The 288358-nt window shown below is 43.3% G+C and overlaps 2 protein-coding genes across 2 annotated transcripts in view; both read right to left on the reverse strand.

The window, feature by feature from the left end:
* Window positions 1-53785: 53785 nt before the first annotated feature.
* LOC134568712 (beta-1,3-galactosyltransferase 2-like) lies at window positions 53786-199379 on the reverse strand. Its single transcript, XM_063427364.1, has 2 exons — window positions 199316-199379; window positions 53786-55355 (listed from the first exon to the last, which is right to left on the reverse strand). The coding sequence occupies exon 2, from the start codon at window positions 55277-55279 to the stop codon at window positions 54170-54172; it is 1110 nt and encodes a 369-aa protein (XP_063283434.1). The 5' UTR covers window positions 55280-55355; window positions 199316-199379; the 3' UTR covers window positions 53786-54169.
* An 87192-nt stretch (window positions 199380-286571) lies between these two features.
* The window catches only part of LOC134569174 (beta-1,3-galactosyltransferase 2-like), a 10476-nt gene continuing 8689 nt past the window's right edge, over window positions 286572-288358 (reverse strand). Inside the window, exon 2 of the mRNA XM_063428086.1 lies at window positions 286572-287373. Within this exon, the coding sequence (XP_063284156.1) occupies window positions 286739-287373 (635 nt within the window). The 3' untranslated portion in view covers window positions 286572-286738. The remainder of the gene's footprint in view (window positions 287374-288358) is intronic.

Below are 288358 nucleotides of genomic sequence, written 5' to 3' on the forward strand. Positions count from 1 at the left end.
GTGTCAATCCATATCTGCCAAGTGACCCTATGTAGGGGGAAAAGTCTCTATTCTGCTCTGTGTCAGTGTGTATCATGGTCTCTGAGGACAGGTGTCAATCCATACCTGCCAAGTGACCCTGTGTAGGGGCAACAGTCTCTATTCTGCTCTGTGTCAGTGTGTATCATGATCTCTGAGGGCAGGTGTCAATCCATATATGCAAAGTGACCCTGTGTAGAGGGAACAGTCTCTATTCTGCTCTGTGTCAGTGTGTATCATGGTCTCTGAGGACAGGTGTCAATCAATATCTGCCAAGTGACCCTATGTAGGGGGAACAGTCTCTATTCTGCTCTGTGTCAGTGTGTATCATGGTCTCTGAGGACAGGTGTCAATCCATATGTCAAGGTGTCAATATGTCATACGTCAGGTGTCAATCCATATCCATTGTGATTTAGGAATGTTAGGTGATTTCTGCCATTTATGGATTAAAACCAGACTCTGCATCAACTGTGTAATTTTCCATGGGAGTTTTGCCATGGATCCCCCTCCGGCATGCTACAGTCCAGGTGTTAGTCCCCTTGAAACAACTTTTCCATCACTTTTGTGGCCAGAAAGAGTCCCTGTGGGTTTTAAAATTTGCCTGCCCATTGAAGTCAATGGCGGTTCACCCGGTTCGCCCGGTTCGCCCGGTTCGCCGGTTCGCGAACGTTTGCGGAAGTTTCCTTTCGCCGTTCGCGAACCGAAAATTTTGTGTTCGCGACATCACTATTCATCAGTATATGGAAGATTTGCGCAAGCATTTACAGCATGCATTTGCTTTTGCCCAAAAGAATCTAGAAAAAGCAGTGACAGGGGTTAAGACCTATTACGATTTAAAAAACACGAAAAAGGAATATGAGATAACAGATCAAGTCTATCTGTATCATTTTGCGCGAAATCAATTCAAGGAAAAGAAATTCTTAACTTCTTGGAAAGGGCCATATGTCATAATTGACAAAATTTCCCCAGTAGCGTACAAGATAAAAATTCCTAAGGATGGTGATCTTATTGAAAAGTGGGTTCACATTAACCAGTTGCGTGCTTGTCATCCTAAATCTCAAGTAAGGATTATAGGTGTGGATTCGGATGCAGAAGGGTGAACGACTTACCTGGATGAATGCTTGATTCACGTGGTATCGTATGATGTGAAATGTTGTGATGTGCCATGATCTCATGTACGTTCATGTCATTAACCATTTCCTTGCCATCCAATAACTACATTTTCTAAGCAGGTTACTAGCTTGTTTAACTGCTATAGGCATATTGCTGAGGAGTCAGTAATAAATGTAGTGAGGGATGAATTCATAAAAATATAATTAGAGAGAATACATATGTTGATGAATCGTAATAATGTGTTATCCTAGGCCAAGTGATGTCACACTGTTATAAGTTTGCATACTTAACAAACCTTGAATCATTAGTAGATAAGTCTGAAACGAGTTCCTGATCCGTGACTGTCGAAAGATGTCCAAGAAGGATATGGCGTGTTTCTGGATCATACGGCTCCTGTGCCAAGAACTACGGACCGACCCGATCGCAGAGATGGGACCATCCTCCGGCATCCTGATTCAAGAGACACCAGGGTTCATCTTGACAGAGAAGAGGATCCTGACCCGACATGTGTTCGTCAGCTTGGACCCCAATATTTCCATCGAGAAGGCGTACAACATTTCATCGATGCAGCTTCCTGAGTTACAGACTTGGTACCAGATGCACCTCCAAAGAGCACAGGACCGTGTGCAAAACATCTTGGAGCAAGCCCGGAAACCATTTGTATCCAGTTCTATTTCGATGAGCAACCGACCCAAAAGGTTCCTCACCGCTATAATTGTTGCATTAGTTTGTGCCACTGTCGGTGCAGTTGTTGCAACTGGAATGTCTGCAGCCAACTCTATTACTGTCCAAAAGCTGGATATGGAAATCTATGCGCTAAAGCAACACATTAACGATATTCATCAGGTGATAAAACAGCAAAGAGCACTTCTCCAAGACGTGTTAACTATTGTGCAAGACACAGTTGTTACAACAAATTTGCATTCGGAGTTAATTGCCAAATCCACTGAGTTGCACCAAAGTCATGACTTATTTAAGCGTGAACTTCTATTTCTGCATGACCCAATATTGTTCCACACATTTGCTTTTCTTGACGAAGTGCAAACTGGAATGATCGAATTGGCAGGGGGACGCATACCTCTGTATTTTGTATCCAAAGATATTGTTCATGCGATGCTTGCCAATGTGGATGGAGAAACAATTGAGCCTATGCAATTAAATCTGGCCTTTGAGATGGGGAGCGCTATACCTCTATTAATTGACCTGGAACGTATGGAGATTTGCTTTTTATTGGCCATACCATATGTAACTCCCAAAAACATTTTTCAAATGAAAACAATTTACAACGTTGGTACATGGAAGGAAAATATCCATGTAAAAGTCCTAACCCCAGACGTTTTGGCTTTTCAACCGTGGATACCAGATTGGTATTCAATACCCTTTTTTTTTTTTGTAATTCTTTATTTTTCTTGTGCATGTGAAAACATATAACATTTTGTCTTACAGTGCCACAACAGCATCAATAAGCGTATTTTGAACAGTAGTTAACAAGGCACGTATTTTAGTGTCATGCTAAATATTGAGAACTTATGTCAGGATGAGAGACGCGGTTCTAAAAACAAGGTCCCAGCTAGTTCAAGAATTGTCATGTTAGGTATAGTCCGGAGCAATTGCACAGGTTGCACATGAATAGCAAGTTTTTGCTGGTAGCAGTGGTATGTCAGACGTAACAGCAGCGTCGGTTTGTATGTATGCATACAGGGTTCACATTGAATTATTAACAAGCTTAGTGGAAATGGCTGACTTTAACTGACAATGTACTGCTATGTAGTGTGGTATACCTGTGGGTGCAGTTAGGTTGCTAGAGATTAGTGTGGTGTAGGGTTAACTGAGACCTATATGTCTGCGTGTGAAATAAGGTAGGAAAGTTGCAAACAGTATGTGATGCACTCTCTCTAGTTGTAATTGTTATGAATAAGTGCGGTTAAAGGTGCGTCAGAGAGAGGGGATGGTTGATCCACTGAGGCTGGCAAAACAGTATCTGCATGTTGTTAGCTCCCTCTGAGGGCTCGGTCAGGTATATGTCGATCATGCAGTATATCAAAGGGGTGCATAAAATAATATAATATAAAACAAATGGGCAACAGGCCTAACTAAAACATAATAATAGGCATATCAGGCGATGATTAAAGAAGTCACTTAAGTTCGGTTGCACAAGTTGAAGTCCTCTAGGAAAAGCCTGGCTGTCAGCCAATCCCTGTGTGTGTCAGTTCCCTTGGGCTTCGTGGTAGACCACGCCATGTTTGGTAGGGTGCTCTCTTGCATCCCACATCTGTCTGCTTACCGGGTCCGTGGGGATCATGTGCCGTCTCCTGCTGGCTGGATACCGGTGTGCGGGGCCTCCGTCTGCCACGTCCTTGGCCCAAGGCCTTTGTGGAAGCCCGTGCCTGGTGTCCATTGATCCCTTCCTTAGGATCGTGGGCCCATGGGTTTTCCGGATTTCGGGCGGCCCTCTGGGTGTATGGACGGCGGTGGGGGGTTACCTCCATTTAAGCCCCCGGCTCGGAAGAAGAGCAGGCGTGGAAGGCCCCATCACCTCCCATCCGCACTGCAGGAGTTGTAGGTATATTTGAGCAGTGTCCCTTTATAGCCTCCAGCTTGGGTGAGTGGCATGCTTCGGTGGAGTTGCTGTGGGACCGTTGATCTGTATGAGAGGCTTGCCTCTGAGCTCGGTTGTGGATCCTGCTCCAGAATTTCTGGCAGATGTCATCAAATCTTTGGTTGAAAGCAGTGAGCCAGTCCTGTGTCATCATGCCTGATAGTGGTTTCTGAGTCGCTGGGACAGCGGCCATGTTGCGTGTGCCGCGTGGGTCCCGAGTTGGCCCCTTGCTTGATGTTGGAGAGTGTGAGTCCTTTAGTGGGGAGTCCTTCAGTGTTTACTATTATTATCCCATAAATATCCCCACAACACAGAGACATACTGACATACACACAAACATACTGACACAGACACACACACAGACATACTGACATACACACAGACACAGACACACACACACAAACACACAGACAGAGGGGGGTAACGAGGCGAGTGGTAGACCTCCCTTGTGGTAGCTTCGTGTGGGGCGGGTGATCGGCCGTTTCAGCCGCCCGGCAGCGGTGGTAGGCCGCAATGTGGTCTATGTGGGAGAAACGAGCGGGTAAGTCCGCAAGATCACAGGGGCTTCTCCCAGGTTCGCATACAGCTGTATGTAGCTTTGCTGGGCACCGTTGACCGGCTGGGCACTCGATGTCGGGCAGATTGCGTGGTTTAAATCAGGAGCTCAGGCGATGTGCAGCCAGCCGCCATGATGCCCAGGCCCCGCCCTTCAATACCCATTTTGAATGACTGTGAAAAATTCAAAGACAATAATTTCCAATGTGATGGAAAACCTTTTGTGTACGATTCTACCAATGCTTTGTGTGGGATCGAGTACCTTAAACATGGCTCTGAAACATGTCAAGTAACTATGTCAAAAACCTACAGTAATGTGTTAGTACATGCTATCTTAGTAAAAGATAAATGGTTGGTAAGCACGTGTCTTAAAAACATGAGTGTTTTTTGCAGGGACCAGGTGACTAAAAAAGGTAATTGCCTTACCAGCACCTGTATCACTGATCAAGGTACCCGACGACTCTCGTATCACCATCGGTGAAGTTACGCTATACCCAGTGTACACTGACGTCATCGAAAGTGCTATCGAGATGGTGGATCCCTTCCAGAATCTAGATATCCCTCTAGATCCTAATCTAAAGTTCTTGCTGGACCATAAGCCCAACCACACTATTCAAATGTCAATGAGGAAAGATAACATTTCTGTGGACACATTTAAATACTCTGAGCTAGATACTGACCTTATTGCTCGTGTTGACTAGTTCATCCATGTTAAGATTATTATTGGGTGTGCTATGATAATTATATTATGGTTGATTGTACTAAGTGTAAAATTTAAAACTCTTACAGGTACAAAAATATACAAACATGTTCATTCCACGCACGGGCCTACGTTAGAAATGATGTGAATGCACAATATGTCTGGTAACTTCCGTAGTGCTTATTCATAAGCTAAATTATTTGGCTATTAAATGCACGAAAGGGGGGTTATGTCAGGGTATTTATATCGGCAGACATTTTGTGCTATGATAGAAATTAAAGGGCATATTGCCTGAATCATTCTGAACAGACCAGACTCCATTTTGTTATTTTCAAGTTAACAAAGAGACACGAAATTTCTATCCTTTCTGTAAAACTAACCACTTTGCCAGAGCTAAAGGAGTGCATAGTATATACAAACCTGTTGAAAAGAGATGAGAACGGGGGATGGACAGACTGTCTAAATTCTAAACCCAGACATTTGTGACAGAGAAGATTAAATAATTTAATTTTACTTTCGATATTGTATATAGTCCCATTGTAATTTAGGGGTCATACTTAGTTATAACTGTCATATTAGAAATTATAGCAGAATTTGCCAGACACATTGTCTGAAGAAAGCCTAAAAAAAACTCTTTGAACTGTCAGAAAACTTAAGTTATATACAACTATAAAGATGAGGTAAATGACGTCAAAATAGCCACCAGGAAAAGTTAACTCTTTCCTGGATAGGAATGTTTAGTGGGACGAGACTGCCCTCTATCGACCAAATACTTAAATTGCTATCTGGAAGGTAACCACACCCCCAGTTTTCTATTGGTCTATCACCTAGTGACGAACAGATAATTTTTCCATTTAAAAGTTAAGACAAAGGGAAGAGAGAGGTATGCAGAGAAAGCAAAGCAAAGCAAGGAAGCAAGAGAGTGAGCAGTCGGGGGCATAGAGTTGGAAGCAGACTAGAGAGAAAGAGACCCATGACATGTTTCAGGAGACAGAGAAAGAGACCCATGACATTCAAATTCCTGAGAATACCTACTAATCTCATGAAAATATCTACTCAACTGGTAATTATACTGGCTTCATTTAATTAATCTAAATTAATTAAAATTTTCTAATAGCATGATATATGACTGGATAAATCACGATCAGATTTCGATATTTAGAAATCTTAGTTAACTAAGAAGTATATGATTAAACATTCTATTCTGCAAATAGAAAAGATTAATTATGTATTCAATGTGACATATCACATGTTAGCATATCAGGTGTATTGATTTGCTCTAAAATAAGATAAAATATCTGTTTAGGCAAGTTAAAATTCTGCTTATAGAACATGGTAGATTACTCTTATTCCAGGAAATGACAAATTAGCTGGTTTAAATGTTATTTTATTTAAAATTACATGAGAATATATCTTAACTACCTAGGAGGTCTAGCCAGCATTTAAATGGTTATTCTAACTGTCAGCTAAAGTTTTATGGTCTTATGCTGAAAGCTTTTCTGTGTCTGTGTGTAAACCTTCACTTTCGTTTCTCTGTGAAAGACAGTCATAAATCTTGTCTTAGCCATTGGAAGATGTTTTTACATTACCATATTGTATTGCATACCATGTTATACTGAATATTCATTGAATATTATCATGCATGTTACTTATTATTATTATTTAAATTGTCACAATAAATTGTATCTATTTTTATAACAAATTGTGATTTTTATTTATATGGAATACATTTCACTTACATGATAACGATCTTTGGGATCTGAGAATTGAAATAGTGGGCAATTCTCAACTGTTTACTATTATTATCCCATAAATATCCCCACAACACAGAGACATACTGACATACACACAAACATACTGACACACACACAAACACACAAACACACAGACATACTGACACACACAGACATACTGACACACACACAGACCTACTGACATACATTTAGCCACACTCCAGGTTCTTTCCTTTTTCTGGAGGGTGGTTTCCCTGGTCCAGTGGCAGGCTGAGGCAGATGGGAGTTCTCCTCTGAAACTCCCCTCCTCCCTGCCTTCTTCCTCCTGCGCGGCTATTATCTCCGGTGGGAGGAAGTGACGTCACTTCTTCCCAGCCGGCTGCAGAACAGGAAGGGGCCCGGTCGCGCTGTTTAAGCGCCACAGCGCCCGACCGGCCCCTGCGGACACATGCTCTCCTGGTCGCCCTTAGTGCATGGGCCACCCGGGGAGCCTCCTCAGTAGAGATGTCGCGAAAATAAAACCGCCATAGACTTCAATAGGCAGGTGAATTTTAAAACCCACAGGGACTCTTTCTGGCCACAATAGTGATGGAAAAGTTGTTTCAAGGGGACTAACACCTGGACTGTGGCATGCCGGAGGGGGATCCATGGCAAAACTCCCATGGAAAATTAAATAGTTGATGCAGAGTCTGGTTTTAATCCATAAAGGGCATAAATCACCTAACATTCCTAAATTGTTTGGAATAGCGTGCTTTAAAACACCAGGTATGATGTTGTATCGATCAGGTAGTGTAAGGGTTACACCCGCTTCACAATGACAGACCAAACTACCCGTTTAACGCACCGCAAACAACCGCAAACAGTCCATTTGCACAACCGCAAACTCCCCATTTGCACAAGGTTGGATACCAAGCTAGCCATGTAGTGTCCCTTGTCCTCACTGATGTCATTGAAGGCCTCTCTTCCTCCACCCAGCTACGTACAACACCAAGGGTCCCCGAAAGGTGACAACATGCCCCCTGTATTTTTTTTTTTTTAATGTACACTACTGTTACACTAGATATGAGTTGCACTGGTTTGACACTGTGCCCTGGCAGGCCCTGAAACTCACACGTGTGAAGGAAACTGACTGCTATTATTTCACAGTCAAAAAAGTTTTTTTTTTTTTAAATGTTGTGACACCAGATATGAGTGGTGGCACTGGGCAAGTGGTCACAGTATACGCTGTGAGCCTGACACACACGCTGGCAGGCAGGCAACTGCAATTAGATTACACAGAAAAAAAAGAGCAGACTGATGTTCTAGCTCTAAAAAGGGCTTTTTGGTGTGCTGTCCTTATAGCAGAGATCAGATGAGTCCTTCAGGACTGTAGTGGACACTGAATACACTAGCCTAGCTATCGATTTCCCTATTAAATCAGCAGCAGCTACACTGTCCCTCCACTCACTAAGAATGCAGCTTCTGGGGGGCGGGCCCTAGCTGTCATGGAGGAAAGATGCACTTCGTGTGAGCTCCCTCAATATCTCACTTTAAGCAGCTATCAACAAGCGAATTTCACCCCAGAAGGGCATGACCCAGCAATGTTGCTCCTACCTGACCGACCCGACATGCTTAATAGCGGTCAGCAACTCGACAGAGTATTACTTACCTCCGCGTGGCAAGTGTGGCCTTGTTCTCACCGGGCGGGAGAGGCGGCCAATCTCCTGATCCTGGGATGCCCAGGTGCAGCTACTTCCCGGCAGGAGCTCCGTTACCCCCCCTCGGACCGGTGGGGGTTATCCCGGTCCACCCCTGAGAGGCTGTCTGGAGCTAATGGACGCACAGAGCACAGCCGCCCATTCTGACATACTCATCTGCGACTCTCCCAATATGGCGGCAGCCACGTGTCCTCCTGGTACCAGCAAAGCATGGCAGGATATTGAGTCTAAGCTGGACAGACTCTTTAATCAATTTTGGAAGCAAATAACAAGCAGGAAGCCCCAACAAGCTCCACCACAGCCCCAACAAGCTCCACCACAGCTAAGCGAAGCAGTCCCCATTAAAATCCACCAACGCAAAAGGCGTCGAAGACGGGACTGGAGGCACAAACAGAAATGCAGAGCCTGCCCCACGTCAAGCACTCGCCTCCACCTTAAGCCACCACAATCCCGCACCGGACGTGAAGCACCACCGGGACAGATCCGACCACCCGACAAAACAAGCTTCCACCACCTCAAGCCGCTAACCCGGCACTCAGCCAGAGACTTGCCTTTGTTGTTCCAAGTATCAGGGACTCCCAAGGTCTGCACCTGGCACCCAGAAGGGATCGGATGAGCACAAGCAGTAAACAGCAGCATGCCAAGCATGTCCCACTATAGCCGATCCTCCACACCATGCCTTTGATCACATGAACTGCTCTCTGCACATTAACTAATCGTAATGTAGCAAGCATTTAAGCATGTCATTATTTCACCTCCTAAAGAGTTTATTGTCGTAGTTCCTTACATGCCTTTACCTTAACCAGTCATGTATTATGTCGTTCACTAGTCGCATCTCATGGGGCGACTCACACTTGATTTATAACTAGTGGTGGAGCTGCTGATATAAATACACAGTTGATAACGTGCAAGCTACACCCTAAACATGACAGCCATCTTTCACAACAATGTACTGCTATATACTCATACCCTCAGTGCAACTAGCCATGATATACGCACGTTCAGCCTAGCATGCTCAAATATAACACACTTCTGTCTAAAAAAAAGAAAAAGAAAAAAAAAGAATGCAGCTTCCAAATGAATCTAAAATGGATGCTGACCAGGAGGTGGGAGGGTCTGGGAGGGAGGGTCTACTGCTGATTGGCTGGAATGTGTCTGCTGACTGTGAGGTACAGGGTCAAAGTTTACTCAATGATAATGAATAGGGGGCGGACCGAACATCGCATATGTTCGCCATCCGTGGCGAATGCAAACAAGCTATGTTCGCCAGGAACTATTCGCCAGCGAACCGTTCAGGACATCTCTACTCCTCAGTGTGCGAGAGCCGCACCGCCCGGTCCATAGGGGCTGCGCAAATCGCAGGGCCCACGGAGCAGCTGCTCAGGGCACCCGAGGAGCAACTGGGCCCGGGGCAGCTGCCCCGTTTGCCCCGCGTTAAAGACGGCCCTGATCAGAGGCAGATGGGAGGGTTTGTGTGCCTTAGCTGGGAGTGTCTGACTGTACTGTACTGTGTTGATTGGCTGTTATAAATTTGTGTCCTGTGTACCACAAGGTCCACATGGGTGGTAACCTTGTGGGAAAATGTGTATATAAAAAAGTCCTGTGTGCTCATTAAACCAGTTCTACTTGACCCTCAACTCAGAGCCTTGACTCGTGTTTGGAGGGGACAGCTATAATCACTACAGGGATTGCTATGCTCTGCATACTTCCCTAGCTTCAATGAGCTTGTTTCTGTTCCTGCTTTGTTCTCGGGGAGGAATAGAGGTTCATCCACTGGAACCTGGAGCCTAGTTGTAGGTCCAGGGTGGGTAGGAGACGGCGAGACCCCAACCAAGCAGCGGGGGCTCGTGGTGTCTGCTGTACGTATGGTGTCTGGTGCGGTGCTGATGGTCCTTGGTGAGCGCTAGGAGCATCCTTTCTATTGTCCAACCCTCATCTAGCCTGGGGCAACAGTAACAAGTAGATTAGCAGGGGCATGAGGGCTGATAAGTAGACTTGTTACAAGGGTAGTAGAGTTGTGCAGCTTCAATTTCAGTTTGTGGGTAAGTGGAATGTCATTTTCGATACCATCCACCCTACACATGATAATACCTAATTAGATTTCTCATGCGGGAACACATATTTTTCCTTTAACATTGATTTGGCAGCACCAGTGTCCAACAGCAAAGAGACTATTTGGTCCCAGGGCAGTGTAACATTAACAATGGGTGAGGGCCCTGCAGAGTCGGGGATATTGATAGCATGTAGGGACACTGGTTTGCCAATTTCCTATTGGGTAGGGGGAAGTGGTGGAGGTTGTTGGCTGTCATGGGAGTTAGCATTAGAATCCTGGTGGTTTCTATTATTAGGAGGACACCTGCAGTTGTTTTTAATGTGTCCTTTCCTGCCACAATTCCAGCAGCCTAACTGCCTTCTGTCTCCACCAGCTCTAGGGACAGTTAAAGCCATTAGAGGTGTGCTACTCTTTCTAGTATTTAGATTGGCTTCCACTCCCATAGCCACCTTTACGAGATCACCATAAGTTAAACTTCTCCACTCAGGTCTAGCATTTTGGAGACCAGTCCTTATGGGTATGTGGAGACCGTCCATGAATCAGTTAATAAGCAGTCTGGTGGAAGTGGTTACAATATCAGTGTAACCCAATGCCTCCCAATCCATCTGTAGTCTGGTGAAGAATGTTTCCACAGATTCATCTTTCCCTTGTACTATATCTCGTAATTTATGGGCTAGTTCCTTTGTCTTTACTCTAGCCCATTCTCTCATTGCAGTGGCATAGCATGCCCCAGATGCAGACTTGGTTCTAAACCATTCATCTGTTTGCATGTTGCTTCTTCTGAGGCTATCCTCATGTGCATCAGTATATTTAGCAATTATTCTAGTCCAAATGGGGCCAGATATTAGGGTGACAATCTGTTTTAAATCCACCCAAGTACAGTGGTAAGTAGCTTGAATGGTGGATAGAGACTGGACTAGAGCTAAGGGGGCCTTTTCAACATCTGGCAGCTGCTGTATTATTGCCAGTTGTTCACTGGGTGTCAAGGGCTTATATTCTTCCCAGTATTGGATACCTGAGCTCGGCTGTCTCTTCTCATGGTATACGCTCATAACTTTGGGTATCATGGGGGTAGCAAATTGTGGAGATAATGGCCCCCACTGGGGTATCTATGGGGACAACTAGGGGTTCCCTTACGTCTGGTGGACTACCCTCCTCTTTAATGAACCCATAGGTCTTACTGGGGCTGCTGGGGAACCATATGAAGTCCCACTGTGTAATATTACTGGAAAGAGAGGTTTTGATCTGCGAAAGGGAAATCGCCTGGTCTTTAGGGACCAAAGGAGTCCCTGCATGATCGTGGTAAAAGGGAGGTTTTACAAGATTTTTCCCAGGATCTTGGACCCTGGGTCTGTTGAATTTATCTGCTTGAGGATAGATGTGGAGTCGATCCTCTCTGCGCTTAGAGCTGCAGATGCCATGGATGGTGGCAGGCATCTTCGTGAGCAATTTGCTCACATCCAGCTTGGTTTGGTTACCTCCTCATGGCCAGGCCTCTGCTGGTGCCTCCCACGTGATCCCAACTCCTGGAAGCCACACTAGCATGGGCCAGAGTTCCCGCCCGCCTGTTATTTTGAGCCCTGACATGGCACCTCAGGCCCATTATCGGTGCCCGGTTCCAAGGTGCCTCCTGACATGTGGCCTGCTCCTCCCTAGGCTGAAGGTGTGCTCCCCGCCTCTGGGAAATGGGCCGGTGTGGCCCAGGCAACAGGAGGCGACTTTGAGGCTTTCTCGGGCGCCTCATGGTTGGCGTGACGGTGGTCCTGTGGCTGTTCCATTGGTGGATCTGGCTGCTGTTGCTGGTGGTACCTGGAACTCCTGTAATGGTGGATGCAAGAAAAGTTGGACTTACGCCATGCCTGCCAGGATCTTAGTCACTCCCTTTGCCAGTCGGCAATTCCATCCTGGAGGAGGTTCCTTTTGGTCTTCAGGATTTTTTTGATCAGTGGGAACATGGGGCGCAAGCGGGCAGGGATTCCCTCTTGAATAGTCAACTTTGGTTGGTTTGATATCCTGCTCAACATCCTTGGGGTATGCAGGCTGCACAGGCAGTCATAAGGACTTTGTCGCCTGTGCCTGGTGTCGGTAGTGTGCCTGCAGTAGTTTTTGGTATCCCTGAGCCTGTGGCTTTCTGCGTGGCAGCGAGCACCAGCGAGGTTCCCTCGGCGGCAGGGGATTTGTTGGGTGCTTCTGACATTGTGCGGGGGTCTGTCTATGTGTGCTGGTCGAGTCCCCTCAGACTGCACCTGAAGCAGGAAGTTAGGGACAAGATTTGGAAAGGGCAATTTGACGAGATTTTCTTCCTCCTGCCAAAGGACGGTAAAGAATCTGCAAAGGAAAATTATTGTTACCGAAAGATTCCCAAGACTTTCGGAAATTGGATTTGTGAATTTTTTAGTTCTGGCTAGTGTCATTGGGGAAAATGCTCCCCAGAAGTGCTCTGTGTTATTCTGCTATGAGGACATTATTTAGAATGCTTGCTGTATCTGTAGTGGCCTGGGTTGGTGGAAGTATAACAAAAAATTATGTCTTGTCTATGTCCTTCATTTTCCTGGGACCAGATGGACATCTTGGTGTGTGGCAGTGGGGGTGGGGTCCTCCACCTCTTTGGCTTCCCAACAGAGGACAGGCTGTTGTTGAAAGTTTAATGACAGTCATTTCAAGCAGGGCGCTTTGTTTTAGGCATGAGTGCTCCAACTGTGGGGGTTCCTATCCCGTTGCCCGGTGCGTCAAGCGAGGCAAAGCTGGCAAGAAAGGGGATTCCCATATTGGGCGTGGTGCCCAAGAAGGAGCAGGGTAATTACCATTTGATTCATCATTTGTCGTACCCACACGGGGGGTCGGTAAATTATGATATCTCTTCTGAGCTTTGCCGGGTATCCTACATGTCCTTTGACTGTATGGTCTGGACCACAGGCCCTGGGACCTTGCTGGTGAAAGCCAATGTGGAATCGGCCTTCCAGGTGCTGTTGTGCACCCAGACTGTCATCACCTCCTGGGTTGTGTTTTTGATGACATGTATAACGTGGATATGTGCCTCCCAATGGTTTGTTCCATATCCTGTTTCTATTTCCTGGAGTGGGTGGTGTGGAGGGAGGGTGGTGTTGACTTCCTTCTGCATTAGCTGGGTGACTTCTTGTGCATGGGTCCAGTCAATTCGCCCGTGTGTTTGCTGCTGCTGTGGGTAGTAGGGGAGGTGTTTCAGTGATTCAGCATTCAGTGGGCCCACAACAAAATGGTGGGTCCAGTCACATGCCTCAGTTTCTTGGGTATTGAGATTGATTCCTTGATAGGAGAATGTAGTTTGCCCATGGATAAAGTTCCTGGACTATGGATGTGTCTCTGGCCTTGAGGCTGCATAAGAGCCATCTATGGATATCTTTGTCTTTGTTCCTTTCTCGATTTAGCTATATCACCAAGTATAGATTTGATACATGTAATGTGAAGGACGATACCTTGTCTAGACAATAAGAATCTGAAACAGATAAATCTCTAATTATCTTCTCATTTATTCCTCCTGAATATATCATAGCTACTACTGTCCTCTCTTTAACCTCTTTGTCTATTAAAATAATTCAGGCAGCACAAGTTTCTCCAGAAACCACCTAACAAATTTTACGTTCCTCTTACAGAGATAAGTGAAATCCTCTTTTTCACAATAATAAATGTACAGGTCACACTGGTATATTTAAAACCACATCCACCATTAGTAGACAATTGTAGTAGCCTTTTCTCAATCAGGATGTTGAATCATATAGGAAGGCTTGTGTCATCTGTGCTGTGTCTGACGGGCCTTTTGCAACCACTTCCTGTGCCAGGGATAGCATGGTCACATCTGGCTATCGATTTTATAGTTGATTTATGTCCTTCAAATGCTCATAGTACCATATCACTGTTGTAGACAATTTCTCTAAGATGGTACACTTGATTCCTCTCTTTAAGTTGGCCACATCTGACGTTTTGGCCAAGGTCTTTATTAAAGAGGTTTACAGATTGCATGGTTTTCCTTCTGACATAGTGTCTGATAGAGGTACTCAGTTTGTCTCCAGATTCTGGAGACATTTCTGTTCAGAACTTGTAATAAACTTGGTGTTTTCTTTGTCTTACCATCTCCAAACTAATGGGTGGCAAAAAGATCCAATCAATCTTTAGAAGCAAACATTTGGTGTTTTGTCTCCCATAACTAGGATGATTGGTGTGATCTACTCCAATGGGCTGAATTTGCTTAATTTGGCAATAACTGAATGATCCACTTGGCATAGTACAGGTGTAGAACATATGTTGGTGAATATTGTGATCCTTGTTAGTAGATAGCACGGTCCTCTAGGGCAAAAACATGCACAGTCCTTTTATTTTCTTATAATCCCGGCAACTTTAATTGTAAATTTACACATCAGGCAGCAGCAAACGAAACATAAATGCAATGATGTAACACAAATCCCTACAACAAAAAGCCTAGCTCGTCTGAGCACTAACTCACATCAGATTCCCTATCTATCAGGGGTTAAACTATAACAAAATTTGTGGGTTTCACCAACCTAGTGTGTTTGTCCGCTCTCAGCACTCCAGTGCTCCAAGCCAGCCTTGACTGCTTCCTTCCGCACTCCTAGTGCTCCAAGCCAGCACTCCCAGTGCCTCAAGCCAGCACTCCCAGTGCCTCAAGCCAGCACTCCCAGTGCCTCAAGCCAGCACTCCCAGTGCCTAGTCTCCTTGACTCTCTTACTGGAGAGAACACCCTCTCTCCTACCTGCTTCCTGAGAGGAAGCCAGCAATCCCCCTGTACCTGCCTAGCAGGGAGTGGTTTATTCCCACTGCTACAGCTGATCATCTGCAGCTGAGCAGTGGGTTGGAGACAGTCCAAAAAACCCTGGCCTGGATCATTGTCTCCCAAGAAAACCACTAAACTGTGGAGTGGAGCATTGGCCCACCCTTCTCTCCAAATACTCCACCCCAGGGGCCCATAACTAAACAAAGCTTTGTGTTGTGCAACACAAAAACTACACGTACTTCCCCTGGGGTTAAAAGGCCTCTCTGCCTTCACTTTATCACATATCCTCCCCTCCAGCTCAGACCCATCGGGTCGAGCGGCCTTAGAACACAAACCGTGAACATTCACGTCACCTAAGGCTGTACCAGCCCTGACTTGCTCCTCAGTTACAGGAAGTGGCCTATTGTAGATGGCTGCTACCTTGCTCCCTTGTAGTTTAAGGAACCTCCACCCAAGTGGATAACCCAAATAGTTAGCTTCCTCAAATCCTAGATAACACTTGCTAGCGGTCAAAACGGCAGCCCTTACATTATTCACAATCAACTGGACCTTCATCAGGTGTGCTTCCCAGTCCACCCTGTGAATCACCACATCACCAAGGTGGGCAGCTGCATACTCTTGCTGGAACAGAACACTTTTCATCAAAGTAACCTCACTCCCTGAATCTATAAGTGCTTGTGCACTCTTCCCTACCACCATCACCACTTTTATCTGTGCTGTACCACCACCAGTCACCATACACCTCTTTAAGCAAGTCAATACAATCCCATGCAGAGCCCTTATTACTATGTCATATTGTATTGGCTCTTCACTCTCAGGACAATTATATGCAATATGTCCATGCATGTGGCAGTTGAAGCATTGGAGTTGTTTCTCAGTCTGGTCTTTTAGGTACGTTCTACCATCATAGTTATATTGTCCCGGGCTCAGTATCAGGTTTTGTCCTCTCTTTCCATTTTTCCCGCTAATATGGTTGTTAGCGGATCTAGGCTGAAGATCAATACGGTGTGGCTCCTTAGCAGCCAAGTTCCTCTCAATCATCATCATCTGCTTCCACACCCGCAGCTTCTGATTTGATAATCTCTCAACGTCGGAGTAACTTTCAAGCGCAAACTTTACAAAGGCATGGCGTTTAATTAGCCTTTTTATATCAGCTATATGTCCAATTCCTTCATGAGCTGAATTTTCCAGGTGCTCAACGTCTTCAAGACCGGTTTCTGTCACCAGCTCATCCTCCACTGGAACAGGTCCCTCCGTGAAGGGCTTCACAACATCCTCCATCTGTTCTGTGAATCCCTGGGAACCTTCCTTGCTTTCTACGGTTAATGCTACAGGTGTCACCTCTATATCCTCAGGGGGTTTGCCAGGGAGGCTGTCTAGAGCAACCTCCTCCTGCATGAATTCAGCCTTTGATCTCAGCTCCGTCCCATCATACTTGGCCTGGCCTGGTATGGAGCACTGTTTTTCTGCTGGAGGTCCAGACTCCTGGCTTAGCTCATCTTTCCTTTGCCTGGTTTCCTCCCCAGGGGTATCCTCTGCTTGCTCGGCCTTGAGTGGACACCTCTCAATGTCAGCAATGCTTTCATCTGGGCTGTCTGGCGGTCTCCCTGCTCCCTCGGCAGTGTCCAGAGATGCAGTCATGGCCTCTCGCTGGGTCATGACAGCCCCGGTATCAAGCAGCCGGTCAGGCAGTCCGAGTTCCGCCTTTAATTCCATTACTGTGTTCCCAGAATCTGGCAGCTGTTCCAGGTAGTCAGTGCACCCAGGCCTTGTAGCAGTAGTCTTTGCCAGCAGATCCAGTTCTATGGCTCCCGGACAATCATTCAAAGTCTTTGTAGCAACACCAGGTGTCTCTGAAATATTTTGTTCTGCTACGCCCATGTCATCTACTATGTCATTTTCGCCTTGGTCGGGCTTAGGTGCGGACATGCCTATCTTATCACCACAGCTTGGTTCTGTAACTGTCGCTCTCTCTTGGCTTAAATCAGAAGCGGCTACTTTGCCTTTCTTATTTTGACTTTGTTTTTCCACTACTTCTGTGCCTTGCTTTTCTCTGCCAAACGGTCCAACAGCTGGTTGACATTTTTGGGTAGCCTCTGCTACTAAACAGCGCACAGCATTTTTGAGCTCAACTGGGGTGCTTTGCTTCTCTCTATGTTGCTCAGCTCTTTTGCTGTTGTCTTCTCTGACTCCCCAAGTCAGTCTGCTTTTCATGCCTTTAACTTGTTCACTTGGGTGTACATCAGGGGCTTCTGCTTCATGTTTCTTTCCCTGGCTGTATACACTAGCTTTCCTTACACCTTCTGGGTGGTTTTTGCTTACCACCAACCCTCGGCCTTGCATACATCTTTTTCTCATCCTTGCTGGTTTCTTTAGGATGTTTCTGCATGCTTTAGTCTTATCACCTTTACATGGTGTATTTTTACTTGTCTCTTTCTTTATAGCACAAACCGACTTTACACTACTGGCCTCAGTCACAGTCTTTCTTTCTCCTTTTGTTGCCTTGGGAAGAGTTATCAGTACTTTTCTGTTTCCAAATGTCTTTCCAGCTTTCTCTTGAAACATGCAAGATTCAGTTTCTGAGTTTGAAAATGTTTTTGTTTCCAACTCTTTTTCTAAGACTTCATCTGTTGTGATGTCACTCAGAGCAAGTTTGAGGCTTTCACGTGAAGCTGCAATGTTTTGATTCTCATATAAACACTTGTCAACTTCAGTTATCAGTTTGTCTTGTTCACCCTTCTGATTCTTCTGCTCCTCACAGGCTACTTTAAACATCTCTGCTTGTGTCACAACAAGCTGTTTCACCAAGGACTCAGTGCACTCCATTTGTGTTTTGGCCAGGACTTTAGCACCCTCTGCCTGGGCCAGCACCAGTTGCTGCAGGGCTGCATTGTTCTCTGCAGCTCTCCTGTTAGCCTCCTGTTGTACAGCAGTTGCCTGTACCAGAGCCTTCAGCAGGTCCTCCATTATAGCACCACGCAGGTAACAGTCTTAAAGGTACAGTGCTTTTTATTCGATTAGCAGGTCTGCCAAAATAAAAGTCCTCAATAAGCAGACCCACGGATGACTGGCACACCCACAGACCCTCAATGTGCTACTGTGCCCGCATTCTCTACCATATTGTGATCCTTGTTAGTAGATAGCACGGTCCTCTAGGGCAAAAACATGCACAGTCCTTTTATTTTCTTATAATCCCGGCAACTTTATTTGTAAATTTACACATCAGGCAGCAGCAAACGAAACATAAATGCAATGATGTAACACAAATCCCTACAACAAAAAGCCTAGCTCGTCTGAGCACTAACTCACATCAGATTCCCTATCTATCAGGGGTTAAACTATAACAAAATTTGTGGGTTTCACCAACCTAGTGTGTTTGTCCGCTCTCAGCACTCCAGTGCTCCAAGCCAGCCTTGACTGCTTCCTTCCGCACTCCTAGTGCTCCAAGCCAGCACTCCCAGTGCCTCAAGCCAGCACTCCCAGTGCCTCAAGCCCGCACTCCCAGTGCCTAGTCTCCTTGACTCTCTTACTGGAGAGAACACCCTCTCTCCTACCTGCTTCCTGAGAGGAAGCCAGCAATCCCCCTGTACCTGCCTAGCAGGGAGTGGTTTATTCCCACTGCTACAGCTGATCATCTGCAGCTGAGCAGTGGGTTGGAGACAGTCCAAAACACCCTGGCCTGGATCTTTGTCTCCCAAGAAAACCACTAAACTGTGGAGTGGAGCATTGGCCCACCCTTCTCTCCAAATACTCCACCCCAGGGGCCCATAACTAAACAAAGCTTTGTGTTGTGCAACACAAAAACTACACGTACTTCCCCTGGGGTTAAAAGGCCTCTCTGCCTTCACTTTATCACACTATCCTAATACTTTTTTTGGTATTGGTTAATAGATTTGTATTATTGTTCTGCAGATTCTTAGTCCTGAGACTTGTAACAAGTTTTAAAATGTATATTCATTCTGGCAACTTAGTAAATAGAAACTATTTCAGAGTCAAATACAATCATAAGGAGATATTTTTGATTGATTTAGAGTCTTGTTGATATCTTTAACCCCTTAAGGACCAAACTTCTGGAATAAAAGGGAATCATGACATGTCACACACGTCATGTGTCCTTAAGGGGTTAAAGGGTTTCTATAGTGCCAGGAAAACAAACCCATTTTTCTGAAACTATAGGTTTTTAAGGTCACCCCCCTCGTGCGCCTCCTCCCGTGGGGCTCCCCTTCAACCACTTACCTAAATCCACTACCAATGCCCCTCGGTGCTTGGTCAGACTCCACCCATGCTCCTCCCCACCAACGTTAGCCGGGGGGGACCTAATGCGCATGCGCGGCAATGGCCGTACGCGCTTTAGACCTCCCCATAGGAATGCATTATTCAATGCTTTCCTATGGGGAAAATCTGACACTGTAGGTCTTCATGCAGAGCGTGAGGACGCCCAGCATCAGATAACAGACCAAAAGTCAGTTTGGATTCTGGAAGCCCTCTAGTGGCTGCCTAATAGACAGCCACTGAGAGCAGACTTAGAGCTGCAATGTAAACATTGCACATCTCTGGAAATGCAATGTTTAACATTGCAGCACTACGTGCAAAAGGGTCACAGCACTCAATAAGCTGAAGTGGTCTGGGTGCCTACAGTGTCCCTTTAATATTTGAAGGACCTGTGGTTTACGTATGAAAAGAGTGATGATCTAAGTTCGGATATTAACTGATTATGTATGAAAATTGACAGACATATGTGATCAGTTGATGCGATGTTTTGATCTAAATGTCATAAATATGGTTTGACAATATATTTATGCTAGTTAAACCGCCTTATAGCATGTCTTTTTCCTGATGTGAATTGTTTGAATGATTTAATTGCCCACAGTTCATTATTTGATTTTTGTCTTTTGTATTTTATGTATATATGTAAATAATTTATCTTTGTGTGATGTAAGTCATGTATATTATACCTAATTCACAATATGAATCCGACTATAACAAATAAAGTAGCAATTCCTTTATGATTCCATCATTGCTATTTTTTATATTTAGCATTTATAATTATAATAGCAGGAAGAAAATACAATTATAAAAATCACAAAACTTCAATATGTGTTTGATTTTTGTCTTCTGTGTTTTATGTGTATATGTAAATAATTTATCTTTGATTTATGTTATGTACATTATATGCTCCCATAAATGCTAGTTTCACCCATCTGTAGTGATGAAGTGCAGATCCTTTGCTAACCGATAGGGAGTCTGATGATTAGCTCCCTAAATATTGGTGGAATGTGTGGCCGTGTACCTATGAGCTTCTGGTACACGAAACGCTTTAAGAAGGATCTTAGCGTGTGTGATTTGTTTCCCTGTGTGGGCACTGAAATTTATACAATACACATTTTTTGCGATCATACAAAAATTGCTGAAGCCAAACTCATTAAAGGACCACTATAGGCACCCAGACAACTTCAGCTTAATGAAGTGGTCTGGGTGCCAGGTCCATCTAGGGATAACCCTGCCTGCTGTAAACATAGCAGTTTCAGAGAAACTGCTATGTTTACATATGGGTTAATCCAGCCTCTAGTGGCTGTCTCATTGACAGCCGCTAGAGGCGTTTCCGCGCTTCTCACTGTGATTTTCACAGTGAGAAGACGCCAGCGTCCATAGGTAAGCATTGAGAATGCTTTTCTATGGACTGACTGAATGCGCGCGCAGCTCTTGCCGCGCATGCGCATTCAGACGATGACGTCCAAAGGAGGAGGAGAGTCCCCAGCGCCGAGGGAGTCCTGCGCTGGAGAAAGGTGAGTGTTTAACCCCCTTCCTCCAACTTCAGCCTCTGGGAGGGGGGCCATGATGGTGGGGGCACCCTCAGGGCACTATAGTGCCGGGAAAACGAGTTTGTTTTCCTGGCACTATAGTGGTCCTTTAATAGAGATCCTGGATGCTACTTTGATTAATTATTTTCCAGTGAACACAGTATTTTGTCCAGAGGCTGTGCTAAGGAAGGGGAACAGACTTACCGGGACAAGCTCAGAGAGCATTTGCTGTGGATAAGTGAGTCAGTCCAAGGTGTTTGAGATTCACTTTTTTAACTTTTTCCCAACTGGCTCCTAGCACTGCTGGCGGGCAATTAGTTCTGCGTTTATAAATCCAGGCCCTGTTTGAAGCATCCCAGTTTGGATTTGAAGCATTTGGGTCTTGATTTCAGCCATCTGGTGGTGTTCGGTCCAGACTTAACACTTATTCGGAGGATGTTTTGCAAATCCAGACAATGTTAAGTAGTGTGAACAATGTCCAAATTTTTCAGTCTGAAGGGCTTTATTTAATAACACTGAAATGGATTGTTTGGCATGTTTCTTTCAGGAAAAGAGCTGTTGTGTTGATTTATGTTTGCTACTTGTCTGCATTAGATCTTGTACTTAGTTATGTAGGCCACTGTATTCAGGACCGGTGCTAGGATTTTTAGTTACACAGGCGAAGATGCATTTTGGTGCCCCCCACCCTCGTTTAAAATAAGGTTCATACAAACACAGAAATAATCATACAGAGACATACATGCAGGCATATAGACATGCATACAGAGGCATACCGTCATACAGACACATACATACATACATAGACAGACATACAGAAACATACATACAGAGACATCCAGGCATACAGACACATACATACATACAGGCATACAAAGACATACACGCATACAGAGACATACAGACACATACATATATACAGGTATACAGAGACATACAGGCATACAGACACATACGTACAAAGACATACAGGCATACAGACACATACATTTGTACATACAGACATACAGGCATACGGACACATACATTTGTATATACAGAGACATACAGGCATACAGAAACATACAGACACATACATGCATACAGAAACATACATACAAAGACATACAGGCATACAGAGACCTACATACATACATACAGAGACATACACACATACAGAGACATACACAATTACATACTAGTTCAATCTTGTCCCCTGGATGCATGCTGTCTGGCTCCTTGGAGTCCTGTCCTGCAGCCCAGCCCCATCACAGGGCGCCAGCCGCGCTGTGTGGTACACAGGGAGCAGGGATATGATGTCCTTCATATCCTCGCCCCCTCCAACACATGGCGGCGGGCACCTGGTCGCAGGGGTTGCAGGGCTGTGACCCCTGCGACCGCGGTTTTTACGCCAGTGCATGCAGATGCACACACAATTAAAGGACCACTACAGACACCCAGATCACATCAGCTCAATGAAGTGGTCTGGGTGTCAGGTCCCTCTAGTTTTAACCCTGCAGCTGAAAACATAGCAGTTTCAGAGAAACTGCTATGTTTCACCGAGGGTTAATCCAGCCTCTAGTGGATGTCTCACTGACAGCCGCTAGAGGAGCTTCCGCTATTCGAAAACACTGAACGTCCATAGGAAAGCATTGAGTAATGCTTTCCTATGGGCGGTTTGAATGCATGCGCGGCAAGAGCATTCGGAGCTGAGAGGCGGAGGGATCCCCAGCGCCAAGGGAGTCCGGCGCTAGAGAAAGGTAAGTGCTGAAGACACACACACACTCTCACGAACAGATGCATACACACCAGCTAACAGACACACACATTTACTGACAGACACACTCAGCGACAGACATACATACACACTCACTTACAAAACATACACTCTCACTGACAAACACTCACTAACAGACATCAAACAGACTCACTAATACACACACAAACACACTCAGTAAGAGACACACAGTAACACACTGACACTCACTAGCAGACACACTCACTGACACTCACTAGCAGACACACTCACTGACACTCACTAGCAAACACACACACTGACACTAGCAAACACACACACTGACACTAGCAGACACACTCACTGACACTAGCAGACACACTCACTGACACTCACTAGCAGACACACACACTGTCACTCACTGACACTCACTAGCAGACACACTCACTGACACTAGCAGACACACTCACTGACACTAGCAGACACACTCACTGACACTAGCAAACACACACACTGACACTCACTAGCAGACACACACACTGACACTCACTAGCAGACACACACACTGACACTCACTAGCAGACACACTCACTGACACTCACTAGCAGACACACACACTGTCACTCACTGACACTCACTAGCAGACACACACACTAACACTCACACTAACACATGTTTTTTTTTTTTTTTTAAATCCCTCAGCCTCCTTACCTTTTTGGAGTGCTGAAGGGATTCCCTGGGGTCCAGTGGTGCTGCTGGGCTCCTTGGCTGGCTGGCTCCCTCCCTGGCTGGCTGGCTGGCGTTTTCCCTTGCTGGCTGGCTGGCTCCCTCCCTCCCTCCCTGGCTGGCTGGCTCCCGGGCGGGCGCGAGAGAGCACTCTCCCATGTGTGCTTCCTCTTCAGCTCCCTCGCGCACCGCGTAGGGATGCCGGCGCCGGAAGATTATGTCATCTTCCGGCTCCGGTATCAGTTTGCGGCGCGCGAGGGAGCTGAAGAGGAAGCACACATGGGAGAGTGCTCCCTCGCGCGCCCGCAGAACCGGGCGCTCGGCCACGCTACAACAGGTCGTCGGTTGGAGGGGAGCGCAGTGCGCTTCCCTCCTTCCGGTCAGCCTGATTTTGCGCCCCCACAGCCGGTGCGCCCTAAGGCGGCTGCCTGGGCCGCCTTATGGTAGCGCCGGCCCTGACTGTATTGATTTTTACACGAATGGATAGTCATTGAAAAACATTCTGGGTGTCACATTCTGGATGATGCCTGGGTTCATCAAACAGCTCTGGCAGTAGGGGAAGTCCATATTATGTTGTTAAGATACTGTCAGAGATGCTTTCTGGAATTCTAAATATTTGCTGTCTTTCATTCTCTTCATAGCTGTGTTAACAAAGCAGGATCAAGTCTAAAGATCAGGGAAAGGTGACTGAATGGAATGGCATAGGTAATTAAACTACCATTTACTTATTGTTTAATCAATATAACTGACAAGACATTATATCCATTTATTAATGTTAATATGCTATATTTGTCTAATGAAAAATAAAGGTTGAGCATATGTAAATAATATAACAAGACATAATAATATTAAATGCTAAAACACAAGGTTGCAGTATTGCACAGATTCACTGAAGTATTTATTTTTATTTTTTTAAATGAGAATCAATGAAAGCATTCTATTTATTTGCAATTTATACAATTTTAGCAGAGTTAAATAGTAATAATAACAAAGTATTTAACCAGGAAAGGCACATTCAGATTACTCTGGTCTTCAAGTACGTCCTGGCGATGTTACCTTAGCCCAACATTCATGGGTTGTTACTATTACCCAATTTAATGGTACTCATTTCATCTACCTCGGAAGGATGAAAGGCTGAGTCAAGGGTTGAACAGATATTAAATGTTCATAATTAGCTGTTTTTGTTTCTGAGCTCTCTTAAAATTACATATATTTAAAGAAATGTTGCTGGAAACATATTTTTCTATTGCAGATTTCGTCAAAATAATTGTTTTATGCAAAAGGTACATATTAAATCTTTCACAACTAAACATGGTGAAACATTAGCTGAATTGTTCTTTTAAAATTTAAGAAATGTGTACTTTTGTCCTATATGCATACATTATTTCCTTTCAAATTATTTTTATTGAATTTTAAAAGATATAACAAGTTACAGAAATTAATTTATTTTTGTGAATATAGACTACAATATGGGGGAAATAACAACAATAATATATACATCCATAATATATATGAGCATATATAATATATTGCTTCTTAATGCGTTTCATGTACCTGAAGCACATGTACTCATATAAATATACATTCATTTTTACATAAAATATAAAACTAATATGAAATCACAAGTATATGTACAGAAGATAACAATAAAAAAGAAAAAGCACAAAACAATAATAATAACAATAAATAAAAACAAATAAAACAAAAACAATTTCATGTTGGTCAACCAGGTGACACTACCTTTTTTACTTTTTTACCATGTCCTCCTAACACATTGCTCACTCATAATGTAGATTACCGTATATACTCGAGTATAAGCCGACCCGAATATAAGCCGAGGCCCCTAATTTTAACCCAAAAAACTGGGAAAACTGATTGACTCGAGTATAAGACTAGGGTGAGAAATGCAGCAGCTACTGGTAAATTTCTAAATAAAATTAGATCCTAAAAAAAATATATTAATTGAATATTTATTTACAGTGTGTGTATAATGAATGCAGTGTGTGTATAATGAATGCAGTGTGTGTGTATGAATGCAGTGTGTGTATGAATGCAGTGTGTGTATGAGTGCAGCGTGTGTGTATGAGTGCAGCGTGTGTGTATGAGTGCAGCGTGTGTATGAGTGCAGCGTGTGTATGTGTGCAGTGTGTGTATGTGTGCAGTGTGTGTGTGTATGTGTGCAGTGTGTGTGTATAAGTGCAGTGTTCTGTGTGTATGTGTGCAGTGTGTGTGTATGTGTGCAGTGTGTGTGTATGAGTGCAGGGTGTGTGTGTATGAATGCAGTGTGTGTATGAATGCAGTGTGTGTGTATGCAGTGTGTGTATGAGTGCAGTGTGTGTGTGTGTATGCAGTGTGTGTATGAGTGCAGTGTGTGTGTATGAGTGCAGTGTGTGTGTATGAGTGCAGTGTGTGTGTGTGTGTGTGTGTGTGTGTGTGTTGCAGTGGTGGGGGGGCAATTTTATTATTTTATTTATTATTATTTTAATATATTTTTTCATTATTATTTCTTCTTATTATTTTTTATTTAATTATTATTATTTTTTTCGTCCCCCCTCCCTGCTTGATACATGGCAGGGGGGAGGGGGGCTCCTTCCCTGGTGGTCCAGCATTGGTAGTTCTGTGGGGGGGGTTGTGGGGGCTGCAGAGATCTTACTTACCCGTCCTGCAGCTCCTGTCAGCTCTCTCCTCCTCCGCGCCGTCCATTCAGCTCTTCTGTCAGCTCACACTGTAAGTCTCGCGAGAGCCGCACTATGACCCCGCGGCTCTCGCGAGATTTACACTGGGAGGTGACCGAGGTGCTGAACGGACGGCGCAGAGGAGAAGGGAGCTGACAGGAGCTGCAGGACGGGTAAGTAAGATCTCTGCCAGCCCCCTCTCCCTCAGTCTGTATTATGGCAATGCAAATTGCCATAATACAGACTATTGACTCGAGTATAAGCCGAGTTCCGTTTTTTCAGCACAAAAAATGTGCTGAAAAACTCGGCTTATACTCGAGTATATACGGTACATTATTTTCAGAGATGACCATGAGGAACAGAGTAATATTTTTGCTGGTTGTAAATATATTACATGATGAATTTACTATTTATAGAGTTTAATGATCTTAGATGAATGTCGGGAACGTCGGTCATTATAACGGACAAATTTTACTTCCTACACCAGGGCCATTTGAAGGGATACAATGGCCCAAGCGCGCATCCCCGGACCTGCTTACCTCCATCCTGCTGTCACAGAAGGAACTCTTACAGTCACAGTTAAGGAGATCTACTTTTTAGAGAATCTGCACCTAATGAATATCAACCAGGAGGCCTCCTTGAATACCTTAGGGTGAAATTTAACCTAGACTCTATTACAGAACAATTTTTCATTATTTTTTTTTCGTATTTTGCATTTTGCATTTTGATTTTTGTTTTTAATTTTTTTTCTGTATTGGATCTACTATTATACACTCAGGATTGGGACGGTTCATTAAACTCTTTTAGCATACTTCAGGAACTCTGTTTCACAGTTTCACTGACATCTGTGTTTCCTCTATTTATCCAAGTTATCTGCTTTTTGCATAGGGATTGTTGGCAGGAAGTATTGTATATGTATATTTCTTTGCACTTTAGATTATTTGCATATAGTTATAGCATTAATGGTAATTTGGCACTTAGCACTTTAAGTTTTGTTCTGCACTTTAAGCATGGTAGGCTAGCTATTTGAGCTGCATTTATCTTTACATTTATCTTTACATAGGATAGATTAGCACTCTTTCCTATATTACTGTGTTGTGTTAATAAATAGAGTTGAGCGAACCCGAACTGTAAAGTTCGGGTTTGTACCGAACATTAAGTTTTTTGGACCCCGGACCCGAACATGGACATTTCAGTGTATGTTCGGGTTGGAGTTCGGTGTTAGGCGATTTAATGGTGCGATTTGATGGTTTAAAAAATCACACTTTTTTTGTGCTAAATAGTAAATTTGCAGCCTGCAGTGCACTTCAAATCTGAGAGTCAAATAGAACTGTCAAATAATGTGGTTACATCGCAGTTTGACCAATTCACATTTTTTTGGGTGCTAAAAAGTAAATTTGGGGCGTGCACTTCATATCTGAGTCAAATAGAACCGTCAAATACTGTGGTTACATCACACTTTGAAAAATTCAAATTTTTTTGGTGCTAAGTAGTACATTTGCAGCCTGCGGTGCACTTCATATCTGAGAGTCAAATAGAACCATCAGCCTGCCAGCAAGCCCACAGCCTGCCAGCCGCAGCCAGTAAGCCCACAGCCTTCCAGCAAGCCCACAGACTGCCAGCCAGCAACAGTAATTAAGGTAAGAGGAGCCAACTTGGCCTAGGTATCAGCGAGCTATGTTGTGTTGCTATATTGTGAATAGGAAGCAGAGTGTTGGAGAGACCGCCCTCCAGGCCCCATTAGACTCCATTGTAGTCTCTAATGGGACCTGGAGGGTATTCTTTCTAACACACTCTCTAAAGGACACTGAGATAGCCTCTGCTAGAAAGACCCCCCTTCCTGGCTCATTAGCCCTCAATTGTAGTCTCTACTGGGGCCTTGAAGGGATTATTGCACTTTTGTTCCTTGTGTCTAAAGATTGTGTTGGGTGTGGCTGGAGGCGGTGCATGGAGGCGGGACATGGGTGGCGCTTGCTGCGGAGTATGGGTGGGGCCTGTAAGGGGGCCCTGGATTTATTTTGCCCGGGGGCCCTGAGGGTTCTCAGTCCGCCCCTGGTTATTGTGATCGCTTCATATACAGAAGCATTAATATACATTTCTATATTGTGTAAAGACACAACTACAAAGTTAAAAACCAAACACCAAAACAATGTGCCAGAAAATCTACCTCTGCATGGCTAGTGTGATACAATAAGTCTACATCTTAAAAATGTAATAACCCACAGAAGATGGGCGAGAATTTTTTTTTGCAAATGGAACTTTGATTCGAATTTACTACATCGGTCACTTGTAATATTGTTTCACACCTACAACACTTGTTAAACAGATCTAAGTGATAGAAAACAGATTGATATTTTCTACACTAGAAACTACCAGACAACAAGCTGCTATATTTAAACCAGTTATCAATACCTAAGAAGTACTTAACAATATTGTAATTCTGGGGCAATACTCTCACAAGTCAAACTGAGAGTTCAGTTTATAGGGAAACCTGTTGCCTGGATACAATTCTAAAACAATTTCCATATGTCCGTTGCAGACTTTACAATTTAAATTTTTCAGTGAGTTTAAACATGTGAATAAAAAAATATTTTAAAAAGTGTATAAATATGAAAAAACAAGCTTAAAACAATTAAAAACACAACTCTGAAGCATGTTTGTCATTCTGGATGTTCAGTTGGCCTGCAAAAGAATAATGAGCTATTAAAGTATACCGCACAAGTTTTACATAGGTTGCCATTATACTGTATATGAAATATTTGGAGATACAATTTAGATTACTTGCACTTTGATTCTTTAACACTCCACGCAGCATTATCACTCCAGCTTGACAACGTTCCATGGGAGGAAGTTACCAGCAGGCCCCCAGGTGCCTGAGGCTCCTGTTCGTACCTGCCAGCACAGGAAGGTGCTACCAACACCCAGTGGAACCCAGATAAGTTGTCAAATTGCAAGCTGACTACTTACACTGGGAGGGCTCCCAGGATACACCTGGACCATAATCTGTATCACTATTCTACAGGCTGTACCAATTATAGTGTTTGCCATTTCAGTAAGTTATTCTTAGTGAACTTTACATGCTGGAAAAACACAGGTACCAACTGCTGTGGCTTTCTGCAGTGTGCAGACCATCACGGAGGGCAGGGTTGAGGAGTTGGTGGAAGATGATGTGGAGGATGATGAGGTCCTAGACCCCACATGGAATAAAGGTAATGCAAGTGATGTGTGCAGTTTGGAGGAAGAGGCGGTGGTCACACAGAGGCACCAGCACAGCATAAGAGGGAGCAGGATGCAAAAGAGGAGCGGCCGTCCTCTAGTGCTAATCGGCATGTATTAGCTCTAGAATTACCACAGTTATCCAAGTAACAGATGGAGCGATCAAAGAAACCATAACTGAATTAACGAGCCATTCGCAGTTTCACTGTAGCGGCTGTGCCCGCTTTCAGCATTCTCACCCTGCTGCTGCTCGCCTGTCTGCGCTGCAGCATAACTTTGGCCTTCCCGCTCACTGGCTCATATGCGATGTGCCCACAAGGTGGAACTACACCTTGCACATGCTAAGGAGACTGTGCGAGCAGCAGCAGGCGATAGTGGAGTTTCAGCTGCAGCACGCACGGGTGAGTCGCTCTGCGGAACAGCACCACTTCACCACCAATGAGTGGGCCTCCATGCGAGACCTGTGTGCCATGTTGCGCTGTTTCGAGTACTCCACCAACATGGCCAGTGCCGATGACGCCGTTCTCAGCCTTACTATCCTGCTTCTATCTCCTTAAAAAATACTAAAATTCCTGGCCGTTGAAATGCTGTCATTGTGTCTGGTGGAGACGGACAGTTTTAAAAACCAGATGGCGTTACTGGACTTCAAGAAATGGACCACATGCTGCAAATGTTTCTTTTTTTTTATATGTCCCAATATTTGGGGGGCTACCCCAATAAAAAAAAAACAAAGAAAAAAACAGTGTTGGCTACCTCCTCCTCCTCCTCCACCGTCGCTTCCACCTACACCGCTACAGTCACCGCCTCCTCAACCTCCTACTCCCCATCCACCTCCTCCTCCTAGTTCAAGATTATTCGTTTTTAATTTGTATGTATTTTATGTTATTTTAAGTTATTTCCCTATCCACATTTGTTTGCAGGGCACTTGTCCTACTCTTACCCCCATTTTACTTCCTTTTACAGCCCTCTAGCCCTTTCAAGGACTTTTTTAGAGGCATTTTAGTTCCAAAAAGTTCAGGGGTTCGGGGTCAAGTTCGAGGCAGAACTTGAACTTCTTGGCGAAGTTCGGCCGAACCCGGCGAACCCGAACATCCAGGTGTCCGCTTATCTCTATTAATAAACTAACTTTTTTTACAATTTTGCTATAAGATTGAGTGCGGTATCATTATGGTATGTTTTAATATTTAATTTGGGGTCTTTAGAGGTGACCCAGATACCTGCACCTAAGGTGTGACTGAGTGCAAGTACTATTAGATTTTTTGTTTTATATATATTTTTATCTATATTTAAGGCTGGGCCTGTAGTTGTGGGAGGGACTTGGGTCCATTTCATAAGGGCATCCAATTATCTCCCTCATTACCATGGTTAGTCTGGCGAGTTACAATCACCTGTATTCACGTGGTCCGGTCTCCTGGCTTTCTTTCCATTTTCTTTGAGTTTATTGACCGCTGGATTTCTCCTCCCTCGTGATTTTGCCATGCCGTCACTTTGCGGTGATCCTGCCGGGCGCCTGTCTGTTTCGAGGGCTCCATTCGCTTGCCGGTTCATTGGCCTGACGGGTGCCTCTCTGCACTTCCTTCCATCTCTGGGTTCCCCCTGCGCCGCCCTGTCTGTTCCTGTCCTCTCGTCTTCTTGACCGCCCACCTCTTTTTCCTACTTCACACTGACTGGCTGGCTGGGGGGGTCTGTCCTCGCTCCGGTGCCTGTCTGTGGGGTAGGGGTGTCAGGTTTCCCCTCAGGCGGTGTGCCTCACCTTTTTTGGGGTTGTCTGGGCTCTCTCTCTCTCTCACTCTCTGGCTTCCCGTCTCTCAGTGTGTGTCTCTCCCTCCTCCCTGGTTGGCTGCTCCTCTCCTCCCTGGGGTGGCTGCTGGTGGCTCAGGGGTGCTGGGTGGGGTGCAGTGTTTCTGTCTGGTGCGTCAGGATTATATTGATCCAGCATGCAGAATAGTATCACACCCTACAACTAAGGGTAACGTCTTACCAGGTCTTAGAATGGCCAGACTTAATTTACCCAAGAATAGTCAGAAAACTAGCCAAGGTCAAACCGAAAGTCAAGTTTTGGGGAAGTGAAAATGAAAATGAAAGTCAAATACCAGAAAAACACAATCAGGAACACACTCTAGGATAACCATCTAAGCAAAACCACAACAGGGCAATGAGCTAAGGAATAAGTGAGTTTAAATAACCCTCTTACAGATCCGATTGACTGTACCTAAACCTTGACCAAAATGTGCGTGTGAGTCTTTTGCGTGACACTACCCGCATGTTGGCGTCGTCTTTAGACGGACGTGGGGCTCTATAATTGGTGGGTGCGCAGCGGCCGGCATGCACCGACAAGCTGCACAAGCCAGGCATTATGGCAGAAGACCGCCGAGCGGCACTCCCCTCGATCTTCAGAAGGTAATTATCTCCATTTTTGCCACAGGGATACAAAGGATACATGACATTACCCCCCACTTAAAGACCGCCCACCGGGCAGGCAGGACCAAATTTGAGGAGAAATTTGGCATGGAAAGAATGTATCTTGTGGCTAGCATGTATATCAGAAGCAGAAACCCAAGAACGATAGGCAGACCCATAACCCTTCCAATCAACCAGGTACTGCAAAGAACCATGAGAAAATCTGGAATCAATTATGGAGGAGACTTCATACTTCTCCCATCCAGCAATAACCAAAGGAGGAGGAGGGACAAAAGGGACAGTATACCTATTGCAGATAAGAGGCTTAAGCAAAGATACATGAAATTAATTAGGTATACGCAAGGAGGCAGAAAGTGCAAGAAAAATTTGAAAGTCAGAAAACTAGCCGAGGTCAGGGACACTGAAGGAGACACAATGATAAGGAAAAGCCAAAAGTCAAGGGTACCAGAAATCAGGGAAGTCAAACTGAAGCCAAAGTAAAAAAAAACTGAAAAACACGATCAGGAACACACTTTTGAATAACCATCTAAGGGAAACCACGACAGGGCAAAGATCTGATTGGCTGTACCTAGCCCTTGACCCCAAAACATGCGTGTGCATCTTTTGCATGATGTCACCCGCACATCAACATCATCTTTACCATGGACGGACACGGGTCTATATAATTGCACTGGTCCGCAGCGGCCGGCGTGCACTGACATGCCGCACAAGCCAGGCATCATGGCAGAAGACCGGAAGGTAAGTATTTCTGTTTTTGCCACATGGATATGAAGGATACGTGACATGCGCCCCTGCTCGCTCGTCTGGTAGACCTTTCCCATTACATATCCTTTTGCAGGTGGCCTTTCCCATTCCCTTTTTTGGCGTTTTCGCCACTGTGGTTCACTCTGTTTTATCTCTGGCGTGCTCGTTGGTGTGCTCTTGTGTCTGGGCATCTGTCCCTTGACCTGGGTCACTGGTTTGGTTCTGTTCCTTTTTGTCTTTTCAGGGTGGGTCACGTTTTTTGTTCTTCTTTTTTGGCCATGTACTTAACGTACCCTGGGTCCACGATCTGGCCATGCAGAGGCATACATCCTCAGACTTCAGTCTGATTGGGTCCACGACCCGGCCCACGCAGAGGCGTTAATTTTCTGACACCATTCTACATGGGTCCACGATCTGGCCCACACTGAGGTCCCCTATTAGCAGATAGTACTGGTTGTTAGAGATCTAGGTTGTTTTCTGGCCTCTATGCCATAGTCTAGTGGTCCTGCGAGGCCAACACCCATCCTGATACTCTGAGGTATCCTCATACTTGGAGGACGACACCATCGGCCCAACGCATAGTTATTCGCCTCACATTGTTTCACAGAGAGGGCCTCACCTGTCACTCACATTCTTTATTATGCTTTAGTAGTCACGAGAGGCCATCACCCTGCCACCAACGTTCAATGGCCTCTACCCCCCCTCATAGTGGCCTCTACCTCCCCTCTATCTCTACCTCCAACGCATAGATAGAGCCTATCATGCTGCTTGGCAACTAGCAGGGCCTCACCTGTCACCCTCATTAGTTAAATCTTCACCACTTGGCAATAGCTAGCCCTGCCGGTACATTATAAGAATCAATCTAATGGTGGCGTCTTGGAGTCATATGTCTCGGGTTCCCAAGTTCCTGGGGAGCTGTCTCTACCCAACACCTCATCCACTTATACATTACATGTAGGGATTTGTCAGGCATTCGTGACTTTTCCAAGTAATTGTTGGGTATGGTAGAACGTATATATTTTGTATGGTACACTTCTTTTTGCCCTCTTTATTACAGGCCTACTACTTTGTCAGTTCCGGCACACCACAACCGACTGGTGTTATTAACTAGGATGTTATTACCTATTATATGTTATCTAACCATTACGGCAATATTGCCCCAACCACAAATTATATATATGTATATATATATATATATATATATATATATATATATAGAGAGAGAGAGAGAGAGAGAGAGAGAGAGAGAGAGAGAGAGAGAGAGAGAGAGAGAGAGAAAATGTGTATCTTGTAATACCTTTTTTATTGGACTAACATAATTTTTTAATGACATGCTTTCGGGAGAACCTCCCTTTCTCAAGTCTGAAGCATTTTTGAGCAAGTCTCTGAGGTGCAAGAATTTTTCAGAAGGATGCGACTTGACTTTGTCCATGACAAAGTGAGCACTGAAACCACAATGGATTACAACAGGAAAAAGAACACTAATTTCACTCCAGCACCAGGACGATATGCCAAACTGGACCGCTACATTGAAAGTTTCCATCTAAGAACAGTATCATTGACAACCAAGCAAAACCAAAAGAATATGTTTCATAATCTCTCAGTACAGGAACAAATGGCTATAAATTACTTGAAAACTAATCATGAAATCACCATCAAACCAGGGAGGAGCAGTAGTGACAATGGACACCCAGGACTACATAAAGGAGGGGGACAGGCAATTGTCAGATGACATATACTATAGAAAACTAAATGAAGACAAGGAATATACATTACAACTTAGGGAGCTCATTAAATCCTTCCCTGAGAATTTGCATCGAGAACTGCAATCACTCATACCAACTAGTCCCTACATGGGCACTTTTTATATGCTTCCCAAAATCCACAAAGCAGGTGATCCTGGAAGACCCATAATTCTGGGAACTCTCACAGAACAGATCTCAGGACTGGTAGAAAATACCCTAAAACCTCTAGTCACCAACACTAATAGCTTCATAAAAGACACAATCGACTTCCTCAACAAACTCAGCCAAATCAACAATCTCCCTGCTAACACCATCCTTGTAACCATGGATGTGGAATCTCTGTACAGGAACATTCCACATACAGATGGCATCAATGCTTGCTTCCATTTCCTCTCTTATGCTGACAACCAAAAATACAGCCCCCGAACTATCACAGAACTGGCACTATTTAAGTTTTAACAATGATGTTTACCTTTTAAAACCATGGGCACTGCTATGGGCACTATGATGGCACCCCAATATGCTAATCTGTTTATGGCAGATCTTGAACAGCAATTCCCAGAAATACAGCACACAAAACCATACAAATATTATCGCTATATCGATGATATCTTCATAATTTGGACTGAAAGCGAAAGAAAAAATGATAGTTCTATGACTCTTAACACATTCAATCCATCGATCAAACTAAAAATGGAATATTCCACTAGAACTGTGAATTTTCTGGACACCACTGTGACATTTAACAATGGTACAATCTACACCTCGATTTACAGAAAATCCACAGACAGGTGCAGTTGCCTTCACAGCTCCAGCTTTCACCCCTTCAATACTAAACAGGGCATCATCTACAGCCAAGCCACTAGGTACCATTGCATATGCTCTGATCTTAAGGACCATAATTCCCATCTAAGTATACTCTCCCAATCTTTGAGACAGAAAGGCTACAAACAAAAGACTATTACCAAACAAATCAACTCTGCTGTAAAAACTCCACGCACACATCTTCTACATTACAGAGAGAGAAAAATATCTACATGAGTGCCACTTGTGGTCACCTACAACCCAGGTCTTGAGGAAATACGGAAAATCACTCCTGTGCTGTATATTATGCAATATCAAACAGGAGGCCTCTCAAGACATCATATAAGCTGTTAAAGCACAGATCCTCTGGATATTTCCTATAATAAATACTCTGAGGAATCCTTGGAGATGGAATCATTCATAGATATGGTATCATCTTCGGATGAGAATATTCAGCCTATTTCAGTATCTACAGAATCAGCTCAAGTGGACCATTTAATTTCCAGAGCCTGCAGGACCTTATATTTGAACTAATCTTCAAAGGCGAAGCCATCTACCTCTAGTCTTTCATTTTGGATGTCCTTCTGACATCCAAAATGAAAGACTAGAGCATCTTTTCCAGTTCCCGGTACCATTAAGATCCTTCTTACGGAGGAATGGTTCTACACTAAGAGACGTTTTCAACACAAAGGGGTATCTCGTATCTTCATCCTTTGGGATTTCATACGTTAGTTCCTGGGACTCTGCTCCTAAGTGGACGATGAAGTACTGGCTGGCAAAATGTTCCATTCTGCTTGTAAACAATGCGGGATCCCTCTGAAACTCCATGGAGCATAGATGGCCTTGATCCTCTCTAAAAACCTATGTAGCAACTGGCACATGCTTTCATCCTGCTGCAAACTCTTACCTCAATTTCTAAGGAACTGGTTAGATTGGTATGGATAATTTGAAAGATCATATCAGAGATAACTGTGGCAAAGATGCCTCTGCTACAAGCTCCTGGAGGAGCCTGCTGGCTAGCCTCCTACCCATGGACTATGGACCATGTAAAAGACATGCTAAAATACTTTGTTCGTGGGGTTTGGGCAGTGGCATACACACAATCCATGGGGCCCCAGTGCGAAACTGAACCATGGCCCCCACCCTCTTCTATTCCTTCCCCCATTCCCCTTCCATATCCCCCCAACAGACACACACACACACACATATACATACATAGAGACACACACATAGACACATACACACTGACACACACACACACACACACATACATACAAACAGACTGGCACACATAAATACATACAGACACACACACACACACACACACACACACACACACACATACATGCAGACCAACACAGACACAGACAGGCACACACACAGACACACACATACAAACTGACACACACACACACATACAGGCACACAGACAGACACATACATACAGACAGACACATAGACACATACAGACAGACACACACATACAAATACACATACAAACAGACAGGAACACATACAGACACACACATAAAGGCATACATACATACATAAACAGACACACACACACACACAAGACATACATACATACATGCATGAATACATACAAACAGATAAGCACACACACACATACAGGTAGACACACACACACAGACATACAGACAGACACACATACATACACAGAAAGGCACACATACAGACAGACACACAGACAAACACACACATATAGGCACACAGACAGACACATACATACAGACAGACACATACATACATATGAACAGACAGGCGCACATACACACAGGCAGACAGACACACACACACACACATACAGACAGACACACACATACAGACAGGCATACATACACACACACAACGCACATAAATACAAACACACACACACAGACATACAGGGAGACACACACACAGACACACATACAGACACACACACATACATACACAGACATGCACACATACAGACAGACACATACAGACACACAGACAAGCACACATACATACAAAGACATACATACAAACAGGCAGACACACACACAGACAGACACACACACATACATACAAACACACACACACAATATTTAAGTCACCCTCCTGTTTGTTACCTTTTAGATGCAGGAGTGTGACTTGGGTCCAGTGGTGGCTCAGGTGGATGGGAGTCAGAGTTCCCACTCTAACTCCCTGGTCTTCCTCCCGCGCGACTCTCAGTTTTAGCTGGGAGGAGTGACGTGCGCTGACCGGGCCCTCTTACAATCAGTCTCCATCGGGTGGCCCTGACAGCATGGGCCACCCGATGGACCCCTAACCATGCGGTCCCGGCGGTTTGCCGCGCGGGCCGGGGGCCACAAAAGATAATGGCGGGTACCCAGAAGCAGGGGTCCGCAGGGCGGCCGGACCCCTTGGAGTGACGGGCCCGGTCGGAGCTACGACCCCTGCGACCGCGGTATGTACGCCAGTGGGTTTGGGAACCGAACAAACCCATTAACTAAGGACCACCCGGATGCTTGTTAAGCCCTATTGATACCTTTAAACAATTCACACCTCAGTGTTCTAAGTGTTCGGCTGGCATACGAACGGCCCATCATGTTTGCACGAATGTAGGCAGTGGTGTTTGGTCATTGATTGCATGGAAATTAAATCGGACACTCGACCTTGCGAACACCGCTGAACTTCCATCATTGCCTGCGTTCGGTTCTTTACATCTTGGAAGGACACTGTTCAGTGGAATCGTTCAAATGACTAAGGGTGAACAAGCTCCACGTTACAACTATGGACTACGTTAGGTAGTTTGTTCATTTTTATACTCCCAAAATTGACCGACTGCTACCACTTTTCTTATGGAACTATTTTGGGCAGGAGCCTCATGTGCGGTCGATCAAAAGTTGACTTTCATGGAAAATACGATTTGAGTGATTTTGGGATATGTTGGTCACTCAGATTGGGGCTATCACGCATATGACTTTTGTGGGGTGTTCATGGATTTTAGGGGTTCTTTTGGGGTGTTTGAAAATGGTATGTTTTTCTGTACCTGGAGATTATTGAGTTAGTACAGTTCCTGACACAATTATCTCTCAGGCACAGGGTAGGAGTTTGGGACATGTATAAATTCTGTGACTGTGCTTCCATAAACAGAAGACTAGCAGCATTAAACCTCGGCTCATGTGTGGGGGGGTATTATACTGCTCTATTTCTTGCTATACCTGCTATACTCTCTGCTAGGAGAGCTCTAACATCTGGGAGCTGGATCCAGGAGCCTGGTCTAGTGTGAGAGGAGGAGGCAAGACCCCAGCCAAGCTGCAGTGGCTATGGGCTGAAAGTGCTTATGGTGTCCCGGTGAAGTGCTTATGGTAGCTCGGTGATAACTAGGAAGCGCGTTTTGTGGTGGTATCCAGGCAGGGTACCAGGCGGTCCATCACAATAACCTTTTGCCTGTTGACATTACAAGTCATTAAGCAGGGAATAGTCTTCAGCTCCAAAGACTTCATAGGTTGTGTTATACTCTAGCCAGAAATATGACTTTCTCTTTGTCTACTAGCCAGGCTCTTTGGCTCAGTAACTGGTCTGTATATGCATCCTCTGAGAGGAATGGATCAAGAGAACGGCAGAGGGCAGGAAAGCTTATCTACTTCAAGACCTGAATTTCAGGAGACCCTTTCGATCCATGGACTCTCATTCCCTGTCTTCCAGGACGCAGGTATCTCACACCAGGAAGAGAGTATGGTAGATTTAAATCTTGAGAGGTTGTTATTCTTCTACCAGAGGAAGAGAAAAGTCTATTGTGAGATATTTCAAAAGATCTACGTAAGTTTACAGGATTCTTGAACATTTGTCATCAAAAAGGCAGTATTCCTAGTACATTGGATGATTTCTACAGATTTGCAGGGTGCTTATTCCCATGTACCTATTACCCCACACCACAAGAGGCTTCTTGGATTATAATAGAAGGACATTTTAATTTTTACATTTTGAATGATTAATGTCTGCTGAAATCACCATGGTCCCTCCCAGTACAGCGTATTACTGGGAACACAGTTCAACATATTTCAAGGCACGTTACAGCTCTCTCCAGAGAGTGCAGGATGACTTGTGAAGTAAATAAAGGGTGTTGACTGTCATATTACCTCAGCAGAGAAAGTTTTGATCCAGGTCCTTCACCATAGGTCTAATAAAATGGCACAAGGGAGGACGTTAACTTTCCTATAGAAATTCCTTGGACAGTGAAAACTATGAATAGAATCCACTGGGGTTGGGGAACCTTTCTCCAAAATCAAATACATTCAGGAAAGGGACATCCTTAACATTCAACACCTCTCTTCTGCATAGTTTGCAAGAGCCAATATCAACATGGTTTTCACTGCTGCTTATCTTCTTTAGTACGTCCGTGGGATCTCCCAAAAGAGTCCATCCCTCTTCCACCAGTGATATTTTGCTCATTCTGAAGGTCTTGATATTGAAAAGAAAGACTTAAATTTAAGAGTTTTTCAGGTGCAGGAATTACCTTCTGAAGGCCAAGAAAAACGTATATCCTCGGCTACCTTTACAAAGTTGGGATGCATTTTATTTCCTGGCCTATTTCTATTTAGGTGATCATTCATATTCCTTCTACCAAGTAGATTCTAAGTTCTTCAATCCATGACTCACCTAGGACTTAGCCACATTACCGCAGAGGTACATGTCTTTTCGTGAAGGGGCTTTAATATTGCGGTATCGAAATATCTCTCAACTGTAATTAACTATTTTTTCCATGGAATTCTCACCCCTTTTAACCATGAGACTCTAGCTTTTCACAACTGCTTAAAATCAATTAAGACATTACTCTTCCAGCTCTACACCCTGTTCCAAATTATTATGCAAATTATATGTAAGTGTCACAAAGATTAAACATTTTGTTTTTCAGTTTAACTCATGGATGGCATTGTGTGTCAGGGCTCCTTTGATCACTGAAAACAATCTCGGATACCTATGATAATTAGATTGCCAGGTGAGGCCAATTTAAGGAAAAACTACTAAAGGAGGGTGTTCCACATTATTAAGCAGAGCACCATTTTCATGCAATATGCGGAAGAAAAAGGATCTCTCTGCTATCTGCTATCTGCAGATCTATCTGCTGCCGAAAAGAATGAAATAGTTCAATACCTTGGACGAGGTATGAAAACATTAGATATTTCATGAAAACTTAAGCGTGATCATGCTAAAATACCATTACATAGCAGCAAACAGATATTTGAAGCTGCTGGTGCCTCTGGAGTCAGGACCGGTGCTAGGATTTTTAGTTACACAGGCGAAGATGCATTTTGGTGCCCCCCACCCTCGTTTAAAATAAGGTTCATACAAACACAGAAATAATCATACAGAGACATACATGCAGGCATATAGACATGCATACAGAGGCATACCGTCATACAGACACATACATACATACATAGACAGACATACAGAAACATACATACAGAGACATCCAGGCATACAGACACATACATACATACAGGCATACAAAGACATACACGCATACAGAGACATACAGACACATACATATATACAGGTATACAGAGACATACAGGCATACAGACACATACGTACAAAGACATACAGGCATACAGACACATACATTTGTACATACAGACATACAGGCATACGGACACATACATTTGTATATACAGAGACATACAGGCATACAGAAACATACAGACACATACATGCATACAGAAACATACATACAAAGACATACAGGCATACAGAGACCTACATACATACATACAGAGACATACACACATACAGAGACATACACAATTACATACTAGTTCAATCTTGTCCCCTGGATGCATGCTGTCTGGCTCCTTGGAGTCCTGTCCTGCAGCCCAGCCCCATCACAGGGCGCCAGCCGCGCTGTGTGGTACACAGGGAGCAGGGATATGATGTCCTTCATATCCTCGCCCCCTCCAACACATGGCGGCGGGCACCTGGTCGCAGGGGTTGCAGGGCTGTGACCCCTGCGACCGCGGTTTTTACGCCAGTGCATGCAGATGCACACACAATTAAAGGACCACTACAGACACCCAGATCACATCAGCTCAATGAAGTGGTCTGGGTGTCAGGTCCCTCTAGTTTTAACCCTGCAGCTGAAAACATAGCAGTTTCAGAGAAACTGCTATGTTTCACCGAGGGTTAATCCAGCCTCTAGTGGATGTCTCACTGACAGCCGCTAGAGGAGCTTCCGCTATTCGAAAACACTGAACGTCCATAGGAAAGCATTGAGTAATGCTTTCCTATGGGCGGTTTGAATGCATGCGCGGCAAGAGCATTCGGAGCTGAGAGGCGGAGGGATCCCCAGCGCCAAGGGAGTCCGGCGCTAGAGAAAGGTAAGTGCTGAAGACACACACACACTCTCACGAACAGATGCATACACACCAGCTAACAGACACACACATTTACTGACAGACACACTCAGCGACAGACATACATACACACTCACTTACAAAACATACACTCTCACTGACAAACACTCACTAACAGACATCAAACAGACTCACTAATACACACACAAACACACTCAGTAAGAGACACACAGTAACACACTGACACTCACTAGCAGACACACTCACTGACACTCACTAGCAGACACACTCACTGACACTCACTAGCAAACACACACACTGACACTAGCAAACACACACACTGACACTAGCAGACACACTCACTGACACTAGCAGACACACTCACTGACACTCACTAGCAGACACACACACTGTCACTCACTGACACACACTAGCAGACACACTCACTGACACTAGCAGACACACTCACTGACACTAGCAGACACACTCACTGACACTAGCAAACACACACACTGACACTCACTAGCAGACACACACACTGACACTCACTAGCAGACACACACACTGACACTCACTAGCAGACACACTCACTGACACTCACTAGCAGACACACACACTGTCACTCACTGACACTCACTAGCAGACACACACACTAACACTCACACTAACACATGTTTTTTTTTTTTTTTTAAATCCCTCAGCCTCCTTACCTTTTTGGAGTGCTGAAGGGATTCCCTGGGGTCCAGTGGTGCTGCTGGGCTCCTTGGCTGGCTGGCTCCCTCCCTGGCTGGCTGGCTGGCGTTTTCCCTTGCTGGCTGGCTCCCTCCCTCCCTCCCTCCCTGGCTGGCTGGCTCCCGGGCGGGCGCGAGAGAGCACTCTCCCATGTGTGCTTCCTCTTCAGCTCCCTCGCGCACCGCGTAGGGATGCCGGCGCCGGAAGATTACGTCATCTTCCGGCTCCGGTATCAGTTTGCGGCGCGCGAGGGAGCTGAAGAGGAAGCACACATGGGAGAGTGCTCCCTCGCGCGCCCGCAGAACCGGGCGCTCGGCCACGCTACAACAGGTCGTCGGTTGGAGGGGAGCGCAGTGCGCTTCCCTCCTTCCGGTCAGCCTGATTTTGCGCCCCCACAGCCGGTGCGCCCTAAGGCGGCCGCCTGGGCCGCCTTATGGTAGCGCCAGCCCTGTCTGGAGTCCCACAGACATCAAGGTGTAGAGTCCTCCAGAGTCTTGCAACTGTGCATAAACCTTCTATTTGGCCAGCACTAACCAATGCTCACAAGCAGAAACGGCTGCATTGGGCAGAACAATACATGAAGACTAATTTTCAAACAGTCCTGTTCACTGATAAGTGCCGTGCAACTCTAGATGGTCCAGATGGCTACGACGTCAGCAAGGAGGTCGTGGAGTCATGTTTGGGGGCGGAATCATGGGAAGAGAGCTGGTCGGCCCATTTAGGGTCCCCAAAGGTGTAAAGATGACCTCTGCAAAGTATGTGGAGTTTCTGACTGACCACTTTCTTCCCTGATACAGAAGGAAGAACTATGTCTTCCGTAATAAAATCATCTTCATGCATAACAATGCACCATCGCATGGTGCATCAATGGCTGCTATGGGGATAAAAGGAGAGCAAGTCATGGTGTGGCCTCCATCCTCCCCTAAGCTCAATCCTATTGAGAACCTTTGGAGCATCCTCAAGCAAACGATCTATGAGGGTGGGAGGCAGTTTAGATCAAAACAGCAGCTCTGGGAGGCTATTCTGACAACTTGTAAACAAATTCAAGCAGAAACTGTCCAAAAACTCACAAGTTTAATGGATGCAAGGCTTGTGAAGCTGCTATCAAATAAGGGGTCCTATGTTAAAATGTAACGTGAGCTGTTAAAATGTTTAAAAAGTTAAAATGTTGTTATACGTTTGATTGAAATAGCTTTTGATTTCAGTAAATATGCTGCAAACAAATGACAATTTTCAGTTCTTTACAATATATAAAGTGCGTATTGGAGAACGCTATGAGTTCGCGGGACTCCAGGCTAAGAAGGGAGGTATTCCTCTATAGGGATACCTTGACTTCAGTTCTTGAATTCACATTCCTGGGTCCCTCTTGGAGATACGTGTCCGGACAGTCAGGCGTACAGGGACCTAAAGGCCTCACTATATTATACCCTATCTTGAATGTGGCGTGCAGACCGTGAGTTCCTCCATGAATCTTGACAGGTCGGGCATGGAACAGGATCATACAGACAATTAATCAAATTATTCACTCTCTCCCTAATCAGTTGCCAGTCTCACAGATGGATATCCTGCTCTAGACCCGCTCACCAGGGCCGACTTTTTTTTTTTCACCAACCTGCCTACACTTTGAACCGCTTTCAAAGCTTTTGTGGTCCACCACGCGAATACAGCATGTGAGGACTCTTCTTCATTACCCTTGGATCCGGACCACTTATCACTCTTTGACGAGGATATATTTGGATGGAAATATCAACCTCTAGTTTTGTTTCCCTCTTTGGGGTATATCCAAGATTCACAGTCCCCAGAGTAGTCGATCACCGTTTCGCTACACAAGCTCAGTGTTGGAACTCTGATTGGACGTCCCTTGAGAATACCTTGCTCTACCACAGTTGCAGGTTACGCAGTCCATTTGGGGTACTGGAAACACTCTTGCCTGCATAATAGACTCATTCTCGGACGAGTCCACTCACTGGGTAGGTCATGAGGGAACGATAAGGCCCTATTCGGTTCGGTTATGGAATTGGTGGTAGACTCGAACGCATTACCTGAGGTTGGAATTTAGCCTACAAGGCCACATCACATGGTGATTCTGGCACGATTGAAGAAGCCACCTTCCACACCAAAGGTCAAGACCTGCTGGCAGTTTTTCGCGCAATCCTAAATCCATGGATGACCTTTGGTATTTTACATCTACAGGGAAATGGCTAATAGGTCAGCTTTGCAGTTCATGGACGTCTGCTAGGATACAGGTTGCAACCCCACGTACAGTGAATCTAACAGCGGATGAAGTTTTTCCCGTATTATGGGGTACATCGACAGCTGGCATCTTCATTGATCCGCCTACTGTTAATTCTCGCAGTTGGAAGGTCCATTGGGGATTACTCTGTCATCTCCCAGAATAGGTACCAGCGAAACAAACAGCGTTGGATTTATTGGCTGAGCATTAAAACCGCAAATCCGAAGCCTCCTGTCATGTTATAAAATTGTAGATTATGCTAGCTTTAGTGTACCTATAATCTTAATTTTATTAATGACAGGAGGCAAGTATTTCCTGCCCATTCTTATCCCTCCCTTGTTTAATTTTAATAGTTTGGGTTCATCAGGTACGTATGCAACTCTGCTCGTTGTCTCTGCTACCTGCCACTTGTTCTAATGTCTATTTTTTCATAAGTAGGGTTGGGATATCTACATATTGGGGTCTTTTTGGTTGCTACATTGGGTACCTACATGTTTGTTCAGAGTACATTTCATTGGCTAACCAACCTGTGTGATTCTGTTTTTTTTCTCTCGTTTCAGTTCAAAGTCCATCAACGCTATCTGGTTTGGCAGTTCTTCTCGGAGGATGGACACTGTTGTATTCATTGTATATAGGACTTTGTTTCTTCCCCATTATATTTTCTGCCTTTTGTTCTGTTTTGTCACAGCTGGAAAGAGGAAATGATGTATGGGGAGAGGAGTTTTATAGTACCTAACTTTTTTCTGATTGGTTGTTTTTCTGTGCTGCTGTGGAGTTCTAGTAAAGAGAGACTTAAGCAAATACTCGCCTCCTGTCATTAATGCAATTACGATTATAGGTACACTAAAGCTAGCATAATCTACAATTAAAATCCAAAATGGCTGAACTGCTAACAAAGGTCACTTTGAATTCCAGACAATTCTCTCCTTTTTAGTCCCTACTTTGTCTTTTGTTTTAAAGAAAACCAGATCAGAGAGGAAGAAAAGAACAGATCCTGAGAAAGGAAGAGAAAGGGAAATAATTGGGGAAAGGTAAGTTCGGCATGACAGTTCTGCTTTAAAGCAGCACTGTCATGGCTGAATCCTGTTTTTTTTAACCCCACTCCCAACTCCACTTCATCTAACTGACCCCTTAATCACCCCCAAATGCCCCTAAGCCCCCCATATTACCTATTTTATAACTTTATTTTCTGCCCTGACCTATATTCAGGCCGCCGCCATTTTTGTGTGGGTAGAGGAAGTCCCTGTAGGACACGTCATCTGCCCACACCAGATATCACTGTGAAATTCCTGCACATGCCCAGTTAAACACCTGGGCATGCGAACGAGAATTTAATCCATTCATTCGTCAGAAAGCTGATCGAATGAATAGAAATTTCAGACAAACAAACAAACACCGAATATCAGTGTTCGTTTGTCCGTTCAGTTTATTACAAGGAGGGAGCTACCGGCTCGCAGCTCCCTCCTTGTAATATGTAAAGATCAAAGCGGCCGGGAGCATTGCTCCCCGCCACTTCCTAAGCCCCTCATGTCCCCCCTCACTCTATGGGGGTCAATATGACCCCCATAATAGCATAAGGGAGATTAAAATCTCCCAAATGCCCCTACTAGCTATACCGCAAGTAGGGGCATGTCTACTAAAGAGTGAGCAGCCTGTGGCTGCTCACTGTAAAAAAACAAAACTAAAAAACCCTAGTAGCCCCCACACCCCTGGGAGGCGGGTGGGGGCCCTAAATAAGAATGTGGGGGGTGATCTACTGTTCTCCCCTCCCGGCCCCAACCCCTGGGTGGCAGGTGGGAGCCCTAATCAAGAATGGGGGGGGACCTACTGTCCTTCCCTCCAGCCCCCACCCCTGCGTGGAATCTAACCAATCAGAGTGTTATGAGTCAAATTACACAGCGTGGGAAAATTTAAAAGAACTTTCCCATGCTGTGTAAAATGACACAGAGTACTCTGATTGGGTTTCAAGCCATCCAATCAGAGGGTTATGAGTCATTTTACACAGCGTGGGAAAGTTCTTTGGAATTTTCCCACGCTGTGTAAAATGACAAAGAGCACTATGATTGGCTTAAACCAACCAATCAGAGTGTTTTTAGCCTAATTGCAAGCCAAGGCAAGGCTTTATAAGCCTTACCTCACCCTGCTGAACTCAGTCTGCGGCGTGCCCTCGCCGCAGACCTCGCCAGGTGATGGACTTTTTTAGCGTTGGGTTTTTTCCTTTTCATCTGGTTTTTATTTTGCGCTCAGGTTTTTTATTTTAAGTTCGACGGGTATGATTTTTTTTATTTGGCCTTTTTTGGGGCTAAAAAATGAAGATTTTAGAAGAAAGAAGACATCAAATGGTAAGTTTTCTTTTTCTTTACAGGTTAGTTATTTTATTCCCCCTCACTATTTTTAGGGTGAGGGGGGTAGGTAGGGGATAGTTTTTATTGAGGTGGGGGGGTGACTAGAAGGGAGAGGGATTTGTCATTTAAGGCCCCCACCTGCCCCCACCTGCTGCCCAGGGGTGGGGGCTGGGGGAGAGGACAGTATGTCCTCCCCCCGTATTGTTATTTAGGGACCCCACCTGCCGCCCAGGGATGGGGGCTGGGGGAGAGGACAGCATGTCCTCCCCCCCGTATTGTTATTTAGGGCCCACACCCGCCACGCAGGGGAGAAGGAGGACAATAGTGTCGTCCCACCTCATTATTCAGGGTACGTGGCCTCTGAAAACTGGGCATTATTCTAAGGCCAAAGGGAATCACAGCACCACAACCATGATGGCCCCTGCGGAGTGGCCTGCCTCTGCCTGTCATTTTTTTTTGATTAGTGGTACTATGCGTGCAAGCTACTGTGAGTGGCACTGTGCAGTGGCAGAGGTTGGCAGAGTACACACTGTAGGCCTGACACATCTGCTTGAAGACAACTAACTGCTATTCAATCTATAACAGTGAAAAAAGTTTTTTCTTTGCAAAGGCAAGCTATAGACACACCAAATATGAGTGGCAAAGTACACTTGCTGAGGTTGGCAGAGTACATGCTGAAGGTCTGACACCCAGACGCTTGCAGACAACTAACTGCTATTAGCTTACAGTGAAAAACGTTTTTCTTTTTAAAGGCACGCTATAGTCACACAAGATATGAGTGGCAAAGTGCACTTGCTGAGGTTGGCAGAGTACATGCTGAAGGTCTGACACCCAGACGCTTGCAGACAACTAACTGCTATTAGCTTACAGTGAAAAACGTTTTTCTTTTTAAAGGCACGCTATAGTCACACCAGATATGAGTGGCAAAGTGCACTTGCTGAGGTTGGCGGAGTACACGCTGAAGGCCTGACACCCAGATGCTTGCAGACAACTAACTGCTATTAGCTTACAGTGAAAAACATTTTTCTTTTTAAAGGCACGCTATAGTCACACCAGATATGAGTGGCAAAGTGCCCTTGCTGAGGTTGGCAGAGTACACGCTGAAGGCCTGACACACAGACGCTTGCAGACAACTAACTGCTATTAGCTTACGGTGAAAAACTTTTTTGTTTTTAAAGGCACGCTATAGTCACACCAGATATGAGTGGCAAAGTGCACTTGCTGAGGTTGGCAGAGTACACGCTGAAGGCCTGACACCCAGACGCTTGCAGACAACTAACTGCTATTAGCTTACAGTGAAAAACTTTTTTATTTTTAAAGGCACGCTATAGTCACACCAGATATGAGTGGCACTGTGCAGTGGCAGAGGTTGGCAGAGTACACACTGTAGGCCTGACACATCTGCTTGAAGACAACTAACTGCTATTCAATCTATAACAGTGAAAAAAGTTTTTTCTTTGCAAAGGCAAGCTATAGACACACCAGATATGAGTGGCAAAGTGCACTTGCTGAGGTTGGCAGAGTACATGCTGAAGGTCTGACACCCAGACGCTTGCAGACAACTAACTGCTATTAGCTTACAGTGAAAAACGTTTTTCTTTTTAAAGGCACGCTATAGTCACACAAGATATGAGTGGCAAAGTGCACTTGCTGAGGTTGGCAGAGTACATGCTGAAGGTCTGACACCCAGACGCTTGCAGACAACTAACTGCTATTAGCTTACAGTGAAAAACTTTTTCTTTTTAAAGGCACGCTATAGTCACACCAGATATGAGTGGCAAAGTGCACTTGCTGAGGTTGGCGGAGTACACGCTGAAGGCCTGACACCCAGATGCTTGCAGACAACTAACTGCTATTAGCTTACAGTGAAAAACATTTTTCTTTTTAAAGGCACGCTATAGTCACACCAGATATGAGTGGCAAAGTGCACTTGCTGAGGTTGGCAGAGTACACGCTGAAGGCCTGACACCCAGACGCTTGCAGACAACTAACTGCTATTAGCTTACAGTGAAAAACTTTTTTATTTTTAAAGGCACGCTATAGTCACACCAGATATGAGTGGCAAAGTGCACTTGCTGAGGTTGGCAGAGTACACGCTGAAGGCCTGACACCCAGATGCTTGCAGACAACTAACTGCTATTAGCTAACCGTGAAAAACTTTTTTTATTTTTAAAGGCACGCTATAGTCACACCAGATATGAGTGTCAAAGTGCACTTGCTGAGGTTGGCAGAGTACACGCTTTGCGCCGCAAATACCCAAGCATACTACCAACCACTGAGGTGACACTTCGCTATTGGGATAAATACAGACACAAACACAACACTAGCACACAAATCTCCCTAGCACTTCTCATAGAGGCTCTCTCCACTCTCATACCAGACTTCAATTACAAATCCTGGCATAGGTATGGGATAACTTCCCTGTATCATTTGGTTCAGAATGATACGCTTTGTGACTTTTACATGTTACAAAAATAATATAATATCTCTAATATAGCTAAGTTCTCATATATGCAATTGCAATCTTGGCTGCACAGAAACGATGTGAGAAACACATCAAATGTACATGGACAACTGTTGTCTTAGGTGGAAAGGGCTGGCTTAAATTCCAACCCCCTCCCCCCCCCCCCCCCCCAAAAAAAAAAAAATCATATCCATGCTCTACTTAGAAGCCTAGAAAGCATTAACTGACACCACCCTCCTTTCTTAACTAAATGGGAAAAGGACTTGAACTTCAAATTCACAGACCCCCCAAAAGAAATATATATACCATGCGTATAAACACCTAACCCTTTGCAACTCTCATCTGGAGTTATCAAGGAAAATCCTCTACAGCTGTTAAATGGTACCCACCAGACTGAAACATTGTGACCCCCAAACCTCTGACAAGTGTTGAAGGTGCCAGTCAGGCATGGGCTCCATGCTCTATGTTTGACGATCCTGTCCCAAACTTTCTAGTTACTGGGCAGATATAAACAAACTGATTTGGGACAAATATGTACAAATATCAACTTACCAAATACCCTGGAGACTTGCCTGCTCCTCCTTCTGAGGCCATTAGCAAAAGGGCACAAATACTGAATATACCATGTATTTATAGCAGCCCTCGTGATTATTAGCAGAAATTGGTTAAAAACCTCTGCCCCAGGTGTCATCCATACAAACGTATGACATAACAGCATGTACAGCGATGTATCCTGCAAAATTTTGGAAACAAGCATGATCATACTGGGACCATTATATAAATGAAACCCAACACACTCTGTCCCCCTCTGTAAACGAGTACAAAGCATCCCTCAGCACCTAAATCTCTCCCGCGTGTCCTTTGCCGCCATAGATTCCCTCTTAAACCATGAATCATATGCAGTTAATGTGGACAATCTGAAAATGTACCCGCTACAAAGAAATGATGCATGGACTACTCATGACTAAGCACTGCATATGCATTGTAGCAATCTAACAAACACTACCTCCTTAACAAGGGCAGTGCAACCCATCTCCCCCTCCACTCTGATCCCCTAACGCACCAACTTATACATCTGTATTACATTTATCATGGTCTAACTCTTTTCCCTTTTCTTTTGTTTCTGCTCCTGTTTATATTTGTAAAACTAGTGCACACTTCGTGAGTGAAATGTGCCGTATCTCTCATAGTACTGCACAGCTCTATCTATTATGCAACGTGATCTTTATAATAAAATGCTGAAATACTTGATTATATGCAGAGTGTAAAGAATCAATAAAAAGATTAAAAGAATTCAATAAAAAAATAAAAAAAGTCTACACTTTTCATATAACAACACATTTTTATTTATTAAACAAATTTATTTTTAAAGACACCCCAACTGATGGATTTTGTTTTATTTAGATGTAAAATACATTTTATCTATGATGATTACCGACAGATAAATCATAAAACATTCAGCTTAGTGTTCAGATTTGTTATTTTTCTTATTTTAGTTAATCTGAAAGCTTCAATTTAATATTTCAAACTTATTTTTTCACAATATTAAAATAGTAAAAATTATATCAAGTATAAAAAGATTATATCAAGAATATCAAACAATTACATAATGAAAATATTTACAATGTTTATAATGTTAAATCACTTTAAAAGTTTATCAAAAAATATTAAATCATTTGGAAGCGTATCCAACAAATATTATTGTTGGTATTTATTTGAAACAGAATGGTAGTTGGTACACTTAATTTTTACTTAGATTGGGGTTATGGGATGTGTGTTGGTTTTTTATATGGTGGCATAATTGTATAATGTCAATGTTTTTTCAGCTGGAAATTGGTAGTAATGTAGAAGGATTGTATTCTTAAGAATTAGGGAATTGTGGTATTAAGTATGAACTGGAAAGCTTACACTGGAAGTACATTTTTAAATAGTATTTTATAAATTACTGCTGCATATCTGTTCAAACGCCAACTGTGTTTCATTGCCCTTGTATGTACATGATACAGTGACAATAAAGTTGAATCTGAATCTGATCTGATTAAATGATAATCAAAGCTTTCAGACAAGCTGAAATTAAATAAAGGAATTAATCTGAAACAAACCTATTGAGCCTGAAAGAAAAGAGTCCTTGCTTACAGGAATGATAATTTACAGAAACAACAATAAAGATGTGGAACATTACACCTAAATAGGTTATGTTATCAGATACTATAGGTATTTTATATAAGACAGGCCTGGAGGTTTTCTTTTTGTTTTGTTTTTTTCTAAAACTGGATATTGAAGGATATAATTAATACGCATGTGAACAGGTGTTTAACCGAAAGAGAAATGTGACTGGCAAGAAGATTTCTTTTTCACTTTTTGTAGCATAATTGGAAATTGATACAATTGCTTGGTTTTTTTTGCCTTCTTTTGTATCAACAGCATAAGATAATGGGTTTTAAGCTTAAACCTTTAGGTCTTTTTTCAACCTAGATTACTATGAAACTACGTAGCAATATTAAATCAGGCTGACATTAAGAAAATGTTCATTTGGACGTGTCTGATTTCTGTTTGGAAATTGTTAATTTTTGAATTTCAGAAGCCCATTATTTCCTATGTACAATGAATGAAGGTGGCAGTCACAAGTTACCAAAGTAATAACCAGTTTAGGGAGTTATCTGCAAAACTGCTGAAATACCAAAGTTTAGAAAGGAATAAGAAAATACGAATTTTGCGCTTTAGGCTGTTTAGTAGAATACTCCCTAGTTTACTATTATTTTGTGGGATTGCCATAATGATACCAATTACCAAAATATTACCAAAATCTGGTAAATAAATCCCTAATTTGGTATAATTAATTATGACAATCCAATGGAAGTTTATCAAATTAGTGATGTATTTGCTAAACTGAATAAACTGAAGAGATGTTTAGTACATAGCTAACCAATTTGGTATCCTTAAATATCACATGTAATTGTATGTAAGGATAGTACATCTACTAAATTCTTGAAAGATCTAACTTAAGAAAATCCCTTTATTTAATTATCCTAAAATTGGTAATTTAAGCGTACTTTTCTTAATATTGATCTTTCAGCTGTTTAGAATAACTACCTAATTTGGCATCTTTATGAAAATAAATAAATCAGAAAAATGTTGTTTTGGTTTGTTTTTGGTTATCGGTTCACTATGTTATTTTTTGATTCAGAAATGTGTTATGTCTGAAATTGCTAAATTTGGCCAATTTTATCCAAATTTCATTTCAGGTTTAAATCAATTACACATCCTTACAATTTAGCTTTACAACACACATAGTTTTTGCAAACAACAGACTTCTAAAAATCAACAGAGATGTATTTATCTGATACCATCGTACATTACCATAAGCCTCCCACAGCTTGGTCATGCTACACAGAGTGAGGTAAGCTGGCACATGGGGGGGGGGGGGGAGGAGGCGAGTGGAGAGTGGGTAAGACACATGGGTAGCTGAGGGAATGAGATATATGGAATATGAGGGGCTGGGGGAATGAGATACATGGGGGCTGGGAGAATGAGATACATGAAGGGAGGAATTGAGACATATGGGGGGCCAAGGGAATGAGACATATGGGGGAGAGGAGATACATGGAGAGACTAGGAAGAGCAACATAGAGGGCTGAGGTTGAAAGCGACCAGGTTGTGGGTGGAAAAGACACACACATTGAGCTTGGGGGAGAGACACCCAGAGGGGCTGGAGGGACACAAATAAACACAGAGGGGTTGGGGAAAGGACAAAAGAGACACATAGAGATAAAGAGGCTGGGGAAGAAAGAGACACACAGTTTGGGAAGGAAATAATGTGATGCATCTTTGCCGGGCCCATGACGGTTGTCATGGGTCCGGCGGTCCTGTGGGACCTGGACTGTGCTGGGAGTTCTGGGCCCCACATTCCCTATGTACACATAGATATAGCAATTACAAATGTATATATGTGTACCTGCCGGCCCATGGCTACCTGTTCACAGCAGAAGGGGCCCAACAGACTTGGTCTTCATTTGCCAGTAGTGGTTGGATTTAAATACTTTGTGAGTGTTGGGGGGGAGGAGGGAGAGAATGTGTGTGTCTGTATGTCTGTCATTGAGTGTGTATGTTTGTCAGTGTGTGTGTGTGTGTGTGTGTGTGTGTCTGTCAGTGAGTTTGTGTTTTTTTGTGTCTGTCAATGTGTGTCTGTGAGTGTGTATGCCAGTGAACGTGGGCAGGTGTGAGTGTCTGTGAGTGAGTGTGTGTATTTCTGTCAGCCTGTGACTGTGAGTGAGTGTGTTTGAGTGATTGTGCATGTCTTTGAGTGAGTGTGTCTGTCAGTGTGTGCATCTGTCCGTGTATGTCTGAGTGATTGTGCATGCCTGTCAGATTGTGTCAATTCAATGTATGTGTGTATGTCAGTTCATGTGAGAGTGTGTTAGTGTTTGTCTGTTAGTCAAAATATGTATTCGTCTTTGACAGGAAGAGGTGTGGCCATTGCAGGGAGGGGTGGGGTAAATTTAAATTAGGGTGCACCCAAGTTCTATCATGCCTAGGGCAGCACAAATCCAAAATACACCACTGATGCATACCCTGGCAAATGTGTATATAAGAGTGCCAGTGTGAAGAGGTTAAATAGAGCCTGCAATGAGGGATCTATAGCAAGGAGTGGTATAAAAGTAGATTCATTGTATTTATTGGGTACACAACCCAAATAGAACATCCTTTAAACATATAATTAGAGTTACTCTTTCCACTTTATATCTATACATCAACAAAATGAAAATATATTTATCATATGTCTGCATATACTTTTGATTTGCTAAATATGATGGATTTACATTACATCTGAAGTATTTCCAGGATTCCATGTGTTTGTTACTGAAGATATTTTGGCACTTTTTTGTTATATGTTTGGTCCACTGTAAATTCCAGCTTCCCCAATTAATTACACCCATACATCTAATGTAAAGACATTGGTATGTATATATAACTAAAATGTCAAACCATTTCTTGAGCATTGCCCTTTATGTTCTTGCATATTTTGCCAGTACTGAAGTATTAAACTTGGAGGCATACTGTGGGATGTAATAAGGTTGTAATAACCACAAGGGGAAAATGGAACTCTTTCCACATTAAACAAATTATTTGTAGGTGGATCCGTTATTTTTATCCCCTCTTTTTTTAGGCAAATTGCAACATACACATCTTCCAGATGCAGGTATTTTATTTTATATGATGATCTCAAGATTTTGGGAGCCAAATCTCCTGATAGCAAATATCCAGTTCCTGAGCAAAAGTCTGGATAATGGCTCTCTGGATAAACAGAATATGGCACATACCATTTGCTTTCCTTCCACCTATGAGGAACAGGGTCTTTGGCAACAGCACCAGTAAAGAAATCTTGTTTTGATGGAAGGTTTGGTTGAAGCATTTCTAGCAGATATTCTGTGTTCACAAACATGTCACTGTCAGTTTTCATGACATATTTGGATTGGGGACAATAGGTAGAGATCCATTCCATTCCCATAAGAGTTTTAAAGGTTAAGTTGTTATACGCCTCTTTAAAGTCTTTTTGGATAATGTCATGGTATTTTTGACTTTCACTTAAAATCAGCTTTGAATCTGCTTGATTTTCAAAACCCAACATAAACAGATGCATAATGGTTAACCCATCCTTAGCCCCATTTGCTTCATTTGCCCACGTGTTCCTGATAACCTGTCTTTGTTTCACTTCCTTTGCTATAGTTGATATAAGGAATATTAAGAATGGATTTTGATCCTTACATTTATCGGGTTCATTGATGATGTATTCATATAAATTGATGTTTAAATATGTTTTTGGATCCGAGGTTTGTGTTGATGTAGAAACATTCAAAATTACTCTTTGAATAATTTGCTTCACTGTGTTTCTTTCCAAGACTTCCAAATTTCTCTGACCTTTGACAGGTGAAATAATTTGCATTTGATTCAAAGGGTAGTTTTTACTCAGATGTGTGTAATATACATACCCACTTAAAAAAATGAGGGCTACAATCACATAAATCAATAAGATAAAACATTTTCTTCTGCAAACAGATGATAGTTGGGTGCTGTATGCCATATTGAGTTTTTCTAAATTTACAATACATAAAGCTGAATTGAATGGTGAAGGTGTTTCATTTAGAATATCCTTTACTCTGAAATGAAGAAGGAAATGTATTGTTAATATTTGTGAGAATGATTTGAACTAAATTAGGGCTTTATATAAATGAACACAACAATTTAAAAAATACATGTGATGACTCATTTGTAATCCAGAGCACACTCCCCACGTCATCTTCAGTTTAATACATCTCATACAGAAGCATTGGGACCTATGCCACATGTACAGCAATTACTGCACTTTGCCAATCCAATATGAGCAAATTTCTCATAAAAAAAGCATTAGATTTGAAGACCATTAAAAATCTTAGGTCCTCAAGAGAGATTCTAGCAATGAGACTGGGCTGCTGAATGCACCTCTAAAGGCAACTAGAGCTGTAGTTTAAGCAAAATTTAAACATTGACATTTCTGTAAAATGCCAATGTATTACATTATCAGAAAAAGTATCCGTGCACCAAAAGCACTTCATTAAAAATAAGTGATTTGCGGGCTTTTGGTGTACCTTTAAATGCTGTTGCATAAAGAATCCTAACATGTCAACACTGTCATATTGATAAACGTCACTGTATAGAATAGAAAGAGCAAACAGCATTCTCCAACATTTTATTTGTACTCTGCCAGCCTGAAACAAGTACAGTTTTTCTGCTTTCAACTGAAGTGTATTTATGGAATGGTGCAGCCATAATGAAAAAGTATTCCATTGCAATTCAAGACATAAATAGAAACAATCATCAATGAACAGTATTAAAATAAACCTTGGCAGGAAGTAAAGTTCCATAACATAGCTTTCAGTTAGTGACTGAATATTTATTCCACTCTCTAACTTCTCATTATACTAGAGAGCTCTCTGTGCGCTGCCTGCAACAGTCCATTCTAATCACTTGGTGTTTAAGGGAGAAGGGAACAGGGACAGAAAGCTGGAGTGGGACACAGAAGACTGAGAGATGCAGAAAACTGGGGAACAGAGAAGGCAGGTGGATGCAGAAAACTTGTGAAAATAGAAGGATTGGTAATAAAGAAAGCCGAAGTGCACAGAAGGCTGCTGGACACATAACACTGAGGTAGACAGACGGCTCAGTAATACCAAAAGCTGGGGTAGGCAGAACACCGAGAAAGATAGAAAGCTGCAGGATATATAAGATTTCTTTTAAAATTGGCACTTTTATATATAAAGCAAGCTGTCTGCTAAATATAGATCACTCTTCACTTTCAGGGTTATTTACTAAAGTGAACATTGTAAGAAATTGAAATGTAAGGCCAAAGTAGCCAAACTGAAAGCATAAATTACTTTGTTAGTTTATCAACATTTGTCTAGTTTGGCCTTAATTTTGAAATTCCCCAGAACTCCCAGTTTAGTAAATAACCTGGAATTCATCATGGGGCATCACTAACAAGATTACTCTCTAACGTGAGAATTTAAAGCAGGATAACCAGATCCACTATGTTTACAGGGACACCTATAGGTTTCACATATTTATGAAAATTCATGAAAAGATTTGCCCTGCCGTGTGTATAATGCATTTTCTGCATTATTGCCTATAGCTTAATAGCTCAATTGCAGGATTCTTTATTTCCTAATTGCGTAATCTCATACACCATCTTCTGAATTCTAAATACTACAGGGCTTCCCTTTTCATGTGCTGCCAATCAAAATATATATGTGATATGTGTCCAAGAAAACATGGTCAATCTGGTCACCCTGGTTCAAAATTTATTTAAAATGTCCATAGTAGCTGAATAGAACACAGTTTATTTAGGGATTTTTCCAGTGGGCTATTGTGAACTTAAATCTGAAATTCACCTTGGATATACCTTCATACTGTAGCCCATGAAGCAGCGCAGCTAAGTGGAATGGGCCTTGACATGGATAGGAGACAGGCATAGGAGGTGTTTAGTGTTGGGGTTTAGCTAAAGAAAGTGAGGTGGGGTTTTTGGCTGTGGGAGTATATATAGTGGCCATTTTAGATCAGGGGCTATCTTAATTTAATCCGCACTTAGCTGTTTTGTCCCACCCACCCTCCCTCCCCTTTTTATGGTTCTAGCTCCCATTTGGTCACAGCAGCGAGGGATTGATTGGCAAGTTGGGGTGTTGGTCATCTGTCCAGTTCTAAGAGAGTTTAGTTCGCTAAGAACAGTTAGGTATGGAAGGGTAATGGTTGGTGCGAGCTCATTGGTAGCTCTGAACCTGGTGTGTGTAGGGTGTATCTCTGTATACCCCTACATTATGGAATATGGTGGTTGGTTCAAGCTCGTAGATAGCTCCAAACCTGGTGTGTGTAGGGTGTATCTCAGTTATAACCCTACATTGTGGAATAGGGTAAATCATGCCCTCGGTGGCAATGGTTTATGCGGTTATATGTTAGAATGTGATATCATGTATTGTTTATGAGGGTGATTGTCTGGGGTAGAATTGTTAAAGGATTTGTGGTTGATATAAAAATAAATCTCTCTTAATATAAATAAATAGTAAGTAAATAAATATAATACAGTAAATCAATATCATATTGTGTATTATAAGTGTTTGTTTTTTTCCATCATGCGTGTCAGATTTCTTTAGGTAGACCACATTTTTAAAATCAGACGTACCCTTTTCTGAAAATTTAAAAAATTAATAAAAAAGAAATATATTCATATTTTTAAGTTTCTATTTCATGGTACATCTCCCTAGATATCGAATCACTTACAAGTGTGTATTGCAGAATACAACAATATCTTAAAAAATATTAATAATAATGAGGTTAAATAATAAGAATAATAATGCTACAGTTATGTAAAAAAATATATATTTACTGATTATTTTTAAAAGCCAGCTTGAAGTGAGGTCAGTAGGTTGACAATTAGTGTTATAATAAAGTTATTACTTAATAGTCCTGAGCTTAAAATAATATAGATTAACTTTTTACTTTTCTTTTTGTCCTATATCCCATGAGTAATTCTGACTTCTTTTAAAGGACACTAAAGTCACCCATACTACTTCAGCACATTGAAGTGGTCTGGGTGCAGTGTCCCAGTCTCGCTTAGTCCTGCAATATTTGCTAATACAATAACATAGCAATTACTAGCCTTTATGACAGCGGTAGAACTAATGCTGGTGCAGTTGCACTAGGGCCCGCACTGTCAGGGTAATATTGTTTTATTGCTGTACAGGGGCAACTGAGCACTTCCAGGCAGGATTGGAGGAAGTGACAGCATATTACTTTCTCCCAGTTATAAGGAGAAAGCAGTGAACAGCAGGGAGGAAGAAGGAGGCAACAGCCAGGGCCGCCATCAGGGGGTGACAATCATAACAGTTGTAACGGGCCCGGCGGTCCTGGGGGGCCTGGACTGCTTTGGCAGTCCAGGGCCCCGCAATTACTCTCTGTACCTATATATAGCGATGATCGCTATATATAGGTGCAGCCGCGGGCCCCCGGCTCCCTATACTTGCAGAGGGGGCCCAGCGGACTGCAGCTGTACTTTACAGCATTTCCCTCGCTCTAACTCCCGTGAGACGTTACCATGGCAAAACTCCGCACGGCGCGCACACCACATCTCGCGGGTGTTAGAGCGAGGGGAATGCTGTAAAGTACAGCTGCAGTCTGCTGGGCCCCGACTGCAAGTATAGGGAGCCGGGGGGGCCTCACCATGCCACCGGACCACCAGGGATCATGGAATCTCCCCCCTCCCTGAACCAGGTAAGAAACAGGGAGGGGGGAATAACAGATTACATTTGCATTATTACATTACATGCATACACTAGTAAACACACACACACTCTGCATTCATTACACTGACACACACTCTGCATTCACTACACTAACACACACTCTGCATTCACTACACTAACGCACACTCTGCATTCACTACACTAACGCACACTGCATTCATTGCGGGGGGGATGCCGGCCAGGCAGGGGTGCGGGGGGGCCCAGACCTTATATATGTATATGTATATATGTAACCACTCCCCTTTACAAATGTCAAGTCTAGACGTGCACACTCACTGACACATATACACACACACTGACAGATACACAATCTGACTGATTTTAAATAAATGTATTGACAGACACACACTGACATACATTCTCAATATCAGACACATATTCTCACTGATTTGAAACACACACTTACTGGCAGACACACTGGCACACACTCTCACTTATTTGCAGCACACTCAATGACAGACACACATTAACTGGCAGACACACTGACACAGACTCTCACTGATTTGAAGCACACTCACTGACACGCACATACACTCACTGACAGATACACTGACATACACTCTCAATGACAGATATACACTCTCAGTGATTTGGAACATATTCACTGACAGATACACTCACACACATACACTGACAGACATTCTGAAACACACTATCTGTGACACACACGCACAAACACACACACTAACACACACACTGACAGAAACACACTGACAGGCACAAACACAGACACACACACTGTGGCGAAAATAACTTTGCCACTGGGTTTTGGAGAGGACTAATGGCCAGCCTTTTGCCCAAAAACTATGGGCCCTGCAAAAAAGACATACTAAAAAGTCTATTTGGGCTTATTGGATTTTAAAACACTTTGTCTGCCCTTTAAATCCATGGGAAAATGTGCCTCTTCCCCTCCCCCTTTTTCCTGCCCTATTGTTCTCCAGCAGGGCGTTGTCCCAGGGACACTGCCAGACCAGTTGAAACTGGCTGCTTTGTCCCTCCTCAGTCTCCCATCAGCCCTTGCTATTGTTTAAACCCATGGTGATCCAACTGTATTCGTGAGATCTGAGCGATTTTCAGACATATTGAGCGCTCAGATCCAAGCTATCTGGGGATATGTTGGACATATAGGTTAAACATTGTATTATAATAGTTATGTTTGTTTGTGTGGTTTTTGTAACAGTTTTGACTTATAGATATTTCCTGTACCTGGAGATAATTAAGTTAACACAGCCACTTAAGCCAATTGTTAGAGAAGAAGATAGACTGGCCGCACAGCCTAAATTTGTGGAACTATTTATGGGGATATGTGCTGTTTTGGGGTGTCTTGTGAAAAATGCCTGTGGGTAATTGAATTAGTCCATTGTGTTTTCTGCCTGTGGGTTAGTCCATTGTGTTTGTTAATTGCATCACAGGCAGAGGGGAGAGTTTGTGCACATTATCTGGGAGTGTCTATCTGTACAAACCTGTTTTGATTGGCTTTGTAACTTTGTATCCTGTGCTCCACAAGGTCCACGTGGGTGGTAACCTTGTGGAAAAAAAACCTGTATATAAGAGACAATAAACTCTCATACTGCTGAGTTCCTGTTTTACCCTCAACATAGAACCTTGTCTCATGTTTGGGGGAAAAGTATGCATCTACATTGGGGATTGTATACTCCCCTGGCTATAATCACTAAGCTCTTTTAATAGCTTGTTCCTGCTTTACTCTCTGAAGGAAGAGAGGTTCACCCACTGGAGCCTTGTCGTAAGGTCCAGGGTGGGTAGGAGACGGCGAAACCCCAGCCAAGCCGCGGCGGTTCGTGGGGTCTGCAGTGCTTATGGTGTCGAATGGAGTGCTTGGAGCCCTCAGGAAGCACTAGGATCATCCATCAACGGAGGTACCCAGTCGGGGTGCCAGGTGATCCGTTACACACACAATTTATGCATTCTGTCATACACACTCACAAATACATTTTAATTCTTGTTTTATATATTTTTTTTTTTTATGTCTACCCAGCCTTCCTATCCTCGGATCCTTGGAAGAGCTGGTGGGGGGTCATCTCCTAAGGGTCCATTGTGGAATGGATCTCCTCCTTGGGGACCAGTGGTTCTAGTGCTCTTCTAGCTCCTTACTCCTTACTGAGCAGTTAGATGCATTAGTGATCCCTCACCGCCCGCACCACCACCTGCCTCCTCTCTCCCCTGGACACACTATTTCGTCAGAGTAGGCACTTGCAGTCCAGATAAGTAGGTGCCTACACTGCATCAGTTAAGAAGTGCCCACACTGGAGGCACTTTGAGGTGTCCAAGCCTATCAGTATCTCCCACGTCATTGTACCTTGGTGTGGGACACCCTGTGCCAATGTCCAGGATTGGCACTTCAAAGTCTTGTCATTAGGTAGTAATAAGAAAACTAATTCCTTTGTGTACCAATAGAATTTAATATGTTTATAGTGGGAAACCATAGGAATTGTCAATATAAAGAGATTCATGGCTTATTCCCTTATTTGCGACACGTACAGATCAGCTATTATTTCCTTTATTGCAATTGTAAGTAATTCAGTGTGTTAAACTGTGGTGTTAAGTAAGAAGAAGGGGTGAGGTTTAGGGAGGGACAAGGGTTGTGGCTTTAGGGCTGGATTATCAAATATTTTGGGGTTCGGGTGTATTTTGAAGGGCAAACTACTGAATTTCTCTAAGCTTTTGTCCGTTCTCATATACTTTGTTTTTGTTGCACTAACTTGGCTCTCCCCAACTTAAAATGGTAATCCAGCCATGGGCCCCTTGCTCACAGTCTAGAGGGATATTAACTATACCTCATTGACAAGGCCCAAAGAAGGCCAAAACCATCTTCTGGAGTTGCTGTATTTCTTGTAAAGAGAGAACTTGCTGGCATTTCAGTTCTGGACTGCCGTTACAGATGGGATCAATCTGATATGCTTCATAATATGCTCTCTCAGTAATGGCATAAGTGAACAAAAACAATTTTGAGACCTGAGTAGGGATTTACCAAAAAGTCAAGCTACTGAGTTTCTCTAAGCTTTTGTTCACACTCACAGACCTCATATTCTTTGTATTTTGACCTCAGCAAAGCTTCTGTTTTTTACATATGTAGCATTGGTAGATTAATTTAATTTAACATAATTTATGATACAAAGTTCTTAGTATAAGTTATTAAGTGGTCAATACCATTGAGACCTCTGGAGACCATGACTTACAAAGACTTGAGAACTGTGTGTACCAGAAACACCTCTCACCTTTTATGTAGTCATTATAGGCATCTTTCTAGAGCTACACATGAAAGTCCACTATTTCAAGAGGTTGAGCAGCCTCTGCTATTCGACTTATTTGGGTTACAGACACTGATCTGGGTCAGAATAGCAGGATTAAGGAGCAATAATCTATTTAGTGCATATACCCTTTATGTATTTAGGACCATGAGGTCTAGCAAGCATATACTAATTTAATTAAAAGGTTTGACTTCTTACCTGGGATGCACCTTCACTATAATGCAGGGCTTAAAGCAGCATTGTCATGGCAGGATCCTTTTTTTTTTTAACTCCTCTCTTGACTCGTCTATATTGTATTGTCCCCCTAGTCACCTGCAAATGCCTCTTGGTCCCCTATTTAACCTTTTTTTTAACCTCTTTCCGTCTTGTCCGGATCTGCCACTGGCTGCTCACTGTTTAGTAGACATGCCCTTACTCATGGCACAGCGAGTAGGGGCAGGAGTGAGATTTTAACTTTTAAATATTTTTATTAATACATTTTTCAACAATAACAACAATACAGAAACAATAACTAACAAAAACAGGGGAAATACAATGAATGTACAACATCCAATAATACATCATAAATAGAATTGAGCGAACCCGGACTGTAAAGTTTTTTGGACCCCAGACCTGAACACGGACATATCACTGTATGTTCGGGTTGGGATTCGGTTTTCGGCGATTTAATGGCACATTTTGAAAGGCTGCAGGGCAGCTAATCACCAAACGTTTGACTTGTGTGCCCTTAGAAGCCATCACAGCCATGCCTACTAATGACATGGCTGTGATTGGCAGTGCAGCATGTGACCCAGCCTCTATATATAAGCTGGAGTCGCGTAGCGCCGCACGCACATGCGTTCTTATTAGTGTAGGGAGAGGATGCTGCCACTGATAGGGACAGCTTAGGAAAGAATTCAAACTAGTACATTAGTGGGGTGGGGTGCACTTCATATCTGAAAGTCAAATAGAAGCTTCAAATACTGCGGTTACATCGGAGTTTTAAAAAGTATTTTTTTTTGGTGCTAAATAGTACATTAGTGGGGTAGTACATTAGTGGGGTGCACTTCATATCTGAGAGTCAAATAGAAGCATCAAATACTGCTGTCACGTTTCAGTTTTAAAACTTAAAATTAGTTTTTTGGGTCCTAAACTGCTAAATATTATTTTAGTGGGATGCACTTCATATCTGAGAGTCAAATAGAAGCATCTAATAGTGTGCTTACAGCGCAGTGGTAAACATTATTATTTTCTGGGTGCTAATCTGCTAAATAGTACATTTGGGGCCTGCACTTCATATCTGAGAGTCAAATAGAAGCGTCAAATACTGCGGTTACAGCGCAATTGTAAACATTCTAATTGTTTTGGTGCTAAACTGCTAAATAGTACATTTTGTGGCCTGCACTTCATATCTGAGAGTCAAATAGAAGCGTCTAATAGTGTGCTTATATTCTTATTTTCTGGATGCCTTCACTAACAATAAAATTAAATTCCTAATCACTGATCCAACAGCGGCGGCCAGCACTAAAAGGGTTATTTTGTTTATTTTTTTTTTTATATCAATAGCAAAAAAAAGTAATGTTGGCTTGATCAGAGAGCCCTCTGTTCACCTTGATTACTGAAATTGCATTACACAACACATATACTGTACAGTACAGTGTTCAGGTAGCAGGGTAAGAATTAACAATTTAAAAAAAAACTGCTGTAGCAGACAAAAATGTTTTTTTTTTTAAATAATCTCATGTATCAGTGTGTGTATGTGTGTTTGTCAGAGTGTGTACCTGTGTATCAAGGTGTGTATATGTGCCAGTGTGTGTATCTGTGTGTCAGTGAATGTTTGTCAGTGTTTGTGTATATGAGTGTGCATGTATGTGTCACTGTGCTATTCTGTGTCAGTGTGTGTGTTTGTGTTAAGGTGCATATATGTCAGTGTGTGCATCTGTATGTGTGTAAGTGTTAATGTGTATATGAATTTGTATGTATATATATATATATATATATATATATATATATATATATATATATATATATGTGTGTGTGTGTGTGTGTATATCTGTGCTAGTATGTATGTTTGTGGCACGGTATGTGTGTATGTGCTTACATCCATGCAATCAAACACCAACATAACACACTTTTGCAATCTAACACACAAATTACATACAAACACGCCCCTGTATTAAAAACTAAAATTATATACAAGCACCCCTTTACCCAAACACCAACACTACACACAAATGCACACCTGTGTTTAAAAGCCAACACATCCCTGTATTGAAACAAACAGTACACACAAGAACAACATTTGCACTCCAATGGCTACTCAACATACAAATACATACATTTTTTTTACAAAACCATGCTTACATTCAAACACACAAAGGCTGCTCAAATGTACAACCCTGAAAGGATGGACAATTGTAGTTCCTCAGCTGGCATAGCATTGTTGATTGAGGATACAGCTGTAGATCTACAAAATTAAAATTAGAATAGGGTAATACAATATGAGACACATCAGTTGTATATTTTCAATTAAAATAAGTGTTTTTACCAAACTATTCACTTTTATGATGGGGATTTGGTAACTTATTTTTTTTTGCGTATTTATACATATGATACCTCTCTACATTAGTTACGCTACTGCTATCATCTATAATGTATCTAATCTGTCTATCGTTCTCTGTCTGTCTTTCTATATGTGTAATTGAATGGTCCTCAACTGGACACATGAACATTAACCCATTCATTGTTAAGGCACATTAGAGAGATTAATCAAAACAAATCAAAACACTAAACTAAAACAAACATTACAAATCTAATCAAAATCTGTAAAGCCCCCCCCAAAAAACATACAAAAGTATGACTTAAGTCTGAACAAAAAGTAAGGCAAGCATAATCCATCACACTGCTAACACTATGAATGATCATTCTCAAAAAAAAATAAAAAAATGACTGCAATCAGGCAGGGTGCCATGGACCAGGGGGTGCCACGTGGCCTACACAGCTCGCACACTCTCCTAGTGACAGCCTGTGAGGGAGTGCTCAGAGCTCTCCCCTAATACAAGCTGTGCTGTGTTGCCTGGCTGCGCTCCGCCCCCCGCCTTTTAACTCTGCTTAACTGATAGTCCCCACTCGGGTCTATCAGTTAGGGCAAAGGGGGCAGAGTTAAGCGGCAATCGGAGGCGGAGCTACACAGCAAGTGGGGGAGGAGCGACAGGCAGGTGAACCCTCTGCCTGGTAAGTTAAGGGAAGCAGGAAGTAGTTCCTGCTCCGCGACCAAGCCCAACTGTGCCCCGGCCCCCTCACTTTGCCTAACTGTGCCTCCTGCCCCCCCATCTAGCCTATCTTTGCCCCTGCTCCCCCTCGCTACCCACTGTGCCCCAGCTATCTACTGTGCCCCAGCTCCCCAGCAACACACTGTGCTCCTGCTCCTGCTCCCCCACTTACCCACTGTGCCCCTTGCTTCCCCAGCTACCACCACTGTGCTCTCTCTCCCCAGCTACCTTCTGTGCCCCTGCTCCCCCAACATCCCACTGTGCCCCTGCTCCCCCACCTTCCCACTGTTCCCCTGCTCCTCCATTTACCCACTGTGACCCTGCTCTCCTACCTACTACACTACCCCTGCTCCCCCACCCACCACTACACTACCTCTACTCCCCCACATACCACAACTTTGCCCCTGCTCCCCAACCTACCAATACACTACCCTTGCTGCCCCAGCTACCACCACTGTGCCACAAGGTCCCCCACCTACCACCACTGTGCCCCTTGCTCCACCAACCACCACTGTGTGATTGGTTATGTTGCCTTTGAGACCGTATGGTACCCCAGGAATGAGAATTACCCCCATGATCTTATACCATTTGCAATAGTAGACAACGCAAGGCATTGCAAATGGGATATGTCCAGTCTTTTTTAGTAGCCACTTGGTCACAAACACTGGCCAAAGTTAGTGTTAATATTTGTTTCTGTGTGAAAAATGCAAAAAACTAATTTGAACGCCAATTTCGGCCAGTGTTTGTGACTAAGTGGCTACTAAAAAAGACTGGACATACCCCATTTGCAATACCTTGGGTTGTCTACTATTGCAAATGGTATGCCATCATGAGGGTAATTTTCATTCCTGGGCTACCATACGGTCTCAAAGGCAATGTAACCAATCTGGTGAATTTCAATGTGAAAACACTGTAATGCAAGCCTTATTTTTGACTTTGGAACTTTTGAAAACACCATAAAACCTGTACATGAGGGATACTGTTATACTCAGGAGACTTCGCTGAACACAAATATTAGTGTTTCGAAACAGTAAAATGTATCACAACTATTATATCGTCCGTGTAAGTGCCATTTGTGTGTGAAAAATGCAAAAAATTTCACTGACGATATCATCGTTGTAATACATTTTACTGTTTTGAAACACTAATATTTGTGTTCAACTAAGTCTTTTGAGTAAAACAGTTACAGGGTTAAATATACACTGCGTGCAGAATTATTAGGCAAATGAGTGTTTTGACCACATCATCCTCTTTATGCATGTTGTCTTACTCCAAGCTGTATAGGCTCGAACGCCTACTACCAATTAAGCATATTAGGTGATGTGCATCTCTGTAATGAGAAGGGGTGTGGTCTAATGACATCAACACCCTATATCAGGTGTGCATAATTATTAGGCAACCTCCTTTCCTTTGGCAAAATGGGTCAAAAGAAGGACTTGACAGGATCAGAAAAGTTAAAAATAGTGAGATATCTTGCAGAGGGATGCAGCACTCTTAAAATTGCAAAGCTTCTGAAGCGTGATCATCGAACAATCAAGCGTTTCATTCAAAATAGTCAACAGGGTCGCAAGAAGCGTGTGGAGAAACCAAGGCGCAAAATAACTGCCCATGAACTGAGAAAAGTCAAGCGTGCAGCTGCCAAGATGCCACTTGCCACCAGTTTGGCCATATTTCAGAGCTGCAACATCACTGGAGTGCCCGAAAGCACAAGGTGTGCAATACTCAGAGACATGGCCAAGGTAAGAAAGGCTGAAAGACGACCACCACTGAACAAGACACACAAGCTGAAACGTCAAGACTGGGTCAAGAAATATCTCAAGACTGATTTTTCTAAGGTTTTATGGACTGATGAAATGAGAGTGAGTCTTTATGGGCCAGATGGATGGATTGGTAAAGGGCAGAGAGCTCCAGTCCGACTCAGATGCCAGCAAGGTGGAGGTGGAGTACTGGTTTGGGCTGGTATCATCAAAGATGAGCTTGTGGGGCCTTTTCGGGTTGAGGATGGAGTCAAGCTCAATTCCCAGTTTCTGGAAGACACCTTCTTCAAGCAGTGGTACAGGAAGAAGTCTGCATCCTTCAAGAAAAACATGATTTTCATGCAGGACAATGCTCCATCACATGCGTCCAAGTACTCCACAGCGTGGCTGGCAAGAAAGGGTATAAAAGAAGTAAATCTAATGCCATGGCCTCCTTGTTCACCTGATCTGAACCCCATTGAGAACCTGTGGTCCATCATCAAATGTGAGATTTACAAGGAGGGAAAACAGTACACCTCTCTGAACAGTGTCTGGGAGGCTGTGGTTGCTGCTGCACGCAATGTTGATGGTGAACAGATCAAAACACTGACAGAATCCATGGATGGCAGGCTTTTGAGTGTCCTTGCAAAGAAAGGTGGCTATATTGGTCACTGATTTGTTTTTGTTATGTTTTTGAATGTCAGAAATGTATATTTGTGAATGTTGAGATGTTATATTGGTTTCACTGGTAAAAATAAATAATTGAAATGGGTATATATTTGTTTTTTGTTAAGTTGCCTAATAATTATGCACAGTAATAGTCACCTGCACACACAGATATCCCCCTAAAATAGCTATAACTAAAAACAAACTAAAAACTACTTCCAAAAATATTCAGCTTTGATATTAATGAGTTTTTTGGGTTCATTGAGAACATGGTTGTTGTTCAATAATAAAATTAATCCTCAAAAATACAACTTGCCTAATAATTCTGCACTCCCTGTAGTGCTAGCAAATAACATTCACTGGACTTTTGGCCTGGGTTGTCAGGCAGGTCCCACAAATTGTAATTAATAAAATGACCTAATTATGTAAACATTTTACATAAATATGTACGTAGAATTAATATATATGTAGTGATATATACGTATATACTTATGTATATAGATATATATTATTTTGTTCTACATGTATTTTGATATCTATATATATATATATATATATATATGTATTTATATTAATTTTAAAATACAGTTAGAACAAATTTACACATATATATATGCCGCAAGGACCTCGCGATCACATGCCCCAGGTGAGACCGAAACGGACAGAGGGGGCTCCCTGGGCTGTCAGGTGAGTCCCCACACCGCGATTGCCTGCGTGGGATCGCCAGCGACCTGGTAAGTGAATAGGACAGCGGGGACGTGCTATGCCGCCCCCGGCGTTTAGAGCTGGGTCCCCAAGGGCGACATAGCACGCCCGCCATCTTTAAGGGGTTAATTCTTTACAGCTGTTGTAGAGAGGACATCATGGTCTTCAAGTAATATGTATTGTGATAGGCTGGGATGCCAGCCTATCCTCTTCCTTTTTATCAAAAATGGAAAGTTCTCAAGAGGATATTCATAATTTAAAAAGCTATTAAGTTCCAAGTTTTTAAAGGTCCTTGTAAAATAGAGCAATTTTTGAATAAAAATATTGTAATTTAACAACACTGACAATGTTCACTGCATTTACTAAAATGAGAATACAAAGTAAATGAAGGGGAGATTTAAAATTTAAGGCAATAACAGGTGAACTAAAGGCATAATGGACTCAGAGAATGTTTCCATTTTGGGTATTTTGACCTTAAAGTTGAAATATATTTTAAATTTAATTTGAATTCTCGCTTTGGTAAATAACCTTATAACTTCTATAATGTAATTTGATGTTGTATTACTTTGAGACATTAAACAATTCAGACAATAGGATACTACAGGTTTGTACTGCTTTCTTGTGACAGTTACCCATTACCAGTAAGAGTACTTTCACTAATTTAAGCAGCATGTTGTTGTTGTTATTATTAAGACTATTTAACACATGCAGTTTCTAAGCAATCTGTTAATCTATTCCTCCAGTTTATCACAATGTACAGTTTAGTAAAAGTAAACAAAATAAATGAATTTAAATGTAGCTGGTGATAGTGCTTTATAGTTACAATCCCTTCACCTACTTATTTTAAATATAATATTGTTAAATACTTAATTTTATAGTAAAAAAATATAAGAATCTCTTCCAAAAAGCCTGTACCATACCTGCAATTATCAAATGTTCGGTGCCAAGAAATACATGTCTGACAGCCTTTCAAACTTGCATCTAAATGACAGCTAAGCAGGACAAGGTGCCGTGTAATTTTTTTTTTTTTTTTTGCTCTCTGCACCCTTCATAGTTATTGAAGGATTGTAGCTGATGTGTAGTTCCTTGAATGACTAAAAGTTGAAAAACAGGTAATACTCAAAAAATTTGAATATCGTGCAAAAGTTCATTTATTTTAGTAATGCAGCGTAAAAGGGGAAACTAATATATGAGATAGATGCATTACAAACAAGTCCTTTGAAATGTTAGCTAGTAAAAGGTTATCCCAGTTACTGAAACTGCCACTAGCTAACATTCCAAAGGACTCGTTTGGCACCTGCATTCAAAAGGACTTTACAAAGTTGCAGTATATTGTGAATTTTAAATAACTCTTTTTAGTAACACCGAAGTTTTAAAACTCTAACATATGGAATGGCATTTTTTTTTAAATTCTTTATTTATGTTGACAGAGATAACATGCATAGATCGAATACATTTCGTAACTCAAGCAAATCTCAACATACACAGTGTATAAAGAGTGTAGTAACATACATATCGTATAGTCATGCAGTGGGTGGTAGCCAAAGATTCTTCACTATCACCCTCAAAACTGGTGCGTTAGTTACCTTCACTCCCTCTGATACTGCGAGTTACACTTTGTCAACTTTAGTTTTTTTTTTGTTTTAACTTGTTAATTGAAATATTATGAGCAATACAATGAGGTCAACAATGTAACAGGATATTTCATAGGTACGAGTATATCGACGTTGTTGATAACAGGGAGAGTTCAGTGTAAAACCTGCATACACAATAGTACAATACGGAAGGCGAACTAGAGTACATTGTATGTTAAAAAGTGCAGAGCGTGGGATGATGTTATAGCAGGTCATCGGGTATTGCAAGGTGATGCGTGCTGTTACTGTGTAGTAGGAATAAAGCTGTAATGTGTGGATGTAGACACTGGATGGTGGTATATTTAGGTGCACAACAGTTTGAGAGGTTTATACGGCTTATCAGCCTGGGAGGTTGGCAATGTTCGAGGGTGGATAAGGGTTTAGGCCTGATGGGAGAAGTGGTGGCTGTCACCTTATCTGTGATTACCTTGGAGGAATTGGAGCCAAGGTGTCCAGGTGGTGTGGTAGTCGTCATATTTGAGAGCGAAGGAGTAAGATAGTTTCTCCATTGTTCTAATGGAGTCAACCCTGGCAATCCAGGCTCTAATAGTCAGGGCTGTGGTCTGTTTCCACATCGTGGGGATTAGAGCGTTGGCTGCCGTTAGGAGGTGATTGAGTAGGATGCGTTGGCGTTTGTTTAGTGGTTGGGGGTATGTTAGGAATTCAGGTGTTTGGGGAAGGTTGATGCCAGTGATGGTGCGATGGTGCGAGGTTGGCAATCTTTCTCCAGTATTCTTGGATCACAGGGCAGAGCCACCAAATATGGCATGTGGTTCCCTCAGCTTGTTTGCATCTCCAACATGTTTTAGGTGTGTTAGGGAAGAAACTGTTAATGCGAGTTGGCGTATAGTGCCACCTGGCAACTCGCTTATAGTTGCTTTTGTGGGTGCTATTGCTCCTGGATGTATGGAAGATGTTTTGGAAAATGTTGTGCCAGTCTTTAGCCTGTATTTGGGTGGACAGTTCTTTGTCCCAGTGTGTGGTGTAATTTGGCAGGAACTCATCCTGTCTGTGGCGAATTGTTTTGTAGAAGGATGAGATTAGACCCCTACGTAATGTGTGTTGAGAACATTGTGTTTCAAATAGCGTGGGGTTCCTATGTCCCTGGAGGAGTATTGGGTCCGAGTGTAAGAAGTGTTTGATTTGTGCGTGTCTGAGTCTGAGCATGCCAGAGGGTTCGGCGTTGGGGATGAGGTCCTCTAATGGGATGATCCCTTTGTCATTGCGGACATCACCTAAAGTGAGTGTGTGGGTCTGTTTGGAGAAACTTTGGAGAGCGATTGGGTTAGTGCCTGGTAGGAAGGCTGGGTTGTCAGTGAGTGGGTAGAGCGGTGAGGGGTGTGGAGCTATATATTGGTCCCTCCTGATTTTATGCCAGGTCCTTAGGGTGTGAGGGATTGTCGGATTTAGCTCTGAGTTGTGTGTTGTTATGTTGGGCCTTCTTCCTAGCCAGGGAGCAATGTGTAGTGGTGTTGTGAAGAAGTTGGCCTCAATCCTTACCCATTGTGTGTCGTTACGGGGGTGTACCCATTCATATATTCTTGCAAGTGTAAGGGCTTTGTAATATGCCTCCAGGTCAGGGAGACCTAGGCCACCTCTCTTTTTACTTTTGGGGAGGCAGTCGTATCGGAGTCTGTTTTTTTTTTCCGCCCACATGAATGCTGTAAATGTCCGCTTAGCTTGTGCGAAGAAGGAGATAAGAATTTTGATGGGGAGGGTTTGAAGCAGGTAAAGAAGTTTGTGGAGTACATTCATTTTTAGGGTGTGGATCCTGCAGAGCCATCCAAACTGTGGCCTGTTCCAAGCCTTGAGGTCAGCTGCTATCTTAGCTAGGAGGGGAGGGAAGTTGATGTCATAGGTATGGTCTAGGAAGTGGTGAGTTGGACACCCAGGTATTTGACCGAATCTGAGGGCCACTGGAATGAGTAGGTTTTGTGAAGTATAGATTGGGTATTGTGGGATAGGTTGAGGGGGAGTATCTCGCTCTTGCTTACGTTGATTTTGTAGTTAGAGACTTGGTGGTATAGATCAATTTCTTGCATGAGGTGGGTCAGTGATGTCACTGGGTTTGAGATTGTGAACAGAAGATCATCAGCAAACGCAGTGACCTTGTATTCATTTTATGCCACTGTAAGGCGTAGTTCCTTGAATGACTAATAGTTGAAGAACAGGTGATATTCGAAAAATTAGAATATCGTGCAAAAGTTCATTTATTTTAGTAATGCAACTAACAACACATAGAAGAGGATGGTCAGAAAATGAAGGATAGACTACAGTGCGGAGATTAGTTTTGGTACGTCTAACAATAGAAAAATTAACACCATCAGGAGTATATTGTCTATTATTTAAGTCTAAAGCCTTAACGTCAGAAACTCTTTTGAAAGAGATGAGACATAGTAATGTGGTAAGCTTAAACAAAAGCAATTTTAAGGATAATGAGTCATTGGCACCCCATGATTCTATCAACTGGAGTACCAGAGTAACATCCCAGGTGGAATTATATTTAGGGCATGGAGGACGTTTTAATCTGATACCCTTCATAAGTCTGCAGACTAGAGGATGTTTACCCACAGGGAAAAATTCAATAGGGTCGTGATTCGCTGAGATAGCAGATCTATAGACATTAATGGTGCGATAAGCTTTCCCTGAGTCAAAAGAGGCTGACAATAAATTTAGAATGTTTGCTAAATCTGAATGTATGGGATCCACTGCCCATCCCTTGCACCAATTAAGCCAAATTTTCCAGGCGTATCTGTAATTTGCACGGGTTCCCGGTGCCCATGCTTCTGAGAGAATGTCTCTAGTAGTGTTTAAAAATAACTATAAGATTCAAATGACACGAAATGAGAGATGCAATCAAGGGTAGTTGGCCCGACAGCACTAGAGGATGAAAATTTCCCTCCAGATCGTGAAGAGAATCCTGACGCATCTGTATGAGTTGTGGGTAGTCTGTCAGCATACTGAGAAGCTGAGGGAGCCATGGTTGTGATGGCCAGAGAGGGATTTCAGAAGTACCCGGGATATCATCGTAAACGGGAAAGCATAATTGATTCAGTCTTTCCAACATTGGAGGAAAGCATCTTGATCTACTGCTTCTGGATCCGGACACCAACTGAAGAATGTTTCTAGTTGGCGATTGAGTCGTGATGCAAAGAGGTCGTGTTGAAATGGACCCCACAAAGCAAGTAGTCATTGGAAGATGTTGGGATCCAACATCCAGTCGCTGTAATCCACTAGGAAACGGGAATTCCAATCTTCTACTGTATTGGAAAGGCCCGGAAGGTATTCTGCTCGTAAAAGTTATGTTTCAATCAAGGCAAAAATGCCATAATTCTTTGGCAATGTCGGCCAGTTGCTTGGATTTTGTACCTCCTAAGCGATTTATATATTGGACTGCTGATATGTTGTCCATCTTGAGAAGGATACAACAATGGGATTTGTGTTTTGCAAAACTGCGTAGAGCGAAAAACCCTTCCATGAGTTCCAGGCAGTTTATATGCATATTCGTCTCTTCTAGAGACCATTTGCCTCCTGTGGAATTGCCTCCACAATGGGCTCCCAAGCCTAAACGACTTGCGTCGGATTCTATAGTTAGGTCTGGGAATGACGTGAAAATGGCTTTCCCATTCCAAATTTGAACGTGATCTAACCACCAGGATAGTTCTGTTCTTGACTCTGAAGTTAGAGAAATCTCGTTTGAATAGAGGAGACCGTTGCGTAGATGTTCTCGTTTCAATCTTTGAAGAGCCCGATAGTGAAGCCTGGAAAGATAGCCTGGATCGAGGCTGATAAAAGACCTACAATCCGTGCTAAAGACCTGATGGAAATTAATTCCTTCTTTAGAACTGACCTGATCTCTTTTTGAATCGTTTTCAATTTCCGTGATGGAAGGCTGAGAGTGACTAAATTGGAATTCACTAGAAATCCTAAAAATTCTGTCTCCTGAGAGGAAGCCAAGGCTTGTTAATAGATTCAATGTCCATTGAGAATGTAGTTGAAGAGTTTGCACACTCTGTGACATAATCAATATGTCGGCTAGATAGATTATCATTCTTACTCCCCTGCTTAGAAGTAGGGATATTACTGGTTTGAGTAATTTGGTGAAACACCAAGGTGCAGAGGATAAACCAAATGGCAATGATTTGAATTGCCATTTCTTCCCTTGCCATAGGAACTGTAAATATTTCTGACATGTGTGGTGGATAGGTACCGTGAGGTATGCATCCTTCAAATATATTTTGATCAACCAGTCGTTGAATATCAATGGGTCTTTGAGGTAATAAATTCCCTCCATTTTGACATGGTGGTATCTGACAAAATTGTTTAAGTATTTCAAGTTTATGACTGGTCTGTGACCAGAATCTTTCTTTTTAACCAAGAATAAATTGCTTATGAAGTCTGGGCTGCTCATAGGCACCTGTATGATGGGATTTTTTGAGCATAAACTTAATATTGCACCAGGGCTTGGTCTTGGGTCGAAAAATGTATTGGGACGGGGCTTGATATTAAATCTATTTTATAACCTAGAATAGTTTGTATCCAATAATAGTTCGTAATCTGACTCCAGACATGGAAAAAAACAAGTGAGTCTGCCCCCTAATCCTACCAGGGAAGAAAGGGGGGTTGTCGTACTCACCGGATGAAGATCTGAAGCGAGACATTCCTCGATGGCCTCTTGATCTCCAAGGTCTGCCACGTAGTGGAAAGAATGGAGTTGCTTGTTGGGTGTCATTTGAGGGCCTGGTGGGTTGAAAGGTGTTCCTTGAAACCTGTCTATGTTGAAAGGAATGGCTGGAAGAACGGTTCCTTCCTCTTTCAGCCCTTCCGAAAACTTTCCTCAGCGATAACTGAGCCTTATCAAGGTAACTAAATCTATTGACATATTTATTAATGTCTTTAATAAAGGATTCTCCGAATGGGAGACCTTCCGCAGCTGGACCAGGTTCGGAAGTGGCTAAATTTGACAGTTGAGGGTCAATTTTCATTAAAATAGACCTGCGGCGTTCGCTGGTCAGCGCCGCGTTAGCATCCCCGAAAAAGCATATAATGCGTTGGGTCCAGCCTCTCAAAGTATCAATGCTGGGAGGATTCCCAGAAGCTGCCGCATGTTCTAAAGTTTCAAACATTTTAACCACAGGACCAAAAATGTCCATTAATTTATCTTGACAAGATTTTAGTGATCTGTCAAGTCCTTTGTTTGGGTTATTCCCTGATTTTGTTAAAAATTGCACAATAGTGGGATCTAGATCAGGGGTCTGTGTGACTTTCAGCTCTTTATTTCTAGTTTATTTCTAGCCGCTTGGTCAAGGGGTTTCCTCAACCAGTATTCAAGATATTTGGCTACATGAGCCATAGGGACCCATTCGGCTGACCTGGGGTGTTTAATGTGGTCTGGGTCGAATAATGGTTTATCATTAAAATCCAAAATAATATTCTCATCATCAGATTTAGAGATAAGCTCAGGTGTCTCTGAGATATATGAATAATTTGAGGCAGAATCAGAGTCAGATTTTTCATCCCCTGAGATTGAAGATGAGTCACTATCTGAGGAGGTTTTATAGGAGTCAGGTTTGCTCCTGTGAATGGCCTTCCGAGCTCGTTTGTCTTCCTCACGAGCAGAGGGTCTTTTGAGTGATTGATTACACTCTTCAGTTTTGCGTGAGGCACACATTGTGTTCTTCTTTTGGTCCCTCCCTATCTTAAGTGGCTTAGACCTGCATGGGGATTCTGCAGGACCATCCAAACTGTGGCCTGTTCCAAGCCTTGAGGTCAGCTGCTATCTTAGCTAGGAGGGGAGGGAAGTTGATGTCATAGGTATGGTCTAGGAAGTGGTGAGTTGGACACCCAGGTATTTGACCGAATCTGAGGGCCACTGGAATGAGTAGGTTTTGTGAAGTATAGATTGGGTATTGTGGGATAGGTTGAGGGGGAGTATCTCGCTCTTGCTTACGTTGATTTTGTAGTTAGAGACTTGGTGGTATAGATCAATTTCTTGCATGAGGTGGGTCAGTGATGTCACTGGGTTTGAGATTGTGAACAGAAGATCATCAGCAAACGCAGTGACCTTGTATTCATTTTATGCCACTGTAAGGCGTAGTTCCTTGAATGACTAATAGTTGAAGAACAGGTGATATTCGAAAAATTAGAATATCGTGCAAAAGTTCATTTATTTTAGTAATGCAACTAACAACACATAGAAGAGGATGGTCAGAAAATGAAGGATAGACTACAGTGCGGAGATTAGTTTTGGTACGTCTAACAATAGAAAAATTAACACCATCAGGAGTATATTGTCTATTATTTAAGTCTAAAGCCTTAACGTCAGAAACTCTTTTGAAAGAGATGAGACATAGTAATGTGGTAAGCTTAAACAAAAGCAATTTTAAGGATAATGAGTCATTGGCACCCCATGATTCTATCAACTGGAGTACCAGAGTAACATCCCAGGTGGAATTATATTTAGGGCATGGAGGACGTTTTAATCTGATACCCTTCATAAGTCTGCAGACTAGAGGATGTTTACCCACAGGGAAAAATTCAATAGGGTCGTGATTCGCTGAGATAGCAGATCTATAGACATTAATGGTGCGATAAGCTTTCCCTGAGTCAAAAGAGGCTGACAATAAATTTAGAATGTTTGCTAAATCTGAATGTATGGGATCCACTGCCCATCCCTTGCACCAATTAAGCCAAATTTTCCAGGCTTATCTGTAATTTGCACGGGTTCCCGGTGCCCATGCTTCTGAGAGAATGTCTCTAGTAGTGTTTAAAAATAACTATAAGATTCAAATGACACGAAATGAGAGATGCAATCAAGGGTAGTTGGCCCGACAGCACTAGAGGATGAAAATTTCCCTCCAGATCGTGAAGAGAATCCTGACGCATCTGTATGAGTTGTGGGTAGTCTGTCAGCATACTGAGAAGCTGAGGGAGCCATGGTTGTGATGGCCAGAGAGGGATTTCAGAAGTACCCGGGATATCATCGTAAACGGGAAAGCATAATTGATTCAGTCTTTCCAACATTGGAGGAAAGCATCTTGATCTACTGCTTCTGGATCCGGACACCAACTGAAGAATGTTTCTAGTTGGCGATTGAGTCGTGATGCAAAGAGGTCGTGTTGAAATGGACCCCACAAAGCAAGTAGTCATTGGAAGATGTTGGGATCCAACATCCAGTCGCTGTAATCCACTAGGAAACGGGAATTCCAATCTTCTACTGTATTGGAAAGGCCCGGAAGGTATTCTGCTCGTAAAAGTTATGTTTCAATCAAGGCAAAAATGCCATAATTCTTTGGCAATGTCGGCCAGTTGCTTGGATTTTGTACCTCCTAAGCGATTTATATATTGGACTGCTGATATGTTGTCCATCTTGAGAAGGATACAACAATGGGATTTGTGTTTTGCAAAACTGCGTAGAGCGAAAAACCCTTCCATGAGTTCCAGGCAGTTTATATGCATATTCGTCTCTTCTAGAGACCATTTGCCTCCTGTGGAATTGCCTCCACAATGGGCTCCCAAGCCTAAACGACTTGCGTCGGATTCTATAGTTAGGTCTGGGAATGACGTGAAAATGGCTTTCCCATTCCAAATTTGAACGTGATCTAACCACCAGGATAGTTCTGTTCTTGACTCTGAAGTTAGAGAAATCTCGTTTGAATAGAGGAGACCGTTGCGTAGATGTTCTCGTTTCAATCTTTGAAGAGCCCGATAGTGAAGCCTGGAAAGATAGCCTGGATCGAGGCTGATAAAAGACCTACAATCCGTGCTAAAGACCTGATGGAAATTAATTCCTTCTTTAGAACTGACCTGATCTCTTTTTGAATCGTTTTCAATTTCCGTGATGGAAGGCTGAGAGTGACTAAATTGGAATTCACTAGAAATCCTAAAAATTCTGTCTCCTGAGAGGAAGCCAAGGCTTGTTAATAGATTCAATGTCCATTGAGAATGTAGTTGAAGAGTTTGCACACTCTGTGACATAATCAATATGTCGGCTAGATAGATTATCATTCTTACTCCCCTGCTTAGAAGTAGGGATATTACTGGTTTGAGTAATTTGGTGAAACACCAAGGTGCAGAGGATAAACCAAATGGCAATGATTTGAATTGCCATTTCTTCCCTTGCCATAGGAACTGTAAATATTTCTGACATGTGTGGTGGATAGGTACCGTGAGGTATGCATCCTTCAAATATATTTTGATCAACCAGTCGTTGAATATCAATGGGTCTTTGAGGTAATAAATTCCCTCCATTTTGACATGGTGGTATCTGACAAAATTGTTTAAGTATTTCAAGTTTATGACTGGTCTGTGACCAGAATCTTTCTTTTTAACCAAGAATAAATTGCTTATGAAGTCTGGGCTGCTCATAGGCACCTGTATGATGGGATTTTTTGAGCATAAACTTAATATTGCACCAGGGCTTGGTCTTGGGTCGAAAAATGTATTGGGACGGGGCTTGATATTAAATCTATTTTATAACCTAGAATAGTTTGTATCCAATAATAGTTCGTAATCTGACTCCAGACATGGAAAAAAACAAGTGAGTCTGCCCCCTAATCCTACCAGGGAAGAAAGGGGGGTTGTCGTACTCACCGGATGAAGATCTGAAGCGAGACATTCCTCGATGGCCTCTTGATCTCCAAGGTCTGCCACGTAGTGGAAAGAATGGAGTTGCTTGTTGGGTGTCATTTGAGGGCCTGGTGGGTTGAAAGGTGTTCCTTGAAACCTGTCTATGTTGAAAGGAATGGCTGGAAGAACGGTTCCTTCCTCTTTCAGCCCTTCCGAAAACTTTCCTCAGCGATAACTGAGCCTTATCAAGGTAACTAAATCTATTGACATATTTATTAATGTCTTTAATAAAGGATTCTCCGAATGGGAGACCTTCCGCAGCTGGACCAGGTTCGGAAGTGGCTAAATTTGACAGTTGAGGGTCAATTTTCATTAAAATAGACCTGCGGCGTTCGCTGGTCAGCGCCGCGTTAGCATCCCCGAAAAAGCATATAATGCGTTGGGTCCAGCCTCTCAAAGTATCAATGCTGGGAGGATTCCCAGAAGCTGCCGCATGTTCTAAAGTTTCAAACATTTTAACCACAGGACCAAAAATGTCCATTAATTTATCTTGACAAGATTTTAGTGATCTGTCAAGTCCTTTGTTTGGGTTATTCCCTGATTTTGTTAAAAATTGCACAATAGTGGGATCTAGATCAGGGGTCTGTGTGACTTTCAGCTCTTTATTTCTAGTTTATTTCTAGCCGCTTGGTCAAGGGGTTTCCTCAACCAGTATTCAAGATATTTGGCTACATGAGCCATAGGGACCCATTCGGCTGACCTGGGGTGTTTAATGTGGTCTGGGTCGAATAATGGTTTATCATTAAAATCCAAAATAATATTCTCATCATCAGATTTAGAGATAAGCTCAGGTGTCTCTGAGATATATGAATAATTTGAGGCAGAATCAGAGTCAGATTTTTCATCCCCTGAGATTGAAGATGAGTCACTATCTGAGGAGGTTTTATAGGAGTCAGGTTTGCTCCTGTGAATGGCCTTCCGAGCTCGTTTGTCTTCCTCACGAGCAGAGGGTCTTTTGAGTGATTGATTACACTCTTCAGTTTTGCGTGAGGCACACATTGTGTTCTTCTTTTGGTCCCTCCCTATCTTAAGTGGCTTAGACCTGCATGGGGATTCTGCAGGACCATCAAAGCAAGGTTTGCATTTCTGGGTGGCCTTCACAGACCTCCTAAAACCTTGAGCTAGGTTCCGTTCAGACTCCACAGATGACCAGAACTGGTCTGAAGGAGTACTAATTAAATGAGTCTTCACAGACTTTGCAATTGCTTCTTGCATAGAAGACATTGCAGTATAAATTGCAGAGGAAACTGACTTTTGAACGGATAAATCCACAATATTTTGTAAAGAATCCTCAGTGAGGATTTCACAGTCATGAGAAACACCAGGTTTTGGTGACTCAATTTGTCAAATCTCTTTAAAATTCATAATTTACAAAATTGCAACAAATAGCAATTGTATCTACTATTCGAGAATAGTTAAATATTAAAAATGTTGCCAACAATGAGGGGAAATCCTGACAGGAAAATCAAATAGTTCAAATTATAATAATAATTACCAGTAAAGAGTAACAAGTTGTGAAGAAAAACGCTGTCCTGAGGTAAAGTGGGCGGGAAAGTTAGCTGAGGACCAACTAACTGGTATTCCCACTCATAAAACGTCATCAAAGTATGAGGGACTAACTGACAGAAAACGCGCGTGCAGCGGTTCTCATAAAACTGGCGAAATGACTGAACAGTGAATTGACCGTTCGTATACAAAAAACCCGCAAATGCGAGAATAATAAAGTAATACGAAAAGTAAATGTTGCATTGACCCTGAATATATTTGTATGATGCTATCACATTCACTTTGTGGTGCTGTTTTTCTAACCTAAACAGATTTAAATCACAAGCCTTTCTTTTTAACTAAAGTCTTCTGATACTTTTATTAGTTTTGAAACAGGCTATAGCACTTTTTATAGTCTATGATATTCAACTGAAGAACAGATGTCCAAAATTTCATGACCTATTCGAGGTGTGGTCTTAACATTAATTTATAAAAAAGCTAAATTATATTTTTGCCCTGAGAATTAATGCCCTTTTTTTTTTTTTTTTTTTTTTTTTTAAATCATTCTTTATTTTTTGCATTGACAGACAGTACAGCTCGCAAACAGTATTGGGGCTTGTGCATTGGTACATTGGTACATTTTACATTATACATTGGTATTTCAGTGATTAAAAAAAAAAAAGATAATAGCTTTGTTAAACATACAGTCGCTGTTCGGGCGCTACTTTTTGCGTTGTTTTCTGAAGCCGCCGTCCATCAATGTTTTTCCAATTTTTGTAAACCTAATAAACTTCAAAACCTGGAAACACCCTAATTGGTGTTTTCCTTAAGATAACACAAAAGTTTTAAACTTGGTATCATAACCTGTTATTCTATTTGTCTGGTAGTTATTTTTATTTTCCTTCCCCTCCTCTCCCTCCCTGCCCCCCATTTGTGATCCCCTGAGTGGAGCTTTTCTTTTCTTGCGTGGGCCGTGTGTGTGCTGACTATTCGTTGTTTAATCTTGTACCCTTTATACTATCCAAAGTTGGGCCCTTGTGCCTTCTACCCTACCGCTCTCCTAACTTACATCTACCCATTTTCATGGCTGTATGTCCTCCTTTTGTAGAGCGTGATGGAGTTCTATTATTTTGCTCTTGTTAGCCCTCCTGGTCCTAGATTGTCGTATGGCTCTAGGCTTGCGAGTTGTACGCTCCATACTGTGCCATTTTTGTTAGCTCCCCTCACCCTCCCCCCTTTTTTTTTTTTTTTTGTGTGTATAGTATCCCTCCTTTGTGAGTAAAAGTCAGAGAGAGAGGAGGGCGAGGTTATGTTAGGTATCTGAGAGGGGCGGGGCGGTAACGTGCCCAAGGGGGGGGGGGACTCGGCGGGCGCGCCCATAGCCTGTGTGTGTGGCAGTGAGTGCCTCCTAGGTTGACTTTCTTGTCTCATGGTGTGCGCGGCATTCTTTCTAGGTATTCCTCCCACGGTTGCAACACCTTTGAGAAGGTGCCCATGGTGTTCCGTACCTGCGCTGTTAGTTTGTCCATGAGAAAGTTGTCTTGTATTTTGTGTGTGACTTTGCTCATAGGAGGGGTGTCTGGGCTGAGTCATTGTTGGGTCAGTGCTCTTCTGGCTGCTAACGTTAGTTTGTTAACTAGTTTCTGTTACTTTGTCGTGAGGTCGTCTTGTGGTTTGGCTAGTAAGAATGTCCAAGGGTCCCTGTGTATTGGTCTTTCCAGGACTGCTGTCATTAATGACTCTATTTCTGACCAGAATCTCTCTACTTTGGGACACATCCACCACATGTGGATATATGATCCTCTCTCCCCGCAGCCCCTCCAGCATGTATCTGTAGTGGTTTTCCCCATTCTATACAGTTTGGCCGGGGCGGCGTACCACCTCAGGAGGGTTTTATATGCCTGTTCCTGAAGTGTTACGCTTATGGAGACTTTGGCTGCCGCCTCCCATATATCCCTCCAGTCTTCCCCTTCCAATGTTTGTTGTAGATCTTTCTCCCATTGGGTGATATAGGTTAGGGGTTCTGCGTTCTTCTCCGGAGCGCTGAGTTGTGCGTAGAGCCCAGTAATCAGGCCCGTACATGTGGTTTCTGTCAAAAATAGTCATTGGGGCCTTGGCTGCCTCTTTTACCCTAGGATGGTTAGCGAAGTCCCGCAATTGTATATATCTAAAAAAGTCTATAGTCTGTAGTGGCCCTGCCTGTTTTAGTTTGTCAAAGGTTTTGAATGTGTCTCCATCGTATAGGTGATAGTATCTCTGCAGGCCTGTGTATTCTAGTCCTTTGAAGTCCCTCGCCCGCATGCCCGGCGTGAATGCCCTATTTCTCAGATATGGGGTGAGAGGTGAGGGCAGTATGGTTAGAGCGTATTTTTGAGCATTGGCGTCCCATATTTTAATGGAATTGAGTATAGCTGGGCAGTCTGTGAGTAAGGGTGGTCTTTCTGCTTTTGGTACCCAGATCCAATACTTGGGAAGGTCCCTTCCCATCACTAGGGATTCCAGGTCTGCCCATCTGCGTCTATCTGGGGGTGAGTGCCACTCTATTATTTGGGCTAGCTTTGCTGACAGGTAATGCAGGTGAAGATTGGGAAGTCCCAGTCCCCCTAGTCCCTTTGGTTGGTAGAGTACGTGTCGGGCTATCCTGTGTCTTTTGTGTGCCCAGATAAATTGGTCTATGTTGGTTTGTAGGGATTGGAGGTCCCCTTTCGTGACTTTCGTGGGCAATGCCTGGACGAGGAACAACATCCTTGGTAATACATTCATTTTAATTGCGTGAAGGCGACCTATCCATGAGATCGGCTTCTCATGCCATTTTTCTAAGTCTTTTATTAGTGTTTTAATCATTGGTGTGTAATTTTCCGCATATAGTCATGAGACCTCTTTTGTTAGTCTGATCCCCAAGTATTTTATATGTTGGTGGTGTAGTCTTATATGTGCCGTCCTCCCTATCAGCGCCGCGTCCTCCGCTGTCATCCCTAGTGGCATGGCTTCTGATTTTTCCATGTTTATGTTATAGCCCGCTACCTGGGCGAACTCCTCTAGCATCCTGACTAGGCTCGGGAGGGAGTTCTCCACGTCCGTGAGTGTGAGCAGGACGTCATCCGCGTACGCAGATACTTTATACTACTCTGTTGCTATTGTCAATCCCTTTATGTTTGGGTGTTCCCTAATCTTGTAGAGGAGGGGTTCTAGGGCTAGTATAAAGAGGAGCGGCGAGAGAGGGCAGCCCTGCCTCGTGCCATTACTTAACTTGAATGGTTTTGGGATCACTCCTGGGATGATTATTTGGGCCTGTGGGTTCGTGTACAGTGCTCTGATCGCTGTGATGTAGTTTTCTGGTAGGCCTATGTGACGTAGTACGGGCGAATAGGTAGTGCCATTGGATCCTGTCGAAGGCCTTCTCCGCGTCCAGCGATAGAATGAGAGAAGGCGTCCGAGTTTTTCCGGCCCACCAGATCAGGTCCACTGCACGTCTAGTATTCTCATATAGTTGCCTAATTGGCACAAAGCCCACCTGGTCTGCGTGGACCAGCCTGGGCAGGATTTGACCCAGCCTGGTGGCTAGGATCTTGGCGTAGATTTTGGAGTCTACATTGATCAGGGAGATGGGGTGGTAATTGTTCACCTTCGTTTCGTCTCGTCCCGTCTTCGGGATAAGTACTAAGTTTGCCGTGGCAAGCTCTGCATTGGGACGTCCCCCCTCCATCCATTCCTGGTACATTGCTGTCATGTGAGGTACTGGTTCTGTTCGCAGTGCTTTATAGTAGGCTCCGTCGAACCCATCCGGTCCTGGTGTCTTATTGCCCTCTATCATCCCTATGGCCCTATCTACTTCTTCTATCGTTATTGGTGCTTCTAGGTCTATTAGATCTTCCCTACTTGGCTTGAGTAGGTTTATGTTGTCTAGGAAGCTTGCGATTGCTTCTACATGTTCCCTGCTGGTTTCATCTTTCCCCGGGGATTGGTTGTATAATTTCCGTAGGAAATTGGTGAATTCCTCGGCTATGTCCTGTGGGGAGGTGAGGGGTTGGCCCCTTTTGTTGGTTATGGATGTGATGTGTTTGTGTTTTTGTTTGGGTCTTAGGGCTCTAGCTAATAACGTGTCCATTTTGTTGGACTTTTCGTAAAAGAGTCTTCTCAATCGGGTGATATCTCTGCTCACCTCATCCAAGAGGAGATTCTTCAGCGCGTGTCTGATGTTTTGTATCTAGTCTAGTGTGGGCTGTGTCGGATTCTGTTTGTGTTGCATTTCCACTTTGCATAGGGCCTTTTGTAGTTCCGTTAACTTTTCCATTTTTTGTTTTTTGTTACGCGTCACTATTTTTATCAGGGTTCCCCGTAGGACGGCCTTGTGGGCCGCCCATGTCATAGTGGAGGATATTCCTTCTGTGGTGTCTAATTCAACGTAATTGTTCACTTCTGTCTTAAGTAGCTCTAGGGTTTATTGGTCTCTAAGGAGAGAGTTGTTAAGCCTCCACCTCCATGGGGCCCTAGGCCCCGGTGTTTGTAGGGTCAGGGAAAGGTCAGCGTGGTCTGACCAAGATATCATATTTATGGTCGATTTGACCCATCTCATACCTTGTTGATTCACAAGGAATACGTCTATTCGGGAGTAAGTGGAGTGTACTGCTGAATAGTGGGTATAATCTATTGTGCCTGGGTGTTGCAACCGCCAGGGGTCCAGAAGCCCCGTGTTTTGTAGAAATCTATTTAGTAAGCGATCCTGATCTCCCCTACCCTGTGATCTGGGTTGACCTGGTTTGCCACTGCGGTCGACCGCGGGACACGGCGCTGCGTTAAAATCCCCCCCTAGGATCAGTATGCCCCCCGTTAGTGAGCTTGTGAGTTTTTCCAGGGTTGTCCAGAAGTGGGCATCAGGGATGTTTGGGGCATAGACGTTTATAAGGTGGTATGTGGTGGCGTTGATCGTCCCCGTGAGTATTATATACCTTCCTGTTTTTGTCTCTGTGTATGGACTGTATTACCAGTGGGCATCTTTTGTGGATGACTATTTCTACCCCCCTTGTTTTACGGAGCGTGCGGGCCGCGTATGCTTTCGTATAAATGTGGTCTATGATTTGTATCTTAGAGGTCCTAGGGAGGTGAGTTTCTTGTATGAACGCTATGTCTGCCTTCTGTCTATGTAATTCCCTGAGTAAGAGTCTGCGTTTGTTTGGTACGTTAAGGCCGTTGACATTCAGTGATGTGATTTTAAGTTCCATGTGTCAATGTGGGTGATGTGCTGGTGCACCTTGAGCGTCTATGCGCAGTTGGTGCATGTTGCGGTGTGTCCACCTTGTTGTCGCGCGCTGCCCGGCGGTCCCCCCGGGGTGGTTGCCGAATGTGCCTTGTCTCAGCGGATTTGGGGGCGAGGGTGGGGAAGGAAAGAAAACAGGTCATGAAAACAGACAATGATATCCTTGAAACATAACCAAAAGAACAATTAACCCAACTTGGTGGAGGATGTCCCTCCGTGATCAGTATACCTGTCGGATCTGAGATCCCCGGTCTTACCTCTCGCCAGGTCGATCGGGGGTGGCCACTCGCCACGTCGAGATATTGTCTCAAACGGGGCGGGTGTACAGCCTTCGAGCACCCCTGCGAGGCTCTAAACTTGTGTCTAGCTTTTCGTGGGTGTCTGCGACATGGGGTGTGATGCTCACCAGCTCCTGTGAGCCTGTCTGCTGATCTATATATGCACGTCCTGTGGGAGGGGGTGTGTGTGACCCTCTGCCTGTCCCGTGGTGTTCCCTTCGTATCTTAGGTATCTGATCTTCCCTATCTCTCTTGGTCCCTTTTTTTGATTACCTGTCTCCCATCCATGTGTGCCCCTTAATGTAAAGGTGCTAGGTATACCGTTGTGTCTACTTGCTCCTTGCCCCTGTGGGGGGTGGATGTCAGTGTGTGAGTGCTTTCCCTCCCCTGCCCGTCACTCCCCCCCCCCCCTCCAGAGCCCTTGCCCAGTTTTGGATGCATCCCCTAGCGGAAAGATTGAATACGGCGCAGCTATAGGTCTCTGGTCATTGATTTGTACGCCTTAAATACTCCTGGCGTGAAGGTAATACGTCCCTCTAGGTACATGTCCTGGGTGCCAACTGGTACAGTAGAAGTGAGGGCTTACAGTGTATGATTATTCTGTCTGGTTTGAGGGGAGCAAGAGAATAACACACAGGGGCAGGAGATGAAAACAGTAAGGTCCTCTCCGACTAGTGCGTCTACAAAGATGGGGAGCCTTTTGCCTGTGAGACGATGAACGGTGGTTTGGTATGGTCTATGCCTTTTACCCTTTAGCCCAGGGGCCCTCACCCCCGCCCCCAAAGACCCCCCACCAGCCCACCAGCCCAGGGCCCAGGGACCACCCGGGCACGTCCAAAGTGCCCAGAAAACAAAAGAAAAAACACCATAGAGTCCAAGGCGTCTTCCCTCCCCCACTCCAAACACCCCAGACCCACCCAGTCAACCCCCAAACCCAGGACCGGCAGGGAGCCCCAAGGACCGGGCCGAGAACCCCCGCTTTAGCCAGATACCTCCCAGAGTATATGTGGGCTAGCTTTTTGTTAACCACATGAGGGTTGCTAATTTGAGATTCCCTCTTAAGGATGGGTAGTTTTCCTGTTACTTTTTTTTTTGTGAGGTCAGCCCCTTTATGGCATGGCTATCCTTGTGTCCTTCTCCATTTGTGTGATCTTCCCCATCTTCCCCCCCCGCCTTTCGTGAGACCCCACTTCCCCTCTGTCCCCTATAACAGTTCAGTGTTTAACTATAACCACAGTGTCCCTTCTATGTGATGATTTGTATTTATCAACTTGCGTTTTACAGCGTTCATTTTGCACGTCCCTCTGGTGCGGGTCGCCGTCCTTGTTGCCTATGCCGGTCTTGCTCTGTGTTCCAGCCATTCCCTAGGGAGCAAGCCTAGCGCCCTGGGGCCTCTCGTTGGTAAGGCCAGGTCTCCTGGTACCTTGATACCCAGCTCTTGGAGGACTCCTCTGGGGTCCATGGATGGTGTCAGCACTGTAGGTCTTGGGCCGTTAAAGATGAGCATCTTAAAGGGGAAGCCCCATGCGAAGCGCAGGCCTTTGGCTCTGATGAGGTCTGCGATGGGTTTCCATTCTCTTCGTCTTGCGAGGGTAGTTGGAGCAATGTCTTGGTATATCTGCAGCGCCGTACCTTTATACATGTATTGCTGGATCCTGCTTTGCTTTTCCTTGTGGAAAAAAAATGCCACCTGATGATATCTCTGGGAGGGCTGGGAGGGCTGTTTTACGGTCCCTTAGCTCGCAGTGCCCTGTGTATTCTGTCAATGTGCCACAGCTGTTCTGGTATCTGTGGTAGACTGGTACGGAAAATCCCCGCCATTAGTTGCTCAAGGTCGCCATCCCTGACCTCCTCTGCTAGACCTCTTATTGGCATCCCATATTTTAATGAAAATGAGTATAGCTGTGAGTAAGGGTGGTCTTTCTGCTTTTGGTACCCAGATCAAATACTGGGGAAGGTCCCTTCCCATCACTAGGGATTCCAGGTCTGCCCATCTGCGTCTATCTGGGGGTGAGTGCCACTCTATTATTTGGGCTAGCTGTGCTGACAGGTAATACAGGTGAAGATTGGGAAGTCCCAGTACCCCTAGTCCCTTTGGTCGGTAGAGTATGTGTCGGGCTATCCTGTGTCTTTTGTGTGCCCAGATAAATTGGTCTATGTTGGTTTGTAGGGAATGGAGGTCCCCTTTCGTGACTTTCGTGGGCAATGCCTGGAAGAGGAACAACATCCTCGGTAATACATTCATTTTAATTGCGTGAAGGCGACCTATCCATGAGATCGGCTTCTCATGCCATTTTTCTAAGTCTTTTATTAGTGTTTTAATCATTGGTGTGTAATTTTCCGCATATAGTCGTGAGACCTCTTTTGTTAGTCTGATCCCCAAGTATTTTATATGTTGGTGGTTTAGTCTTATATGTGCCGTCCTCCCTATCAGCGCCGCATCCTCCGCTGTCATCCCCAGTGGCATGGCTTCTGATTTTTCCATGTTTATTTTATAGCCCGCTACCTGGGCGAACTCCTCTAGCATCCTGACTAGGCTCGGGAGGGAGTTCTCCACGTCCGTGAGTGTGAGCAGGACGTCATCCACGTACGCAGATACTTTATACTGCTCTGTTGCTATTGCCAATCCCTTTATGTTTGGGTGTTCCCTAATCTTGTAGAGGAGGGGGTCTAGGTGCTGATTGACCAGGTCTATGTTTGAATTGTGCTGGCTCTGCCCCTGATCTGCATCTTTGTCAGTCTCATTCAATCCTATGGAGAAGCACTGTGATTAGATCAAGCCACCACTTCTGATGATGTTAGCAGACAGCTTGATATTCTGAGGCAAACAGCATGCAGAGCTACAGCTTTAGGCTTGAATACAAGTAAGATTTTGTTATATTAGGGAGGCATGAGGGGCCCAGGGGGGGCTAGATGGTGGTTTTAACACTATAGGGTCAGGAATACGTTTGTGTTCCTGACCCTATAGTGTTCCTTTAATATATACATATATTAATATAAAAATACACTTAGAGTAAAATTACACACGTATATATAATAACTACACATAGTGTGTGTGTGTGTGTGTGTGTGTGTGTGTGTGTGTGTATATATATATATATATATATATATATATATGTATAATTTTATTCTAACAAAATACACTTAGAGTGAAATAATATTATATGTACTATGTACGTCCGACAAAAAACTGTTAAGGCAAATAGGAACACTGGACTTACCTGGACCAGCGATCACGGTCGGGGGACTGCCAGGGACCCCTACAGTACCCCTGCAGCAGCTCAGGCCACCCCGGCCCTCCATCACCATGATCACATCACTGCAATAAGAGTATAGGAGCTCCAAGGAGGGGGACTGTCTGAGCTGTCAGGCAGTCCCCCAGGCTGCTAAAAAGTACATATTTACACACACTTATTATATGTATATAGTGTGTGTGTGTATATATATATATATATATATATATATATATATATATATACACATATATATACATATATATATATATATATATATATATATATATATATATATATATATAATATATATATATATGAAATATAAATTGAAGAAAAAAAAATATTTATACAAATATTAAAACGCTAGATTTGGCCAGCGTTTGTGGCTACTACAAAAGACTGGACATACCCCATTTTGAATACCCTGTGTTGTCTACATTTGAAAATAGTATGCCATGATGGGGTTATTTCACATTCGTGGGCTACCATATGGTCTCAAAAGGCAACACAGACCCAGCAAACCAATCTGGCAAACCCTATATTAACACTGTACCTTATAAAAACACCATAAAACCTGTACAAATATGAGTGTTTACAACAATAAAACGTATCCAGATGATGAAATCACCAGTAAAAGTGCAATTCGTGTAAAAAAAAAAAATAATAATATAAACGCTAACTTTGGCAAGCGTTTGTGGCTAAGTGACTACTACAAAAGACTGGACATATCCCAATTTGAAAACCGTGGGTTGTCTACTTTTACAAATGGTATGCCATGATGGGGTTAATTTTCATTCCTGGCTGCTATATGGTCTCAAAGGCAACATACCAATCTGGCAAATGTCAATGTGCAAACACGGAAAAGGGGTTAAGCTCTACATTTGACCACTGTAAGTTCACAGAAACCTATAAAACCTGTGCATTGGGGGTACTGTTGGTACATATGTGAGTACAATAAATGAGTAAGAGGAAAATTACAGCTAAACACAAACACCGCAGAAATGTAAAAAGAGCCCTGGTCCTTAACGGTAAGAAAATTGAAAAAATAGTCTGGTCACTAAGGGGTTAAATTAAGACAAACACTGGTTGCCTGTCAATCAAAATGTATACTAGACACACACTTCATTTAACCTTGGAGATAGTAATGGACAGTGCTAATGAAGTATCTGCTAAGCCAATAGCAAATTACATAATATATCAGGAAACAAGCTAAATAACCTTTTTGAGAAATATCACAGGATGTAGGGGCCTCTCTTAGAGGAAGAAATCTCTATATAAACTGTAAGAAGACAGTTAGAAATTGTAATTCAGTCATCATTCAATTTTCCATCATATATTCTGCTGCCATTTCACTGGTAAGATTATTTAACTGTCATTTTCTTTCTGTAAAACATATTCATTCATTAATCTATACACTACACATTCTGCTACCAGTCTTGATGAGATTATTAACCTGTTTTCATTTCTGTAACATTAAATACACATACTTTTTTTATATTTATTTGAGTCATTGTATCATTTATGACAATAATATTAGAGTGCATTTTGGGTTTTCAGACACTGGATTATTTTAGTGTTAAGTCAAGTTTTCAGCTAGAATAGTTTATTTAAAACAGATTTTCAAGATATCTTGCAAAAGTGACGTTTATTCTCCTACTGCTGTATAATCACGATAAGTATTGACCAGATGATAAATATTTTCTATTTTGTCGGTAAAAGTCATATCATTCCTTAGAGAGCCGTAGTGACATATATATATATATATATATATATATATATATATATATATATATATATATATAGTCAATATACCGTATTTTTCGCTCCATAAGACGCACTTTTTTTCCCCTCAAAAGTGAGGGGAAATGTCTGTGCGTCTTATGGAGTGAATATGAAGTTTTACTTACCTGTCTTGTAGCGTTTCTCGGCAGCACAGGGCGCACCGCGGTACTGGAACTTGAATTTCATGTTCCGGTTTCCGGCGGGACTGAAAGGAAGTGCGCACTCAGCTCAGTGTGCGCACTTCCTTTCAGTCCCGCCGGAAACCGGGAACATGAAATTCAAGTTCCAGTACCGCGGTGCGCCCTGTGCTGCCGAGAAACGCTACAAGACAGGTAAGTAATTATGGGACAAGGGGAGGGGGACAGTACAGGAGAGAAGAGAAGACTATGGGGAGGGGAGGGGGGATGAAGACTATGGGGAGGGGAGGGGAGGGGGGATGAAGACTATGGGGAGGGGAGGGGAGGGGGGGTGAAGACTATGGGGAGGGGAGGGGAGGGGAGGGGGGATGAAGTCTATGGGGAGGGGGGATGAAGACTATGGGGAGGGGAGGGGGGATGAAGACTATGGGGAGGGGAGGGGGGATGAAGACTGAGGGGAGGGGGGATGAAGACTATGGGGAGGGGGTGGGAGAAGACTATGGGGAGGGGGTGGGAGAAGACTATGGGAGGGGGGACACTATGGGACAGGGGAGAAAAAAATATTCTGAACAAACTGTCCCATAGTAAGAAACACTATGGGACAGTTTGTTCAGAATATATTGTTTTCTGGGTTTCTTCCTCTAAAAACTAGGTGCGTCTTATGGTGAGGTGCGTCTTATGGAGCGAAAAATACGGTATATATATACAGTGGAAAACTGCCAGTATATTCTTATACTCAGTGAAGAAAATATAAAAACAGCATGAAAAAACATTGAGAAAGCCTGCTACTTGGCAAAATGCATCAGTGTATTTTACCTTTTATGTTTTTATTTCTAATAAAAAGTATTCTTTTTATATGCCCTGGACCCTCCTGATTATTTTTAACAACATTTTATCAAGAGGACTTCTGCAATATCCTTGGTGGAGAATATACCATCTACATTATTAGAATTGAGTAAAACCAATTTTTGCTCTCATATTGTGAGTACCACTTCCTTTATTTCTTCTTATTGCCACTTTTACCAGTGAGCAATATTGGCTGTTTTTATTCCTTTTCATAATATCTACAGCAGTGATTTGCTGCTTACTAGGCCTGGATCCCTATAAGCTCCTACGGTAACTGGATCCTGATGCACCATTTAACAAGACTCCACTGGACCAGCATATCCACAGGCGGGAATTGTCCCGCCCTAATGCTAATATTTGGAGGTGATCAAAAAGCCCCGAAAAGCTGTAAGTGCATTTTCATATTTTCTCCAATGTGTTTAAGTACATACTTCACTATGTTGTGTTTCCTGTGCTCTTATGTTACATATTAACTGACTATTACTGTAACTTGAGAACATCTACAAGGTGCTGCTACCCCTCTACTATTTTGTACTGTATCCACTACCAGAAAGAAGAGACTCCTGTCTGGGTTACCTTAGTTGCCCACCCACATCCTTAGAAGAGCTAGAAATCCGATTTATTTATTATACTTCTATTTGTGCTTTTTAACTCACGTAAATTCAATTTTAAAATTTCATTTCATAATCCTGATGTGCATTAGTGTAATAGTCTCAATATTTTAACGTGGCATTATATCACTAACAGTTCCCCCCATGTACCTGTTTTACAGATTTTGTTTTGCATAAGTCTGAGGGTAAAATATATTATATGTACTTTTCAACTTGTAAATCTGACAAAGTGATATTCTGTCGACTCTTGAAGCAGTATGACAGCCCAGTAAAGAAAATGACCCCCATTATAGTGAATCATTTTTAGAAGAGGCAACCCAGAGTTTGCAAAATGACATATTTTGAGTTGTTTGTTCTAGCCACTTTATCACAAATGTTGGCCACATTTAGTGGTTATATTTTCTTTTGTAGAAAAAAGAAAGAAAAAAACCCAAAAAGGGATGTCTTACATAAAGACCGCCCAGAGGGTAAATGCCCAGTCCAATCTCAACAGTAGTGTAGTTGCCAAAAATAAAAAAGCCTTTATTGAAATCTATTAAAAAACCTGGGTTATCAGTGATGGACATAATAATATAAGGAGGAACATATATGGTAGGAACAGGGCTAGTCAAGAGCCAAATAGCCAAAAGAAACCCTCACATAAAAAGGAGAGGGGAGGGAAGGCAGTATGTACCACCATACATAGCTCAGGTTTCAAAGCAGTAGGAGAGGACAGGGAAAGGGAGAAACACACACTCCCAACCAATAAATCTCTCTGTGCTAACACCCTATCTCCTATAAAACACCTGTTTTGTGTTTGCATGACTAATGGGTTACTATTTACAGTAGCAATAAAATAATTGTCTGCTCCTATGTATTATTGCCCATATAGCCATTGTACTCATCCCTTATTAGTTACAACGTTTATAAGTTGTTCCTTTAATTGTACTAAAGCTACACAATTCAGCCATAAGAATTAATCCACATACTTGATCTATATGACACAATTTGGGCATTTCAAGGGTTAACTGTTAGGCTATGGATACTGTCCTTTAGACATTGTAAGTATCCATTTATATCTGTTCCGGGCGGTGCACCCAAAGGGTTAATTGCCTTCCACCTGATCACGCTTAGTTTTCTGTTCCGGCCACCTCTGACGTAGAAATGTGGGCTGATACTATGGTGAGTCACACCACACCCCCACAGCGCCATTCGTGGGAGGACCGGAGCAGCTTAGACACAAGCACAGGTGATTGCAATTAAGTTTATGAGTTCAGGGTATAAACTTACCGCCCGGACAGTCCTTCCTCACTGTTGATACCCCTGAGGACGGTGTGTGGTCACGCCGAAACGTACGTCGGGTTTTTCCGTGTCTTAAACACTCTTTGAGCACTTTGCTCTGAGCACCTTCACATTAATGTATTTTTAGTATTTGTGTGTAACCTGGGGCTTCAGATGTTGAGACAGCTTTTAGATTAGAACACCCACAAAGGTGTTTAATAGGAGATAGGGTGTTAGCACAGAGAGATTTATTGGTTGGGAGTGTGTGTTTCTCCCTTTCCCTGTCCTCTCCTACTGCTTTGAAACCTGAGCTATGTATGGTGGTACATACTGCCTTCCCTCCCCTCTCCTTTTTATGTGAGGGTTTCTTTTGGCTATTTGGCTCTTGACTAGCCCTGTTCCTACCATATATGTTCCTCCTTATATTATTCTGTCCATCACTGATAACCCAGGTTTTTTAATAGATTTCAATAAAGGCTTTTTTATTTTTGGCAACTACACTACTGTTGAGATTGGACTGGGCATTTACCCTCTGGGCAGTCTTTATGTAAGACATCCCTTTTTGGTTTTTTTTCTCTTTTTTCTACAATTTCCAGGGTTACCCCCTTCTAACCAGTCCAGGTGACCTTTATACTCTGGAGGCTCGGCAGTGGGACACGGGAGTGTCTTTTCCTCCCCCCCACCTTTCGGCCTTTTGAGTTTCTTTTTCCTGTTATTTATATTTTCTTTTGTGTTTTTTTATACACATGAATTCCATTCTCACAGGAAATGTCAGAACTATGAGTTAGTGTAATACAATCTCAGTGTTTTTATTTCACATTGTTGCACAAAGATAACAGTGCTCACACATACAAGTTTTTCAGGTTTTTTTTGGTCAGTCACAGAGACAAAATGTATTAGATGCCCTTTTTAACTTGTAAACTTGACAAAGGGATTAAATACATTTAAAAATGCTCATTACCACTACACCTAAAAGAAACTAGAGAAAAAATGATCCCACGCTAAGGTTCAAAATACGCCTTTTGAATTACCCCAGAGTATATTCTTTAAGAAATAGTATGTGTTTGTGGGAAAGTTTCAATAACCAACCATCTAAAGTACTCCAAAATGGAACATGGACACAGCGTAAAACTTCAAAATTAGAAAAAAACTGAATGGATGCATCTCAAATGTTCCCCTTCCATGTCCACATATAACTAGCAAAGATAATTATGGGGGTATTGCTGCACTCAGATGACATAGTTGAGAAACATATGAAGTATTATCAAGTGGTAGCACGCATACGATTTCCAAAATATACTGTGAAAACTCACTGTGTGTGTCAAAAAGGCAGAAAAAATGCTTATTACAACTACACTTCGTACAAGCTAGCGGAAACATGATCCCACGTTAAGATTCAAAATATGCCATTTGAAATACCCTGGGATGTCTTCTTTAAGAAATGGTATGCCTTTATGGTGTAGTTGTAATATGTTGCCTGCTCAAGTGCTCCAAAGTGAGACACGGACGCATCAAAACCCTCCATGAAAATTCACACTTAAAAACTTCAACTTGTCACAGCTCTTTTACAGCACTGTAACTTCACAAAATACTGTCTAGGTCATACAGTGGGCATATTGTTTTACTCAGAAGGTGTAACTGAGTATAATTTGGGGATTTGTATGACAGTGGTACATATTAAGTGTAAGAAATACTCAGCAAAAATGCAACATATATGTAAAAATGCAGTTTCCCTGCTCACCACAAAGTTGATATAAATTGGTGAAAAAATTGTGACAAGTTAAGGCACAATATTCAAAGATACTTAAAAGAGTTTGAGAGGTATCTAGGCGCTTCAAATAATTATTTTTTTTTTTTTTATATAAGTATAGATGTTCCCAATCACTTTACAATAAAATACAAGGACTGGTAATAATAACACTACCAACAGTATATATAACACCCGGTGCAACGTTCTTTAAGAAATACAAATATGTATACTTCCCAATAATTGCTTCCCTTAGGTAATCGAGATATCTCACATAGAATCTATAAAAAACAAATGCAACAACACACAGTGCGATTTGTATGACAATAATAATGGAAAACAGAATATAATGATTTCACTCACAAGTATAGAGCCATGCCAGGCTCTATGGAAACAGCATAAGGGTGCCAATTACTGGCTACGAAGATATTTCTGGTACAGACCCACAAAGGTTCCAAAAAAGGTGTTTATTTATTAAAATGTAATAGTTAAAAACAGGACATATATAGGCAGTGTGTAGTGAAAAAACTTACACTACCGCAATAAAGTCCTTACAAGGTGCAAATGCGTTTCGACTACAAATAGTCTTCTTCAGTGCAAGATGAAGTTATGCAGGCTCCTTGTCCTCTTTTATATCCTCCATTTTTGGGACTTCAGGTGTTCCCGGTATAAAATGTCTTCCCTTCCGGATCGCGGCAAATTTCCCTATACTTCCGGGTCGCGTCTGACTGGTGTCAGCTTCTGGTCACGTGTATGCGCTATTACGGCGCACACTTGTAGTCACTTCCTGTTAGGTATTCCCATGTAAATTGGGCAGGAAATGCTGCAACGTCCATATTAAAAGTGGGCAATAATGACAGATATATAGAAAATAGAGTGTACTGGCGCTACTTATGGAAAAATGGGTAGTTGTTGTATAACACCGCAAAACACAGCCGCTATAACACCAAAATCTTATCTTAAAACAAAGTATAGAAAGGTGTAGGTGAAGCGCTAGTAATATGTAACCCGTGATATCAAGTGCGGAATATAAAGCAATACCTCTACCTTAGAATATTTTAATACAGGAGTCCTAATGGAGGTATGTTGTACCTTAAAGACAAAAGGCAAAATAACCACACATAGTGTATACTGTAATATGAATAAGTGGTGTATAAAAAATAGGGAAATATGCCCACTCACACTTTCAGGAGCTAATTATGTATAGCTCACTGTAATCGCCTGTAGGGTCCGTGGAGGCGACCCTATCCCTTCTTGGGTGGTTGTTCCTTTGTCACTTGTTTTCTAGATTAAAACATAGACATCTATGGTGCAATATTGTGGGTTCCAGTGGTGATATTCAAAAAGTAAAATATGTACTTACAAACCCAGAGCCCTCCACATCGGCTCTGGTCTGAGGGTGTATGTAGTTAAGGACTACAAGCCTTCTTTGTAAAAATAGCAGGAGATGCCACAAGTGGTATAAAAATAATAAGCAATTTATTGTATCATATATTAAAAAAGTATTAATAATATAATATAAAATCAATACATAAAATACCACTAAAATGGCCAAAAAAAGTCCAATGTCAAAGTCTCTTTCCTCACAAGGTCCCCAGGACGCGTTTCGCCGATCTGGCTTCTTCAACTGGTGTTTGGAGAAAAATCTTTGTTCCTTCTTTGGACCGGCTCCTGCTATAAGTACCCCTTCGTGGGTATTGTGATTGATTTCCGGCTTGTTGAATCGCGGGCGTTCACCATGGAAACGGTGACACACCAGCACACACCAGCTTTACGAAATACACATTACAAAAACCTTGTTATACGTGTATATGCCAAAATAAGGAAAAAAAACTCAATTTTACGCCAATATTTAGCTGAGATTGGCGATGAAATGACTATGTAAAAAGTGTCAAACAAACCTTAGGTAAATAGCCTGTGATGTCTACATTATATAAATATATACTTGTGTGGCAATTTTTGTTTTCTGTGATGGCTACTAAACCTAAAAGACAAACATACCAAATTCTAAAATTGTTGCAAATTGAAATTTTATTTTAGTCCTTGTATTTTGTTACCTGTAGCTTTCAAAATAAGCTGAAATCCTAGACATATGATGAACTCTATAAATCAAGACACATAAATGAATTTATTTTGAATTACTTTTTCTAAGCTGGACATATTATGCACACGCTATTATTGCCAAAACTGCAAAAAAAAAAAATATATATATTATTTTGGTTTTTTTCTAATTTTTGTTGGCATTTTTATATAATTAATGAGAATGTATCTATGTATATGTGACATTGAATTAAAGCCCTGTTTGCCCTCTAAAAAACGATGTATAATATGTGTTGGTGCAATAAATGACAAAGATGCAAATTACATTTGAATACATACAGCAGAAAAGTGCAGAAATGGCCTTTGTCCTTAAGTGTAAGGTTCATGCTTATAGCTAGACATTTATACTTTTCTTAAGTTTGTCTGCAGTGACATTCTCATCAATGTCTACCAATTTAATACTTTAATTTTACGTATTATCTCTCCTCAATCCCTCTATGTACAAATAGGTTTTCTGAGAGTAATCTTTTTCTTTACATATTCACTACTGAATTTTTGTGATTAAAAAAGTTGTTTTAACAATTTCTACAGTGTTCCTTTCTTCTTTTTTTCATAAGCTTCTGAAGCTCTGTCCTTAAGGGGTTAAGCAGCACGTTGTTATTGTTATTATTAAGACTATTTACCACATGCAGTTTCTAAGCAATGTGTTAATCTATTCCTCCAATTTATCACAATGTACAGTTTAGTAAAAGTAAAGAAAATAAATGAACTAAAATGTAGCTGGTGATAGTGCTTTATCGTTACACACGGGGTGTGCCGGGGTATGCACACCCTAATCCCCGCGGCACGCCTATGGAGTGAGACAGGCAGGCTAGATCTCAGGATCTCCCCTGTCGGCTCATGCAGAACCGGCGCTATCCGAGAGCCGGCTCTGCTCTAAGCCTCCATGGGCCAGTGGGGAGATCAAAATCTACCTCACCGGCCCACATGCAGGGAGGGAGGCAGGAGAGGACCTGGGGAGCTAAAGCCAGCAGCTCCGCCGGGTTCCTCTCGCAAGATCGGAGCGTTGCCTTGGCAACGCACATCTCGCGAGAGTGATCTCTAGCCCCGCAGGCTAGAGTTCACACTCCATTGGACCACCAGGGATGGCAGCAGCACAGCAGCACAAAAGGTAAGAAGGGAGGGGGGATATTAAGTAATCTGCCCCACCTCCACTGGACTACCAGGGACGGCAGCAGCATGGTCACCCCTCCCTACATAAGGTAAGAAGGGTGGGGGAATATTTATTAACTAATCTGCCACCACCCCACAAATCCCCCAAACATACAGCACCCACACACATCACCCACACACATACAGCGCACACACATACAGCACACACACATACAGCACACACACATACAGCACACACACAGCACACAGCACCCACACACACACAGCACACATCACCCTCACAGCACCCCCACACACACACAGCACCCACACATACACTACACTAACAGCACCCTCACAAACACACAGCATCCTCACACAGAGCACACTAACAGCACCCTCACAAACACACAATGCCCACACACACACATCACCTTCACACACACACACACACACACACACACACAGCACCCTCACAGAGAACACAACACACACAGCACACACACACACACACATCACCTTCACACAGCACACTAACAGGACCCTACCAAACACACACACAGCACACTACCAGTACCCTCACACACATAACACTAACAGCACCCTCACACAGTATGTATGTATATATATATGCATACATATACACGCAGTGTGTGCTTGTGCTTTAGGGTGCACACCCTAATGCAATAGGCTGCGATCATACCTGCAATTATCAATTGTTCTGTGCCAAGAAATACATGTTTTACAGCCTTTCAAACTTACATCTAAATGCCAGCTAAGCAGGATAAGTGCAGTGTGATTTTTGTTTTTGCCCTCCACACCCTTTATTGTTATTGAAGGAGTTTAGCTGATGTGTAGTTCCTTGAATGAATAAAAGTTGAAGTAAAAGCAAAAATCTATACCAGCAGCATGAAGCAGTAAAATATATGTATATAAGGTGTATTTATATTTTTCCCAATAGAAAGCCATTTTAATTAGAACTTACCTTATTTAACACTATAGTGTCCTTGTAAAACATATTTGTATTCCTAACTCCAGAGTATTACTGTCCTTAGTTATATTTAGACTCCCCCAGCTGCTAATTGAAACTGAATATAAATGAAACAAAACAAAATAAAATAATTTACTCATCTTCTTAAGCATCTACAGGGAGTGCAGAATTATTAGGCAAATGAGTATTTTGACCACATCATCCTCTTTATGCATGTTGTCTTACTCCAAGCTGTATAGGCTCGAAAGCCTACTACCAATTAAGCATATTAGGTAATGTGCATCTCTGTAATGAGAAGGGGTGTGGTCTAATGACATCAACACCCTATATCAGGTGTGCATAATTATTAGGTCAACTTCCTTTCCTTTGGCAAAATGGGTCAAAAGAAGGACTTGACAGGCTCAGAAAAGTCAAAAATAGTGAGATATCTTGCAGAGGGACGCAGCACTCTTAAAATAGCAAAGCTTCTGAAGCGTGATCATCGAACAATCAAGCGTTTCATTCAAAATAGTCAACAGGGTCGCAAGAAGCGTGTGGAGAAACCAAGGCGCAAAATAACTGCCCATGAACTGAGAAAAGTCAAGCGTGCAGCTGCCAAGATGCCACTTGCCACCAGTTTGTCCCTATTTCAGAGCTGCAACACTGGAGTGCCCAAAAGCACAAGGTGTGCAATACTCAGAGACATGGCCAAGGTAAGAAAGGCTGAAAGACGACCACCACTGAACAAGACACACAAGCTGAAACGTCAAGACTGGGCCAAGAAATATCTCAAGACTGATTGTTCTAAGGTTTTATGGACTGATGAAATGAGAGTGAGTCTTGATGGGCCAGATGGATGGATTGGTAAAGGGCAGAGAGCTCCAGTCCGACTCAGATGCCAGCAAGGTGGAGGTGGAGTACTGGTTTGGGCTGGTATCATCAAAGATGAGCTTGTGGGGCCTTTTCGGGTTGAGGATGGAGTCAAGCTCAACTCCCAGTCCTACTGCCAGTTTCTGGAAGACACCTTCTTCAAGCAGTGGTACAGGAAGAAGTCTGCATCCTTCAAGAAAAACATGATTTTCATGCAGGACAATGCTCCATCACACGCGTCCAAGTACTCCACAGCGTGGCTGGCAAGAAAGGGTATAAAAGAAGAAAATCCAATTACATGGCCTCCTTGTTCACCTGATCTGAACCCCATTGAGAACCTGTGGTCCATCATCAAATGTGAGATTTACAAGGAGGGAAAACAGTACACCTCTCTGAACAGTGTCTGGGAGGCTGTGGTTGCTGCTGCACGCAATGTTAATGGTGAACAGATCAAAACACTGACAGAATCCATGGATGGCAGGCTTTTGAGTGCCCTTGCAAAGAAAGGTGGCTATATTGGTCACTGATTTGTTTTTGTTATGTTTTTGAATGTCAGAAATGTATATTTGTGAATGTTGAGATGTTATATTGGTTTCACTGGTAAAAATAAATAATTGAAATGGGTATATATTTGTTTTTTGTTAAGTTGCCTAATAATTATGCACAGTAATAGTCACCTGCACACACAGATATCCCCCTAAAATAGCTATAACTAAAAACAAACTAAAAACTACTTCCAAAAATATTCAGCTTTGATATTAATGAGTTTTTTGGGTTCATTGAGAACATGGTTGTTGTTCAATAATAAAATTAATCCTCAAAAATACAACTTGCCTAATAATTCTGCACTCCCTCTAGTCTGTCTCTGTGCTGGTGCTGCAACCTCCTCCTATCAGGGTGTCATTATTTATTTTTGTTTGCCTTCTTGTGGATTAACAACAAAGAAATAAATGTGAGGAAAGCTGAATATGGGCCCATGTCTCTTTTCAGCCTATGTAACTATGTATGTCCAGTATTTTTAGTAACCACTTAGACACAAACCCTGGCCAAAGTTTTTTGCATTTTTCACCAAAACCTGCACATTTACTGATGATATAATTGGCATTATACATTTTACTGCTCTAAAAAAACTCAGATGCCTCAGTAAAACAGTATCCCCATATACAGGTTTTATTGCGTTTTTGGAAGTTATAGGGTCACATATAGGGCATGCACATTTCAGTCTTCATACATGGAAACTTTCTGGGACTATGTCGCTTCCGAGACAGTATGGCAGCCCAAGAAAGTGAATTACCCCCATAATGAAATTTTTAAAAGGACGCAACCCAGGATATTCAAATTGCACATTTTGAGTTGTTTGTTTTCATCACTTGATCACAAATACTGGTCCATTTAGTGGTTATATTTTCTGTTGGGTTTTTTCCCCACACACAAATTCCATTTGCACAGGAAATTTTATAATCCTTATTAGTTACTGCAGTAAAACCTCAGTAATTTTATTTCACCTTGTCTCACAAATATGACAGTAAACAGTGAGAAAAAACAAGGTGTTCAGCGCACATAAAAAAAAAAAAAAACATTTACCTTGGCAAAGTGTACCACTTTTTAGGATAACATAAATTCCTATATTAGACAGGAAATAAAACAGTACATAGTATAGCCTGTATAAATGGTTAGAATTGATGTATATAAAATCAGCACACTCACAATTTTCAGAGTCTATCATAAGTTGGCTCTGAACTTATAAGGCACATCAGCTCCACTCAGAAGTGTAGGATGCTTTTTCAGGGGTAAGATTTCCAAGTGTTGTTAGCTATTTATATCACAGGAACAACAGGAACTCCCAGTGAATATAAGCTATTTGTACAAATAGTACATACAAACAAAATAAAAATAGAAATAAAAGCACAACACATTTCAGTCCACAACTGGATCTTCCTCGGGTGCAAGTATAATGAGTAATGCATACAAATGACATTTATATAGCATATACATAACAATTAGTGATGTCCCGAACTGTTCGTTGGCGAATAGTTCCAGGCGAACATCGCTTGTTCGCGTTCGCCATGGACATTCCAGCCATTCAGCAGCAGACCCTCCCTCTCAGACCCTTCCACCTCCCGGACAGCATCCATTTTACATTCATTGTGAAGCTGCATTCTTAGTGAGAGTAGGGACAGTATAGCTGCTGCTGATTTGATAGGGAAATTGATAGCTAGGCTAGTGTATTCAGTGTCCACTACAGTCCTGAAGGACTCATCTGATCTCTGCTGTAAGGACAGCACCCCCAAAAAGCCATTTTTAGGGCTAGAACATCAGTCTGCTTTTTTTTTCTGTGTAATGTAATTGCAGTTGCCTGCCTGCCAGCCAGCCTGTGTGTCAGGCTCACAGCATATACTGTGCCCACTTGCCCAGTGCCACCACTCACTCACTGGTGTCACAATAGCTTGCATTTAACAAAAAAAAACTTTTTTGACTGTAATATAATAGCAGTCAGTTTCCTTCACGAGTGTGCATTTCAGGGCCTGCCCAGTGCCACCACTCACTCATATCTGGTGTCCCAATAGCTTGCATTAAATAAAAAATAAACGTTTTGGACTGTAATATAATAGCAGTCAGTTTCCTTCACGAGTGTGCGTTTCAGGGCCTGCCAGGGCACAGTGTCACACCAGTGCCACTCATATCTGTTGTCACTGTAGCTTGCACGCATAGTACCACTAATCGGAAAAAAATGACAGCCAGAGGCAGGCCACCCCGCAGGGACCGTCGTGGTCGTGGTGCTGTGATTCCCTTTGGCCCTAGAATAATGCCCAGTGTTCAGAGGCCACGTACCCTAAACTTGAAAAGTTCTGAGGACATAGTTGACTGGGTAACACAGGACACCCAATCTTCTACAGCTTCCGCTCGGAACCTCGACGCACCATCCTCCTCCAGCTTAGCTTCGGGCACCTCTCAAGTTACCACTCGCCCGCCTGCCGCAACCACCAACACTAGCACCACAGCCGCTTCACTTGGTATGTCAGAGGAGTTATTTACACATCAGTTGGAAGAAATGAGTGATGCGCAACCATTATTGCCAGAGGATGTAGATAACAGGGATATGTCTCAGTCAGGCAGCATTACACACGTACGGTGTGATGATGATGATGTTGTACCCACTGCTGCTTCCTTTGCTGAGTTGTCAGATACAAGTGAAGCGGTTGATGATGACGATGCATCCGTGGATGTCACGTGGGTGCCCACTAGAAGAGAAGAAGAACAGGGGGAAAGTTCAGATTGGGAGACAGAGAGGAGGAGTAGGAGACAAGTTGGAAGCAGGGGGAGGTCGTCACAAGGAGCTAGTGGCACAGTCAGACAGCATGCATCGGCACCCGGGGTCAGCCAGACAGCACGCCAATCAACGCATGCTGTTGCCACCACCAGAATGCCGTCATTGCAGAGCTCAGCAGTGTGGCTTTTTTTTGTGTTTGCCTCTGACAACAGCGATGCCCTTTGCAAACTGTGCCAAAAGAAACTGAGTCATGGGAAGTCCAACACCCACCTAGGTACAACTGCTTTGCGAAGGCACATGATCGCACATCACAAACGCCTATGGGATCAACACATGAGTACAAGCAGCACACAAACTCAAAGTTGCCATCCTCCTCCTGGTCCAGCATCTTCAGCCACGTTAACCACTGCTGTCCTCCTTGCCCCTCTCAACCATCTGCCCCTCCGTCTCTCGCCTTGAGCAGTTCCTGCTCATCTGCCCACAGTCAGGTGTCTGTCAAGGACATGTTTGAGCGTAAAAAGCCAATGTCACAATGTCACCCCCTTGCCCGGCATCTGACAGCTGGCTTGACTGAACTCTTAGCCCGCCAGCTTTTACCATACAAGCTGGTGGAGTCTGAGGCGTTCCAAAAATTTGTAGCTATTGGGACACCGCAGTGGAAGGTACCCGGTCGAAATTTATTTGCACAAAAGGCAATCCCCATCCTGTACTCGATTGTGCAAAAGTAACTAATGGCATGTCTGATACCTGGTCTGCAAAGCATGGTCAGGGCATGTATATCACCTACACTGCGCATTGGGTAAACCTGCTGACGGCTGCCAAGCATGGAATGCGTGGCTCTGCAGAGGAGTTGGTGACACCGCCATGACTTGCAGGCAGGCCTGCTGCCACCTCTTCTACTCCTCCTACTCCATCCTCTTCCATAACCTCCTCGGCTGAGTCCTCTTCTGCTCCTGCATCTTGCTCCAAATCAACGGCACCCCCCCAGCTCCCCAGGTACTGTTCCACATCCCGGATATGGCAGTGTCACGCCGTCTTGGGGTTGACTTGCCTGAAAGCAGAGAGTCACACCGGACCAGCACTCCTGTCCGCCCTGAATGCACAGGTGGATCAGTGGCTGACTCCGCATCAACTGGAGATCGGCAAAGTGGTTTGTGACAACGGAAGAAATTTGTTGGCGGCATTGCATTTGGGCAAGTTGACACATGTGCCGTGCATGGCACATGTGTGTAATTTGATCGTACAACACTTTGTGCATAAGTACCCAGGCTTACAGGACGTCCTTAAGAAGGCCAGGAAGGTGTGTGGCCATTTCAGGCATTCCTACACGGCCATGGCGCACTTTTCCGATATCCAGCGGCGAAACAACATGCCAGTGAGGCGCAAGATTTGCGACAGCCCGACACGTTGGAATTCAACACTCCTAATGTTCGACCGCCTGCTCCACCAAGAAAAAGCCATTAACGTGTATTTGTATGACCGGGGTGCTAGGGCAGCCTCTGCGGAGCTGGGAATTATTTTGCAACGTTACTGGACGCTCATGCGCAATGCCTGTAGTCTCATGTATTCTTTTGAGGAGGTGACAAACCTTGTCAGTCGCACCGAAGGCACCATCAGCGACATCATACCATTTGTTTTCTTCCTGGAGCGTGCCCTGCGAAGAGTGCTGGATCAGGCCGTAGATGAGCGTGAAGAGGAAGAGTTGTGGTCACCATCACCACCAGAAACAGCCTTATCAGCATCGCTTGCTGGACCTGCGGCAACGCTGGAAGAGGATTGTGAGGAAAAGGAGTCAGAGGAGCAATGTGGCTTTGAGGAGGAGGAGGAAGACCAACCACAACAGGCATCCCAGGGTGCTCGTTGTCACCTATCTGGCACCCGTGGTGTTGTACGTGGCTGGGGGGAAGAACATACCTTCATTGAGCTCACTGAGGACGAGGAACAGGACATAAGTAGCTCGGCATTCAACCTTGTGCAAATGGGGTCTTTCATGCTGTTGTGCCTGTTGAGGGACCCTCGTATAACAAGGCTGAAGGAGAACGACCTGTACTGGGTGTCCACACTACTACACCCCCGGTATAAGCAGAAAGTGCCTGAAATGTTACCAAATTACGGCAAGTCGGAAAGTATGCAGCAGTTCCAAAATCAATTAAAAAGTATGCTTTACACAGTGTATAAGGGTGATGTCACAGCACAATGGGAATCTAACAGGGGAAGAGGTGAAAGTAATCCTCCTCCTCCCACGACCATGCCGGCAAGGACAGGATGCTTTACAGACGTGTTGTTGATGGAGGACATGCAGAGCTTTTTAAGTCCTACGCATCGCCACAGCCCTTCAGGGTCCACCCTCAGAGAACGACTCGATCGACAGGTAGCAGACTACCTCGCCTTAACTGTAGATATAGACACTCTGAGGAGCGATGAACCCCTTGACTACTGGGTGTACAGGCTTGACCTGTGGCCTGAGCTATCCCAATTTGCGATAAAACTTCTGGCCTGCCCCGCTTCAAGTGTCCTGTCAGAAAGGACCTTCAGTGCAGCAGGAAGTATTGTCACTGAGAAGAGAAGTCGCCTAGGTCAAAAAAGTCTAGATTACCTCACCTTTATTAAGATGAATGAGGGATGGTTCCCGAAGGGACTGACAGTGGGCGATACATTTGACTAAAAAAGGCCTGATGAGGGGGACTACTTAAAACACCACTCCTATCTGGTGGCATATTAGATTGCACGCGCAGTTCCCCAAATTTGAAGTAGGAGGACCGACCAAGCATCTTTTTCCATCTCCCGCTTCCTAAAATTGATGCCTTATATACACGTCCCCTGATAGGGGACGTAACAGGGATTAAACTGATAGGAAAAGTACTACTTAACACACCTTATAATAACGCAGAGAGAGGCAATGCAGAGAGAGTAGTCTGAAGAAGAGGAGTCAGAGGAGGAAGGTGGCTTTAAGGAGGTGGAAGACCAAACACAGCAGGCGTCCCAGGGGGCTTGTTGTCACCTTTCGGGGACCCTTGGTATTGTACGTGGCTGGGTGGAGGAAGAGACCTTCAATGATATCAGTGAGGACAAGGAACGGGACATGGCTAGCTTGGTATCCAACCTTGTGCAAATGGGGAGTTTGCGTTTGTGCAAATGGACTGTTTGCGGTTGTTTGCGGTGCGTTAAACTGTGAAGCGGGCGTAACCCTTACACTACCTGATCGATACAATATCATACCTGATGTTTTAAAGCAGGTTATTGCAAACAATTTAGGAATGTTAGGTGATTTATGCCCTTTATGGATTAAAACCAGACTGTGCATCAACTATGTAATTTTCCATGGGAGTTTTGCCATGGATCCACCTTCGGCATGCCACAGTCCAGGTGTTAGTCCCTTTGAAACAACTTTTCCATCACTATTGTGGCCAGAAAGAGTCCCTGTGGGTTTTAAAATTCGCCTGCCCATTGAAGTCTATGGCGGTTCGTTCGGTTCGCCCGGTTCGCCTGTTCGCGAACATTTGCGGAAGTTCGCGTTCGCCGTTCGCGAACCGAAAATTTTATGTTCGCGACATCACTAATAACAATTAAACAACATCAATTACACATGCACATAATTAAAATGGGGCACTCCTATTCCCAAATATGGGGTTATTTATATTTACTTAAATGATAATTGACAGGATTTCAAAGTGAATTTAAAGTGTATTTAAAAAGATGCAGACATTGAAAAACTCTCTAAGCAATTTGTTTCCAGTTCAGCTATTGCGACTGTTTTTGCGATGTTTGTACGTTAAGGACCAGAGCTATTTTAACAATTTTGTGGTGTTTGTGTTTAGCTGTAATTTTCCACTCTCTCATTTACTGTTCCGATACAAATTATATATTGTTTTTTTCAGGACAAAAAGGGCTTTCTTTACATATTATTATTTGTATCATGTCATATAATTTAATTTAAAAATAATAATAAAATATGTTGAAAAATAAAAAAAACACATTTGACTTTTACTTAAAAAAAGTTTTACTGATCTAAAAATTTAATGAAACAAACTGCTAAATAGATTCAAAATTGTGTCCTGAGTTAAAAAACACCCAATGTTTATGTGTTTTTTTGCTTTTATTTGCAAGTCATAGGGCTATAAGTACAAGTAGGAAATTGCTGTTTCAAAATGTACATTTTTCAAATGTATCAATAGTGACATTGTAACATTGTTATGTCATAAATCTCCAAAAAAACACCCCACATGTATATATTTTTATTAAACTAGAAAACCCAGGGTATTCATCTAAGAATATGTTGATACTTTCTATGCAGCCATTTTACCACAAACCTTTGCCAAAATTTGCATAGGTAGTTTATTTTTTTCACATACATTGCATTTCAGGTATAAATTCACAGATTCTTGTCACTGCCAAACACCCAAATATGTGTTCAGCAACATCTCCCGAGTACAGGGATAACCCCCATGTATAGATGTGTCGGGATGTTGGGGGGCTAAAAGGCCAAATGTGGCAGGTGCGCATATCAATTTCCCAGCTTGGAATTTTGACATGTAGTCAACCTGCATGCATGTCTAGCAATTGGCGGTAACTTAAAAATAAAATGTCTGGACTCAGCTTGCACCGTTGTTGGAACTTGTCCATCTCCATAAATTGTTAAAGAAATTATTTTCAACTGTAATTGGAGAAAGGTGGTTTTCCCTGGATTATTTAAAAAAAAGCAAAAATGAGTTGTGGTTTGCTATTTGCATCACATAGATAGCCACCTTTTTATACCATGCTTTGGTTTTTCGTAAAATAAGATCTGGCTGCATCAGCTGATCAGCCAAATCAACACCCCCCATGTACTTATTATATGCCCTGATGCAAACCGGTTTGGACTCTACTCTGCCCTGGACAGAGACGTCTGACATGCGTTCGTCATGGATGGTGGTTACCATGTTGGCATCCTTCCTGTCCCTAAATTTTAGTGCAAGCAGTTCAGCTTTGTGAAGTGCTTTACATTCACCTTTTTTTAATTTTGCCTTTATGAAAGATCGTGGAAAGTCTTTGGAATTTTTCTGGTAGTGCCGCGGGCCAGTGTCTGTCAACCATACAGTGTTTTAAACAGACGGACACTACTATAAAAATTATCCTCATAAAGGTTGTAACCTTTATTAAACAAGGGGTTTAGTAGGTCCCATACAAGTTCCCCACTTGTCCCTAGGGAGTCAGGATAGCCAGGAGGGTCCAGTTGACCATCTTTCTCCTCATATACATGAAAGGCAAACGTGTATCCACTTTCGCTCTCGCACAGTTTGTACAGTTTTATGCCATACCTAGAGCGCTTTGAAGGGATGTATTGTCTGAACCCTAATCTCCCTTTGTATTTCATTAGCGATTCATCTATGGATAAATTTTGTTGGGGGGTATAAACATCCGAAAATCTGTCCTGAAAATGGTCTAGCAGTGGGCGTATTTTATGAAGCCTATCGTATTGGGGGTGATCTCTAGGGTGACAGAGGATATTGTCACTGAAATGTAAAAGTCTCAGCAGTAACTCTTATCTGGCTCTAGGCATGGTTTGGGAGAATACTGGACTAGACATTATTGGGTTGGTGCTCCAGTATGAGCGAATTGATGGCTTCTTTATAATCCCCATGAGCATTGTAAGAGCCCAGAATTTTTTAAGCTCTGGGACATCTGTGGGATGCCAGTCATGTTCCCTGACTGTATAGCTACCTGGATTGTTATCAATAAATTGGGTAGCATACAAGTTAGTCTAGGAAGCAATCTTCCTAGACTAACTTGTATGCTACCCAATTTATTGATAACAATCCAGGTAGCTATACAGTCTAGGAAGCAATCTCCTCCCAGATGGCATCCCCTAAAATGAGTTCTACATACTGCATTGGGGAGAAGCCATCCACATTAACATTAATGCCTGCGTTGGCACTAAAAGGGGGGACGTTGGGCTCGGCTAACTGTGGAGGTACCCAGTCCTCCTCCACATTCGGCGTAGCAGAGGAAGCACAGCTTCTTTCTTCAGCTGGCTCACACATGTCGTCAGATGACATGTCATCTTGACTAGATGTGTCATAAAACTGACCTGGGTCAAAATCTGAGGCAGTGTCAGTGGTGTCAGAGTCTGACGCCAAGAAGGCATATGCCTCCTGCAAGTTATACATACGCTGCATTTTTACACACGACTAAAACTAATTACAAACACACACAAAAAAATGTATACTTTTTTTTTTTTACTAAAACAGACTAAACAGCAATCCCTAAACTAACTCCTATCACAAAAATTGAATGGAGATTTTGGGGAAGGAAACTGACTGACTAAGACAGACCAAGACACAAATTTTTAAAACAAGTTTAACCCTTTAAGGGCAAAAAACTAAATACAGACAGTACAAATGCACTGCTGTAACAGATCTGGCAGGCAAGGGGTTAAAAATTATTTTTATTCACTTTAGATACTGTATAAAGCTCTGGAACACTTCTGCTGCAACAAACTATCACAATCTCTGTCTCTCTCGCCTCACAAAACGCTACAGAGGAGAGAGGGGCAGAGATCACTGTCAAAGTGAGTGTTTGTAACACCCACTTTGACAGCAGCCAATTGGAGCGATCGCGGATCGCTTACATGCTGCAACTGGCTGTTACTATCTGCCTGGGATGTCTGGCAGATAGTTACAGCGTTATACTGGCGGGAGCGATCCTTGATCGCTTCCCGCAGCCCGTTTTTCGCTATTACGGTTCAGGACCGTCAGCGGTCCAAACGCACATTTTACGGCTGGCGGTCCTGAAGGGGTTAAACATGAAATTTACTTTGAATTCACTTTGAATTTCTGGCAGTTCTCACTTCAGTAAACAACCATAGAAGAATCCTCATTGCAAGTATAGTTGCTTTATTGCTCCTTTTTCCTTCTATCGTCAATTTCACTTGATCTGTGAATAAAATAAACACTTACTAGCTGTCCCCTAACCAGCAATCATCTATTTTTTCCTACATGTTGATTAAAGATTCAACTTACGCAAAAGGTATCCCCACCTCCTAAACAAAAACAAACAAAAAAAAACGTATTCTCCATTTTATCCTCTTTTTCTTTCTGATACCATGAAGGGCATTTATTGTTTCCCCCAAAGATCTGCATAAAGTGGTTCAAAAATAAATATTTCTTCCGATAAACCAGTCAGCCTGAATCTGGCTATATTGCCATTTGGTCCACAATGAATTGCTAAGTCCAGTTGCATTGACTCTGAATATATTTGTATGATGCTATCACATTCACTTTGTGGTGCTGTTTTTCTAACCTAAACAGATTTAAATTGCAAGCCTTTCTTTTTTAACTAAAGTCTTCTGATACTTTTATTAGTTTTGTAACAGGCTATAGCACTTTTTATAGTCCATGATATTCAACTGAAGAACAGATGTCCAAAATCGCATAACCTATTCGAGGTGTGGTCTTATTCATTTATAAAAAAAGCTAAATTATATTTTTTCCCTGAGAATTAATGCCCTTTTGTATTCATGACAATACCTTACTTGCTCTAGCAACTGTCAATTGACCTTGGACATTGTTGCCTATCTTGTCTATAACAATCCCCTACCTGTGTTGTTTTCTCTTCCTCAATAATCTAAAGGGTAAAAGTTGATTGTGCATCCCTCCCTCTAAAATGCATTACTTTAACCTATCTACATTAAATTCAATCTGCTATTTGACATTCCTTTCCCCTAATAAGTCATATTCTTCTAAAGTGAAGGAATATCCTGTTCACATTGTATTGCCTTACCTAGTTGTGTCATCGGCAAACACTGACACATGACTTCCAATGCCTCATTTAAGATCTTTTATACATAGGTGGAATAACAGTAGTCCCTAAAAGACCCCTGAGGGAAACACCTTACCACATATGCCCAGCTTGAAAATGTAAAATTAATGCCTGCTCTCTGTAATCTTTAACACAAAAAGCGGTCCTTGGGGACCGCGGACGTACCTGATACGTCCTAGAGGAATTGATCGCTTGATCGCTTCCAGCAGCTTTAATAGTATTGCAGCGATGCCTTGATGTTGAGGCATTGCTGCAATACCCCACCCCCCTCACTGCCAGTGGCTCCCCGGGTTACTCCACGTAGAGCATGGTAGTGAGACAGTCTTCCGTTGCTCTGCCTGTACTGAGTGCCTTGAGGGGTCGAGGCACTCAGTAAAAAGAAAAAAAAATGTTTTAAAAAATATAATTAAATAAATCATTTAAAAAAAAAAAAAAGATTGAAAAAGACCCGCTGGGGTCGAAACGTTGTTTTTTGTTTGCTGTATGCCTAAGTATTAATTAAATCACATCACACTTTATAAAGACCTTGAGTGTGCATCCTGGATTTCTTCATTGTACATACTGGAGGCTTTAGATTGCACCAAGGCAAGTGAACCTACAAATCATGGTAAGGAGAGTGCCAAGCTATCAACATATATTTATTCATTATTCATTTTGACAGTGGGTGGTGAAACGGCCCACCCTGCTCTTCCGAATACTCCACCACAGGACCCAAATAACAACAGAGAAAAAAAACTACATTTAACCGTAACTTTCCTTGGGGCTGCATGTGCTTAACCACATGTCAGGATAGTGGCTGCACAAAAGTCTGGGTGCCAGATATACACCCTTGACCACAAAAGTCTGGGTGCCAGATATACACCCTTGACCACATATATATATATATGTGGTCAAGGGTGTATATCTGGCACCCAGACTTTTGTGCAGCCACTATCCTGACATGTGGTTAAGCACATGCAGCCCCAAGGAAAGTTACGGTTAAATGTAGTTTTTTTTCTCTGTTGTTATTTGGGTCCTGTGGTGGAGTATTCGGAAGAGCAGGGTGGGCCGTTTCACCACCCACTGTCAAAATGGCTGTGCATGAGTCCAGCCCAGGTTTTCTAAGGAGTTCTGGCTCACTGCCTAACGAGGTCATTAGCCTCATCTGTAGGGGCTGTGAGCAGCTATATAACTGCAGTTAAAGCAGAGTGGAGTGAGGGAAGTGTTTTGAGGAGGAAGAAATTGTTTTCAGGAGAAAGAAGGTTTTGCTGCTTGGAGTATCCTGTTGTATCCTGTTGTATCCTGTTGTATCCTGTTGTATCCTGTTGTATCCTGTTGTATCCTGTTGTATCCTGTTGTATCCTGTTGTATCCTGTTGTATCCTGTTGTATCCTGTTGTATCCTGTTACTTCTTACCAACAGAAAATAAAAAAAAAACTAGGCAGTTTGGCAGTTGCCAAAAGATCCTGGACAAACACACACAGGGAAGTAAGTTTGTCACTACATATATATATATATATATATATATATACACACACACCATTTATATGTATTAAGGCCGTTTGGCCTATAATTGTGGGAGGGGTTTAAGTTAATTCCTTCACCTATATAAGGTACACCCCTTACCTGACTCCATGCTGCTCGAGATCAGCTTCTGAATGCACTTCCGGTTCATCCAGTCACCATTCTGGAATACATTTTGTTTTCTCACAAGGTCTTCCACGCTGAACTGTATCCAGGAATCCAGTTGCAGACTGTTCCGTCTGACCAGCTTCTTGCTTCTTTCCATCGCCGCAGATAACATCCTAGTGGCTTGCAAACCATAAGTTGACCTACCCGTTACGCCAGGCAACAGTCCCACGGCATCATTCATGGGTCAGGTCCTCACTTTATGGTTACGTTCGGGTATTACAATGCTACACTCTGCATGTACAGGCATATCTGTTCATTGATACAGCTGTTCGTTTACACGGCCATTTTGTTTATATCATGCTCCATGTATTTAACCCCGCTCGTGCTTTAATATACTCCCAAACGGGAACCATACTGAAAATCTCAATCGTGCAGACATCTCCGTTTGTGTATTTTACCACACGAACGGAATACATATGTTCTGTTTTCTGAACAGCTCGGTACGTACTACCGAACGGTCATATATGTGTCCCAATCTAAAACATAAAAACTTGCCACACACAGGCTGTTTGCATGCTCCCGAACGTAGACTGGCGACACGTCTTTTTCATTGAAAGTAATTGCCGGTTCATGCGGTTCATGCCCGAACGGGGAAAAACCTTGAGGTTACAATTTATTTTTCTGTAAGCAGGCTTTCGAATACTCCCGAACAGCCACACATTTTATATGGTTTATGTAAAGTAATGGCCAATTCGTGCGGTTACACGCACGGACGGGCAGATCTGGGGTTTAAAACTTGGTTGCATTTTTCATGTGTTACCTGCCTTACAGGAACAACGGGTACCTATATATTGCCTAAATCAACCATGTACGGGCGTCACATACAATCCTAACACAGGACTCATGCTACATACTGTATTACGTCCACCGTGCTACAACATTTTCGCCTAAAGCAAACTCAGTTCGGGCTCAATTGCATGTTTAATTCATAAATGTTTCAATACACCTAGAACAACAGTGGTTCTACCAACACTGCCACCTACAAGTCTGCAAGTACATTGATAATTTACTGAGATTTTACAAACATCTCCACTGACCTCTACAGGTCAACAGCCAAACAGCAACTTTCACATACCAATCACTATACTACCAAACTGATATATGTACACATATTCTATACAGTAGCCAATAAAAAATTGCACATATGTACCCAGTATGCCATTCATATACATACCACACGGTGACTTATCTGCACACATATCTCCCCTAAACAAAACAACGTACACATATACGTTTTAACACCATCATGGCTACATTGTTTATATTTTACACCCGTTAAAAGTACCATACTACATCATATTGCACATAAATTAAGGTAAACTCGTTTAGTGCCTGAATTTCTTTATTTTCATACGGTCTCCATCTATTTAGTTTACAGGTACTACTGAGACCTATACGGCCAAAAAACAATCACGAGTCCTGTGCATCCAGTATAGGTGTGCACACCCAGGTGCTACTACAATTTATTTGAGGACAAAGTTAAAACAGCAAACTTTTCGAGCAGCAGCCCCTTCTCAATGCTAATGTCCAAATATATAGTGAAACCTATACGGATTGTCAGATTTCAAAACTATACTTCCAGGTACGAACACCTGCTTACACAGTATATCAATATCTGATCTCCCACGGAAAAGACGTAGAGTACTGGCAATTAGGGTCATAAGGGCCAATAGTTATTACCCCTCTTTCTCTGCACTATGCTTCGGATTAGTGGTCCCGCCTTGCATGGTAGCATAGAGAGGGCCTCACCTGTCACTAACCTTCCTATTTTCTGGTTACTGTCACCGAGAGGCCAACTAGCAGGGCCTCACCAGTTACCAAAACAATGAGCATAATGGTTTTGCCTCACAGCATAGCTAGCAAGCCAGTACTAGACCCCTTGGTTCATATAATAATTGTATCTCCCCGGCTAGAATCGAGACACCTTCACGTAGGGGAGATGTTGCCAGTCCAGCATCAATCAGATCCTGGACAATACCATGCATCACCACCGAGCTAAGGAGGCGAGAAATTCCCTACCCTGCCATGGCAAGAAAAGTAGAGTTATTCAAACTCCTCAGCACAGCAACGGACAACAAGGAGGCAGGGGAAGGCGCCAGCAACACCAACTTGGGTGACATCCAGGCTATGCTGGCCTCGCTCATGAACTCCATGGGCAAGGTTAACAACAGACTGGCTAATGTCGAGGCGGTCACCACAGCCCTCACCAAGGCTGGCCTTCCCGATACCGTACAACCCGTACCAACCGATCCTCGGTTCACTGGTTCTAGTTACTCTTCCGATACTCAGGACGCTAACCCTGTGCACATGATCCCAGCACACATTAAGAGGGACATCCTGGAGGGTAAAGATGTCAACCTAGCATCCCTACTAATTGCCTCCCAGGATGTGGTAGAAAATAAAATGTACATGTATGATGAAGTATATGTGGTGGTCAGATCCAAGGACTCCAGGTTAAACCTGAAAACTGACCATCCCTGAATTTGTTTTGGCATTTGATATTTAGAGATATCTTCTGTGAAGTGTACCCTAAAAGAAGGGAAGAATTTGACTGTTACATGCACAAGCTGGTGGACCTGGGAAACAAATATGGTGGTTCGACCTTTTACAACTACCATAGGTCATTTTCCACCAAAGTGGCTGGCGCCCTCTCCCAGTATGGTACCTGTATCAACTGGAGCAGACTAGATACAGAAATTTTCTATAGGCACTTCGCAGGTCTCAAAACACCGGTTTGTGCATCCTGCTCCTCTACTACCCACACTACAATTTTTTTTTCTAGCACGGCAGACGACCACAATCAGTCACCTAGCACTAGCAACGCCGGTAGAACTGAGAGAACCACTAGAGACAAATTGGGACGTCCCATCACTTTCTTTGGCATGTCCCAGATTTGCAATAATTTCAATGTGTGCACATGTAGCTTTAGTGCATGTAGATTATTACATATTTGTTCAAAATGTTTCAGGGCACATGCAAAAACCATGTGTCCAAATAAAATGTACCCTAAAAGTCTGTTAAAATTCATGTCTAGAGTTAAGCGAACCCGAACCGCAAAGTTCGGGTTCGTACCGAACATTAAGTTTTTTGAACCCGATCACTGTATGTTCGGGTTGGAGTTCGGAGTTCAGTGTTCGGCGATTTAATGGCGCGTTTTGAAAGGCTGCAGGGCAACCAATCAACAAGCGTTTGACTTCTGTGCCCTTAGAAGCCATCACAGCCATGCCTACTAATGGCATGGCTGTAATTTACGAATGCAGCATGTGACCCAGACTCTATAAGCTGGAGTCGCGTAGCGCCCCGCGCACATGCGGTCTTATTAGTGTAGGGAGAGGATGCTGCCGCTTTCAGGTACAGATTAGGAAAGAATTCTGCAAACTAGTACCTTAGTGGGGTGGACTTCATATCTGAGAGTCAAATAGAAGCGTCAAATACTGCGGTTACAGCGCACTTGTAAAAATTCTAATTGTTTTGGTGCTAAGCTGCTAAATAGTAAATTTGGGGCGTGCTCTTCATATCTGAGAGTCAAATAGAACCGTCAAATACTGTGGTTACATCGCACTTTCAAAAATTCTAATTTTTTTGTGCTAAATAGTACATTTGCGGCCTGTGGTGCATTTCTTGAAGTCCAATAAAAAAATTGAAATAAAAAATTGTTGACTATTGGCGGTTACATTGTCGCCTGACATAAAACATCTGTTAGTTTGGTGGGTGAATGCAAAGAATGAGTAGAGCGTCAAATAAGGGACGTGGCCCTGGTCATGGTGCTGCTGGTGTTGGTGGAGCTCCTGTTTCAAGGAAGGACATGGTCGATATATGCCAGCTACACGCACAAGTGAAACACCTTCCACGTGTGCAAGTATGCGACAGAACCTTCAGTGTTATTTGGTAGGCCCGAATGCCACTCTACGAATGGTGAGGCCGGAACAAGTACAGGTGATAGTAGATCGGATGGTTGACAGTGCCTCCAGTTCCTGCACATTGTCTCCCACCCGTTCCCCTTTTGAAAGCTCAGAGTTGGCACCTGCAGCCCATGGCCATCTGTCTTTCACCTCACCCCCTTGCAAATCAGCCAAGCAGTCTGAGCCACAAGTCATGCAGCAGTCTCTTATGCTTTTTGATGACTCTGCTGGCGGGGTTTCCGTGGGCCATCTACCCAACTCTGCCCCAGAAGTGGAAGAGATTGAGTGCACTGATGCACAACCACTATCGTGTCAGGATGTGGACATGCAAGGATCACCGCAGCACGTCTCTGATGACGACGAAACATAGGTGCCAACTGCTGTGGCTTTCGGCAGTGTGCAGACCGGCAAGGAAGACAGGGTTGAGGGGTGGGTGGAAGATGATGTGGAGGATGATTAGGTCCTAGACCCCACATGAAATGAAGGTCATGCGAGTGACATGTCCAGTTTGGAGGAAGAGGCTGTGGTCGTACAGAGGCACCAGCACAGCATTAGAGGGAGCTGGGTGCAAAAGCGGAGCAGCAATCGCCTAGACGGTATGCCTGCTACTGCCCACCGCACCCAGGGACCGAGCACACCAAAGCCAGCTCCAAGGAGTTCCCTGGTGTGACAGTTCTTCAGACAATGTGCTGATGACAAGACACGAGTGGTTTGCACGCTGTGCAATCAGAGCCTGAAGCGAGGCATACATGTGCTAAACCTGACCACAACTTGCATGACCAGGCATCTACATGCAAAGCACAAGCTGCAGTGGAGTAAGCACCTCAAAAACTGAGAAAGGTCTCAGGCTCCTCCTGCTTCCTCTTCTGCTGCTGTCTTGGCCTCTTCCTGCATCTCTGGAGTGACAGTGGCACCTGCCACCCCGCAAGCAGAGGATGTGGCATTAACGCCACCGCATCCGCCACCGTACCCAAGCATCTCCACACTGTCCCATGGAAGTGTTCAGCTGTCCATCTCCCAAACACTGGAGACAAAGAGGAAGTATGGCCCTACCAACCCGTGATCCCTGGCCCTGAATGCCAACATTTCAAAATTCCTGGCCTTTGAAATGCTGTCATTCCGTCTGGTGGAGATGGACAGTTTTAAAAACCTGATGGCGGTGGCTGTCCCACAGTACGTGGTTCCCAGCCGCCACTACATTTTCCAGGCTATCCATCCCTTCCCTGCACAACCAATTGGCAGACAAAATCAGGTGTGCACTGCGCAACTCCATCTGTGGCAAGGTCCACATAACCACAGATACGTGGACCAGTAAGCACGGTTAGGGACGCTATATCTCCCTAACTGCACACTGGGCAAATGCAGTGGGGCGGCTGGGCCTGAGGCGGATAGCAGTTTGGCACATGTCCTTCAGCCACCGAGGATTGCAGTGCATTTCTCTTTACCTCCTGTTGCCTCCTCCTCCTACTCCACTTCCTCCTCCTCTACCACCACCTCATCCAGGCAGCGTAACTCCTTCATTACTAACTTCAGCACAGCCAGGGGGAAATGACAGCAGGCTGTTTTAAAACTCATATGTTTGGGGGAAAAACCCCACACCGCGCAGGAGCTGTGGACAGGCATGGAACAACAGACCGATGAGCGGTTGTTGCCACTAAGCCTCAAGCCCAGTCTGGTGGTGTACGATAATGGGCGAAATCTCGTAGCAGCTCTGGGCCTAGCCGGTATGACGCACATCCCTTGCCTGGCGCATGTGCTGAATTTGGTGGTGCAGAAATTCCTGAAAAACTACCCAGATATATCAGAGCTGCTGCAGAAAGTTTGGGCCATCTGTGCGCGCTTTCGGCGTTCTAACCCTGCTGCTTGCCTGTCTGCGCTGCAGATTAACTTTGGCCTTCCCGCTCGTCACCTCATATGCGACGTGCCTACATGGTGGAACTCCACCTTGCACATGCTAGAGAGACTGTGCAAGTAGCAGCAGGCGATAGTGGAGTTTCAGATGCAGCACGCACAGGTCAGTCGCTCTGCGGAACAGCACCACTTCATCACCAATGAGTGGGCCTCCGTGCGAGACCTGTGTGCCATCTTGCACTGTTTCGAGTACTCCACCAATATGGCCAGTGCCGATGACGCCGTTCTCAGCCTTACTATTCCGCTTCTATGTCTCCTTGAAAAAATGCTTCGGGCGATGATGGAAGAGGATGTAGCACAGGAGGAAGAGGAGGAGGAAGAGGGGTTATTTCCATGGTTATCAGGCCAGTCATTCACAACTGGCTTAGACGGTGGGTTCCTGCACCAGCATAGGTCGGGTACACAATTGTCCAGCCAGGGCACAGTTCTGGAGGATGATGATGAGGATGATTAGGATGAGGAGGAGGAGGTACCGTGTTCACAGCAGGGTGACACCCAATGCAGCTCGTGGGCATCACCGGAGCATGGCTGGGGGGATACAGAGGACACAGACGATACACCTCAGTTTGTCCTTGCCTCTGGGCAGCCTGGCACACATGAGCGACTACATGCTGCAGTGCCTGTGCAACAACTGCCGAGTTGCCCACCTTCTAACTTGTGCTGATTACTGGGTGGCCACCCTGCTGGATCCCTGTTACAAGCACAAGGTGCCGTCCTTAATTCCCTCACTGGAGCATGATCAGAAGATGCACGACTACAAGCGTACGCTGGTAGACGCGCTGCCGAGGGCATTCCCATCTGACACCGGGAGGCTCAGTGGAAGCACAAGGTGAAGGCAGAGGAGGAGGAAGAGGTCGCCAATGCAGCTGGGGCACCGCCAGCACCTCAGAAGGCATGGCCGAAATGTGGAAAAGCTTTGTCAGCACGCCACAACAACCAGCACCACCATCTGATATGGAACGTCTTAGCAGGAGGCAGCATTTCAGCAACATGGAGGAACAGTACGTGTGCACACGCCTACACGTACTGACTGATGGGACTGCCCCATTCAACTTTTGCGTCTCCAAATTGGGCACATGGCTTGAGCTTGCCCTTTATGACTTGGAGGTGCTGGCCTGCCCTGCAGCCAGTGTATTGTCTAAACGTGTGTTTAGCGCGACAGGGGGAGTTATCACAGAAAAGCGCAGCCACCTGTCCACAGCCAACGTGGACAAGCTTACGTTTATTAAATGAACCAGGCATGGATCCCACCAGACTTGTCTGTACCTTGGGCAGAATAGACATTTATACCAGCCTCACCCAGCCATTGTTATACTCAAGTAAACGTATGCTTTGTTTTCTTATTTTTATATGTCCTAATATTTTGGAGGCTACCCCAATAAAAATACAAAAAACAAACAAATAAAAAACAGTCTGTGCGCTCTTTTGGCGTTCTCACCCTGCTGCTGCTCACCTGTCTGCACTGCAGCGTAACTTCGGCCTTCCCGCTAACCGCCTCATGAGACTGTGCGAGCAGCAGCAGGTGATAGTGGAGTTTCAGCTGCAGCACGCACGGGTCAGTCGCTCTGCGGAACAGAGTTTTCTTTTTTTTTTATATGTCCCAATATTTTGAGTGCTACCCCAATAGAAAAAAACAAAAACAAATATAAAACAGTGTTGGCTACCTCCTCCACCGCCGCTTCCACCTACACTGCCTCCTCAACCTATGGGTCACTTAGTATAAACTATGTACACAATAGCAGAGGCTTGTGAAGGCCTTTTCTCCATGCATCAGGATTTGAGCTCAGTTTGAACATTGAAAGAGAATACCCTGCACTCCAACCGTCTCTCAAATGGATAATTCTGGTGATCCTCCTGACAGCCATGCTTTAGATTTTGATCTTGTTCTTCCAAAGCTAAACGCAAAGTTTCCATCTAGTGCCATTTTATGGCTCAGCTGTATTTTTAATTTGTAGGTATTTAATGCTATTTTACCGTATATACTCGAGTATAAGCCGAGTTTTTCAGCACATTTTTTGTGCTGAAAAAACCCAACTCGGCTTATACTCGAGTCAATAGTCTGTATTATGGCAATTTGCATTGCCATAATACAGACTGGGGCTGTGGGGGCTGTGAGAGAGCGTTACTTACCTCTCCTGCAGCTCCTGTCAGCTCTCTCCTCCTCCGCGCCGTCCATTCAGCTCTTCTGTCAGCTCCCACTGTAAGTCTCGCGAGAGCCGCGGCTCTCGCGAGACTTACACTGGGAGCTGACCGAGGTGCTGAACGGACGGCGCGGAGGAGGAGAGAGCTGACAGGAGCTGCAGGAGAGGTAAGTAACGCTCTCTCACAGCCCCCACAGCCCCCCCACTGAACTACCAATGCCACTGGACCACCAGGGAAGGAGAGCCCCCCTCCCTGCCATGTATCAAGCAGGGAGGGGGGACGGAAAAAAAAATCTAAATAATAAAATATTAATAAGTAAAATAATAATATTACAAATAAATAAAATAATAAAAAATAACAATACAAAATATAAAAATAATTAAAAATAATAATAATTAAATAAAATAAAATAATAAAAAATAATAAAATAAAATATTAAAATAATTAAAAAAATGAATAATAAAATTGCCCACCCCCCACCAAGGCTCTGCAACACACACACACACATACTCATACACACACTGCACACATACTCATACACACACTGCACACATACACACACACTGATCACACACTGCACACACACTGCACTCATACACGCACACACACTGCACTCATACACACACACTGCAATCAAACACACACTGCATTCATACACACACTGCACTCATATACACACACTGCACACACACACTGCATTCATACACACTGCACTCATATACTCACGCTGCATTCATACACACATGCTGCACTCATACACACACGCTGCACTCATACACACACGCTGCACTCATACACACACGCTGCATTCATACACACACACTGCATTCATTATATACACACACTGTAAATAAATATTCAATTAATATAATTTTTTTAGGATCTAATTTTATTTAGAAATTGACCAGTAGCTGCTGCATTTCCCACCCTAGTCTTATACTCGAGTCAATAAGTTTTCCCAGTTTTTTGGGGTAAAATTAGGGGCCTCGGCTTATATTCGGGTCGGCTTATACTCGAGTATATACGGTAAGTGATTTCCCTATCCTCATTTGTTTGCAGGGCACTTGTCCTACTCTTACCCCCATTTTACTTCCCTTTGCAGCCCTCTAGCCCTTTCCAGGACTTTTTTAGAGGCATTTCTGTGCCCAAAAATTTTGGTCCCCATTGACTTCAATTAACTTGCTACCTTTGGTCAGCGTTTGTGACTGACTACTACAAAAACGGGACATACCCCATTTTGAATACCCTGTGTTGACTACATTTGAAAATAGTATGCCGTGATAGGGTTATTTCCATTCGTGGGCATAAATCACCTAACATTCCTAAATTTGTTTGGAATAACCTCCTTTAAAACATCAGGTATGATGTTGTATCGATCAGGTAGTGTAAGGGTTACGCCCGCTTCACAGTGACAGACCAAACTCCCCGTTTAACGCACCGCAAACGCAAACTCCCCATTTGCACAAGGTTGGATACCAAGCTAGCCATGTCCCGTTCCTTGTCCTCACTGATGTAATTGAAGGTCTCTTCCTCCACCCAGCCACGTACAACACCAAGGGTCCCCGAAAGGTGACAACAAGCGCCCTGGGACGCCTGCTGTGTTTGGTCATCCACCTCCTCAATGCCACCTTCCTCCTCTGACTCCACTTCTTCAGACTCTTCTCTCTTTGCGTTGCCTCTCTCTGCGTTATTATAAGGTGTGTTAAGTAGTACTATTCCTATCAGTTTAATCCCTGTTACGTCCCCACATATACATAGGCAAGAAAAGGAAAATAAAAGGACAGAGCGTAAACCGGACTGGATCTCACTGAAGGTATGTTATCCCCGCAGCCACGTACAACACCACGGGTACCAGATAGGTGACAACGAGCACCCTGGGATGCCTTTTGTGGTTGGTCTTCCTCCTCCTCCTCAAAGCCACATTCCTCCTCTGACTCCTCTTCTTCACAATCCTCTTCCAGTGTTGCCGCTGGTCCAGCAAGCGATGCTGATAAGGCTGTTTCTGGTGGTGATGGTGACCACAACTCTTCCTCTTCACGCTCATCTACGGCCTGATCCAGCACTCTTCGCAGGGCACGCTCCATGAAGAAAACAAATGGTATGATGTCGCTGATGGTGCCTTCGGTGCGACTGACTACAGGCATTGCGCATGAGCATCCAGTAACGTGGCAAAAAAATTCCCAGCTCCGCAGAGGCTGTCCTAGCACCCCGGTCATGCAAATAGTTATTAACGGCTTTTTATTGTTGGAGCAGGCGGTCGAACATTAAGAGTGTTGAAGTCCAACGTGTCGGGCTGTCGCAAATCAAGCGCCTCACTGGCATGTTGTTTCGCCGCTGGATATCAGAAAAGTGCGCCATGGCCGTGTAGGAACGCCTGAAATGGCCACACACCTTCCTGGCCTGCTTAAGGACATCCTGTAAGTATGGGTACTTATGCACAAAGCATTGTACCATCAGATTACACACATGTGCACATGTGTCAACTTGCCCAAATGCAATGCCACCAACAAATTTCTTCCGTTGTCACAAACCACTTTGCCGATCTCCAGTTGGTGTGGAGTCAGCCACTGATCCACCTGTGCGTTCAGGGCGGACAGGAGTGCTGGTCCGGTGTGACTCTCTGCTTTCAGGCAAGTCAATCCCAAGACGGCGTGACACTGCCATATCCAGGATGTGGAATAGTACCTGGGGAGCTGGAGGGGTGCCGTTAATGTGGAGCAAGACACAGCAGCCTTAGAGGACTCAGCCGAGGAGGTTATGGAAGAGCATGGAGTAGGAGGAGTAGAGGAGGTGGCAGCAGGCCTGCCTGCAAGTCGTGGCGGTGTCACCAACTCCTCTGCAGAGCCACGCATTCCATGCTTGGCAGCCGTCAGCAGGTTTACCCAATGCGCAGTGTAGGTGATATACCTGCCCTGCTTTGCAGACCAGGTATCAGTGGTCAGACCCTTGCCCCAACACTGTGTGCCAGACATGCCATTACTTCCTTTTGCACAATCGAGTACAGGTTGGGGATTGCCTTCTGTGCAAAGAAATTGCGGCCAGGTACCTTCCACTGCGGTGTCCCAATAGCTACAAATTTTTTGAACGCCTCAGACTCCACCAGCTTGTATGGTAAAAGCTGGCGGGCTAAGAGTTCAGTCAAGCCAGCTGTCAGATGCCGGGCAAGCGGGTGTCTTTGTGACATTGGATTTTTACGCTCAAACATGTCCTTGACAGACACCTGACTGTGGGCAGATGAGCAGGAACTGCTCAAGGCGAGAGACGGAGGGGCGGGTGGGTAAGAGGGGGCAAGGAGGACAGCAGTGGTTAACGTGGCTGAAGATGCTGGACCAGGAGGAGGTTGGCGGCTTTGAGTTTGTGTGCTGCTTGTACTCATGTGTTGATCTCATAGGCGTTTGTGATGTGCGATCATGTGCCTTCGCAAAGCAGTTGTACCTAGGTGGGTGTTGGACTTCCCACGACTCAGTTTCTTTTGGCACAGGTTGCAAAGGGCATCGCTGTTGTCAGAGGCAGACACATAAAAAATGCCACACTACTGAGCTCTGCAATGACGACATTCTGGTGGTGGCAACAGCATGCGTTGATTGGCGTGCTGTCTGGCTGACCCCGGGTGCCGATGCATGCCATCTTACTGTGCCACTAGCTCCTTGTGACGACCTCCCCCTGCTTCCAACTCGTCTCCTCCTCCTCCTCTCTGTCTCCCCATCTGAACTTTTGCCCTGTTCTTATTCTCTTCTAGCGGGCACCCACGTGACATCCATGGACGCATCGTCATCATCAACCGCTTCACTTGTATCTGACAACTCAGCAAAGGAAGCAACAGCAGGTACAACATCATCATCATCACACCGTACGTGTGTAATGCTGCCTGACTGAGACATATCCCTGTTATCTACATCCTCTGGCAATAATGGTTGTGCATCACTCATTTCTTCCAACTGATGTGTAAATAACTCCTCTGACATACCAAGAGAAGCGGCTGTGGTGCTAGTGTTGGTGGTGGCAGCAGGCGGGCGAGTGGTAACTTGAGAGGTGCCCGAAGCTAAGCTGGAGGAGGATGGTGCGTCAAGGTTCCGAGCGGAAGCTGTAGAAGATTGGGTGTCCTGTGTTAGCCAGTCAACTATGTCCTCAGAACTTTTTGAGTTCAGGGTACGTGGCCTCTGAACACTGGGCATTATTCTAGGGCCAAAGGGAATCACAGCACCACGACCACGACGGCCCCTGTGGGGTGGCCTGCCTCTGCCTGTCAATTTTTTTTCGATTAGTGTTACTATGCGTGCAAGCTACTGTGACAACAGATATGAGTGGCACTGTGCACTGGCAGAAGTTGGCAGAGTAGACGCTGTAGGCCTGACACACCCACTTGAAGACAACTAACTGCTATTCAATCTATTACAGTCAAAATAGAATTTTTTTTTTTTTTTAATGTACACTACTGTTACACCAGATATGAGTTGGACTGGTGTGACACTGTGCCCTGGCAGGCCCTGAAACGCACACGCGTGAAGGAAACTGACTGCTATTATATTACAGTCCAAAAAGTTTTTTTTTGTTAAATGCAAGCTATTGTGACACCAGATATGCGTGGTGGCACTGGGCAAGTGGGCACAGTATACGCTGTGTGCCTGACACACACGCTGGCAGACAACTAGCTGCTATTCAATCTATTACTGTCCAAATTTGTATTTATTTTTTTAAATGTACACTACTGTTACACCAGATATGAGTTGCACTGGTGTGACACTATGCCCTGGCAGGCCCTGAAAACCCCAGCGTGAAGGAAACGGACTGCTATTATATTACAGTCAAAAAACTTTTTTTTTGTTTTTTTTTTAAATGCAAGCTATTGTGACACCAGTGAGTGAGTGGTGGCACTGGGCATTTGGGCACAGTATATGCTGTGAGCCTGAAACACAGGCTGGCAGGCAGGCAAATGCAATTACATTACACACAAAAAAAAAAAGCAGACTGATGTTCTAGCCCTAAAAAGGGCTTTTTGGGGTGCTGTCCTTACAGCAGAGATCAGATGAGTCCTTCAGGACTGTAGTGGACACTGAATACACTAGCCTAGCTATCAATTTCCCTATCAAATCAGCAGCAGCTACACTGTCCCTCCTCTCACTACGACTGCAGCTTCACAATGAATGTAAAATGGATGCTGTCCAGGAGGTGTGAGGGAGGTCTGCTGCTGATTGATTGGAATGTGTCTGTGAACTGTGAGGTACAGGGTCAAAGTTTACTCAATGATGAGGAATAGGTGGCAAACGCGAACAAGCGATGTTCGCCGGCGAACCGTTTGGGACATCACTAATTATATATATATAATTAGTAGGCAGTATTAGCTGCTGTGCCATACCTATAATTTGTTCATTTGCCACACTGTATCTGGCTGCATCTACTACATGTTATGATAAACAGTAAAAACAAGAGGAATAGGCGCTCACTAAATAAACTAGAGGTGGGCAGAGCTCTGAGTAGCTATATGGCAGAGCTCTGAGTAGCTCTGCAAAGTGTGAGTTAGTCTTTTATACGTTTTTTAACTACTTTTACTTGCCTGATATACTGCACTATTATTACTTTGTATTTTTTATTGAAGGTTCCATACATTCCTTGTTATAGGACATTTTGTATGTATACATTTTTATTATTACTTGTACTGTTTGGGCGCGGTTTACCACTTTTTTTCATGTTATGATGTATAGCTCCTCTCTGTTTTGATTTAGATGCCTGTTCTGTCTTGCTGTCAGTTTGATTTAAATACCTGCTCTGCCTGTATATTTTTCTTTATTCCATTTATGGTCATATGGGCATTATACTTGGATAGTGCATTAGATTGGGCATTTGTTCGGGTTTCACTCATTGTATATATTGTGTTTATGCCCCTCTAGCAGTGTTTTCGTTTTATTTCACGTGATTTTAGTTGCTATGGACGCTTTGGTCACATAGCAACGTTCTCCCAATCAAGCTGCATTTCGGCCGATCACGTGACGCGGTAATGACGCTGGCGCCACGTGATGACGTCACGTACGCACACGTGACTGACGGCGGAACCCACGCGTTTTTTGGACCGGGCAGACAGGGAGTAGGAGTTTATTTCGGTGGTGGGTAAGTTAATTGCTTGTTCTCATATCTGTATATATGTGTGTATTTGGCTCTGTACGTATTAGTCCTGATGAAAGTCTGTGAGTAGCAGACTGAAACGTCGATTTTTTACTTTAACAATTAAAAGTTAAATTTTATATTGGAGTCCTGAGAGTGCTATCCTTTCCACATTTATATATATATATATATATATTTATATATATATATCGTCACACGTAATTTATTTTAATATTAATATAAGTACATATATTAGTATTAAAATATACTTAGAATGACGTTACTTATTAGATATTTATATTATATATACACAATACATCTATATACATATTTTATATTTATATATATATATACACGTATAATTACAATAATAAATAAAATAAGTAAAATAAATAAAATATATATTTTTAAATTAAATAAATTTATATATACATATGTAATTTCATTCTCACTGTATTTTGTTAATATATATATAATAACAAAATACACTTAGAATGACATTCTATATCTAACTATATATAAAATACTAATAACCGCAAATATATATATATATATATATATATACATATAAATATATATAATTACATAAATAACTACATAAGTGTACACGTAGACTTTAAATACATATATATGTGTATATATTAACATTTTACGTGTATATTTAAGTAATATTTTAACATAATTATGTGATTTAATTAGTTAAAATTTGATTGACATGCCTGACAACCCAGGCAAAAAGTGCAGAGAATTTGAATTGCAAGCACTATATTTAACCCTGTAACTTTCCAAGACACCATAAAACCTGTACATGGGGGTACTGTTTTACTCAGGAGACTTCGCTGAACACAAATATTAGTGTTTCAAAATGGTAACTTGTATTACAACAATTATATTTTTAGTAAAAGTGACGTTTTTTGCATTTTTCACACATAAACGACACTTTTACTGACGATATTATTGTTGTAATACAAGTTACCATTTTGAAAAACACTAATATTTGTGTTCAGCAAAGTCTCCTGAATAAAACAGTTACCCCCATGTACAGGTTTTATGGTGTTTTGGAAAGTTAGAGAGTCAAATATAAGGCTTGCATTTCATTTTTTTCACATTAAAATTTGCCAGATTGGTTATGTTGGCTTTTGAGACTGTATGGTAGCCCAGGAATAAGAATTACCCCCACGATGACATACCATTTGCAAAAGTAGACAACCCAAGCTATTGCAAACGGGGAATGTCCAGTCATTTTTAGTAGCCACTTAGTTACAAACACTGGCCAGATATTAGTTGTTTGCTTTTTTCACACAAAAACAAATATGAACGCTAACTTTGGCCAGTGTTTGTGACTAAGTGGCTACTAAAAAAGACTGGACATACCCCACTTGCAATACCTTGGGTAGTCTACTTTTGCAAATGGTATGCCATCATGGGGGTAAATATCATTCCTGGGCTACCACACGGTCTCAAAGGTAATATTACTAATCTGGCAAATTTCAATGTGAAAAAACTGAAAAATGAAATGTGCTATATTTGACCCTTTAACTTTCCAAAACACCGTAAAAACTGTTAATGGGGGCTACTGTTTCACAGTTTTTTTTTTTATTTTAATCATAATAATTTATGTTTCATGTATAGATATTTGATCTGAAATGAAAGCTCTGTTTCTCCTGAACAAAGTGATATATAATAAGTATGGGTGCATATAATATGAAAGAGGTGAATTACAGTTGAACAGACATAGCGCAAATTCCAGTTTTTGTTTACATTTTGTTTTGATCAGAACGTGTACTATTGACTCTGTCCTAAAGGGGTTAAAACAACCATAAAACCTGTACAAATATGAGTGTTTACAAGCATTTGTGACTAAGTGGCTACTACAAAAGACTGTGACATAGCATTTTTAAACGTTCACATTTTTTTTTTTTTTTTAATTCTTTATTTTTGTTATGCAAGTATAACAGTAGTACTTTCTTTGCCCCAACAGCAGGTGCAGTACTTCGGGTTCAACATGATATGAACAAAGGTCAGGCATTGAGATACAGCATATTTTATATTGAAAATAAAACACAAAATCAAACAGTAAAAACAAAAGTAAGCACACAGCAAGTTTGCAGGCTAGTGAGCGACTGTCAGCGTTGGAAACTACAGAGCTTTGCTGTGTGGTCTGCGGTAGTGGCTGGGCGGTCTCTCACCTCTCAGGGGGGATTATGTTGTTACATGTATGGGCGAGTAGAGGCGAGTTGGACCTTTTGTCTCCCGGTCAGGTGCTAGTTGGCTGGCATAGAACTGGGCATGGGGGAGGCTATCACCCTCTAGTTAACACAATGGGCATAGTGTACAGGCTGTGGGTGAGTAAGTGGGGGAGGGGGGGAAGGGAGAGCAATGTGCAGCCCTTAAGTCAGCTAATAATTCAGCTAATAAGGGGGTTTACGTGTCAGCGTAAGTGTTATCCATCTAAAACCTTATGGAGGTAACAGAACTAAAACAAAAACATTGCGGATATAGCATAGCGTTAGATGGTCCTGGTGTAGAGAGGTAGTGTAATCTAACCAGTCCCTCAGCTGGTACAAAGGATCGGATTTGGCAGCTGGTACAAAGGATCGGATCCTGGCTGGGTCCCAAGTGTGAGGTTGAGACTCTCGAGTCTCCGGTGTCGAACCTGCCTGCATCATGGGTAGTCCCAGGTGTTGCAGAATGTCATTTATTTCCGCGGCCTCTTGGACTTTTAAGTTTCCTGCTTCTCGGGGTATCATCAGGCAGTTTGGGGAGCCCCATTTGTAGGGGATGTGGTGCCGAATCGGTTCTGTCGTTAGTGGTTTTAAAGATCTCCGCCACCCCAAAGTTGCTCTGGAAAGATCTGGGTAAAACGTGAGCTTGTGGTCTTCAAAGTCGTACGGTGCTTTGTTCCGTAGTGCTGTGAGTAGCGCTTGTCTGTCCGGCCCATTCTGGAACCGCATGATTACGTCTCCGTATACTTCAGTGGAGCGCGCTGTGGGTGTCGGTAGCCTGAAGCACCCGTCTAGGGCCATCAGTTTTGCTTGCTTGGCCGAAAAGAGGTGGGTAAGTAGCCTTCGTATGAGGTGTGGGAGTTCAACGGAGCTTATCTGGGCTGGTATGCCCCTTATTTTAACATTTTTCCATCTCCTCCGATCCTCCATCATCGCCATGCGGTTCTGGGTCTGGGCCTGCTCACGTCTCAGCTCACGGAGCTCTTGTTCCACTTTGTCTAAGCGGGTTGCGTGTGCGGCAGTGGATATCTCTGTTTCTTGGAGGCGTCTCAACACTCCATTAATCTCCTCTTTGAAGGAGTTAATGTCGGCAGCCAGATTGCGTCTGAGGTCGTCCAAGAGAGCCTTCAGTGTGCCCTCTGTCACCGGGGATTCTGCAGACCTTTTAGTCGGCATGTCCGCTTTCTGTTTCCTGGCGTTGGTGGCCAGCTCCTCCAGGTCAGGGAGTGATGTTTCACTGGAGGAATAGGATAGCTCAGGGGTAGGCAACCTTTTAGTAGTACTGTGCCGATATAGGATTGTAATGTCCTGTAGCGTGCCGATCCTATTTTTTTTTAAATTGAGGTGTGTATGCTGCCGTATTCTGCTTGTGTTATTTATACTGTAATTGCTTTGAATCGTTGAATTTGTGGGGTGTACCTAGAGTATTTGGCACCCGGGGCGGATCCTGGGCTTGGCACACACACACAGTCACAGGCAGAGAGTCACTCACACATAAACAGTTACAGTCACACACACAGTTACATGCAACATCACACAGTCACAGGCAGACACACACACACACACACACCGTTACAGGCAGACAGACACACACACACACAGTTACAGGCGTGCAGTCACACACACACAGTTACAGGCAGACAGTCACACACACAGTTACAGGCAGACAGTCACACACACAGTTACAGGCGTGCAGTCACACACACACAGTTACAGGCGTGCAGTCACACACACACAGTTACAGGCGTGCAGTCACACACACACACAGTTACAGGCGTGCAGTCACACACACACACACACATACACAGTTACAGGCGTGCAGTCACACACACACAGTTACAGGCGTGCAGTCACACACACACAGTTACAGGCGTGCAGTCACACACACACACACACACATACACAGTTATAGGCATGCAGTCACACACACAGACACACATACACAGTTACAGGCAGACAGACACACATACACACAGTTACAGGCATGCAGTCACACACACACAGTTACAGTCATGCAGTCACACACACACACACACACATACACAGTTACAGGCAGACAGTCACACACACACATACACAGTTACAGGCAGACATACACACACAGTTATAGGCATGCAGTCACACACAAACACAGTTACAGGCATGCAGACACACACACACAAATACAGTTACAGGCATGCAGACACACACACACAAACACAAACACATTTACAGGCATGCAGACACACACACACACACACACACACAGTTACAGGCATGCAGTCACATACACACATACAGGCATGCAGACACACACATACACAGTTACAGGCATGCAGACACACACACATACACAGTTGCAGGCATGCAGACACAAACAAACACAGTTACAGGCATGCAGACACACACACACAAACACAGTTACAGGCATGCAGACACACACACACAAACACAGTTACAGGCATGCAGACACACACACACACACAAACACAGTTACAGGCATGCAGACACACACACACACACACACACACAGAAACACAGTTACAGGCATGCAAACACACACACACATACACAGTTATAGGCATGCAGGCAGACACACACATACACAGTTACAGGCATGCAGACAGACACACACATACACAGTTACAGGCATGCAGACACACACAGACACAGTTACAGGCATGCAAGCACACACACATACACAGTAACAGGCATGCAGTCACACACACACACACACACACAGTTACAGGCAGACACACACACACACACAGTTACAGGCATGCAGTCACACACAAACACAGTTACAGGCATGAAGACACGCACACACAAACACAGTTACAGGCATGCAGACACACACACACTATTACTTACAGACAGGAGCTGGAGGAGGAGTGGATTCACTGGAGTTCTCCTGAAACCTGTTAGGTGGAGAAGCAGGGATTCCTTCTTGCTGCACCTCCATCTGCAGCAGCAACAGCAGCGGGTAAGGGCCTATTAAGCCCCGCCCCGCTGCCAATTTGACTCCAATCCCGATTCTGCTTAGCTCTGCCCCCACTTTCCTTCTGTGCGGCCAGTGCAGCTGCTCCTTGCGTGTGTGAGCTGTTCTGGCCGCCCGGCACCCTAACTACAATGGGGCACTGTGCCACTGCTCACACAGCCCCCACACCAGGGTCATGCACCCCCCACCCAGTGGCACCCGGGGCGGACCGCCCCCTCCGCCCCCCCTTAGTACGCCACTGACTATTATATTGTATATGTTCATTAGTAGTTTATGGTATTGTGTATGATACATATGAATGTGGGCTGTGTATGAGGGCTGCTCGTGGTATTGTGTGTGGATGGATATGTCACATTGTGTGTGTGTATGTGTGGGGGCTGTTTGGGGTATTGCATGTGAGAGGCTGCATGTGGGATTGTGTGCATGTATGTGGATTGCTAGCGGGTTACGTTTGTGCGGATTGTATGTATGTTTGTGTGTGGGCTGTTCGTATTATTTGTATGAGTGGAGGCTTACTCTGCAGGTCTGTGTATATCTAACAGTGTGGGTGGCTTCCCTGGGTTCCAGTAGGGACCAGGCTGGCCAGGTACAGGTCAAGGACAGGAGTTGCAACAGCAGCTGCAGGCTGCTCTACTACAGTGTGGATTCCCATTCACAAGTGCTGGGAGGAACTGATCTAAGATCACTTCCCATACGTTCTGCAATGCATAAATTGAGTATTGTCCTTCACTACCTCTTCGTATTAGCAGATATCTGAAGTTTCACTGAGACTCCTGATAGACCAGAGCCTGTTTGGCTCTAGCAGCCTTGAGTGCCGTGGAAAGACACCTCGAGTGCCGTGCATGGCACTAGTGCCGTAGGTTGCCTACCCCTGGGATAGCTCGTCGGAGAAGGGCGCCATGACAGGCTTCATGGCTCCCTGAGGCCTCCTCAGAAGTTCCCCAATGTCGGCTGTTGTCGGGATTTTGTCCGCTTTATACTTTTTTGATTTTCTCCCCATCTTGGGTAGGTGCAGCCCTCTCGTGCAGTGCGCTGTTTTGGGCTGAAAAATAAGGTTTTAGGCTGTAATTTGCTTGTTTTTGTCAGGAGCTCTCTCTGGGTGCGTCTTGTCAGTGCGGTAGCTGGCTCCGCCCAATGTTCACATGTTTTAGCTGCTAAATAGTACATTTGCGGCCTGCGGTGCACTTCATATCTGAGAGTCAAACAGAACCATCAAATATTAAGCTTACATTCTAATTCTTTAGGTGCTAAAAAGTCAATTGGATGCCTGTACTTCATATGTGAGAGTCAGCACAGTTTGAAACATTCTAATTTTCTGGGTGCTAATCTGAAGCTAATAGAAGCGTCAAATAGTGCTGTGACATAGCAGTTTTAAACATTCAAATTTTTTGGCTGCTAAATAGTACATTTGCGGCCTGTGGTGCACTTCATATCTGAGAGTCAAATAGAACCGTCAAATACTGTGGTTACAGAGCAGTTTGACCAATTCAAATTTTTATTTGGTTGCTAAATAGTACATTTGCGGCCTGCACTTCATATCTGACAGTCACATAGAACCGTCAAATACCAATATAACAATATTGTAATTCGGGGGCAGTACCCTCACAAGTCGAACTGAGAGGTCAGTTTATAGGGAAAACTGTTGCCTGGATACAATTCTAAAACAATTTCCATATGTCCTTTGCAGACTTTACATGCTGGAAAAACACAGCTGCCAACTGCTGTGGCTTTCTGCAGTGTGCAGACTGGAAAGGAGGGCAGGGTTGAGGAGTGGGGGGAAGATGATGTGGAGGATGATGAGGTCCTAGACCCCACATGGAATCAAGGTCATGCAAGTGACGTGTGCAGTTTGGAGGAAGGGTCGCACAGAGGCACCAGCACAGCATAAGAGGGAGCAGGGTGCAAAAGCGGAGCGGCTGCCCCCTAGCGCTCGTCGGCATGTATTATCGTTAGAATTCCCACAGTTATCCAAGTAACAGATTTAACAAGCCATTCGCAGTCTGGTGACCGGGACCTAGTATGCCTGATGTTGAAGTTAGGAGTTACAGTGTGGAATTGATTAGCAGGGTCTGGTGCAGGGTAACCGCACACCCCCTGGTGTTGAGCACCAGCATTTGTGCTGCCACATACCAGGACCCTGATGCAGCTTCAGTAAGAGAGTACTGGATACCAGAAGACATCACCAGACTGATCCGCAACTTGGAACAGGATGTTACATTCACTGTAGTAGCTGTGCGCACTTACGGCGTTCTCACCCTGCTGCTGTTCGCCTGTCTGCGCTGCAGCGTAACTTTGGCCTTCCTGCTCACCGCCTCATATGTGACGTGCCCACAAGGTGGAATTCCACCTTGCACATGCTGGAGAGACTGTGTGAGCAGCAGCAGGCGATAGTGGAGTTTCAGCTGCAGCTGAAGAGTCCTGTATTGTTATTTGTCGTCACTACCTTCTCGCGTCGGGAGTGGGTCATTTGCGCGCCCGCTGCCTTCCTTGCATGTGGTAGCCATTTCTCAGGCTCCCTCTCCAGAATCGAACCCTGAAGAGGTGAATTACGGTTGAACAGACATATAGCGCAAATTCCAGTTTTTGTTTACATTTTGTTTTGATCAGAACGTGTACTATTGACTCCGTCCTAAAGGGGTGGTCACCATGGTAGGCGCAGTAAATGGCATCGAAAGTTGATATGGAAGACATGCGAATGCGTCGTCGCCTTGTCGTTGGGGAGCCCATTGAAAAAGTGCTCTAGCATGACGAGCTGGGTGATCTCCTCCGGAAACTTGGCTTGATGGGAGTTGAGCCAGTTCTGGGTGGCCCTTGTGATGCAGCATGCGCACTCCGGATGGGAGTACTTCTCCCCTTTCCGGGTCTCCCTAAACTTTCGGCGGTATTGCTTGAGGGTGACCACATACCGGGCCAGGAGGATTTGGGTAATGAAGGGATAGTCTCTGATCTGCTCTTCTGGTACAGCACGGTAAATATCCACTGCCTTCCCCACTAGTTTGCTGGCCAGGATGGAAACCCAGTCGCTGGGGTCCACGTGTTGGCGTAGGCACTGGCGCTCAAAGTCTTGTAAAAAGTCATCGATGCCTTCTTCTGCTTCCTTGAAGTTTTTGAAGGCATTGTATGGTAGCTTGTGGGCCAGGGTGGTTGTGCTTCCCGGTGCCCTCTGCTCCCTTCTTCCTTCATCTGGGTTCATGGAGGTCGCCCTCTGTCTATTGGCAAGGACATAGGCTTGCACCTCCAAAAAGGTCCTGCTGACAATCTCCCCTGAGGGTGGCTCTCGGTAATATGCCAGGCGCTGTTACACCTCCTTGTGAACTTCCTCCTGATCTCTGGCCCCTGGCTGGGGTTCGTTGCCTCACTGCGTGCCTGGTCGTCCTCCATGAGCGCAGCAGTCAATTCGGCCTTGTTACGCCCACCATTTATTATGTTATTCCTCTGGTTCCACACAAGTCCTGCAGTGTAGGTCGCTTTAGTCCATGGGTCTGTTGGCAGGAACATGGGATTCCGCTGTTTGCCACCAATTGAAGCAGGACCTGGGTAACTGATGGTTATCCCCTTAGATTAGAATAGGTCAGACCCATTTCCCCAGTAACCTGATGGGACACAGTTCCAAGATACAACGTTTGACAATCTTTATTTAGGTTACACAGCTTTGCCTCCTGTTGCCTCCTCCTCCTACTCAACTTCTTCCCCCTCCTTCTCTACCACCTCCTCATCCGGTCAGCGTAACACCTTCACCACCAACTTCAGCACAGCCAAGGGGAAACGACGACAGCAGGCTGTTTTAAAACTCATATGTTTGGGGGAAAAACCCCACACCGCGCAGGATCTGTGGACGGGCATAGAACAACAGACCGAGGAGTGATTGTTGCCACTGAGCCTCAAGCCGGGCCTGGTGGTGTGCGATAATGGGCAAAATCTCATAGCAGCTCTGGGCCTAGCCGGTTTGACTTGTATCCCTTGCCTGGCGCATGTGCTGAATTTGGTGGTGCAGAAATTCCTGAAAAACTACCCAGATATATCAGAGCTGCTGCAGAAAGTGCGTGCCGTCTGTGCGTACTTTTGGCGTTCTCACCCTGCTGCTTGCCTGAGTAACTTCGGCATTCCCACTCACCGCCTCATGAGACTGTGCTAGCAGCAGCAGGCGATAGTGGAGTTTCAGCTGCAGCACGCACGGGTCAGTCGCTCTGCAGAACAGAGTTTTATTTTTTTATATGTCCCAATATTTTGGAGGCTACCCCAATTAAAAAAAAAAATATATATATATATGTTTAAGGCCGTAAGGCCTGTATTTGTGGGAGGAGTTAAGCGTTCCATATAAACACTACTCCCCCCCTTCCTACCTGCCGTACGCACGCTGTTCACCTCGCTTCTGTGACAGCTGAACTTCCGGGTTCACTGGTCCTCCTCGATGACCCCGCACTTCCGGTTTCCGGCCGCACGTCTCGCCGGTTCAGAGCTCCCCCCTCCATTCGGGGAAACTCTGCCGAAACACTTCCAGCGCTGGAACGCTGAACAAATGAACGTCCAGGTACCGGCGGGTATAGCCACGTTCGGGCCGTTCGCATTTTCAAAATTACCATTGTGTAAACCCTGACTTACCCTCTGCTCTGTACTGTACTACACTCTGCTCTGTTACAATCTACTGTGCTACAATATGTATTTAAACTACTGTATAGCTAACACAAAGTAAAGGAGTCAAAACATCCTGCTAAAGAGCTTCATTATGCCGTTATGGAATACTGCTCTCACATTGCTCAGTCAGCTGCAGTACACGGATAATGCTGGACTGCAAAGGGTTAACTAGACTCACTGGTTTAGAAGCGGCATTTTAAGCGTTATTATAGTTTTGCACATATCACACTGGACAGGGTATATCCCTATCTGCTGTACGGTTACTACTCCCATAAAGCTTTGCCATCGCTATGGGGCTGTATCTCAGGGATCTCTCCAGTGACTCCCGGTAAAAAGAATTGTGTAATCTCTCATGTTGCTCATCCAGCCAGATTCAATGCAGAGCAGTCAGAATGTCATGGGTTAACTGGTTAGCTCTGTTCAGAAGTTACAATGTTTCAGTTGCTGCATTCTACATTACTCCTAGCAGCACAATAGCGAATTCTCAGTCTGTGATAAAAAACCCAGTATGTACTTTGGAAGTGCCCTCTGTGCCAGTGATACAGTCCTCCCTGCTGGTACAGGACTACGTTACTTGTATCACAGCTGGCTGGGCTTGTGGAATTTCCTTCTGCCGCCCTTGGGAGTCACTTCCATGTACTAACTACCTGTTTTATTGTGGTTAAGTGCCGTAATGGAGGGTGCAGGCTTACTAACCGTTGCCTCACATCTGAGAGCTTCACGTTGAGAGCTTCACATTTCAAGCTTCACATTTCGAGCTATGTGTTGTTTTTGGGGGGAGTTCAATCATTACCAAGGTAAGAAGGACTATTTTATCCTATAACCTGTCGTCCTGTTGGCTTTTCCCCAAAGCACAATTACAGTGCTCTAGAAGACGCACATACAACCACATCAAACCTCAACACAGCCCCTTAGGTGAAATATCTTTCAGACCTGTCATTCCAGGTCCGTTCATTATACGATCGGGCACTGTGTCAGGCTTTAGCCTAATTGTGACAGAAATATTCATACCGATAAACATGTACAGACAGTCTAATGATCTGTCTATGTTTTCATATGATACCTCCTGCTGTCGCTTTTCAGTTCCGCCCCATATAAGTCTTACTTCTTAGAACAGTCCCCTGTGACTCCCTCTGTTTGTCTGGTTAACACACCTGCATAACATCACTTAATAATTAATGTCCTATGTATGCTCCTTCCTCTTTACAATCCTATAATTGTTGGTATAGTCGGCATACCTCCCCTAACACTATATTACACTGTTATCCATGTATTACATAGATCCACCTATGCATCATTATTAATGATAGTTCTTACACTGCCAGAGGGCTGCAAGATTAACTACCAATACCCTGTCATCGAGCTTTTAACCAATAGCAGCCTCTGGTTGAGACAACTGTCTGGCAATCAACGTAATCTATGCATGTACTGTTTTATTGGGTCAAGTTAATCTAACTAATTAAACGCTGTCTATGTTGGATTATTTTATCTACCAGATTACACTGCACTTGTGCAACTCCTGTGATACATGTATCGAATTACCTCAGGTAATTCCCCGCTAATTATGATTAATGTTGCTTACTGTCATTTGTTATCATTAGACAATCACTAGTTCGCTATTGTCGCCTGTTTCTTTCAGATACATTTCAAACGACTGCCCCGACAAGGCCACGTTGTTACACGATGGGGTTCCAAACCGACAACAAACGAACGTTCAGGTTATCGGTGGGAATAGCCTCGTTCGGGCTATTCCCACCATACTATGCATGTGCAAGTTATGACCTATATTTCATACGCTCAAACTCACAAACGTTCTAACTCAGGAACGCTTGAAACCCACAAACAACACGATTCGTATGAGACCGGCAATCAAGTTACATTTCGGCAGATTATTTGTTTTTGGTAATTAATATCAGTTATGCCGGTATATTTATGCGAAATATGATCGTTGCAGGTACCACTTCCATAGTTTCTTTCACATTGGCACCTATTGCATTACAACCTTTATACAGTCAGTATAATTGGGATTTCAGCGTTTTCCTTAGCATGTTGCAATTTTCTGTAACTGTCAGTTTCACTGTGTTAGGCTGCAGCCAAACACTGGTGTGATACATTAATAACATGGTTTAACAGGTCTTCAAATGTTTCTTTTTATTTATGGTGGTCCTACATTGTAGGTAATTCCGTGTTTCAATCACGGTTGACTCAGACTGATCAGTTGACAGTACAATTGCCTGTCTCAATTACGATCACGTAAGTTCCGCAAATATTAATATTTTAACTGAGGTTATCTATTATTCAGCTGCTTCACCATGTGGATAACCATTCTTTCACTGTTATTGGACTGCTTGTCCTGTCACTCCCAGCTTTGGCTAGGGTAGTAATTATGTAATACCCTTGTTGTGGCGACAACTCTGTAAGTTATACAATGCAGGCAAGACTTTTAGGTAGATATTTTTCGTGTGTGTAGTTTTGAAGGGAAACAAACAAATGTTACATTTACTATTGTTGTTTCATATTGTCATCTGCTATCAGTAGACAATTACTGGTTCGCTATCGTTGCCTGTTTCTATCAGGTATAAATGTGTTGTCGTTCTCGTTCCCAACAATTGTTACACAATTGGCCGTTAGTCAAACGATTGTCACCTGTTCTATCAAGTTTAACTTTGTTTTATTCACATTCCAAACAACTGCCTCTGCTAGGCCATGTTGTTACACAAGTGGGTATTGGGGTACGGGGGGCTTGATTCCTGCCTTGCCTCGTCAGGCCACGGCTACACTCGACAACTCTTCATTCGTACTCGCTACCCGTTACAATCGTTTTGTTACTCACTACCTCGCTAATTTCACCCTCCTCTCTCCGTCAGCTACCACAACGTTTTCTGGGCACAACGCCTTCATACATCTCCTTTCAGGTTATATAGTAGCCATCACGAGAATCTTCGGCACCCTCAGGGTCTATCGATACTGTACTATCAGCTATATCTCCATAGTACTTCACTAAACTGCACATTATTCTCCTTCCCTCGACTTCAGTTCCTTTCCTCTTCTTTCCTCCTCCTTTCACTCCCTTCTTTTCCTCTGTCTCTGTCTGGGAGTCTCTGGGTACCTATCATTGACCACAACTTGTGTTTACCAAGCACGTTACGTTACCCCCTTATCAAGCCTCCGTCTAGGGTCAGAGAACTGGCTTTCTAGGGTTAGGAGCTGGCCTTAGCTGTACAACGTAGCTGGACCCTTCGAGGCCAACTCCCCAATCTCAACACGGAGATTTTCGCCCCTCGGCCCAAATCATAGTTAGAGCCTCGCATTCACCCGCCTATCGGGTTTATAGTTAGGGCCTCACCTGACACGGCTACACGTTTTGGATCTTTTACTGTCACCGAGAGGCCGCCACCCCGCCACCACGCTAGTGGCTCGAGCCCCACGCCCAAATCATAGGTAGAGCCTCTCACCAGCCGCTTGGCAACTAGCAGGGCCTCACTTGTCACGGGGTAGTGAGCTTTTCGCTCAGGCACTAGTTAGCCAGCCAGTTCTATTTTACTTAACCGTATTGTTGTTATTTGAGTTCATTGTTGTTGTCATGTTCTTTTTCAGGATGTCCTACGAAGGCAACATCGGACAAGGGATTGCAGCATTTTCGTATCTATTAGGGCCGACTAACCGAGAGTCGCTCAGTCTCGCACCTCACCCAACTCACATCTCTCAAGCATAATCCGCATTTTAGCATCCCCTTCCGGTCACTCGGCTGTTGGGGCTCGACACAAGCTATCATCTAGAACATTATTCGTTTGCTCTAAGATACATATAACAGAATCGTGACATTCTTCCTAGAATCAGTGGAGCATGAATTCCATAGGCATACTGATCACCCTGTAGTCTTTTCTACATTTTTTTGCCACCTTTTATTCAAAACCTTCATACGCACACGGTTGCACTATTCCGAACTGACATTCACGTTTTCTGACAAGCCTTTCAAACCATACCCAGTTTTTTTTACACAAGATATCAAAGATAATTGGTTTATCGCTCTACAATAACGTACGTACACAGATGGGAATACCGGGCAGTATCAGACTCCCTAAACAGTATTCGCGCCACACAACCGGGTCTTAAATCTATGTGCCCGCAACCATACAAGGGTTCGGGAACCCTACAACTCCACGATCACAACTAATCAGACTGGTAAGTCATGTCTCCCCCAGGTAAATTTAAGAAGGTACAAACGCTACACCGCGTCACGTCAACATTCGAACCAGACATCAAGACACTTGACCTACTAATCATTCCCTAACTACTTCTAAATACGATTCTACATTCACACTCCTGTCATTAGAGTAAGTAGGACCACCGGCTCCTATTTTTGACATCCATTCTATAAGCACGACATCCAGTAGCAGCACGCCGGAACAAACAATTAGAGGCACTAGGAATCAGCTATATTATACAGGAACATTCCCAACGCATGAGTAGTAAGACAACGGATTTTATATAGTGCTATAAGTGTGTTTTTCTGGCATTTCCTTTTGCCCTCTTTTTCAGGCCTACCCTCTACGTCGGTTCCGGCACACCACACCGACTTAATTCCAATCACAAGGTATTTCACTATACGATATTAACCGACCACAAGTTTAAGGCCGTAAGGCCTGTATTTGTGGGAGGAGTTAAGCGTTCCATATAAACGCTACTCCCCCCCTTCCTACCTGCCGTACGCACGCTGTTCACCCCACCCACCTCTCCCTCTTATACAATTCATTCAGGGGGGCCCTCTTTTTCAGGCCTACCCTCTACGTCGGTTCCGGCACACCACACCGACTTAATTCCAATCACAAGGTATTTCACTATACGATATTAACCGACCACAAATATATATATATATAAAACAGTGTTGGCTACCTCCTCCTCCTCCACTGCTGCTTCCACCTACACCACCACGGTCACCACCTCTTCAATCTATGGGTCACTTAGTATAAACTATGTACACAATAGCAGAGGCTTGTGAAGGCCTTTTCTCCATGTATCAGGAGTTGAGCATTTCTCCATGCACCAGGACTGCAAGAAATGTACCGCAGGCCGCACATGTTTCTTTAATATGTCCCAATATTTTTGGGGCTATCCCAATTCAAAAAAAAAATAAAAAAAAATATATATATATATATATAAAGAACAGTGTTTGCTTCCTACTCCACAGCTGCTTCCACCTACACTGCCACGGTCACCGCCTCCTCAACCTATGGGTCATGTAATATAAACTATGTACACAATAGCAGAGGCTCGTGAAGGACTTTTCTCCATGCATCAGGAGTTGAGCTCAGTTTGAACAATGAAAGAGAGTACCCTGCACTCCAACCCTCTCTCAAATGGATAATTCTGGTGATCCTCCTGACAGCCATGCTTTAGATTTTGATTTATGTTCTTCCAAAGCTAAAATCAAAGATTCCATCTAGTGCTATTTTATGCCTCCGCTGTATTTTAAATGTTGTTGTTATTTTAAGTGATTTCCTTATCCACATTTGTTTGCAGGGCACTTGACCTACTCTTACCCCCATTTTACTTACGTTTGCAGCCCTCTAGCCCTTTCCAGGACTTTTGTAGAGGCATTTATTTGGCCAAAAGTTATGGTCTCCATTGACTTCAATGGGGTTCGGGGTCAAGTTCAATCCCGAACCTGGACTTTTTTTTTCAAAGTTCGGCTGAACCCGCCGGACCTGAACATCCAGGCATCCACTTAACTCTAGGAACAAGCTAAATAAAAAATTTGGGAAATATCACAGGATGTAGGGGCCTCTCTTTAGAGGAAGAAATCGCTATATGAACTGTAAGAAAACAGTTGGAAATTGTCATTCAGGCATCATTCAATTTCACATCATATATTCTGCTGCCTGCTGTCATTTCATTCGTAAGATTATTTAACTGTCATTTTCTTTCTGTAAAACGTATTCATTCATTAAACTATACACTACACATTCTGCTGCCAGTCTTTGATGAGATTAACCTGTTTTCATTTCTGTAACATTAAATACATACATTTTTTTATATTTATTTGACTCATTGTATCATTTATGACAATAATATTAGAGTGCATTTTCAGACACTGGATTATTTTAGTGATAAGTCAAGTTTTCAGCTAGAATAGTTTATTTAAAACAAGTTTTCATGATATCTTGCAAAAGTGACATTTATTCTCCTACTGCTGTATAATCACGATAAGTATTGACCAGATGATAAATATTCTTGTCGGTAAAAGTCATATCATACCTTAGAGAGCCGTAGTGACATATTATATATACACACACAAAAAACAGACATCCTTGCACTCAAGCTAAATAGTATATTCAAGCCAAAATGGCTTTTACTTGCCGGGTGCCAGTCTTCAGGGGATTGTTGTACATATAGAATAAACTGGAACTGCACTCTCGGTCTTCAAATGCCAACAATTCTTTATTTCATCAAATCATGATTCTATTTATTCAAAGTTGCAAATTACATGTGCAAAAAAATCTCTGTGATCGACGTTTTGACCCCTGTAGGGCCTTTTTCAAGATCGTGATCTTGCACCCAGGCAAGAATATACACGTTCAGCAAAAGGGTGAGTGCCAAGACTACCTTCTTTCATATATATATATATATATATATATATATATATATATATATATATATATATATATATATATATATATATATATATATATTGGGACAGAGTGTTGGGGATGGTGGTCAGGGGTGTATATCTTTATTCCTTTACATAATGATATCTACATCAGTGATTTTCTGCTTACTAGGCCTGGATCCATATACGCTCCTATGGTAACTGGATCCTGATGCACCATTTAACAAGACTCCACTGGACCAGCATATCCACAGGCGGGAATTGTAACGCCCTAACGCTAATATTTGGAGCTGATCAAAAGCTCCGAAAAGCTGTAAGTGCATTTTCATATTTTCTCCAATGTGTTTAAGTACATACTTCACTATGTTGTGTTTCCTGTCCTCTTATTTTACATATCAACTGACTATTACTGTATCTTGAGAACATCTACAAGGTGCTGGTACCCCTCTACTATTTTGTACTGTATCCATTACCAGAAAGAAGAGACTTGTGCCTGGGTTACCTTAGTTGCCTACCCATATCCTCAGTAGAGCTAGAAATCTGATTTATTATACTTTTATTTGTGCTTTTTAACACACATAAATTACATTTTAAAAGTACATTTAATAATCATGATGTGCATTAGTGTAATAGTCTCAATATTTTAACTTGGCATTATCTCACTAACATTCTCCCCCCCCCCCCCCCCCCCTCTCCCCCGCAATGTACCTGTTTTACAGACTTTGTTTTGCATAAGTCTCAGGCGAAATATATTATATGTACTTTTCAACTTGTAAATTTGACAAAGAGATATTCTGTCGACTCTTAAAGCAGTATGGCAGCCCAGTAAAGAAAATGACCCCATTATAGTAAATCATTTTTAGAAGAGGCAGAGTTTGCAAAATGACATATTTGGTCTAGCCACTTTATCACAAATGTTGGTCACATTTAGTGGTTATATTTTCTCTTGTGTTTTTTTTTTTTTTTACATACCTGAATTCCATTCTCACAGGAAATTTCAGAACTATGAGTTAGCGTAATACAATCTCAGTGTTTTTATTTCACATTGTCGCACAAAGATAACAGTGCTCACACACAGGCCCGGAATGGGGATACAAAGCAGCTTGGGAAAAAAAATATTTTTCTAATATAAAATATTGGTCCTTTCAGAGTAAAACATTTAATTATACAGTAAGCATACTCACATGCAGACACAGACAGACAATCTCACTGACACACACAAGCTCATTGATACACAACCTCATAGACAAACAATATCACTGATATACATAAGCTCATTGACCTAAAAACACAAGCTCACTCACTAGCAGACACACACACACACCCACATGCAAGCAAGCTCACTCACTAGCAGGCGCACACACACACCTTAATGTAGTGGTTCTGGTGTCTATAGCCTGTCCCTGCAGGTTTTTCAGTGTAAACACTGACTTTTCAGAGAAAAGGCAGTATTTACATTGCTTCCTAGTGACACCTCTACTGACAGTCACTCAGATGGTCACTAGAGGTGCTTCCTGTGTCAGTGCTGCACAGTGTGCAGCACCTACATTGAGGGCCTACACGCTCTGGAGACACTGAACGTTCTCCATAGAGATACATTGATTCAATGCATCTCTTTGAGGAGATGCTGATTGGTGTAGCGTTTTGCAACCAATCCTATGGCAAAGCATTGGATTGGCTGAGATCATCAAGCTTGATGATCTCAGCCATAGAGGCAGGGCCAGTCGAGGGGAGACCAGCACAGCATGGGGAAAAGAAAAGGTGAGTAAAAACACTATTTTTAAAACACACACAGACACCATGAGAGACACTACGACAACTTCAATAAGATGAGGTTGTTAGAGTGCTTTCAGTGTTCGTTTAATCCTAAATCTAGCTCCCAGAAACCCTGATGTTGACAATTAATCAAACTCTAACTCCAGTTTCTAAAAACTCAAAAATAATTTAACAATCTAATTTTAATATTCTGCAAACCTACCTCCCATAACCCTAAACTTTAACTTCATAACATTACCCTCTAGCACAGGGGTCCTCAAACTCTGGACCCCCAAATGTTGCTGAACTACAACTCCCATGATTCTCTGACTATCTATGTAATTCAAAGAATCATGGGAGTTGTAGTTCAGCAACATCTGGGGGGCTGGCGTTTGAGGACCCCTGCACCTTTATAAAATATATATATATATATATATATGGCTGATGGTAAAATAAGCCATCCAACTCTGAGGTTTCTGTATAACCTATGTGTGTGTGTGATATGGAGAAAGTCTGGGTGTCTTGGTTTAGCAGGGACCAGGATAACAGAAAAGCTGTACAGTTCTTAATAAAAATATAATACAAAAGAGTTAAAAATGGCTGTCAACTCCCAGCACCCTCAAACAACTGCAACATGACTGAAGGTAATGAGAGCTGTGCCCTGACTACAGCTGAAAGATACTTTACCTATTCCTATACACTGGTGGTCCACATATAACTGATATCTGGCCATTAATGATAAAGCTCTAAACAGATTTCTCTTATCAAGGCACAGAAGATTCCCAGTATACAATGTAGTAAAAGGAAGTCAGGTGCACTAACCTCTTAGCTATCCCCAGCTGTGAAGTGTTAAGCATATCTCTGCATCAGTTTGGCAAAACCAATGTTTTGGGCGCCTGGGGTCGGACAGACTGCTGGGTGTGCTGGCAGCCGCTGGTGGAGCTAGGATGGCGGCCGCTGGGGGGAGCTGGCTGTTTTGTCTCTGCTCCCCAAGCCCTCGCACACTACCTAATGAGACCGCGTCCGGAATATGACGTCAAATTCCGGCCGCGGTCTCATTAAGTTGGGCGCTGGGGAGCAGAGACAGAACAGCCAGCTCCCCCAGCGTCCGCCATCTCAGTTCCCCCATGGCCGCCAGCACACCCAGCAGTCTGTCCGGCCCCAGGTGCCGACGGCCCACCGGGAAATTTCCCGGTATCCCGGTGGGCCAGTCCGGCCCTGCTCACATATACAAGTTTTTCAGGTTGTTTTTGGTCAACAGCGACAAAATGTATTAGATGCCCTTTTTAACTTGTAAACTTGACAAAGTGATTAAATACAGTTAAAAACACCCATTACCACTACACCTGGAACAAACTAGAGAAAAAATGATCCCAGGCTAAGGTTCAAAATACGCCTTTTGAATTACCCCAGGGTTTATTTTTTAAGAAATAGTATGTGTTTGTGGGAAAGTTTCAATAACCAACCATCTAAACTACTCCAAAATGGAACATGGACACAGTGTAAAACTTCAAAGTTAGAAAAAAAACTGAATGGCTGCATCTCAAATGTGCCCCTTCCATGTCCACATATACCTGGCAAAGGTACATATGGGGGTATTGCTGTACTCAGTCGACATATGAAGTATTACACAGTCGTAGCACACATACGATTTGCAAAATATACTGTGAAAACTCACTTTATGTGTCAAAAAGGCAGAAAAAAAATGCTTATTACCTCTACACTTGGTACAAGCTAGCGGAAAAATTATCCCACGCTAAGGTTCAAAATATGCCTTTTGAAATACTCTGGGATGTCTTCTTTAAGAAAGAAATGGTATGCTTTTATGGTGTAGTTGTACTATGTAGCCTGCTCAAGTGCTCCAAAGTGGTACACGGATGCATCAAAACCCTCCATGAAAACTCACACTTAAAAACCTCAACTTTTCACGTCTCTTTTACAGCACTGTAACTTCACAAAATAGTGTCTAGGTGTAACTGAGTATAATTTGGTGATTTTTTATGACAGTGGTACATATTAAGTGTAAGAAATACTCAGCAAAAATGTAACATATATTTCCTGATCATTATGCATGGCAGCATTTACTTATGGGTTAGCTCCTCCCCATACAGCAGAAAGGACAGAAAATAGAACTCTGAAACTGGTATAAATAGATCCTCCTCCTTCCCATCAGGCAGTCTTTTTCGGACCCAACCTCTCCCTGAAGGGATGAAAATGGTCCACTGCATGCCAGGGTTCAGCCTCTTATCCCTGAAGACCCAGCAACCGGCCAGCTTGGGTAACCCCTCAGGGGATGTATGTGATATACTGCCTACATGAAGCCAGGGTTCAGCCTCTTATCCTTGAAGACCCAGCAAACAGCATATCAGTAAGAGTTGCCAGCCTGGGTACCTACGTCAGCAACCAGGGGTCTGACTTATCTCTCTCTCGGAAGTGATGACAGTAGTCCACTGCATACATGAGGCCCAGCTGAGTCTAAGCCTTTATCCCTGAAGACCCAGCAAACAGCACTTCTGTAAGAGTTGCCAGCCTGGGTACCTCCTTCAGCAATCAGGAGTCTAACCTATCTCTCTCCCTGAAGGGATGACAGAGGTCCACTGCAGACATGAGGCCCAGCCGAGTCTAAACCTTTCTCCTTGAAGACCCAGAAAACAGCACTTCCATAAGGTGACTACCTGGGTATACCTATTCTATGTATTCCACCTTGTATGGGGTTTGGTGAAAACTTCTCTCACTGGTGATGATGAACGGCATATGGGGTACAGATGGAAGCCTATAGTTTAAGGCTGCTCAGGCTGTCGGTTGTTCAAATACCCATTTTTTCCTGCTGAAATGCAGGCCTGCAGCTGTTCAGGTAAGTGCATTAGTAATTTAGATTGAAACTAGTACAGGCACCTGGGTCTCTGTTCTTTCAGTCCCTCCCAGCTGCTTACTTTAGGCTTCCTTCTAACAAATAGGTCACATATAGGCGGTTTGTGTGGTGAGCATTTAAGTTAGTATACATTAAAGGATGCATTGTGCAAAAGAGTGCTGATGATGCAATGAGGCATTGTAAAAAGGAGTGCTTACAATGGATATCCTGGCTACAGAGAAATATCCAAGGTAGACACATGCATATGACAGGTTTTAAAACCTAACTCTAAGTACACACACACACTTGTTTCTATTAAGGCATGTGGCATTGACTGCTGTTATCTGTGAAGGCTTTTTCAGACAGTGGAAGAATATACTGCATATGAGACCACTGGACCTCAGTATCTGTACATGAACTGGTGGTGGTACAGCATTGGTATGTTTCCACTATATGCTCTAATGTATGAATTGGTCTGGAGTCTCAGTGTGTGTCTAGTATATGCTCTATGTATGAGTAACTATCAGGACACGGACTCAATATATATATCCACTATATGCTCCATGTAAGTGTTATTATGAGGACACTCCCTCAGTATAAGTATCCATTATATGATATATGTATGAGTTTCTATGAGGACATCACCTGAGTATATGTATCCACTATATGCTCTGTGTATGAGTTACTGTGAGGACACAGCCTCAGTATATGTATCCACTATTTGCTCTGTGTATGAGTTACTGTGAGGACACAGCCTCAGTATATATATCTACTATATGCTCTATGCATGAGTTACTGTGAGAACACAGCCTCAGTATATGTATCCACTATATGCTCTATGTATGATTTACTGTGAGGACACAGCCTCAGTGTATGTATCCACTATATGCTCTATGCATGAGTTACTGTGAGGACACAGCCTCAGTATATGTATCCACTATATGCTCTATGTATGAGTTACTGTGAGGACACAGCCTCAGTATATGTATCCACTATATGCTCTATGTATGAGTTACTGTGAGGACACAGCCTCAGTATATGTATCCACTATATGCTCTATGTATGAGTTACTGTGAGGACACAGCCTCAGTATATGTATCCACTATATGCTCTATGTATGAGTTACTGTGAGGACACAGCCTCAGTATATGTATCCACTATATGCTCTATGTATGAGTTACTGTGAGGACACAGCCTCAATATATGTATCCACTATATGCTCTGTGTTTAGATTACTATGAGCATGGGCGTAGGAACCGGGGGGGGTGGGGGGGACGCATCCCCCCCCAGCAAATCATGCGGGGGGGACAGGTAATGGGGAAATCCCCCCCAGCTCCGCCGGCCCCCCTTCTGCTGCAGCCGCCCGAGCGCTCTGCAGAGAGCCTCAGGCGGCTGCAGCTCTGCCCGTGCTGGTGCGTCCATGAGGGCGCACCGCCCGGGCGCAGCCAGAGGAGAGGGGCTGACAGGAGGGAAGCGCTCAGCGCTTCCTCCTGTCACTCCCTCAATGTAGCGTGGCCGAGCCCTGTATAGTCCGCCGGTACAGGGAGAATCTGTCTCCTGTACCCGGCCGGACTAACAGGAAGTGAACACTGAGTGTGCACTTCCTGTTAGTCCGCCGGATACAGGAAACAAAAGCTCCCTGTACCCGCGGACAGTACACAGCTAGGCCACGCTACAACACAGGTAGCGGAGGGGGGATAAAGAAAGAGGGAGGGAGGGGGGGATAGAGAAACAGGGAGGGAGGGGGGATAGAGAAACAGGGAGGGAGGGGGGATAAAGAAACAGGGAGGGGGGGATAAAGAAACAGGGAGGGGGGATAAAGAAACAGGGAGGGGGAGAAAGAAACAGGGAGGGAGGGGGAGAAAGAAACAGGGAGGGAGGGGGAGAAAGAAACAGGGAGGGAGGGGGGAGAAAGAAACAGGGAGGGAGAGGGGGGGAGAAAGAAACAGGGAGGGAGAGGGGGGGAGAAAGAAACAGGGAGGGAGAGGGGGGAGAAAGAAACAGGGAGGGAGAGGGGGGGAGAAAGAAACAGGGAGGGGGAGGGGGGGAGACAGAAACAGGGAGGGGGAGGGGGGGAGACAGAAACAGGGAGGGGGAGGGGGGGAGACAGAAACAGGGAGGGGGAGGGGGGAGACAGAAGCAGGGAGGGGGAGGGGGGGGAGACAGAAACAGGGAGGGGGAGGGGGGGAGACAGAAACAGGGAGGGGGAGGGGGGGGAGACAGAAACAGGGAGGGGGAGGGGGGGGAGACAGAAACAGGGAGGGGGAGGGGGGATAGAGAAACAGGGAGGGAGGGGGGATAAAGAAACAGGGAGGGGGGGATAAAGAAACAGGGAGGGGGGATAAAGAAACAGGGAGGGGGAGAAAGAAACAGGGAGGGGGGGGAGAAAGAAACAGGGAGGGGGAGGGGGGGGGAGACAGAAACAGGGAGGGGGAGGGGGGGAGACAGAAACAGGGAGGGGGAGGGGGGGGGCAGAAACAGGGAGGGGGAGGGGGGGGGAGACAGAAACAGGGAGGGGGAGGTGGGGGGGAGACAGAAACAGGGAGGGGGGGGACAGAAACAGGGAGGGGGAGGGGGGGGGGAGACAGAAACAGGGAGGGGGAGGGGGGGGAGACAGAAACAGGGAGGGGGAGGGGGGGAGACAGAAACAGGGAGGGGGAGGGGGGGGAGACATAAACAGGGAGGGGGAGGGGGGGAGACAGAAACAGGGAGGGGGAGGGGGGGGAGACAGAAACAGGGAGGGGGGGAGACAGAAACAGGGAGGGGGGGGGGAGACAGAAACAGGGAGGGGGGGGGAGACAGAAACAGGGAGGGGGGGGGAGACAGAAACAGGGAGGGGGAGGGGGGAGACAGAAACAGGGAGGGGGGGGGGGGAGACAGAAACAGGGAGGGGGGAGACAGAAACAGGGAGGGGGAGGGGGGGAGACAGAAACAGGGAGGGAGGGGGGGAGACAGAAACAGGGAGGGAGGGGGGGGAGACAGAAACAGGGAGGGAGGGGGGGAGACAGAAACAGGGAGGGAGGGGGGGGAGAAACAGGGAGGGGGGGAGAAACAGGGAGGGAGGGGGGACAGGGAGGGGGGGGAGAAAGTGAGTGACAAGGGGGGGACGGAGGGAGAGAGGGGGAGAGAGAGTGACAAGGGAGGGGGAGAGAGAGTGACAAGGGAGGGGGAGAGAGAGTGACAAGGGAGGGGGAGAGAGAGAGAGTGACAAGGGAGGGGGAGAGAGAGAGTGACGAGGGAGAGAGATTGACATCCATCACACACACACAGAAACACACAATTCATCCTTACACACACTCAATGCACCCCGTGCACACACACACAATCATGCAATCCTTACACACACTCAATGCACCCCTTACAGACGCACACACTGCATCCCGTACATACACAGAATCACACCTTGCAGCCCTTACACATACAAACACAGATTCACACAATGCATTCCTTACACACATATCAGGACATCCCCTACACACTCCACCCCCTGTGAACAAACTCATTGGTGGAACGTGAAGGTGGACCCTGGGACCCAGACCTTGAGCTGTGTAAAGGGCCCCCAAAAAATGGAGCTGATTTCCGTTCTCACAGAACATTGATTTTTGGGACCACAGTTACAAACAGCCTCCAGAGAGCCTGTTCTACACCAGACCAGTGGAGCCAGACTGCAGCTAGAGCCCATCATCATCCTCATCTGGTTGTAAGTAGGAAATCTAGCATATTATTAATGGCACTAATCTCTAATTTACCTCACATTAAAGAAACACTATAGTCCCCAGAAGCACTGCAGCTTAATGTAGTGGTTCTGGTGTCTATAGCCTGTCCCTGCAGACCTTTTAATGTAAACACGGCGGCACTCCAGCACTGGCGTTAGTTAACATGGCAGAAAAATAATTGGAAAGGGTTAGGGGGGCTACTAATAAGGATAGGGGGAGAGGGGTAGGTAGAAAAATAATTGGAAGGGTTTAGGGGGGGCTACTAATATGGATGGGAGGAGGGGGAGGAAGAAAAATTATTGGAAGGGGTTAGGGGAGTACTAATATGAATGGAAGAGGTAGGGTGGGTTATAATATGCATGGAAGGGGTTAGGGGGTACTAATATGCATGGAAGTGGTTAGGGAGGTACTAATATGCATGGAAGGGGTAGGTGGGGTTCTTTTGTGCATGGAAGGGGTATGGGTGGTTCTAATATTCATGGGAAGGGTAGGGGTGGTTCTAATCAGGAGGATCCCGGCGCTGTATACGGGTAAGTGAAACCCCTTCCTTGTAGTGACCCTTTAATGTTATTATTTAATCATTTATATAGCGACTGCAAATTCCGTAGCGCTGTACAATGGGATAAACAACTCCTAGTTTACGGAATAAGAATATACCCGGTGAGTAAAAATGCTATCCCCCCAGATTTTTGGGGGTTCCTACGCCCATGACTATGAGGACACAGCCTCAGCATATGTATTCACTATATTGTCTATTTATGAGTTGATCTGAAGACTCGGCCTCAGTGTGTGTTCCTTATATGCTCTGAGTTGCTGTGAAAACACAGCCTTTTTTCCCTTCAGATTAGAGGCAGTGCTTTTACCAATGGGATTTCATCTATAGGGATAAAAAAACAGGCAGGCAATCTCCAAAACTTTTCAAGGACCTCCCCCAATTAACCTTTGGCCTTATAAATAGCTTCCTATCCAAGACATCCCCAGTTCTTTGCCTGCCTCCGGCAGAGGAGGGTGTAAGGTCAGGTTTCTCCCTAGAAGTATGGTGAGAGGGCTGAGGCTCTGGAGGCTCTACTTCTTTTAAATACATTTTTCAGAGATCAGCCAGGGTTTACACTCCAGACGGCTGTAACTCCCCGGGTTGTATTAATTCTGTCTATACCGAGCCAGGTGCTGGGCAGACGATGGTGCGCTTTTGGGCACTAGCTGGGAAGTCCTGGCGGTGGAACACTCATACAGGTTATGTTTATTTCCACCGTGGAATCGCGGAATGCAGGACATGCGTAATGTGATTTTAAAATTCAGGCGCCAATATCTTTGTTTTTTCTCTCCGGGGTCAAGATATTGGTTTCCAGGACTTCTTTAATAAAAGGGGAATCATGACATGTCAGGTGTCCTTAAGGGGTTAAGGATTATTACTAAAGTCTTCAATCATATAGCGCTTTGCAGGGGTAAGCACTTAGTAGATTGGGTCCAAAATTGATTATGCTTTGAGTAAAACCTATAAAGGATATTAGCATATTTTTTTTTTACATAATTCTTTTGGGAAACTTTAAGTTTCTTTTCTGGCTCAAATCAGCTTCTGCTCGGTGATTAGTTTTTATGGGTTTCAATAATCACTAATTGCTGCAACAGGGTCAGCAATTAAAGTGAAGTGGTATATATTCACAGGAGCATGACCCGTATGACTAGTGGAAGATTATCCTCACTAGGTTATGCTTAGGAGGCTGATATTTAAAATCTGGTTAAGTTATTTTCTGTTATAGCAGATGGATTATTTAACCCCTTAAGGACCGGACTGTTTTTGCGATGTTGTACATTTGCGACCAGGCATCTTTTTACACTTTTGTGGTGTTTGTGTTTAGCTGTAATTTTCCGCTCTCTCATTTACTGTTCCCATACAAATTATATATTGTTTTTTTCAGGACAAAAGGGGCTTTCTTTACATACCATTATTTATATAATCTCATGTAATTTAATTTAAAAAAAATGAAAAAATATGATGAAAAATTGAAAAAAATACATGTTTTTTGACTTATGTGAAAAATCTTTTACTCATCTACAAAAGCGAATGGAAAAAAACTGCTAAATAGATTCAAAATTTTGTCCTGAGTTTAAAAATACCCAGTGTTTACATGCTTTTTGCTATTTTTTTGCATGTTATAGGGCTATAAGTACAAGTAGGATATTGCGGTTTCAAAACATACATTTTTAAAATGTATCAATAGTGACATTGTAACACTATTATCTGTCATAAATCGCTGAATAACACCCCACATGTACATATTTTTTTTTAAAGCAGACAACCCAGGGTATTCAATATGGGGTATGTCCAGACTTTTTTAGTAGCCACTTAGTCGCAAACACTGGCCAAAGTTAGCGTTCATATTTGTTTGTGTGTGAAAAAAGTAAACTAAATTGAACGCTAATTTTGGCCAGTGTTTGTGACTAAGTGGTTACTAAAAAAGACTGGACATACCCCATTTGCAATACCTTGGTTTGTCTTCTTTTGCAAATGGTATGCCATCATGGGGGTAATTCTCATTCCTGGGCTACCATACGCTCTCAAAGGCAACGTAACCAACCTGGCCATTTTCAATGTAAAAATATTTGCCCCATATATTTGACCCTGTAACTTTCAAAAACGCTATAAAACCTGTACATGGGGGGTACTTTTATACTCAGGAGACTTTGCTGAACACAAATATTAGTGTTTCAAAACTGGAAAATGTATCACAACAATTATATCATCAGTAAAAGTGCTGTTTGTGTGTGAAAAATGCAAAAAAAGTCACTTTCACTGACAATATCATCGCTGTGATATGTTTTACTGTTTTGAATCACTAATATGTGTTCAGCAAAGTCTCCCGAGTAAAACAGTACCCCCCATGTACAGGTTTTAGGGTGTCTTAGAACGTTACAGGGTAAAATACAGTGCTAGCAAATTAAATTCTCTTTTTTTTTTTAACTATAACTTTAATTTTTTTATGATTTTACACTGGCAGGGAGACTGCCTGTCAGCACAGACAGTCCCCCTGCAGGCAGATACTTGGACATCTATTGTGACCATGTGGTCGCCCTGTTGGGCGATCACATGGCCACAGGGGTCCTAATCCGCCATGGGGAGACTGTCTGGGCTGCAGGCAGTCTCCCCACAACGGGAGCAACGCCGATCGCCGCCGGGGGAACGACGGCGATCGGGTAAGTACCTCTTAAATTTAGGACGGTTCAGGACCGTCGTCGGTCGGCAACGCAAAAATGCCGATGACGGTCCTGAACCGTCTAGCGTCGTTAAGGGGTTAAATGCCAGAATCATAGCTACAGTATTTGCTTAACCCCGTAAGGACCAGATTGCTGGAGTAAAAGGGAATCATGACATGTCAGGCATGTCATATGTCCTTAAGGGGTTAAACATGCAGTAGGTTTTTAGCAATTGCTGTAGACAAGCTCTGTGCAATTGGCATTCTCTCCACCTCAACTAGTTTCACCTGATATCAGTTTCTAAAAAGGCAGTCTGTTTTTCAGCTGAGGCAGAACTTTTCCTGTGCTTCACTCCATGGTTGCACATTTTGTTTTTTTCAATTCCAAGTTTGATAGGTTTCAGCTAACTGACTGTTGGAATGGAAAATTCAAGAAAAGGCTTCCTAATTGTGGTTACTGCAGGGTTTGCAGCAGACAGGTTTTTGTAATGCAGTTGCAGATATTCTGTCTGCCTTAGCCTCCCCAAATACGGCTAAGGAAAGCCTCTATCAGGTAAGGCTGTTGGTTGGAATTGCAATTTTAAGAATTACTTCGGCTATTGATTCCAGCGTAGTCTGCATCAAACAGGTTTTGTAATGCAGTTGCAGATATTCTGTCTGCTCTAGCCTCTGCTTCCCAAAGACAGCTAAGGTAAGCCTCTCTCAGGTAAGCTGTTGGTTGGAATTGCAATTTTAAAGAATTGCTTTGGCTATTGATTCCGGCAGAGTCTGCATCAAACAGGTTTATTAATGCAGTTGCAGATATTCTGTCTGCTCTAACCTCTGCTTTCCAAATTCTGCTAATGAAAACCTATAGCAGGTAAGGCTGTTGTTTGCTATAAAAATTTTTAAATTTTCAAAGCTGGGGACCTTGTGAGAAAAGAGACTCATACATTGGACTTTTTAACCCACGAGTGGTATTTTATGTATAGATATATTTTATATTCTTTTTTATTCATGTGATACAATAAATTACTTAATATTTTTCATACCACTTGTGGCATCTCCTGCTATTTTTACAAAGAAGGTTTGTAGTCCTTAACTACATACGCCCTCAGACCAGAGCCGATGTGGAAGGCTCTGGGTTTGTAAGTACAAATTTCATTTATTTTACACCACCACTGGAACCTACAATACTGCACCATAGATGTCTGTGTTTTAATTTAGAGAAACCAGCAACAAAGGAACGACTGCCAAGAAGGGATAGGGTCGCCTTTACAGACCCTACAGGCGATCACAGTGAGCTATAATCGTTAGCTCCTGAAAGTGTGAGTGGGCATATTTCCCCTATCTTTTATACACCACGTACAGTATTTATATTAATGGTATACACTATGTGTGGTTATTTTGCCTTTTGTTTTTAAGGTACAGCATACCTCCATTAGGACACCTGTATAAAATATTCTAAGGTAGAGGTATTGCTATACATTCCGCACTGTATATCACAAATTATATATATTAGCGCTTTACCGTCACCCTTTTAAATTTTTAAAGAAAACCAGACTCTGCATCAACTGTGGAATTTTCCATGGGAGTTTTGCCATGGATCCCCCTCCGGCATGCCACAGTCCAGGTGTTAGTCCTCTTGAAACAACTTTTCCATCACTATTGTGGCCAGAGAGAGTCCCTGTGGGTTTTAAAATTTGCCTGCCCATTGAAGTCTATGGCGGTTCGCCCGGAACCGAAAATTTTGTGTTCGCGACATCACTAGTCACAACCTCAGTATATGTGAGTGGTATAATATGTGCATGAAGTTCTGTTTATACACAGCCTCAATTTATCTCACTTATATAATCTTAACCCCTTAAGGACACAGCTTCAGAAGCTTGTCTTACGCTTAATGACACAAGCAATTTTTGCATTTTCTTGCGGTTTGCGTTCAACTGCAATTTGCATCTCTCTCGTTTATTGCACCAACACATATTATATACTGGTTTTTTTTAAAGGACATAAAGGGCTTTAATTTGATGTAACATTTATATATAGAAAAATGCAACAAAAAAAGATGTGTTTTTTGTACAGTTTTTGCAATAATAATGTGTGCCTAATTAGTGCAGGTTAAAGAAAGTAATTAAAAATAAATTTATGTAGTTGTTCTGATTTACAGAATATATAATGTGGTAGTTGTTTTGGTAGTTACAGGCCACAAAGCACAAGGAGTAAAATAAACTTTTAATGTGGAGCGATTTTAGAATTTAGTATGTTTGTCTTGTAAGCTTAATAGCCATAAAAGAAAACAAAATTGCCACACAAAAGTATATATTTATATAAAGTAGACATCACAGGCTATTGTCTTAAGGTTGTTTTGACACTTTCTAAGTAGCCATTTCACCGCCAATCTCTGCTAAATATTGGAGTAAAATTTAGTTTTTGGGTTTTTTTGGCACACAAACTTATAACAGAACTTCTCATGTGTATTTTGTAAAGTTGGTGTGTGCTATTCCTGTACAAAGTTTTATTTTGTTTTCAGTTACTTCTGCTGAGTACAACGATACCCGCATTGTATGTCTTTTGGCACTATTTTGTGAAGCTACAGTGCCATATAGGAGACCTGTCCGTTTCAACATTTACAGTAGAAATTTGAGAGATGGATTTAATGAGCCTATGTGTCCATTTGGGGTATTATAACAGTTTGACTGTTCAAAAAAAACCCACAAAGGCCTACCATTTGTAAAAGTAGACACTCCAGTGTATTTCATATGGTGCATATTGTGCCTTAACACGCCCCCATTTGTTCACCAATATATGCCAAAGTATGTGGTAAAAAATAATTTTGGGTATTTTTTACATACGGATTACATTTTTGCTGGGCATTTGTACATTTCATATGTTCCACTAAGTTCAAACCCCCCAAGTTATGCTCAGCTAAGTCTTCTGAGTAAAACAATATGCCCAATGTATGACCTAGACACTATTTTGTGAAGTTACACTGCTGTAAAAGAGACGTAACAAGTTTACGTTTTTAAGTGTGAATTTTCATGGAGGGTTTTGATGCGTCCGTGTCCCACTTTGGAGCACTTGAGCAGGCTACATATTACAACTACACCATAAAGGCATACAATTTCTTAAAGAAGACATCCCAGGGTATTTCAAAAGGCATTTTTTTTTTTTTAACCTTGGCGTGGGATAATTTTTACGCTAGCTTGTACCAAGTGTAATGGTAATGTTTTTTTTTTTTGCCTTTTTGACATACAAAGTGAGTTTTCACAGTATATTTTGCAAATCATATGTGTACTACGACTGTATAATACTTCATATGTTGCTCAGCTGAGTACAGCAATACCCCCGTATGTACCTTTGCCAGGTATATGTGGACATTGAAGGGGCACATTTGAGACACAGCCATTCCATTTTTTTCCAAACTTTTTTCCAAAATGTTTACGCTGTGTCCATGTCCCATTTTAGAGTGTTTTTACAAGGCTATATAATCCAATTACACCATAAAGGCATACCATTTCTTAAAGAAGACATCCCAGGGTAATTTTTAAAAGGCATATTTTGAACCTTAGTGTGAGAATTTTTCCGCTAGCTTGTACCAAGTGTAGTGGTAATGAGCATTTTTAAATGTATTTTTTTTTTACTTGGTAAAACTTTTTTTACTTTGTAAATTCCATTTTTAAACTTTTTTTTTTTTTTTTTACTTATTAAATGATTTACACTATCTTAACTTTTTTACACTTACATTTTTTTTCTATACTTTTTTCTTTTACCGTTAACCCCTAACTAGCAGTAAGCAGCACTAACTGTAAATTCCCCATTTTCCCATAACTCCCACCCACCCCAGCTAGCAAAATATATAATTATAAAATATTTAAATTAATTAATAAAATAAATTTAACCCCTTAGGGTTAAAAAAATAATTATCCCTCAGGGGTTTAAAAAAAATATCAGATGACATTAAAATGTATATCCTGCCAATTGATCACTGTAGTCAATGATCAATTGGCAGGGAAGGGGTTAATTTTATTAAAGCAGGGGAAAGGGGGGGTGGGATTTAAACTTGAATTATTATTATTTTTTTTTACACAGGGAAAAGATCAGCAGCACTGATCCGTCTCCCTGCATTTCACACAGAACCCGGAAGTGCAGGGAGGCGGAAGGTGAGTATATGGAGCACATGTGCTCGCTCTGACAGCCTGTCAGAGTGAGCACCGGTACTGGGGCAGCCCGATCGGGTGCTCCCGTTCTGCCTCTAATACAGAGGCAGACCGGAGCACCGTTAACCCCGCGATCGCCGCGATCTGGGGTTAACTTTAGTAAATGATGGAAATTTCCGTCAGCGGTCCTTAACTGATGGACAAGGTTGACGGAAAATTTCTGTCCGCGGTCGGGAAGGGGTTAATGTGTGCAGGGATAGTGTCACTGTATATAGCAGATGTATGCAATGTAGCATTACTGTTTGAACAGACTCAGTATATGTAACTGATATATCTGTGCTGTTAAAACACCCACAATGTATGTGATTCATATATCCTATATGTAGGTTTGTATTATTATATAACTCCAATTTATACACGGCCTTAGTAGATTTAACCCCTTCAGGACGGAGTCAATAGTGCACATTCTCATCAAAACAAAACGTAAACAAAAATTGGAATTTGCACTAGATGTCTGTTCACCCGTAGTTCCCCTCTTTCATATTATATGAAGTCACACTTATTATATATCATTTTGTTCAGGAGAAACAGGGCTTTAATTTATCATTAGCTATTCATATATGGAACATAATTTATTATGAATAAAATTTAAAAAAATGTGAGAAAATAAGTTTTTTTTTTTTTTTTTTTTTTTTTTTTTTTTTTTTAAATTTGTATTTCAGTCTGACCTTTTAGCTGTGCATGTCATAATACTGTTAGGTTTTACTGCACAAAAAATGCACATATTTGTAATTAGCAATGTCTCACGAGTACAACAGTACCCCCCATTAACAGGTTTTATGGTGTTTTGGAAAGTTACAAGGTCAAATATAGAACGTTCCATTTTCAAATTGAAATTTTCCAGATTAGTAATGTTACTTTTGAGATGGTGTGGTAGCCCAGGAATGAGAATTACCCCCATAATGGCATACCATCTGAAAAGGTAGACAACCCAAGGTATTGAAAGTGGGGTATGTCCAGTCTTTTCTAGTAGCCACTTAGTCACAAACACTGGCCAAAGTTAGCGTTCATATTTGTTTTTGTGTTTAAAAAAGCAAAAAACAAATATTTGGCCAGTGTTTGTGACTAAGTGGCTACTAAAAATGACTGGACATACCCAATTTGCAATACCTTGGGTTGTCTACTTTTGCAAATGGTATGCCATCATGGGGGTAATTCTCATTCCTGGGCTACCATACGCTCTCAAAGGCAACATAACCAATCTGGCAAATTTCAATATGGAAAAAAATGAAATGCAAGCCTTATATGTGACTCTCTAACTTTCCAAAACACCATAAAACCTGTACATGGGGGTACTGTTATTCTCGGGAGACTCCGCTAAACACAAATATTAGAGTTTTAAAACCGTAAAACATATTACAACAATAATATAGTCCATAAAAGTGCCGTTCGTTTGTAAAAAATGCAAAAAAAGGCACTTTTACTTAAAATATCATCGTTGTAATACAATTTACCAGTTTGAAAAACTAATATTTGAGTTAAGCGAGTAAAACAGTGGCCCCCATGTACAGGTTTTATGGTGTCTTGGAGAGTTACAGGGTCAAATATAGTGCTTGCAAATAAATTCTCTGCACTTTCTCCCTGTGTTGTCAGGCATGTCAATCAATTTTTAATTAATCAAATCACCTAATTATGTTAAAAGATTACTTAAATATACATGTAGAATTTTAATATATATGCATTTATAGGTATTTAAATTCTACATATATATATATATGCGGTTATTTGCATTTTTTTAGAGATATAGGGATATAGAGATTCTAAGTGTATTTTGTTACATATATTAATAACAATACAGTTATAATGAAATTACATATGGATATATATTTTATTTATTTTATTATTTATATATATTTATATACATACATACATACATACATATATATATATATATATATATATATATATATATATATATATATATATATATATATATATATATATATATATATATATATATATACATACAGTGGGACCTCGGTTAACATAATTTTCGGTTTACAAATGAAAATCCATTAAAAATAATGGCTCGGTTTACAAATTTGTTTCGCAATACACAATTGCACCTGGGTGATTTATAGCACCGCCCCTACATGCTGGAGCCTGTGGGTAGCACGAGGCGTCGAGTGTGGAGGTGTTGGAGCGGCTTTTGCATCACATTTTGGAGCCATTCTGGAAATTGTTTGCAGTTGTTTTGGGACTTTTTGGTGCATTTCTCAAGCTGTGGAAAGGTAGGGAGCTGAGCTTCGTTGTTTGCATGCCTTTTATTGTGTGCTCTGCATTGTGGGTTGGTTTCCATGCCAGCTCATTTTGACTTATTTCTGACCTCCAGAACGGATTAATTGGTTTTCAATGCATTCCTATGGGAAACTGCGTTTCGGTTTACAAATGTTTCGCAATAAGAAATGTCCCGGAGAACGCATTAAATTCGTAAACCGAGGTCCCACTGTATATATATATATATATATATATATATATATATATATATATATTTATTTCCTGGCTAATCATGGCAGCATATACACATGGGTTAGCTCCTCCCCTTACAGCCGATAGGACAGTAAAACCACCAAGGTTTTAAAAAGAGGCTCCATCCCTAAGGTCCTCAGTCTTTTTCCTGTCCTACAGCCTTTAGGACGTGAGCAATTTGCTCCCTTTACTTACGGACATGTTTTTTTTTTTTTTTTTTATCTTCATTACTTTATTTGCCTGTTTTACTGTAGTACATTATGCATTTGTGCTTGTATGCTGTGATGCATTTAAGTTTTGATATCTTTAAACATTTACAACTGTACCTTATTTTTAAGATTGTGGAACATTATAGGGTTGTGCTTTTACTAGGAAGCATTTAAGCTGTGTGGCATTTAAAACTGTTTGATTTAATGTTGCATGTAATACCGCAAGTCATTGAAGACTGCAGTGCATTTGAAGACTGCAGTGCATTTGAAGACTGCAGTGCATTTGAAGACTGCAGTGCATTTTGGAAACTGTTACCTTTTATACCTTGAGGCCTTTAGACTGTGGTGCCTTTAAACATTGTTTTTTTTTTTTTTTTTGCACCTGGTTGCCTTTTAAAGGGACACTCCAGGCACCCAGACCACTTCTGCTCATTTGAGTGGTCTGGGTGCCAACTCCGACTACCCTTAACCCTGCAAGTGTAATTATTGCAGTTTTTCATAAACTGCAATATTTACGTTGCAGGGTTAACTCCACCTAGTGGCTGTCTATTAGACAGCCACTAGAGGTCACTTCCTGGGTTCTAGCACAGGTTTCCTGTGCTAGAGCGTCGCTGGACGTCCTCACGCTGTGTGAGGACCTCCAGCGTCTCTCAAAACCCCATAGGAAAGCATTGAAATGATTTTTCAATGCTTTCCTATGGGGAGACGTAATGCGCATGCGCGGCATTTCCGCGCATGCGCATTAGGTCTCCTCGGCCGGTGAGCGAGATTAGTCTTGCCCACCGGCCGATGTAATCATTAGGAGGAGCGTCGCGGAGGCGGAGACAGTGGCGAGGGACATCGCCGCTGTCCCAGGTAAGTCACTGAAGGGGTTTTCACCCCTTCAGTAACCGCGGATTGGTGGGAGGGAGAGGGACCCTCCAGTGCCAGAAAAACGGATCGTTTTTCTGGCACTGGAGTTTCCCTTTAAACTTCCTTGCAGGCACTTTTGTTATCTATTTTGCTTCCCCTTGGTCCCTGTGATTTATTCCCGGTTCCCTGGGTGTTTAGGGGCCATGTAGGCTTCAGACAGAGTCCTCTCCCTGTTCTCTAAACAGCAAACACACTCGGAATAGGACCACATGTGTGCAGTTTGTGCCTTAATGGGCCTAATACAGATTACTTGCATTGTGGGAATACAAGTTGTGGCAGCCATCTTGGATAAAGGCAATTGCCAGACAGTTCCTAAAATAAAGGGAAAATTACAGTAAACATACCACACTTATTTGGTAAGTATTTGCAGGGTCTCTGGATATGGATAAGTGCTGTCTTCAGCCTGTTTTAAAGCTGTTTTACTGGTTTCTTATAGAATTTAACAGTGCACATTTTTACTTAATACTTTACCACAGGTAATATTTACTTATTACTTGTCAGATGTCTGATTCTTCACCAGGATCTGGTTATGAGGAGAAAACGGTTAGGAAGAAATTGGTTATGCACTGACTGCCTCCAGAAGGTTGTCGCTTCAACATGACATGCGGGCAGGGCTTACAGTAAGTTCCAGAGGCCTTAGGGGTAAGAAAAGAGGCCAGGCTTTACCCTGTGGAGTAAGCTATTTCCAACCCCAGAACTACACCACCTAAGTTGCAAACTTATGGATCATAGGTGGGCGCAGACCTGTCCAAAATGTTATGCCTACCGTTGCAGGAGGCCAGCCAGCTGTGACTACCGCTGCTGTTTCTACTATGGAGAGAGATATAAAAAGCCAAGATTGAAGAGGCAGTCTGAAGTCTTCAGGTTACACAGATTGTGAAGGTTTTCTCTTCCAGTTTCTGCTTGGTAACAGAAAGAAAATAGATGAAACTACTCGGAATCCTGGCTTCCACCAGCAGATTTGTCTGCAGATTGTCTGCAGATTTGTCAGATCCTTCCTATCTTGGTTTAACAAGAGAGATTATTGGAGCCAGCCACTGACTATGTCCCCATCAGTGGAGTTGCACCTTACCTGGTAGCTGAAAAGAGGGATTAGATCTGAGTTTCCAGTGAACAGAACCTCATTGGTCAATTAGCTCGAATTCCAGTTTTTATAAGATTTGTTGCACAGTGTTTGGACCATGTTTCACAATATTTCCATTGATTTGTATGGACTTACAAGTCCTTTTTAAGGCTCGTCTTCACTTCAGAGGCTTTCTGAAGAACGAGTGGGTCCATATTTGCTCAAATATCAATGCAACTGTATCCTATATCTATCAAGATGGGTCTCACAGATACATATTGATGGAATTCCACCCGATAATGATCAGGGCACAGAAGAACAACCAGGGGCTCAGAATACAATGGCTATTTGCTTGAGCCAAATAACTGTGGACAAGGTGGATTGGCAACCATGTCCCGACGTATCCCCGGGGTTGACAGAGATTTGTCTGATACCCTATATAGATCTGATGGCCATTTCTTGCAACTACCAGGTTCAGAAGTATTTTTTACATGCTAGGACCAGAATGCTCAGGTTCAGGATACACTGACTCAAATTTAGAATTTTATTCTGATGTACATATGTTCCTGTTTTCGACTTTACTAAAAAGGTAATGCAAAAGGTGACAGTGGAAGACCGTGTCGACTCTAATTCCTATGATGAATAAGATGATTCTGGAACCTCCAAGGGAAATTCCAGTACGTCCAGACCTATTACAAGGCCCCTTGACACACCAGGATCCTCAAGTTCTGGTGTTGATGCGGGAGTCCATATTAGTATAGGCATCCCTGAGACGGTCATTGAGATACTCTTACAATCCTATACAGGCTTTACAAAGCTTGACATGCTTTTGTCTGTTGGAATTACTCCTCGTTTCAGGCCTTGAAAGGTTCTGTGTTATAACACTCTCTAGAGGAGCACTTAGCTGCACTTTGCTTCATATAGGCATTGATTGAAATCATGCCTCCACTTAGTGTGGTGAAGCCAATATGTGACGTACCACTGGTCTCACAAGTCCTGACTAAACCATTATTTGAACCTCTAGAAGGCACTTCCATGGTGGTAGCACAGAAAGTTCTGTTGGCTGGTACCCCAGCAAGGAAAATGGGTGAACTCCAGGCTTGATCCTGTGAACCCCCTTTTCACTACTTTTCAACAGATATGGTCGTCTTGCATTTGGCACCTGAAGATCCTGCCTATGGTGAATGCTTCTGTCATTCTCTACCTGTACTGAAGGGTACCCATTAAGCAGTGATGCCCCTGTTGCTTTGCTTCATGTAAGCAACAATTGAACTCAAGCCTCCGCTGAGGGTGTTGAAACCAATATGTGACGTACCACTGGTCTCACTGGCTCTGACTAAACCATCATTTGAACCTCTAGCAGGAGCTTCCATGATGTTGGCACAGACTTTGCTGTTGGTGGATGTGTGAACTCCAGGCTTGATCCTGTGTACCCCATTCACTGAATTTCAACAGGATATGGTTGTCTTGCATGTAGCACCAGAGATCCTGGCTAAAGTGAGAGCCTTTCAATGCCATTCTCTACCTGTACCAAAGGATTTTGGGGCATTCTCCACTAGTGCTGTTACAGCGTCTCGTGGGCTTCCATGGCAATGGTCTCTGCTGAAACTTTGTAAAGTTGGCATTTGGACCTCTTTGAACTAGTTTGTCCTGCATTACATATTGTACATTGAAGCAATTAATGAGGCACAATTTGGACGTCACGTCCGTTCTCTACCTGTGCTGGAGGGTATCAGGGCACTCTCCTCTCATGCTGTTGCAGCATCGTGCGTTTCCATGGCAATGGTTTCTGCTGACACTTTTTGTAAGCTAGCATTTAAACCTCTTTAGACACGTTTGTCTGGCATTTCATACTGTTCGTTAAAACAGTCTATAATGCACAATTTGGTACTCTGGTACTTAACTCAGTTCATTCTTCTATCTATGTTGAATTGTTCTGATTATTTTAATGGCTATTCTGTCCATCCCTTTGTAAGCTTGGGTATTCCCCATGTGTATATGCTGCCATGATAAGCCAGGAAAGTCGAGAATTTATTCATACTTACAGTAATTTTCTTTTCCTGACTATTATTCATGGCAGCATATACTTCCCACCCATTAATGTCATTATTTATATACTGTAGAGCTTGCAAACTGACTGAGGACCTTAGGGATGGAGCCTCCTTTTAAAACCTTGGTGGTTTTCCTGTCCTATCGGCTGTAAGGGGAGGAGCTAACCCATGTGTATATGCTGCCAGGAAAAGAAAATTACAGTAAGTATGAATACATTTATATTTATATATATATATATATATATATATATATATATATATATATATATATATATATAGCAATTCTAAGTATTTTAATACTGATATTTGTACTTGTATCAATATTAAAATACACTTTGTATGATGTTACATATATAATGTGTGTATGTACATATACATATACATATATGATATATAAATATATTTCTATTTTATTTTAAACCTGTTCATTTTTTTTTTTTTTTTTTTTTTACTACTTCCCACCAGCAGGGGGACTGTCTGACATTTCAGACAGTCCCCCTGCTGGCAGATCCACAGCCAGCTATAGGGGGCCATGTGATCGCTCTTTGAGAGCGATCACATGGCACCCCGGGGCTTTTTTTGCCGTGGCAGGGCTGCCTGGGCTGTGAGGCAGTCCTCCTGAAGCGGAGCGCCGGCTAGGTAAGTATCCCGGGTGCTCAAGGGCTGAAAGCCGTTACGGCGTTCTATGCCGCCGCAACGGCTTTAAAGCCCAATTAAAGCGGGACGCCATAGAACGCTGTAACGGCGTTAAAAGGTTAATTTATACAAATTATCTAAGGTCTGTTTTGCACTGAAATGTTATACAGCCCAATTCTAGCAAAAACAAATGCACTGTTATACTGGGTAAGTAACTATTGCCTTCTGTGGATTTTCTATTTCAGTTTTTTTTTTAACCCCTTCAGGACGGAGTCAATAGTACACGTTCTGATCAAAACAAAATGTAAACAAAAACTGGTATTTGCGCTATATATCTGTTCAACCATAATTCACCTCTTTCATCTTAAGTGCACCCACACTTATTATATATAATTTTGTTCAGGAGAAACTGGGCTTTAATTTCTCATGGTCTATACATTATAAACATAATTTATTATGAATAAAATGTAAAAAACTGAGAAATTAAGATTTAAAAAAAAAAATATTGTAGACATTTTAGCTGTAAATGTCATAATACCGTTGGCTTTAACTGCAAAAAAAACACATATTTGGATTCAGCAAAGTCTCACAAGTACAACAGTACCCCCCATTAACAGTTTTTACGGTGTTTTGGAAAGTTAAAGGGAAACTCCATTGCCAGAAAAACGATCTATTTTTCTGGCACTGGAGGGTCCCTCTCCAGCCCACCCCCCAATCCGCAGGTAACTGAAGAGGTGAAAACCCCTTCAGTGACTTACCTGGGACAGCGGCGATGTCCCTCGCCGCTGTCTCCACCTCCGCGACGCTCCTCCTAATGATTACATCGGCCGGTGGGCAAGACTAATCTCGCCCACCGGCCGAGGAGACCTAATGCGCATGCGCGGAAATGCCGCGCATGCGCATTACGTCTCCCCATAGGAAAGCATTGAATGATTCATTGCAATGCTTTCCTATGGGGTTTTGAGCGACGCTGGAGGTCCTCACACAGCGTGAGGACGTCCAGCGACGCTCTAGCACAGGAAACCTGTGCTAGAAACTAGGAAGTGACCTCTAGTGGCTGTCTAATAGACAGCCACTAGAGGTGGAGTTAACCCTGCAATGTAATTCTTGCAGTTTATGAAAAACTGCAATAATTACACTTGCAGGGTTAAGGGTAGTGGTGATGTAGAATTATTAAAAATCTTTATTGAACTTGTATTGAATTATTGTACTAACTCCATTTTAACTGCATACTGTGAATCCTCCATTTTGTCCTCCTAACCTGACTTCTTCAATCCTCCATTTTGTCCTCATAACCTAACTTGTTCATTTCAAAACTACATTACATGACAGAATTTCCCAGCACATCTAATACAATAGACAAAGACTGTATTCTCTATAAAGACATGATTAACTCAGGAACTGCTGACTTTACTGACTTTCCCCTAACTTGCAACATAGTATAATTTGAAGGCCACGAGAACACAGTAGTAATGAAATGTTCTATTCATAAGAGACCTTGCACCTGGACATGAGGCCCGATATCACTGACTGTGTAAAATGACGCTCAAGCCCCCCTTTCCACCGAGTAAACCTCATGCTGGGAAAGATGGCGCCTGAGCCTTCTGTCCACACCCTTGTCCAGAACAATACCACCTCCAGGTGGGAGGACACCTAGCTGGTCACTCAAATCCCTGAGCCAATTAATAATATTGATGGGTGGACACTGATATAGTCACATAACGTTTAATCCAATTAATGATGTTTATTTGTTATTATCTGATATTCAATGATGATGTCATTTTGCTTTTAAAAAGATCTGCACAACTGTTTTCCAACCAGATTGTATTAAATTTTCTGAAGTGCTTTTAACCTGAACTCCATGTGTCAGTGTGAGCTTACTTCTGCGTATACGCAATTTAATCATCTCAGATTTGGACAGGAACAGAGACATTTAAACATATTTGTTTATTTCTAAATTAATCTACATCAGTGGGAGTTGGCACCCAGACCACTCCAATGAGCAGAAGTGGTCTGGGTGCCTGGAGTGTCCCTTTTAAAGGGTCTTATATAGCACATTCCATTTTTTTCAGTTTTTTCAAATTGAAATTCGCCAGGTTTGTTATGTTGCCTTTGAGACCATGTGGTAGCCCAGGAATGAGATTTACCCCCATGATGGCATACCATTTGCAAAAGTAGACAACCCAAGGTATTGCAAGTGGGGTTTGTCCAGTCTTTTATAGTAGCCACTTGGTCACAAACACTGGCCAAAGTTAGCGTTCATATTTGTTTTTGTGTGAAAAAAGCAAAAACAATAAATACAATATTTGGCCAGTGTTTGTATTATCGTTGTAATACAATTTATCATTTTGAAACACTAATATTTCTGTTCAGCAAAGTCTCCTGAGTAAAACAGCACCCCCATGTACAGGTTTTATGGTGTCTTGGAAAGTTACAGGGTTAAATATAGCACGTGCAAATTTAATTCTCTGCACTTGCTGCCTGGGTTGTCAGGCACGTCAATCAAATTTTAATTAAATCACATAATTATATTAAAATATTACTTAACCCCTTAAGGACCAAACTTCTGGAATAAAAGGGAATCATAACATGTCACACATGTCATGTGTCCTTAAGGGGTTAAGCATACACATAGAATTTTTATATATATATATATATGCGCAGCCTGTAATTGTGGGAGGGGTTACCTGGCTATAAAAGCTCAGGCCCCCCACTAATTCAGCACTGGAATAGCTGGGTTCACTCAGAACCTTTGAACTTCCGGTTCAAGCTTGCTCTCACGTGATCCGCTCCAGTCTGAGTGCTAAACCTCTGATCAGTTCTATCCCGGCGTTTTCCGTGCCCGGCATCAAGCGCTCCAACCCGGCTTACTCCTGTGGTCCCCGGCGAACTCCCACCCTCCTCAGCCATACCCACGGCGGTTGCTGTACCCAGACACATTTACCTACTCCAGGGTCCAGAACTGTGAGTCTCATCCACACCACTCTCAGCCAGACGCCTGGCGTCCATTTTTTACTGCACACACCTGTTCACAAATAACTTCGATTGTATACTTACCTTACCGCTTGGTACCGCATTCACCTTATTTTTCACCCGGGCACTTACCCTCCAACGCTGGTCGGTAAACCGGCCACCCGGCAAAATTAACAAATCAGTTTCATACTGTCAATCGCATGTCTGCTCACGATGCCCCCTGGTGGAGGAAAAGATTAAAACTCTGTTTTACTTTCCCCATAATCAAACGGCTGCTCATAACAACCCCTGGTGGCAACACATCATATGACACAATGTTAAATGCATTAAAAAAATGTCTGACCCTATTTCCCTCGCTTTTTCTTTCTGCTTCAGCACCTATCTAGAATATTACCATATCATGTTTATCGTTTATAATGTTTTATGTTAAATGCTTATTTTAATATGTCCCACATTACCAACACCTATTTACATTACCTGTCATCTATACAGGTATTTTCTAAAACCATTCCCCGACCACGGCTACACCTGAACCGCCTCAGCCTTACACCCTGCCTTAAAAACACTCAGTCTTTGTTCACACGGTAAGAAATAGCTTATCCCATACCAGGGGTTGTCCTGAACATTGTCATGTTCTTCACATGAGATTCATGACTTAAACTCCTTACGTCCATCTCCTCAGGATTCACTCCTGGCCCATTCAAATCCTTTTTCAACACCTCCACTGAAACTGGGAGCTTTCATCGGACTTCCATTTCTAGCCTACTACAGGTAAAAGATTTAGAATTTACGCTTCATTTTTCCTCAAGCCATATATTTATCAAAGAGGATACAAAGGATAACTTTTAGCTTTATCCTCAGATAACTACCCCAACTGGCGTTCAAGCTATCATCTAAGACAGCACCATTATCTAAAGCATTACCAGGTAAAATAAAAAATAAAAATAAAATATAAACAAATAAATAATAAAATACAAAAATAAACAATTTTATTTTCCATGCCGACCCATTTTTAGCCGGCCCTACCTAACCATCTGTTTTATTTCACAGACTTCAAAATAAAATATCCTCCAAAATTCTACGTTGGAAACTTGTACAATAAACAAATAGGTACGGTCGCACGACTATTACTCAACCTTCCCCTGATCCAATAAATAATATATATATATATATATATATATATATATATATATATTTGGCAGTCAACTGGTGACAACTAGTGTACAGCCCCTAGCAAAAATATCGTAAATTAAACTATTCCTGGGAGGCCAACACCCATCCTCATCGGAGGTATACGCCCCTCGGCCCAACACATAGAGCCTCACAATAACCACCCTTGGTTGCTAGTTAGGGCCTCACCAGTCACAGCCAACCTACTTTGTCTTGTTACAGTCACCGAGAGACCAACGTTCCCGCCACTTCATTAAAGTGGTCCCCGTCCAACCGGCCCTCTGCATAGATAGAGCCTCACTTGCCACTTGGCACTAGTAGGGCCTCACCTTCCTCATAGAATAGATAAATGTTTCGCCGGATTGGCATAGCTAGCACCAGTTGACTCAGGCAACTTCGCTCATAATCAAACTCCGTCTCTTACCCTGTTTTCATTTTTAGTATGTCTCAATCCCATGACCAAGAAGAAGAGCTGGCCATACCGTAAACCCCAACCAGACCCGCCACTCCGGCTGGCCCAAGCACACCCACCGAGAACCTAGAATCAGCCAGCCCATACGCTCTCCGGTCATGGACCATCCCCAAGCTCGCGGCCGAATTACGTCGCATGGGGGTCCCGTTTCCAGCTACAGCCCGCAAAGCCGAACTATACAAGCTTTACATGTCTAACACGTGTACTCCCCAACCAGGAGTAGTTCTGCATTCGGAAAACTATAACGAGATCAAGGGTCTGATGTCTTCCCTCTTAGCCTCAATTACCACGATCAGCACTAGGCTGGATAAACTGGAAACCCCTCAGACTGCGACAGTCACTCCGCCCATACCAATCCTCACTTCGGCTCTCCTCCCTCACGGTAATGACACTACCTTAAACCCAATACCAAGCACATCCACCCACATCATCACGCCAGCACATTTCGTACCCCCGAAATACGCAAAGACATTCTGGAAGGCAAGGACATAAACCTTGTATCTCTGCTGATCGCATGGGATACAAGTATGGGGGTTTTTCCTTCTACGATTATCACAAATCTCTTTCGGCCAAGGCGGCAGCATCCATAACCCAATTCAACACTCATACCAACTGGAGTAACCTGGATACAGAACTTTTCTGCCACCATTTCGCTGGCCAAAAACCTCCATCCTGTGCCCTATGCGCCTCTATCTCACACTCCACCAACTTGTGCCCAGTCGATCCTAACCTTCCTACCACTAGTCGTGCTACCTTCGGTTCCGCCACAGCAGAACACAGAGGATTGAAGGACAAGTTGGGCAGACCCATAATTTACCTTGGGAAAGCGCAGATCTGCAACAACTTCAATTCAGGAAGTTGTGGATTTGGCTCTTGCAGACTGCTGCACGTCTGCTCAATTTGCTTCAGGGCACATGCAAAAACTATGTGCCCCAATCGTCTGTACCCCAAACAATGACTAACCGAAGTTAGCATTGACAACCTGGCATTCTACCTCCAGGCACACCCTTCCCTTCACTTAGTCGACTTCCTCATTCAAGGCTTCACTGAGGGTTTCCACACGGGTCTAGTCACACTTCCCACAGGTATTCTAGAATGTCCCAACTTACAGTCAGCTATCCTTGACCCAATCACCACACAGTCACTACTCAAGACCGAACTGACTAACTGGTTTATCATAGGCCCCTTTGCTCACCCTCCATTTGCCAGCTGGCGTACCAACCCTATAGGTATTGCCACTGGGAAGTCCAACAATAAAAAAGACTTATTTACGACTTGTCCGCTCCTCATTCTTTAGCAACCCCCAGCATCAATACATTAATACCTTCGGAAGAGTTTTCCCTGCAGTATACCACAGTAGACAATGCCATTCTCAGGGCAGGGGCGGGAGCCTGGTTGGGAAAAAACTATATTTCCAACGCCTTCAAGCTCTTACCCATCCACCCGTCCCTGTGGCACGTGCACGGCATCAAATGGGAAAACAAATACTACTTTGCCACCCGCCTTACCTTTGGAGCAAAAAGTAGCCTGAAATTATTTGACATATTTGCCGACACTCTATGCTGGCTACTCCTCAATAGCACTCACTGTCCCACAGTTCTACACTATCTGGACGACTTCCTTACAATAGAATCACCTCAATCCTCACCAGTTAGTCTCCAGAAGACCTTGGCCCTATTTACAACATTGGGGGTACCACTGTCTCAAGCAAAGACAATAGGCCCTACTACAAAACTGACGTTCTTGGGTATTCAACTAGACACCATTACATTACAAGCTAGTCTTCCAGGGGAGAAGGTGCAACATATCATTGAGGTGGTAAAGTATTTTCTGGTGAAGGACAAGTGTACCAGGTCAGACCTACAATCCTTACTGGGCACGTTGAACTTCGCCATGAAAATTATTCCTCAAGGTCGGGTGTTCATCTCGAGATTGTTGTGCCTTCTCCCATTACTCAATACGGACTCCAGCACGATATCACTAGATACTCAAGCAAGGGCAGATCTACTGATGTGGCTACGGTTCCTAACTCATTGGAACGGGATAGCCATGTTCATCACTCCGTTATCAGATTCCTCATCCGTCATCTGGACCGATGCAGCAGCTCACACAGGGTTCGCAGCAATCTATCACAATGACTGGTTTAGAGATTCATGGCCAGTAGAAACCCTAGGTTTACCCTCATTTCCCACTACATCAGCCCTATTCGAGATCTATCCGATTGTGGCAGCCGCAAGAGTATGGGGGCACTGATGGCGGGGGAAGCGGTAAAATGCTTTTCTGACAACAAGCCAGCCTGTGACATAATAAACAAGGGTAGATCCTCCTCACTCACCATCATGAAATTGATCCGAAGGCTAACTTGGTTAGCAGCGATTCTACAATTCCACATCACATGCATCCACATTCCAGGAAAAACCAACACAGCCGCTGACTCATTGTCTCGATTTGACTTACATGTTTTCTTCAGGACACACCCCACAGCCAACTCCAGACCGGTCAGCACCCCTCCATTCCAAGACCTCATCCTGGACTAGAAAACAGAAATTTTTACTTACCGTAAATTCTTTTTTTCTTAATATGGTGGCAGTAACCTCTGGGTTTTGCTCCTCCCTGTGGACAAGACCTTTAACAAGCTATTTTAAAAGGATCCTCCCCCTTTAGGTATAAATACTGAGCACGCAAAACCTACCCCAGTACGTGACAAGTAAAGAAACCAGACCAAGCAAACATCCAATGCAAAAAATTCTTTAATAAAGAGGGAGGGTAATAATACTGCCACCATATTAAGAAAAAAAGAATTTACGGTAAGTAAAAATTTCTGTTTTTTCTGTCATATGGTGGCAGTAACCTCTGGGATATAGCAAGAATCCCTCTGGGCGGGACCTATGCCACGACGGCTTGTAACACCTTGCGCCCAAAAGCAGCTTCAGAGGCAGAGAATATGTCTAGCCGGTAGTGCTTGATAAAGGTGTTGAAGGACGACCAGCATATGCCGCCTTGCAAATGACTTCTGGAGATGCAAGTGCTCTTTCTGCCCATGAGGTAGCCATGGCTCGAGTAGAATGGGCCTTGATTGTAGCAGGAGACTGAAGACCTGAGGAAGAATATGCCAAATCGATAGCCTGAATAAGCCAACGAGATAAGGTCCCACGGGAAGCCACCTTGCCCTTTAGGTGACCCTGAAAATTAACAAACAGGTGATCCGAAACTCTGAACTCCTTTGTTCTGTTTAAATATATACATAACGCTCTTCTGCCGTCCAACTTTTGCCATCTGTGCTCTTGAAGGGATGAGGGCGCACTAAAAAAAGGAAGGTAAAATAATAGGTTGATTAACATTTTTTGAAGATAAAACTTTCGGAAGAAAAGATGGTCTCGGGTAAAGAACTACTTTGTCCTCATGAAAAATGGTGAATTCATCTAAGGAGGATAGGGCGTGAAGTTCTCCCACTCTTATGGCTGACGTGATGGCTACCAAAAACAATACCTTAAGAGATAAAAATTTTAAAGGAACTTCCTCCAAAGGTTCAAACGGGTTAGTACTAAGGGCCTGAAGGACTAGGGACAAGTCCCACGTCGGAAACACCGATCGTTTAGGAGGTCTCTTGAGGCTGATGGACCTAAAAAATCTTCTGACGAAAACATTGGCTGCCAAATCCTTAATAAGAAAAAAATTCAAAGCTGAGATTTGAACCTTGAGAGTTGAGACTCCCAGGCCTGCGTCAAAGCCGTCTTGCAAAAACTGAAGAATGTTATATATAGACGGTTGTAATATCGAGACCCGGTGATCCCTACCCCAGTGAAGAAACTTGGACCAAATTCTGAAGTATATCCTAGAAGTTGATCTTCTAGTTGCGTGGAGTAAGACTGTTATTCTCTCATCTTGCAAGCCCTTGTTTCGAAGGATCAGCCTTGCAGTAGCCAAGCCGTCAACCTGAACATTTCCAGTACTTTCAAGGGTAGGTTCCTGTTCACAATGAGATGAACTGAAATGGGAAGCTCCCAACAGTTGATAGTCATCTTCTTTAGGGCCGCAAACCAGACTCTGTTTGGCCAATAAGGGATTATCGCCAATATCCTCGCCTTGTCCGTACGTATCTTGAGGAGGACCTTTGGTATCAGGGGCAGAGGTGGGAAGATGTAAGCCAGCTGAAAATCCCACCTTATCGATAGAGCGTCTATCCAATTGGGTTGATCCGTTCTGAATAGGGAGGCGAAGTGGAAAACCTTCTTGTTTGATTCTCTTGCCATCAAATCTACTTCTGGGACGAATTTTCCAGTCAAGATTCTGAATACGTCTGGGTTTAGAGACCATTCCTTTTGGTCCCACTTCCCTCTGCTCAAATCGTCGGCTATTACATTTTCGCTGCCTCTTATGTAAACCGCTGCGATGTCTTCTAGATTTCTCTGCGCCCATTCCATAACTTCTGTACAAAGACTGTAAAGCCTTCTTGCTCTGGTTCCTCCCTGTCGATTGATATAAGACTACCGTGCGATTGTCTGACTGTATCTTGACCGCTCTTTGAAGTAGCCAAGGTCTGAGGTGATGAAGAGCATACAGAACCGCCAATAATTCTTTGAAATTTGTAGATTCCTTTGCTTCCCTGGAAGACCATTTTCCTTGTAACATGGTGGAGCCTAAGTTGGCTCCCCAACCTGAGTTTGAAGCGTCTGTGGTGACTATTAGCCAGACCTTTGGTAGAAAGGATAAACCTTTTAAAAGGCACTCTGAGGTTTTCCACCAATCTAGTTGCGTCTTCACCTGAGGGGACAGCAGGAATATTTCGTCCAGATCTTCCTCCTTCTTTGACCAGGAAGTCAGGATGTTCCACTGTAAGGGTCTGACCTTTGATCTTGCCCATTTGACCGCCGGGAAGGTGGCCGTAAGAAGACCTAACACACTCATGGCCTCTCTGAAGGAACAAGTTTTCATCCTTTGGAGGTTGGAAATCGTTTTTCGGATCTTTTTTCTCTTTCGTTTGGGAAGGAATATTGACATGGAGTCTGAATTGATCTCGAAGCCGAGAAACTCTAACTCTTGTTGGAACGCAAACTGATTTCTTTAGATTCAAGATCCAGCCATGGTCCTGAAGAAATCTTGTGTCCTTTTCGGATAATCTTTAGAACCCAGGGATCCTCTGTGGTCTGTTCCCACATCGGAAAAAAATATTGGAGCCGTCCTCCCACACCTCTGGCGTCAAAAACGTCTCCCCTTGTCTCTGAAGGATCTTTTGACCTCATTACTTTAAAATTTCCGGCTTTTATCCTTTCTTTGAAAAAAATGTGGTCTCTCTTGAAAGGATCTCCTACCCTTAGATTGGTAATTTCTGTACCCCGGTCTCCAGGAGAATTTTCTATCTTGCGGAAGTGCCTTCTTGGTTTCAGACCTCTGTCTTATGATTTCCTCTAAGGGAGCGCCGAATAATTTAGATTTTTCCAGAGGAAGTTCACAAAGGACTGCCTTAGACGCTGTATCTGCCGACCAAGACCTCAACCATAGGGCACGTCTTGCCACAGAAGACAAACCCATGATCCTGGAGGCCAATTTCAGCACCTCAGCCGACATATCCAAAAGGAATTCATTCGCCAAATGCATGTTCTGAAACATGTGACTTAGATCATAAATATGACCAGACGATACATTTTCCTGTACTAAATTTAGCCACACTTCATTTGCTCTGGCTACTGCTGCTCCTGACAGTAAGGCTTTGCATTGGAAACCGGCTGTCTGATAAGCCCGCCTACACGAGGTTTCGGCTCTTTTATCCATAGGATTCTTTAATGCTGCAGTTTCTCCTATAGGGATAGTGGTTCTCTTGGCAATCTGTGCCACCTGAACATCAACTTTTGGGAGATCTTCCCACATAATTGAAAGAAAAGAACACAGTCTGTCCACACGTGTATGCGTACATACATCAATATCAAAGCAACAGTCGAGAAAGAATAATAATAACTTTATTAAGTAACACAAAAACTGAACTATGTACAAAAAAGTGGGGGAATGGGAGAGAGACAGAAATATGTCTGATGCGAAAGCACCTGGGTGGTTAAAATTATATATAGATATAGAGCTATATATAAGTACAAAAGGTTTCTTAAATATTGGAAACCGCTAGCTGGGGCACTCCAATAGAGACAAGGGCTACTATTGTAAGGGGTACCCACACACTACGCAAAAGGGCTGCGTGCAATCTCTGATGGCCGAGCACACGAGAGTGTTCAAACAGGTAGTGCACTCAAGGTGCCTAACCCGATGTCACAACTCTAGATCTCCTTAATACCGTGAGAGGTTTGCCGAGTAATACAGAAATAATACTGTGTGACTAGGCAGGGTAAGCAGCTATATGCAGGCCCACTATAATGAAAAGTATATAGCCATAGTTAGCTTACTCATCGGTGCACTTGATTCTTACCGAGAGAGAGAGGGTTAATGGGCTCTGTAATAAGTCTAAGCCAACTCAAGAGGATGTATAGCTCCTCAGTACAATAGGTTCTTGCCGAGAGAGAGAAAAAGTGAATCACCTCTGTCAGGGTGATGCGTACATCAATAAGTGGAGCCTGGCTGCAGATACCCTTTTAGTCTCCTAGGTTGTCAGTGATTTTAACGGAGTGAGACAGTGGTAGTTGCACAGGATTACTTGTAAAGATAGTCGATTTCTGAAATATACGTTGGGGCAATATAGCTCAAGTTTTCCCCAAAATCCTCCTCGGAGCAATGAAATTCTTGCCGAGAGAGAGAGAAGAAAAAATAATAATTTACAGATTCACTGAGCGGTTCACATAATGTCTGTGAGCTCAGTAGCTACAAAGTAGGCTGAGCGGATAACGAAGTAATTAGACTGTGAACTACAGGGGATACAATGTCCCAGTCCTCCAGAATATGAACACTCCGTGCAGTGGGCCTAGTCAGTTAGATATCAGTCTTTAAATTCGTTCCTGATCGTTGCCAACCTGACGGGGATCACTCAATAGGGAAGAGTGTGTCCGTTAATACACATCCACTCGACACCATACTACTTTGGTCATATCCTAAGCCCGGAAATAATGTAGAATAAGGACTAGGGTATCGTATGTAACCGTATGGTAGTGAATGGTGTGATAAGAGGCCAAAATCACTCCTCGTCATGTAATGAGGTGTAAAATACAGTAGTGGAGGAAAAAGAAAAGTACCTTCTTGGGTACCCGGTATAGTAAAGAGGAGACAATAGAGGACACAGGTAAAGTGTGTCCTAAGTTTTTAGCAATCGTGCCCATGTAGTGCTCAACAGTACTGTATGGTTATGCCTTGGTCGGCAACAGAATCCTGTGAGTAAGTGCTAGCTTGTATGGGATCGGGTATTGGTCTATCCGAACAAGATAGGTGTTTAAATAACACAAGCCCAACTTTAGTAGTAGTAGGGCGAAAGGTCTGGACAGCCAAAAGCCGGTGTCAGACGGTAACGTTTAGGTAGGATCTCTCCAGCGTCTTGCCCGACGCGCGTTTCGCCTGGGAGAATGCCAGGCTCGTCAGGGGAAAATAATTCCTGGGTGAATTAGTTTAAAATAGCCCGCCACGAGCCCTGATTGGTTCCAGGGAATCTCAGGGGGAGGAGTTCGATTACGGTGGCCGGAAAGGCTCATATCGGTGTGGAAAACCGTTTTTCCAACTCGGGATAGGTAATGAGAGCCTTGTCTGGGTTGTCAGGATGAGATTAGTACTCCAGCAGTTGTGGAGTGCAAATTTACAGGGTGCCATAAGCGTTAGCCTGATAAGTGCCCATGGTTGGGGAAAGATAGTTTGGTGAAGGTTTCTTATTGAAGGAAAAAGTGTGAAAGAAGACATAGGTCGGTCGACATCAATGGAGTGTAGCACGGTAGATGCCTGTGTGGACTCCATGATAATGTCAGTTGTCACAACAGTGAAATATGTCATTATGGGGTCCGGGAGAGAGATGAGACATGCTCCCAGCACCATCAATATCAGAGGTATCCAGAGAAATGGCGAAATGCCATTCAGAAGAGACGGAGATAAATGTATAAATAAAAATAAATATAAAAAGTTGTAATATCATGGGTAGGGGAGCGGTTTAATGGATAAATGGAGTGTAATTAAACTCCTCATTGAGACCATGGGGGGGAAAGGGTCTTGAATGAGAAGATCCATTCAGATTCTTTCCGTAGTAGCACCTTATTGAAATCCCCTTTCCTCGGGTTAGGGAGTAGTTGCTCAATGGCTTGAAATCTTAGATTCTCAGGGTTCCCCTCATGAAAATTTTGGATGTGTCTGGCCACTGGTGTGGGTGTGACCTTGTTCCTTACTGAGGTTATATGTTGCAGGATTCTCCGTTTAAACTGTTGGAAGGTTTTTCCAATGTACTGTATCCTGCAACTGCAGGTAATAAGATATATTATCTTTGTGGTGCTGCAGTTGACTAAGGTGTTGGTTTCGACGGAGACCTGAGTTTGAGTAGATGTAGCGAATTTGGAGGGGAGAATGTACTGACAGGCCTTGCAATGTCCGCATCTATTAGTACCTTTGGTCTCAGTTAGCCAATTCCTAGCTGATGGAAGAGGTGCCAGATGACTGCGAACGAGTTGATCTTGAAGATTACTCGGCCTACGGGCTGTCAGTGGTGGATGTTCTGGTAGTACCTGGGAGAGCACCGGATTGTGTAGGAGTATTGGCCAGTGGTTTTTGAGAATCTTAGACATGGGAGACCACCCCTGGTCAAATGTGGCAATACAACGAGGTGATTTCTGTTCTTCTTTTGGTCTGTTCAGTGTCAGTGTGGACTTCCTTTCCATAGCGCAGACTTTGTGAAAGGCATGTTTCAAAACTCTGTTAGGGTACCCGAGTTCTTTGAAACGAGACCTTAATATTCTGCACTCACTGTAGAAAGTCTCATCTACTGTGCAGTTTCGTCTCGCTCGCAGATATTGACCATAGGGGATAGAGGCCTTAAGTTTGAAGGGGTGATGGCTCTCCCAATGTAGTAGACTGTTCGTAGAGGTTTCCTTTCTGAACAATTCAGTTTCAATTGTGCCATCCAGTTGTAACAGAATTTTTAGGTCTAAAAATACAAGTTCGTGTTCGTCAATGACACAGGTTAATTTGAGATTTATGTAATTGACGTTAAGTGCCTTCACGAACTCCTGAAATAGGCTGACAGATCCTGACCACATTAATAGGATATCATCTATATACCTATGCCAACTTACAATGAAGTCCTGGAAGTGGCGGAACTGTGGTGTCATAACCACACACTGCTCCCACCACCCCAGGAGCAAGTTGGCATAGGTGGGCGCACAGGCCGTCCCCATAGCTGTCCCGGAGACCTGTAGAAAGAATTGCCCATTGAAGATGAAATAATTATGGGTAAGGATGAACTCGAGGATGGTCAGAATGAAATCGGTCTGGCACTTAGTGTATGCTGTGCTCTCCAAGAAGTGCCTACAGGCCCGAATGCCTTTGTCGTGGGGGATATTGGTGTACAATGCTACGACATCAAGGCTTGCTAGCTGGGTGTATGGAGGAACTATGAGGTCTTGGAGTTTTAGCAGAGTGGACTTAGTATCCTGTAAATAGGATGGTAATGTAGTTACCAGAGGGTGGAGGATTTTTTCTATGAACTTGCTAGGTGCTTCTGTTAGACAGTTGTTGCCGGAGACAATGGGTCTCCCTGGAGGGGGGCAGATACCCTTGTGGATTTTCGGCAGGCAATAAAAAGTCGCAATAGTTGGACTTTTGTGAGGTAGGAGGAACCGTAACTCGTCTTTAGTGATAATCTGATCGTTCAGGGCATCATTGAGGAGTATATTGAGCTCATCAGTAAATGCCTTAGTGGGATCAGAGGGAAGAGCTCTGTAGTATTGATGATCATTGAGATGTACCATACACATCTCCACATAATCTGCCCGGTTCATGATGACTATGTTCCCACCTTTGTCAGCTGGTTTAATGACAATCGTGGGTTGTTGTTTCAGGTCTTTTAATGCCTGCCGTTCCATTCGGTTCAGGTTGTTCAGAACTGGTGCTTGGTTTGGTATGGTTTCTAACTCTTTAATGTCATTTGTATAAAGAGGTCCACATGGGGAGTGTCCACAAAATTGGGGGTGAAATAACTTGAGGGTTTGCAATCCGTCAGTGGTCTAGAGAGGTCATTATCGATTAAAAGTGCATCCAAAGTTTTAGAGAGTTCAAAGTCCCCTAGGGTGAGGCCCATATCATTGGCCATTGCTTGGTCTTTTTTGGCGTGGAAGATATTAAGAGCCAGCTTACGGCCAAACAAGTTAAGATCCTTTGACCAGTTGAACATGTCACAACTAGGAGTGGGCACAAAGGACAACCCTCGGTTCAATAACGTTAAGTGGTGTTGTTCAAGATGAAAATTAGAGAGGTTAATTACTTTGTTGGAACTCATTGTCTTTGGGTACGGTTCTGGGTTTTGTATGCCCAGCGATCCCTGTCTCTTAGACGTCCCCGTTGGTGGCGGGGCTGGTCCTGATCTAAAAAAGGATTCAGTGATGGATTGGTGGTTGCCTGGGAATTTGAGGTATCTGTGGGTATCGGAATGTCCAGAAAGGAAACAATTTTGTCAGTTGTTTTCAGGATACTCTTATTAGTCGTGTTTCTGTGTGCACTCGTGTCTCGTGGACGGTCAAAGTTCCGATTAGATGGAGATTTCCGTCTATTCTGGGGTAGTGGGTCCTGGTCGGACCAATCGGTCTCACCTGAGGAGGAGCCTCGTCGGTTATTTTGTCGTCTCTGATATCTGGTAGTTTGTCTAAAGATTCTACCGTCTTTGAAATCCTTAAAATCTCTCTGAAATTTATTATGTTTTTTAAGTTTAAGATGGTTTCTGAAATTATTGATATTCAGTTGGAGTTTGTTCTCCATCTGAGTATATAAACTGTCAGTTTTGTAGTTCTTTATCACTACAATGTCTTCTTTAAGTTTTGAATTAATTGATTCAAAGTTGACGGATTCCAGTTTCACCAAAAAGTCCATTAGTCTGGAGGAGCAGTCAAGGAGAATGGAGTTCCACTCGGCTAGCTGCTCCTCCGTCTGGACCTTATCTGGTAATAGAATCTCAGGGCGAAGACCTCTGGGGACTAGTTTTTGTGCTAGATATTGTTTCAAGCTAGTCAGTTCCCAGAGGCTTCTAATCTGATCCTGATACGTTTTTTGTATACTGAAAAAAGCAGTATTGATGTTATCACTTGTCAATTCATTACTTGTCAGTGGGTTTGTTGAAAAGACATTCGTGATTTCATCGTGACCTAAGTTGTGGTCACTTAATTGTTCTAGGAGGTCAGTCATTCGAAATAAGATGGCAGCACCGTAGTGTCAGTGGGTGTTTAAATGACTGTTGTTAAATAGGAATAATATCCAAAGTATTAGTGATGGCCTAGTGGTATTGAAACCTTGAAATAATATACTCATCTTCCCACATAACGTCGCTAGCCAGCCTGAAGACATCCTTGAAGTGTCTGGAAATAAAGGCACGTTTTTCCGGGTTTTTCCATTCCCTAAATACAAATTCAACTAGGCTCTGTTGCACAGAAAGGCCTTTCTTTGGATTTTCTGATCCCTGAGGTAGGATTGTCAGATTTACTTCTTTAATAAATTTACGGATTGCCTCAGAGGGAAACCCCACTGGTTCACTCGACGAGGAACCTGAATCCACTGATTCGAAAGAAGAACATTCTCCCGAAGATGATTCAGATGAAGAAATTCTCTTTCTTTTATTAATCTTTTGTTGAATGGGGGCTTCTACCCTTTTAGATTCTTTAATCGTGTCCAAGGTCTGGGACAAATTCTCCTGGAACCAGGATAGGAAAGATTGCATATCCTTTTGCTTATCTCTTTCCAAAGAGTTTGCCGTACACTGACTGCATATTTTCTTCCTAGACCCATCTGGGAGAGGAGTTGCACATTCGCTGCAAACAATATGTTTGGACTTCACCGTAGCCTTTCTAGGCGTGGGGGTTAGCTTTTCCTTATCCATCTCAGGTGGACTAGACATATCTGTAAAAAATAAATGGAGGCTCTTAGAATATAGACTCTTCTTCAGAAAGTATTTCAAAGTAAAGATTTCTTTATCAATCTTACCTCAAAATACCTCTGAGCCGTGTGGGGGGGCAGGTGACATGGCGTACCACTTCTGACCTGCATCCATGCTGTCAGTGGGTACCAGCACAGCTTTTAAATTCAAATTTCGCGTTTTTTTTTTTTTGTGTGTATATCTTTAAGCTTCCGTTTGCGCATGCGTCTTTGCGCACCCGGAAGCTTAGGTGGAACGCAAACACCACCAGGGCGTGCGTTCCACCGCTGTGCGCTTGCTCAGAGCGAGCTCCGCCTCCCGGAAGCATTTTGCCGAAAAACCTTCTCGGCATAAATTCAACAGCCTCTGTTCACTCCGTAACGGCGAGACAACGGAGCATGGGCCACTCAGCTTACCACCCGGGCAGCTCTCGGACCGGATCCCCCAGACAACATCCCGTGTGCCTCACCAGACGACGAAAGTCCTGTCCATCCCTATCGGGACAAGAAAGAAGACTGGGGGGTAGGTTTTGCGGGCTCAGTATTTATACCTAAAGGGGGAGGATCCTTTTAAAATAGCTTGTTAAAGGTCTTGTCCACAGGGAGGAGCAAAACCCAGAGGTTACTGCCACCATATGACAGAAAAAGACTGCTATCTCACAGCAGATACCTAGCCGGAGCAGCCCTATCCACAAACACATCCCATGCATATAATCAAGAGTTTACCATATACACCAAATTCACGACAAACCATCAGATTACTGACACACATTCTTTAGATTCCATTATTGCATTTATTTCTTTCTGCCACCTTAACCTAAAATTATCACTGAACACCATTAAACTATATCTCTCGGGTATACAACATCACATCATCAGTGCCTACCCTAGTTCTAAACCCTTTATGTCTTCCTATCCCGTGAAAAACATATTAAAAGGTATACTAAGATGAGATTTACCCACTACCTCTTCTAGACTTCCGATAGACAGTCCCAAGTTTCGCGCACTCTCCAATATTTTGGACTCCAAACCTTTTGAAACCCATACCAACCTAGTTATCAAGACAGCGACCTACCTAGCTTTCTATGGGTTTTTGCGTCCAAACGAGTTCACCACCAATAGTGTTTCTGGTCATCAGCAGCTCCTCAACATTACAAATCTTCAGAGACACACAGATCACTACGTACTCACCTTAGGTCACACAAAAACTAATCAAATAGGCCCACCTACCAAGATCTGCTACTATCCCACCGGCAATCAGTGGTGCCCCGTTGCAGTATTTGACACCTTTTTGGCTACTCTCACAGGTCTCAATCAAAACGCCCCACTACTCGCAGTACAAGGTTTACCCTTAACAACGGCCAAGTTCATTCAGTATATCAGAACTCTGTTCATCCGACTCGGCCTCAACCCCACAGGGTTTTCTGGTCACTCCTTCAGAATTGGAGCCACTTCGACAGCCTCTAGTCATAACGTACCCTCTCACATAATTAAAAGATTAGGCTGGTGGAAATCTGCGGTCTACGCCACTTACATTCCACAACCAGAAATTGAACTAAGATCAGCATGCAAAGGTCTTGCTATGTAACCTGTGTATAATAAAGTGATTTGTTTACTCCAACCTTTTTGCCCCATATGTCGGTTCCGGCACACCACAACCGACTTTTCATATTCTGGTATAATCATTATACTTATGGCTTATGTCCCCGACTACAAATAGAAAGGCGTAGCCTGTAATTGTGGGAGGGGTTACCCGGCTATAAGCTCAGGGCCCCCGCTAATTCAGCACTGGAATAGCTGGGTTCATCCCTCCCACCACAAGCCTCTATAACTATTGGGTTATTGAGGCAGGCTTATGCAATGTATGATCATATAATGTAACTAAATCCCCATTTTTTTTTGCCTAGATTAGGTGTTTTTAAAAAAAACTTTTACAGACTAATAAAGTCTGTCGACATTGAAGTTGCTGTTTAGTAGATAGGAGAGTGCGCTGGATCTTGTGTATTTATTGTATAATATGGCCCCCAGCAGCACCCCATTTAAGCATGTTTAGGTGAGTGCAACCATCCCCCCATGTTTCCTATATATATTTGGGAGTCTAGCCAACTCCTTGGTTCTGCACCCCTCCCTGTTACAGGTGCCTCATCTCAGGTCCCTATTTAGCCTTGTACTGCAGAGAGCCTCAGATGGAATTTTTTCCCAAGTAAGTGGTTAATCTCATAAGAGCAGACATTAGACTGTGAGAGTAGGACCTGCCAAAGATGGGGTACATTGACGTTGTGGCAGGCTTATGCAATGTATGATCATATAATGTAACTAAATCCCCATTTTTTTGCCTAGATTAGGTGTTTTTAAAAAAAACTTTTACAGACTAATAAAGTCTGTCGACATTGAAGTTGCTGTTTAGTAGATAGGAGAGTGCGCTGGATCTTGTGTATTTATTGTGTGTGTATATATATATATATATATATATATATATATATATATATATATATATATATATATATATATACGTAGCCTGTAATTGTGGGAGGGGTTACCCGGCTATATAAACTCAGGCCCCCTCCTAATCAGTACTGGTATCGCTGGGTTCATGCAGAACCTTTCACTTCCGGTTCAACTTACCTGGACATCGCTCCCACGTGGTCTGGCTTCCGACCAAGTTCTACCTGCCTCCTACTGTCCGTTTTTGGTGCCCTCCGGTCGGCATCCTTACCCGCTGGCAGGTCCTCCTACTTCATGTGGCCAGACTGACTATGGCTCCAACTCCTATCCCGCTCAGCCACCATCGCGGCGTACCAGCGCCAGATTATACTTGCCTGCTCCAGTGGTCCGTTTCCAGGGTCCCAGAACCGTGAGTCACCCATTCACACCACACTCAGCCAGACGCCTGGAGCCCGTTCATGCACTCAGACTCAGTCACCCAACTTTCATACATATTTACCTTGTCGTTCCATGCTTTGTAAGAGACCTCACTCCACGCATGCCCATTCACCACTCTGGCACTTACCCTCCAACGCTGGTCGGCAAGCGGGTGATTAGTCAAACGATCAAGTTCATCCTAATCATACTTACCACACATGCGGCTGCTCACAACGACCCCTGGTGGCGAAAAATATTATGACATGAAAATGTTTTTTTGTTTTTTTTTCCTCTCCACCTCTTCTTTCCACACCTTAATTATTTAAACTGTTTATAGTACCTTATATGTTCATTAATGTTTGGTCACCATCTGTACCCCCATATATTCACATTAAGGTGTAATTATACACTACCAATATGCTAACGGTAATATTACAATTCATACATGGCTATTACTCTTTTTCCACATTGCTAAACTGGCTAATATTATCTATACCCTATACTAGGTATTTTCCCTAACATTACTTCTGCTAGCAGTCGCACTTGACTGCCTCAGTTCCTATACCCATTTAAGAAGTAGTCTGGTTCTCTTCAATCAGGAATAAAATATATTATAATAAAATAAATATATAAAACCTTTTTAGGCGTTATTCTCTCTCACACCCCTACATAAATCACTTACTCCATCACCCCTCCCCTCTCAGGTTTCGCAAATTTCTAAAACAATCCACTAAACTACTCTAGCAGACTCCTGCTTATCCCATAGCGTATGGCCTATTCTGTCCTTTATATGTTCTGAACATATGAGTAACCACTGCCTCCTGTACTCTCTCTCATTTCATTCCGGGCACCCTGACACCTTTTCAACTCTTCCTCAGAACTTTGGGGACTCATCGGACTCCCACTCCTAGTCCATTACAGCTATGTCAAGAGATCACCTCATCCCCTGTGCTATATAAGACTAAGGGGGTATAGAGGATGACTCTAGCTTTAGCCTCAGATAACCCCCCCCGTACTAGCATTATAGTACTACTCCTGACAGCACCACTGTTGTCAATCCATCAGGTGAGATTACTCACAAAAAAATTATATTGGTAACCCCAACCAAGCAAACCCAGGCGTAACCAGCTATTCTAATATTTCAGATTCTCGAGTATCCTCTATTCTCCGTAGAGAACCCTTACGTTTCACTATTAGGTACGTCATCATTTGACACTTACTCGCTATATCCCAAATAAGTAGGGCTGTCAACTGGTAATGTATAGCGAATTGCCCCTAGCCTATCATAAGTTAAACTACTCCTGTGAGGCCAACATCCATCCTCATCGGAGGTATACGCCCCTCGGTCCAACGCATAGCTAGAGCCTCACTACAACCGCTGTCGGTTACCAGTTAGGGCCTCACCAGTCACACCCAATTACATTGTCTTGTTACAGTCACCGAGAGGCCAACAATCCTGCCACGTCATGCAAGTGGCCCCTGTCCACTCGGCCCTCCTCATAGAGCCTCTCTCGCCACTTAGCACTAGCAGGGCTTCACCTTCCTTGCAGGACAGATAATTTTTCGCCTCTGTCCTAGCTAGTACCAGTTGACACAGGCACCTTTTCTCATTATTAAAGCCATATCTTTACTCGGCTTTCATCTAGTACGTCTCAAATTCCCAACCGAAAAGAAGTACTGGCTATACCCGAAACCCCACCTAGGCCTACCACCCCAGCCGGCCCAAGCACCCCTACCAAGAACTTGGAACCAGCCAGTCCGTACTCTCCCCGGTCATGGACTATCCCCAAGCGCTCAGCCGAATTACGTCGCATGGGGGTCCCGTTTCCAGCTACAGCCTGCTAGGCCAAACTATATCAAAATTTTCATTACCCACACATGCACCCCCCAGCCAGGAGTGGTCCGGCATTCCAAGAATTATAGATTCGTTCGATAGAGATCGAGGACCTAATATAGAAACATAGTAACATAGAATGTGACAGCAGATAAGAACCCGTCTAGTCTGCCCAGTTTTCTAAATACTTTCATTAGTCCCCGGCCTTATCTTATAATTAAGATAGCCTTATGCCTATCCCATGCATGCTTAAACTCCTTTACTGTGTTAACCTCTACCACTTCAGCTGGAAGGCTATTCCATGCATCCACTACCCTCTCCTGGCCTCTATCAACACGATCAGCATTAGGCTGGACAAGTTGGTATCCCCCAGACATCGACAGTCACCTCACCCATACCAACCTCCACTTCGGCTTCCCTTCACCACGGTAACGACAACCCCATAAACCCAATGCCAAGCATACCCACTTAAATCATCACGCCTGCACACTTTGTAACCCCGACCATACGTAACGATATTTTTGAAGGCAAGTACATAAATCTAGTATCATTGCTTATCGCTTCTCAGGACGTATTAGAGAACAAGGCCTATTGCTACGGTGTTCTTTCGGTTGCGCTAAAAGCCAGAGACCCTAGACTCAACTGAACGTTTACCATACCCGAGTTTGTTCTTGCCTTCGGCTGTTATCATTAAGTAGTGTGTAGCACTTCCCCGCACCGTAGGGAACAGTTGGATTTGTATATGCACAAGTTGGTGGACCTAGGGCACAAGTATGGTGCCTTATCCTTTTATGATTATCACTAATCTTTTTGGCTAGACAGCGGCATCCCTTACTCAGTTTATCACCATACCAACTGGAGTAAGCTGGACACAGAACTTTTTCTGCTGTCATTTCACCAGCCAACAGCCTCCGTCTTGTGTCTTGTGCGCCTCCTTCTCACACTCCACCAACTTGTGCCCAGTCGATCCAAGCCTTCCTACCATTAGTGGTGCTCCCTTTTGTTCCTCCACGGCACAACATAGAGGATTGTAAGACAGGTTGGGCAGACCCATAATATACCTTGGGAATGCTCAAATCTACAACAATTTTAAATCTGGAAGTTGTGGATGTAGCTCGTGCAGACTACTACACATCTGCTCAATTTGTTTCAGGGCACACACCTAAACTACGTGTCCAAATCATCTGTACCCAAAACATCACTGACCAAAGTTAACATCGACAACCTGGCATACCTTTCCCATCTCCTAGTTGTCTTCCTGATCCAAGGCTTCTCCGACGGTTTCCCCACTAGCCTTGGCACACTCCACACAGGGATTCATGTATGTCCCAACCTACTGTCAGCCCTCCTTGACCCTGTCACCTCAGCTTTGTTACTCATGGAAGAGTTACCAACGGGTTTATCTGGGGGCCCTTTCTCCAATCCTCCGTTTCCCAGCTGGCATCCCAACCCAATAGGTATAGCCACTGGAAAGTTCAACAATAAAAAAATGCTTATATACGAGTTGTTCGCTCCTCGTTCTTTAGCTACCCCCAGCGTTAATTATCACATCTGTATATATACCACAGTGAATGATGCCATTCAGGCCATTCCAAGGGCAGGGGTAGGAGCTTGGTTAGGGAAATATATATTTCTAACGCTTTCACCTAGCCCTGTGACATATGCATGGTACAGGGTGGGAGAACATATATTATTTTGCGACTCGGTTAACTTTTTGTGCCAAAAGCTGTCCGAAACTGTTTGATATACGTGCCGACACACCAGGTTGGCTACTTCTAATCATCACTTTGTCCCTCAGTTCTACATTATTGGGTTGACTTGCTTTCCATAGAACTACCTCAGTCCTGTCCAGTCAGTCTCCAGGAAACCCTGGCCCTACTTGCAGCACTAGGGATACCACTGTCCCAAGGAAACACGTTAGGCCCGACTACCATATCCTGACTTCCTAGGTATTCGCCTAGACAATGTCACTTTACAGGCTAGTTACCAGGGGAGAAGGTGCGGCAAATCGGAGTTGGTGGAATATTTTCTGGCCAGGAACATGTGTACCAGGTCAGACCTACAATCCTTACTGGGCACGTTAAACTTCGCCATGAAAATTATTCCACAAGGCCGGACATTCATCTCTGGATTGTTGTGCTTCTCCCTCTGCTCAATATCGACAGCAGTTCCTCATCACTAGATGCCCACGCCTTGGCAGATCTACACTGGTGGCTGCGGTTCCTATCTCATTAGAATGGGAAAGCCATGTTCCTTACACCCCCTAACCGATTCCTCCCCTGTCATATGGACTGATGCCGCAGCTCACACAGGGTTTGCACCCATCTCTGGCAAGGACTGGTTTAGAGATTCCTGGACAATAGAGACCCTTGGTTTGCCTGCATTCAACACTACATCTGCCCTATTCACAATCTATACAATAGTTGCAGCCTCCAGAGCATGGGGGCACCTATGGCAGGGGAAAGCAATAAAATGCTTCTCCGATAACAAAGCCGCATATGACATCATAAACAAGGGCAGAACTTCCTCACTCACTATTTTGAAACTAATACGTAGGATAACATGATCTTCTTCGGGATCCATCCTACAGCCAACACCAGACCGATCAGTACCCCCTCTTTCCAAGATCTCATCCTGGACTAGAGAGACTGCGGTCACACGGCAGATACCTAGCTGGTGCAGCCCTCTCTACTAACACATCCCGTACATACAATCGAGCATTCACCCTATATACCAAATTCACTAGACTCCTTTATGGCATTTATCTCCTTTTTGCCACCTTAACTATCAGCTAGGTCCACCTACCTAAGTCTACTATTATCACACCGGTAATCAATAGTGCCCTGTCACATTATTTGACACATATCTTGCTACCCTGGCAGGTCTCAGTCCTAATACTCCACTACTTTCATTACATGGTAACCCCTTAATCACAACAATTCATACACTACATCAGAACTTTGTTCATCAGACAGTCTTGTCCCCACAGGATTTTCAGGACACCCATGTAGAATTGGAGCCGCTTCTGCGGCTTCAAGCCACAACATCCCGACTCATATTTAAGAGACTAGGGCGGTGGAAGTCTACTGCATACGCTACTTACATTCCACAACCAGAACAAGATCTAAGATTGGCATTTAAAGGTCAAGCAATGTAACTCATGTTCAATACGTTATTTGGTTACACCAACCTTTTTGCCCTCTTTTATTACAGGCCTACCCCATACGTCGGTTCCGGCACATCACAACCGACTGTTATATTCTCATGTACTTATCTTATTATACGGCTTATGTCCCCGACTACAAATAGATAGGCGTAGCCTGTAATTGTGGGAGGGGTTACCCGGCTATATAAACTCAGGCCCCCTCCTAATCAGTACTGGTATCGCTGGGTTCATCCCTCCCACCTCACCCCTTTATCACTATACATGGGTGGGCCCTCTTTTATTACAGGCCTACCCCATACGTCGGTTCCGGCACATCACAACCGACTGTTATATTCTCATGTACTTATCTTATTATACGGCTTATGTCCCCGACTACAAATAGTCTGTACACATATATACCCACACACTTATTTTATTTTAAACATGTTTCATTGTTTTTTTGCCGGGGGAGGGCTGCCTGGCGATAAAAATATCGTACTCATAATTCCCTCGGCTACACTCTATACAAAAAAACATCTGACCGCAATACTGTGTTGCATGCTACCAGTTTCCACCCTGGTGCTCTCAAGAGATCTCTCCCGATCTCACAGTTCCTTAGGGTACTGAGAAACAACTCAGACCCAAAAAACACTGAAGATCAGATTGGTTCAATGCAACATGCCTTTCTAAAGAGAGGCTATTCGCAGCACATGCTTAAGCGATCATTACACAGAGCTACAGAGATCTATAATAAGCCTCGGTCTCAAACTACTACGACTTCTAATGACCCTACGATCATCACACTACCATTTCTGTACCATACAGCAAGTGACCACATTGCAAAGGTCATCCGTAAAAGATGGGACCTCTTGGCTGCAGACCCCACACTACATCCCACTTTTTCCCATCCTCCTCGCATTGCTTTCAGACGCAACCACAATTTAAGGGATATTTTGGTCAAAAGTGACTACACCAACCAATATGAGACGAAAAAAGTCCATACGAAATTAGGCTGCTTTAAATGCACCAATTGTGTCACATGTGGCCATATGCTTACAGGTCCTTCTTTTGCTCATCCACATTCAGGAAGACGATACTTCATCAAACACCACATTACTTGCCTCACCGATCATGTGGTTTATCTAATATCGTGTCCCTGTGGACTCTATTACGTGGGGAAAACAGACCTTACATTACGAGACAGAATGCGAGGTCACCGGTCAGGGATTATGACCGCCTTCAGAGACGACAAGACTGAGAAACCGGTGGCCAAACATTTTTTAGAGGCGAATCATCGGCTTCCGACCCTCAAATTCATAGCCATCGACCACATTCCTCCGCTCTCCAGAGGGGGCGACCGATCCAAAAGTCTTCTTCAACGTGAAGTATATTGGATCAAGACACTGGACACAGTACACCCAAAGGGCCTCAACGAATGTTTCTAGACCGTCATTAGACATTTTTTCTACATTATTATGATATCCATCTTTATTTTTATTTTATTTTTACTTTTATTGCCATTTGTATTTGTATTTTTATTTCCATTTTTATTTTTATTTTTATACTTTTATATTTATTTGTATTTTTATTTTATTTTATGTTTATTCATTATATTTTTTGCTCTTCTGTTTTCTATTGTTCATCTTTTTCATTTTTTTCATTTTTATTATTATTTTATACTTTTTTTTTGTCTATTTTTTCTCACTTCTTTATTCTTATGTTTATTCTTATTATTTAGGTTTATTTTTACTATTGTCATCTCTATTTTTATTTTTATTCTATTATTGTTATTTTTATTGTTTTTATTTGTTATTTTCAGTTTTTATGTTTATTAGCATTATCATTTTTATTATTTACCTCTTTATTTATATTTGTTTATATTTCTATGTTTATATTTATCTATATTTCTAACATCGGTCTTATTTGTATTTACTATTTCTATTCATTATGTTGCTAGCCCCATTGTCCATTCCGTCAGGTCCAGCTCCTGCTCTTGTTTCTGAGGATCATTCTACTCTTAACTCTTACAATGCTCATGCCAAGATTTATTTATATGCTCCTTCCATTCATCTGTTTAGGCTCTTTCTGGCTTTCAACAATATGCTTTATTGGTGTATCCATGCTATGGTCCATTGATCGTTATAGCTCTGTATATATGTAGATACCTTTTTATATTTGTATATATCCACTTACTTATAGTCCATACTCTTTTCTAATTTATGTTTCACATCACTTCTCCCTTTTTCTAGTGTGTTTTGTCACTCTGTGTTGTCACTTAGTTATATATTGATTCTCTTGTGATCACTTTTCATTCTATGCACCATATCCTCCCTTCACTGTCTCCTCTCTCCTTTTAGGTCCCATTCTCTCTCTTTTCTAGGTTTTCACGGTCCACATCCCTTACATATCGCTCCACCACTTTACACCGCACACCTTTTCTTAGGCAGGTCTGTGATTTCCATTGCTTGGACTGTAGGTGTGTATAGTCATTGATGCCTATAATGATACATAGTTCGATCACTACTTTAGTATTTTCTTGGATAGTCTTCCAATTGGTTTTACTTATGTTTTACTCACTTCACGCACGCTCACTCACTTCGGGTTCCTATGGCAACCTGATGCCCTTTCACGACCTCTGCGGGTCGCGCATATCTGACGTCATCACCTAGCTACGAACTCTACACGCTACAACCTAATCAACCCACAGCGTTCACACATGGCTTTGGGGCTGCACTGTCACGTTATGGTAAGTGGTTACCTCTTAATTACCTTTGCTATAAATGTCACTGTCTAATGCTTTAATTCATCTTGATAAAGACCTGCGGGTCGAAACGTCGATTTTCCTCAAACACTGATAAAAACTTTAATCAACAAGTCCTCAGGAGTGCTCTGTTTCATCATTTCTCTGTAGATCTACGCCCTGCAGCACCAAGGCATTTTTTGATGGACAACAATTTTAAGGTAGAGTGCCAGACTTTGGATATAATTGTGTGTGTGTGTGTGTGTATATATATATATATTACACATTAATTCTACATATATATTTATGTAATATTGTTACATAATTAGGTATCTTAATTAATTACAATTAGCGGGACCTGCCTGACAACCCATGCTGAAAGTATAGAGAATTTCATTTGCTAGCATTATATTTAACCCTATAACTTTCCAAGACACCATAAAACCTGCACATGGGGGAGGTACTGTTTTACTCAGGAGACTTCGCTGAACACAAATATTACTGTTTCAAAACAGTAAAATGTGTTACAACGATGATATCTCCAGTAAACATGACTTTTTTGGTTTTTTTCACGCACAAACAGCACTTACACGGACGATATTATTGCTGTGATACTTTTTACTGTTTTGAAACACAAATTCGCCAGATTGTTTACGTTGCCTTTGAGACCCTATGGTAGCCCAAGAATGAAAATTACCCCTATGATGGCATGCCATTTGCAATAGTAGACAACCCAAGGTATTGCAAATGGGGTATGTCCAGTCTTTTTTAGTAGCCACTTAGTCACAAACACTGGCCAAAATTGGCATTTTTTTGCAATTTTCACACACAAACAAATACTAATGCTAACTTTGGCCAGTGTTTGACCAAATGGCTACTAAAAAGACTGGACATATACCCCATTTGCAATACCTTGGGTTGTCTACTATTGCAAATGGTATGCCATTATGGGTGTAAATTTAATTCCTGGGCTACTATACAGTCTCAAATGCAACATAACCAATCTGGTGAATTTCAAATGTAACATGCGATATTTGACCCTGTAACTTCCCAAAACACCATAAAACCTGTACATAGGGAGTACTGTTTTACACGTGAGACTTTGCTGAATACAAATACCGTATATACTCGAGTATAAGCTGAGTTTTTTTTCAGCACATTTTTTGTGCTGAAAAACCCCAACTCGGCTTATACTCGAGTCAATCGTCTGTATTATGGCAATTTGCATTGCCATAATACAGACAGGGGCTGTGGGGGCTGCAGAGAGATGTTACTTACCTTTCCTGCAGCTCCTGTCAGCTCTCTCCTCCTCCGCCGGTCCGTTCAGCTCTTCTGTCAGCTCACAGTGTAAATCTCGCGAGAGCCGCGGCTCTCGCGAAATTTACACTGGGAGCTGACCGAGGTGCTGAACGGACCGGCGGAGGAGAAGAGAGCTGACAGGAGCTGCAGGAGAGGTAAGTAACATCTCTCTACAGCCCCCTCCTACACAGTGCCCATCCACTGGACCACCAGGGAAGGAGAGCCCCCCTCCCTGGCCAGCTAGCAAGCAGGGAGGGGGGACGAAAAAATTTATATATATATTAATAATAATAAAAAATAAAAATAATAAAAAAATGTAATGAAACAAAAAAAAATTAAAATAATAATTAAAAAATAAAAATGCCCACCCCCACCAAGGCAATGCATCACACTCTGCATTACACACACACACACTGCATTCATGCACACACACACTGCATTCATGCACACACACACACTGCATTCATGCACACACACACACTGCATTCATGCACACACACACTGCATTCATGCACACACACTGCATTCATGCACACACACTGCATTCATGCACACACACTGCATTCATGCATCACACTCTGCACTCATGCGCACACACACACTGCACTCATGCACACACACACACACTGCACTCATGCACACACTGCACTCATACACACACTGCATTCATACACACACTGCATTCTCACACACACTGCATTCTCACACACACTGCATTCTCACACACACTGCATTCTCACACACACTGCATTCTCACACACACTGCATTCTCACACACACTGCATTCTCACACACACTGCATTCATACACACACACTGCACTCATACACACACACACTGCACTCATACACACACACACTGCACTCATACACACACACACACTGCACTCATACACACACACACACACACACTGCACACACACACACTGCACTCATTATATACACACACTGTAAATAAATATTCAATTAATATAATTTAAGGATCTAATTTTATTTAGAAATTTACCAGCAGCTGCTGCATTTCCCACCCTAGTCTTATACTCGAGTCAATGCGTTTTCCCAGTTTTTTTGGGTAAAATTAGGGGCCTCGGCTTATATTCGGGTCGGCTATGTGTATTTTATTGCAGTAAAAGCAAACCGTATTATGACATTGACAGTTAAATTATGTTTCATAGCTAAATATTTGATATTAAATGAAAGCCCTGTTTCCCCTGAATAAAATGATATATAATAAGGGTGGGTGCATTTAATATGAAAGGGGTGAATTACGGTTGGACAGACATATAGCGCAAATGCCAGGTTTTGTTTATGTTTTGTTCTGTTCACAACGTGTACATTTGGCTCAGTCATTAAGGGGTTAAATGGTTGATTCATCCTGCATAATGTAATGCAGCTTGTTGATGACAAACATTTGACTGATATGTTTTACATGGTCTCTGTTCCTAGATCTGTATAAGTTATGGTCACTCCTAACATTGCATTGATTTAATACTTGTGGATTATATGCTTGGACTGGTGTTGATATCTTGCAGATAAAACAAACTGCTTATTATCAGCATAGGCTCTACCATAAGTACTCCATCACTATCTGAAGATAAGGCAAGAGTAAGTATGCAGTTGTTTGTTCTCATAAGGATAACTGAATACCTTCTACTATCCTGCTTATTATGTCTGTTGCCACAATGTATCATGTGCCTATTGCATATCTCCTACTCAGGTAAGTAGTTCACAAGGCACGAGGAAGCGGTGTGAATCATATTTAATAAATACATCCAGAAAATATTAGGATTCTCAGTGTAATTCTCCCCATGTTTAACAGTATGGTGCAACTGTTCTCCAACATTATCTACTTGTTCCAGTATGATCTCTGAAAGTTATTTCAATTTGGTTTTAACATTTTATATCCGAATGACATTATTCTTCTCTACCTTATTCTATCATGGCCTTAATTCCTATCTGACTCTGTTTATTCAGGATATTGCATACATTTGAATGCTAGAAGGTTGCTGACATTGCAGCCTCTAGGGAAAATGAACTTGTCTGAGCAGATTTTATGACAATATCCTATTGATTCTTGTTTGGCTTTTTAAAGTCTAAGATTTATGCAGCTCAATAATTGTTTTATAGCTATTAGCTGTTGAACTCTGTCCCTCCCTCTCATGGGAAATACTGCTTGGGTATTTCCCATGAGTAAATGCCGCCATGAATAATGATCAGGTAAATGGAAAATTGTTTTATACTTACAGTAATTTTCTTTTCCTGATCATTATTCATGGCAGCATTACATTCCCTCCCATATACTATAAGAGGTGGTGAAAGAAAATTACGGTAAGTATGAAACAATTTTCCATTGTAAAAATGCTATTTCCCCCCCCCCCCCCCCCCGCCTCCCTCACACCACAAACATGGATATAAATTGGTGAAAAAATGGTGACAAATTAAGGCACAATATACACCATATAAGATACCCTGGGGTGTCTGCTTTATCAAATGAAAGCCCTTTGTGGGGTTATTTGAACAGTCACACTGCTATAATACCCTAAAATGAGACATAGGCCCATCAAATCCATCTACAGAAATTCTAACTATAGAAACTGAAATAGCCTTGTCTCTTATATGACACTGTAGCTTTACAGAAAAGTGCCAAAGGCATACAATGGGGGTATCATTATACTCAGCAGATGTAGCTGAACACAATATGGGGTTCTGTGCAGGAATGGCACACACCAGCTTTACGAAATACACATTACAAAAACCTTGTTATACGTGTATATGCCAAAATAAAGAAACACAATTTTACTCAAATATTTAGCAGAGATTGGCAATGAAATGGCTACGTAAAAAGTGTCAAACTAACCTTAGGTAAATAGCCAGTGATGTCTACTTTATATAAATATATACTTTTGTGTGGCAATTTTATTTTCTGTGATGGCTACTAAACCTACAAGACAAACATACCAAATTCTAAAATTCTTGCAAATTGAAATGTTTTAGTCCATGTATTTTGTGACCTGTAGCTTTCAAAATAACCTGAAATCCTAGACATATGATGTACTCTTTAAATCAAGACACATAAATAAATTTATTTTTAATAACTTTTTCTAAGCTGGATATATTATGCACATGCTATTATTGCCAAAACTGCACCCCCCCCCCCCCCCCCAAATTTTTTTTTTTTTTTTCTAAATGTTTTTGGCTTTTTTTTTTTATATAATTAATGAGAATGTATCTATGTATATGTGACATCAAATTAAAGCCCTGTTTTCCCTCTAAAAAACGATGTATAATATGTGTTGGTGCAATAAATGACAAAGATGCAAATTGCGTTTGAATACAAACAGCAGAAATGACCTTTGTCCTTAAGTGTAAGGTTCATGCTTATAGCTAGACATTTATACTTTTCTTAAGTCTGTCTGCAGTGACATTCTCATCAATGTCTACCAATTTAATACTTTAATTTTACGTATTCTCTCTCCTCAATCCCTCTATGTACAAATAGGTTTTCTGAGAGTAATCTTTTTCTTTACATATTCACTACTGAATTTTTGTGATTAAAAAAAAAGTTGTTTTAACTATTTCTACAGTGTTTCTTTCCTCTTTTTTTCACCAGCTTCTGAAGCTCTGTCCTTAAGGAGTTAAGCAGCACGTTGTTATTGTTATTAAGACTATTTAACACATTCAGGTTTTAAGCAATCTGTTACACTGGATTAGATTATCACAATGTACACTTTAGTAAAAGTAAACAAAATAAATGAAATAATAATAATAATAATAATAATAATAAATAATTGTAGCTGGTGATAGTGCTTTATATAGTAATAATCCCTTCACCGACTTATTTTAAATATAATATTGTTAAATATGTAATTTTATAGTAAGCAATATACTAAGAATCTCTTCCAAAAAGATTGTACCATACCTGCAATTATCAAATGTTCTGTGCCAAGAAATACATGTCTTATAGCCTTTCAAACTTGCATCTAAATGACAGCTCAGCAGGATAAGGTGCAGTGTGACTTTTTTTTTTCTTTTTTGCTCTCCACACCCTTCATTGTTATTGAAGGAGTTTAGCTGATGTGTAGTTCTTCTAATGAATAAAAGTTGAAGTAAATGCAAAAAGCTATACCAACAGCATGAAGCAGTAAAATATATGTATACAAGGTGTATTTATATTTTTCCCGTATTGAAAGCCTTTTTAATTAGAACTTACCTTTATAAGGACACTATAGTGTTAAATAGGACTTATTTGTATTCCTAACTCCAGAGTATTAACTTCCTTAGTTATATTTAGACTCACCCAGCTGCTAATTGAAACAAAATAAAATAATTTACTCATCTTCTTAAGCATCTAGTCTGTCTCTGTGCTGCTGCAACCTCCTCCTATCAGGGTGTCATTATGGTTCAAACTTCTTTTTTTTTTGGCCTTCTTGTGGATTAACAGCAAATAAAGAAATGTGAGGAAAGCTGAATATGATTGACCCATGTCTCTTTTCAGCCTATGTAACTATGTATGTCCAGTATTTTTAGTAGCCACTTAGACACAAACCCTGGCCAAAGTTTTTGCATTTTTCCCCCCAAACCTGCACTTTAACTGATGATATGATTGGCATTATACATTTTACTGCTCCAAAAGACTCATGTGTGTACAAAGACGCCTCACCAGTACAACAGTATCCCCATATACAGTTTTTATTGCGTTTTTGAAAGTTACAGGGACAAATATAGTGCATGCCCATTTCTTCATACATGGAAATTTTCTGGGCCTATGTCCCCTTTGAGACAGGATGGCAGCCCAAGAAAGTGAATTACCCCCATGATAAAAGGACGCAACCCAGAATATTCAAATGGCATATTTTGAGTTGTTTTCGTCACTTGATCACAAATACTGGTCCATTTAGTGGTTATATTTTCTGTTGGTTTTTTTTCCCCACACACACAAATTCCATTTGCACAGGAAATGTTATAATCCTTATGATTTACTGCAGTAAAACCTCAGTATTTTTATTTCACCTTGTCTCACAAATATGACAGTAAACAGTGAGGAAAAAACAGGTGTTCAGCGCACAAAAAAAACCCCCAAAAGGGCCTGACCGCTTGAGGAGACGGACGTGTAAGCGATCAGCTCCCGGAGAGAGCCTGCTTATCACAGCAATCAGACGAGCAAATATTCGATTTCTCCCTAATCTAAACTACTGGGTGTCACTGCGAGGAAGATGTCACAACGCCCGGCTAAAAAAAATCAAAGCTGAAACAGGCAGAATTGCAAGTTACGGCCTTATCACCGCCGACAAGCCGCGCGCAAGATGGCGCAGGTAGGCCCACATCACCGGCATCAAGTTCTGGGAGAAGCGACGAAACCTCCATATCGCTTACAGCAGCACCTGCTACTGACTCTTCAATTAAGAAAATGCTTACTGAACTACAAGCCTCTCTACAATCAGATTTTGATAAATTGGCTAAAGAGATTAGAACGGATGTTAAAAAGCCCTCGGCGACCGCACAGATTGTCTGGAATCGAAGACAGAAGAGAGAATTGCTGCACACAACAATGTGGTCTCCGCCTGTGAAACACTGGATGCTAAACTAACCTCTGTGCTTACAAAACTGGCTGACCACAAAGACAGAGACTGAACAACATCCAGATTCGTGGCATACCTGAAGACATCAACCCCGCAGAACTAGGGAAATATGTGAAAGCACTTTTTCAAGAACTGCTCCCGGAGGTCCCGACATCTGAGCTCCTGCTAGACAGGATCCATAGACTCCCTAGGCCTAAACATCTCCCAACAACCGTCCCGCGGGATGCCATTTACGAGGCTGCATTACTACACGACAAAATAAGCTATCATGCAGGCAGCAAAGAAAGTGCAGTCGCTTCCAGGGATTTACAGCAAACTTCAACTATTCACCGACCTTTCGGCAGCGACACTAGCAACGCGGAGATCCTTCATCCCAATCACTAAGGCACTACGTGCGGCGGACATCCCCCTGTAAGTGGGGTTTCCCCATGAGGCTCATAATACGACGGAACGGCACAGAACACCATCTGCTCTTACCAGAGGACGGAGACAAGCTTTTGTCAGAATGGGGTTTGCCCGTGGAAGCGAGCACCAACGAGTCCTCCTCTCGTCGTTACTTCACCAAATCCCCGATGAAACTGACCCAGAACTGGCAAACTATCGACACAGCTAAGTGACTGCAATATGCTTAACGCTTCTAGGTTTCCTTTAACCCTGCCATAGTCAGGGTATATTTGCAACCCAAGATTTGCCGATTTTCAAACTAATACTCAAATGTTTTTGTTGATGACAAAGTTGATAAGCTTGAATTGTACAGACGTGCTGGCTTGATGGGGGGGGCTCCTATTCCTGGGCCCCACCATCAAGACACGAGTCACATATGTATGAAAGCGCAAACTGTGTTTGACCTGAAATAGAAGTACACTCTATTTACACTTTAAATTCCCTCACTTTTCTTGTATATAGTTGTTTTTTGTTTCCCCCTTTTCTATAATTTCTCCCTAGTAAGCTCAAAGGAACGTAATGAGGGTGTCTACACTCACTTTATCACTAGTCTAAAGTCGACTGTCTGTGCTAGCTCCCTTGAAATACTGTTCACACGAACTACTTCCCACAAAATACATAAGCGACTAGAGGAATGTATGGCGATCTGCCACCACTTTGGTAGCCATTACCTCTACTTTATAGCCTTAGACAATTTCCAGTTCTGTAAGCGTCATATTATGAATCTTGTGTGTAAATTTAATGTCTATTAACATCTTTTCCTTGAACACCAAAGGTTTAAACTCACCCACAAGCGTAGAATGGCACTCACGGAAGCAAAAAACAACGCACATATAGCATTTTATCAAGAAACCCATTTCCAAAAGAATAACCAGCCCAAGTTCTCCTCTAAACGCTTTCCATTGGGTTTTCACAGTACTTAAAAATCAAAGAAGAGAGGGGTGACTATCTTGATAAGCAAGAATTTATCTTTCCAATTGATAAAACAAATAGGCGATAGAGAGGGGAGGTATCTCATTTTACAATGTGTAATTAATAATGTCCAATTCACCCTGGTTAATGTATATGGCCCACACACAGACCAGCGGGCCTTTTTAGATAAAGTTCTCACCTTATCAGTTGCACACAAGTTTGGCGATATCATAATAGGTGGGGACACAAACTTTCTCCTTGACCCAAATTTAGATACTACCTCTACCGACAAGGTAAAAAAAATTACATCTACACAAAGGGCACGCTCTGCAAAAGTTATAGGAGATACGCTTTTAGATCATGAGTTCTTGGATATATGGAGAGCATTCAATCCCCTGGACAAGGATTATACGCATCACTCTTAGCCACACAACATACTCTCGAAAAAAACAAAACTATTCTTAATTCCCAAATCACAGGCACTACAAATAACGAAGGTATACATAGGAGACATTACGTGGTCTGATCATGCCCCCATCTCACTGACGACCTAGATGCAGCACCCTGTAACTGGCAAACGAAATTGGAGACTCAATGATACTCTCTTGACAGACCATACTTTGATCACACAACTCATAGCAGAATTAGAAACGTATTTCTCTCTCAATAACACAGGGGAGGTGGGAGTAGAAACCCTATGGCAAGCGCACAAGGCAGTCCTTAGAGGCCAACTCATCAAACACGCTAGTTATAATAAAAAACAACGCCTTGTCACATATACCAAAATTCTGACTGAATTAGCCACACTCACTCACACCAACAAGAGGTCTCCCTCCTATGACACCACCACAAAAATCCTCCAACTCCAGGCCCACTTGAAAGATATGGACCTAGCTAAGACTACGTATCTTCTTACCAAAATGAAACATTTTTTTTTAAAGACGGTAACAGAGCTGTCAAAGTATTTGTGTCCCAACTCAAGGCACAGACGCCAATGTCCAAGATAGCTTTCCTCCACTCAGAAGCAGGTCACAAGATTACCAACCCACAAGATATAGTGGAAGAATTCGGCAAATATTATGGCAAACTATACAACCTAGCTGATGACAGGGATCTCCACACACCCCAACAAACTGACATTGATGACTTTCTACAAGATGCTCAGTTACCATCATTAACATCAGAAGAAGGACAACAACTGATCGAACCTTTCACGATTCAAGAAGTACTACAAACCATATAACAATTACCAAAGCATAAATCGCCTGGACCCGACGGATTCACCAATCTCTATTACTACACGTTTCGACACATACTGGCTCCTTATATGACGGACCTATTTAATCACTGCTTTAGTACAGGCAATATGCCCAATGACATGTTAAAAGCCCATATTTCTACACTACTGAAGCCGGGTAAACCTCCCACACATTGCCCTAATTTTCAGGCCCATATCCCTACTGAATTGCGATACCAAGTTATATGCCAAACTTATAGCGAATAGGTTGGCAAAGATAATACGCCGTATTGTGCATAACGACCAGTTCGGATTTGTTAAAGGCAGGCAAGGCTGCGACAACACTAGGTAAAAACTAAACATATTATCCCATGTAGAGAGACACAGTTCAGAAGGCCTTTTTCTGGCCTTAGATGCTGAAAAGGCCTTTGATAGGCTTAATTGGGCCTACATGTCGACAGTCCTATCCAAATACTGCTTTCCACCGGAACTAATACAGAGCATTTCTGCATTATATGGTAATCCATCTGCACAAGTCTCTAACTCAGGTTTTGTCTCGCAACCCTTTAATCTCACCAATGGCACGCGGCAAGGTTGCCCGCTGTCTCCACTCCTATTTATACTCTCCTTAGAGCCACTAGCCCATAAAATTAGACATGATCAATTGATCACGGGAATTCAAATTCATTCAAATGAATATCGCCTAGCAATGTTTGCGGATGACATCTTGTTATCTCTTAGCAAGCCAGAGACATCGCTACCGAGACTTCTAGCCATCTTGGAATCTTATGGTCGGGTGTCATACTACAGACTTAATAAGACTAAAACGCAAGCACTTTCGATCAACATACCGACGCAAAGGGCTAAAACATTACGCACCTCATATCAGTTCGACTGGAGGCAAACCTACATCACGTATCTGGGAGTTAAGCTGGCTCTCCATAAACAAAAAATTATAGCCCTCAACTATGCCTCGCTACCGAACATATGCAATTCCATCTTCCAGAAATGGAAAGATGTACACGTGTCCTGGTTGGGCACTGAACACAATCAAGATGGTAGTGCTGCCAAAGATTCTGTATGTCTTCAGGATGTTACACTTACAAGTTCCACTACAATTATTCAAAACCGTCCAATCCACACTAAACAAATTTGTGTGGGGAGGCATGAGACCACGGTTGCCGGTATCACTCCTCCATTTGAGTCCGGCGGCAGGGGGCTTGGGTCTCCCGACATTGCTGACATACTACAGGGCGGCTATCCTTGAGTCAGCCATCCGACTTCATGCTCCCAAGAATACATTTCAATGGGCAGACATGGAGCAAGCCATATTACACCCAAATACCCTAACGAACATTTTATGGTCACCAAAGACATACCGCCCAAACACGAATGTACTGTACCCTACTTCTGCCCTTACCCTGAAAATATGGGATAACATCAGATCTAACCGACTCGAAGATTGCAACTTTTGTGCTCATGCACAAAAGCATTAGAGACGATATCCCCATGGCTATCTTTGAAAACATGGACTGCTATGGGCGTGAAAAAGATCAGCGACATCTGCCCTCGATCAAAGATTCTACCCTTCCCTGAAATACAGCAGAAATACAAACTACCTAATTCATTTGTTTTTTCATACCTCCAATTGAAGAGCATTATAAATACCAAAGTCACATTCCCAACAGGCGAGTCTACCCCCTCGAAATAATCCGGTCATACTAATCCACAACAGATGCTTCTCAGCCCCAACGAAACCTAAGGCCTTATCTCTTTGCTACCAGACCCTCTTAAACACGGCTCCACCTAGCTCTTTTAAATATTTGACACAATGGGAGAAAGAAGGAATACCCAAGCTCACGGATGAACAATGGCTCAAAGCATTGAATGCGCTACGGGCATCACATCTTGCTTCTCTCATGTGGAGGCCCACAAGAAAGTAGTCTTTAGATGGTGATAAAACAAGTAAGTAAATCCTGGTAGCCAAAGAGAGTGGCTATCAGAAAATAGATAAGAGGGAACAAGACCAAGAAATAAATGAAAGCTCAAAAACTGGAAAGAGTGGGGTTTCACCAAATCCCAAGGGTTATCACAAATAGGAAAATACAATTATCCAGGAGCTTACAGAATGCAGATAAAAACTATGCCATACAACTGTGCAATTTAAAGGTATACAAAATCTAAATTGTATAGATCACAAAAATAGTAACCTTATCTGTAATAATACGAACATAGAGTACTCAGGATATCAGAATAATAATCTATGTAGGATACTTTGATTTTGTATAGCAGCAAATAGTCCAAATGTCAATATATAAGTCCAAACATACAATTTGATAAATATTGCACACCAGTCTTTATAAGTGTGTATCATAAACCACCTTTGATCTGCTTAGAATAAATAGCAAAATCAGCTGAGGTATTTATGAATTAATATACTTTCATGACAAAGGAAAGACAAAAAAATAAAATTAAAATAGAAATAAAAAAAAATAAAAGTCTTTAGATGGTACCTCACTCCACACAAACTACATAAAATGTACCCCGCAATAGACCCCAAATGCTGGAGATGTGGTGCAGACGAGGGACACATGACCCACATATGGTGGGAGTGTGAGGAGATCAGGCCCCTCTGGACACGAGTACACACCTTATTACAAGACGAAACGGTAGAAACCTATTTTCTTACACTGATAATGAGTCTCTTTCTGATATTTCCTGACTCCTGGAGATTGGAATCCAGAAAAATCGCCACTTTGATTATACTGGCGGCTAGAAATCTTTTAGTGTTACACTGGAAATCTAAGTATTGCCCGACTAATAAAGACCTAATGGACAAAATATACCAATACTACTGATATGAGACTCTCTGTTCAGACTCTCCCGAAAGGACAAAGAAGATAGTGTCACTCTGGGCTCCGTGGCTGACAAGACACTATCCTTGCGAACAACCTGAAAAAGGCGGAAAGTGAATAGACATCTCCCCCGATAGTGGGATCAATGTCACAGGTAGACTATGAAATCACACGGGTGACACACTTTGACCAGAACAATCCAGAGACAACCAAATGCACACACACTTAGATAGACGCATAGAGGAACAGCTACACCGCATAGACACATGTGCTTGATTAGCCATTCACCCAAATGAGAGACACTCTCAACGTTCAATAAAGGTATATACGTCCCCCCCCACCAGTTACATACCCTCTCCTCCCCCCCACCACTAAGTTATAGATGCAGGTTCGACTACCTTTGTCGACAATCCAGATCAATGATAGCACCAGAATACAGCAACAAAATTCTTGTCTTCCACAGGCGAACCCCATTAACTAGATAGGAATAAGTGTCTATCTCACCCGAATGAACGGGTGGTAAAGGGGAGGCAAGTTGTGAACAAGGATTAACAAGGATTACTACATGACGTAGTTAGCAGCCAGTATAGGCCACAAACAAAATTGATCTAGTTAATGATTGTAATAAGCACTTTCATGATTGTAGAAAGCAATTCGATGAGTACTAGAAGCAAGTTACGTTAATAACAATGACTGTATTGGCCGATATGTCACATCCTGTGACGTGTTTCCTCCAGCACTACCCATGTAATTGTATCTCCCTTCTTCCGACATCTCTGGGTATGTCACACCTCGTGACATGGATCCACCAATGGCAAGGGAACACCCCCTTATTCCTCTTGTAAGTCCTTGTTTAGTCCTGATTGGACAATTTAAAATGTCTTATAAAATCCATCAGGTAAAATGGAAGTACTTAGGATGTCATTTTACTGATGGGCAAAAACTCATTGTCCATATAAGCACATCGTGAGAGTTATGGGAATTAAAATAAATAAAGGCAGGGGAAGGTGGTTAGTATACAAGATAAGATAAAAAGACAAGTATAACAAAAATTTCATATGAAAAAACATGTCACGGGGAGGGGGGGGGGGGGGTGTGGCCAACCACCGAGCTGAATGATGGAAGTGCACTAAATCAGCTCCTCTCAACTCGAAGGTGAAATCCACTTCCATCATAGGCTGCAAAACAAAAATGGGGAAGCCCAAGGAGTTTGGGGGGGGGGCTCAGGACTAGGCAGGGAAGACCTCTACTGTAAAACAGGGATCCCTTACCTGTTTCTTCTGTGATCCGGGAGACCTTAAGGCCGGAGCAGCAAACTCCAAAATGGCCGCGGAAAACGACAATAACCCGTCCAGCCCAGCACAATCAGACAACTCGTGCAGATCACAAGACACAAACCGAGAGACTGACATTAGAGAACTGCTTAGAAACCTAACCTCAAAGGCAGACCTTGCCAACATGCTGGAGGCTACCTTTCAATCAAAGGTAGAAGCACTAGAGGCTGAAGTTCAGCAGATACAACAGCAAGTCACAGAGTTGGAGGAGGAACGACATATCACGCAGGCCCAGGTCACAAACCTCTCATCACTGTTGGACTCCCACACTCAATGGCAACTTTTCACAGACACCTAGATGACCTAGACAATTGCAGCTGCAGGAATAACCTGAGGGTAAGAGGGTTTCCCGAGTCCCAGGGGGAAGAAATCATGCCCATGCTGGCTGAGCTGTTTAATCTAATACTGGGTGATAAGGGAGAAAACCCAATCATAATGGATAGATCACATGACTCATTGTGACCAAGGGGGGCAATCCCTGAAATGCCCAGGGATATTATCTGCAGATTACACTACTTTAATACTAAATAAATCTTAGAGACACTTCTCTATTCCATGGCTCGCCAATACAAATATACCCGGATCTATCGTGGTACACTCTGCAGGCTAGACGCTCCCTGAAACCGATCACAGAAGTCCTGCTCCAAAGAAACATCAGATATAGGTGGGGATACCCCTTCACACTGATAGTGACATATAAGGGCAACACCGCCTCCATAACCTCACAAGCAGACGCACAACCATTCCTGAGAGCACTGGATCTACCAAACATGCAAATAGTGGACTGGAACTCGACGCTCCCAAATCCTGAAAATGGTCCTCAACCACAACGACAATGGGGAATTACCACAGAAGAAAAGAAGAACAGATGGTAGGATATTCTCCCCCAACAGGAGGCAGACACAATATCAAGGGAATAACTCAAGATAGTGAACCCGCTACTGCAATCCCCAACAAAACTACAAGCTATTACCTGGGAGATACAGGACACATGTAATGTATTATTTTCCTTTACTCAGCACACCTGGGAATTGTGCCGGCAAACTATCACCGAACTAATCAGCTCACGTTCACTGATAGGACTCACCTCGATGAAAATTGATCAGGCGAGATCACGACAAGCCCAAAGCGACACTAAGGATGAGATCCCAGCAGTAGAACTTACATCCTTAACCTAACTCTATAGCTAACAGTTGATTTCCATAGCTCACGAGACTTTTGCTAAACCTGGTGAACACTCTCTACGAGCAGAACGGAGCACAGGTCGTATAGATATGCTGTTATTGTATTTTATGCGAGGGCTCTAAACATGTTAAGATTATGTATGCAAGGGCACCATAAAAACTGTTAATGTTTTACCTGCAAGGGCGCGGGCAGGGAATAAACTCAGGCTGACAAAAACAGGTGAACTCATTAAAAGTGAACTCCCTCCCCTCCTCCATATATCCTCCACTCCATCACCAAAGGTGGACCTTAATTTCATCATTAATTCACCCTTCCGCTCCCCCCTCCCCCATCATGACATCATGGCCCATAACGAGACAAACAAACAAAATGAGGAAAATAAATTTATATATATATATATATATATATATATATATAATTTTGCACTTGTATCTCCTAGCCTCCTAAAGATAACAGGTTAAAAAGTGGATTTCACTAACCCGAGTTGCCACTTGGCCAAACACCCCTAACAAACCCGGTTCCTCTGTTGCACTGAGGGAGAACCATAATTTACCCTAATTCATCGTTGGTTGAATACACGCATATCTAGCAAAAGTCGGAGCCGGGGCACGTGAAGTGCAAGAGGACAAAGAGAAAATGGTTCTCTTTCTGACCCGTAGTGCAGACCCGCCCGTTAAAACAAACCCACAGACGGGTATTTCAGATTCAGTTAGTTATTTTTATTTTTCATAAATAGTCAATTCTTTGTGAACAAATACAGTTAAATTACTACACACCTGCCCACAAGGTGACCTAGAGCAGCCCTTTGGTAATTCTAGATCTCTCTTACGCACACAAATAAGAGAGGTATTTCCAAACCACGAGAAAACACATTATACAGTAATATTCCACGCAGTGAACTCTCGGCCAACCCACTGAGGGAAGAGCCAAAGCACTACACGGAGCTAACACAACTCAAGAGATCGAAACATGACACACTTATGCATACTGTCCCACAATACCCGGGGCCTTAACACCCCTGAAAAAAGAACACTGACCCTCACGGACTACCAAAGACAAAAAGCGGAGGTGGTGTTTATACAGGAAACCCACTTCCGCAAGGACTTGACCCCAAACCTCAGGAACCGCAAGTATGCAATAGGCTACTTCAGCCACATCAGAGTCAAAATCCAGGGGAGTAGCAATACTGCTCGCCAACCAGGTTCCCTTTCAATTGTCTGATGATGCGAGAAGGTTTCTCTTTGTCAAAGGGAAAATAGGGCACCTATAAATAACATTTGCAAATCTTTATCTCCCGAATAAGAATCAATGTCATTCGCTAAAGAAAATCATACAGAAATTAACTACTTTCCAGGAGGGAATACTAGTCCTGGGGGAAGACGTGAACATAACACTTGATGGGGCCCTAGACACCTCCTCAAAACAAGGTGATTACCTAGCATCAGCAATCTTACACAAAGCCCAACTATATGATAGTTGGAGAACAATACATCCGACAAGGAAAGATTAACCTTTCTTCTCCCCACCAACAGGCAGCTACACTAGGATAGATATGATCTTCCTCCATCATAGGAACCTATCCCAAATCGAAAACGCCTCCTATGGTCCGATCTCATGGTCAGACCATGCCCCACTAACACTAGATCTGACACTGCCGTTCATACCCCCAGACATCACCTCAATGGAGACTAAACGATCTCCTACTCAATAACCCAGATATAGTGCCCAAACTCTTAGACACATTACAGCAATACTTCATAGACCATTCACACCCCGACACATCCACAGCGATGCTATGGGAAGCTCATAAGTGTGTAGTGAGGGGAGAAATAATAAAACTATCAGCAGGCCAAAAAAAAAACAGAGGGAAGGGAAAATCCAAACCCTGACCCGAGAAATAAAACATTTAGAGGAATTACACGCACAAGATAAATCACTGTCAACATGTAAAACACTGTTGGCGAAACACACGGAACTCACCACAACACTAAACCTGCACACCAAAAATAAGCTACACTTCACGCAACACAAATATTACACTCAAGGAGGTAAATGCGGACAGCTCCTAGCCCCCCCAAAAAAGCTACCCATGGGGAAAAGCCCAGGCCCTTAAGGGAAAATATTATAAACTAATGTCTCACACTCTCACAAAGCCATTCTTAGATGCTTTCAACACGAGAAACCTGAGTAAAGATATGCCTCAAACCACACTAGAGGAGGACACGATTGCTCCAATACCTAAAGGGGGGAAGGATCTGACAAATTGTGGGAGTTACAGGCCCATATCATTAATTAACATAGACCTCAAAATATTCACGAAAATATTAGCCACAAGAATAAAAACCTCCGCTTCAGAACTCATACATTCTGAGGCCAAAAATACCACCAAAATTATTAACTTAATGCACTGGGCGAAGTTTTCTCAATGCCCTAGCATCCTGCTAGCCGTCGACGCCGAAAAGGCGTTCGACAGAGTGGATTGGTCCCTGTTGATGGCTACCATGAAAGAATTAGGTTTCGGATCAAGCTGGATGGAGTGGCTGGAAGCAATATACTCCACACCAACAGCAATGTTGTGTATAAATGGCCAACTATCCGACCCAGTAAAAATAAGCAACGAGACAGGGCTGTCCGCTGTCCCCTCTGCTCTTTATACTAGTATTGGAGCCGTTTCTACAGGGCATTAGAGACAACCACCACATCCAAGGGTTCAACATCGACAAAGTGAAATATAAAATCTCAGCCTTTGCCGATAATATCACGTTTACGATAGGAAACCTGGATAAATCCCTCCCACATATACTAGACGAAATATCCATATATAGCAAGGTCTCTAACTTTCAGGCAAACCTTACCAAATGCGAGATCCTACCACTACACACGGATCAAGCACTAACAAAACACATTCATTTAGCTGGTCCGACACATCTATTAAATATCTAGGAGTACATCTACCCCATGAGCTGAGCAGTATATATGAATTAAACTTCCCCCGAATAGTAACCGACATAACTAAAGATTTAAACAAATGGAACAAACCGGGATTTGGCTGGTTCTGTAGACTGAATGTGCTCCCACGCCTTCTATACGCACTCCAAACATTACCCATACTGATTCCGAAAAAATTTGTTGAAGACATCTGCAAGACCATAACTACCTTCATATGGTCTCAAAAACACGCCAGGCTAGACCACATTAACTCCTGACAAAGACACGAGAGGAGGGAGGGATCAGACTCCCAGACCTGGACCGATACCATAGAGCCGTACACTTGACTAGAATCTATGAGTAGAGTTGAGCGGACACCTGGATGTTCGGGTCTGGCGGGTTCGGACGAACTTTAAAAAAAGAGTCTGGGTTCGGGCTCGAACTTGACCCTGAACACCATTGAAGTCAATGGGGACCCCAACTTTTGGCCACAAAAATGCTTCTAAAAAACTCCTGGAAAGAGCTAGAGAGCTGCAAAAGCAAGTAAAATGGGGGTAAGAGGAGGACAAGTGCCCTGCAAACAAATGTAGATAGGGAAATCACTTTAAAATAACATAACAATGTAAAATACAGCTGAGCCATGAAATAGCACTAGATGGAATCTTTGATTTAAGCTTTGGAGGAACATAAATCAAAATCTAAAGCATGGCTGTCAAGGAGGATCACCAGAATTATCCATTTGAGAGAGGGTTGGAGTCCAGGGTATTCTCTTTCATTGTTCAAACTCCGCTCAACTCCTGATGCATGGAGAAAAGGCCTTCACAAGCCTCTGCTATTGTGTACATAGTTTATACTAAGTGACCCATAGGTTGAGGAGGCGGTGAAGGTGGAGGCGGTGGTGGAGGAGGAGGTAGCCAACACTGTTTTTTATATTTATTTTTTTTATTTTAATTGTGGTAGCCCACAAAATATTGGGACATATAAAAAAAGAAACATTTGCGGCCTGCGGTGCATTTCTTGCAGTCCTGCTGCATGGAGAAATGCTCAACTCCTGCTGCATGGAGAAAAGGCATTCACAAGCCTCTGCTAATGTGTACCTAGTTTATACTAAGTGAGCCATAGGTTGAGGAGGAGGATGAGGTAGCTATATATATATATATATATATATTTAATTGGGCTATATATTTTAATTGGGGATAGCCCCCAAAATATTGGGACATATAAAAAAAAAAAACACAACTCTGTTCCGCAGAGTAGCTTTTGACATTACATATCAATTTTTTATGGCAGTTTCTGCACCTACCATGGTGACCACGGGGAGTCAGGGTTCCATTCCGTACAGGGACCATGAGAAACGGCTTCCACATGCAAGGAAGGCAGCAGGCTCGCAAATGACCCACTCCCGGCGCGGGAGGTAGTGACGACAAATAACAATACAGGATTCTGCAATTGTAATGAATCCACTTGAAATCATTTAACTCTGATCAATTGGAGGGAAGTCTGTTGCAGATCCACTGACCCATGCGTGCTGCAGCTGAAACTCCACTATCGCCTGCTGCTGCTCGCACAGTCTCATGAGGCGGTGAGCGGGAAGGCCGAAGTTCTGCTGCAGTGCAGACAGGCGAGCAGCAGCAGGGTGACAACGCCTAAAGCCCGCACAGCTGCTACAGTGAATGTCACATCCTGTTCCAAGTTGTCATGTGATGGCTTCTGGTAGCAAATACTCTTTTTACTGAAGCTGTATCAGGGTCCTGGTATGTGGCCGCACAAACACTGGTGCTCAACACTAGGGGGCGTGCGGTTACCCTGCACCAAACCCTGCTAATCCATTCCACACTGTGACTCCTAACTTAAACATCAGGCATACTGGGTCCCGGTCGTCCGACCGCCACCCAGACAGTGTCTGGGTCCTGGTCACCGGACTGCCCACCACACTGTGAAACTACAAATGGATCGTTAAATCTGGTACTAACCCAAACTTTGCAGTTCGGGTTCGCTCAACTCTATTATGGATCCTTTGATCGCTACATGTATTACTTGGATAACTGGTAATTCTCGAGCTAATACATGCCGACGAGTGCTAGGGGACGGCCTCTCCGCTTTTGCACCCTGCTCCCTCTTATGCTGCGCTGGTGCCTCTGTGTGACCAGCGCCTCTTCCTCCAAACTGCACACGTCACTCGCATGACCTTGATTCCATGTGAGGTCTAGGACCTCATCATCCTCCACATCATCTTCCACCCACTCCTCAACCCTGCCCTCCTTGCCGGTCTGCACACTGCAGAAAGCCACAGCAGTTGGCACCTGTGTTTTTCCAGCATGTAAAGTCTGCAAAGGACATATGGAAATTGTTTTAGAATTGTATCCAGGCAACAGTTTTCCCTATAAACTGACCTCTCTGTTTGACTTGTGAGGGTATTGCCCAAGAATTACAATATTGTTTAAGTACCTCTTAGCTATTGATAACTGGTTTAAATATAGCAGCTTGATATCTGGTAGTTTCTAGTGTAGAAAATATAAATCTGTTTTCTATCACTTAGATCTGTGTAACAAATGTTGTAGGTGTGAAACAATATTACAAGTGACCAATGTAGTAAATTCGAATCAAAGTTACGCTTCAATTTGACTCTCAGATATGAAGTGAACACCCCAAATATACTATTTAGCACCATAAAAATTAAAATTGACTTATTAAAACTCCAATATAAGCAGCAAATTAGCAGCAAAACAATTAGAATGTTTACAACTCTGCAGTAAGCGCACTATTTGACGCTTCTATTTTAATCTCAGATATGAAGAGCAGGCCCCAAAATGTACTATTTAGCAGATTAGCACCCAGAAAATTTGAATTTTTACAACTGCACTGTAAGCACACTATTAAATGCTTCAATTTGACTTTCAGATATGAAGAGCAGGCCCCAAAATGTACTATTTATCAGATTAGCACCCAGAAAATAAGTGTTTACAATTGCGCTGTAACCGCGGTATTTGACGCTTCTATTTGACTCTCACATATGAAGTGCACCCCACTAATGTACTATCCCACTAATGTACTATTTAGCACCAAAACATTTTTACTTCTTCAAACTCTGATGTAACCGTGGTATATGAAGCTTCTATTTGACTCTCATATATGAAGTGCACCCCATCCCACTAATGTACTAAAGAAAAGAAAAAGTTACCTGCACTCTCTCCTTAATCCCTATGTATATTTAGACAAATGGAGGTCATTTAGTTGCTCCAATGGCATTTGGAGGGAATGCCCGTCTCTCACACACAATCCCTTATTCGAACCGGGAGAATACTACACACCTTGCATTCACAAACACACACACACACCCTAAAAGATGTGATACAAGGGGACAAACAATCACCACTGCCAGAACTTCTCATCCCAACACCACACTATATTCAATATAATCAACTGACACACTTTATTCAGTCTATGCAACTACTACCATTGGGGGCAAAACAGCTTACGGGATTTGAAAAATGATGCCCACTTAAAGCTAAATTACTCTCAACAATGTACAAAATATTAACAGTACCAGGGACACAAAGTCAACTGTAGTTCGTCTGCTCACAAAAAAGTGGGCAGAAGAACTACAGTTGAGGATCAAACCTCTACAGTGGCAACAAATCTTTAAAAGAACGCACAAAGCCTCCACTTGTAATGCCACACAAGAAGGCAACTATAAAAGACTCTCACGCTGGCAATACACAAACTCTTCCCTAACTCACAGCACACATGCTGGAGATGTCACCAACCTGATGCACATCCCTCCCACATTTGGTGGGATTGCCCACAAATACCCATATTCTGGTGAAGAATAACCTGTATGACTAAAATGATCACAGGAGTTACGATCCCACTGACCCCAGAATATGTGCTTTTCCTGCTACCTATCCCGGACGTAAACAAACACACAGCATCCCTACTAGCCCACCTCCTTAAGTCCGCAAATCAACTAATCCCTAAAAATTGGAAGCAGGCAAACCCCCCTACACTAAGGGAATGGATTAACAGGGTGGAACAGACAAAGCAAATGGAAGAACTCACGTATGCCACATCAAAAAATGACCAGATATTTCAAGCCACATGGGGTCAATGGAATAGATTCATGGGGGACGGGGGAGAGAGAAAGGTGGAGGTAGCATAGGCTTACCTTAGTTAGGAGTCCGGTAGGCAGAGATTAAACACAGGCCAAGGTGGTCAGGTAAGAATTCACCTGGGCTGTGCAGTATATTGCTACAAGTTGCGGTACAGGTAAGGACACAAGCAGGAGAATCTTCAAGGGTAAGCCAAAGTCAGGATACATGGTAAAAAAAGCTCAGGAGCCAGCTGGAGAACACTGGAATCACGAATACTAAGACAGGAACCAGAGTCAATGAACTGACACTGCCCTTAGAGAGAGGCAGTGTCTTGTACCTGACTAATTGGGCCATCAGCTTCAGGTGGGCTGAGATTGATAGGTGGGAGCCACTGGTGAAGTCCAGCCCCCGAGTGCTTCAGACAAGGCAAGATAGGACAAAGAGCAGAAACATGAACAGAATAGTGGCTTAGAGGCAGGAATGCAGGCTTGGGCTGCATAAGGCCTCAGGTTCAATCCCCTGTTGGGCGTTTCTGGGGCGACCACAAACATAAGCCACAAAATTAATGATACCCTATTAATAAAATAACTATAAAAATAAGTAAAAATAGGTTTAAAATATGTATAAAAATGATCAATTGCAACTTATGAGGGGATAGAAAAGTATTTACAAAATTGGATTTATCTAAAAATCAAGGGACCGAAGCGCATAATTCAAAAATCAAATTTGCCTCACGGATACTTAATTTTTTGGCTAGGTCTCCTCCTCTCCAATGTATATCAACCTTCTCAATTGCAAAAAACTCCAAATATTTAGGATCTGATGCAAGATGTTCTAAAAAAATGCTTAGACACACTATGATTGATTGACCCATTTTTTATATTTCGTACATGTTCACCAATCCTGACTATAATTGGTCTAGAGGTTTTTCCTATGTATTGGCATCCACATGTGCATTTAAAAAAGGTAAATTACATTCTTTGAGTGACAAGTAATCAGCAAATTAATTTTATATTCTTTTTGTCACAGATAAATTAAAATTAAAAACCTTCTTATTACATATATCTGTCTTTTTACATGCATTGCACATTCCACAATAGAAACAAACATTTTGCTGTTGTGGCCAATTGGTTAAAATATTATTATTTGGAGTTTTCTTATGAATAAAACTTTTTGTTAAAATCTGTTTGAAATGTTTTGCACTCTTAAAAATAAATTTTTCGAACCCACATATTCCTTCATATCTTTCTCCTGCTTTAAAATATGCAAATTTTTTTTACCAATTATCCTTTTGACAGCTCCCACATTGCTAGAAAAGTAAAAAAAAAAAAAAAGGAATGTGAGTATTATTCCATTTTTTTTATTACGATGCTTATATTTAAGAAGAGGTGACCTATTTAAAAGTGCAATATTTCTACATTCTTATCTAGAATTGTGCTGTCATAGCCTATAGCTTATTATTATAAATTTTTATTAGGGTAATATTTAAGAAGAGGTGTCTTCTTTACATATTTACATAGCTGAAAAGAGACTAGCGTCCATCAAGTTCAGCCTTCATCACATTTGTTTTTTGCTGTTGGTCGAAAAGAAGGCAAAAAACCCAGTTGGAAGCACTTCCAATTTTGCAACAAACTAGGAAAAAAATTCCTTCTTGGCCCCAGAATGGCAGTCAGATTTATCCTTGGATCAAGAAGTTATTACCCAACATTGAAAAATTATATCCTTGAATAATCTGCTTTTGCAAGTATGCAACTAGTTGTTGTTTGAACATCTGTATGGATTCTGATAAAACCACTTCTTCAAGCTGATAATTTCGAATCCTTATTGTTCTTACAGTAAAAAAAAACATTTGTTTTCTTTTTACCTCCCCACTTTACGTCTTTTCACTTGTGATTGTTAAGGGTGTTTCTATTGTATAGTCCACCATCTTGCATGGCCACATTCTAGAGAAGCTCTAGGGACATTTGTCAGAGATGACAAAAACCCCTGGTAGCCCCCCTGAGGCGGGACAGCTGACCCTGCATGAGGAGGAGCCACACCCCCTTCATGTATCTTGCACCAGACCACCAAACCTCCGCTCCCGAAGGCGTAAGATCCAACCACTCGCCCCTGCCTCCTGGCCCAAATTACATACAAGAATCCCACCATCCCCATTCCGGGGGTGGGGAGGGACCGTAACCGCGGAGATAAATCCATTCGGAGACCAGCAGTACGAACCCAAGGAACCCACCACCCTGACTCCCACCATTTGAGCCCTCTGAACCATTGTCGCAGGCACGCCAAGCCTGGTGGCGTCCGTAGCCGCCCCCAATCCGAATGCCCCATGAACTCCCCACCATCCTTATCCAATTCGTGCCCCGAAGCAGAACACCCCAACGAAATGGACGCATCTCGGAGAACCAAACAGGGGTGAGGAGGCTGAATAATCCAGGGGATGGAACAGCACTCCCAATGAAAAACAGGCAAATGATGGAACCCTGCGCCGCCCCCGATCGGAACGGTATATTTCAGACTATCCTGGGAACCCACTACATCATGGTAGGAGCCCAACCATTACCCCGTGCATTACATCTACCTAAGGAGGATGCAGAAAGTCACCCCGCAACATCCAAGAATTGCACAGATTCTATCGATGAATCAGCCAACCGCAACCGACTTACCCTTCCCAACGACAACAGCCGTCGAGCAGCGAAACCTGAAGGAAGTCCGTTCCAACGCTTACTCAACTCCACCAAACCACCCTCCCACTTGCCGATGACTGTAACATGAACGGGAAACCGAGCCCCGCTAATCGCAGAAATCGCCTCCAACGTCAGTAATAGACGGAACCAAACATGTAGATGAGCAGTCCAATCCCGGAACCCCTAAGGAAACGTTCCCATCTGTCCCGACCACTCCGACCTTACTGGAGCGTGCCCCACGCCGCCTCAGAGATCGCCCACGGACCAGTTTCAGCAGACCGTTGAACCAAGCGACCACACCTCCACAGTCTTATAAATCGACCCCGCGACACCTCCGCCCGAAGTACGCTCTATAAGGAACAAGACAGAGCATCGGCCATCACATTGGGAATAACCGGACAAAAAAACCCTGGCCAGCTGCCCCTAGACTCAAACAGCACCGAGCCAGGCGTTGCAACCAGAGTACCAGAGTACCACAGGGGCAGAGGGTACTGTCACATGATAAAGACAGCCAGCACCACCCCACGATGGTCCCCAAGGAAAAACCCACCCACCTGTCCGTGAGCCGGGTACCCCATGTCGACCATGTCACCAGAAAGGGGAAGCTACAAGAACACCAGAGTCCGCCAGAGCCAGTGTAATGGGCAAGAGTCAGCACTCCACCGAGAGCCCAAATGGCCCAAAACCTGCTGCAGCGGCAAACAGTCGGAAACCAGCGGAAAGGATGTAGGGGGCCAGATTGACAAGCCACCGTTAAAGGAGGCACAGAAGGAACCCCATACAGTCCCAAGGGAAACCCCAGCAGGCAAAGCCCAACGTACCCCGGAGAGCCCACGGGTAGCGCAGCCGAAACCCACAACGCCCCTCCAAACCCCTGACGCCTCCTGCCTGATGTCCCAAACTGCAGTCAAGGGCAACCGACGTCTGCCCTGCAGGAATCAAACCCACTATCCAGGAGACTACAGCACGTATCCCGACCAACAGATAAGGCCTGGGCCACGGAACTCCGAAACTCCAAAACACTACCCCAAGATAGCACTGCAGCAGCAGAGTGCGGACATGCAACACTGATGGCCCCCACACATAAGCGACATCAGGAGCAACTCACGTGGAGGCACACAGACACCTAAACCTGACCGTCAGAAACACAGCCTGGAAACAAGAACCCGACGGGCGTACCGGCAGCAGCCGGAAAACCGATTCCACAGCCGCCTTCGTCAGCAGGGCCCCGCAGCCCCATCCACGCAGACCACTGTGCTGAGCCACCATCTCAAACCCAGCCCCTAGAAGGAAACGACAACTGAGTAAATAAGAAACCTGGCGATATCGACCCCGCTCCCCCATGGGCACCATATCCCAAAGGGGGAACCCGCAGAGCGGACTTCAGGGGCACACTAAGCGATCGGGAAGTAAGCCGAGGGTCCTGCACCGAGAGCACCCACGTCCCCCATCCCGACAGATTGCAGAGAAATCGAAACGCACCGTGCTGGGGCGCTAGGCGAGCCCCAAGTAAAACCAGAGGCCGAAACCCATCCGGTACGAAAATGCAAAATGGACCTACACCAACCCAGCTCCACCCAGGGACGATATGCGTCCCGAGAGCGTCCTGATCGCAGAACCAAGCCCTCTCCCCGACCATGCCGTCCAGAACACGGGGCGCATCCGAATGGCAGGAGGGAACATACCTGCAATAAAAGCCCCTTCCCTCATCTGCTCCCTAGTATTGCATGCAAGCCAAGCGGGACATAGTAGCTCAGCAACACCCAGAGTCACGGGAACCTGGGAGGCATCGCCGGTGCCATCAGCTGCGCCGTATGCTGCAGGAAAGCGTACTTAAACATATGATACATACTGAAAATGAAGGGTAGGGGGGGAGCGGCACCAATGTACCCCAAATTTTTTTAATTTTTTTTTATTTATCGGATTCTATTTCAGTTTTTCTTTTGTTTTTTGTTTTTCTTGGTTATTCTCCTCCTTGTACTTGACATCGCATTCACTTTTTTTTTTTTTTTTATTCCATGTGGTAATGTACAATTTATTTCTGTTCTGCAATTCACTTTCTTGTTTTTTTTATTTTAAAATTTATGTCATTGTCCGTGCTAAGAGGACTAGACCGAATAAAAGAAGGAACAACGTACGCACGCGAAGCGCGAAAAGAGGGAGGAAGTGTACTTACCGGTCGCAGTCTGGCGATCCAAGCCCGGCACTGCGCCAACAGAAGGCTGAGGCGAAGAAACAGCAGTACCAGCATCCACAGAAGACATGCTGTGACATCAGCTGTGATCCAGGCGCCACCTGCTGGATGGGTCCATTAAATGCAGCAGTATCCTGAGAAGAAGCAGCAGAGAAGGTGAGAGCCCACGCCCCAGAGGAGATGGCCGAGGTAAGTGACCTACAGGGGGAGGGGGCCAGGCTAGGTACGGGGGGAGAACAGAGGGGAGGCAGACAGGGAGGGACATAGACCCAGAGGGGGGGGAAATTAGAGCAGGAGGGGAAAAAAAGGGGGGACCACCAGAGAGGAGGAGGGGGGGAAGAGGAAACCGGGCAAGAGGAGGGGGACCAGGGGGCCCAGCCAAGGGTAAGCTGGGCCCCCTTGCAGCATGAAAAGGGAAAAAAGGGGGGACAGTGGAGACAGAGCCCTGGAGACAGCTCCCGACGGGCAAGGGAACCCCCGGACCACCACCCCCGGCCCGCAATCCAGCACTGGCGGCCGGGGCGGATGGTGTGGAAGGAGGACCACTTGTAGGCCGCGCGGCAGCCGCACCAGGAGGCCGCGCGGCGGTAGGAGGCCGCGTCCCCGGCATGGTAGTAATGCCGGCTATGGAAGCAGCAGGCCGCGCGGCGGTAGTAGGCCGCATCCACGGCCTGGGAGTACCAGGCCGTGCGTCAATGAAGGCGGCTGGCCATGCGGCAGTGGCAGGCCTCGTGGCAGAAGGCCGTGCCATGCGCGTGGCAGCAGAAGGCTGCAAATCATGGCCACTGGAGGTAGGCCGCGTGTCTGGAGCCCCAGACACGCGGTCCTGGTGATGCCTCGGGCCCAGGCTCCTGCTCCTACACCGGGCCCGAGGAGTATGATCTGGAGAGAGCCTGGCAGGCGGGCAGGAATGCCCGCCAGTGCTGGTGCGGCCCCCAGGGGTAGGGACCGCATGGGAGGCAGCAGGGGTGGACCGCAGGGGGTGCTCCAGGGGGAGACAGGCCGCGGGCGGGGCCCCACATCGGTAGCCATACCTCCAGTAATGTGTGCAGATTGCTTCCACAGGTGCCGGCCACCATCCACGCTGCAGCAGCCCTAAAGGAAGCCAGAAATCCTCAACCTCCATCCCTCAAGCTGTGTAAAACTGCAGGCCCAGGCAAACAGGAGCAGGAGGACAGGAAGTTGTTTGCTGGCCCGAATCCCAAGTGGCACTGAGGTAAGACCTCCCCCACACTAACTTACACAGAACATAATCCCACCCACACACTCTTTCTCAACCAATCCCATGCATCTATCCCCACACTCCTACATGTGCCCTTGTCCACTTAGCTGCGCTATCTCCCCAGGGCCTTACAAATTTTAAACAAACGTATTCATTATACATCTAGATATAATTAATAAAAAGCTTTTATAGTGATCAAACAATGTGGGTATTATTAACCCTTAAAGCTAACATACAAATAATAAACATACATAAATGAATAAAAATAGCTGCTTGTGTTAAAGTGGTAGTGCACCTGTATATAAGTGCAAATTTCTTCCCTAAGTGTAGAAAAAAAGCTCCATACTAGTAGCAGGCACTTATACCTATCTTTTCTAAAGAGATATATATACACAACAATGTTAGGTCTCTAAAAGAGGGCATTAATCCAAAAAACAAATTAAATCAATATCTATGTTTAAACCTCCTGGCGGGAGGGTCTGAAGTTTGTGAATCCAGAAAGTTTCTCTCTGGGCTAATCTCTGAGTTCTATTACCCCCACGCCAAAAAGGAGGGACCCTCTCGATCCCCAGACATCTGAAGTCCCTAAAATAGAAACAGGGACATGATATACAGTGGTCCTGAACAGAATGTGTCATCAATCTCTTTTTGATATTATTATGATGTTCTAACAGACGAACCTTTAAGATCCTCTTTTATGTCCTACGTATTGCATGCCACACGGACATTGTAGTAAATAAACCACAAAGTCAGTGTGGCAATTGATGTAATTTTTAAGTTTAAAATTTTCCCCGTTACAAAGCTAGAGAAAGAATGGGTGTTTTTTATGGAAGCTGTACCACAGCCCCTAAAGGAACCGGAAGAGGCAGAAACATTAACAAAAGGTGGTTTCATAGCATAACTAGGTGCTAGCATATTTTTTAGATTTTTATTTCTTTTATATATAACCGTGGGATTATCAGATAAGTGTGCTCCCAACACAGGATCCTGCAACAAGATTGGCCAAAAACACTGCAGACTTTTCTTAATATTATTATGATTGGTATTAAATTGAGTGATGAAAGCTGATCGAAAGCTATCTCTAGTATCCGGAGGGCGTGGTCTATTTTCCAAGAGCATATTCCTTTCAATATCACCAATTGTACGAATCTCTCTCTCTCTATCGTGTTTTCATCATATCCCCTATCTAAAAGTTTATTTTTAACATGTAATGATTGTGAAAAGAAATCCTGTTTATGTGAACAATTCCGTCTAAGACGGGTGAACTGACTTCTGGCATTTCCCCTGAGCCATGGTTGGTGATGACAGCTTCTACGGTGAACAAAACCATTCCCATCTGTGGGCTTGAAAAAACAATTACTCCTAACGTGCCCCAAATCATGGGACAAAGTGAGATCAAGAAAATTGATCTCACCTCTGTTCCAAATCGGAGTAAAACTAGATGATACTCATTGTTACTCAAAAAATTTACATATTCCTGAAATGAAACTGAAGACCCCTTCCAAATAATGATAACATCATCAATATAATGTAAATATAAAGTATAATGCTTCAATCTAATGCCTCCAACTTGGACCAAATTCAGGCCCCTCAAGTGTATTCCCAGGAAGGACCAGTCCACCCGATCAAATGCTTTCTCAGCATCGATTGATAGAAAAAGCGAAGGAACAAATGTCTAGCCTTAAATGTAAGGTTAATCACTCTTGTTGAGTCTTCTTTAGCTTTTCTTGAGGGAACACATCCTGCTTGATCGGAATGGGCCAGCTCCCCATGAGAGATTTCAGCCTACAGACCAAGATTGATGTGAAGAGATTTAAATAATCATTTAATAGCAAAATAGGGTGATATCTTCCACGAGCTCTCTACCAAGCTTTGCAATTAGAGCTATATTTTATTCTAAAGTCTGGGTCAGATATATATTGTCCTGGACAAGTGCCTTAAGTGCTCTGAATAAATATGGTGACAATAAGGAGTGAAATTGTTTGCAATAATTTACAATAGTAAATAGAGTGTAATTTCGTCAGGCCCTGGACTTTTGTTTAATTTTTTAATTGCTAGTAGTCTTTTTTCTGGCTCCATAGGTCTGTCTACGAGAACTGTATATTTTTGGTCAAGAGTACTTAATCGATGAGTTGCTAAATATTTTGCTAGTGGGGTGTCAGGTATCCAGATATGGTTGGTGTTTGGGGGGATATTACATAGATGGTAATATAACTTTTCAAATTCTCTAGCAATATCCTCACATTTCTGCACTAAATGTCCTGCATACGATCTAAATCTATATATATATATATATATATATATATAATAAATACAATATATGTTGATATTGTTTAAATGCTTTTGGAAGGGGTTTGCCACACTTATTACCATGTTGGTGATATATGTTTTATGAGAAGTGTTTTCATATCTAAGAGTCATATCATTCAGATTCTTCTTTTTGTTTGTCAGTTCCCAAAGAGTGTCAGGAGAGAGACATGTTTTATGTTGCTATTCTAAGCTTTAAAGCTTAGTTAGGAGAGTGTGCATTTCTTGTTTTTTTGTTTCTTAGCTGTCGCACCCAATTTAACCCCTTAAGGATGGAGGCTGTACTATACCGTCATTGAAAGGGTGGACCTAAATGCCGGAGGGTGGAATAGTACGCTCAGCCGCCGACCTCCCACCAGCCTGCAGCCAGAAACTTACCTCAACCAGCAATCTGCGGCAATCCCAGTAGGGGGAGGCGGACTGTTGCAGCAGCTCTGGCCCTCCAGGGCCATGTGATCACGATGATCACATGGCTGCAATAAGAGTCTATGGAGCTGCCTGCAGGGAGACTGTCTGAGCTGACTCCTGAAATGTAAAAAATAAAATTATAAAATCAAAAAATTATAGACTGCCTGGCAAAAAAAAAAAAAAATTGCCACCAAAAAAAGTCACATACACTAATAATTTGTTGGACCACCTTTAGCTTTGATTACGGTGCACATTCGCTGTGGCATTGTTTCAATAAGGTTGTGCAATGTCACAAGATTTATTTCCATTCAGTGTTGCATACATTTTTCACCAAGATCTTGTTTTGATGATGGAAGAGTCGGACCACTGCGCAAAGCCTTCTTCAGCACATCCCAAAGATTCTCAATGGGATTAAGGTCTAGACTCGGTGGCCAATCCATGTGTGAAAATGATGTACAACTATTTCACAATTTAAGCCAGATGAATCCTGGCATTGCCATCAAGGAAGAAAAAAATCTATTGATGGAATAACCTGGTTATTCAGTATAATCAGGTAGTCAGCTAACCCCATTCTTTGGGCACATATTGTTGCTGAACTTAAACCTGACCAACTGAAGCAATCCCAAATGATATCACCGCCCACACAGGCTTGTACAGTAGGCATGATGGGCACTTCATCTGCCTCTCTTCTTACCCTGATGCGCCCATCACTTTAGAACAGGGTAAATATGGCCTCATCAGACCACATGACCTTCCTCCATTGCTCCAGAGTCCAATCTTTAGCTCCCTAGCAAATTGAAGCCCTTTTTTCCGATTAGCCTTACTGATTAGTGGTTTTCTTAAGGCTTCACAGCTGTTCAGATCCAATCCCTTGAGTTCCCTTTGCATTGTGCATGTGAAAATGCTCTTACTTTCACTAATATACATAGCTATGAGTTCTACTGTTGTTTTTCTATGATTTGATTTCACCAAACGTTTAAGTGATCACCGATCACGATCAATCAAGATTTCTTTCCAACCACATTTCTTCCTCGAAGATGATGGTTCCCCACTATCCTCTCAATTTTTTATAATGCGTTGGACAGTTCCAACACAATTTTAGTTTCTGCAATCTCCTCAGATCTGTTCTCTGCTTGATGCATGCCAATGATTTGACCCTTCTCAAAACATGTATTTTGACATGGTTGTTTAAGAAATGAGAAGCTACTCATTACATCAGTTGGGGTTAAATAACTTGTTGCCAGCTGAAAGATAATCGTCCATGCAGTAACTATCCAATAGGAGGCTCTTACCCATTTGCTTAGTTAAATCCAGGTTGTATTTTTTTTTTGGGCCAGGTAGTGTGTTATAGATATTCTTTGCCATGAGGTGCCATGTTGAACTTCTCATACTGAGAGAGTGTGAGAGTGATGTGTATATATATATATATATATATATATATATATACACACACACACACATACATATTTTATATCTATCTCTCTCTCTCTCTCTCTCTCTCTCTCTCTCTCTCTCTCTCTCTCTCTCTCTCTCTATATATATATATATATATATATATATATATATATAGTTAATACAATACTGCAAACACAAATTAAAAGGAATCCATGTTTAAAATGAAATGAGGCAAAAATGTGATTCTTTGTTAAACAAATTTGCATATGACCACACAGATTCCTTTGCGGTTGTAACATCACTGCAGATTTGGGATTTCTGTGGGAAAAGCAAGTCTTATGGCTTGACTGGTATGCAGATTTTTGTTTAGCATTGTATTAACTATGAAAAATGGATACAAGGTGTATTAAACAACAAATATTAAGGGCTGGCAGCTACATACATTCACAAGCGTCTAAAATTGAGTAGTAGCTCAAAAGGATATAAAAAAGTATGTGCGCTCAGAAATAGATATTTGGAAGAATATAATTGCTACATTTATTGAGATACAACTCCTATACAATAAATATACTTAAAATAAATCAAGGAAAACATTAAATGAATAAAAAATCACAATGTGTGCAAGGACCCACTATAGTAAATGATGTACCAATGAACTCTCTATTGCGGATATATAATATAATATAGAGTAAAATGTAAATAATTTATCACTTGACTCTATATTGTAGGTACAAAGTATGAAATAAAGTATCAAAACAGCTGCCCAAAAGATCAAACAATAACATAAAAAAGAAACAATTAAACAATTAAAACAATTTCTCACTGCCTTCGGGCTTACAGGCTGGATACACAAGGCCATAATGGCTTTGTATTCTGCTCCTTCGGCGCGCACTGTGGGCCCTAATATTACCGCAGGGTGGTTTGCTCTTAAAAATGGTACGCGTCAAGGGTGTCCACTCTCCCCCTTGCTGTATATTCTGTCCATTGAGCCTTTGGCTATTAATATCAGGAACAATCCACGGATCAGAGGTGTTTAAATGGATACTCTTGATGTTAAAATATCTCTCTATGCGGATGATGCGTTACTTACGCTCTCCGCCCCAGAGTCATCTTTGAAATCCTTAATGTCTGAAATTGACAGATACTCTACTATTTCAAATTTCAAATTAAATATTAACAAATCCACAGTAATGTTCATGAATATGAGCAGTGAACAAGTCACTACCTTAGCCGACAATTACAAATTCATATGGACAGATTTAGAAATAAACTATTTGGGACTAGTTATAACTGCTAACCCGGCTGGAATAATGGAGAGGAATATTTTGATTTTCATTCGCAACATGAATCTTAAACTTAAAAAATGGAGACATTTAGAAACCTCATGGCAAGGTAAAATCAATATTATCAGCTCATATATTTTACCTAAATGGCTATATTTGTTCTCCATGATCCCACTTAAAGTCCCTGAACCCTTGGCAATGATTCAATCAAGTTTTAACAATTTTATCTGGAACTATAAAAAACCCAGAATTACTCAAAAGATTCTAACCAAAAAGCTGAGCAATGGCGGTCTAAATTTCCCTAGCATTGTATATAGTTACCAAGCGAATATTATTAGGCATATTTACCTTCTCCAGGATCCTACACAGGTCTCTGAGCCCTGGTATATTATAGAATCCAAAGTGGCCCATCTGGATAAATTACAACATTCTTTGTGGACAACCACAAAGATTTCTCTTAAAAATTCTCCACTAACCAGTTCGTTGATATTATCCCAGATTCTGGAAGAATGGCTAAACATTAAGAAAAAACTTGGCATAAATAATTCTATACCTAAAACATGCACGCTTGACATATTGGAAATATTGATAGAAGATTTCTCGTTAAAGCACTGGAATAATGCTGGCAAACTGAGGATTGCAGACATTATGCAGGGTGACAAGATCGTACCTTTCCAAAGCATTATAGATACTTGTCATATTCCAGGCGGAGAAATTTTTACTTATCTCCGCCTAAAAAATTTTATCCATAAAAACGTTATTAAATCATCTAATATGTTTGCAAAGAAATTGGAATTTATTTTCCGAACTCAAGCTATCAGAAAAATTGCGTCTGTTGCAGCGTCCTTGTTGGAGCTGCTTAAAGAATCCCCTTACAGAGTGATCAAAAGGTGGGAATTAGAATTAGATTTGCAGATTTCTGTAGAAGAGTGGAATTCCTCTCTAACTATGGTTAATAAATATATACACTGCCTCAACCTGTCTGAGTGCCATTTTAAAGTTTTATATAGATGGTACTATACTCCAGCCAGACTGGCCAGCATGTATGATTCTACTGATCCAACGTGTTGGAGATGTGGAAGTCAGCCAGGTACTTATACACATATATGGTGGACCTGTCCTGCGGTTAGATATCTATGGCTATGGGCGTTTAATATCTTTACAGCTATCACGACAAATAGAATTGAGGAGAATGCCGCTTCGGCCCTCTTACATCTAAACCTGATTTTTAACTCCCAGAAGGATGTTTGTTTTGCCATACATTGCCTAGTGGCTGTTAAAATTATCATTGCGCGACATTGGAAATCATCAAAGCCGTTTTACAAGCGGCTATTGATTGATCAGATCATGTTCCAAATGTCAATGGAATATGCGCTGATCAACAATTCGACTTTTAGGTCGAAGAAGAAACAATGGTACATACAGTGGTTAAAAAAATACAAGGGCATATTTGGACACCCTTCTATTTAGATAGTTTGTTATACTTGTATTTTATCGTGATATATTTGTTGGCCTTACTAAGGGATAAATCAAATAGAATATAAATTAGATGTGGATCTATATAGACTAACTTGGGTAGTTAAAAACAATCGATTATGTGCTCTAAATTATCTGCTCTAAAATTTGGTGATGGTTTTTTGTTTTTTATTTTCGTTATTTATGCTGGTTCCTATGGGATCATTGTGACAACATCTTTCTGTACTATGTCAAATATTGTGCAATAATTTATTCTAATATATATTTATTTGTCTGTAACACTGTACATGAATTGATTCTCTTAGGCCCATCATAATTGTCTTTCACTGTGAAAAAGGAAAATATTTCAATAAAAATTTATTTAAAAAAAAATAAACAATTAAAACAATTAAAGAATAAAAAATATATAGAAAATATATAAAATATATAAACAATAATGGAAGTACCTGCCTCGGTGTGGGCCCCCCACCGAGGTAATCGAAGAAAAAATCAAAAAAAGGGGAGAGAGGGAGTTCTATGCCGCCAGCATCCGACCCACTTCAAAAGGGATCCGTCGAGGAACGATGATATGCACCGCGGTCGGGATCTTCAAAAAAGACCGCGGTGAAGTTGTGGCAGACCACCCACAGACACAGCTGGTGAATCACTCATGAGTTGGAAATATATACCGCGGTCGGTGTCTTCTCAAAAGACCGCGGTATAGTTGGATAGAACAGCCTTGGATGTATACACGCCAGTCCTCAACTTCCCAGGGTCAGGAGTCTATAGGCACAACAACCCTCACTCACCTCAAAGAAAAATATGTGATGAAAGGCACAAAGAAATAAAAAATTTTTTTTTATAAAAAATGAATTGAATAAACAATAAAAGGCAGCCGAAAAGGATCAAGCGGGACCAGCAACACATGCAGTCACGTCTACGCGTTTCGTCCCGCCCACGGGACTTTCTCAAGACTGAATAGCTGCAAGACAACTTGATTTAAATACCTCCAAGGTAGTGGAGTAATTAGACAAATGAGGGAAGAAAACCCCCTACGCTAGAACAATTAATCAGATAAATAGATTATTTATTATATAGATGTGAGTAAGAGGTGGAAATACACTTTACTCAGACACAAACTGATAATAAATGACAGGCTAAAAAATATAAATAACTACACAAGATATTAAACCAAAACACACAAAGTATATACATGTGCATAGGTGATCGAACACATCACCATTTAAAGGGACAGACTTAATTTTTCCAAATTATGATTTAAAACCCTTTAATAGAACTTGGGGGTCATTGCCAGTGACCTGAGAGTGATACACACATTAATACTGTAAATAAGGGAATGATTATACCCTCTGGACATGAATATGAGCACAACTCAGGTAGAATGGAGTACTTAATCCCCATAAAACAAAAAGATTATAAAGAAAGAGCATAAGTGATCTTAAAGCGTCACTGCTAGTGACAAAAAACCATATCTATATGATGATGAAGTGGATGGGAATATGAATGGCTCCACAAAAAGCCTAGATGTGAAGAGAACCCAAAATAGTTATGGGTACAGATCCCCCATGAGGCAAAAAAGAAAAGTGAAGCTGGATGATTCAGAAGAGTTCTAGCTCTTCATTCAAGCCATTGGGTGTCATGGTGTTAAGCTTAAAAATCCAGACTGACTCTGACTTAATCAGTTCTCTTTTCCTCCATGCCTCATCTTGGTAGGGGGGAATCTGAGCTATCCCCATGAGCTGTATACCCGATGGATTATTATCATGAAAGATAGAAAAATGACGGGTTACTGCAGACCTGGTGTCATTACGGATGATGGCTGTTCTATGCTCACGAAATCTACATTTGAGGGGTCTTGTGGTTTGGCCTACATATTGACGCCCACACAGGCAAGTTAGTAAATACAGAAACAGACTTTGAAAACTTTTGCACCTAGCTGAGGAAGCCGATATTGTTTTGGCGAAACGCGTCCTGGGAATTGCAATATTATCAACATTATCACCTTTATGCCCATTGTACTATATATATATAGTCATTATATTGTTTTTTATAGTATATGTGTTCTTATATATTGTAATTGGCCATTACAATTTTAGATCTTTAATACTTAATAAATATTTTTGAAGTCATTTGGGCTATTGGTTCCTGCTCTATAGGAGTGTAGTCCTTAACTACACATCGTGCTGAAATTGAGCCTAATAAGTGGCTCCTTATTTGTGAGTATAACATCTATATTTCTTTCTTATGGAATATTGGTAACATACTGTACTGTACTATATACCTTCTGCTTGAGCTCTAGCTACATCGTGAGAAAAGATTGGAGTTGAAGAAGGGGAAAGGTCGCCTTTACGGACCTGAAAGCGTGTACTCCTGAGCTTGGCTATAAGCTCTACAATATGTGAGTGGTTCTATACACACATTTTACATTTATATTGAATCACAGAGTTACACTATGAAGATTTAATTTCTTTTTCAGAACACTTTAAATAATATCATCTATCCTGTGACCAGTTGGGAAGTGAATACTTCTAAGAGTTTGGACTGATTTGATATTTGTATGTAGCGCTACACCTTCCTTTTCTGTATTTGTATTTTGTGTATGTGGGAAGATTACACTTGGTGTTACAGCTGCTATTACTAGTTCTTCAAATATATTTGATCACACTAAGTTTTTGTAACGAAAGCGCCAGTATATATTCTTTATCTATCAAGTTAGTAAATACACCACGAATGAGGTGTTACAAGTGATTTCGGATAGAATTGAAAAAGTGACATCGGAGTTGTTGAAGGGGCTAAATGTGGAGCTCTGATGGCAGATGAAATTACATGTAAGACATATATTACGACCACAACACTTATTCGGTACCCCCTCTTTGTGGGCCGCTCTATTTATTTCCTTAGTACAGTGTTGCCCATCTTTCTGGACCCCTTTAATATTCTCACTGGAATGATGTAACTTAGAGGGGGCTAAAATATTCTTTAAATTTGGGGCCTTTCTGAATGTAACCTTTGGGGCTTCAGAGATGCAAAACGATAACCATGGGTCCTTGGTTAGAATGGGCCAGTACGTATAGAAAATATTAATGATCTCGTCAAAACCTTTGTTGAATGTGGTAGAAAATATTGGTGTAGAACCTTTTCCCACCTCTTTGGTACTGATATTGTACTTTGCTCTTTTTAATGTAGGGACATGGGATTTCCCAGTAATTCAAGGATAGTATAGTGCTCATTTGTGTGGACTCTATGTTTGGGTGGGCTTAAAATTTGAGACCTCGGCCCAAATATATGATTGGAACTGAGCCCTTTCATGTAGGCCTTCAAAATCTTGTTTGGTGGATAAGCTTTTTCTATGAATCGCTGGCACAGCTTCAGAGACTCTCTCTCATAATCAAACACCAATGTACAATTTCGCTTGATTCTGGTGAACTGCCCAAAAGGAATGTTCTGGATCCATGTGGGGTGATGGCCACTGTTGGCATGCAGGTAACCGTTCACATCTACATTTTTCAGGTATGTTTTGGTGGTAATCCGCCCTTCAGACCCCGTGAGGGGTGTAACATCACTGCAGATTTGGGATTTCTGTGGGAAAAGCAAGTCTTATGGCTTGACTGGTATGCAGATTTTTGTTTAGCATTGTATTAACTATCCACACACATACTTCAGGTGGAAGGGGTTTTCAATCACAATTTTTCCCCACCATAACCTATATATATATATATATATATATATATATATATATATATATATATATATATATATATATATATATATGTGTGTGTGTATATGTAGAGAGAGAGAGAGAGAGAGAGAGAGAGAGAGAGAGAGAGAGAGTGTTCAAGTAGAGATTGAAGCTGTATTAGTCCAGTGATGTAGATGTAAAAAAACAGATAACATTTGTATCTTGTAATAACTTTTTTATTGGACTAACAGAATTTTTTAATGACAAGCTTTCAGGAGAACCTCCCTTTCTCAAGTCTGAAGCATTTCTCAGCAAGACGACACATAGAATTCAAAGTTGAGTTGTGATACAGGAGTTAAAGCGACATGAGTGCAGCTAAGACACAGGTTTGTTATAAAATAGACACCATTTCTGCAGAGGGTCATCAATATCTTTCTGAAGAGCAGAGTGAAGGGGGAGAGGGAGGAAAAAAAAACAAGCAGACAGTGCAGTAGATGGTACACTTTATACATACACACACACACACATAAATGTGTATATGCGAACGTATAAACACAAACACATATACATACATGTACATGAACTCATATATACACAAATATAAATGCACAGTCATATATATATATATATATATATATATATATATATATATATTTGTGTTAAGGGCTCATGATAGTACAGAAGATACAAACACTGTTAGGTGTGGGATGGTATTAAAAGAGCAAGTCGGTTGTGGTGTGCCGGAACCGACGATGAGGTAGGCCTGTAAATAAAGAGGGCCCACCAAGAAGAAATGTAAGAAAAAAGGAGTTGATAAAGAGGAGTGGGTGGGAGGGTGATGCAGCGCTGACCTCGAACGGTATGGAGCCAGGTAAGGGGTGTCCCTTAAGTAGGTAGAAGGTGAGTCATACGCCCCTCCCACAATTACAGGCCAAAAGGCCTTAATACTTGTGTTAAGGGCTCATGATAGTACAGAAGATACAAACACTGTTAGGTGTGGGATGGTATTAAAAGAGCAAGTCGGTTGTGGTGTGCCAGAACCGACGTGAGGTAGGCCTGTAAATAAAGAGGACAAAAGTAGAAAATCTAATTTATTACGAAACGAGCAATATACATACTTTAACTAGACATATCTTGAAAGGCATTTCTAACTTCTTGTACTGGGTTAGGTATGTATCTAGAGTATGCAGAAGACTTCCAGCGCCCTAGTGACTTGATAACATGTACTGGAATGTTTGCACTGGACGCCGTAGTGGCTGCTCCTATGCGGAAGGAGTGGCCTGAATAGTTAGTTGCTTTTAGGCCTAGTTGTGTAAGTAATGACCTGACGTGGGTCATGAAGGTGGTGGTAGTGAGTACCGAACCTTGTAGACAGAAAAGTGGTTGAGATGGTGATGCTTGTAAAACCTGGGTATATGTGTCCAGTAATGTGACGGGGCACCACTCGTTGTGGGTAGGATAGTATCTAACCTCTACCGGAGGTGCGTGTTGATTGGTTTTGGAGTGATGCAGAGCCAAGATATAGTAATCCATGTGTTTTGTTAAGTGTGAGTGAAGCAGAATGTGAGTGGACTGGGTTGTGTTGATGGCGGTAAATTCCCTTGGTCTTAAAAACCCATAAAAAGTCATATAGATGGCGGTTTTAATAACAAGGTTTGTGTTGTTGGCAAAGGGTTTTAAATCTAGTAGTTTGGATAGATCTTTGAAAATATTGACGTCTATGGGTAGCCTTTGCGCAGTACGTGGGGGTTCGGATCTCTGAATACCCCTAAGGATATTTTTGATCTGGTAGGAGGACATGAAACGTGTTGTTTGGTTGTAATGTTAACATGTGATGTTGTATGCCTGTTAGATATAGCTTGATTGTGTTGTATGATAATTTGAGTTTGAGGTGGCAAAAGGAAGCAAAACCCAACAAGGATGTCATAATGAAAGGTTGTGCGATATTGTGTGATGACAGAAATCTTTTGAATAGAAGGAAAGCCCTGTCATAGGTCTTCCGGGTATTGGATAGCGCTAATTGTGACAATGTTCTGCTATGTTGCATTATAGCGTCTAGTCCATTACTAGTTGGTGCAAAGGTGGAGTGGTCGTGGCTGTGCGTGCAGCTGACGGAAGTATTTGTCAAAAAGCCTGTAAATTGAAACGAGACAAATGATCAGCAGCCGTGTTGCATACACCTGGGACATGCACACAAAACAAGAAGAAATTGTGACACGCAGCCAGCCAGGTGAGTTTCCTCAAGAACCTCATAATGGTCAGTGATTTGGATCGACCTTTGTTTATGATGTGGCATGTTGCTTGGTTGTCTGAGTAGCAACGTACTGACGAACCTGCCCATAGATGCCCCCATGTCACGGCAGCTGCCACAATGGTAATATCTCAAATAGAGCTGAGGTAGTTGAAAAACTCTCCAGGTCCTGAACCTCTGGAGGCCAACTACCCCAAAGCCATTCATTCCCGTAAATTGCTGCAAAACCTGTGGTAGACACCGCGTCTGACCAGATGGTAGGTGAAGAGTCAGACAATTCAGGGAGGAACATGCTTTTCCCATTCCAGGTGGTTAAAAAGTTTCTCCACATAAGTAGGTCTGCCGTAGCCTGGGTATCCAGGGGTAACCTGTGTGCATCATTGCTAAACAGTGGGAACATGTGCATGAGTCGTGTGATGAAAGCTTGGCCTTGAGGTATAATGCGCATGGCAAAATTCAGTGACCCAAGTAGAGATTGTAATTCTTTGCGGTTGCAAGTACCGAGGTGTAAGTAAAGGTTGATGTTGGTAAGAATGTTCTCTATCTTGATGTGTGGCAGGCTGGCTTGCAAGTTGGCTGAGTCTAGTATGATTCCTAGGAAAGTGATGACTGTATCTGGTCCTTCGGTTTTGGTGGGGGAAACTGGGACGCCCACCTGTTTAAAAAGACTGATGGTTTCTATGAGGCTACTGGGTGGGGAAATATTCTCTTCGATCAGTAAGAAATAATCCAGGTAGTGTATAACTGTAGGGCATCTGGCTACATTTAACAATAACCAGCATAGTGTTTCGGCGAATACGTCGAAAATGGCCAGACTACTTTTTGAACCAAACGTTAAGCATGAGAAAAAGTAGTAGTGCCCGGCCCACTTAATGCCATGCAGGTGCCATAGTGTAGGGTGGATAGGCAATAATTTGAAAGCATTTGTTATGTCAGTCTTTCTGAGCCATGCTCCGACCCCTGCCTGCATGATAGCCGTAATGGCGTGATCTATGGTGGAGTATTGAAGAGAAAATTCCTCAGAGGGGATAAGGGAGTTCAGACTCGGTGTGGCAGAGGTGTGAGGTGCAGACAGATCGATGATAAGTCTTTGTTTGTGGGAAGATTTCCCCGTGACAATACCAATGGGATTTGTCCTCCATGTGGTAAAAGGAGGGGACTGAAAGGGTCCTAATAAGAAGCCCTCTGACACTTCTTTGGCTATAAGTGCGCTAACCGCTGTAGGGTTTTGTTGGGCAGATTGCAAATTAGGGCATTCAAGGATTCCTGTAGGCATGTGTATTAGACCAGTATGGAATCCTTGTGATAGACCAGTGATGATGAAGTCTACCAGATGTCTAGATGGATGTTGTGACAGTAATGCCGTGAGTACAGAAATATTTATATCCGTTAAGTATTGCTTAGGGTACATTTTATTCGGACACATAGTTTTCGCATGTGCCCTAAAACATGTTGAACATATATGCAATAACCTACATCCACTGTAATTACATGCACCGACATTGAAATTATTACATATTTGGGATTTCCCCAAAAACTTGATAGGACGACCCAGTTTATCTTTGGGCATTTTCTCTGCTGAACCAGCGGAACCAGCGCCCTGTGAGGTAGTAGGTTCGTTTGCAGTGGTAGGACAAAAATTGGCAGTATGGGCCATGGAGGAGCAGTATGCACAGGCTGGTGTTCTCAGACCTGCAAAGTGTCTGCAGAAAATGACCATATCAATCTTGCTCCAGTTGGACCTTGTCCCGTACTATGAGAAGGCGCCAGACACTTTGGCAGAAAAGGATCTATGGTAGTCATAGAAAGCTGACCCACCATATTTGTTGCCCAGGTCCACCAGCCTGTGCATATATAAGTCAAACTCCTCACGTCTGTGGGGATATACCGTACACATCACATCACGATAAATGCCAAAAGCTAAAACAAATTCTGGAATAGTGAGCTTCCTATTTAATCGTGCATCCCTAGATTTTACCACCACCGAAATATCGTCATAAGCGTATGTCTTATGTTCCACTATATACTGGGATGCAATTAGTAGTGAGGCTAGATTGACATCTTTACCTTGCAGGATATCTTTTTTGAGGTGTTCGGGTATCATGTGAGCAGGGTGAACCTCTTGGTCATCCGAGGTGATGGCTGGAGAGACTGATTGCAACTCCACCACTGCTGTGGGGATTGCCGTGGCCGTTCCAGCCATGGTGAGGGCTGTAGTGACCGATTCAAGTGTCTCCAGCCTAGAATTGACCTTGCTCATGGACGCCATGAGGGATGTGAGCATGCCATGTATGTCTCCTGGGTTAGACTGGCTAGATCCCTCCCCGGCGTCCCTGTTATCGGTTGAGGTGTGCAGTAACTTGTAAAGTTCTGCTTTCCTTGCTGTTGCCGGAAAAGGGATTTGTCGTTTCCTGAGTTCGCTAGTGATGCGAGGGATAGTCCACGACCTGAAAGATGCTGGGCTAGCCATATCCTCCTCCTGTGATGGGGTGTTTGCTCTGGCTGGAGTACTCGGGATGGAGAAATCCTCTACCCCTTCTTGAGACATACTAGATGACAAAATATAAATTAGCGTGGAAAACCCCAGGGGATGTACTGGCAGGCAAATTATGCCGGGTAAGGCGAAACATTAATCTTGTTCTTTGGTGACAGGTGAGGCCCTGCTAGTTGCTAAGTGGCTGTGAGAGGCTCTATCTATGCGTTGGCACGAGGGGTTATTGAGGCCGCCCAACATAGCGGCAGGAGTTCGTAGCCCTCTCGGTGACAATAAAAGAAAACCGGGGAAGGGAGTGACAGGTGACGCCCTCTCTATAATTTGCGAGGCGGCTGATTTACGTGTGGCCCAGGGGGCATTACCTCCGAAACGTTGAGGCGGGGTGTTGGCCTCGCGGACCACTAAACGATAGGCAGAAGGCCCAGAGGGGAGATACCTATTTGGGCCTATAACTCCTAAAAATGCCAGTAATCTAAGTCCTATGTAGATATGGAACCGTATGTGTTATACGGCGTGAGCAGGCTTAACGTACCTGGTAGTATGTATGTGTTTGAATAAGCGACAGGTATAGAGAAACCTGGAAAACCTAAAGGGTTTAGAGACAAGATATACAAAGTGTGAGAATTGGATCCTTTGATACCAATTTAGACTACATAGCTGTAGTGAGTTGATATATAGACATATGTAAGGTAAATTTTTAATGAATGGTAGTTACCTAACTGGTCATATATGGGTATGACCCTGATAACCGGGTGTCTTGTTATGTATAATATGTCTCTATGGTGACAAAAGTAATACGTATGCTTGCTAGTGTTTGTAGTCTAATATGGTGTATATTAGTAATAATATAGTCTATCTTAGGTATGAAAGGTAAGCTCTAAAAGAGGTAGAGTATGAGGAAAGTGATAATTAAAATCTTTATAATTAAAATCTGGATAACAGAAAATTAACGTATGAGTGGTTGAATCAAGTCGTGTGATTCAACCCGAAAGTTTATGAGATGTATTTGACCGAGTTGTGTATGTAGTTTTGAGTACATAAAGAAAAAGTCAGCATATGTGCGTACCATGTAAGAAACGTGTGTACATGGTATGTTTAGAAGTGTAATCTTCTAATGGTTTATATGTAAACATAAAATATTTAATACAAGTGCTTGTGTTAGATAATTAACATAATGTAAAGTTGTTTAAACAAAACTTCATATATGTATAACATGACCATTCTAATATTACTAATAATCCAATCTGAATAACACATTTTAATCAATAACCTATATAACCCCTATATAATTAGTAATAAGGAAGGATAGTCTATATCCATATGCCAGTAAACGTAATCATTATAAAGAAAATAGAAACATGTAAAAAACAAAGTTAAAATACTGATATGAGGGAGAAAGGAATCTGTGTAAGATGCTACATATAAGCGCTTGCTGTAGTCAGTACATAGATGTATATAGAAAATTGCCAGAAGCCCGAGGGTTAATTTGCCTGTGGCTTGGCCGTAAAACGTGTGGCCGTAAAGTAAGGCCGTTTAAACTCGCGACGCCGTGGGAAGTGATCCGGGCGACGGACTTACGATTTAGAAGTCCTGTGGACTTAGTCAGCGATGAAGACCGGATTTTGTGCATGGCTGGACGGGCAGAAAACCTGTAAGGAGTTTCCTGGACACAGCTAACACCAACGAACCGCGGGTTTTTACCGAAAACAAGATGGCGCCGTCCGTGAACCGGAAGTGGATTTTCTGACCTCGAACGGTATGGAGCCAGGTAAGGGGTGTCCCTTAAGTAGGTAGAAGGTGAGTCATACGCCCCTCCCACAATTACAGGCCAAAAGGCCTTAATACATATATATATATATATATATATATATATATATATATATATATATATATATATATATATATATATATATATAGCACAGTCAAAAGAAAATCAGCACTCCCAGGATTTGTTCAAAAAAAGAATGCTAGTTCTTTATTCCAACAGTCAACGTTTCAGTTCCACTAGGGAACTTTCATCAGGACAGAATGGTATTCTGTCCTGATGAAAGTTCCCTAGTGGAACTGAAGCGTTGACTGTTGGAATAAAGAACTAGCATTATTTTTTTGAACAAATCCTGGGAGTGCTGATTTTCCTTTGACTGTGTTTATTCAGTGCAATCGAGCACCGGGTCCATATACAAGTTAGTTGGAGTGCAAGGCTTTTTTCTTTTTTTTTATATATATATATAAGCATACATGCATAAGAGTGTGGGAAAGCTTAGATCTACATTGAGTACTTTGTATATAGATAGAATAAACATATTGGAATGCGTTTTAAAGTGTTGATGCATATGACAGAACAGTAAGATAATGTGGGGAAGTGTTCATTGAAAGTGTTGGTAGTGGGACAGGAAACCCAAATCAATATTTAGTCCTCTATTCTTGCTGTGTGGAAACACTGGGAAAACCTGTTATTAGATACTCCAGAAGCTTAGACGGGTGAGTGGATAGTAGCTCTACTAGAACACCAATATTAACTGATAGTAAAAACCAAAGAAAAAGTTACCTTCTCTCTCTCCTTAATCCCTATGAATAGTTAAACAAACTACTCCAATGGCCACTGGAGGGAATGCCCGCCTGCCAACGTCAAGGTAGACCCCCCTAGACGGGTCCGACACTGACCCTTTACCTTGCTTCCTTGAGCCTCTGGCAAAGATATCTCTAATGTGACAGAGAGGGGTATGTTTTATATACACCCCTATATACTTATTAACCCTTAATGGGCGGCAGCATTGTAACCTAGTTGTGTGATACAAAAAGTGAATAAAAATACAAAAAGTCCTGCGCTTACTCCCATCACTCCTGGGTGGCAGCAACGACCACAGTGCATCCACTCCAATACATATAGTAAAAACCTGCCTTGACGTTGGCAGGCGGGCATTCCCTCCAGTGGCCATTGGAGTAACTAAATTACCTCCATTTGTTTAAATATTCATAGGGATTAAGGAGAGAGAGCAGGTAACTTTTTCTTTTATTTCTCAATATTAACTGATGTCAAATACGGTTTCAAGTGCATTTTATTCGGGCACATGGCTTTTGCATGTGCCCTGAAACAATGAGAACATACATGTAATAGTCGACAGGCACTATAAGCACATGCCCCTACATTAAAGTTATTGCAAATTTGGGACTTGCCTAAGTAAACTATCGTCCAGGGCCGGACTGGGGATTGCAAAGCAGCCCTGGAAAAAAAATCTATGCCAGCCCCATAAGTCATTGCGCCATATATTGTGGCTATGTCTTGCCACCCTAGATGATTGATTTTATATATATATATATATATATATATATATATATATATATATATATAGCTTTTTCCAATATAAAATATTGGTCCTTTCAGGGTAAAATTTTTAATTATACAGTAAGCATACTCACATGCAGACACAGACAATCTCACTGACACAAGTTGATTGATACACAGCCTCACAGACAAACAATCTCACTGACATACATAAGGTAATTGACATAAAAACACAAGCTCACTCAGTAGAAGGCACACACACACACACACAAGCAAGCCCACTCACTAGCAGGCGCGCGCGCACACACACACACACAGAGCTTAATGTAGTGGTTCTGGTGTCTATAGCCTGTCCCTGTAGGCTTTTCAATATAAACATGCGGGCTGGGGGGGCGATAGGGCCACATGGGGGCTGGGGCTATAATGGGACACATGAGGGCTGGGGAGGGGTCTATAATGGGACACATAGAGGCTGGAGAGGGAACTATAATGGGACACATGGGGGCTGGGGGCTATAGGGACACATGGGGGCTGGGGAGGGGGCTATAATGGAACACATGGGGGCTGGGGGGTTATAGGGACACATGGGGGGCTGGGGAGGGGGCTATAATGGGACACATGGGCGCTGGGGGCTATAGGGACACATGGGGGGCTGGAGAGGGGGCTATAATGGGACACATGGGCGCTGGGGGCTATAGGGACACATGGGGCTATAATGGGACACATGGGGGCTTGGGAGGGTGGCTGTAATGGGACACATGGGGCTGGGGGCTATAGGGACACATGGGGCTGGGGGCTATAGGGACACATGGGAGCTAGGGGGGCTTTAGGGACACATGGGAGCTGGGGAGGGGGCTATAGGGACACATGGGGCTAGGTAGGCTATAGGGACACATGGGAGCTGGGGAGGGGGCTATACGGACACATGGGGAATGGGGAGGGGGCTATAGGAACCCATGGAGGGCTGGGGGGCTATAGGGACACATGAAGGGCTGGAGGGGGGATAGGGACACATGGGGCTGGGAGGGCTATAGGGACACATGGGGCTAGGTAGGCTATAGGGACACATGGGAGCTGGGGAGGGGGCTATAGGAACACATGGGGGCTATAATGGTACACACGGGGGCTGAGAAGTTCTCAGCCCCACCATTATAGCCCACATGTGTTCCTATAGCCCCCCCAGCCTCCATGTGTCCCATTATAGCCCCATCCCCAGCCCCCATGTGTCCCTATAGCCCCCCAACCCCCATGTGTCCCTATCCCCCCTCCAGCCCTTCATGTGTCCCTATAGCCCCCCAGCCCTCCATGTGTTCCTATAGCCCATTCCCCATGTGTCCATATAGCCCCCTCTTCTTGCCAGCTCTTCTTGCTGCCGCTGGCTGGGGAAGCTCTTCTTGCGGCCGCTGGGGGAGCAGGCTGTTCTGTCTCTGCTCCCCCTCCCTCGCATGCAGCTTAATGAGACCGGGGCCGGAATATGACGTCATATTCCGGCTCCGGTCTCTTTCTAGTGCGCGAGGGAGGGGGAGCAGAGACAGAACAGCTTGCTCCCCCAGCGGCCGCAAGAAGAGCTTCCGCAGCCTGCGGCCGCAAGAAGGGCTCCCTCTGCGGCCGCAGGTGAGCCAGCTGCCTGCCCGGCCCCAGGTGCCGACGGCCCACCGGGAAATTTCCCGGTATCCCGGTGGGCCAGTCCGGCCCTGCTATCGTCCAATCAAGTTTATCCCTGCCTTGCTTTTCTACCTTTGTTTTGCCTGGGATGGCAGGGGCTGGGGTAGTGTCAAGTGAAACCGGGCAGAGATTAGCTGCATGCGTGGTTGCTGCACATATTGCACAAGCTGGGGTCCTCAGCCCAGCGAAGTGTTTGAGGAACAACTCTGTGTCCAGTTGACTTCAATCCATCCTTACATTGTACTGAGCCAGAGCTGCCAACGCCTTTGTTGTAAATGAACAGTACTAGTCATAAAAACACGTACCACCGTAATTGTTGCCCAGATCCAACAGCTTTTGCATATAGTGGTCCAGCTCCTCTTTTCTATGTGGGTAAACTGAACATAGTACATCCCTGTAAATCTCAAAAGTAATCACAAAGTCTGGAATTCACAGTTTCTTACTGAGTCTCGGGTCTCTAGCCTTCAGGGCCACCAAGATATCCCTGTATGAGTATGAGCAATTGACATCCTGGGAGGCAATCAGAAGAGAGACATGTCTTTACCCTCCAGGATGTCTTTTTTAAGATTTGGCAGTAACATGTGGGCAGGGTTAATGAAATAGGTGTGCACACGGGGTGTGCCGGGGCACACCCTATTCACTGCGGCGCGCCTATGGATTGAGACCGGCAGGGAAGATCTCAGGATCTCCCCTGTCTGCTCATGCAGAGCCGGCGCTATCCGAGCGCCGGCTCTGCTCTAAACCTCCATGGGCCGGTGGGGAGATCAAAGATCTACCTCAACAGCTCACAGCAGCATGGAGGGAGGCAGGAGAGGAGGCACGAGCTCTAGCCAGCAGCTCCGCCGGGTTCCTCTCGCGAGATCTGAGCATTGCCACGGCAACACTCAGATCTCGCGAGAGTAAGCTCTAGCCCCGCAAGCTAGAGTTCACTCTCCACTGGACCACCAGGGATGGCACATGGCAGCAAGGATCCCCCCTTCCTACATAAGGTAAGAAAGGAGGGGGGATATTAACTAAACGGCACCCCCACCCCACACAATCACCCAAACATAAAGCACACACACAGAACCCACACATATACACAGCACCCACACATATACACAGCACCTACACCCACACACATACAGCACACATACAACACCCTTACACACACACACTGCACACAAACAGCACCCTCACACACACAGTGCACACACACAGCACCCTCACCCACACACAGCACCCTCACCCACACACACGCAAAGCACCCCCACAGCACCCACATAAATACAGCACCCTCACACACACAGCACCCACACACATACAGCACACACAAATGGCACACACATAGAATCCCCACAAACACACAACACCCTCACACAGCACACTAACAGGACCCTAACAAACACACACACACACAGCACCCTCACAGACAGCACCCTTACACATACACACATCACCCTCACCCCCCCCTCCAAACGGTAGTTTTTTGATATACCAGCTGGGTATGGTGGCACCTAAAGGGCTTAACGAAAATATATCCTATTATTCATTTATTTGATTTCACCAGCTTGTACTATATAGATATTATTACATGTATTTTTTTGTGTATGTGAATAGTGTAAAATAGCTCATAGAAGTGTATACAGTTGCAAGAAAAAGTATGTGAACCCTTTGGAATGATATGGATTTCTGCACAAATTGGTCATAAAATGTGATCTGATCATCATCTAAGTCACAACAATAGACAATCACAGTCTGCTTAAACTAATAACACACAACAAATGAAATGTTGCCATGTTTTTATTGAACACACCATGTAAACATTCACAGTGCAGGTGGAAAAAATATGTGAACCCTTGGATTTAATAACTGGTTGAACTTCCTTTGGCAGCAATAACTTCAACCAAACGTTTTCTGGAGTTGTAGATCAGACGTGCACAATGGTCAGGAGTAATTCTTGACCATTCCTCTTTACAGAACTGTTTCAGTTCAGCAATATTCTTGGGATGTCTGGTGTGAATCGCTTTCTTGAGGTCATGCCACAGCATCTCAATCGGGTTGAGGTCAGGACTGGGCCACTTCGGAAGGCGTATTTTCTTCTGTTTAAGCCATTCTGTTGTTGATTTACTTCTATGCTTTGGGTCATTGTCCTGTTGCAACACCCATCTTCTGTTGAGCTTCAGCTGGTAGACAGATGGCCTTAAGTTCTCCTGCAAAATGTCTTGATAAACTTGGGAATTCATTTTTCCTTCGATGATAGCAATCCGTCCAGGCCCTGACGCAGCAAAGCAGCCCCAAACCATGATGCCCCCACCACCATACTTCACAGTTGGGATGAGGTTTTGATGTTTGTGTGCTGTGCCTCTTTTTTTCGCAACACATAGTGTTGTGTGTTTCTTCCAAACAACTCAACTTTGGTTTCATCTGTCCACAGAATATTTTGCCAGCACTGCTGTGGAACATCCAGGTGCTCTTGTGCAAACTGTAAACGTGCAGCAATGTTTTGTTCGGAAAGCAGTGGCTTCCTCTGTGGTATCCTCCCATGAAATCCATTCTTGTTTAGTGTTTTACGTTTTGTTTTGTGTTTTACGTATTGAGCAGTCTGCGCTGTGCTCTTGCAGTCATCTTTACAGGACTAGATACAACAAATACAGGGTGCGCTAAGTAGGACAATGAGAGATAATTAACAAAAATAATATGAAGAGTCTCTTAAAGTACAGCGAAGACCTGGAGTGTATATTCTTCAGTTCTTGCTTTGAATCCTCAGTGGTAAATATGAAATACAAAGGCAAAAATAGAGACCATAAGTGCAAAATCGTTTTAGGAAAGCTGGATCACGAACAACATAGAAGTAGAGAAGTGTAAACAACTGATGATGGCTATTCACCTTTTATAGGCAAGTAAAATGGCTTAAAATGTGAAGATTGGCGCCAAAATTACGTAATTTCCGCATGACTGTGGTCACATGATTAAAAAAAATATATATTCTTTTCTCTTTTCTTTATTTATACACATTAAAACAATAGAACAAGTAAAACAGTAGATGATGCTCGTTTTCCAATATATTATAGGGACTAGTGATGTCGCGAACACAAATTTTTCGGTTCGCGAACGGCGAACGGGAACTTCCGCAAACGTTCGCGAACCGGCGAACTGGGCGAACCGCCATTGACTTCAACGGGAAGGCGAATTTTAAAACCCACAGGGACTCTTTCTGGCCACAAAAGTGAGGGACAAATTGTTTCAAGGAGACTAACACCTGGACTGTGGCATGCCGGAGGGGGATCCATGGCAAAACTCCCATGGAAAATTACACAGTTGATGCAGAGTCTGGTTTTAATCCATAAAGGGCATAAATCAGCTAACATTCCTAAATCACAATGGATATGGATTGACACCTGACATATGACATATTGACACCATGACATATGGATTGACACCTATCCTCAGAGACCCTGATACACACTGACACAGAGCAGAATAGGGACTATTCCCCCTACATAGGGTCACTTGGCAGATATGGATTGACACCTATCCTAAGGATCCCTGATACACACTGACACAGAGCAGAATAGAGACTGTCCCCCCTACATAGGGTCACTTGGCAGATATGGATTGACACCTATACTAAGGATCCCTGATACACACTGACACAGAGCAGAATAGGGACTGTTCCTCCTACATAGGGTCACTGTAGTGTTACTCACCTTTTCCAGGGGCCGGCCGCGGTTATCTCTTCAAGCCGCGCGCGGTCATGCTGCAGCACGAGCCGCGCGCGGCTCATCCGACTGCTCACACAGGAAGGCGGGCAGTGACCGCGAGAAGCGGTCACGTGTCCCGCCTGAATCTAAGAGCGCGCCGCGAGTCTCGGGTGCGCTCTTAAAGAGACAGTGGGAGCCTAAATTGCCAAAAGGCTCCCATTGGCCCCTGTCATGCCACACACCCCATACACTTACCTTTTGGGGGTGTGGATATGACAGGAGCCAATCACATTAGTTCAGATGCTACATATACTTACCCTTTTCCCTTAGTTCCTTGCCCTATCGTGGTTTCTGTTTCAGTTCCCTTTAGCGCTTGTTGTGTTCAGTTGTTTTCCTCCGTATTTGACCTTGGCTTTGTATTCTGACTTCGTTTTCGCTTTATCCTTGTCTGTTCTGTTTGCCGGCTTGCTGTTTCCTGTGTACCAGACCCCGGCTAGTCCTCGTTTACGCTGTCTCTTTGTGCCCTTGACCTCGGATCGTTCCTGACTCTGTACATCTCCTATATACGTCGAGTCCGGCCATTCTAAGGTCCGGTAGACATATCTCTCCTCTGTGCTGTCTTCTGTTTAGCTGGATCCTGCGTGTAGGGATATATTCTCATTACATTACGATAGGGCCATGGACCCCGCAGATTTAGCTCAACAGATGGCGTCCCATGAGGCTAGATTTGTGGAGCAGGATCACCGAATGGATCAGATATGGATCACCGAATGGCTCTCCAGACGCTCTTAGCTAGAACCATTCCAGCAACCACACCTAACCCTCCTACACCCCTTCTTCCTTTAGTATCTACTATGCGTAATACTTCGGCCTATTTAACACCTCCTCCTAGGTATGGAGGGGACTCTAAGACATGCAGAGGGTTCATTAACCAAATAGAATTCCACTTTGAGATGTATCCACGTTCATTTCCCACAGAGAGGTCTAAAGTCGGGTTCTTTATGCACCAACTTACCGATAAAGCACTTGAGTGGGCAAATCCTATTTGGGAAGCTAATGGACCTATGGTGCATGATTTTCGCAGTTTTCTTATGGCTTTTCGCAGAACTTTTGACACAATGAAAAGGTCAAAGAATGCCGCAAGAGCATTAATGAGAGTTAAACCGGGTTCTAGGTCTGTGGCTGATTACGCTATTCAGTTTCGTACCCTTGCCTCACAGGTTGATTGGACCAACAATGGGTTAACTACTGCCTTCATGGAAGGTTTATCAGACTCTATATTGGATGAGGTAGCAGTTAAGGAGCTTCCTATTGCCTTAGAAGACCTTATTGACTACCTCATTGATATAGATAATAGGATTCGTGACAGGCTCTATACTAAGAACAGGAATAGACGTTTTGTTACACCTATTCAACCCAGAGTTAATATACCGGAGAGTGTTAAAGTATCTGATGAGGAACCTATGCAATTAGGGGTTGCCAAACTCTCTGATACTGAGAAATTACATAGGAGAAGGGAGGGACTCTGCCTATATTGTGGTAAGAGAGACCATATGGTAAAGGAATGTCCTTTGCTCCCGGAAAACTCTCGCACCTAAGACCTTATAGGGGACTGGCCTTGGGTGTGATTTCTAAGTCTCCTACATTGCCTCCTAATCGACTGCTTCTCCCTGTTTCTTTACATATGGGAGAGAGTTGTATAGTTGAAAACATATACGCTCTGGTTGACTCCGGGGCAGCTGAAAATTTTATAGAGGTTTTGTAAAGAAAAACAACATTCCCATCAGAGAGAAGGAGATACCCTTGGCCGTGGGGCCATAGATGGTAGACCATTAATTTCTCCAGTTGTTACTCATGAGACTGCACCGTTACACATGTACACAAGGGTTTTACACTATGAAACGATACGGTTCCAGGTCATCACCGCTCCCTCTTCACAGTTAGTGTATCCATGTATCCATGGTTACGTGCCCACAATCCCATTTTTGACTGGGAGACAGGGCAGATAAAATCATGGAGTGAAGCCTGCCACGAGTCTTGTACCATTGAAGTCACACCTGTGAATTCTATTAATGTTCCTACCATTCCTCCTTTGTCTACGGCTATACCCTCTCAGTACTTATCTCTAAAGACTGTATTTGATAAAAGAGAGGCTGACAAATTACCGCCTCACAGACCCTACGATTGTGCTATTGACTTGTTGCCTGGCACTATACCTCCAAAGGGCAGGGTGTACCCTTTATCGGTTCAAGAAAACCGTGTCATGGAGGAATACATTAAGGAATCATTAGACAAGGGATTTATTAGGAGATCCTCTTCTCCGGCTGGAGCGGGGTTCTTCTTTGTATCGAAAAAAGAAGGTGATCTAAGACCGTGTATTGATTATAGAGGTCTAAACAAAATCACCATCAAAAATGCATACCCTATACCGTTAATCACAGAATTGTTTGACAGGCTCAAACATGCTAAGGTATTCACAAAACTGGATCTTTGAGGAGCATACAATTTAATACGTATAAAAAAGGACCACAAATGGAAGACAGCATTCAACACTAGATCAGGCCATTATGAGTATACTGTTATGCCATTTGGGCTTTGCAATGCCCCAGCAGTATTTCAAGAATTTATTAATGATGTCTTAAGAGACTTTATTCATACATTTGTTATTGTGTACTTGGATGACATTTTAATATATTCTACAGACTTACACACTCATCACAGACATGTTACGACAGTTCTGAAGACCCTTCTTGCTAATGGTCTTTATTGTAAACTAGAAAAATGTCTATTCGACCAATCTGAAGTCCAGTTTTTGGGGTATTTGATTTCCGCTAAGGGTTTTCGTATGGATCCACAGAAGCTCGCTGCTGTCATAGAATGGCCTCTACTGCAAGGTCTGAAAGCCATTCAGCGTTTTCTTGGTTTCTCCAATTATTATAGACGTTTTATCAAAGGTTTTTCGTCTATTGTAGCACCTATTACCCGTATGACAGAAAAGGATGGCAATACTCGTGTCTGGTCTACCGAGGCACTTCAGGCTTTTGAATTTCTTAAGAATACGTTCGCCTCTGCACCTATTTTACAGCATCCTGTCCCCTCATTGCCCTATATACTTGAAGTTGATGCTTCCGATATCGGGGTAGGTGCTGTCTTATCTCAAAGAGAGTCGCCTGAAAAGCCATTGCATCCTTGTGGCTTCTTTTCTAAACAAATGTCCAAAACAGAGAAGAATTATGATGTGGGTAATCACGAACTCCTTGCTATCATTTTAGCACTTAAAGAATGGAGACATTTGTTAGAAGGCACTAAGGATCCCATCCTCATATTTACAGTTCACAAGAACCTATCCTACCTTAGCGAAGCTAAAAGATTGTCTTCCAGGCAGGCTAGGTGGTCACTGTTTTGATCTCATTTATCACCTATAGGCCAGGTTATAGCAACACTAAAGCAGACGCTCTGTCCAGACAGTTCGAAACTATTGACAAACAGGAGATTTATGTTACTCCTGTCATTCCCCCAGACAGGATAATAGCAACTACTATATTGTCTATTTCCTCGTCCCTCTTGCAGGCCATACAAGCGAAACAAAGCATGGCACCTAGCGAGAGGCCTAATGACAAATTGTTCATTGATGTTCCCGAGAGACAGGATATTCTGTCACTATATCATGATACAGTCATCCTGATGATAGTAGATCGGTTTTCCAAAATGGCTCACTTTGTGTCTCTTCGCAAGTTGCCCACATCCAAGGAACTGGCTTTTATCTTCGCTAGAGAAGTATTTCGGTTACATGGTATTCTCTTATCTATTGTGTCCAATAGGGGTAGCCAATTTATTTCCAGGTTCTAGAGAGCCTTTTGTTCAGAAATGGGTATTTCTCTCTCATTTTCATCCGCTTACCATCCCCAGTCTAATGGAGCTGCTGAACGTGCCAACCAGTCTCTGGAGCAGTACCTCCGTTGTTTTGTGTCTCACCATCAGGACAATTGGTCTGACCTGCTTCCTTGGGCTGAATTTGCTCGGAATAACGCCACTCATGATTCTTCCTGCAGAAGCCATTTTTACGTTGTCTATGACCAGCATCCCGTTGTTCTTCCGGCTGCATTCTCCTCACAGGGCATGCCAGTTCTGGATGAGCATTTGGCTGGTTTGCATAATACTTGGGAGCAGGTTCAGCGTTCTTTGCTGGACTCTGCTGCTCGCCAGAAGGCTCAGGCTGACAAGCATCGCAGAGCGGCTCCTTCCTATGTTGTGGGGGACAGGGTTTTGCTTTCCACAAGGAATATTCGCCTCCGGGTGCCTTCTATGAAATTGGCCCCTGATTCATTGGTCCTTATCGTATTATACATAAGGTTAATCCTGTTTCTTATGCCTTAGGTCTGCCTAAGAATCTGCGTATACCTAATGTCTTTCACACCTCATTGTTGAAGCCTTACTTACGCAACTGCTATACCCGGCATGCTCCTCCTCCCCCTCCTGTCTCTGTGGAGGGTCATGAGGAGTTCGAAGTGTCTGCTGTTCTTGACTCTCGTTTCCTTAGGGGTCAGCTTCAGTACTTGGTGCATTGGAAGGGTTATGGGACTGAGGAGCGCAGTTGGATTTCTGCTGATGCTGTTCATGCTCCCCGCCTTGTGCGTTCTTTCCATTCGCGTTTTCCTGCCAGACCTGGTCCTGCCCGCCCGGAGGGCGTGTCCTCAGGGGGGGGTACTGTAGCGTTACTCAGCTTTTCCAGGGGCCGGCCGCAGTCCTCTCTTCAAGCCGCGCGTGGTCATGCTGCAGCACGAGCCGCGCGTGGCTCATCCGACTGCTCACACAGGAAGGTGGGCAGTGACCGCGAGAAGCGGTCACGTGTCCCGCCTGAATCTAAGAGAACGCCGCAAGTCTCGGGCGCGCTCTTAAAGAGACAGTGGGAGCCTAAATTGCCAAAAGGCTCCCATTGGCCCCTGTCATGCCACACACCCCATACACTTACCTTTTGGGTGTGTGGATATGACAGGAGCAAATCACATTAGTTCAGATGCTACATATACTTACCCTTTTCCCTTAGTTCCTTGCCCTATCGTGGTTTCTGTTTCAGTTCCCTTTAGCGCTTGTTGTGTTCAGTTGTGTTCCTCCGTATTTGACCTTGGCTTTGTATTCTGACTTCGTTTTCACTTTATCCTTGTCTGTTCTGTTTGCCGGCTTGCTGTTTCCTGTGTACCAGACCCCGGCTAGTCCTCGTTTACGCTGTCTCTTTGTGCCCTTGACCTTGGATCATTCCTGACTCTGTACTTCTCCTATATACGTCGAGTCCGGCCATTCTAAGGTCCGGTAGACGTATCTCTCCTCTGTGCTGTCTTCTGTTTAGCTGGATCCTGCATGTAGGGGTATATTCTCATTACAGTCACTTGGCAGATATGGATTGACACCTATCCTAAGGATCCCTGATACACACTGACACAGAGCAGAATAGAGACTGTTACCCCTACATAGGGTCACTTGGCAGATATGGATTGACACCTATCCTAAGGATCCCTGAAACACACTGACACAGAGCAGAATAGAGACTGTTCCCCCTACATAGGGTCACTTAGAAGATATGGATTGACACCTGTCCTCAAAGCCCCTGATACACACTGACACAGAGCAGAATAAAGACTGTTCCCCCTAAATAGGGTCACTTGGCAGATATGGATTGTGGGAGGAGGAGGATGACTTTCACCTCTTCCCCTGTTAGATTCCCTTTGTGCTGTGACATCACCCTTATACGCTGTGTAAAGCATACTTTTTAATTTATTTTGCAAATGCTGCATCCTTTCCGACTTGTAATTCGGTAACATTTCCGCCACTGTCTGCTTATACCGGGGGTCTAGTAGCGTGGAAACCCAGTACTGGTCGTTCTCCTTCAGCCTTTTTTTACGAGGGTCCCTCAACAGGCACGACAGCATGAAAGACCCCATTTGCACAAGGTTGGATGCCGAGCTACTCATTTTCCGTTCCTCCTCCTCACACAGAGCAGAATAGGGACTGTTCCCCCTACACAGGGTCACTTGGCAGATATGGATTGACACCAACGACCCTGATACACACTGACACAGAGCAGAATAGAGACTGTTCCCCCTACATAGGGTCACTTGGCAGATATGGATTGACACCTATACTAAGGATCCCTGATACACACTGACACAGAGCAGAATAGAGACTGTTCCCCCTACATAGGGTAACTTGGCAGATATGGATTGACACCTATCCTAAGGATCACTGATACATACTGACACAGAGCAGAATAGGGACTGTTCCCCCTACATAGGGTCACTTGGCAGATATGGATTGACACCTATCCTAAGGATCACTGATACATACTGACACAGAGCAGAATAGAGACTGTTCCCCCTACATAGGGTCACTTGGCAGATATGGATTGACACCTGTCCTCAAAGCCCCTGATACACACTGACACAGAGCAGAATAGAGACTGTTCCCCCTACATATGCAGGTATGGATTGACACCTGTCCTCAGAGACCATGATACACACTGACACAGAGCAGAATAGAGACTGTTCCCCCTACATAGGGTCATTTGGCAGATATGGATTGACACCTATCCTAAGGATCCCTGAAACACACTGACACAGAGCAGAATAGAGACTGTTCCCCCTACATAGGGTAACTTGGCAGATATGGATTGGCACCTATCCTAAGGATCACTGATACACACTGACACAGAGCAGAATAGGGACTGTTCCCCCTACATAGGGTCACTTGGCAGATATGGATTGACACCTATCCTAAGGATCCCTGATACACACTGACACAGAGCAGAATAGAGACTGTTCCCCCTACATGGGGTCACTTGGCAGATATGGCGTGGTCGTGGGAGGAGGAGGATGACTTTCACCTCTTCCCCTGTTAGATTCCCGTTGTGCTGTGACATCACCCTTATACGCTGTGTAAAGCATACTTTTTAATTTATTTTGCAAATGCTGCATCCTTTCCGACTTGTAATTCGGTAACATTTCCGCCACTGTCTGCTTATACCGGGGGTCTGGTAGCATGGAAACCCAGTACAGGTCGTTCTCCTTCAGCCTTTGTAATATCTGGCTGTGTGTTTATTTAGTTGAATAAGTCTTTTATATATATAGTCTTGGGCCAAATGCTCACCACACTAATATATGTCTATATTATTGAAAAGTACTAATACGCAATCTGACGTTCTTTATAAAAAATAAGTATTTATTCTACTTCAGTAGCAAATCATAATATACTTAGATGGTATTTCTTAACGAAGTTACAGAGAGTCGTCTTTGTATCAGCAACTCAGGATATCAGAGAGGAGGGCAACACGGATCGTAGCAGGAAGAGCAAGTGAGCGTGGTCCTTAGTCCTCTGCCCTTTATTGCCCAAATTACGTCATAACGTTTAGTTTAGAATAGCCATATAAGGAAATTCTCCATATAAAGACCACCCCAAATCTCTTATACAGCAAATTCCAGAGACCTCATGGTACAGAATAGCAAACACCATCTGTTCTGTTTAACCCATTAGACAGCCACACCTTAATATGTATTTGAATAGGAACATATAGAATATGCAATATTCTACAGCCTTTTTATACGAGCGTCCTTCAACAGGCACGACAGCATGAAAGACCCCATTTGCACAAGGTTGGATGCCGAGCTACTCATGTCCTGTTCCTCGTCCTCAGTGATCTCTCTGAAGGTATGTTCTTCCCCCCAGCCACGTACAACACCACGGGTACCAGATAGGTGACAACGAGCACCCTTCCTCCTCCTCCTCAAAGCCACATTCCTCCTCTGACTCCTCTTCCTCACAATCCTCTTCCATTGTTGCCGCAGGTTCAGCAAGCGATGCTGATAAGGCTGTTTCTGGTGGTGATGGTGACCACAACTCTTCCTCTTCACGCTCATCTACGGCCTGATCCAGCACTCTTCGCAGGGCATGCTCCAGGAAGAAAACAAATGGTATGATGTCGCTGATGGTGCCTTCGGTGCGACTGACTAGGTTTGTCACCTCCTCAAAAGGACGCATGAGCCTACAGGCATTGCGCATGAGCGTCCAGTAACGTGGCAAAAAAATTCCCAGCTCCCCAGGAGCTATCCAAGCACACCGGTCATACAAATATTCATTAACGGCTTTTTCTTGTTGTAGCAGGCGGTCGAACATTAGGAGTGTTGAATTCCAACGTGTCGGGCTGTCGCAAATCAAGCGCCTCACTGGCATGTTGTTTCGCCGCTGGATATCGGCAAAGTGCGCCATAGCCATGTAGGAATGCATGAAATGGCCACACACCTTCTTGGCCTGCTTCAGGACGTCCTGTAAGCCTGTGTAATTATGTACAAAGCGTCGTGCGATCAGATTACACACATGTGCCATGCACGGCACATGTGTCAACTTGCCCAACTTCAATGCCGCCAACAATTTTTTTCCGTTGTCACAAACCACTTTGCCGATATCCAGTTGCTGCGGAGTCAGCCACTTTTCCACCTGTGCGTTCAGGGCGGACAGGAGTGCTTGTCCGGTGTGACTCTCTGCTTTCAGGCAAGTCAACCCCAAGATGGCGTGACACTGCCGTATCCGGGATGTGGAATAGTACCTGGGGAGCTGGGGGGGGGGTGCCGTTGATGTGGAGCAAGACGCAGCAGCAGAAGAGGACTCAGCCGAGGAGGTTATGGAAGAGGATGGAGTAGGAGGAGTAGAGGAGGTGGCAGCAGGCCTTCCTGCAAGTCGTGGCGGTGTCACCAACTCCTCTGCAGAGCCACGCATTCCATGCTTGGCAGCCGTCAGCAGGTTTACCCAATGCGCAGTGTAGGTGATATACCTGCCCTTACCATGCTTTGCAGACCAGGTATCAGTGGTCAGATGGACCCTTGCCCCAACACTGTGTGCCAGACATGCCATTACTTCCTTTTGCACAATCGAGTACAGGTTGGGGATTGCCTTCTGTGAAAAGAAATTTCGTCCAAGTACCTTCCACTGCAGTGTCCCAATAGCTACAATTTTTTTGAACGCCTCAGACTCCACCAGCTTGTATGGTTAAAGCTGGCGGGCTAATAGTTCAGACAAGCCAGCTGTCAGACGCTGGGCAAGGGGGTGACTTTCTGACATTGGCTTTCGCTCAAACATGTCCTTGAAAGACACCTGACTGTGGGCAGATGAGCGGGAACTGCTCAAGGCGGGAGACGGAGTGGCGGATGGTTGAGAGGGGGCAAGGAGGACAGCAGTGGTTGATGGGGCTGAAGATGTTGGACCAGGAGGAGGATGGCGGCTTTGAGTTTCCGTCCTGCTTGTACTCATGTGTTGATCCCATAGGCGTTTGTGATGTGCGATCATGTGCCTACGCAAAGCAGTTGTACCTAGGTGGGTGTTGGACTTCCCAAGACTCAGTTTCTTTTGGCACAGGTTGCAAATGGCATCGCTGTTGTCAGAGGCAGACACACAAAAAAAATGCCACACTGCTGAGCTCTGCAATGACGGCATTCTGGTGGTGCACAAAGCATGCGTTGATTGGCGTGCTGTCGGGCTGACCCCGGCTGCCGATGCATGCTGTCTGGCAGTGCCACTAGCTCCTTGCGACGACCTCCCCCTGCTTCCAACTCGTCTCCTCCTCCTCCTCTCTGTCTCCCCATCTGAACTTTCGTCCTGTTCTTCTTCTTGCCGAGTGGGCACCCACGTGACATCCATGGATGCATCGTCATCATCAACCGCTTCACTTGTATCTGACAACTCAGCAAAGGAAGCAGCAGCGGGTACAACGTCGTCATCATCATCACACCGTACGTCCATGTGTGTAATGCTGCCTGCCTGAGACATATCCCTGTTATCTACATCCTCTGGCAATAATGGTTGCGCATCACTCATTTCTTCAAACGGATGTGTGAATAACTCCTCTGACATACCAAGTGAAGCGGCTGTGGTGCTAGTTTTGGTGGTGGCGGCTGAGTGGTATCTTGAGAGGTGCCCGAAGCTAAGCTAGAGGAGGATGGTGCGTCAAGGTTCTGAGCGGAAGATGTAGAAGATTGGGTGTCCTGTGTTAGCCAGTCAACTATGTCCTCAGAACTTTTCAAGTTCAGGGTACGTGGACTCTAAAAACTGGGCATTATTCTAGGGCCAAAGGGAATCACAGCACCACAACCACGATGGCCCCTGCGGGGTGGCCTGCCTCTGCCTGTCATTTTTTTGGGGATGGATTAGTGGTACTATGTGTGCAAGCTACTGTGAGACCAGATATGAGTGGCACTGTGCAGTGGCAGAGGTTGGCAGAGTACACGCTGTAGGCCTGACACACCCGCTTGAAGATAACTAACTGCTATTCAATCTATAACAGTGAAAAAAGTTTTTTGTTTTTAAAGGCACGCTATTGTCACACCAGATATGGCAAGGTGGACTGGCAGAGGTTGGCAGAGTACACGCTGAAGGTCTGACACCCAGACGCTTGCAGACAACTAAGTGCTATTCAATCTATTACAGTGAAAAAAATTGTTTTGTTTTTAAATGCACGCTTAAGCTATTGTGACACCAGATATGAGTGGTGGCACTGGGCAAGTGGGCACAGTATCCACTGTGAGCCTGACACAGAAGCTGGCAGACAACTAACTGCTATTCAATCTATAACAGTGAAAAAAGTGTTTTGTTTTTAAAGGCACGCTATTGTCACACCAGATATGAGTGGCAAAGTGCACTTGCAGAGGTTTGCAGAGTACACGCTGAAGGCCTGACACACCCGCTTGAAGGACACTGACTGCTATTAGCTTACAGTGAAAAACTTTTTTTCTTTTTAAAGGCACACTATAGTCACACCAGTTATGAGTGGCAAAGTGCACTTGCAGAGGTTGGCAGAGTACACGCTGTTGGCCTGACACTCGCTTGAAGACAACTAACTGCTATTCAATCTATAACAGTGAAAAAAGTTTTTTCTTTTTAAAGGCACGCTATAGTCACACCAGATATGAGTGGCAAAGTGCACTTGCAGAGGTTGTCAGAGTACACGCTGTACGCCTGACACCCGCTTGAAGACAACTAACTGCTATTCAATCTATAACAGTAGAAAAACTTTTTTCTTTTTAAAAAAGTTACACCAGATATGAGTGGCAAAGTGGACTGGCAGATGTTGGCAGAGTACACGCTGAAGGTCTGACACCCGCTTTAAGGACACTGACTGCTATTAGCTTACAGTGAAAAACGTTTTTCTTTTTAAAGGCACGCTATAGTCACACCAGATATGAGTGGCAAAGTGCACTTGCAGAGGTTGGCAGAGCACACGCTGTAGGCCTGACACACCCGCTTGAAGGACACTGACTGCTATTAGCTTACAGTGAAAACGTTTTTCTTTTTAAAGGCACGCTATAGTCACACCAGATATGAGTGGCAAAGTGCACTTGCAGAGGTTGGCACAGTACACGCTGTAGGCCTGACACCCGCTTGAAGACAACTAACTGCTATTCAATCTATAACAGTGAAAAAAGTTTTTTGTTTTTAAATGTCAAGCTTAAGCTATTGTGACACCAGATATGAGTGGTGGCACTGGGCAAGTGGGCACAGTATCCACTGTGAGCCTGACACAGAAGCTGGCAGACAACTAACTGCTATTCAATCTATTACAGTGGAAAAACTTTTTTTTCTTTTTAAAAGCACGCTATTGTCACACCTGATATGAGTGGCAAAGTGGACTGGCAGAGGTTGGCAGAGTACACGCTGAAGGTCTGACACCCGCTTTAAGGACACTGACTGCTATTAGCTTACAGTGAATAAAGTTTTTTTGTTTTTAAAGGCACGCTATAGTCACACCAGATATGAGTGGCAAAGTGCACTTGCAGAGGTTGGCAGAGTACAAACTGAAGGCCTGACACCCGCTTGAAGACAACTAACTGCTATTCAATCTATAACAATGAAAAAAGTTTGTTTTTTTAAATGTCAAGCTTAAGCTATTGTGACACCAGATATGAGTGGTGGCACTGGGCAAGTGGGCAGAGTATCCACTGTGAGCCTGATACAGAAGCTGGCAGACAACTAACTGCTATTCAATCTATAACAGTGGAAAAACTTTTTTCTTTTTAAATGCACGCTATAGTGACACCAGATATGAGTGGCAAAGTGGACTGGCAGAGGTTGGCAGAGTACACGCTGAAGGTCTGATACCCGCTTTAAGGACACTGACTGCTATTAGCTTACAGTGAAAAACTTTTTTTCTTTTTAAAGGCACGCTATAGTCACACCAGATATGAGTGGCAAAGTGCACTTGCAGAGGTTGGCAGAGTACACGCTGTAGGCCTGACACCCGCTTGAAGACAACTAACTGCTATTCAATCTATAACAGTGGAAAAACTTTTTTCTTTTTAAATGCACGCTATAGTGACACCAGATATGAGTGGCAAAGTGGACTGGCAGAGGTTGGCAGAGTACACGCTGAAGGTCTGATACCCGCTTTAAGGACACTGACTGCTATTAGCTTACAGTGAAAAACTTTTTTTCTTTTTAAAGGCACGCTATAGTCACACCAGATATGAGTGGCAAAGTGCACTTGCAGAGGTTGGCAGAGTACACGCTGAAGGCCTGACACACCCGCTTGAAGGACACTTACTGCTATTAGCTTACAGTGAAAAACTTTTTTTCTTTTTAAAGGCACGCTATATTAACACCAGATATGAGTGGCAAAGTGCACTTGCAGAGGTTGGCAGAGTACACGCTGAAGGGCTGACACCCAGACGCTTGCAGACAACTAACTGCTATTAGCTCACAGTGAAAAACTTTTTTTCTTTTTAAAGGCACACTATAGTCACACCAGATATGAGTGGCAAAGTGCACTTGCTGAGGTTGGCAGAGTACACGCTGAAGGCCTGACACCCGCTTGAAGACAACTAACTGCTATTCAATCTATAACAGTGAAAAAAAAAGTTTTTGGTTTTTAATGTCAAGCTTAAGCTATTGTGACACCAGATATGAGTGGTGGCACTGGGCAAGTGGGCACAGTATCCACTGTGAGCCTGACACAGAAGCTGGCAGACAACTAACTGCTATTAGATCTATTACAGTGAAAACAAATTCTATTTAAATGTCAAGCTTAAGCTATTGTGACACCAGATATGAGTGGTGGCACTGGGCAAGTGGGCACAGTATCCACTGTGAGCCTGACACAGAAGCTGGCAGACAACTAACTGCTATTCAATCTATAACAGTGAGAAAAGTTCTTTGTTTTTAATGTCAAGCTTAAGCTATTGTGACACCAGATATGAGTGGTGGCACTGGGCAAGTGTCAGGATCGGGACAGGGATCCAACACGCAGAGTACAAAGAGTAGCAGATACGTATACCGGACCTTAGAATGGCCGGACTTAACGTAATACTACGTATAGAATGGTCAGGGACAAGCCGAGGTCGAGGGAACGAGAAGACAGGTAAGCGAGAGACAAGCCGGGTCAAGGATAACAGAGAAGACAGGTAAGTAATAACAAAGCCGGGTCAGAACCAAAAGACAGGAGAATACAAGAGCACTGTGTGACTAGGCTGGCTAGAACCACGACAGGGCAATGAGCAAATGCTGAGAGCTCCCTTAAATACCCTGGTTCTAGAGACTAATCACGCCTCCGCCGAGACCTGATTCGTGTCCGGGATTTGACTGACAGGTCGGGCTAGAATAGCGTCATGACGTCGACTATTGAGAGTCACGTTACAAAAAGGCATAGTTCTCTCGCGGCCGGCATTTACATGCGCGAGGGGACCGCGAGGAACGGGAGAATCATGCCGTCTGGATGGAGAAACGTCTAAGTCTCTACCCGTCTCAGGGGTAGAGACTACAGGTACCCTGACAGCAAGTGGGCACAGTATCCACTGTGAGCCTGACACAGAAGCTGGCAGACAACTAACTGCTATTCAATCTATTACAGTGATTTTTTTTTCTATTTAAATGTCAAGCTTAAGCTATTGTGACACCAGATATGAGTGGTGGCACTGGGCAAGTGGGCACAGTATCCACTGTGAGCCTGACACAGAAGCTGGCAGACAACTAACTGCTATTCAATCTATAACAGTGAAAAAAGTGTTTTGTTTTTAAAGGCACGCTATTGTCACACCAGATATGAGTGGCAAAGTGCACTTGCAGAGGTTTGCAGAGTACACGCTGAAGGCCTGACACACCCGCTTGAAGGACACTGACTGCTATTAGCTTACAGTGAAAAACTTTTTTTCTTTTTAAAGGCACACTATAGTCACACCAGTTATGAGTGGCAAAGTGCACTTGCAGAGGTTGGCAGAGTACACGCTGTTGGCCTGACACTCGCTTGAAGACAACTAACTGCTATTCAATCTATAACAGTGAAAAAAGTTTTTTCTTTTTAAAGGCACGCTATAGTCACACCAGATATGAGTGGCAAAGTGCACTTGCAGAGGTTGTCAGAGTACACGCTGTACGCCTGACACCCGCTTGAAGACAACTAACTGCTATTCAATCTATAACAGTAGAAAAACTTTTTTCTTTTTAAAAAAGTTACACCAGATATGAGTGGCAAAGTGGACTGGCAGATGTTGGCAGAGTACACGCTGAAGGTCTGACACCCGCTTTAAGGACACTGACTGCTATTAGCTTACAGTGAAAAACGTTTTTCTTTTTAAAGGCACGCTATAGTCACACCAGATATGAGTGGCAAAGTGCACTTGCAGAGGTTGGCACAGTACACGCTGTAGGCCTGACACCCGCTTGAAGACAACTAACTGCTATTCAATCTATAACAGTGAAAAAAGTTTTTTGTTTTTAAATGTCAAGCTTAAGCTATTGTGACACCAGATATGAGTGGTGGCACTGGGCAAGTGGGCACAGTATCCACTGTGAGCCTGACACAGAAGCTGGCAGACAACTAACTGCTATTCAATCTATTACAGTGGAAAAACTTTTTTTTATTTTTAAAAGCACGCTATTGTCACACCTGATATGAGTGGCAAAGTGGACTGGCAGAGGTTGGCAGAGTACACGCTGAAGGTCTGACACCCGCTTTAAGGACACTGACTGCTATTAGCTTACAGTGAATAAAGTTTTTTTGTTTTTAAAGGCACGCTATAGTCACACCAGATATGAGTGGCAAAGTGCACTTGCAGAGGTTGGCAGAGTACAAACTGAAGGCCTGACACCCGCTTGAAGACAACTAACTGCTATTCAATCTATAACAATGAAAAAAGTTTGTTTTTTTAAATGTCAAGCTTAAGCTATTGTGACACCAGATATGAGTGGTGGCACTGGGCAAGTGGGCAGAGTATCCACTGTGAGCCTGATACAGAAGCTGGCAGACAACTAACTGCTATTCAATCTATAACAGTGGAAAAACTTTTTTCTTTTTAAATGCACGCTATAGTGACACCAGATATGAGTGGCAAAGTGGACTGGCAGAGGTTGGCAGAGTACACGCTGAAGGTCTGATACCCGCTTTAAGGACACTGACTGCTATTAGCTTACAGTGAAAAACTTTTTTTCTTTTTAAAGGCACGCTATAGTCACACCAGATATGAGTGGCAAAGTGCACTTGCAGAGGTTGGCAGAGTACACGCTGTAGGCCTGACACCCGCTTGAAGACAACTAACTGCTATTCAATCTATAACAGTGGAAAACGTTTTTTCCTTTTAAAGGCACGCTATAGTCACACCAGGTATGAGTGGCAAAGTGCACTTGCAGAGGTTGGCAGAGTACACGCTGAAGGCCTGACACACCCACTTGAAGGACACTTACTGCTATTAGCTTACAGTGAAAAACTTTTTTTCTTTTTAAAGGCACGCTATATTAACACCAGATATGAGTGGCAAAGTGCACTTGCAGAGGTTGGCAGAGTACACGCTGAAGGGCTGACACCCAGACGCTTGCAGACAACTAACTGCTATTAGCTCACAGTGAAAAACTTTTTTTCTTTTTAAAGGCACACTATAGTCACACCAGATATGAGTGGCAAAGTGCACTTGCTGAGGTTGGCAGAGTACACGCTGAAGGCCTGACACCCGCTTGAAGACAACTAACTGCTATTCAATCTATAACAGTGAAAAAAAAAGTTTTTGGTTTTTAATGTCAAGCTTAAGCTATTGTGACACCAGATATGAGTGGTGGCACTGGGCAAGTGGGCACAGTATCCACTGTGAGCCTGACACAGAAGCTGGCAGACAACTAACTGCTATTAGATCTATTACAGTGAAAACAAATTCTATTTAAATGTCAAGCTTAAGCTATTGTGACACCAGATATGAGTGGTGGCACTGGGCAAGTGGGCACAGTATCCACTGTGAGCCTGACACAGAAGCTGGCAGACAACTAACTGCTATTCAATCTATAACAGTGAGAAAAGTTCTTTGTTTTTAATGTCAAGCTTAAGCTATTGTGACACCAGATATGAGTGGTGGCACTGGGCAAGTGTCAGGATCGGGACAGGGATCCAACACGCAGAGTACAAAGAGTAGCAGATACGTATACCGGACCTTAGAATGGCCGGACTTAACGTAATACTACGTATAGAATGGTCAGGGACAAGCCGAGGTCGAGGGAACGAGAAGACAGGTAAGCGAGAGACAAGCCGGGTCAAGGATAACAGAGAAGACAGGTAAGTAATAACAAAGCCGGGTCAGAACCAAAAGACAGGAGAATACAAGAGCACTGTGTGACTAGGCTGGCTAGAACCACAGGGCAATGAGCAAATGCTGAGAGCTCCCTTAACCCCTTAAGGACCAAACTTCTGGAATAAAAGGGAATCATGACATGTCACACATGTCATGTGTCCTTAAGGGGTTAAATACCCTGGTTCTAGAGACTAATCACGCCTCCGCCGAGACCTGATTCGTGTCCGGGATTTGACTGACAGGTCGGGCTAGAATAGCGTCATGACGTCGACTATTGAGCGTCACGTTACAAAAAGGCATAGTTCTCTCGCGGCCGGCGTTTACATGCGCGAGGGGACCGCGAGGAACGGGAGAATCATGCCGTCTGGATGGAGAAACGTCTAAGTCTCTACCCGTCTCAGGGGTAGAGACTACAGGTACCCTGACAGTACCCCCCCTCTCAGAAACGCCCACCGGGCGGAAGGAACCGGGACGAGATGGAAAGCGGGAATGAAAAGCCCTGCGAAGACGAGGAGCATGGACATCCTCCTGTGGTACCCAGGTCCTCTCTTCTGGACCATATCCCTTCCAGTCAACCAGGTATTGAATTTTCCCCAGAGAGATTCGAGAATCGATGATGGAGTTGATTTCGTACTCCTCCTGACCCTCAACCTGAACAGAGTGAGGAGAGGAGACCTTGGAGGAGAATCTGTTACAGATCAGGGGTTTTAGCAAGGAAACATGAAAGGAATTAGGAATACGTAAGGCAGAGGGGAGCGCTAGGCGATACGCAACAGGATTAATTCGATTCAGGATCCTATAGAGTCCAATGTAGCGAGGAGCGAATTTCATAGACGGTACTTTCAAACGAATGTTTCTAGTACTCAACCATACCCTATCACCAGGGACAAAACTAGGAGCCGGCCTTCTGCGTTTGTCAGCGTGTTTTTTATACAGTATAGAATTATGTAGGAGAATTTGTCGAGTCTGATCCCACAACTTCTTCAGATTGGCAACATGAGTATCAACCGACGGTACCCCCTGGGAAGAAGGAACCGACGGAAGAATGGAAGGATGAAAACCATAATTCATGAAAAAGGGGCTAGAGCGAGTTGAATCGCAAACAAGATTATTGTGTGCGAACTCTGCCCAAGGAATCAGACCGACCCAATCGTCCTGGTGTTCAGAAACAAAACAACGCAGATATTGTTCAATCTTTTGATTGGTACGTTCAGCGGCTCCGTTAGACTGAGGGTGATAAGCAGAAGAAAAATTCAATTTAATGCCTAGTTGAGAACAGAATGATCTCCAGAAACGTGAAACAAACTGGGAACCTCTATCAGAAGTAATCTCGGAAGGTATCCCATGTAAGCGAAAGATCTCTTTAGCAAAAATCTCCGCTAATTCAGGTGAAGTCGGAAGTTTAGGTAAAGGCACGAAATGAGCCATCTTGGTAAACCTATCCACCACTGTGAGAATAACAGTGTGCTTTTTCGAAACAGGCAAATCCACAATAAAATCCATCGCCAAACAGGACCAAGGTTTTTCTGGAACTTCCAGGGGATGTAAGAGACCACAAGGAAGCGAATGAGGTAGTTTAGTCTTAGTACAGATCTCACAGGCTCCGATAAAATCCTTAATATCCCTCCGTAAAGAAGGCCACCAGAAATCCTTAGAGATCAAGGAATATGTTTTGCGAACGCCCGGATGACCAGCCACCTTACTCTCGTGAAGACATTGTAAGAGCTCCAGTTGGAGTTCAGGAGGAACGAAGTGTCTAGACGCAGGAGTCAGTCTAGGTGCCAGATGCTGCAAGCTCCTGATCTGATCCAGAAGCGGAGAATGGATTTTGAGAGTTGTGTTAGCGATGATGTTACACTTAGGTACTATAGATGATAAAACCGGCTCAGATATGGCAGAAGGTTCATGTTGGCGAGACAAGGCATCAGCTTTAGAATTCTTAGAACCAGGCCTATATGTGAGTATGTAATTGAAGTGAGTGAGGAATATAGACCAACGGGCCTGTCTCGATGATAATCGTTTAGCCTCCCCAATATAGGATAAGTTTTTATGATCCGTCAAAATGGTAACAGGATGCAAAGTCCCCTCCAATAGATGTCTCCACTCCTTTAAAGTCATGATAACCGCTAGGAGTTCCCTGTCACCAATGTCATATCTGCTCTCAGTACCCGATAATTTTTTGGAAAAATACCCACATGGATGTAATGGTTTATCCACACCCAACCTTTGGGACAGGATGGCACCTATACCCGTCTCAGAAGCGTCAACTTCGAGTAGGAAAGGCAGAGTAGTATCAGGGTGAACAAAAATTGGTGCGGAAGCAAACAGCTCCTTGAGAGTCTTAAAAGCCAGAAGTGCTTCAGTAGACCAATTCTTAGTGTCAGCCCCTTGTCTGGTCATATTGGTGATAGGAGCAATAATAGAGGAGTAACCCTTAATGAAACGTCTGTAATAATTAGAGAAACCAATAAATCTCTGAATGGCCTTGAGACCCTTAGGTAAAGGCCAATCTAAAATGGATTGGAGTTTCTCCGGATCCATTTCAAACCCCTCTCCCGAAATCACGTAACCAAGAAAGGTAGTCTGGGATTGGTCAAAGCTACATTTCTCTAATTTGCAGTACAAGCCATGTTGAAGAAGTTTGTGCAAAACCCTTCTGACCTGTCCGTGGTGAGTCTCAATCTCCCTGGAATGTATAAGTATATCATCGAGGTATACAATAACACAGTCATGTTGAAACTCCCTAAGAACTTCATTAATTAGATCCTGAAATACCGCCGGGGCATTACAGAGACCAAAAGGCATTACAGTATACTCATAGTGCCCATAACGAGTATTGAACGCAGTCTTCCACTCGTGTCCCTGCTGAATTCTCACCAAGTTATAAGCACCTCTGAGGTCTAACTTAGTGAAAATCTTGGAACCCTTTAATCGATCAAAAAGCTCGGTGATCAGGGGGATCGGATAGGCATTTCTAATGGTTATCTTGTTCAAACCTCGGTAGTCAATGCAAGGTCTTAAAGAACCATCCTTCTTTTTAACAAAAAAAAAATCCAGCCCCAGCAGGGGAGGAGGATCTCCTAATGAACCCTTTGTCTAGGTTTTCACGAATATACTCCTCTAAGACTAAGTTCTCATTCGTAGACAAAGGGTATACATGGCCCCTGGGAGGCATAGTCCTCTAGAGAAACTTAGGTGCGAGCGTTTCCCGGGCGATTGGGACAATTCAAACGTAAGTGACCTCTGACTCCACAATACATACACAGTCCCTCCCTTCTCCTGTACTGTCTCTCCTCTTCTGAGAGGCGAGTAAGGCCTATCTGCATAGGTTCTGGAAACTGTGGAGTTTTGGTTTCAGGACTTTGAAATGAAGAAGCTAGTCTAAAGGAAGGTCTACCGGTTCTATCTCGAGTGTTCTGCCTCTCTCTTAGACGTTCGTCAATGCGAGAGATAAAGGAAATTAAGTCCTCCAAATTCTCGGGAAGCTCTCTCGTCGCTACCTCGTCAAGTATTACATCGGATAATCCGTTTAAAAATACGTCTATATAAGCCTGTTCATTCCACTTAACCTCTGCCGCCAAAGACCTGAACTCTAGTGCGTAATCCACAAGTGTTACGTTCTCTTGTCTAAGGCGCAACAGTAATCTAGCTGCATTGACCTTTCTGCCAGGGGGGTCAAAAGTTCTTCTAAAAGCAGCTACAAAGGCATTATAGTTATAGACTAACGGATTATCATTCTCCCACAACGGATTAGCCCATCTCAGAGCCTTCTCAATGAGTAAGGTGATAATAAATCCCACCTTTGCCCTATCAGTAGGGTAGGAACGGGGTTGTAGCTCGAAATGGATACTGATCTGGTTCAAAAAGCCACGACACCTTTCAGGAGAACCAGCATAACGTACAGGTGGGGTAACTCGGGAAGAAGCACCTACAGTGGCTACCTCTAGCCCTGAACTCACAGGAGGAATAGAAGTGTTTCGCATCTCCTCAGGTGAATTATTAGGACGTGATAGTAACGCCTGTAGTGCTAGTGCCATCTGATCCATTCTATGATCCATGGCGTCAAACCTAGGATCAAGAGAACCAAGATGACAGTTTGTACCTGCAGGATCCATTGCCCCTGTCGTAATGTCAGGATCGGGACAGGGATCCAACACGCAGAGTACAAAGAGTAGCAGATACGTATACCGGACCTTAGAATGGCCGGACTTAACGTAATACTACGTATAGAATGGTCAGGGACAAGCCGAGGTCGAGGGAACGAGAAGACAGGTAAGCGAGAGACAAGTCGGGTCAAGGATAACAGAGAAGACAGGTAAGTAATAACAAAGCCGGGTCAGAACCAAAAGACAGGAGAATACAAGAGCACTGTGTGACTAGGCTGGCTAGAACCACGACAGGGCAATGAGCAAATGCTGAGAGCTCCCTTAAATACCCTGGTTCTAGAGACTAATCACGCCTCCGCCGAGACCTGATTCGTGTCCGGGATTTGACTGACAGGTCGGGCTAGAATAGCGTCATGACGTCGACTATTGAGAGTCACGTTACAAAAAGGCATAGTTCTCTCGCGGCCGGCATTTACATGCGCGAGGGGACCGCGAGGAACGGGAGAATCATGCCGTCTGGATGGAGAAACGTCTAAGTCTCTACCCGTCTCAGGGGTAGAGACTACAGGTACCCTGACAGCAAGTGGGCACAGTATCCACTGTGAGCCTGACACAGAAGCTGGCAGACAACTAACTGCTATTCAATCTATTACAGTGATTTTTTTTTCTATTTAAATGTCAAGCTTAAGCTATTGTGACACCAGATATGAGTGGTGGCACTGGGCAAGTGGGCACAGTATCCACTGTGAGCCTGGCACAGAATCTGGCAGACAACTAACTGCTATTCAATCTATTACAGTGAAAACAAATTCTATTTAAATGTCAAGCTTAAGCTATTGTGACACCAGATATGAGTGGTGGCACTGGGCAAGTGGGCACAGTATCCACTGTGAGCCTGACACAGAAGCTGGCAGACAACTAACTGCTATTCAATCTATTACAGTGATTTTTTTTTCTATTTAAATGTCAAGCTTAAGCTATTGTGACACCGGATATGAGTGGCGGCACTGGGCAAGTGGGCACAGTATCCACTGTGAGCCTGGCACAGAATCTGGCAGACAACTAACTGCTATTCAATCTATTACAGTGAAAAAAACAATTGTTTTTAAATGTCAAGCTTAAGCTATTGTGACACCAGATATGAGGGGTGGCCAATGGGCAAGTGGGCACAGTATCCACTGTGAGCCTGACACAGAAGCTGGCAGACAACTAACTGCTATTCAATCTATAACAGTGAAAAAGTGTTTTCTTTTTAAAGGCATGCTATAGTCACACCAGATATGAGTGGCAAAGTGCACTTGCTGAGGTTGGCACAGCACATGCAGAAGGCCTGACACCCGCTTGAAGACAACTAAATGCTATTCAATCTATAACAGTGAAAAAAGTTTTTTGTTTTTAAATGTCAAGCTTAAGCTATTGTGACACCAGATATGAGTGGTGGCACTGGGGAAGTGGGCACAGTATCCACTGTGAGCCTGACACAGAAGCTAGCAGACAACTAACTGCTATTCAATCTATTACAGTGAATTTTTTTTTAAATGTCAAGCTTAAGCTCTTTCTGCCTAATCTTATAGATCATTCTGTCTTTCTCACTCTGGTTTTTTTTATAATTAATAAATGCTAACATTTAGTTTTTTACTATTTTGGCCACATCTGCGGAGTACCACAGTGGTTTCTTAAATTTGTTTTGCTTTTACTGACAAGCCTAATACAATTTTCTGTTGCCTTCTGCAGTGCAACTTTTAAATAATTACATTTCTCTTGGACTCCATTTAAATTGCTCCAGTCTCATAATGACTCCTTTACTCTAATTTTAGAAAAAAAGTCTGTTTTTCTAAAGTCTAAAACTTTGTTTTTTGTGTGGTGTAACTCAGTCACTGTTCTTAAATTAAACCACACTGACTGATGATCACTGGATCCTAAACTTTCACCTACAGAAATATCTGATACTAAATCTCCATTTGTTAACACTAAATCTAGTATGGCCTACTTATGAGTTGGCTCCTCAGCGACTTGTTTAAAGGGAAACTCCAGTGCCAGGAAAACAATCCGTTTTCCTGGCACTGAAGTTCCTGTTGCGGTCACCGGCCCGCCGAGCCTCACGGTCGTGCCCGACCGGCACGACCGCTCCGACTACACGAGCTTACCTGCTCGTCGGCGAGCCGGGAACCGCGCACGTAGTTCTTCCGGGCATCGCGCCCAGATCCAAGATGGCGCCGACCGCGTGGTCGCGTCTATTGCTAGCCCCGCCCCCGAGAATTATACCAACGTGTGCGTGACGTCACGACGTCAACGCACACGCACGTTTTGGGGTCAGAGGTCGCCCTCTGACCAATCATAGCCTAGAGAGGGGTATTTAAACCCCTAGCTTTCCCCATTACTTTGCCATGTCGTGGTTTCAGTTTCCTGGTTTCCTGAAAGTGCTATTCTCGTGTTTCTGATTTCCTGGTATCCTGATCCTTGGCGTTTCCCTGGTTATTCTGATCTCTGGTTTCCCTGACTTGGCTTGTTTATCGGTATTGAGTATTTTCTGGCTTCCTTGACCTCGGCTTTCCCTTTGACCATTCTCTGTCTCTAGCGTATTAGTCCGGCCATTCTAAGGACCGGTTTACGCTCTTTCCTATTATTTTCCTTTTCTTTCTTATGTATATGTTTACATAGTTTCTGCGTGCTGGACCACATTACTAGTCGTGACAGTTCCTCTCTCCCTTCCACCTCCTATCCCCGGTAGCTGAAGGGGTGAAAACCGCTTCAGGTCACTTACCTGAGACCCCGCCAATGTCCCTCGACAGTGGTTTCTGCTCGCCGCCGCTCCTCCCAGTTATTCCATCAGCCAGTGGGCAAGACTGATCCCACCTGCCGGCTGAGGAAACCTAATGCGCATGCGCGGAAATGCCGCGCATGCACATTAGAACTCTCCAAAGAAAAGCATTGAAAATGCTTTTCAATGCTTTCCTAAGGGTAATTGAGCGACACTGGAGGTCCCTATGCTAGGGACATGGAAGATATATATGATTCATGCTATTAAGTTGATAAGTTGAAACTTTTAATGCTAATAGATCTCTTTTCTTGGCACTTGTCAAATATGTTCTTTTTACACAATTTTATAACTCTAGTCAGGGTTTAGAATTTCAAATTCTACACTATTAGCCTGGTATCAATCATTCAGAACAAGGGCAGCCTTGGCAGCTTCAAGTCAAAACATACCTAGGCACATCATAAAAAAAACTAGACCGATGGAAATAAGCTGCGTACTGTAGGACAAGCTTGTCCTGAACTTGCTATGTAAATACATATATTGAAATAATATCTACTCAATCTCAATTTATTTTTGTCTTACCCTCTTTATTTACAGGACTAACAGAATGTCGGTTTTGGCACACCCCAACCAACTTATCTTATTTTTTCTAGTAATTTGGATTTGGTCCTGACCACAAATGAAAGGTGGCAGCATGAAGAGCTATCTGGTTTTAAAAGGCTGAGTCCACTACTCTCCTGCCTGCCTCAGAATATTTTCTCTACTAATTTGGCTTTTTTACCAAGTAGTATTTAGTATCTAGATAATCCCCCTGTATTTTTCTTTCAAAAATACAATTTATTCACAAGAATATAAAAAAGTCAACATTTTATTAACAATGGACTGCTACAGTTTATTTTCTAACAGAAAGCAAATAGCCATGTTCTTTTACAATTATTTTAAATCACCTGAGGGTTTCTACCATAGAAATAGAAAGGTTTACATGTCTCCACCATTAGTGATGACTCCTTAAGTATCTTAGCAAAATGATGCCTAAAGTCTGTCAAATCCATAGTACACAAATAGCAAGCTGCAAAAACTTACAGTGAAGTCATATGATATTTTTCTAATACTTCTTAAAGACAATGGGAATAAATAGCATGCAGGTCCAATTAAAGGATGGAAGTTTCTTCACTAGTACCTGAAAAGCAAGTTAAATGTCTGATGGCAAATTAGGTAATGAACTGTTCAAAGTTATGCAGCAACAAACTGATGAAATATATTCCTCCATAATCCTGCAGATTCAGTTTTTATATTCTCTAGATCAAGCGTGCATCTTCCAATTATGAAATGTACTAGTCCAGTAATGGAGGTGACGTACATTCAATAGTCAAGAGTGATTTTTTTTTTTTTTTTTAAGTCTGACTGTAATGGCAAAACAACTTGTGATTTCCTGATTTTTCTTTTCCATCTTATGAAATCTTTAAATTAAAGAACCTAATTGATAGGCATGATCATCACTTTTCATGTAGCTACACATGGATCACCACATGCTATGACATGGTTTATCACTCTAAATTGTACATAATGTAAATAGAGCACTCAAAGCATAATTTAAACAAATTTAGAACACCGTAATTACCCATTCAATTTACCAAACCACTCTCTCTCACACCAAATAATTAAAAGGCAAGACAATGTTTGATCAAGACAGTTCTAATGGTATTTATTAATTAATGACTTTACATCATAAACAAAAGCATATTTAGTGTAATGATTTGGAGGCACCACTAGGGGCAGTGTATAGGAAGACATGTGCTTCTGGCAGTGACATCACAGGCCAGCCACAACAACAGTCAACAATTTTAATATAGCAAACCAAATTTTATTTCTTGAACAAATTACTTGTTCAAGACACCGTCACTAGTAGATTTAGTTATTTTATTTAGATGTAAAATACATTATATTCCTGGTGATGACTGTTAGATAAATCATTCAAAATTCAGCATAGTCAACATTCAACATTCCAATGCTTTGATTTAATATTTAAAACGGTTTAATATTTTTGGACAAACTTTAATAATTTTTAGAAATATAAAAAAAAAATATCAAACTATTACAAACATTTTTCATAATATTAAATAATTGTAAATGTTTATCCAAAAATATTGAATCAAAAGTTTCTAGACTAACCAAAATGTAATCACAAATCAAACCCCAGTGAAACTGTATGGTGTTTTTGCTTACAGGAAGGGTTCTACAGAAAGAATACAGATGTGGAACTCTTTACCTATAAAGGATATCTTATCAGATAAAAAAAAGTACCAATTTAGGTAGTTATCTTCTAAACTATGGAAAGCATTAGTCTTGCTTGAGAAAGTGAAGATAGATGATCCAAACAAAAGAAAGCGTGGGAGAGGCATGGGAAAAAAGTGAGTTTTACACATTTTTAAAGTTAGCCGAGGAGGTCCTGGCCCTTAACGACAATTTTAAAAGTATAGTCTGAGGAGTATTCCTGACATAGTTTTCCTCTAGGAAAGAGTAAGAAAAGTAAGAATGTTGATCTCTTAGCTGCTTCGTAGATAACTCCCGAATTTGTGGTCCTTATGTGGGATTGTAATAATGATACAAATTAAAACAATAAAGATGCTATATCCCAAATAGCATCCTAATGTGGTATCCTTAAATATCCGAATTTCATTTTTGACTGAAATTAATTGCACATCCTTACAAACTTGCTTTCAACGTCTTTAAAAAGAAACAGTAATTTAGTTATGGTATGTGAACATTCATTGCATAAGCCTGAGCCAGCTTTATTGTACTCTGTTTTTGACTGGCCCTACTCTATACCAAGCAAATGACTGTTCTTATGAGATTAGCCTACTTATTTAGGATATCCAACCTCTTGGAGATCTTATCAGTTTAAGATTTAAACATATTTATCCCATTAACTACGGAACAGTTTGCAAAAAAAAAACACTTTACAGAATCTGAATATTTTGGGTGTCCGGTGGGAAACCGGAACCTGAAATTGAAGTTCCTGTACCGCGGTGCGCGCTGTGAAGCCGGCCCACGCTTCAAGACAGGTAAGTAATGATGGGACAAGGGAAAGTGCATGGGAGGGGAAGGGGGGACAATACTATGGGAGGGGAAGGGGGGACAATACTATGGGAGGGGAAGGGGAACAATACTATGGGAGGGGAAGGGGGGAGAATACTATGGGAGGGGAAGGGGGGAGAATACTATGGGAGGGGAAGGGGGGAGAATACTATGGGAGGGGAAGGGGGGAGAATACTATGGGAGGGGAAGGGGGGAGAATACTATGGGAGGGGAAGGGGGGAGAATACTATGGGAGGGAAGGGGGGAGAATACTATGGGAGGGAAGGGGGGAGAATACTATGGGAGGGGGGAGAATACTGTGGAAAGGGGGGGCACTATGGGATGAGAGGGGGGACACTATTGGATGAGAGGGGGGGACACTATTGGATGAGAGGGGGGACACTATGGGATGAGGGGGGGACACTATGGGATGAGGGGGGAAACACTATGGGTGGGGTGGAGAATACTATGGGAGGGGGGGAGAATACTATGGAAAGGGGGGAGAATGTCCCCTCCATTAGACTGGGGGTGGTAAGCGGAAGAAAACGAGAGGTAGATACCCATCTCTGAACAAAATGCTTTCCAGAATCTGGAGATAAACTGGCTACCCCTATCGGACACGATCGAGGTGGGAATACCATGCAACCGAAACACCTCCCTGGCAAAGATAGAGGCAAGTTCCTTGGATGATGGCAATTTGACAAGAGACACAAAATGAGCCATCTTAGAAAAACGATCCACAATCATCAGGATGACAGTTTTACAATTCGAAGGGGGTAATTCAACAATAAAATCCATGGATAGATTGGACCATGGCCTCTCGGGTATGGGCAACGGATGCAACAACTCACAAGGAACTCTGTGGGAGGACTTCATACTGGCACAAGTAGTACAGGCATTAACGTAATCGGTGACGTCTTTGCGTAAGGAAGCCCACCAGAAATATCTAGAAACTGCTGAGAACGTTTTAGAAATACCAGGGTGTCCAGCAGTTCTAGTGTCATGATATAATGACATAATGTCTCGTCTCTCGGGTATATCAACGAACAGTTTATCAGCAGGCCTTTCCCCAGGAGCCATGTTTTGTTTAGCCTGTATAGCTTGTAAGAGGGAAGAAGAAATAGAAAGAACAGTAGTAGCTATTATTCTGTCGGGAGGAATGACAGGGGTAACATCAATTTCTAGTTTGTCAGTAGTCTCGAATTGTCTGGACAGAGCTTCAGCTTTAGTATTACGATCACCTGGTCTGTAGGTGATTATGTAATTAAAACGAGACAAAAACAGAGACCACCTGGCCTGCCTAGAAGACAATCTTTTGCTTCACTAAGGTAGGAGAGGTTTTTGTGATCCGTTAAAATGAGGATGGGATCCCTAGTACCTTCTAGTAGATGTCTCCATTCCTTGAGCGCCAAAATGATAGCAAGGAGTTCGCGATTGCCTACATCATAATTCTTCTCTGCTTTGGACATCTGTCTGGAAAAGAAGCCACAAGGGTGTAACGGCTTTTCAGGTGAATCTCTTTGAGACAAGATTGCACCTACCCCAATCTCAGAGGCATCAACCTCAAGAATAAAGGGTAGTGAAGGGACAGGATGCTGTAAAATAGGGGCAGAGGCAAATGAAGCCTTCAGGAATTCAAAGGCCTCAAGTGCTTCTGGTTTCCAGACATGAGTATTACCATCCTTCTTGGTCATTCTTGTTATAGGTGCTACAATGGCAGAAAACCCTTTAATAAAACGCCTATAATAATTTGAGAACCCCAGAAAACGCTGAATGGCTTTCAAACCCTGAGGTAGAGGCCATTCCATAATGGCAGAAAGTTTCTTGGGATCCATACGAAAACCCTTGGCAGAGATTATATAACCCAAGAATTGGACTTCTGATTGATCAAATGAACATTTTTCGAGTTTGCAATAGAGACCGTTAACAAGAAGAGTTCTCAACACTAATTTAACATGCATGTGATGAGTCTGTAAATCAGTAGAATAAATTCATATGTCGTCCAAGTATACTATTACGAATGTATGTATATACTGACGTAGGACATCATTAATAAATTCTTGAAAAACTGCTGGGGCGTTACAAAGGCCAAAGGGCATCACAGTATATTCGTAGTGACCACTCCTGGTATTGAATGCGGTCTTCCATTCGTGATCCTTTTTGATACGTATGAGATTGTAAGCACCCCTAAGGTCCAATTTAGTAAAAACCGTGGCATGTTTAAGCCTATCAAATAGTTCCGTGATCAAAGGTATGGGGTACGCATTTTTGACGGTGATTTTATTTAGGCCCCTATAGTCAATACAAGGCCTTAAATCGCCATCTTTCTTGGATACAAAGAAGAAACCAGCCCCTGCCGGGGAAGAGGATCTTCTTATAAATCCCTTTTCTAAAGATTCCTTAATATATTCCTCCATAACAAGATTCTCCTGAGGAGACAAAGGATATATTCTCCCTTTGGGAGGCATAGTACCAGGTAGTAAATTAATAGCACAGTCGTAAGGCCTGTGAGGTGGCAACTTTTCAGCCTCCCTTTTATCAAAAACAGATTTAAGAGACAAGTACTGAGGGGGTATGACCGTAGGCACAGGAGGAATATTAGTAGAATTCAAAGGGGTGATTTTAACAATACAAGACTCTTGGCAAGCATCACTCCAAGAAACTATTTGTCCTGACTCCCAATCAATAGTGGGATTATGAGTACGTAACCAAGGATACCCTAACACGAGGTGAGAGGAAGGAGAAGTAATGATCTGAAACCGAATGGTTTCAGAGTGTAACACCCCTGTAGACATATGTAGTGGTACAGTTTCATGTGTGATAACTGGAGAGCATAATGTCTACCATCTATGGCCTCAACGGCCAAGGGTGTCTCCTTCTCTCTAGTGGGTATGTTATTCTCCTTGACAAAACTGGAATCTATAAAGTTTTCGGCCGCTCCGGAATCAACCAGGGCTAGTATATTCCCTGCTATGCAGTTACTACCAAGGTGCAGGGAAACAGGGATAAGCAATTTATTAAGAGGCAAATGTGAGGACTCTGATGTCACACCCAAGGCCTGTCCTCTATACGGTCTTAGGTGCGATAGTTTCCCGGACGCACGGGACATTCTTGTCTCATATGGCCCCTCCTACCACAATAAAGACAAAGTCCCTCCTTTCTCCTATAAAGTTTTTCAGCGTCAGTAAGTTTAGCAACCCCTAATTGCATAGGTTCCTCCTCTGACCCTTTAGATCCCTCAGGAGTCTCAGCTCTAGGTGAATTAACGGGGACAAAGCGTCTATTTCTGGACTTGGTATATAACCCGTCACGGATCCTGTTATCTATATCGATGAGATAGTCAATAAGGTCCTCTAGGGGTACAGGGAGGTCCTTAGCTTCTACCTCATCCAACATAGTTTCAGACAGACCTTCCATAAACGCAGTAGTAAGCCCATTGTTAGTCCAATCTACCTGTGAGGCAAGGGTACGGAACTGAATAGCATAATCAGCTACAGATTTAGATCCTTGCTTAATTCTCATTAACGCCCTGGCGGCATTCTTTGACCTTTTAGTCGTGTCAAATGTTCTACGAAATGCTGTGAGGAAGCTATTGAAATCGTGTACCATAGGTCCATTAGCCTCCCAAATAGGATTTGCCCATTCAAGTGCCTTATCCGTAAGCTGGTGAATAAGAAAACCCACCTTAGATCTATCAGTGGGAAATGAACGTGGGTACATTTCAAAGTGGAATTCCACTTGATTAAGGAATCCCCTACATGTCTTAGCGTCCGCTCCATACCTAGGTGGCGGGGTTAGATGTGCTGAAGCATTAGGCATATTAGCTGTGTCTGGTACAGGGGTTACAGGAGGCGCAGGTACAGGTACCGGAGCTGTTCTGGATAACAGTGTCTGGATGGCTTGAGCCATTTGATCCATATGGTGATCCTGTTCTGTGAATCTAGCCTCATGAGTGGCCATCTGTTGTCCTAAACCTGCGGGGTCCATGGCCCTATCGTAATGTCACGGTAATATACCCCAACACGCAGGAATAGTCCAGATAGTCAAAAGACAAGAAACCAGAATTCGTCTTACCGGACCTTAGAATGGCCGGACTTAGACGAGTACAAGAAAAGACAGAGTCCAGAACAAGCCGAGGTCAAGGGGACGGAGAGACAGCGTAAAGTAGAACAAGCCGAGGACTGGTACACAGGAAGACAAACCGGCGGATAAACAAGCAAGGATAAAGAGAGAGCGGAGTCAGGAACAAAGCCAAGGTCAAGCACCAAAAAAACAACTGAACGATACAAGCACTAAAGGGAACTGAACAGAAACCACGATATGGCAAGGTGCAAAGGAAACAGGTGCGTATAAATACCCTAATGTTCACTTTGATTGGCCCCTGTCATATCCACGCCCCCAAAACGTGAGTGTATGGGGAACGTGGCATGACAGGGGCCAATGGGAGACTGATTCTAATTTTGTCTCCCACTGTCCCTTTAAGAGCGCGCCCGAGAAGCGCGGCGCACTCTTAGTGTCAGGCGGGACACGTGACCGCTTCTCGCGGTCACTGCCCGCCTGACTGATCTCGTCGTTTGATGAGCCGCGCGCGGAGAGGATCCCGGCCGGCCCCTGGAGAGGGTAAGTACTGCTACAAACCTACACCCATAAAGGATCAGAGCAGGGGTTCAAACGTTTTGTGGAAGTCATATTTGACCTACCACACGCACATTTTCATGCCCAAAACAGTTCCAGAGAATAAGGCTGTGGGGCCAGTCTATTTCCAATTTTAATTTCAGTTCAAATAGAGGAACGGCAACCGTTCATGTAAACCATCAATGTTAAAGTGCAGTTCAAATTGTCGAACAGCGTTAGACTCCCGTTGAAGTGTCGAAGTCTGAAGAAGGTAAAGTTCAGCGGTGTTCACGCCGTCGCGTGTCCGTTTTGAGTTCCATGAACTCGTTGACCAAACACAGCTGAATGCATTCGACTGAATTAAAATGGCCACTTCGACTACTTCGGCTGCATCCGAAGTGCCATTTCAAATGTGCAGATCCTTTCCCCATAGGATTTAAAGGGGCAGAAATAGTGTAAAATACTGCAACAATTAAGGGTAGGGACAGCCAATCATAAAAAAGTGATGAGTAGCAAAACACAGTGCGCTACACCTACACACACACACAAACAGAAATGTACATACTCACAGATTCACACACACACTCTGGCACACAGAAACAGTCACACATACCTACACATACACAATGGCTCACACAGATGCACACAAATACCTACACATAAACAATATCACATACACTGATACACACTAGGACACACATACAAACAATGGGATACACACACTCGCACATACACACAGAGACACATAGAGGCACGCAAAGAGATTCACACTGACCCTCATAGATACACATTTACACACACAGATGCAAATACCTACACAAACACAATGCAACACACATATACAAACACTGGCACACAGATATACACACTGGCACACACACAAACACACATGCATAAACACTGGCACACACACACACACAGATACACACTGACTCACATACAAACATATACCCCCCACACATACACACAGACACACACTGGCAAACTGATACACATACACACAGATACATATACACACTGACAAACACATACCTACCATAGAGATACACACTGGTGCACACACACTGGCGCACATACACACACTGACACTCACAGATACACACTGGCAAACAAATTTCAATTTACATATTGTAGCGGATCACCTGGCACCCCGACTGGTTACCTCCATTGAAGGATGCTCCTAGCGCTTACAGAGGGCTCCAAGCGCTGTGCCAGACACCACAACCACCGCAGACCCCACGAACTGCCGCAGCTTGGTTGGGGTCTCGTCGTCTCCTACCACCCTGGACCTACAACCAGGCTCCAGGTTCCAGTGGGTGAACCTCTCCTCCAAGAGAGTGAAGCAGGAACAAGCTCTTAAAAGAGCTTAGAAGTGATTATCCAAGGGAGCATGCAGAGCATAGCAATCCCTTGTAGTGATATAGCAATTCCCCCAATAAGAGATAGGACTCTTGATTGTGGGTGAAGAAGAACTGACTGTACTGGCACATACAGCCTCTTTTATTCACAATCCACAAACATAGTACTGCCCACAGGGTTTTGAAATACAACCAATCAATCTGTAGAATACACACAAACACTCCCACACAAATTCCTCCCTTATGCTTATGATATGATTACTGAACACAATGGTTAATATAATCATCACAGGCAGAGAAATACAGTATAATAAAACATATCACAGGGACCACAAAACATGCAATAACCCCATAAAAAGTATATCATCGGAACCAGGGGATCTGGGTGAACCACATATCCAAAACTCACCCAGATGTGTTCAGTAGTTTGGAAGATACGGTTTAATGCAGATTCCGCAGAACATATACAGGCTATATGAAAAATAATAACTGTATAATGTGTCCCCTGTTGTATAGTGTAAAACTACTGCACGATGTCTTTGTGCACCAAATACCGGCGAGATGGCACCGTGTAGAAAAGTCCAAACAGTGTCTGTGAGTTAAAATGACCGCCGTCCATTGTTCTCACCATGTGCTTCATCCATTGTTCTCACCATGTGCCTCTGATACATGAAATGGTGGCCACCCAGTAACTCCACAGTATGTCCCCAGATGGTTCTTAAAGGGCCAGCAGCAGCATAATAATAAATAAAATACAATATGCCCAAATCAGTTCCTAGAAGGGCAATACATCCCAGGGCCATAGTCGCAGGGCAGGAGGCTGGCAAACAGGCCCCTCCAAAAACCAGTGTCGAGGTTACTTTTGCCACACATATAATGAACCAAACCCCCTGCTTCTATACCTTTTAATTGCAGGGGGTGACTTTCTGGGGCTAGTTTCCACTAATGGCAGTCTGAGGCTCTCTGTTTGCAGACCTCCTTCCTCCCTTCTTAGTGCCTCATCTCTGTACTCCCAGCCCACGCAGTCTGTAGGCTCGGAGGAAGTGACATATAGTTTCTTCCTCCCAGCACTCTCTGCACATATTAAGGGGCTCAGGCAGACTACAAAAGGGACCCAGCACCAGACTGGGCCCTGGATGAGACCTGCCTGAGGGGAATTCCTCACGGAATCGCAGGGGCTCTGTCAGGCTCTTAAAGGACATCGGCACCTGATCGTGTCCCTGTTTAGCAGTAATACCCATAGGGTGACCCTTAGTGCATGGGCCCCCCCAATGAGTATTACTTACTAGGCATGCAGGCCCCGGTGCAGCTGGTGGTAGTTCCGCCACTGGATTGAACATTTTTTTTCATGGAAACAAATATGAAAATATTGGTTGGACAGAAAAAGGTATATATATATATATATATATATATATATATATATATATATATATATATATATATATATACACATACATATATATATATATATATATATATATATATATATATATATATATACACACATATATATATATATATATATACACACATATATATATATATATATATATATATATATATATATATATATATATATATATATATATACACTGCGTGCAGAATTATTAGGCAAATGAGTATTTTGACCACATGATCCTCTTTATGCATGTTGTCTTACTCCAAGCTGTATAGGCTAGAAAGCCTACTACCAATTAAGCATATTAGGTGATGTGCATCTCTGTAATGAGAAGGGGTGTGGTCTAATGACATCAACACCCTATATCAGGTGTGCATAATTATTAGGCAACTTCCTTTCCTTTGGCAAAATGGGTCAAAAGAAGGACTTGACAGGATCAGAAAAGTTAAAAATAGTGAGATATCTTGCAGAGGAATGCAGCACTCTTAAAATTGCAAAGCTTCTGAAGCATGATCATCGAACAATCAAGCGTTTCATTCAAAATAGTCAACAGGGTCGCAAGAAGCGTGTGGAGAAACCAAGGCACAAAATAACTGCCCATGAACTGAGAAAAGTCAAGCGTGCACCGGCCAAGATGCCACTTGCCACCAGTTTGGCCATATTTCAGAGCTGCAACATCACTGGAGTGCCCGAAAGCACAAGGTGTGCAATACTCAGAGACATGGCCAAGGTAAGAAAGGCTGAAAGACGACCACCACTGAACAAGACACACAAGCTGAAACGTCAAGACTGGGCCAAGAAATATCTCAAGACTGATTTTCCTAAGGTTTTATGGACTGATGAAATGAGAGTGAGTCTTGATGGGCCAGATGGATGGATTGGTAAAGGGCAGAGAGCTCCAGTCCGACTCAGACGCCAGCAAGGTGGAGGTGGAGTACTGGTTTGGGCTGGTATCATCAAAGATGAGCTTGTGGGTACTTTTCGGGTTGAGGATGGAGTCAAGCTCAGCTCCCAGTTTCTGGAAGACACCTTCTTCAAGTAGTGGTACAGGAAGAAGTCTGCATCCTTCAAGAAAAACATGATTTTCATGCAGGACAATGCTCCATCACACGCGTCCAAGTACTCCACAGCGTGGCTGGCAAGAAAGGGTATAAAAGAAGAAAATCTAATGACATGGTCTCCTTGATCACCTGATCTGAACCCCATTGAGAACCTGTGGTCCATCATCAAATGTGAGATTTACAAGGAGGGAAAACAGTACACCTCTCTGAACAGTGTCTGGGAGGCTGTGGTTGCTGCTGCACGCAATGTTGATGGTGAACAGATCAAAACACTGACAGAATCCATGGATGGCAGGCTTTTGAGTGTCCTTGCAAAGAAAGGTGGCTATATTGGTCACTGATTTGTTTTTGTTATGTTTTTGAATGTCAGAAATGTATATTTGTGAATGTTGAGATGTTATATTGGTTTCACTGGTAAAAATAAATAATTGAAATGGGTATATATTTGTTTTTTGTTAAGTTGCCTAATAATTATGCACAGTAATAGTCACCTGCACACACAGATATCCCCCTAAAATAGCTATAACTAAAAACAAACTAAAAACTACTTCCAAAAATATTCAGCTTTGATATTAATGAGTTTTTTGGGTTCATTGAGAACATGGTTGTTGTTCAATAATAAAATTAATCCTCAAAAATACAACTTGCCTAATAATTCTGCACTCCCTGTACACATATATATATATATATATATTTATATATACACACACACACACACACACCACGGATTCCTGATCTGTAACTTCATTATTTATGTACGTGTGTGTATTGTATAATTATTAAATATAAAGTATATAAATCAACGTTTCGACAGTCAAACGGTCTTTATCAAGATGATAAAGGCCGTCTGACGGAAGAAATGCTGATTTATATGCTTTATATTTAATACAAAGATTTATTTAAAACCAGTGAGTGCTTTCATTTCTTGGATTACATATGTGCACGGAGAGGCACCTTGGTCGAATTTGGATGTACTTGAATTGTTTTTTTGGGGGAAGAGTGCCAGAGATTTTGAATTTTGTATAATTATTATATATGCTGTCACATTGCCATGACATTGCCCAAAACATATCACCATCATTGAAGCCATGTTGCTTTTTTGGACGCACAGAAATATACATATATTCCAGATGATATTTGTGATACAACTGCCAGTAAGACAAACACACATTTATATTCAGTGCCACACAGACCTACGTTTTTAGACACACACTCATCGATACCAAAATACACTTTCACACTCATACACACTTATTTGTTGCCTTGCACTCTTGGAGGGAGGGTGGCAGTCCCTCTGTTCTGCCAAGTAGCTCCCCTGCTGTGTTAACTAGGAAGATGGAGGATGTCATGTCATGCCACATCCCCTCTGTGCTCCTTGTGAATATACAGACACATGCAAGCAAAGCCAGACTGGGAAAAAAATAAAAATAAAATTGGTCCAGGCAATTTTTATTTTATTTTTTATTTTTAATCACAGCAGCCCACTAAGAAGGGGGCGGGGCAGAGAGGGTGTGTTTTGTCATCACCAAATACAGGCACACACCCTCTCAGAGTGAGATGAATGTTGGTTCAATGCTCTTCCAGGGTACACCATGTGCAGAGCTCTACTGAAGAGCTCTAGCATGAGAAAAAGGCCATGTATTTGTTCTGCACACTGCAAGCAAACTTAATAACATGCTTGCGCTGTGTTTTCTTGCAACTTGTCTCTGGTGTCTCTATAGATGGGATACCAGGAGACAAAAGGGCCAGGTAAGAGTATTGTGCATGTGTTTGGAGCCTGCTTGTGGGGTTGCATGTGTGTAGAGTGAGCCGATTGTTGTGTGGTATTGTGTAATAAGGTTGGGTCTAGTTGTGTTGTGTTTGTGGTGTAATGTAATGCATTACTAGGGGCTGTAGAAAGTGTGTGCATAGGGGATGCAGTATGTGTGTGAGGGGTGCTGTAGTGTGTGTGTGTGTGTATACACACACACACACACACACATATATATACATATATACACAGTGGCGTACACACAACCCATGGGGCCCCGGTGCGAAAACTGATCCGTGGCCCGGGGCCGCAACACATGGCGGCGGGCACCTGGTCGCAGGGGTTGCAGGGCTGTGACCCCTGCGACCACGGTATGTACGCCAGTGCATGCAGATATACATACACTTAAAAGGACCGATAAAGACACTTCAGCTCAATGAAGTGGTCTGGGTGCCAGGTCCCTCTAGTTTTAACCCTGCAGCTGAAAACATAGCAGTTTCAGAGAAACTGCTATGTTTCACTGAGGGTTAATCCAGCCTCTAGTGGCTGTCTCATTGACAGCCGCTAGAGGAGCTTCCGCGATTCTCACGGTGAAAATCAAAGTGAGAAGACGCTGAACATCCATAGGAATGCATTGAGTAATTCTTTCCTATGGGCGGTTTGAATGCGCGCGCAGCTCTTGCCGCGCATTCAGAACTGAGAGGTGGATCGGGGCGGAGAGATCCCCAGCGCCAAGGGAGTCCGGCACTGGAGAAAGGTAAGTGCTGAAGACACACACTCTCACGAACAGACTCATACACACTAGCCAACAGACACACACATTTACTGATACACACTTTTTTTTAAAAAAAATGTAATCCCCCCAGCCTCCCTACCTTTGGGAGTGCTGAGAGGATTCCCTGGGGTCCAGTGGTGTCACCCGGTGGGCGGGCTGGCTGGCGGGCGCGCGAGGGAGCACTCTCCCCTGAGTGCTTCTTGTTCAGCTCCCTCGCATACTGATACCGGAGCCGGAAGAGGAGGCCATCTTCCGGCTCCGGTATCACTGCGGTGCGTGAGGGAGTTGAACAGGGAGCACTCAGGGGAGAGTGCCTCCCTCGCGAACCCACCAGCCAGCTCGCCGGGTGACATCAGGGCCAACCTCGGGGGGGGGGGGGGAGGGGGCCTGAGGTGGCCGACTCCTGGGCCGCCCAGGAGAAGATACAAATTGAAAAAGAGATCCAGACTCTAGGTTGTACAGGCGTGCAGGGCCGGCCTTAGGGGTTTGCGAGCTGTGCGGCCGCACAGGGCGCCATGGAGCAGGGGGCGCCGTGGATTTAAAAAAAAAAAAATGTTTTTTTTTTTTTTTTTTTTAATTTGCAGCGGGGGCGGAGCTTACCGTGCGGCGGGGGCGGAGCTAAAAGCGCCGGAAAACTGCTGCAGGGGAAGCAGGAAGGAGTCCCTGCTTCCCCACCAAACAGTCACCAGGAGCTGCACTGCCTCCACAATGAACTCCACAGGTAACTGTGGGATTGTCAGGTGAGTGTGACTCTCTGCCTGTGTTTATTACTGTCTGTGTGTGTATGACTGTCTGCCTGTGTGTGTCTGTGTGTATGACTGTCTGTCTGTGTGTGTGTGTCTGTGTATGACTGTCTGCCTGTGTGTGTCTGTGTGTGTGTGTGTATGACTGTCTGCCTCTGTGTGTGTCTGTGTGTATGACTGTCTGCCTCTGTGTGTGTCTGTGTGTATTACTGTCTGCCTCTGTGTGTGTCTGTGTGTATTACTGTCTGTGTCTGTGTGTATAACTGACTGTCTGCCTGTGTGTGTCTGTGTGTGTGAGACTGTCTGCCTGTGTGTGTGTGTGTGTGTGTATATGACTGTCTGCCACTGTGTGTCTGTGTGTATTACTGTCTGCCTCTGTGTGTGTGTCTGTGTGTATGACTGTCTGCCTCTGTGTGTATGACTGTCTGCCTCTGTGTGTATGACTGTCTACCTCTGTGTGTGTGATTGTGTGTATGACTGCCTCTGTGTGTATGGCTGTCTGCCTCTGTGTGTATGGCTGTCTGCCTCTGTGTGTCTGTGTGTCTGTGTGTATGGCTGTCTGCCTGTGTGTGTCTGTGTGTATGACTGTCTGCGTGTTTGTCTGTGTGTATGACTGTCTGCGTGTGTGTGTGTGTGTGTGTATGACTGTGTGTGTCTGTGTGTATGACTGTGTGTGTCTGTGTGTATTACTGTCTGCCTCTGTGTGTGTCTGTGTGTATTACTGTCTGTGTCTGTGTGTATGACTGACTGTCTGCCTGTGTGTGTCTGTGTGTGTGAGACTGTCTACCTTTGTGTGTCTGTGTGTGTGTGTATGACTGTCTGCCTGTGTGTGTGTGTGGATGTCTTCCTGTGTGTGTGTATGGCCGTCTGACTCTGTGTGTGTGTGTGTGTGTCACATACAACCAATACACGCATATCACACACTGTTAATACACCCATTACAAATATCACACATAGCATACATATCACACACAGTCATCACACCTACTATCACATACACAGACAACACAAACATTACAGCATACATGGATGACGGGGGGAGGGGGGGCGCTGTGAAGATTTTTCGCACAGGGCGTCAAAATGCCTAAGGCCGGCCCTGCAGGCGTGTCATACAGGTGAAAAGCTGCCACTCAGAATAGGCACACCCCAAAAGAAGCCTATAAACAAGAAAGTTTGTTTTAAAACAGCAGTCCAGAGACTGTTTATTTCACCACCACGATTGTACTGAGAGCCGCAAGTATTTTCAGCCCTATGAGTCGCGACCGAGGGCTATTGTGAAGCATCTTTATACTTGTGTGCTAGTGGCTGGTGCTTGTTTTTACTATCGGTCTTGTAATTGTACTGCTTTACTATTAACTTTTATTTAAATTGTATTAATACATTTCAGTTTTTTATTACATATCCTTTTGTCATTAGTGATTAGCGCCCTCAATAGGGGAGATTTGCACCCTCCCCTTTTCCTTTTTCACGCCCAGGAGAAGAGGCTGGCCACAGTGGGTACATACTGGGTGCAGGGCCCCCGGGCCCCCTGGTGGGCCTGGCCCGGTCGCAGCCGCGACCCCGGTATGTACGCCACTGTATATATATATATATATATATGTTTGGAAATATTGTGTGTGTGTGTGTGGTGCAGTGTGTTGGGGGTGCAGTGTGTATGCGAGGGGTGCAGTATGTGTGTGTGTGACGGGTGCAGTGTGTGTGAAGGGTGAAATGTGTGTGTGTGTGAGGGTGCTGTGTATGTGAGGTTGATGTGTGTGTGAGAGGGAGCTGTTTGTTTGAGAGGGAGCTGTGTGTGAGGAAGGTGTATGTGTGTGAGGGTGCTGTGTGTGTGAGTGCTCCGCACCGGCCCGTCATTGCAGGGTCGGTGCTCGGATAGTGACGGCCCTGCATGGACTGGCCGGGGACGTCCTGTGACCTCCCCTGCCGTCCTTGGCCCATTGCCATTGTGGCCCACTGGGCATTTGCCCGGTGTGTCCGATTGCCAGTTCGGGCCTGCACGCAAGGAAAATGAGCTGCTGGAGCTGCATCGAAGAGTGCTAAACACAAAGATGTTATAGCTCTGCATTCAGCTCTTTGAAGCTTATAGACTGTAATAATGTCACAAATTGAAAACAAAATGTGTTTGTAATAAATAAATTTAATTTGCAAATATGCTAAATTGTGTATACACAATTGATGGGTATGAATGCATATTCTAGCAATCGTGTATAAATGTGTGCCAGTGTGAAAAGAGAGAGCCTGCAATGAAGGACCTATTGCAGGGGAAATTAAAAATAATAATTCATATTTTACTGGGTACACAACCTAAATAGTACATATTTTAAATATTTAGTTAGAACTGTTTCCACTTTTATATCCATACAGCAATAAAATCCACAGAAATTTATCATTATTCTGGATATCATTATAATTTGCAAATTATTATGTTTGTGACTAAAGATGTTTTGGCATATTTCTAATGTGTTTGCTCCACTGTAATTTCCAGATTTGTCAATAATTACACCCATACACAGAATGTAAAGATACATTAGCTAAAATATTGAAGCATTATTTCTCAAGCATTGCCCTTTATGTGCTTGCATATTTTGCCAGTACTGAAGTATTAGACTTGGAGGCATACTGTGGGATGTAATAAGGTTATAATAACCACAAGGGGTAAATTGAACTTGGTAAATATTAAACAAATTTTCTGTAGGTGGCACAGTTATCTCTACCTCCTCTTTTTTAAGGCAAATTCCAACAAACACATCTTCCAGGTGCAGGTATTTTATTTTAAAGGATGATCTCAAGATTTTGGTAGCCAAATCTCCTGAAAGCACATATCCAGTTCCTGAGCAAAAGTCTGGATAACGGCTCTCTGCATAAACAGAATATGGAACATACCATTTGCTTTCTTTCGATCTATGAGGAACAGGATCTTTGAAAAAAGCACCAGTGAAGAAATTTTGTTTCGGAGGTAGGTTTGGTTGAAGCATTTCCAGTAGATATTCAGTGATCACAAACATGTCACTGTCAGTTTTCATGACATACTTTGATTGAGGACAATAGGTGGAGATCCATTCCATTCCCATAATAGTTTTTAAAGTCAAGTTGTTATACGCCTCCTTAAAGTCTTTTTGGATAATATCATGGTATGTCTGACTTTCATTTAAAATCAGCTTTAAATCTGCACTAGTGATGTACCGAACTGTCCGCCGGCGAACAGTTCCCGGCGAACTTAGCGTGTTCGCGTTCGCCGCGGCGGGCGGACACATGCGCAGTTCGATCCGCCCCCTATTCGTTATCATTGGGCAAACTTTGACCCTGTGCCTCTCGGTCAGCAGACACATTCCAGCCAATCAGCAGCACTCTCCCTCCCTTCCACACCCTCCAACCTCCCTCCCAGCATCCATTTTCGATTCATTCTGAAGCTGCATGCTTAGTGAGAGGAGGGAAAGTTTAGCTGCTGCTGATTAGATAGGGAAATTGATAGCTAGGCTAGGGTATTCAGTGTCCACTACAATCCTGAAGGACTCATCTGATCTCTGCTGTAAGGACAGCACCCCAAAAAACCCTTTTTAGGGCTATAACATCAGGCTGCTTTTTTTTTTTTTTTTTCCTGTGTAATGTAATTGCAGGTGCCTGCCTGCCAGCTTCTGTGTGAGGTTCACATTGGATACTGTGCCTACTTGCCCAGTGCCACCACTCATATCTGTTTTTACAATAGGTTAAGCTTTACATTTAAAAGAAATAATTTTTTTTTCACTGTAATAGAAGAGCAGTTGCCTGCCTGCCAGCTTCTGTGTCAGGTTGGATGCCTTGCCCATTTGCACAGTCAGTGCCACCACTCATATCTGTTTTAACAATAGGTTAAGCTTTACATTTAAAAGAAATAATTTTTTTTCACTGTAATAGAAGAGCAGTTGCCTGCCTACCAGCTTCTGTGTCAGGTTGGATGCCTTGCCCATTTGCACAGTCAGTGCCACCACTCATATCTGTTTTAACAATAGGTTAAGCTTTACATTTAAAAGAAATATTTTTTTTCACTGTAATAGAAGAGCAGTTGCCTGCCTGCCAGCTTCTGTGTCAGGTTGGATGCCTTGCCCATTTGCACAGTCAGTGCCACCACTCATATCTGTTTTTACAATAGGTTAAGCTTTAGATTTAAAAGA

This window comes from Pelobates fuscus, chromosome 7 (assembly GCF_036172605.1).
Source record: "Pelobates fuscus isolate aPelFus1 chromosome 7, aPelFus1.pri, whole genome shotgun sequence".
NCBI classification, from domain to species: Eukaryota; Metazoa; Chordata; class Amphibia; order Anura; family Pelobatidae; genus Pelobates; species Pelobates fuscus.

What these genes read in the sequence shown, in the direction of transcription:
- LOC134568712 (XM_063427364.1), bottom strand. Translation starts at nt 55,279, where the DNA reads ATGGCATACAGCACCCAACTATCATCTGTTTGCAGAAGAAAATGTTTT.